The sequence below is a fragment of the Cololabis saira genome, chromosome 7 (genome assembly GCF_033807715.1).
Source record: "Cololabis saira isolate AMF1-May2022 chromosome 7, fColSai1.1, whole genome shotgun sequence".
Lineage (NCBI taxonomy): Eukaryota > Metazoa > Chordata > Actinopteri > Beloniformes > Belonidae > Cololabis > Cololabis saira.
Genome location: NC_084593.1, coordinates 29799301 through 30087658, shown reverse-complemented (window position 1 = coordinate 30087658; position 288358 = coordinate 29799301). Strand labels below are relative to the sequence as shown.

The 288358-nt window shown below is 39.4% G+C and overlaps 7 protein-coding genes across 18 annotated transcripts; 2 read left to right on the top strand and 5 right to left on the bottom strand.

Moving 5' to 3' along the window:
- Positions 1–9486: 9486 nt before the first annotated feature.
- lnx2b (ligand of numb-protein X 2b) lies at positions 9487–30434 on the top strand. 3 transcript variants are annotated; one of them, XM_061725526.1, is made up of 11 exons: positions 9493–9551; positions 9684–9742; positions 17892–18487; positions 19479–19672; positions 21738–21937; positions 23044–23466; positions 25127–25255; positions 27483–27657; positions 28439–28682; positions 28761–28919; positions 29021–30434. In XM_061725526.1, the coding sequence occupies exons 3-11, from the start codon at positions 18075–18077 to the stop codon at positions 29154–29156; spliced, it is 2073 nt and encodes a 690-aa protein (XP_061581510.1). In that variant the 5' UTR covers positions 9493–9551; positions 9684–9742; positions 17892–18074; the 3' UTR covers positions 29157–30434. The 3 variants fall into 3 exon arrangements, with proteins under 3 accessions (XP_061581512.1, XP_061581510.1, XP_061581511.1); XM_061725528.1 differs by having other exon boundaries at positions 9487–9742; positions 19479–19663; XM_061725527.1 differs by lacking the exons at positions 9493–9551; positions 9684–9742 and adding an exon at positions 16846–16952.
- A 1511-nt stretch (positions 30435–31945) lies between these two features.
- chic1 (cysteine-rich hydrophobic domain 1) lies at positions 31946–38991 on the bottom strand. The gene is made up of 6 exons (XM_061726326.1): positions 38846–38991; positions 36271–36325; positions 34942–35097; positions 34503–34559; positions 33947–34006; positions 31946–33393 (listed from the first exon to the last, which is right to left on the bottom strand). Exons 1-6 carry the CDS (start codon positions 38989–38991, stop codon positions 33343–33345), a joined length of 525 nt encoding a protein of 174 aa, XP_061582310.1. The 3' UTR covers positions 31946–33342.
- A 1315-nt stretch (positions 38992–40306) lies between these two features.
- On the bottom strand, positions 40307–43124 carry cdx4 (caudal type homeobox 4). The gene is made up of 3 exons (XM_061726325.1): positions 42689–43124; positions 41409–41554; positions 40307–40540 (listed from the first exon to the last, which is right to left on the bottom strand). Exons 1-3 carry the CDS (start codon positions 43122–43124, stop codon positions 40307–40309), a joined length of 816 nt encoding a protein of 271 aa, XP_061582309.1.
- A 10802-nt stretch (positions 43125–53926) lies between these two features.
- Positions 53927–95900, bottom strand: kdrl (kinase insert domain receptor like). Of its 2 annotated transcripts, none has more exons than XM_061725524.1 (30): positions 95376–95900; positions 88460–88547; positions 87306–87517; positions 85607–85731; positions 84461–84620; positions 84226–84362; positions 83963–84137; positions 83741–83867; positions 83289–83458; positions 80717–80873; positions 78228–78339; positions 75010–75118; positions 73620–73904; positions 73279–73425; positions 72966–73094; positions 71521–71627; positions 71039–71168; positions 69543–69647; positions 69073–69186; positions 68804–68892; positions 68507–68660; positions 67753–67850; positions 67200–67322; positions 66811–66922; positions 63386–63485; positions 61036–61141; positions 60168–60289; positions 58534–58612; positions 58161–58261; positions 53927–55639 (listed from the first exon to the last, which is right to left on the bottom strand). In XM_061725524.1, the coding sequence occupies exons 1-30, from the start codon at positions 95437–95439 to the stop codon at positions 55456–55458; spliced, it is 3921 nt and encodes a 1306-aa protein (XP_061581508.1). In that variant the 5' UTR covers positions 95440–95900; the 3' UTR covers positions 53927–55455. The 2 variants fall into 2 exon arrangements, with proteins under 2 accessions (XP_061581508.1, XP_061581509.1); XM_061725525.1 differs by having other exon boundaries at positions 88460–88544.
- A 10516-nt stretch (positions 95901–106416) lies between these two features.
- tex11 (testis expressed 11) lies at positions 106417–117680 on the top strand. Its single transcript, XM_061726052.1, has 25 exons — positions 106417–106497; positions 106611–106730; positions 106958–107038; positions 107163–107248; positions 107325–107382; positions 107481–107576; positions 107656–107737; positions 108428–108506; positions 108682–108833; positions 108961–109046; positions 110255–110392; positions 110598–110700; positions 110828–110952; positions 111969–112054; positions 112520–112573; positions 112655–112695; positions 112799–112876; positions 112989–113059; positions 114340–114453; positions 114657–114729; positions 115211–115360; positions 115461–115569; positions 115688–115808; positions 116369–116536; positions 117609–117680. The coding sequence occupies exons 1-25, from the start codon at positions 106417–106419 to the stop codon at positions 117678–117680; spliced, it is 2424 nt and encodes an 807-aa protein (XP_061582036.1).
- Positions 117681–117961: 281 nt separating this feature from the next.
- dlg3 (discs, large homolog 3 (Drosophila)) lies at positions 117962–223364 on the bottom strand. 9 transcript variants are annotated; one of them, XM_061725515.1, is made up of 24 exons: positions 223325–223364; positions 221678–221809; positions 214358–214446; positions 207166–207279; positions 164320–164373; positions 163808–163858; positions 162531–162655; positions 161996–162165; positions 161690–161826; positions 160103–160247; positions 156955–157117; positions 146461–146617; positions 145851–145953; positions 131960–132074; positions 126796–126972; positions 126640–126715; positions 125971–126070; positions 124501–124542; positions 124280–124330; positions 124080–124181; positions 123827–123999; positions 123488–123597; positions 123316–123407; positions 117962–121581 (listed from the first exon to the last, which is right to left on the bottom strand). In XM_061725515.1, exons 1-24 carry the CDS (start codon positions 223347–223349, stop codon positions 121475–121477), a joined length of 2610 nt encoding a protein of 869 aa, XP_061581499.1. In that variant the 5' UTR covers positions 223350–223364; the 3' UTR covers positions 117962–121474. The 9 variants fall into 9 exon arrangements, with proteins under 9 accessions (XP_061581499.1, XP_061581500.1, XP_061581501.1 ...); XM_061725516.1 differs by having other exon boundaries at positions 207166–207276; XM_061725517.1 differs by lacking the exon at positions 223325–223364 and adding an exon at positions 222598–222820 and having other exon boundaries at positions 221678–221812.
- A 3007-nt stretch (positions 223365–226371) lies between these two features.
- gdpd2 (glycerophosphodiester phosphodiesterase domain containing 2) lies at positions 226372–245148 on the bottom strand. Its single transcript, XM_061725513.1, has 16 exons — positions 244762–245148; positions 242617–242854; positions 241738–241841; positions 241519–241612; positions 241333–241392; positions 241141–241239; positions 240946–241036; positions 239504–239649; positions 234890–234972; positions 234518–234677; positions 234229–234426; positions 233323–233471; positions 231385–231532; positions 231130–231212; positions 231005–231030; positions 226372–227463 (listed from the first exon to the last, which is right to left on the bottom strand). Exons 2-16 carry the CDS (start codon positions 242719–242721, stop codon positions 227396–227398), a joined length of 1614 nt encoding a protein of 537 aa, XP_061581497.1. The 5' UTR covers positions 242722–242854; positions 244762–245148; the 3' UTR covers positions 226372–227395.
- Positions 245149–288358: the final 43210 nt, after the last annotated feature.

Sequence of the window (288358 nt, the reverse complement as noted above, 5' to 3'; positions counted from 1 at the left end):
GAGCAAGATGTAGGGATATTTTTTAAGCCAGAGTGCTGCAGAGTAAAAGTGTTTTTAGTTTTTCCTTAGCAACAAATTGAGGTACATATTAAAGTTCATGACAGTTTTTACTCAAACCTTTGCTTTCAACTTTTTGTTGAACTTTTGAGCTATTCTTTTAATATCTCAAATTTGAAACAGCTTTCACAACAACATCTTTAGTACATAAAAGGAGTTCATAACTTTCTTTTATCTTCTTTGACAATAACTACGGTAACATTTTTGCTGTAAGCCAGCTGGAGAAGAATTATCCCACTTTTACACCAACTGTCCACCCACAGCGAGAAGACAAGAATTTTGATCTGCCAGTAGTCCACACCAAGCCAACACAATGACAGCAAGGTATCAGCAACCTGTTACATCCACACTCCAATCAAAAGAGTTAAGATGTAAGGAGCCTTCATTATCAGGCCTCTCTGAAGGACATCAAAGGCCGAGGTGGAGTGAGAGTGCAGCTGCCTCCATGGTGTGAGTTTCTCCTCTCTCACTAAGGAGGAACTTGTTTGTGCTGAGGATGTTTACTGATCCCAGGAAAGACAAACAGCCTGTTCCTTGTTTGTAGGACCCGCACCTCAAACACAGAGCTGTGTGTGCGAGAGAAAGAGCAAGGTAGCGTGTGAGGATGCACTGTGTGGCTGGGCTATTGTTCACCTCGTTTCTGTCTACTCAGCTTCCCTCCCGGTTTTCCATCACCGACTTAATAAAAAACATTTGAGATTTCAGTCAGAAAGACCTTCCTAATGACATATCAAACATATATTCGTTATGTCCACCAACTGTTCAATTATTCAAAGCTTTCAGTATAAATACAACATGTCAAATCTTTTTTTACTAAATAAAGATCATTCTAAAAAAATATTTCCAAACACCAAAGACAAAAACAACTAAATCAGAGCTAAACACCTGACTTCATACTCATATTCACACATATTCACACACGGTTTGATAAATGTGTCCAACAAGCACTTACAACTGAGTTACCTCATCTCAACACATGGTGTCAGTCTTTCTCATCTAAATCATCAGCTCTCAAACTGGCAGGCTGGGGACCCTGGTGTCATCAGCTTACTGCGAACCATGACTTTGGAACAATTTGTGTAAGATTTACTCTCCTGAGACCTGACAGATCTGACTCTGAAAGCTGTGTCCAAGTCAGTCCAAGTTTAGAGGTTGTTGAAAGGGTTCATCTGATCTGGTGCCGCCCCAAGTCCAAGAGTTTCTGAGATGGCTTTATATTTATGTCTGTAACACACAGAGCAGCGTGTTTATCCAAATCACCACTGTGTTGCACTGTAAACAATGGTATTGTAATATGCTTTCATTTGCCATGTTGCCATGCCGATTGAGGTCTCATTATTTACCTCAGTCTTGGATTTGTGAAATATTTCAAACAATTATTCCACTTGTTCCAAATCTACATGTGCAGTTTTTCTATTTAAAACATTTTAAACAGTCACAGTTTTCTGTGTTTTTTTAAGTAATAATATATTAGAATATCATAAGGGCATTCAAACTAAAGAGTGTCCTATATTGTACACTCCGTGTCTTATTTTCATAAGAATTATGACATTTCAAAAGTGACTACCAAATTCATGTGCCAATAAAAAGATAAGTAGCTGCCCTTCCCAGCTGTCTTATGAAATAAAGACCAATTGACATCGGCATTGCCTCCATGGAGTGTCTCATTCTGTGAGCTTGTATCAGCAAATGTCACTTTGCATTGAGGTTTCCTACAACAGCTATAAATCCTGGAGAACAGGCTTTCACGGAGACGTTTTATGGCACAGAGACTTCCCTTCCATCCTGCAGGGGGTATAGTGCTTTACACCATTCGTTTGTCAAAGCCCTTTTAACTGGTACAATCTCAAAACTTGGCAGTATTTTTCTATTTGGCACCCAAACATGTTGATGAACACCTTAGCCGCAAGGAATAAGAAAAATACTTTTAGTAATGTAAGTTATACTGAAAATACAGAGAAAAAAAGGTCATGCACAGATGTATAAGACATATTTTTGTAAAGTAGCCTTCTGAGATGGTTTAAGTTTCAAAACATTTTATAAAAGACAAATAATTTCCAAAGCGGATCACTATTTTCAGAAGTTAACAGTAAAAACGTTGCTGTTTGTTGTTGCTCTGATTGTGTGGGTTCTCTTCTCTGGGTTCCTCCCACAGTCTAAAAATACACATCAGACTGATAGCTGATTTTAAATTGACCATAGAAGTGAGTGTGTGTGTGTGGCTGTTTGCCTTTGTGTGGCCCTGCAATGGATCTGTTTAGGGTGTAACCTGCCTTTTGCCCAAAGACAGCTGGGACAGACTGCAGCAGACGCCCCCCCCCCACCCCGACCCTAATGGGTGTAGATGGAAATTGACTCATTCAATATAATGGCTATCTTCTGAAACTTCAGAGAATTATACATAAATAAGTATAAATGTGCATATATGCCCAAAAATTAAAACAAAGTTGTTTTTTAATTTCCTGTCATACAACTTTACTGGCAGAAACATCCAAGCTCAACCAAACTTTAGTGCATGGTAATTTCAGATCTCTTTAGAGTGGCACAAAAGGAAGGTTAGATTGTATCCCTGCAGTATGTCCTGGGTCTATCCCAGGGTCTCTGCCTGGTTAGACATGCCTGACACACCTCATTGTAGAAGTGTCCAAGAGGCATCCGACCCCTCTCAATGTGGAGGTGGAGTGACTGTACCCCAGGTCCCCCCAAATGGTGGAACTGCTCACCTTGAAGGATGAGTCCAGCCATCTTATGGCAGAAACTCATTTCAACTGCTTGTATACGTAATCTCATTTTTTCGGTCTCACCCAACAACAACCGTAGGTGAGCATGGTCTTAGGTGAGGTTTGGATTGTAAATCGACTGGTAAACAGGGAGCCTTGCCTTTTGGCTCAACTCTTTCTTCACCTAGACCAGCAAACAGTGCATCACGGCAGACACTGATCCACCTGTCAATTTTCCACTCCATTCTTCCTTCACTTGTAAACAAGACCCCATGGTACCTAAATTCCTCCACTTGAGGTAACACTACTTCCCAAAACCAAAGAGGGTATTACACGCTTTTTTGACAAAGATCATTGTCTCAAATTTGAAGGTGCTGATTCTCATTTGTGCTGCTTCACACTTGGTTGTGGACACTCCAGTGACAGCTGAAGATCATGACTTGGTGAAACCACAAGACCACATCCTCCGCAAAAAGTAGAGCAGAGGTTCCCCTGCCAAACATTCGGAGAAAACCCTCACTATCCATCTACTAAGTCTTTTTGGCATCCTCTCCCAGCATTTGACCCAACTCACCACCAGGTAATGATTAGCTGACAGCTCAGCTCCTTTCTCTACCTGAGTGTCAAAAACATTCAGCCACAAATCTGACAACACAACTATGAAGTTGATCATCAACTGTGGCTTAGACGCATTGTGTATTTATGGACAACCTTGTGTTGAGCATGTTCATTATGGACAAATGTTGACTAGCACAGAAATCCAACAACAGAACTCCACTTCGCACCCTTCAACTTAATCCTTTTTTTCTTTCTTTTAAGATTTTTTTTCTGGCTCTAGTGGCCTTCATTTTGAAAGTAGCTAAACAGGAAACTTGAGTAGAAAGAGGGGGAAGACACAGTAAAGAGTGACAGGCCCGGATTCGAACCTGCGCCACCTGCACAAGGGTGATGGTCTCCGTATATGGGGTGTACCACCACACAACCAACTGAGCTATCCGGGGCCCCTGTTGTTGTGATCCTGTTGTTACACATCTGAGCATTGAAGTCCCCTAGCAGAACAATACAGTCCCCTTTATGGGCACTTTCCACCACCCCTACAGAGGACTCCAAGAAGGCTGGTTTCTCTGAACCTTTGTCCAGCACATAAGCACAAACAAGAGTTAAACCCTGTTCCACAAACCCGGAGGCACAAGGAGGTAGTCCTCTGTCTTCTTGGGAGAACCCCAGTGTACAGGCTCTCTATTCATAACAATGAAAGTATGACAAAAAAAGAAAAGTACTAGCCAAGGTTGAAGCAATAGCTTATAGTAAATAATGTCTTAATACTCCCTTAATAAGTCACTTTGGATAAAAGCGTCTACTAAATGATAGTAGTAGTGGTATTAGTAGTAATAAGGAAAATAACTGATATTAGCTCACTAGCTTTTACTTATTTTTAATGCTATTGTTTGTATTTTACTGATACCAGTATCGATACTGCTTACCGATACTAATACTTAAAACTCTTAATATAATAATATATATGTTATTACTTTATGCTTCTCAGAAGTTAACAGAATACTTGTGAAGATACCATATAAGGGATCATAATTTAATTCTGCCATCTGTCTGTCTGTCTTGTCTTATTAGCTTCAAAAATACCCTAGCAGTTACTTTTTATTTAAGTAACTATTTCACTCTCCTTACAGAGTAAAATTAGTTGATGTACAAGTCACAGTGTCCCGTGCAAAGAAAGGGAACGCCTATCTCTGATCTAAACGTTTTTATAAAAAAAAAAGGGTAGCAAAATATGCTCTGCTAGGTATTGCTTACTCTACCTAAACCAATTAGATCCTACTGAAATTCAGGATAGTAAATATTTTGCATTTGGCGAGAGCACTGTGACATTTTTTCTGGCATCATCTTGCCTCATTTGGCAGTAGAGAATGTGCTGCTCTTGGGTGGCCATCACAAGAGTTGAAGCTGCAGCCTGCCTGGTGTTTCCTGTGGGGTATTCAACTTTTAATGTTTGGAATTAAAAGCAACACTTTGTTGTTAGTGCCTAACTAAAGATGTATTTTTAAAGCCAATGCTATACCACTGCTTTAGGTGTGTCTCATTTGCATGTGTTTTATGATGCTGCTCTTTGAGTGGCACCATGCTTGACATATGTTGCATTCAACATCATTTTTGTAAGGTTTAATAACGTGAGCCCACACTGTTGAACATCTTACTCATGACTGCTTACAAGAGCATGGATACAAGATGCATACTTACACCTGAGATTGGTCATGCACACTGTGTTATCATTTGAGGGTGGTAAAAATTAAAGAAGGTATTTTCTATCAACAATTTAAAAACATTGTGAGTAATGAAAATGGCACAATTTTTCCTGTAGCTTATCTGTACTCCAGGACAGAACCATACCGGTACCAAAAATGACTCCCCATCCCTACCACTGAATGAAATTGAAACTAATATTTTAACATGAACCCCTTCATGTTGCTTTAAAGGCAAATCTCTACCTAAACCAGTGTACCCAAGCACTCTGAGAAATCTCTTCTTTTTGTTGTCAGGACTGTTTTTCTGCAACATTGTTCCTCCTCTGTCCTGGCTATTATGCCAGGAACTGTTGCAGAAAAACTTCCGTGCAGACACTGAGGCAGACAGACAACGGAAGCTGCTAATATTATGTTAAGGCGGCCTGTCTAAATGTATCCAGATGCTAAAGAAGGCACAACTCACAAAGCGGTAGCCCCCCCATGGAATGGTTAACAGTAATCCTACAAAGCACGTGGATCTGAATCAAAGCAGTGTTTAGCATGTTATGACCGGATGGTGCAGTAAAGTAAGTAACGACATAGCTCCCTGGCTGACATCACCGACACGAATGAGGACTAGGGTTCATCACAGCACTTACTCAGGAATGTGACAAATTTGGAAAAAGAGATGACAGGAAACTGGAGTGACAACAAAATCAAGGAACTTCTGGCTGTTCATGCTGAGCATGAAATTTCTCTACAGATTAGTGATACCATGAGATTCAGTCTACCATAATTCAATTGTTGAAACACTCCCTATAGAGGCATCCACGGAAGCAAATTGCAAGGGATTATTGTAATGAAATCACTTTGAAAAAGTCATGACATCAGTGATAATAATTGTGGAAGAAGCTGTAGGCAAGAAAGTTCCCTATAGTGTCAATTTGAAGAGCTGCTGAAATGTGAGACTTACATGGACTTGGAAATGCACGATACAGGTGATAAAAACAGCCTGCTGAAGGTCTGTCTGAATGTAAACTGGCAAATAAGCAGTATTTGTTTCTGAGAGCAGTAATAGTGATGCTGCTATCACCATGTTTGTTCCTAACATTGATATTGATGAAGTGGTTCTCAGTATTTGGTTACTTACACAATGTTAAGGACTGTGGTTAAGCAGCTTAATCTGTATATCATCAGACCAGAAGATTTAGCTTCTTATGGTTTGGGAGTTATTCAGTTGCCTTTTGGCAAATTTTAAACGGTCAGTGTTTCAGTGAGGAATGTATTCTGTCTGGCAACTATACCTTAAGGGCCTAATTGGTGAGGAGCTACTGATGGTTGTCCTTCTGTAATATTCCCAATCTTCACAAAGGAACCCCAGTTCTCATTCAAAGGGACCATTTACTTGTCGCTTTCCTGTTTAACCAACTATTTTGACAGCATTGCGCAGTAATAGCCTGAAGGACTAGCTGGTGAAATTTGATGGTTGTTGAAGAGACTAATGGTAATTGTATTTTTGAACACTGTAAATTCTTCAGAAATACATCCTTCCTCAGATGTACAGCTCAACACCATACTGACTAACAGGTCTAAAAATCATTATCTTAATCTCATCATTTTTTCTTGAAGTTTTCACTTGGACACAAAACAGTCTGTGAAGCTATAACATACACTTGGTTATATTCAATGTGATCTGAATATCTTCCTAGAGCTCAAGACAGAATAAATAATAAAAAAACAAATGTATTAAAATGATGAATTAACCCCCGTGCCCCCCCAGACACAGTAATATAACAATATGATTTGTTAGCTGAAAAAAGGAAGCAAGCTCCCTTTGGTTTCTCCATTTTAATACCAGCAGTATTTGCTCAAATCTACCTGGCAGTGCAGACTGTCTGAATGACACACATGTAATTTGCGGACCATGAAAGAGGAAGAAAGAGAGGGAGCAAACGCACAGGGCTGGTGAATGTTGGAACCAAGAGGTGCCTGGATTGTGTTGTGAATTTGTTTCGTTGTTGTTCTCTGAGGCAAGAAGGTGCAGATGAGGATTGAGGAGTAGAGGAAGCTCTGGAGCTAAAATATACAAATTTATGTTGATGATGAAGAGGAATATTTATCCAGCTAGTCTTGCTGAATTTTTCACTGTTTTTATGAAAATAAACAATTCTCAAACATTTTTGTGAAAAATACATGTATAAAACAAGCATTTCCAAGACACGGCTTTACAGATAATTATCATTATTTGTTAATCTATTCAATTAAACTGCAAATTACTTTAAAATATTTTGTTATAATAAAATAGCTTGTAAGGAAATAACAACCTTAAAATGATAACATAATGCACAGGATGCAAAAAACAAGCAGCCGAATTTGAGCTATCAGAGAAAAAGTCATCATAAATAAAAGAAACACACCTGTTTTGTGCTCAAATGTTGGATCAAGTCTGATCACCTCATATTAAGGAAATCGTGCAAATAGCTAAAACAAACAGGGGCTGGGGAAGCGGGCTGGAACACACCCACCTTATGTCAATCAAAGTTAGCAGTGGCTATCAGTTCCTTCAGCCGATCCACACCTGAGGAGCTGCAGAGCGGTTGGCCAACATTCACAACAGAATATCCTGTTTCAGATATCGTCTCTGCAATGAAATCAGGAATGGTCGCTGCATTCTGGTGCCACCTGGTTAGTACAAGGTTCGCTAAGCTTCGTAGCAGTACATTAACTGATGAGGAACCAACAATTGATTAGCTGACCAATCAAAAGTCTACGGCCCATATTATAAATAAATCTATTGCTTTATATAAATTCATCTGGCGTGGTGAACATGACATTTTAGGTTGAGGGTCAGTGGGGATTGACTCCCTTCTGAAGCCACTCTCCAGTGGTCGGTTGAAGAACTTCGTATTTTGTTACTTTCAAGTCGGCTTCAACGTGAAGTTTAATTGTTGAAGATTAACTATTTTTCACAGTTCTAGGAGATAAGTTTTAGTAGTAGCTTATTTTTTAAACTTAACAAAATATTAACAACATCCACAATTTGGCCTGACTGGTGTCAAGACTAATTTTCTTCATGGTGTTTTAATCTTTCTGCTAACAATGACAATACAGGCATTCTAATTAATTGCAAATCTGAAGCTTGTCCATCACTGAGGCACTGGATTAATGAGCTTGTGTCTTACTGTACTCCTGAGAACATATTATACAATGTAAGAAAGAAACCTGGAACCTTCCAGAAAATTTGGGGGCCCTTTATGGATATTCTGCCTTCTCTGGACTTAGTTGACCACGGTGAGATGACTCTTCCTGGACCAAATCCATCTTTAGACTCTGTACTACACGGATAATATTATTAGATCTTCATTAGTATTGCAGTATGTAGATTTATAAGTACATTTGTGTGTGGATGTGTAGGTGTATATAGCCTGTGTAGGTATATGAATGAAAGGAAATAGAGAGCCATAAAAGGGAGGTGGGTGGAGGGTGGGATGGGAAGTGTTGTTTTTGTGTGTGTGAATAATCCTTCTTGCATTTGACATGTTTGTGACCTGTTATTTTTAATAAGTGCCTTCTAAATCATTTGACTGAAGTCATTGTTATCCTGTTTACATGTATATTAGATGTGTTTCCTTATTGTGTTCAGAATTATTTTATTATTATTTGTCTTTTTTCTTTTTTCTTGGAAGCATATGCTGGCATGTGTTCTCATATGTACATGCAATTTCTTATTTTTTTTGTTGATTTTATTTGTTTTATTTGTTTTCTTTTGTTTTTGCTTTTTCTTAAATTATAATACAGGTATTCTTTGCACAAACTTGTATTACTTGATGCACAAACATGTTGTAATGAGAAATAATGTTAATAAAAAAAATATTAAAAACAAAAGAAAAAAAATTATATCAGATGTGTTTCCTTATTGTGTTCAGAATTATTTTATTATTATTTGTCTTTTTCCTTTTTTCTTGGAAGCATATGCTGGCATGTGTTCTCATACATGCAATTTTATTTTTTTTTATTTTTTTTGTTGATTTTATTTGTTTTATTTGTTTTCTTTTATTTTTGCTTTTTCTTAAATTATAATACAGGTATTCTTTGCACAAACTTGTATTACTTGATGCACAAACATGCTGTAAGGAGAAATAATGTTAATAAAAAAAAACATTAAAAAAAAACAATGACAATAAAGTGAACAAAATTACAAATATTATAACAGTTCTGTGGCTGAAAGTGACTCAACCCCCAGCTTTTGAAATTAATTTGGATAAACTGAGACAGGTTTCCTGGGCGGGTCCTACTAACTAAAGCCTTTGGAGTGTGGAGCTCCTCTGTAAACGGGATAATATTATTACATTTATGGTTCCGCGTTACACTAACGCAGAGCCTACGGCGTAGGGAACGCGTCGCCGCGTACCCTACGCCGTAGTCTCTGCGTCGATGTAACGCGGAACCATAAATCCGGCTTTATGAGCGGTGGGGAAACAGCGTGTGGGTTGTGCGCACACCTGCGCGGACGGACGTCCTCCTGCTCACATAGGTGTGTTTGCTCGACACCGGGGAAGCCGGAGCTCCACCTGAGACGGCTGTGCGGGAGGAACAATGACACGGCGGGGGAATGTGGACGGGTGGAGTTTGAAAAGCCGTTTTTAAAGGTGTTTCTATTATCCAGGGGCTCGTGGTCCGTGCTAGCGAGGCGCTAGCCGCTTCCGGGAAACAACCTTCACACAGGTAAGACAAGTTTCGGTGTCGACTCCGGAAAATACTGCTCGCCTCTGTGAACGAGCGCCATGATACGACTTTCCTGCTCGTAGCGAAGGCATTGTCGGCGGTAAGGTGTTTCGGTGAGGTACGAGCGGTCACCTATTGCCTGGAAAGTGAGTTTGTGTTGTCCAGGTGTGCGGCAGCAGGAGGTGAAGCCGTGTCGTCACGACCCTACCTGCTCACTAACCAGCTGCTGTCTCTGCCCTTTTATTGCCTTTTCTGTCATCTGGATCTGTCACGGTGGCGGAGAGATCAGGAGCACTGGCTTGTCAAAGGGGGACAGTGAGTTATTTATGGTAGCAAACAACCAAATACATCCTGGCAGGAGGGAAAACTTATTGCAAATGCCCTCGTGTCTGAACTGAGTGGCTTTTCAAGTATAAAATATTAACTTTGTGGAGGGCAACGCTTGGTACTATATTTATTTTAGGGAAGTCTGTACCTGAGCTTCATGAGAGCGGGTTTCTTTTATCTTATATAAAATAAAGATGAATGGTACTTGTGACTGCCAGGCACTGTTCATATTAACTCTTTACCCGGACAAATACAGCAAATGTTTCAGGAAAGACAGGGGAGATATGAATTAAGGGAACCAATTAATTTTAAATTACAGTCATGTAGAACTACAAGCAAAACATTTTGCATTTCAAACAGTGGTGTGAGGCTATGGAACAGTCTGAGTAAGGAGCTGAAACAATGTCCAAACATCTACAGGTTCAAAAGCAAAAACAAAGAAATGATTTTTGCCAAATACAGAGAAGAGAAGACATGAGGTAGTGATTGTGTGGGGATTCAGCATAATGTACGTATATAAAATTGTATATATAATTATTATATTGTTTATGATAAGGTATGTGTGTATATATATGTTGTGTGTGTATGTGTGTGTGTATATATATATATATATATATATATATATATATATTGTATATGTATATCATTATTATTATTTTTTTTTTTATTTTTTCAAGCGAAATGGAAATAGAAACAAAGGGTAAGACCCAATAAGTTTTTTACTTCCTCCTACCCCTTTTCGGGCATGAAGGTTTATTTCCCTTTTGATTTTGTTTAATGACTGTTTATTTGTATTCTTTTTTGTTTTGTTAAAAAAAAATTTTTTTTGTATGCTTGAAATAGATTTCAATCAAATATTTGTTTATACCAGATATGAGATCACAATATGAGCAGTAAAGATTGTTATACGTATACCAGAAGAATAGAGAAATGTGTTCATATTCTCAAAATGGCAAGAATAAAGTTTGTCCTGGCTGAGACACTTGATACTTCATGAGAAAGTCTAGTTCAAAACTCCTGGAAGTCCTCACAGGACCTTCCCAGTACAGCACACGTACAAAAACAACGACACAGCAACCGGACCGTGACAATGGCAGTTTTTGAGTTGATGAAGGAGAAGCGGCATACGCCCCCTAGTTCAGTGGAAAAGCTGGGATGATGTTTATGCTTTTTCACATTATTCATGCCCACCTCAAATTTTTAACCAATCACATAACAGTTCTTGGACACCACACAAAAAACAGTTCTAGTCAGATGATGTGTCAAGAGCAGGCAGCAAAAACACCCAAATCAAGTCCGTGAGAAGCAGGGGCGGTGTCTTTTTTTTTTTTTATTCTCGCAGTCCTGGTAGCAAGAACATATTTCTCTGTTCTTGTGGGGTATGTAGAGGCATTTTCTATTTTGAGTGTGTGTCTGCGACTGAAGCTTAAGTCCCACATGACGGGGAACAGCAGTGTCACATCAGCCACTGTGAATCTCCTCCATTTTAGTCAGTGATGCTGGTCGCACAGGATGTAACATGATTTTGAAATGTCTCTGAAGTGTCTGCTCTAGAGATAGGCGTCAAGTCTATTTTGGCGCTGGACCACTGCTAAACCGCGCCAACTTACTCACAGCCGATCAGGCTGGCAAGAAGTTAAATGTGAGAATGGCATAGAAAATCAGGCTCTGACTCATACATAGACATTATGTCAACCTGTGGAAGCTGTGGATAAACAATTCTGTGTTTAAAAAAAAAAAAAAAAAGATATTTTAACCATGTAGATTAGATTTAGTTGTAACATGATTTTTAAGCCTTTGGGTAAACTCGTAACCAGACAAATCCAACCAAGTTGGTGGTGCTTGTAAACATTCTGCTTTTTGAAGTCCATTGAAACATTATTGGATTTGAGGTTGCTCTGAAACCTGGCATTGCAGGACACTTGGCTATAAACACTGTAGTTCCTCTGTACAACAAACTTGCTACGGTAGGACATTTTGGGATTGCTGAATGGCTACGGTCCATCCAATGTCAGTCATGAAAGAGTGAAAAAGAACCCATCCGTATTTGTAAAAATTACCGCAAGGTAAATCCCTGTTTATGTGTTTTACATAAGAAATCTGAACAAATGGGAAGATTTCTTTGTGATATATCTCAAGTTTGGATCGGAGATTGGTCAGACCTGTTCTAATATTGGGGCCAATACTGATGTATTCAACTGTCAACTGTTATCAGAATAACAAACCCCATCAAAAAAAATGGAGAAAAAGATGTTTCTATAGTACTTGCATTGCAAAAATGTGATTTTAATTACAGCAAACACCAATCCTCATTTAATATCAGTGTCAGTTATTAGAAAATATAAACATACAGTCATCACTAGGTGTACGAGGTGTGTCTCATACGGTGAGTAATGAGTGTCTCAAAATTAGATTAGGTCTGCTAAAATTGTGCAACTAAACGAAGCATCTGATGGGAACTAATGCCATTCACAAGATTCTGTAAATCATATTTGACAAAATGTCCCCAGGCTTTATACAGCCTTCATTGCTTGGTGGATAAATACATAGGGATTTAAACTGTTTTATGTTATCAGCTTAGACAGATAAGTCAGATTGTGACTTGCATGGAGATGAGGTCACATTAATGAGTAAACAATTGTTAAGTCTTGGTATTTATAAAAAGTTAAAGTTTTTCTTCTACATGTGTCTTATTATTGAACACGATAGAAGATGGGAAGGAATTCACTGAAATGGGTCCCATTGTTTGTTTACGACTGTGTAATCACATCACTAATCTTTTAAAAGAAACCGTTTTGCACTGGAGTTGCAAAATAAGTTCACTTTACTCATTTCCTTCAGATAACGGCACCTTTTGATCTGACCAAAATTTTCCACCTTTTGTGCAACTTCTGCAGTGGATGTTGCATGTAACTGGAGAATATAGTTAAAGTTTTTAAAGTTGAATTGTTAAACATCAACAAATGCTGAGTGTTTTTAAAAGTCACCAAGTTCTATCCAGTTTGGAAATACCAGATTTATAATGTTAAACCATCAACTTCCTGGGTGTGTTTTTCAAGCTGTTATGAGGGCATATATTAATGTTTTCGAAATGAAGTTAGTTGCAAATCACTCCCTCAAAAAAAAAATAATAATACAAATATATGCTATATATATATATATTGGTTTATATTGCACAACAGTGTATATTAACCCACACTGTGATCTTTTCCTATTCATGTTTTTGGTGCCTCAAGCTAATCAAAGTGGTGTGAGAGAAAATTAAACCCAAGTTCAAAGATTAAAAAATCCCTCACTGATTCTTGGATGGCTGGATTTGTCCGAGGTGTTTCCTTACAAAGCAAATATTGGTGATTGCATGTGGAGCAGAGCACTTTGCGTCTTGTTACTATAGCAGATGCATGATATTCACACTGTCAAAATAGGTGGAATTCTATTGTAAATGGGACAGGTAGAGAAACCCTCAACAACCCATAAGTATTGTGTAACTAATGCAGACTACCACTAACTGCATTCTGCACCTGTGAGAAGGAGAGACTGAGTTTGAGCAGCTTGGGGTTTCTCAGAGAAATGAGCAATGCCTATTTATTTCTAGACATACACAAATAACAATTTGTAGACAACAGTCATCTGTCAAATTACAGCCATGCATGACAAAACACTTGCATGCAACATCTTGTCTAAGGTGACTTAAAGAATCTAACATCTGAGGCAAACCAAAGCATATATTTTTACATATCAATTACTTGGCTCAACACATTTTCATCCCACACACCACTAAGGTTGTTTATGTATTTCTTAAATGATAATGTGATTGTAAGAGCCTTATGATTGAGAATTATTCAGTGCTGGATCTGAGTAGGCATCTGAATAGCTTTCCGTGTCATGAGGAGTAGTTATTTCCATTAGTAATACCAGACACACGCGTCTTCCTCATTGTTTGGATAAATTACCATCTAAGACTGGCCTCACCTGTATTCATTGAGGCCGTGGCAGCAGTGCATGTGACTCACTCATATCAGCCATCAAAGCAAGGGATTCGATCCTGCTTTGAAGAAATGCCACCTCCGGTAATCTCCTAGGAGACTGGAGAACACTGTTGGGCCACACATATTTCCCTTGAAAGCTTATGCTATCACATGATTGCAAGTCTTTTCATATGGAAGTGCTCCCTTATGGAGGCTGGTTGTATTGACTATAATGTGCTGTTCATCATAATTTACCCTGCCTTTTGCCTCGTTGTTTTTTCTAAAGATTCGTTCTTGGTAATTTTGTTTATTTTTTTTGCTTTCATGTACATTTCATCTGATAAGTCAAAACCTTCAATAAGAAAAGTTGGCCTTATGATGAAATAATGAATTATGTTTTTATAGAAAAATAATGGTGCCTGTATTAGTGTTCAATTACATTTTGGCATTTGGTGCTACAAGAGTGGGCATGGTTTACCTTTTCTTTAACAGAAAAGCAAAGTCATACAGCACAAAGCGGTGATTTGAAAACGGGCACACCTCACTGTGGAGAAGGGTGGAGTTTAGGGGTCACTCCACTTTCTAAAGACAGTGGCTGAAAAGAAAACTGTAAACTCATGCCCTAACGCTGTAATCCTGTGGTATTTTGACCGAAGCATGTTGCCTAATTGTAAAAAAAAAAAAAATTAAATAAAAGGGCATGCCACTTTTAAATGATGAGATAAGACGATTAAATGTTCAACGTTTTTGCTTAAAACACAACATTGAAAGGTTTTATTATCAAAATGAGTTCTGTTCAATACGTGCAATTCGAGAACCGCAAAACATCATGGGGAGAGCTGCACAGGGGTTTTTTGCAGACCTGGGCGTTTCTGGTCTCATCTCAAAAATTGAAGAGATGAAAAATGGTTTACTAATCAACATGGCTGTCAGAAAATCAAGGAGAGTTAAATGGCATTTGAAAGGGATTATATACTTGTGGGGAGAAAAAAACAAGAGTTTGTGGATTTTGTTGTGGCTGATTTGTTAAACATCTACTGAAAAAAAAACAGCAAAGATTCAAATCAGAAAGCTATCTATTGAAAAATTGCAACAACTCATGTAACTATGTTGCGTCTACTACAGCATGGCCTTTTTAATAGTGTCTCCAACTCACACAAAGGCTCCTAAGAAAGAGGAGCACCTGCTTTTATTTCATGTTGTATCCCTGGGAAATATGGTGCAACAGGGCTGTGGTTTAGTTTGGAGATGAAAAGCGTTGATTCGTATCTGATCTGATGGCTTCAGGGTCAGAAAACCTCATACACGGTAAGCCAGGCAATGCCTGCCCTTGCTAGGTTTGCTGCATGCCATTCGTGTGAAGCAGTCTTCTTGTTTTTAATAAGGGAATGTGTTGAGTCTAGTCAAATAATTTTGGGGCTTTTCTCAGAGCACAACTGCATATCTCCAATATTAAAATGAAAATGAGTAACTTTTTGCTATGAAGAGTTAGAATAATTTGGTGGGTGTAAAATTTTTAAACGTAAAATTTGATAAGTGACTGGGCTGCCGTAGTGCTTTTTCCCCCACATCATTGTACTGTGTTTTTCTATGATTTTCACATTCTTGCACTCACTTGGTGGTGTGATTTCAATATAAATGAAACACAGGCTTGTTTCTACTGTGCTTCTCTCTTCTCTTGGCACTTTTCCACTAGTACCTACTCAGCTTGGCTTGACTCAACTTGGCCTAGTTTCTTTTCCATTACAATTCAGCACCTGGAGCAGAAGTAGGCGGCTTGGATCGAAGCTGCTGTGATGTATTTGATTGTGTGATCTAAACTAAGAAGACAACAACACTAAAGATGTAGAACCTGGAGGAGATGAAATATGTGATATCAATTTAAAAAATGAGAGTGAGAGAAGCTCGAAGCGGCGACGTTTTTTTATATTTTTTTAGTTTGTCTCGGCTGAAAAGTCCGTTGGTAGCCGCGAGCAGCTATGAAGTGACAGAGCTCCTGGTGGATCATGTCGTTCGTTATTGCCCCATCTAGATCCCTTTTTAATTCTCTCCTCAGCCACCAGGTTTATTTTGAACATCTGCACCTCAGAGTTGGATCACGCAACAGACTTTTGTGCTGCCTTGGCCTGTCGAATAAAATCAACAAGAAACCGCTGTCAGAGTTGCTTTTTTGCTGATGTCACATCCTGACTCAGACGTCTGACTCCAACCCCCCGACCAATCGGTGGCCTGTAGTGTGATGACGTCAGATACAGCCCGACTCAGCCGCTTACAACCTCGACAGAGTAGCTACAGAAAAACTATCTACTCGGCACGGTTGGACCCCTATTGGGAAAGCGCCAAACCGAGTGGAGGCGAGCCGGGCTGAGTAGGTAGTAGTGGAAAAGTGCCATCTATGTGCTACAGGATCCATGACCCCTATCTATTACAGGAATCGGTATTGCCTGTGGAAAAGAAACGAAAAGGAGAAGGCTTATCTGTATGCATATGGAAAGTTGTGTGCACAAATTTGTAACTGGGCCTTTAGTATTTGCAATCAATCGTTCATCTACTGACAGTCTTTCACCTGAGGTAGTGCAAGATCAGCAGTCTTAGTTTGCACACAGATGCACACATACATAGTCATTGGCACTAACAGAGGCAGAAGGTACATTTCTCTTGTCCTATCATTCTGGGTAGCAACTCCCCCCTCTCCCACAACCACCACCACCCACCGGTAGGGTTGCAGCTCATACACATCCAGACCAGTGCACAGAAATATGTGCATATACACACACAGAGTCTCACACACAGGCATTATTCTGATGGTGTGTTACCGCTGGGGAGGTAGGGCTCCGGTTTCATTCAGGCGGCTGCTCGACTCTCGTGTTTGCGTGCAAGTAGCTGCTGGCTGCTTGACAACAAAGATATCTCTGGTGAGTTGCTTCTATAACACTGAGAGTTAAGCAGTCTTCTTTTTTTTCCAATTTTTTGGATTGGGGTCACAGAGATGAGGGGGCTGAAGGATGTGACTTCATTGTGATGGCTTTTATTTCATATTCTGCTGTGTGAAAGAGAATATCCTCCTATACCCCCTCCATGTGCTCAGGACAAGGTTGTGCTTCTCAAGGTGGTTACTAGGTTGTTTTTTTAATAGTATTTGAGAGGCATGACTAAGCCTCTTAAGAGTTCAAGGTTTTATGAAATTATGACACATCATCACACAACAAATTTAGATAATGGTGATGAGTATTTCAAAAGTACTGACTGACCTGAAAGTTTACTGTTTGTTGTCCTCTAATTCCCTCCACATTAGGGGATGAAATCTCACAAGTTCTCTTTGTTTTTTGGGGGGAGTTTTTTTGTTTGTTTTTTTTTCGTGATGGTACTTTCTTCAAGACATTTCCGTCGAGTATGTGTCCACAAGTTTCTCTGCAGAATGCATTCCTAATCAGTTCTCTCTCCATGAGACAGAGTCTAAAGGAGATTAGGAGCCGCACAAAGGCATGGAGACCACTGCCGCTCGGGTGCTGAAAGGTCATTAGTCAAGGGTTTTGCATTTCTGCTTAGTTAATTCAGAATTCTTTGACTCACGTAGTGCGATTCCCTTGTTCCTTACATAAGCAGCGCTTTCACTTTAGTCTGCTTTCTTCCACCTCATTTCAGATAGTTTAGAGGCTTTCTGTAAAAAGCATGGGATCGGATGAGATGAGAATTCCTTTTGTCCCTCAGGAAACTTGCTGAGAGGAAGCAGCTGTAGCTTGCTGCCATATTGCTGCTGTTTTGTGGATTTGTGACTTCCTGTGGGGCTGGCCAGTATGCATAGGAACAGTCAGACTACTACCATGGACCTTATTATGTTTCTCTCTCCGCAGAAAATCCAGATGAAGACTGGAAGATGGCATTGCTGACTGAAGATCCTTATTTCACTTTTTAAGCACGTTCGGCATTAGAAAAATACAGGCATAGCCTTCTGGAAAATACTGGCTTAAGTTTTTGGAGAAAAGAGGACACTGTTCTTTTTCTGACAGAAACTTTGGACTGAACTCCTGCAAACAATGGCTACAACGGAAACCAAAGTTGCTAGCAACAGCAGCAGCAGCACTGCAGGTCTGTCATGGGCACGTGTGTGTAAAGAGTGTGGACAGCAGCACGAGGGTCAGGACACTCACCTCTACGAGTACCAGGATGAGGTGGATGATGAGCTGGTTTGCCACATCTGCCTACAACCCCTACTCAAACCTATGGATACTCCATGTGGACACACTTATTGCTTTCATTGCCTCAGCAACTTTTTGAAAGACCAGGACTTCTGTCCCGTGGACCGACGGCGTTTACAGTTGCATCAGTGCCGTCCCTCTAGCCTGCTGGTAAGGAACCTGCTGGACAAGTTGACTGTGATGTGTCCCCACTATGAAGAGTGCCAGCAGCAGTTGCAGCGATGTGAACTGCAGCCTCACCTTCACAACAGGTAAGGATCTCTGTGGGGCGCTGCAAGTCTGCCAAAACAGTTTTAGTCAAGAAAATATGATTTGGTCTTTAACTTTCCACATTTAAAATGATGAGCAGCGGGTTATCATATGTCAAGTTCACACATTAAGATTTTCCGTCCATATTTTCACAATTTTCAATGAGTGAATTTGTATTTTGTTAGGTTCACCTGTATGTTGAAGATGTTAAAAAGAAAGTACCCCCTCTCTCAAGTCTTGAGTTTCACTGGTCAGGTCTTACTTTAAAAATCAAATGTTCTCAATTTAAAATAAATATATAAAAAATATTTACTGTCAAATATTTTTCAATTAGTTTGTCTATGTAACAGAAAAGAGTAGAAGTGGAGAATATGACTAATTTGAGATTTTATTTAGTAATAATCTCTATGTGACTTAAACCTGGCATAAAATATTAAACATTGCATCAAATTTCAAGTGTAGAGGTCTTACTGTGTCTTACACTGTCATCAACACTTTGTCTCCTCGTGTTGTTTTTCTATTGCCGACACACAGGCTTGTACCAGGCTCAAGATAAGGTGCTGGTCATATTTCCCATGGCCTGTGTGGTGCTAATCACCCCTGTGGTCAGATGTGACGCAGTTAGATGTGAGAGGTTGCCCTGCTGCAACTTCTCTGTGCAAATAATGAGAATACAAAGTTCAGGCACGAGCAGCGGTCACAGCGCTGTCTCCAACTGACTTAATCAGACTCAATCTGTCACACCAGACACCCTGCATTGCAGTGAAAATGTCTTCTCATCTGCATAGTGCTTTGCTTTTCATCTCTTTGTCATCTCAAAATACACTCATCCAGTTTTGATCCCTCCTGCTTTGTTTTCATCCATTACCAAACCACATTGCCTTATGACACATTTAGCACAGCCTTTTTGTTTATTTATAGTTTGATATTCACTTATTGTTTCTAAAAATAAAATCATTGTTCTCTGGTCTTCCTATTTCTGTCTTTCCTCAGATGTCCTGTTTTTAGAAGGCTGAGGGAAGAAGCGGAGAAGAGGAAGAGGCCATCGTGGAATGAATTAAAAGGACGCAAGTGTGATGGCGAGATGTCTGGAGATGCTAAACACTCAGCAACGCTGGGTCGAAATCACACCCGGGATCAGCCTGAGCCTGGTCTGATTAATCCAGCGTATGAGGAAAGTGAGGATGGTATGAAGTAATTTCATCATCCCAATAGCAATGCAAAAGCCACACACTCCTACAAATCAGTTTCTTGTCCAAACATGATATTTAATAAGATCTCATCGTCTTCAGAATGTGTTGCAACAGGAGGTTTGTGTGTTAAACTGACTATGAATAATGCATGTTGAGGGATCCAGGTGTAATGGAAAAGGCTTCTTTACTGGTGAGATTGTCAAGACATACAAAGGAATTGCTCGTTTTAGCCTCAAGGGTTTGATTTTGTCTAACACTAGTGAATCATCATTTTTGCTGTAGGAAAATGTACAAGTTCACAGATGTTTTAACCAGCCAGTTTTGGTATGTTAATAATTTTTAAAGCAACTCATCTGCACCATGAGTCAAAGTCCGCTGGAACACAGTTGCCTAGATGCGGATAAAAACTGTCCACCTAGAGGTTTTCTTGTCATGCCGTTATCATCCCCGCTTAGATTAAATTTGTTGCTGTTGGCTGGTAAGACCGAAAAGGGAGTAGCACTATCGGTAACAGTGCTGAGGAGTTTGCGCAAGCATGTGAATAATTATGTGGACAGTGTGAGGGGAGAGGGAATTGTTGAAGAGCACAAAAATGGTCTTACTGTGATTATTAAGAGTTGAGATCTACTATACTCTTGTGTCGCATAAGTTAGTTCTCTGTGTATGGGAATTACCCATAAAATGCTACCATAACTTTAAGGTTATTACATAAGCATGCCTAAGATTTAATCAGCAATGTTCTAAAGAACAGTCGTAGATGCTTGGGTCAGATTTTTATTTTATTTATTTTTCTACTTCTTACAGTGACAATGCACTAATTTGGCTATTTGCTGTGAACATGTGATATCCATCACTGAAAACAAGCTAAATATAAACCAGATTATGTAACTGCTTTGAGTTGAGGTGAAATGGGAAGTGAGTGTGCATGAATAGCAGCCAGTGCTGGACAGTAAACAGAGGTTTAGCACACTGCTGTGCAGTATTGACATTCAAGCAGTACTGTAGTATCGGTTGAATGTCAATGATTCAAACATTGTAGGACTGTTGGACTCAGTCGAATAAAATACTTGATAGTCTTATTTTTCTCCTTTAGAAACATGTTTTATTTATATATATATATATATATATATATATATATATATATATATATATATATAAAGAAAGAAAGATACTGTTGTAATTTTTACATCATATTTGAATCCAAATATTTGTTGTGAAATGTCTTGTCTGCACTGACATGAAACATGTTCAGTCTACTGACAGTTTGGAGATAGCAATCTCTGAGATATATTTCCAACCTGGGAAACTACACAGCTCAAGATGTTCAAACATGCAGTGAATCCAACATTTTTAAACATTGACAGGGACTTGTCATCCATCCATATTCTTACAGTTTTGTCCATTATTTCTAATTATCTCTGGCGTTCTTTGATAATAATAACATATGTAATTTCTGAAAAACAAACCCTGAGTCTGTTGTTTTGGTTCCTGTGTCTTCCTCTTTGACTTTATAAGCTAAATTTTTCACATTGGAGGACTTTAGCCAACCTTTTGAAACCTCAGCCTTTCATAATTAGCATGTTGCATTTTTTTGTGGAATTTAGCAACCTAAAATAATAGTTAACTGTCTTGCATTGGTAATAGACTGAGTTCAACAAGTCAGGAACTCTGCGTTCCTGCCTTGTACATACTGTATGAATGCAGGAGAAGCAGTTTAGTTATCCTGTGTTGGCTCAAATTACCGGGATTCTGAATATAAAAATTCCACGGCTAACGGCTTTATCTATTAAGAAGAACAGCCACTCTGACACTGAGACGATGTTTCTGTCTATAACGTGAATCATTTTGCAACTGATTTATTTTTTTCTTCAGTAATTTTTATCTTTAAACTGCCTTTCTTTTTTTTTTTGAGAGAGAAGTTTTCCAATAAGGTTTTTTTTTTTTTTTTTATTTTTAATAAAACAATTATGGTAATTCTTTGTCGTGTGGAAAATATTCACCAAAATCGCCTTACACATATAATATTTTTTTAAATTTCTGCTCTTGTCCTCTATTTCAGACAACACCCCCCTGAGGTCTAGTTTGGTGGCCGAGGCCAATGTGGTGCAACTGTCCAGAGATGAACCAGAGGAGGAGCTGGGCCTTCGCATTGTGGGAGGGAAAGACACACCGCTTGGAAACATAGTCATCCAGGAGATTATTCGGGACTCAATAGCAGCTCATGATGGCAGACTGGCCCCAGGGGATCATATCTTGGAGGTGAAATAGTAGAAAAGGCTAGGATTATATTTCCTAAGAAGTCAAGTCTCTCCTTCATTAAGCTTATTCCGGATGGAAGCATAGCGTGCCACGGTTTTGCATATAAACCTTGAAGCTGCATTCTTATAGTATTGTAAACACAGGCTTTCTCCTGGGAATGGGGAAAGTAGATATTCAAGATAAACACGTTTAAGTTCCATGGTAACAAGGTGTGGTTACCAGCACAAATGCGTCATGTGAGAGGTAGCAAATTATCTGGTTGCTGTCACTGACCTCATTGACTGACTCAACTACACTTTGCATTGAGAGGGTTTGAGAAGCAAATATGACGTTTTTTGTAAGTCTCAGTATTTTTTATTTTGGATCATTATGTATTTAGACCTAATTTTTGGTTTTGATCTTGATCATTACTAAATTGTCTTGGCGTTTACACAGAGAACAGTGGAAGTACGGAATACATACAGTGCTTATGAAGTAGTAATCTCCACTGTTCCTGCAGCGTCCCCCTCCTTGGACCTCTAACCTTCAGTCGTCCTGGAATGTGTTGCTGCTGTAAACTGAACTAATAGACTTCAGCTAAAGTATCTCTTTTGAAATATAGCTTCTCCTCTAAACCCAGTTGATTCCAACCCCTGTTTATAAAAAAAAAAAAGAGGCAACAAACTTGTGAGCCAACAGCACATTTTTTCAGGATGTGGAACACTAGCTGCAGGTTTTGTTGTGAATGTAGGAGATATGGTCACTAAGCTCCTAAACTCAACATTTCTCTCCCAAGTTTTTATTTTTTGTGATAGTTTGTAGCTGACTTGTAGCTAAGATTTTTTTTATTAAAGTTACAAGGAAAGAACGACAAGATAGATTGATAAGCAAATTCAGATACTACAGTCAGATACAAAGATTATATAAACTTGCACCAAATGATAACACAATTATCCTTCGGGATAATATATTAATGTCAGTGTTATACGTTATCTAAAAAAGTCTTTCTCTAAAGTACTGTCCAATACACCTTCAGTATTTTGTTTGTTTGCTTGCCCTTCCAGTGATAGTTTTTTTTTGTTTGTTTTTTTGTGTGTTTTTTTTGTCCCGTGGTGTAATGTTTCCAGGTGAATGACATCAGTTTGGCATCAGTTCCCCATGCCCAGGCCATTGGAGTCCTGCGGCAGTCTTCAGTTGTCAGGCTCACTGTCATGCAGGAGAAAGGTTTCAAATTAAGGGATCAACGGTCTGATCATCACCCTTCCGCTTCAGCTGCCTCACAGCCCTCCCACGGTCCCCATGGCAACACTTCATCTAATCACAGCTACAGCCCAGTCCTGCATGTGACCCTGATGAAGAGTCACCGCACAGAGCCACTCGGCATCAAACTCATTCGCAAGTCTGATGAGAGTGGAGTTTTTATTCTGGACTTGCTGTCTGGTGGCTTGGCAGCCAAAGATGGAAAACTGCGGAACAATGATAAAGTGTTGGCTATCAATGGCCAAGACCTGCGGCATGGTACACCTGAGAGTGCTGCACAGATCATACAGGTAGAGGTCCAAAGACATTATTAAGTGGGTGTTATCGCTTTAATGATCAGGGCTAAACCTCTTGACTGATGATTTCTTTTTCTTTTTCAAAAAATGGCATATGTTTAAATTTTCCCTGTTCATTTATTTGCATCTATGCTCCTATTGGTGTTAAATTGATATCTGCTTGGAACACCATGATTTTCCTTTGAATTATAACTGTCAAAAATATGTAATTTTTTACTACATGATAATTGTCATCATTGAAAGTTATTATATAGATTGATTTAATTGCAGTATCTACAGAAAAAGCTCTTATGCATGCCTTGTCTTCTTGTTTGACATAATAATTGCAGTTATAATACAAGTGTGAAGTGGAGTAGAGTTAAAGAATTTGTAGAAATGATGAACAAAACTCGCCACAAGATCAAAGAAAAAGAAAGCTTAGGAGAATCTTTACAAGTGTATTACTAAATGAAAGAAAGACCGGGCTCAATCATGGCACATTTTTGGCAATAATTATTCTCATCACATCGTTAAATCCTCAACCCTCTAGCAAGTCTTATCATCCTTTTTTTTTTTTTCTTTTTGTTTAAATGTAGGACTTGGCAAAATGACCAGAAATAATACCTCTGTGAGCCAGTACTTGGCTCAAGATGTTTGACATCTCTGAAGTTAATTCTAAAAAACAAAACATGAAGACCTTGTCTGCAACAGTAAGGAGAAAACTGTTTCCCAGTGCCTTTAAACAGGGTAGCAACCAGTCATACCAATTCCTTGTATCTTGGAGTTTCAGATGCTTATAAATGAAATCGCAAAGTTTTTTTTGTTTTTTTATAATTATGATAAATTTCATAATTCCTAATTGTAATAGTTGTATAGTTATGTGCTTTCACTACTTATTTATGCTAGTGCAATCATTGATTTACATATATTATACATTTGGGTTTCTAAAAAGCCTTACATTTCTTTTGTCCTGTTTTTCAAGCCATCTAGGGAAGAAGACAAAAAGACAATTCAAAAAATTGACTTTCCAAAAGTTGAGAAGCTGCTTCTTAGTCTGCTCTAATTGATTTGTTTTCTACCATCTGTAGTCTGATTTTTACATAAACAATGGAATACAGCTACAATACAGATTCAGTTTTCCATTACATAAGTGACCTACGCTACACCAGATGCTGCTTTGCTCTCCAGAGCACAGTGCGCTTGAAAAGGCCTCGACCTCAACACAAATCTGACCAGATTAAACTCTCAGCAGCATAAATACAAGTTTAATAACATTCTACCAGAGACAAAATGCTGGTGACATGATGTTGTAGACAGGTCAAGGCATCAACAAATCCTACAAACTATCATTACAGTGTACAATGGACTGATAATGCTACAGACACCTCAGCAAGCAGCATTTATATAAACTGTCTTAAATAGATTTCACATTTTGTTAAATGGATAATGAATGATAATAATATAATAATAATAATAATAATAATAATCAATTTTATTTATATAGCGCTTATAATAATGTCCTGACATTTTTATGAACAACAGGTAGCAAAAGGATCAAAAGTTCAGAAATTACGTGGTACAAAACTTCAGTTCAAATGTCAGAAAGAGATCATAAAGTTTTCAACAGTTTTATAATTTCTAAAAAATTGTTTTACTTTTCTCCTGTGTGTTTTAGTCCAGTGAGGTGCGTGTGAACTTTGTGGTAATGAGACCTGCGGAAACCCTGGAGGAAGGAGGAAGCAGCAGAGCAGCCAGGAAAGCACCTGAGCCACAGTATTTCAGGCGTCAGTCCACCTACATGAAGGTAATGTGGAATACTGCTTCTCATTCATATGTTCAAAGTTTTGGGACAAATTTGTCCGCATGTCGGGGGTCTTTTCTTGAATGCCAACTTCTGAAGAACACCACACCCACCACTTTCACTCCAATATTTTTTTATTTTTTGTAACTGTCATCTAAATGGTCATCTTTTGTAGTGTGGGGATATTTGTTTACATCCAGCAAAAGTGGATTTTTATTATTCTTTTTATTTTTTTTATTTTTTGTACGTATATATATATATATATATATATATATTACATACACCACACACACACACGCAGTTTCAGTTTTATTGTGAGCCCCTGGCAGAATTCTTAGGTTTTGCGCAGGCACGTTTTGAGATGTTTGTGTGAGTGAGTGTAGCAGCCGTAAATATTTCTGTCCTAATTCTTATTGTCAGTCCAAGCAATGAGATCTCTGGTCGCATTTGACTAAGTTTTTCAACACTTAGCTGTTGTTCTTTGTATTTTTCCCCTGCTATTAAGAAAACAACCCTCTGCTTCCTGTTCTCACTGTCATGCATGTGGCCACTACAGTTGTTGGTCATGTTATGTTTATGTAATATTTGCTAGGGGATCATGTTCTGGGTCTCTGGAAAGCGCCTAGAGACAACTTCTGTTCTGATAGACGCTATATAAAATAAAATAAAAATTGAATTTAATGTGATGGACATTTTCAGGTTTGGCACAATTGAATCCAATAATTTCTGCAACAGTCCCAAAAGCTAACTTGTGACATATCTCTAAATAGAGATGCGTTTTTTCCTCAGTACTACCTCTGCTTGGTTGTACCATAAACTGTCACGAAGAACAGCAAGTTGGGGGTGCGAAGCTTTGAGAGCAGACACCTGCATTGGTGAGCGTAGATGAAAGCTCTTCTCCGGGGCCTTCCTTTGTCCTGATCAAAAGGCCTGGGGTGCTGCTCACTGTGCCGCTACGGGGCCACTGTCTTGTTGTTTTTTTTGGTTGTTTCTTTGGAAGGCAGAGGATCAAAGCTGGTAACAGTTAGCTTTTGCCTGCAGAGTCGAGGCTTTTCGTCTTTCTGTGTGTGGAGGGGGGCAGTTCCCTGCTGTGGAGAGGAAGAACCTCCACCTCCCCCGAGCTTCCCTTATGACAGTTTACAGACTCCAGAGAGCAACAAGGAGGCTGGTTGAAGTTGTCATTTTCCACACATCTTTTACACTACAAGAGTTGTGTGTTGATCCTCACACGTTGCCTCCACCCATACCTCTCAGCTCCATCTCAAATGTTTCACATTTGTTTCTACAAGTGGTTCTCAGAGGGATCAATTAGGTCAAAGGATTCTGGAGGTGCTTAGATTAGATCTGTGTAAAGACCCCACAGACTCGGATGTGTTTTGTATGTTGATATAAGATAAAGAATATATAGGCAAAATAATATTTTTATATCCATAGTAGTGCAGTTACATGATGAAAAAATAAACTATCTTTATAGTTATGCCTGGTGTACACTATTCTGGTGAGTTTGACCCTGAGACAGAAACATTTTTGATCCGCTCCAGTTTTAGTTTTTAAATGTGTCTGCTGCAGTCTCATGTTTATTTGTTTATTTAAAAAGGATCCCCATTAGTCTTCACCATGGGAAGACTATTCTTCCTGGGGTCCACACATAGACATACAAACAAACAATAATACAACTCAAAAAGGGTGAAAACAACACTGAAAGGATTCAGAAACGGCACACATTTGCTTCACGATTTCCGTCTTCTTGGTCACTGAATCACCAAGTCCATATGATTATTATGTAAAGTTAAACCGATGAGCCTTAACGATCAGGTAGACAACTACATGGACCCTTGACAGCAAGTTCTGCTTAGTTTGTTGTCTTTGGTATGGGCTGTTATCGAGCTAATGTCTTCATTTGATAATACTGCCTACAGTAATGCTGCTGACATGTGCAGGAGGAAAGCCTTTCTAAGAGTAATCCACAACAACGATTACTCCAGGGCATAGATGGACATGTGATTTGTATTTATGGTGGTGTGTGGATGTCGAGACTGAAACACTAATGTGGCCACGGATCAATTCTGTTTTAATCATCGTTTAAAAAACCAAACCACTTTGATAAGGACACGTCCACAGTCCTATGAAGATTTGAGCAACATGGTGATTGAGGCCAGCCTCTTTTACCCATTGATTTATTGATGGGTAACTTGTGTATTGATACTGATAAATCTCATTCTTCATATAGGACCCCCCTGGTGGGTTTTCCTGTCAAGAAAAGACTGTGAGTCTGAAGAAGGAGCCTCGGCTTTCTCTGGGTATCACCATTGCTGGGGGGAGGGATTGTCGCAGCCGGCTGCCCGTTTACATCACCAGTGTGCAGCCTGTTGGCTGTTTGCACCGAGATGGCACCATCAAAGCAGGTAAAAAGTTTCATCTGACCTTTTATAGAAATCTTTACTTGTTTTTGTATCGTTGGTCTCCTATTCCCACACAAAGAACTAGAAGTTTTTTTTGTCCATCTTTAAATATTGTAAGCACAACGCACCACAGCTGCACATTTTTGTTGGTTGATGATGTTTTTATTGCTGCAGTTCTGACACGTTCAGAGTGACGAGTACTGAAAATATGAAAAGGTCTGAGCGTATCTATTTATCGTCATAACGTGTAACAGCTAAGCATTGGCAGGGCGTTCAGACTTGACAGAAACATTTCCTTGTGATGACAAAGCTGTGGTTGTTGTAGGATATCATTAGTCCACACCTTCTTCTTCCTTGCAGCTCGTCTCCACCTCCTATGACATAATGCATGATACTGCTAAAGCCAGAGCTTTTAGCTCGGATGGATCGTACAGTCATGTCTCCAGATTTAAAAAAATAGTTTTAATACCTGGTAACCACTTCCTGTTAAGCTTTCCGGTGGTTTCCTATGTGGGTGTTACATGGTATTACATGTGTGCGCTGTCATCTTGTGTGCTGCTGTGACCAAGACACACTGTATCTAACCTGAGTCCAGAATGGAGAACTATTCTAGAGAGACACAAACAATTTAGATAGATTTAAAGTTATTTTTATCAATTTAGCATTTGACTTGGGTTAATGTCAAATGAAGCATTAAAATGTTTATTTTAATAAAAGATTTGACATTCCTGAATGAATTATAAACTGAAATACTCTCTAAGTCAACATGACCTGTGCTCTCCAGGTGATGTTCTGCTGAGCATCAATGGTGTGGATTTGACCCAGCTGACCTACAGTGAGGCCGTTTCCGTGCTGAAGGCTCAGACGGCTCAGTCCCAGGTCGTACTGCGTGTCATCCAGACGCTCTCTGAAAACTTGGAGGAAGACACCGAAGCTGGCAACAAGGACGAAGAGGAGCGCATGGACGACCCGGCGAATGACTGCCTTAACTGGACACCACTGTGGACTCACTGGTTGGGTTTACCAAGGTAGAGCAAACCTCCTCATTTCTGTTCCCCTGCTTTACCTGGTTTTTAAGTTCGGTCTGACTTTGACCTTGTCTTTAGCCACCTGCACTGGTGCCGGGACATTGTCCTACAGAAGACCAACAACGAGAGCTGGGGCTTCAGTATCGTGGGCGGCTACGAGGAGAGTCATGGACAACAGCCCTTCTTCATTAAAACCATCGTGCCTGGAACACCTGCGCACTTTGACGGACGTCTCAAGTAAGTTGAAACCTGTTTGACTCCAATATTACGTCATCGGGTCCTGATATCTTTTTTTTTCGCCTCCAGTACAGAATGTTAATGGTCTTTGTTCCGTCCAGGTGCGGTGATGAGATTGTGGCAGTGAATGGAGCCACAACTGTGGGAATGAACAACTCATCTCTCATCCCAATGCTCAAGCTTCAGAAGAATAAAGTTACACTGACTGTGGTGTCCTGGCCAGGCAGTCTAGTGTAGCAGTACGTACTTACCCATTCCTTATCTTAGTTGTCGCATGAACACACACACAGTTGCCCTCTCCGGTCAGGACGATGGCCTTTCCAAGTGAAACTCATGTTGTCACACTTTGCTTACTTTTTTGATTTGTTTGAGCAGAGCGTGTTCGTTAGAACCCTCTCATGAACAGTGTTTTTACATTTATGATCAGTCACGGTCAGGTGTACTCACAGAGCACTTGGTGGTAATATCAGGTTGCATAAATGATGACAATCAACAAATTATATTTAAAATTCAAACTGGAAGGATTGTTATTTTTCTTCTTGATTCTGTTTGAAGCGATTATGTATATTTACCATATCAATATCATAGCAGTTAGTAAACATTTGATTCAAGTGATTTCCTTGTAATAGTGCACAAAGATAATATATACTATACATTACAGTTCAACTGAGGTATTATTGATGACCACATGAAATGTTTGTTGACTATAAAACTAAACCACTTAATTAGTCACGTTTAAACCAATTTGAAAGGACTGCACTTTTAAAACATTACATAAAGGGATGACACCTTAACGACAATTCAAGTAAGCTTAATTTAGTTTAAAAATAAATCAATCAAAGACTACAGTAGATTTCAACAATAAAACATTTACAGGGAGGTGTTGTACAGAAAGGGAGGTTCACTGCAAAAGGTCAAAACTTGGATGACTAGTTGTGGCCATGACGTAAATGACCTGACCAGACCTGAATAAAGCTGCATTTGCAGGAGTTTATCGCACACATTCAGAAACAGAAGATAAACGTGGACTTTCTGTCGCTAAAATGTGAACTAATCCCAAGAAACTAAATGAAAACTGCTGATAATTCCAGAGTGAGATGTTTGGCACACTGAGATTTTCTTTTCTAATGTTTTTAATTTTGTTTTTACTCAGATATATGTCCCCATATCAGTGCTCTATATATATTTTCTAAATGTTACAATGGTTCATTTTGAGTGACTTTTAATAATTGTGCCGAGTAGATATCGAAGGACAGACCAGAATGTATAAATTGCCTTAAATTGTCTCTGTACCAAAAAATGAGTTTTTGTCATAGTGTAAATAGTGTTTATAGGAATTTCACAGAGAATGGCAATGTTCTGAAAATGTATCAACACATTCCTTGTGGCCTTGCTTGTATCCTTTTTGATGCAAAACTTACTGAGAAAGTCAGTGGCTGTGAAATATGCAGCAGTTTATGTTTGAATTAACCCATCGTCTGTTTTCATTATGGTCAATAAAATCACTTCAAATCATGTTATTTTGTTTATTTGGGCTCTGCCTGAACTCTGGGGCATCACTGGTAGTACATGAAGTCCGGACAGTTTTTGAGTGATCCCAATATTAAGAATTGAGAAGTAAGTTACAAAGTACATGTGACTGGACCTCTACAAGCAGACGAAGGTCAGAGGGGTTTATAAGTGGACTAGTACTCCTTGAGGAAAACAAATGCATTTAAAAAACCATCAATCTAACTATGATACTGCATGACAGTTTATCAGCCTGTTCAGTCTGACCCCTTGTGGACAGAAGTAAAGACGCTTTTATAGAGTTCAGATTTTTCTCGTTTTGAAATGTGTACATGAAATTAACCAGCTCCTGATCTGGACTGATGATTCGGGTGATTTAAAATAAATGACACAACAGTGTGCACTGTGTGACATTTATCAAAGAAAATTTTAAATAATGTCAGCGATGAGTAAAATATGAAAAGCCACACGAACGAAAAAATGTTCTGCAATCTGAATCAGAAAAATATTAATTGCAAAAATATTAAGTATCTCAAAATAACTATTTATTCAGACTGGTGCATATTAAAGTGTTACGATATGAAGCAGCAATTACAGAAATACCAGGGCAGCCTTTGTCATATAACCAGCCACTAACGCACAAAACAGTTGAGCATTGAAATAATTTATAGCACATTTTATATTTTAAAAAATTATGTCTGCAACTTTAACTATCAAATAAGTATACCGTCCCTCGACAATCCTGGGAAATTTCAAATATAAAACTTTCAAAAACTGAAAATATTCAAGGACCTAATTATATTCATATTATGGCTGCAAACATAGTTAATTTGTTGTGTACAAATGGAAATATAACTATAATAAGCCATAAGCTTTATTCACCATTTATGTAGAATAGAAATGTTCTGGGATGAAAACAGGTTTTAAGTCATATTTAAAAGTTTGTAACAATTGTAATGTTCAAATTTAGGTGCTTCGTAGGATATTAATATAAAAACAAAACTACTAGACTGATTATTGTTCCTGAAAATATTAGCTTTTTATATACTCCATTACTCCAAAGTAATATAACCTCAGATTAAATGAAGGTGTTGGCAGTTGGAGTAATAAAGTGTAACTGAGGTCTTCACCAGGCAGAGAAAAGAAACAAACCACCTTGAAGTGAAGCCCACCACCTCAGCGTGGTGGGAGAGGGAGCTGGTAGTGAGATACCATCTACCTTTTATCTGCTAATCTGTAACACGCGTTGGTAGAAACTGGTTACGGTAAAGGTATTCCTCAGTTTTACAAATGTGTTGAGCAGTTTCAGGCTGTCTTGTTAAAGTTAACGACTCAGCACCTTGTTAAACATGACAAACAGCCGCAGCTCTGGCTGTCGAGCAGCCCAATGTGGTTGCTGACCATTAGTGGAGATCAGTAATTATGTGTTTTTAAGAAACATTAAGTATATGAATGGCTTCTAATGGGAAAAAAAGAAAACAGCACAGCAAAGAATAATCAAAATCAACCATTTATTTTCTCTCCAGAGGAAATAGGTCATCTTCATTAACATTTATAAGGACTGTATCAGGAACAATACTGGTAGGAGGGTTGGAAGTCTCCTGTTTCACACAGAAGAATTGATTTTAACCTGTACTTCTGTATTTTTTCCCCCTATTTTCACCTTTTAAGGGCTCAAGAGACTAATACAATGCAACACAGTAACTCCCTTGATTATGATTTTGGAAAATATTACGATGACGGGTTATGACAACTGAAACAAAAGGAGCCATGTCATGGAGATGGATGTGCTCCCTAACACATAATAACGACCCAACACGGCACGAGGGAAAGTACAAAACTACAAAATTAATGCAAAATTGGCGGGGTTGGGGGGATTTGTTTGTTGTTTTTTTTTTTACAAAATTGTTGAAGTGCAGAGTTCAAAACAAAATGTTCCAACCGTTGCATGTTTAACGGATGATGAGTAACTGAGTGCTCTTCATTGGCAAAAACCAACATGGTGACATGCATCGCTTTTGTCACCATGAAAATATTCAGGAAGTTCTGACATTCTGACTCTTCTCTGGGCCCAAGTGCAATAATCAGTCCTAACTCTGGCATCAGACACACTGTCACTATATGGCTTACAAGGTAAACAGGTCCATATAAACAAGAAAGGTACATAGACATCTTTCATTCATAAAAACTATGGTACAGCAATATATTGGCAAAAAAAAAGAACAACCTAATGAACTAAGTAACTTTATGTAAACAATGATATACCACTGTACAGCTTATCCTAACATGGTATTTACAGGTCAAGTTCTTGTACAAGCTAATTCCCATGTACAAAGGGTTCATGTAAAGACAAAACGGGGTGATGACGTACACTGTGCATCAGGCAACTTCAACCATCCCATCTACCTGCAAAGAACTGGATTCAAGGACAGGAAACCAGCAGCATCTGTGTCTACAGACATGTTGGATCACCTACCACCTTCCTCTTTCAGTTCCATGTAGATAAATATTTGCTTCTTTATTTTGAGTCATATATAAGGCAAGGAGAGTGACAGAAAGTGGAGGCATCACATTCTTTGCAAGGGATTACTGATAAAAACAGATTGAATACACGTTGATGGTTCTTTGGGGTAAATGCACTTCTTGAGAGTTTCACTTTGCGTTTTCCTACGCGTAACAAAAACACATCTGAGTGCAACGAACGGGGCGACTTGTCTAGCTCTGTCGGGTAAAATGTGCAAAATCTGCTCTAAAGCAAAGTGACAGTGTTTCAAATTCTAATGTACAAGGTACCGGGAGATGTACGGGGTTGTCACGGGAGACACTGAAGCAGACCCTTGTTCCAACATACTGTATATACAAGGCACTAAGGATAAGATTCAAGGGCCACGCGTCCAGTCTGATATCAGCCTCTTCAGTCCGGTCGGAATATAGGATATTTAGGTAAGAATTCTATAAGAATCACCTGAAACGAGAAAAGACAAATTCTTATTCAGGAGAGCAGCACAATACCGTGTAATAGTTTAACTACTGACAAAACGTAGTGCTTTATTCTGAACTGGCATTTCCTAAGAATTTGCTATTAAACAAAAACTCCACCAAAGCTGTATCCTATTTGTTAATAAGCATAGAAGCAACAAAAGACTCTTAAATGTTATCAATTTAAATGTGTTCAGTCGATGGGCAGCTGTTTTATCTGCAAATCAATTCAAGTAAATAAAGTAAATGTTCATTAATTATTAAATCGTAATTGGAAAATGCATTGCTTATATAGATTATAACAGTTTTACTACCTACTACTCAATTTACACACACTGGGAACTTTATTACATACATTTGGTATATTGAGGTTCAGATAATACATTCCGTTTTGATTTTTTTTGCAATATTTTTAAACAGAAAATGCTAAAATGTAGCTTCCTTAAAATGAGAATGTGTGTATCTTCTTTGTCAATTGAGATAAATAACTAAATATCTTTGAATGAGACAGGACATCTCTGCTGCAGCACTGTACTCACATATTCCATCATGTTACTGCTTTCACATTTTCTTTTACTGAGTTTCCAGTGCAAACCAAGCTGAAGAAAGAAGAAAAGACAAGACAAGACAACACAATGAATGACCATTCTCAATCCCAAACAGAGACAAAGATACACACACACACACACACACACACACACACACGTGTGCGCACACACACACACACAAAGAAAGGAAAATCTGTCTGAAATCTCCCCAAGCAGGGTTGTCTGGGCTCTCTGAGGTCAAACTGTGGCCAGACACCCTGAAGAGCTTCCTTTATATCTCTGCACAGCTACTAGCTGTAATTTGTTGCTGCGAGACAAAACAAAATTAACACGGCCTTTTACTGCTGACCTTACGGTTCTCTCAGACTTTGTGCGGTAGATCTGTCTCAAACAGCTAAGAGGGGCTTATGTGGCAGGTTAGAGTTTACAGAACAGATTAATGGTCATTATCCATCACTATGATGATGTTTAACTCACACTGCACTCTGACACCAACAATTAAGCACTTTCACACAGGAGCTAGTATGCAATTTGACATCTTTCTTACCTTGTGGTATAATCTGTTATTTTCCCACTCTAAAAGCTTCTGAATAGATCGTCTTGTCTTTTGGAAGAAAAAAAACAAAAAACACTGTTATTAATGCAAGGAGCAAAATGCTTATTAGTCAACTGAACACTTAACAGGTTAACAGTAAACAGCAAGTGTTAGGATTTATGGACTGAACTCCCAATTTACCAGCCAGTAATTTCCACTTTGTTGTCAGTAATACTGAGTGGTAACCTTTAAAAGGCACACCCTTGAGCTGGGAAGGAGAGGAGCTCCACGATGCATCATTTCTACACAGAGCCACAAACCCAACACGCGTTATTACCCTCTGCACTTAGACAAATGCATCTGAATTGCTCCTACAGCCCCTGAGTAATCAGCACTGGTGTAAGAGAGAGTTAAACTGTCTGACCCGTGTGGCAGGAGATCTCAGACTTACTCTCTTGTTGAGACAGATTACAGGCCATAGACTGCATCCAACTGTACAGCAACAACACAGGCAGCCACAAAGAAGCCACTTCACATTCACAGGCAAGTTCTTCTTCAAACAAGCATTCAGCCTGCTGATGCTGGTTTTGAATTCCTCTGGTGCTACCTAAAATAAAATAGAAAAAAAGCATGTCAAATGAATAGTTCCAAGAGGGACTGGGGAGGATCAGTGGGCCGTCACATGTCAAAGCCACATTACACTCATCAATTTGCTCTTTGGAATATGGGTGTAGAAATCAAAGCACTGCTCTCTGTAGATTCATTAGGTAGAGTCTGGGAAACAGGACTGTCACTGTGAATGGGTAAATGAGAAACACAATGTAAAGTGTTTTTTGGATACGCTTAAAAAGGCACTACATAAGTGCAAGATCATTTACCGTTTACGCAGTTAAGAGCGAGTGAGGCTACTCCAAGTTGATGCTGCTGATTTAAAGGGTGCGCGATTGTTGAAAAGAAACATGCAGAAACATCAAAGACCTTGGGAAAAGCAAATGGTAGATATTTGCAGATGTTGTCCAGAGATGGGATCTCTAAACACTATATCCCTGACTTGCTAACTTGGCTCTACTCTGTTCAAGGCAAGAAGGGACTTAAAGGAGAGATAAGCTCAGTGCCTGTGGCTGCACCGACCAAACAACTTGAATGGATGCTCATTCCTCACCGAGTCTGTACGCCATAAAACAGGGGTCGTAATCTTTTATGACAGGATGCAAAGGTCTCTTTGCAAACAGCCAAAGACCTCAGAATAAAGCCCAGCAGGGCCCGATCTGCACCCTTCAATCATCATAATTGTGACCTCATCCATCACATGTCACCCTGGGTTACAATACTGAAGGTACTTTTTATTGCCCCACACTTCCCTCGGCCTGCTCTTACCCCTGCAGCCTTTTTGTGTCTCTGTGTCCGACCCAGGAAGCTTTCTTTTCTTGTCTACGGCAGAGTCCTCATTTCATTATTTTATCACCTGGAGCTGGACCCTCCAAAACACTGGGATCCCCGTCAACTGAGCCCCATAGACCGCTTACTCATTTACAGAGCTGTACGGCAACACATTCAGGCCCTTTTCTATGCAGTGTGCTACGTTACTTATAATGCATCTCCATCAGATCAAAACCACTCCGGCATCTTTGAATGGGGCGGTTTGGGGAAGTTAGAACAGTTAAAGGCCAACAGAACAAAAGAATCACTGCAGCTTTAATTGCTTGATTCTTCCCACTTGGATTTGAACAGAAAGCAGCTTGGAAGACTGAGGTACAAGAAAACTAAAAAGAAACTGTACCTTTCCCGTGAGAACAGAGGGAAATTCTGTGTCAAATCTGTTGCTCAGTCCAAACCTAGGAGAGAAAAAAACAAATTCAAGCATTCAATACAGCGCTAAAATGTGTCTTAAATAAGGTTAAACTCTGATTTAAAAATAGACATAACAACTACAAAATAAACCAAAAACAAAGTTGTATATTGTTTCCAGGAAAGCTTTATTTGATATTAATTGATATTATGAGAAGGGAAGGATGAATTCATTCACTGGTCAAAAAGAAATGCACACTAAATATCTGTGACTTCTTTTTCTCTGTTGCTTTAAATGTGACATTCACACAAAAACTGTGTGATGACTAGTGTGATAGATTACATAATGCTATAATTAAGAAACTACACAATATTTTAGACTTAAACTATCACCTTAATTCACAGATACTATTTAGCATGTCAGCACAACTTAACTATATTTGATAAGGTCCTCCAAAAATATAATTATCCTTAAGTTAAATTAATAACCAGTTAAATTTGATATCAAATACCAGCTGGTATACTTTTAGGGATAGAGGATAACTTATATTAAATTTAAAGAGAGAAATATTAAAGAGTCCGGGTGGCATCATAACACAAACAAATCAGCACAATAATGACACATCCAGATGACATTTTGTTTGCTCCAGCTTTTTTAAATTAAGAGGGTTATTGTATTTTTGAAAAAGAGGTGCACATTGGTTAAAAATAATGGTTTTCAATACATAAGAAAATAGCAAGTATCATAATTAGGCCTACATTGCACCTTATAAATTACACTTGTCATCTCTGCTTTGAACTCTTTTTAAAAGAATATTACACAGCAACCAAAATGATCAGGCATGTGTCTGCTTTAAATATCTAAGCAGCCTCTGCAACAATCAGCTCTTGGTATATAGGCTATTAAAAAAAGATAAACATCTCGAAGTGGGAAATAATCATTAAACTGCCAACAAATAAATCTGTCTTTCACCGATTTTTAATAACCGCTTATTAAATTAATAGACAATATGTGGCACATCATCATGACTTATTTGTACAATCAGGATTCTCCTCATCTCTTTTTCTGAGGACCACATTTGAATAACCTGAATGTGAAACTGGCAACCAGAGAGCAGAGTGTGAGTTTTTTTAATTTACTTATTTTGACAGGTTAATTTCCATGTCAGCAGAGATGGTCTCTTAAAATGCCACGCGTAAATCGTTGATAAACATGTTAGTGTTCTGGAAGTCGTTGATAGCGGACTATATTTCTCTGGAAAAACTGAGATTTGGAATTAGTGTTCAGAGGTGCCTTTTTACAGTGTTGGAGTACCTGGGAACTGCCTGAAATGTTGGATTCACTGAAGACTTTAAGAATCATTGCTGTGTATTTGTTCTGGATCTGCTACGTATTTCAAATTATTTGTATATATACTGCACTGGACATGTATAATTTTTAAAAGAATGTACGTACGTGAATGTAAAAAAAACATGTTAGTGTTCTTTAATTTACAGGACTGTCTCAGAAAATTGGAATATTGTGATAAAGTTCTTTATTTTCTGTAATGCAATTAAAACAACAAAAATGTCATACATTCTGGATTCATTACAAATCAACTGAAACAGGGGTTTTCGATTCCGGTCCTCGGGCCTCCCTGCCCTGCATGTTTTAGATGTTGCCTTGCATCAACACACCTGATTCTAATTAATGGTCCTAATTAGTAACAAGCAGGGCAGGGGGGCCTGAGCACTGGAATTGAAAACCCCTGAACTGAAATATTGCAAGCCTTTTATTATTTTAATATTGCTGACATCTTAAGATTAAGATTCCCAGAATATTCTAATTTTTTGAGATAGGATATTTGAGTTTTCTTAAGCTGTAAGCCATGATCAGCAATATTAAAATAATAAAAGGCTTGCAATATTTCAGTTGATTTGTAATGAATCCAGAATGTATGACATTTTTGTTTTTGTGATTGCATTACAGAAAATCACAATATTCTAATTTCCTGAGACAGTCCTGTATGTCCTCTCACATCCACCTGCCAATCTGAAGAAAGTTACCAACAGAGATTACTTTATTACTGGATGAGGAGAGAAACTCACGGCAACGACGGTTTAAGGTTTGTCCTCTATTAAAATAACCCTGAGCGAGCACAGTTCCCCTATAACACGTCTAAATACAGAGGAATAGAGGAATAACCAGTGCAGGTTTGACATGAAGGTGTCGTCAAAGTCTGCTACAAACACAAGACTGGCGTGATTGGATGCATCTACTCGATAACACCTCCAACTACCGCTTCAACACATGTAAACATGACTGACGTGATTGTTGTACACGCCTATACGGCGGTCTTTGGTAGAGAAACGAGCATTTAATAATATTTTGGTTGTCAGCTGCGTTAGCAGTTAGCAGACAGGCCAGCAGCCGCTGATTTATGGTTCCGCGTTACACCAACGCAGAGCCTACGTAACCCTACGGCGTAGGCTCTGCGTCGATTTAACGCGGAACCATAATTCAGGCTTAATGACAACAAAGCGCCGAACAACGGACAAACGGAGGCGCCGGCCGCGGAGCTGCTTACACGGTGATGTGCCCGGCCCCGCGCATGACCACGGGCTCCGGGCAGCAGCGGGGCAGGTGCTCCTCGCTCGCTACGCGCTCATCCTCTTCGTCTTCCAGCTCGTAAATGGTATCAAAGTCCGCCATGTTGGGCAGCAGGACGCTCATGACGTCACCAGGGGCTGCGCGCGCAGACGCACGGGAGCGCGCAGCCCTGGCGGAGCCGCGTCTGCGCGCTCCCGCGTCGCCATCAGTCGAGCATGAAACATGAAAAAATCCCTCTGTGTAATAAGAGTCTGTCAGTGACACGGAGATCATGAACCACGCTGTTAAGCTCATGTTACAACACAGACCGCCGTAAATAATTACTGTTAACAGCCAGCTCAGCTAAACTGCCACGAGCCACCTCGAAAAGTCCTCTTGCGTTATTAAAACGGTTAAAACAAGCCCACTGCTTGTATAAAATACTATTCAAAATATCATCATTTCCAAAAATGAGTCCAGTAAATGTGGATATATTAACCTATATTACCCTCCATAAATCCTATGCTGTCATGTCTACACTTTTATACCGGTTTGCCTTTATTACAATTACATTTACAAAGCCAATCTGAGAAAAAAAAGACACTTGGAGCATGAAGTGTATTTTTTTTTTTTTTTAAATCAGATATTTTTCTTTGTAAGATTATTGAGTTTTTGCCATATTACAAGTCACATATTGTAACATCCCCTCCTTAATATGCACTCAATATCCACATAGGTTTGGCCATGATCCATTCACATTCTGCGATTCGGTGCAGTGGGCTACATATTTAAAATTAGTGTTTAAGGAATATATTAAATGTGCAAAAGAGGAAAACCTTGAGTTGCCTTAAGATGATTATTTCTTAAATCCTTGGACCTTTTCTTTCTTTCTTTTAAAGCAGCCGTAGGTTATATGCATTTCAAATAGTTTAAACACCGTCTAAGAAAACAATCACAATACAGAAATTATAAAATGACAAATGTACTTCAAAAAAAGCACTTTATTTACAATTGTAAAGTTGTCATTAGAAATCTTTTCTACCCGTATCAAACCAGGTGCACTTATAGCACAGAATTGTGCTAAAAAAACGTTTATGATTTGTCACGTCAACGCAGTTGGAGAAATTGCGCTGTCCAGTTTAAAACTCCACAGGAATGCCCCGTTTTCTTAGTTAATTCAAAACCACATATGCATCACATAAAAAACAAGATATTTATATCATACCTATAAACTCACAAACAATCAAACAATTTAAAGCTTTTAAGTTTGAAACACTTTTTTTAAAAACTTGTAATCCTGACATTATTAGAACTATTCTATAAAAAAGCAATTTACCAAGAGCCTCCAGCATTTCGTTGCTATAAATCAAATGTTTATCCGCAGCTTTGTGCTGTTTCAAGTGTCCTGTTTGCGTGTTGGAGTGCTCAGTTATGAGAGATGGTCCAAAAGTTGAGCTGTTTACTGAGTCACAGTCACTTGCTGTATGTTCCTGATAGAGGGCAACGTGTTCATTCCCTGAGGAGGGTACAGTGATCCGTGGATGTCCGAGGGACTGAGAGAGCCCGGTACCGGCAGAGGGCTCACAGAACCCGGGTCACTGTGCACAGACCCGCTGCTGCCGTCAGACTGACCCATCTTCTTCTTGATCAACTTCCTCTCTTTGGCTCTGCGGTTTTGAAACCATATTTTCACCTGAGAAGGCAAAAAGCATTCAATTAGATGGATGTGTGGCTGCTTCTTATAATCCCCGTCGTGATGAATAGCCTCTAATGATCCATTTTCTAAACTTATAAAACTTAAGGCCAAGTAATCCTAGTGGTTGTCAATGGTCCTCAATATCATGAAACAGAATTTATAACTCTATGGTCTATAAGTAAAAAGGAGTGTGTCAATAGTTAATGGGAATATTGTGAATAGGCCTACATGTTTCTTTTTTATTTTTATTTTGTTTTAAAGGGCATGCAGCATGGGCTATAGCCCAGGTTGTCCATATTTCATTTTATGTATACATAAAATAAACGTGAAATTTAAATAAACTCTAATATAAAGTAGATATAGAGCAGATCTCTGTGTATGATATATATATATATATATATATATATATATATATATATATATATATATATATATATATATATATATATATAGCCTATATATAATATATAATCGTACATTTTTTACCTAGGCTAATTCAATTCAAGTCTTTTTTATCTTTTTGACAAAACACCAAATTTGTTGTGAATAGAAAACACTTATGCTTCAAACCAACATTATAATCCCTGCATACAAGCATTACAAATAATATATATTCAAAATAACAGGCTATACAAAACTAGTAATTCCCCTCATAAAATAAATGAACATTAGTTGTTGTTGCATGATTTAAAACAGTCAAATTTTCCTGACATAATACCAACAAAACTTTGTAGGACTAAAAGCTTATACTCGATCTTTCAGCTAATGCTCTTGCGTATACACTCCATACTTCCCGTAAACTCTTTGCTCCCTTTTTCAAAACTAATATGAATTTGTCGAATCAAGTATTTGACAGTAATCTTACCTGTCTTTCCGACAGGCCGAGGTTGACAGCCAGTTCAGATTTCCTCCTGATGGTGATGTATCTGTTGAAATGAAACTCCTTCTCCAGCTCCAGCCTCTGATGGTCTGTGTACACTACCCTGTATTTCTCCTTTGTTCTCGTTTTACCTGTGAAGGAGATACATAAACATAACGCAGTGTTAAGACGTGACGACACATATTTCCTCTTTTGGTTTTCTTTCTATAATGATCAGCAGGAGATGTTGTGTCAGAGCTGAAATGCTGAGCTGGAAGATTCTGACCAGGCTGCATGCCAGGACCGGCCTATCTGGGTGCCGCATCTTTATTGGCGGCGTTTAAAATCCACATCTCTCTGACTTCTCCACAGATACGCAAATTAAGCTTTTTGATCTCTGTTCGATGACAACAGCAGTAAAGTGAATTTCAAACAGACAGGAATCAGGAACAGGTCTGTGTGGGCCCAGTTCAGTTTACTCTGCTTTTCTTTTTTTTTTTTAAATGCACGTGGTATGTTTTAAAATGGTTGCGTTCGTTTTAACAAGCTTGTTAGTTCAGTTGTATATGTTTAAATACCTTAAATATATTAAATAACTTAGAAACAAATGTGGAAAAATGAAAGGTTACATAAAAATGACAAAGAAAGCAACCCTACTTTCAAACTCCTTTAAAAACCTCCCTGTTCTATAAAGTAAAATAGTTTATAGGTCTGTAACATTTAAGGGAGAAAAGGCAAATAATCTTTAATAAAATAAACATAATGAAAGCCCAATTTTAGATGCGTGCTGCTGTAAAAAGCTGCAGTTTACAGCTCTCCACGTTGGAGGTAGTAGCTGTGAGAAACGTCACTCTTTCCGGCAATATAACTCTGGAGAGGAAGGCAGGTTGGCGCATATCAAAGTGAAGAGGTGTTGAATGCAAAGGCCACCGCCTGGATATGACGGGTAACTCTCAAAACACCAAACAATGTAACATGGAAGTCGACCTCACATCTCTGTAATGACATTAACATCACAACTGGGAATGGTGCCGCTTCCTCACACTTTTTTTCTTCTATTTCCACTACAAGCTAGAGCAAAGCAGACTGAGCTGCAGATTCCAGCTATACTATCAATTATCATAGTTACAAGCATGCACGAAGCATTTTTTTTCAACGAGAACAAGCGTTTACTTTTTAAACTCATTCAATAGCAGCTTTTATTTTTACATGAAACCCCTATTGGCAGATCCCCTCCTTGAGCCAATTCCCCACTACATTGCCACATTTTTTTCCGCTGATCTCACCTGTGGAAGAAGACTGAGCAGTTTTACTCATCCACTGGTAGGAATTGCGTCGTTCTCTGTCTGGAGAAAGTTGTGCGACAGAAACGTTGTCCGGTGGCGGCTGTAACACCGCAGGTCCGGGAGGATGCATATGACTGTACTCAGATGAACAATAAGAAACCTGTCCAGGAGATGAGTTGTTCATGGGTGCAGGGATAGCATTAGGGGGCCCCAGACTATATGTACCCCAGTCCTCCCTTGGGCCAACATATGAAGTTCCCCAACTGCCCGCGGACTGTGTGTGCGTATCCATGTTTGGCACATGATGGTATCCAGTAAAGTCGGGGTACTGCTGTGTCGAAACAAAGTTCTGTGGAGGCAAATTGATGCTAGATCTTCTCACTGGTCCTTGGTGATACATGCCGCTTTCTTTATCCAGTAGGTATCCCACATACATGTTTTGCATGGAAAACAGTTAAAAAAATATCGTTATAACAGCAAAGGGTTGATGTGGCCTATTTAAGGCGACATTTTGACCCTGCGACTGTTAAAAAAAAAACAATCCCTGTGATATTTATAGTCCAAACAGGTTCCCAGAAGAAAAAGAAACGTATTCCCAATCAGCCTCCAGTCTCACATGATGTGCCTCTGTTGACAAGAGGCTAAGAGTATAGTAAGGCCTGCCTGACGTCAGTCAACTCCTCAACTCATATAGATTTGCATCCAAATGAGAGTGACCGGTACTGCCGGCCCAGCTGTCCCCTGCCTGTCCTGTAGCGCGTCATCAGCTGATCGCGGGCCTATCCTGAGCATGTGTTCCCCTCCCCGTGAATAAATTACCCCTGCCGCCTATCAGCTGCACAAACGAGCAATTAACTGAGGATATACGTCTGCAAATGCAAAACAGAAGGCCTGTGCGTAATTGCGCACGGAAAATGTTACATGACCAACATAAAGCATTTCAGGTGACTAACAGTTCATAATTCAAGAGTTATGACATGTGATTTTCCTCAGTATTTGTCTGTTTCATTTAAATCCTTAATACACAAAATGTTAAACTTTTTTTTTTCTGTATGTTAAACTACTCGCGTGGGAACTTAGCGGGTTTTGGGCCACGCTTCGCACTTACATCTCCAGTTATTTGATACTGCAAACGAGGTGCAAAGTATGAGTGACTTTTACTTGAAGCAAGCTTTTCGTATTCCGTTCACACCTCAAGGTCGCACTTCACAGTTAATTCCGGTTTAGAGGAAACTCGAACAGTCACCTCTGATGCAAACAGCCGCCTGACACATCAGCCCGTTTATCTCTGGAGCTGCAACAAAACTCGTGAGCAGTTCGGACTGATTTTTATGTTTTCCGAAAAATATATTTTGCAGTTAATTAGTCTGTAAACACTATAAAGTATCAAAAATCCACTCAATCAAAAATCAACTCAAGGCAGAGTACTTTGAGGCCCCTAAAGACGATTGGTGCTTTTGTGCGTCTGAAAGTGGAAAAATCTAAACCATCACAAAAACATTGATCACAAAATGTTTAAGAAACACTTAATCACGTTATTTTAAACGTCGGAGTTGCCCCTACAACACTGGCTAACTGTGATGGAGGGAATCCGTCCATGTATTTGCAACATAGTGATACTTGTCTCAGCAGGGATTTTACACCGTGGTGCTGACACACTGCTTGGAGGTTCCCACAAACATTTCAAATCTATGATCCCCGAATGTGATAAATCTGTTAATAAATCTGATTTATGGTGATTTGTAACTGAAATATAATCTTTCAGTTTTGGATTTGTGCACAAGTGATTAAAAACCTCATGAGTTGTCAGATTTAGAAAGATTGTGAAATAAATTAAGAGTATCTGTTTATACCCTGATATGGCAATTTTCTGCCATACATCCGACATGACTTCCAGTAATTTAACGCGTAATGTTTCATGTTCTTATTCATCCATTGTGCCACATCACTGCAGTGTGCTCAATTTGAACTGCAGTTACTTTTTTTCTGGGCAGCTGTTTCAATGGCGTTAGTGGATTATTTAGACTCAATTGTGTCCTCTTGTGGATATTTGTTGAACTACAGCTTCTGCATTACAGTTTTTCTCAGTCGCTTTGGTACATTTCTCAGACCAGAATTGAAATTCTTAAAACTACTCTTTCAATCTTCACATCATTGTGTCACTTGTGCACATCAGAAAAGCAGTTTCTAATTTATTTGAACAAGTTGCAAATGCATTTGTCATCCATGCAAATGATAATGTACAATTTTCTGCTGTTTCCTACATTATCAGTTGTTTATGTCATGTTGATTAAAATGTATTATCTCTGTCTCTGTTGAATAGTCTCACCCCCCACAACATTTAGGCATTAGTTCATCGCATAAGTCTTTACATGCAAAATGGTTGAACAAGTTGTCATAATATGTCAGCATATTTCTATACATTTCCATTAGACTTTGTTTCTAAATCTGGCCTGAATTGGTAAATTGATCCCAGGTGAATCTTGACTTTCTGTAATGAAGGGAAATATGTCAAGCATTAGATCAACCAATGATCAACCAGTTTTCTGAAATAGCTCAAAGGTGCATCTCATGAACTATCAGCTGGCAAGTATACATATAGCCGGAGCACAACACAATGTTACAATGTCTGACAATGGAAGGACAAGGAATTGGACGGGGTCAACAGCCAGAGAGAAGAAGAAGAGGAAGAGGAGTGAGGCTGCGTGGCGGAGGAGTTGGGAGGCAAAACAGAGGAAGAGGCAGAAGAGGCCGAGGACATATGCACGTTCCTGATGAGATAAGAGCTACACTTGTAGACCATGTTCTCAATCATGGGCTTACATGGCCGAGGCTGGTCGAAGGGTGCAGCCAAATGTTGGGAGAACAACTGTGTCCTCAATCGTTCAGACTGTAATCTAACAATAGGCACTGTACTGTAATTCCTACAGTACTGCATGTACAGTTTTCCCTAAGGAGATTGTCCTATGTTACATTTCTACTTTTGTTTTTTTGTTTTTTGTCTTTTTGCTCTGCAGTGCTGTCTTTTTCTTTTCTGTATCGCAAATACATGATCTGTCAACAAATTGTGGTACAAACAATAAAAATGAATGAAAATGAATAAAAAACATGACTAAGCAATTTGACTGTCTTATCCGTACACAATGACACAAGCACTTGTGATTCTGATGCACTGACACGTTCATTGACACAGATATTTAATTTTGAGAGATGAACTAAGGATTTTGAGCAAGAGACTGGCTTTTGCAGGTAATCCATGGTGTTTTGCTATTTGTACGAACTGTTTTGAGAAATGCACTTACTGTTTTGCAAATGTCGAGGATGATCTGAGAAATGTACCAAAGCGACTGAGAAAAACTGTAAACAGAAGAAGTCTTCTCAATACGTGTCCACCTGAGGGGGCAACCTCTTCCCATTGAGTCGTTTTGATGAACGTTTCAGATCAGAGAAGCCTTACCAATCAGTTCCCTAAAGTAGCTCATAGTTGCATTTGCTGAACCTAAAACTGGCCTGTGTTGCCTCATTCAGGCAATGGCAGGACTGAAGTGTCCCAGTTCATTGTTATTTCAAGTTTACTGGGACAACAGGTGTGGACAACAGGTGTTTACACTGGCTGCTGGTAGAATACAACAACATGTTGACTGTTCAAATAGATCTTGTGCACTCTGTTGTAGTATGAAGCCTGCATACACCATTCTGTCAACTTGTAATTCATTCAAACTTATTTTACACACAGAAAAAGTAATCATTCAAATTAGAAAGACAAGAGTTTCTCATTATACTGGCCACACAGTTGATCATTTTTGAACATCCTTTTGGTCAAAAATTACTCCATCCATCTATCCATCCATCCATCCATCCATCTATCCATCCATCCATCCATCCATCCATCCATCCATCCATCCATCCATCCATCCATCCATCCATCCATCCATCCATCCATCCATCCATCCATCCATCCATCCATTATTAGATGGCTAGGAACTTACTCTAACCTGTTTCAAGAAATGCGAGTGGTTTGCAAGTTCTAAGGATGATTTTGATAAGCCCTCGTAAAACAATGGACCACATCTATCTCTAATAAGTTGTGTAGAACACTTCATCTGAGTTATACAGCCCTGGATAGAGCACACAGAGATATCAAATAAACTAAGCACCTCCCCCACTCTTATGTCATGAAAAGAATCTAAAAGCTATTTGAAATCTAATAACTTTACCAATTCCGACCATATTTGTTTATTCAAACTAGATGTTCTTTTTTCACTTTGTGAAATTTGTTTATTTATTTCATTGAGAAATGAAATAGATAGATAGATAGATAGATAGATAGATAGATAGATAGATAGATAGATAGATAGATAGATAGATAGATAGATGGATAGAACCATACATTAATTAATGCTGTGTTGGTGTACAACCTCTAGATGGTGCTGTTGAGTTACTTATACCGTTAAAAACACTACGGCTGATCGTCCAGAGTTGTAGGCAGGTTCCTGCTCTCAAACACACTTCGGTAGACACCTAATTAATATGTAATCTGTGTTTTGGGCTATGTATTTATCTTCTTGTGTTTTCAGCTTGGTGTTGTGAAATACATTAATTCGTATGCTGTATATTTTTCTCTAAACCCAGCCCCCACCCCCCTTGAGTGTTTTACCTTATATTTATATTTATTATATAATATTGATTTGGGATAGGATTTTTCTGTGGCATGCTCTTCCTGACACAATTTACCAATCCTCATTGGAGTATTAGTGGCTGAGGCAATTGGGTGAACCGTTGACCCAGGAACAAAGTTGTTGTTTTGCCCAAGTGTCCTCAGGGACACTTTGGCAAAACAACAACTTGTGCATCATCCGCTTTTTCCTTTGTTTTCTATCAATATGTTGTTCTGATTTGTCTTTGTTTCCCCTTTTTCTTTCTTTCTGGATTTGAAAGATTCTCAAATTGGTTTTCCTGTGTTGCACTTGCATCTGGCGATATATTTGTAATGAGCAACCTGACCAGCCATGAAGGGCCCTTGTTAATAAAATTAGAAGATTACATAAAATGTTGTTTTTTTGAGTTTAGTGGCATATAGCAGATCAAAGAGAGTCAGTGGTGAAGCAGCTGAAGAATTTACTGATGTTTTCTGAGTGACCACAGTGACTCTCTGCAGGAGAGGAGGTAAAACAGGACCATCTGCAGCTATTTTTAGACAAACTACTTACATGGTTGACACACAGGCACCAATGCTGAGTTTGTCATCTGTAATGAAAAACATCTGTCTAGTAGGAAACTACAAACACAAATCATTTTCAAGTATCTGAGCTTATTTATTCAAGATGGGACAGAAATACTTGCTGGCAGGACTGTGAAAAATGTTCTTGTTTACAAACCGCAACAAAGAGCAATTTCAAGGCAAATACAAAGAAAAATGCTCTTTTTTTTACTTCTTTAAATTTTCTTGAGTCACATATTCCATTACAATGTTTCAACTGTTTTACACAAGAAACATTGTATCCACAAAGTAACTAGTCATTACAGATTTTGGAAAAAAAATTGTAGATTGTAAAGTTATACAACTTATATTTAGTTTCTTTCTTCTGTCACTTCTTTTATAGCGATCTTAAGAAACTACAAGCTGTGGCTAAATTGTTGAAAACTCAACACAACAACTGAATATAGTGAATTTAAGGTCTTTTATTTGTTATCGTCAACAAATTTAATGAATAGATCAAAACGCTCAATAAAATTGACTTCTGATCATGTTTCAACCACTTGTTGCAGATATAAACAGGGTTTAAAACTCTTTACTTCCCAGCCTGTTCTCAGGCTTCTGCTCTCAAATCCCATGTCCACCGGGTATCTGCTTGAGCCACTTCTCTGGTGCGAGGGGCACTGCCACTCTTTACTACAAAGAGTGGCTTTAATTAAAGATTTTTATGCAATGTCATCACATTATCCAATAATTAATCAAGAATGCCTGTTTTTTTACTTTGATACGCTTTTATCACAATGATCTAAGCAGAAAAACATCCTCGTGTTTGCTTCATTCATAATTTGCCTCCTCTCCATCTCTCTCTCTGTTTACAAATGAAAAACTGGTTTAAATGAGATACAACTGGCATTAAATCAGGTACAGAAACTGTGGATCCCTCTGCCCTCCAACTGCAGTGAAAACCCGCTCACTCCATTGTTTCTGTCCCTGGCAGGAGGCAAGGGGTGTACAGAGCGCTCCTGTACCAGCAGGGCCTGGGAAAAATGCTGCAACCACAGTGGCATAATTAATGTGAGAATGATGGGGTTGTTTTGTTCTTCTGGTCCATGTTTGTAGTGCTAGTCCCTGGTCTGTGTGGTTCTGGTGCTTCTGTTGGCCACCCGGCGGCTGTGTGCCAGTGTTTTGGTGAACTTTATTCTCCGTTGACTGAAAATGTGGCGCAACAGACCCTCATGTTTTGCTGCCTTGAGCAGTTTGTAAATACATGCCGGCTGGTGCTCGGCACTCTGCGCTGCACTACATCCAATTGCATAGCAATTATGTGGTTGAAGTCACCATAAACCTGCCTTGGGGTTAGTGCTGATGTGTCACACGAATGGGGATGAGGTTTGTTTTTAAGTCTTGTGAAATAAGTGACTGGAAACGGTCTAGGAAAAAGTTTCTAAACACGTTTCAAATGGATTGTTAGAAAGATTTGCACAGATATGCAGGCCAAAGTGAATGTGATGAATTGGCAATTTTATGTATTTGAATGTCTGTAGTGTTGAGAGGATGAAACTCAATGAATGCTCATGCTAGAGCTGGGGATATACATTTTTTGTGCCTTTATTAATTATGACGAACATTTTGACATAAATATATGAAGATGCATAATTATCTAAATTTTAATTTTCTTTATTTAAGCACAGAAGGGAAGATCTTTGTTTAACTGGTGTGGTCTGTCTCCTTGCTTGTTAGGGGTTATAATGGGAAAGCATCCGGCACATTGTTTTGTATTTAGGTGAGAGGGATGGGCGTGGAGTAACCGTTCACCTTCTTGGTCAGGGGTCTGGGAAAAGCATTATATGATCAGAGGGTGAAACTTTTTCTTTATTTCTTTTGTTTGCACAATTTTACTGTTTGTTCAGAGGCTGGTGTACGATCAGATTTCAAGGCGCATTAAAGATGTTCTTTAGATGCTCCCTGAATTCATTAACAGCTCTTTAACAGTGATTAATGGAGTGTTTTTGCAGCTCTTGTTTGCTTTGGGAAGAGGCTGTGGAAGTGGTCAGAGGGAAGTGGAAGGGGGGTGAAGGGGCTTATGAGTGCAATTGTTAAATGAGAAAAACAAAAACAGACTGCACAGTGGGTGTGATACAGACTGGACATTAATTAAAACTTGAATCGCATCCAGTGATGAGAACGTATCCAGGTCATGATGATGCAGCTCTTCATGATGAGTTTACTATACTCATGAAAACTTATGTTGGGATAAAATATTTATCTGAGTATTTTTTCTGCTCCAGAAATGCGTAAATAATCCATTTAGGCAGAAAAACTTAAGAAACAAAAAAAATCAAGCAGATAACTGAGATTCATCAGCATTAAATAACACATTCTGTAAAGCATTTATTTTAACCACCAAAGCTCTGATACTATGAGTGCAGTGACCTGCTGGATCATGAAGATCCACCTTTTAGCGTGGATATGGAAGTGTGAAAAGACCAGCGCAGTATGAATTATAAATCAGCTTGTAAAGAGGGATTTGCCCTTTTTGATGAAAAGAAGAACTGCTGTTGCATTGGAAAATTATTTGTCTGTAAAACAATACCATATACCGTGTATATATATATATATATATATATATATATATATATATATATATATATATATATATATATATATATATATATACATACATATAACTTGTTTTGACGAGTAACTTGATAGGAATTTTATTTTATGCTGGTTTCCATTCTTCTGGTTCCTTCTTCTGCAGGACCTGCTGCTTCGGCGTGTGAAATGGGTATCAGATTCCCTCCACGCTGCTTTTACAAAAATGATTTAACGGGTGAGAACTACAATCGCCCAGAACCAGCAACATGGGGGAACATTACATCAGGAGCCCTACGCTCATGCCACCCCACCCGGACCCTTATGAACAATAAAAAGACCTTGTGCCACATAACCACAGTGCAGAACGAGGACCATGGTCTCCTATTTGGGTTTGTGGGGTTATTGGGGTGCTGGAGGACACCCTGGACAGGCTACAGGCCTGACACACACAGACCGAGAACAATGCATGCCTGCCCCTACATGGAAAGAAAAAGCCCCAAATACCATTCAAAACAAGCCTTTGAAAGAAAGAATCCATCTGAATGTGTTCAACAGCCTGCTGCGAGTGTACCACATGTGTTTTTCAACATCTGCCCTTCCCATTAGTTCAACATTATATCGACTTCTGCTTCATTATTTTCATTATTAACGGTAGGCTGTGGCGGTGAGTAAAAGAAGCATGCTACTGCGTCGAAACAGCAATAGAAAAATGTATTTTCATGAATGAAGTGATCATTTAATCTTTTCCCCATGTGAGCTTCAACTGACGGGCAGGGCTGCTTCTTAGGAAAGGATCATCAATTTGGTGCCAGGATGGAAAAACACTGAGTTTAACAGCAGAGACAGAAAAAAAAAAATCCAGAAATGCAATATGACAGTCATGAATGCCCTCCCTCCCCCAATATCCTTCCTGTGTTTGTCCACATCTCAAACTCTGGAAATAATCCACATCGTAAGTTGTTGACGTGTTGGTCCACCTTACCCTAAACTTCGGGAAGACTATTGAGGAGAAGCAGTGACAGTGGAGCGCCTGGCCCTGCGGTGTGTGTGTGGATCCCTCTGACACACCCAGTGCCAGAAACCAAAGGAAGCCCCGTGTGTGGCGCCCTCCGGTCGTGACCAGGATGATTAAGAGTTCCTTCCTTTCCCGCTTGAAGGGGCATTGTCCAGGTGAACAGACAGGCTGCCGGCTCCTCGTCACGGCAAGGAAGTGAGTCTGTCACAAGCCAAGGAACGAGAGCTGGCAGGACTCGGATAGCAAATTCCAATCTAAGCAAACCTCTGTGGGAGTCATTGAGAAGTATTTTATTCAGTAGCTCAGTGAATCAACAAGGGTAAAAATAGTCTAAAGACTCCTGACACACCTTGAAGGGATGCAGCTAGGATGTTAGATAAATGCGAGGGGTCATGCAGGAGGTCGATCAAATGTCGGCAAGACCCTGTTTCTCATAGAGTCATTCTTTGCTCTTTTCCAGCTTTCTTTTCGTGCGAGACGGATTTTTGATATGAAAAAAACCTTAACTTTTTTTGGCCTACCTCCTGCTGACACTCCTGCCTTTTATTTTTTCATTCACAACAGTAGCTCTCTGTCTATTTGACCTTTGACTACCAACAGAAAAATTTGATCTTTTATGGAAACGTTGGTCTTTTTTGTTGTTGTCTGCTATTTTTTTCTTGAACCTGATTTCATACAAGAACCTATCAGTGTCAGGCCCACTGCCTCCTCTCCCCCAAGCCAGGGTTTTCCCTCCCTCTCTCCTCCATCCTTTCCCTCCCTCTCCTTCAGATGCGGGCCTGGCGTGTGAGGTGACGCTCAACACTTGAGGTTCATCTGTGCAGGCTGTTTATATTGGTCCCCTGCCTACAATTTATGCCAGATTGTAGTTCTGCTAAAAGTCAGCCGTCTTCCACGATGCCTTCAGTTTTATGCTTGCTGGTACAACTTTGACCAAGTTTCCTGTGTGACAGGCTATCTGACTGCTCTCTGCTATACAAGGCCACAGTTCTCTGTTTGTGATCTCTTGAAATACCTCCGCCCCAATCTTGTACCTGGTTCTGTAAAAAAACAACATTCAATTTATATCTGATGCTTTGTCTGGGTTATGGGTTTGAAGTTCTCATGGTAAAACAACAACAACATCATCATTGGTCCACAGTGACAGTTGTTGCATCTTCAGTATGAAGGCTCAGAAATTGTGCAGTTATGTTTTACTGACTGTTTTCATAGTAACATATGAGTGTGAAGAGATATTTGACTACAACACTGTTAGACATTTCACTATGTGTGTGTTTTAGGTTTCATGTTGTGATGTTCTTGCTAAGTTTATGTGCAATTTTCCACTACATGGAAATAACATCTGACACTGTTGATCTGGACGCTTCTATGTCAGAGAGCACAGGTATAAAACCATTTTACAGATCATCCTCAGGACTGTCTTTGCTGCGCTCATGAGAGGTTACAGTTAGAAGTTAAAAACATGTGGTTGAAGAATTTGTATCTGCAGTACATGGTTTGAGTTTAAAAACCCTGTAAAAGAAAAACTTTGACAAGCTATCGTCTTGCTTTGTGTTCTTGAAGTGATAAAGTCTAATTTTTTGTTGTACAAAAATGTGCCTAGCTCAGCAAAGCTTTAACATAATCCAGTTGTTTTATGATCTTTAAAATTATTCAAAAGACCCTCTCTCTCTCTCTCTCTCTCTCTCTCTCTCTCTATATATATATATATATATATATATATATATATATATATATATATATATCTACCTATCTACCTATCTATCTATCTATCTATCTATCTATCTATCTATCTATCTATCTATCTATCTATCTATCTATCTATATACAACAATGCCACAGTAGAATATCTTATATAGTTATAAAAAAAGATAAAACAAACAAAAAACAAGCCAAGACTGCAAGTATTGTATAAATATATAGATCTTTATTCATACTATTTACTTCATATACTCAGTTAACAGTGCTGGGGAGCGTCATATTTATTTAAACCACCTCGTCACACTCGGTGAACGTGTAGAATGGAGCTTCTGAGAAAATCATTAGTCCTTGTTAATGATAAAGAAATAAAATAAAAGCCACATTTCTCTTTGCATTCAGGCTGAAATGTTTGAACATTATGACAGCAAAGGCTTAAAATGACTCAAGTAATTATGTGAAATCTGAAGTTTAAGACAGATTTAAAATACATGAAGATTATTCATTACATGAAAGCATGACTCTGGTGATGTTAAGATATAATACATTAAATACTGCAAATGTTAACTTCCTACTACAAAGATAAGAGTTAAATACAAACAAAATACATCTGAAATATTTGCAACGTGTAACCTTTCGCCACTGACTCATAAAATATGATAAAAATACCACAAAAATGTCAATATATATATATATATATATATATATATATATATATATATATATATATATATATATATATATATATATATATATGTGTGTGTGTGTGTGTGTGTGTACTTGATACAAAGCATCAGTGCATAATCAATTGCTCTCCACAAAAACATCATTTAGAAAAACATGGGTTTCATTTACACTGCAGTTTACTCACCAACAGATGAGGTTTCCTTTGTGGTTAACGAACAAAAGCTAGCTGCATTTCTGCAAGGTGTGTGTGCGTGCTTACACAAGCATGACTGAAGGTTAAGCTCCACACCATTTCCAGTGCATCTTGTATCACATGTCAAATGCTGAAAAAGCTGTTAAAACTTACACACGTCACGTGTTAATGTAACAGTGAGGCCGAGAGGACTGGCGACAAGTCGTCCAGCGTTTTTGTGGCCTGCATGGAAGCTTTGGAAGCACAAGAAATGGGATGGAGAGCAACCCGATTACCTGCTTCTGTGGGATCCTATGGTTGAATTATCAATGAATACAGCAGCATAAACAGTACATATATCATGAAGACTGAACTACAAGGCCCTTTGGTTAACTTACAAGTGAATATGAATATGAATGAGCAGAACTGGATGACTAAGTGACAGTGTTTATATAAATACACAATTCATTCTACTAGTGCTTCTTTAATAACCATTTTTATAATGCTCTGCTCTATTTGCATATTTCAAACTACTTCTGTACACAACGGAATATACACATTTTGTTCTTCTTTTCCTTTGCACCCCCCCACTCAAAAAAATTGTAAGGAGTCTGCATATACAGAAACTGATATTTTTAATGCCTTCATGTTTGAGCTGTAACAATAAATCTGAACCCTGTTTCCTCTATTAACCTGCCATTTTCTAAAACCCAAGAGAGCTTAAAGGCCCTCTCCTCCATCGATTTGAGTCAACCTGAGATTATCGCGCTGATTTTGTTTTTAATTGCATGAACAGTGATCTGATATAAACATTTTCATTACTAATATTCAGCTTTTTTCCATCTGCTTTGTGCTCTGGACAAAGCTGAACCTCCTAACACATGGATATGATGCCTATGAAATGACTCATTTTTCAACCAACTCTTTACAAATTCCTCTCTAGTTTTCATTCCTTAAATAACATTAAGACATTTAGAAGAAATCAGGCTTTTCTTTCCTGGGCGTTACTCTTCTTTACCATCATCAGGGGTTGTTCAAATCTGTGGTGAAGTTGGACTCAATGTGGTTTGTTTCACAGTAGATCAAAAAGAAAAATACCTGAGCCTGGTTTCAGCTGTTTACATATCACAGTGACGCTGGAGTGGGCCGGCAGAGTTAACATAAGCCCACATCTGAAAACTGGGGAAGGAATCAACAGTCTACAGGTCTCCATCTGTTGCACGGTAGAAGCTCTGGAAGCTGGTAGCTGTAGTGGAGTTGATTTGATTTCAAACGCTTAGAGGGAGTATCTTGTGTTTTCCTTTCAAGTGTTGCCACACAACTTTTTGTAGCTTTGAGTCAAAATCGAGGAGAACAAAGCAGAGGCCGGTCTCTGATTCTCAAGCGGATAACATTTGAGGTTACACAGGAGGAGTGGAGTAGCGCATCACATCGTTATAGTCAGGCGGTGGGCTGTGACACTCCATACTGTCGTCCAGGACCGAGTCATCCAGACTGAAGACTAGAGGCGGAACTGCAGGTGGAAACTTCTCCTTGTCTGTGTCAGTCAGTACAGACTCCTTACTCTTACTCACTGCCTTCATCCTGGAAACATAAAGATATGCAATTTAAACACAGCTCATAATCCACGCAAGTTAAAAGTCTCAGTAAAACTACTGTGTCTGGTTAAACACACTTTTTGCACCTGTACTAGGGCTGTTCGATTTTGCCCAAAAATAAAATCTCGATTTTTTTCTCTCAAAAGCCGATTTTTGATTACGATTACAATTATTTTGTGAATTGACAAAAGGCAAAGAAATGATTTCAAATATGCTGTTTTTTTATTGAACATTTGCCCCATTGGGCTTTAAGTGCAAACTTTGCTCTTATTAAACCAAAAATGAATGAATAAAGTGCAAAACTCTGTAAAATAAGTTGAAAAAAAGTTTTAAAAAATATAATAAAATATAAAGTTTTATCTCTGAAAAAAAAAATCAGCAAATCAGCACTTGCAAACATTACAGTAAGTTATATTTCCAATTAAATAAAACAAGACATTTTCTAATTAAACTAAACTGGGTCTTTGCATGCTAAATAATAATGCAACCCATGAAGGAGGTAGAGGTGTGTAATGTCAGTCATTACATTTGCTGTTCACATTTGCAAGTTTTTTGCAAGGAACACGAGCCGGTCTACCGCATTAGGCTTGAGGGATGCCCGGTGGCATGTTACAACGCCCCCTCCTACACTAAAGAGACTCTCCCATGGGGCACTTGTCGCAGGTATTGAGAGGTATTTCCATCAATCATTAATATGGTATCAATCATTAATATGTGTGCAGACAAGGTAAAAAAAAAATTAAAAAAAATAAATTAAAAAGAAAGTGAAAAATCGATTTTACGATTTTCACGTTTTAACATAGTTCTAATTACATAATCGCGTTTACGATTTAAAATCGATTAATCGAACAGCCCTAACCTGTACATATTGTGGATAATATGAAACTTATATGTGCTCACAATATAAGGTTGTTTTGATAGTCTGTCCTTTTAAGGAATGTTTATTGTGAATAAACATACAATGCCATACAATCAAATTAACTGTCCCTCTTTCTTGTATGATGTAATCAATCATGCTAAGCTTTTCTGCTTCATTTGACTCCCAGAATATGAGTAAGTGAGCCTTATTGTCTTGGACGTTGCCATGGGTTCCCAGGGCTCCTGGGTCGAGACCAAAGGGTCAGTTCCCAGCAGGGAGAAGAGACGCGTCTGTACTGGAATGTTGTTCTGATTAATAAACTACCAGGTAAACAGGACATGGTGGCTCGCCACTGTACAATGAAGAGGCACAAGACAACTAAAACTAACAAGGTAAAAAATAAAATAAACTCCATGAAACTGATTTAGTTTTATGTTCTCATCACTGATAAAAGCCGTGGCAGAGAGAAGGGCTGGAGCAGAGCTGAGGCCTGCAGGGGCATCAGGTGGACCACCACTCACAGCTTCTGCAGCAGGGACACCCTTGCAAACTGTCCAAAGTTCAAAGGTGGCAGTGATTGAGTGGCTTCTCAGCAAGAAAGTCCTCCTTGTGTAGATTATTCTCGGGAGGCCTGGACTGATTCTCTCCGCAAGACCGAAGCCCTGGCTGGACCAGAAAGCCAAATTAGTCCTCAGTGTTTAGGACACTGAGTTGGTAAGTGTACATTTGTCCAGCCATATATTAACTACATTATGTCATCAATCTTCCGGGTTGCTTACATGTTGATCTCAGTAATTTATAGCAGGTTTACATTGCTTTTTAAAATTTAGATCCTATTCTCTTTAACTTGGATTCTGTCCTTCCTTCAAGTCCTTTGAGCTTAATTCACAATTCTGTTAAAAAGAAAACAAAATCAAAGATTTAAAGTGTAACTATTGCGTTCAGGGGTACAACCCTGTGTTTTAACTCTGCCACTGAGCCTGAAGTGCTATAAACTTCACATGTAGGCCTTTGGACACCTCGAGTGGTCCTCGTGATACAAAGTTTTTCATATGAATGAGAACATCGTCTCAGATTATTTCCAACGGTTTTATGTGCTTACCCACATCTTAAAGTCATCGAAACATCCCCTAGGGCATTTAGTAAAAATGGTTTGTCTGCATCATCCATCAGATTTTATTTTTGCTGGTGAGCGCAATGTTGTAGAAGACAACCGTGACTCAGATCAGCTTGGGAGGTTTCTCATTCAGGATGCTACTGACGAAAACAAAGAGTTTTTAGTGTGCTCGCTATAAAATGGCCCAACCTCACTCCACTTTTGTTTTCAGTCCTCCAGTTTGTCACCATTAAGCTTCTTCCCTCCCACTTCCCCTTTGTGCCCCACGCAGGGCTCCTTCAGACAAAAGCAAAAACTAGCTGTCGACTTCTTTTTAAAGGTAGAAGAAATGTGTGTGTGTGTGTGTGTGTGTGTGTGTGTGTGTGTGTGTGTGTGTGTGTGTGTGTGTGTGTGTGTGTGTGTGTGTGTGTGTGTGGACAGAAGTTTTAGTGTCTACATTCCAGCACATTGAGGAGGTTTCCAAGCAGGTAGGTTCTGCATGTTTGTGATCATTTGTCACTTGCAGGGCATGTAGAGGGAGTGTGTACGTACGCCAGGGCTATGATGCTCAGGGGTCGCCCTGCCAAAGACTCCAAGCACATGAGTGTCTTCATATTGTCAGAGGAAAGGCCCATCCCACTGTCTGACTGACCCTGAGGATGTTAGAAACACAAAGAGAGGGTAAATGATCGCTGCAACAATGTGATGTTATACTAGATTTATGCAAGGTATACAAATACAAAGAAGGGTACAAAATGTCCAAGAAGAAACCAAAGTTTTCATCAGAGATCAGCCTAGCTTCATGGTATGCATGTCTTTGCACTTCATCCATAAGAAAACAACATCTGAGCTCAATATGGAAGCACTAACACAGAGTAATTGTGCACTTTAAGTGTCTGGTTGAGTTTCATGCAGAGCAACTCACCTCGTGGTTCTCATTTGTCCCATTCTCCATGGTGACTTCATCGAAGGTTTTTACGCTAGCAGGACGGATCTTTATGTTCCTGAGAAAGTAAATATTTCAAGCTATAAGTCTCCATGTTCTGCAACTGTTTAAAAACCATTTAAGCTCCAGCCTATTTTCAATACCCATATGCTTCTCTGCAGTAGGGTCCCCAATTTGGGGACCGTGGAGTGGAACGGGTTAAAGAGTCCTTTGATTACAGCAGAGTCAAGTTCAGCAACAAAAGCAGAGGAATTTAATCACTTGTATCAACATTGTTGGCATCTATGACATTGCACTTTGAAAACACACATTGTTTGCTTTGTATTTCAACACTAAGAGGCTAAAACAGCAGCCCAGCTTAACTCCAGGGGTAACTGTCGTTGCTGCTTTTCAGCACCTCCTCAATAAAAACACATAGAGGTCCTGCGAACACCCAAGTGCACAGCCAATATTTTCTTTTAAGTGCACTTGAATCTTGAAATTTCTCAGAGGAGCCACAGCACTGAAAGCTCTGGCGTTGCAGCGTCAAAGTTTCTTATCAAGTGCCGGTCAGGTCCCTCATTGTTCTCAGGTCAGACCGAAAGGTTGTCCTGCTGAGTTTAGTCAGAGAGCTACAGCAACAACCGCCTTGGATATTTTTCCATATAAACTGTTAATATTATTAGGGGCTTTTCTGTTGGTCCTTCACAGTCTGATGACAGGCTTGCATGCGTGTAAAACGTGGTGATTTATTTCCTTTAGATATCTTAACAACATCACAGTGGAGTGCAGAAGACTGAAGCCAACAAAACCAAGAGTCTACAGCCAGACGAGCTTCTGCAGGGACCCGGTCGTCTTACAAATTGTGAGAAAAACATTTTGACTGCATGTTGGTTTAATATTGAACTTTAAAGTTGTTACAGTTCATACCAAGTGCAGAGTCATAAAAGTCTGCACCAAAATCTCATGTTAGGACACTGAACTTACAGAGCAATGGGGGTGCTGCCTGAGAAGCACGCAGAGGAACAAACCTTAGCAACATTTAGGAAGATGTGCATGATTTGGGATGAGCTGATTCTGGTTTCTTAGTTTTCTAAAGTTGTTCTACAGGATCTGTGATATATTTTTGTATCGTAATGGTAAGATATAATCTTATTACCATCAGACTTGTGACTGGGTCTTGTCCTACATAACATACTCTAGCTTAGCCTTTGTCTTTTGTTCCTTTGAGGAAGGCTGGAGCGCGGAAATTCTGATCAATATATCAAATATGGATATTGAATATTTATGTATATGCAATATATGCTGGAGTATGTGACATTTATTCAATTTTTACAGGACAAAAGTCTAAATAAACATAAAATGATGGCTTAAAGTTGATGGAAATCTCCCTCTTGCAGGCAGTGCAGGTTTGAGTGCTGGCCTGTTGCTCTTTGCTGTGCGTCTCCCCAATTTGTCTCTCCACCCGTAAAAAATCTCTAAATGTTTTGTAAAATTTTCATTATGGAGCAAAAAGATTGACCGAACCCACAGATCAGCACTTTTATTCATGTACCACATGCTGAATACAAAATAAAAATGCCCGGTGCCTGTTGTATTTAAACTAGTCAAGGAACAGGGACGTCTGCTCTCACCATGTTCCTCCTGAGTCGCGGTGGGAGACGGGTCGAGAGGGCGTCTCCTCCGTCAGTGCCGGGGTAGTCTGCTCTCCCACCTTCGCCAGCAAGGTGTTGATGGGTATGTAGTGTTTTCCCTCCTAAATCAACACACACACACACAAAAAGTAGATTTATGGTTAGTGTTATGTGCGCTATGCAAATGCACACATCCATAAGTGGTGGCAAACAGCCAAAGAAACTAAGGTCATGCCTAATAAATCTACAGACACTATCATGAAGTTCGCGCGGGAAGCTGCACAGTTCATGATCAGCCACCCGGCGGTGGAATGGGTTTGTTGACAAGACTGCTTCAACAGATGCTTCGAAAACGCAGCTACTTCACTGGACACGTTATCGTGACCTGCTGTCTTTGCAAAGGCAGAGAAATAAAATTCTTCACTTTTTTACTCAGAAATCTTGCCTTCCTGTATGATGTGCAAGTCATAACCACTTAATGTTAATATTCCTGTTTCCACCTACATATGACAGCCACAAAAATACTACACTTTGTAACATATATCATTTGGTATCCCATGGAATATCCTCTGCTCATCCGACTAATAATTACATTATTCTCTATGTTTTTTGAAGTTTGGTTCCTTTTACGAGGTGTGTGGCATCATTTCAAAAGGATCTGGGCGTTTGTCGAGTGTTGCTTCCCTTCTCAGCTGCAAAGAGCGCCCTTCATCACTGAAGCTAGGATCATCATCTGGTATATCTATCTGCTGCTTCCTGAACACGTCCAACCACTCGTGACTCATCCTGTATAACTTTTATCTAATATCAAGACAAAAATTTCTGCAAAGCTAAATCATGTTCAGGATATGAATTGTGTCCGCCGTACCTGCTGCACGCTGGCCTGAAGCAGGTCTCCCAGCGTCTCCACCAGCTCAGTGAAGGTTGGTCGGTCCTCTGGCCCACCCTGCCAGCAGTCCAGCATGGTATGATATCTATAAGAGTATAATAAAGCAATGAGCACATACTGTAGGATATAAACAACCCTTCAGCATACTAGATGGATAATCATATTGCTAATAGCAGTGGGTGATATGTTTGGTCCTGTATGACGAGTAATGTAACCCTGTCACAAAGAAAAACAACCACCTCCAGATTAATGATCTCTTCAAGTTCAATAAACAAGCCTCTATGGCTGCAGAAACCATAACTACTTTCTACAGCATCTGCTCCGCCACTAAGTCAGCTGTCATCCAGACCATTCAAGCATACCCTGCTTTCTTTCATTCTTTCCTTCTTTTTTTTCAAGCTGATCCTGAGCCTTGGGGACTGTTTCTGACTTTCTCCTCTATACCGGTAAGAGCCAACAGCCTCGATCAGCTTTCTGACAAGCTGTCAGCATCTCTGCCCATGTGGGACGATTCAGAGCCTTAATGTGAGTTTCCACTGCAGTGACCTCCCTCATTCTGTAGAGGATTAAAAACAGAGCTGCTGCTGGGTCAATTATGCTCACAGCATCCCACTAATTGGTGATCCATCTTTGCTGGACATTCATTTAACCCTTATGATTCCCTTTCATCATCAGATTAAAAAAGGTTTGAGGACTTGGGGAAAAAGTTTCTATCTTTTATTACTGTATCAACCCCACTGCGTCTCTATCTGTACAGTGTTGTCGGGCCTGGCTAAAGCAGCAGCTGCTGCTCCCGTCATAATGAATGTAGAGTATGCTTGTCCAGGTGGCAGCCCTCTAACAGTGACAGGATGTGGATAACATGATCACAGCTCTTATACATAACACCGAGCAGGAAGTAGACACATTGTATTACTACACAATTTCAACTATACTTCCTGCCTGGTCTTTAATGAGAATAAATAGCTTGGCACAACATGTATTGGTTTCTAAGGGAGAGCTGTTTTTTTGAGGAGGAAAGATTCTGCAGTACTAAATTAGTTTGTCCGGCAGGTCAAGTTTATTGTGCTCCTACTCTCGACAAAGCATCCGGTAAATTCCTCTGCCATGTATCACAACCGAGAACCTTATTAACAGGAGGTAGATAGCGCTTGCGATAAATCAGGGCTGCAGAGGCACAAACTAAATGACACTGCTCATAACCTCATGTGCTTTTCATCAGTCGTATGTTCTGAATTTGGGATGGGATCATGGTGTCAGAACCTGGGCTTAGTCTCACCTGTGATCAACTGCAGAGCTTTCGAGGAGATTAAGAACATTCAACCTCACTGACTCTGTGTGCATCACAGTGCATCTAGTTTGAACTCATATGAACAGCTTTTATCTCGACTTTAAATTAAAGGCAGGCCTCACAACCATAAGAATGCAAAGTATTTAATCTGGCAGGTCTATTTTCCTCAGTGGACAGTCTGAACTCAGATGGAAAGTACAAGAGATTCTTGGCTCTGACTGAAACCTGAAATCTGGGCTACATTTTGCGTATCGTTCTCAATCAAGGTTTCATTTGTGCAACAGATAAATTCAGTTAATTTTACATAAGACGCTTTAGAATCCTGCACCATTTGATAAAAACACAGGAATGCAACATTTATGCTTTGAAAATAATCAAGATTTAGCAAATTAAGTCACTTTAGATTAAGATCAGAGGTAAAACATGCACATATGTTTTGCTGGGCCTGGGCCTATTGCTGACTGAAAGGAGAGACACCAAAGTAGAGGACTCTTTTGTCTCCCTCAGATATTTAAGCCCAGCAGCGTCCCCCAGCTCCTGCTTAAGAGATCTCATCACTGGTGGGATACAAGCTCCACACATGGCATTTCTAGGCTCTAGGTTTCCAGCTACATCTGCACCATCGTCAGTGTAAGCTTCAAAGAGAGCAGAGATAATCAGCAGCTAATGTTTCCTCCTGCAAGATCCAGAGCAGAATTACTCGTGATTCTTATCAGACACCTCCGACATGCTGCTGCAGCTCAAAGACGGAGAGGGAACCTGTATACCGGTACCCCTTTGATGTACATTGACACGGAAAGCTTTTAATTAGTGCCTTCATTTTCTTGCCATCAGGAGAATGCACAGCACCGGAGTTAGCAGCCTGGGATGAAACTAACAAAAATAATTTCCTTGCATGCAAATTATGCAAAATTTTCAGCCGTGAATGTTTCCAAAATCCCATTAATTACGTCCAGTTATTAAGTCTCTTGAGAGTATGCAGCATGTTTTCAGTCCTACATTTTTAATAACTGAAATACATTTTATAGGCATTCTCACATTTCAGAAGGAGCATAATCTGGCGCTCTCATCCTGGTCCCTTCTTTCAGCCTGCAGCAAAACTCTTCATCAATCTGGACGCCGGGATACGGGGAGGCACCTGGGAGAGGAAAAGGAGACAGCTGCATTGCATTTAATGTATACAACCAGAAAATCTGTATGACTTTAAACTCAAAATAATTGCATGATGACTTAAGAAAATTGTGTGCAGGAGAATGTGTTTAACTTAATATTAAAAATATTGAGTGTAAACTACGATGTTTTTCAAGAAAGTTCAACTAGCATTAAAAGGCCCTTGCAAATACATGATTTAGTACCAATTCACTGAAAAGGAATTTACTATAAAGGTTTTCTGATTAGAAACGGTTGGATGACGTAAATATGCTACACTCATTGCATACAGTAAAAGAGCGGTGCTATTATTCTCATTCAGCGGAACCATGAATCTGTCTAATGCATCATTCACCAACACAAAGGGAACCTTGTGCTTTTTCTTTCTTTTTTAACCTTTGAACCACAATGTGGGGAATAAAGTTTCAATGTAGTACCACATGCTCATCTGAAAACTTTACATGAAAAAAAATCACACCCAGTATGCAGTTTTGTTGATTTTAGGAAATACTATCCATTTCAGTATTTTATTTTTTTGACACACTGGATAATATTTTTGCTTATTTAAATTCCCCTTGCCCAAAATAATTAATCATCTATGTGACTATCCATATCTAAATGCAACCAAGACAAAATCTGAGATTTGACAAGAAAAAACAGTTCAAGGAAATATTCACATGGATCACGTTTCACATTAACTGCACTTTGTGATGTGAGGGTGTGGACACATGCAGTCAAAGCTGAAGTGGAGCTTCAAATAAAGGGTTTCTCCAGCACACTTCCACTTCAATGTGCCAATGATGTGTATCCGATATGCTGGAGCCAAAGGAAATGTGTTAAAAATGTTCCTATGGAATCACATCTTGTTTTATTCATTCTTACTGTGTTGTTGTATTGCATAGAAAGACCTAATCTCATTTTGTATGTAATGGTAATCCCATATGCTTGAATATTTAAAATCAGGATGACAAAAGCAATGCAGGCCTGACGCACCTTCTGGTATCAACATTACACTAACCAGCTGGATATCTGAACTCTCATAAAAAGAACCTGACACACTTTTGATTCAGAAAGCGATCTGAAAAACAGACTTCAGTCACAACAGTTTGACTGCCAAACATGATCAGGTTGCAGAGCTCCCTTGTCTTTTTTATTTTTTGTTTTTTTTTGGGTTGCTTTTTTTCTTTTTCTACTTGATTTATTATTTTGAGGCCCAGCTAACGTCACCCAGATGTGGAAGTGTTTCTTTAATGGAAAAGTACAAAAAGCAGGGAAGAAAAACGTGCCGCTATAACGTCAGCGTGCTTTCTGTTGAAAGGAAAATGCAATTTGTCTTTTATCTGTGGTGGGTGACGAAACTGCTGCTGATTCAAAAGCTGGACAGTGAAAAAAGCACAGCATAGCAACACTAACTTTTCTTCTTGCTTCTTACATTCATGTTCCCAGGGTGACTCTTAACATGCTTTTAATATACAATGCTTCATGTTGCGTCTTACTATAGAAATGTGTTGCAAGGTCTGTGCACAGGAATCACAGACCTGCACAATGCCGCTTTAAAGGCAGCCGAGTGCTCACAGCGGGGGCGTACTTTTACACTGATCCGGCTGCTTGGTTACTGTGAGTTTGTGTTGCCAGCTGGGATGCAACGGCGAGCACAAATGAGAGGTGGATTTAATGTCCCGTGCCTTGTCCACATACTCACAGGGCTACAAAGGCAATAATGTTTTCTGCACAAGTAGCAGGAAAACAGTTTTCTCAAGCTGACAATTCACGTCAAGGCCCTTTATCTCAAAGGCACAATTACAAAGTGAAAGAAGACAGTCATTACCCAGCACATCTGGTGAGGCTGCAAAGCTGGGGGCACAAAACAAATCCCCTGATCTGCTCACACTGAGCTTACAAACACGATAGCAGAAGATTCACTGGGGTGCAAGGCTTCACACATGTATGGGGTTGTTATGAAGGTGTATTGAAAGATTGTATTGTATTTTGATTACAGATATGTGCACATTCTCCAATAGAATAATATGGTTTTATCATTCAATCAAATATTTGCTTGTGCTATACAGGTTATCAATAAACTGTTACTGTTGTCGGCCTCTTAATAAACTGCATGTACTGTATGGCTTAAGTGCACAGAAGTTGGATGCAGATGATTTAGGCCTTTTGTAGCTCTGATAGCGTCCTCCTGCCACTTTCATAGCACTCATTACCAAGTCAGTTTACTGCTGTAAAACCTTTGTGCAACCTGTGCATTTAGTTTGTTATTGATGTTCAGATGCTTTTATCGATATTTTGCTTCTGTACTTGACACTATACTCTTTTCTTTATAGTAGAGTAGATGATGGCTTAGATGATGGCTATCTTTTCGACTAACGTGACCTGGCGCATGCATGTCCAGTGGCAAAATTGTTAAGGGCATTCAGTAGACTATAGTTATTTGATTAGAGTATGAAATGACTCATTCATAATGACTCACTTCATAAAGTAATAAAATAGACATCATTTCTGAAAAATGTGATCTGTTTTTTGACACTCGGTCTGTTTCCACTCTCTTTAATTTAACATCAGCTTGTTGGTAACATTAGGTTTACTGGATCAAAAAATCAAAAACTTCACAAGAGGATTACTTTACCTCAAGAAATGACACCTATATAAAGCTACTGTACGCTGACTGGCTGCACTGATTACATTGAAATGAGCCAATTCAATAGAACTGTTATCAGATCTGCCCAGAAATTATTACATCTAAAAAATTGCCAGAATAAGGTTCTTAGATGTATAATAATTATGTACATTGTGTAGTTAGAAGGGATAAAGTCCCACTATAGAGTCAGAGTTTTGCGTATTGAAAAAATGTCGGCAAAGACCTTCAGTGCATTTGGAACTTGCAGACCTCCATACTGCCCCGTTTCTGCACCACAGTCTTCTTAAATAAGGAAACTAAAGTTAATTGCGCTTTTTCGTGAACAATTGTAACTAAAATTGTACTGGAATCTGAAGAAAGAGGCCACACTTTTTAACCTAGAAACACACTGCACACACCCTGCTTGACTGAGCATTTAAAATTCAGCTCTTTTTCCTAAAATTATTGTCATTCCAGAAGCTAAGAAGAGAAAGCTTCAAAGGATTTTAATAGAAGAATGACTACATTGCTTCAATCCATGGAGGAAAGGCAACATACTGATATCATCAAACAGAAAAGACTTGAAATTAACTATTTTATTCATTAAAATTGAATTACAAGATCAGTCTCATTATGTTGCCGCCATACTTCATAAATCCACTGATCAATACAGATCCATGACACTTACCCAAAGAGAAAATCTCCCACATGAGAACACCAAAAGACCAAACGTCACTCTGAGTTGTGTAGACTTTGTCAAATATGGCCTCAGGTGCCATCCACTTGAGAGGAAGTCGGGCCTGCAAGTATGGGCATACGATCAGTTCCTGTTCATTAAACCTGTGGGCATCTCGCAGCATATCAATACCGATACTAATTACGGAAAAGCAAAGCTTGATTTAAACCTATAGTTTTCAGGTGATTGTTGAAGTTATTTAATCTTCCTTTTCTCCTGCTTAGTTAGCACAATAAATGGAAATACCTCAGGTCATTTTCCCCGGTGATATACTGCTTTAACAGAAAGATGCATAAATAGTCTGACAAACATTAAATAATTTGATGCGTCTGCAAACTTACATCTCCTTTGCGCACATAATCTGGGTCTTTATAGATGTCTCTGGCAAGTCCGAAATCACAAATTTTCACCACGTTGTTCTGGGACAGTAGGATATTCCGTGCAGCCAGATCCCGATGAATGCACTGATGAAAAAAGAAAGCAAAGATTCATATAATAAAAGATATTTATTATAACATCTATAATAGCCTATGCAGGAAAAACACATGGCCAAGTCATCAGTGAGATTAAAACAAGATTTTTCCATATCCAGGCTAAAACAAATAGTCCATTATAGGTTATTGACAGCAATGGTATTATTCTTTGTAATGAGTCTCATCCGGTCACCATAAAAACTATGAATGACATGAAAATGAATGAGTTCAAAGGTGACATATTTTACAAACCACAGAGGTGAGATCATATAACAAATGGAAATGAAGTGGGTCAAATCAGAAGAGTTACAATCCTGGCTGTCCTGCAGCTGTTACGAGCATGATGAGCCTTTACTGCGTTAGTAAACATTTAAATGAGAGACTTATGTGTGTGGAATGGACTCTTTGAAGAAGAGGATACCTTGCGTGACGCCAAGAACTCCATGCCTTTGGCAACTTGGAAACTGTAGCAAATTAAATCTTCCAGTGTCAGGACTTTCTTATACAAATCTTCAGAATCTGTGAAACAAAAGCAAACAAAGCTTTCCCAGTGAGACAGATTTTTACATAAGATCAAGATAGCAAGTCCTACAGCTCTTTACACCTGTCAAATAAACCAGACAAGATGAAACACAGGTGATTCTCATGGGAAAAGGCAAATGTCAAGTCCCGGATGACAGCAAGTCATCTTCACAGGCTGCCTTGCCTTGTGTCCTCCTACACACTCTGTCTCTAAAACATCCGTTATAGATGAGCTTTTATTTGTCAGATGTCAGGTGAGACGTGTGGTAGCGGGCGCCGTGTCCTGAGGAACTCACAAGGAGTCCTTCCACCGCCCCACCTGAATAAACAGCTAATCAAACCAGAAATAACACATAAAGAAAAAAAAAACAAAGCGGCTGATGTGCTGAGCATAAACCCGAGAGCAGAGCCCCCACTCAGGGTCAGGATGGGAAACAAAGAGACGCCTCCCCAGGCCCAGTGGGGTGACAGTGGCTCCTGCAGGGATTGTACTGCTGAACAGGAGGAGGAAACGTCCCATCAGGCTTAAAAACAATCTGAAGGGACCATGCGTTCCTGGGCAAGGCAGGGGGGGGGGGGGGGGGGGGGGGGCACAAAAAGGAGGGGGTAGGAGTGTGTGGGTCGAGGGGAAGCAAGACGTGCTTGGCCTTTACCTTCTTCCTCTTCCTCTGAGTCGCAGTAGCTCTTATCTTCGATGAAGCCAGAACTGGCTGAACTTCCGGTGCTGGCTACGCTCTCCAAGCGGCGCTTCATCAGCTCGCTCAGCTCACACCCCGACCCGGCTGACACCACCTTACCATCCTGGCTCTAACAAATGACATATACATGATGGTGGGGGGAAAAAGGGGTTAGATACTCCTGCTGACATGCAGAGAACATGTGACACTTCCGCTGCTGAAATGAATGCCTAAATACTGATAAAACAATTCTACGGCTTAAATGATGATTACCTTATAGACAAGAAAGTCATCTCTCTTGCTTCTCAAATAGTTGGACAAGTTGCCATATTTGCAGAACTCCACTATCATCATCAGTGGTCCTGTTAAGTTGACATAAGTTTTGTGTTTATTATCACTGCAGGTTGAAAGTGCAACAATGAGGTCCAGAGAGATAAGTACACAAATGTAAGACTCTTTAGCAATCAACCGTAAAGTGATCAACTGTCCTTTTGTTTTGCTTAGTCATGTATCTTCTATTTATTTCCCTTTTAAAGACGTACCTCCAGGCTTCGTGCAGGCTCCAAGCAGGTTGACCACATTCAGGTGATGGCCAATGTGGATCAGGATTTTTAATTCTGACATCAGAGCTTTACGCTCATTAGATGTTGCGCCTCCTGCAGAAATAAAGCATTTTAGTGAATAGCTTTAGATATATACAAATTATACTATACTCTCATTTATTCTAAAATATCTACTTACAATAGGAAAGCAAAGAATATACAGAAATGTATTATATTTGTTGCAAGCCTAAAGAAAATGGAATGAGTAGTAGATTGATTAATGAAGAAATTGTATGGAACAAATCTTCAAAATTAATTAATCATTAATTAATCATGTTCTCATTCTCTTTTCATTCCAACCCTATTTCTAATTCGCTGTAAGACTGTAAATGAACCTGCAAGGCCATGTTGACTCATCATGATATCCTTGTATTATTGTTTAGTAATAACGTGATTGTTTGACATCCTACCTTTCAGCATTTTAACTGCAACCGTCTTGCAGGTTGAGAGCTTGTCGATTCCAAATGCTGAGGCCTCAACCACTTTCCCAAAAGCTCCATGGCCGAGGGTTTTACCTGACAAAGTAAGAAGATTTTTGATGAGTCTAAATACTTCCTTTCAATGAAGTAAAAAAATAAAAAATAAATCTGTGTGGGTTCCCTCTAAAGCGGCTAAAATCCTGCTGGGACTCCGATCACAAGGCATTTTTCAGGAGGATTTATGGTTGACTTACACCAGGTTGACAGCCCTTCTCAACGATAAGTAACACTGCAGCTGCAGAAAGGGGTGACACTGCCCAATAGCTTGTAACATTTTACAGCAAAATTTTCCTTTAGATGGGTTTTTCAATACGGGTAAACCTGCCAAAACATGTTGCTTAAATCCTTCCACAATGATAGAAGCGTTTCTTTTCCTCTGAGGCTCTGAGGTGCCAAAACACTAAGAACTTAAGTTGCATTCAGTAACCTCCACAAGAAGAAGCCTGTGAACTACTGCAACATGAAAGAATGGCATTTAATAGGCAACAATTTCAAATAAGCATGATTTTCTGAGACAATTAGTCTGATTGATAATTTCTCACAGGACCATGATGAACAGCCACACATTTCCTGGAAAGGCAGGTCAAACTATCAATTTTGTCTCTCGTTCCCCCTCACAAATATTTCCTTTGTCTTAAAAGAGGTTACATTTATTCAAAGAACTTCTGTAACACTTCAGTGAGTTTCCCAAAACAGCTTGACAAATGCCATGCTTTCTCAGAAAGCTGACAGGGAGCTTGATCTCATTCTTACTCGAACCGCCACCACACCCAAAACAGTCTTGCTTCCTTGTATTCAACCATCTTCTGGTCATTTCTGCTTTTGCTACACCAGGATTAACATATGTAATAAAAGCTTTGCTGGCCTTGGGTACGTTCACAAGGCTCGGATAATAATTCTGTTCATAAGGCCCAGAATCTGGTCAAGTTTTACTACTTCAGTTTCAAGTTATTTTACTGAATGAATGGTTTCCAAAAGATTGTCAGAGTTCCTCTCAGCAAAGAAACTGCTTCTTCCAAATCAGCCTGGCTTTAAGCCATTGAGATGGCTCTACTGTTTGTGACAGAGGCCCGAAAGTTCTCACCTTTCTTGACTCCTCTTCAGGCATAGATGTTTGACATTCAGTAACTTAGGCATGGCATATTCTTACTTAGACGCATAGCTCACAGGGTGTTTCTTTAAGGTTTCATGACAAAGATAAACATTTTCTCTGTGGATCTTCACAAGTGTGCCTCAAGGCTCTGTGCTGGGACTCCTTATCATTGATATTTACTCTACCTCCAAGAGCCACTATCTATTCCAGCTACTATCTGGTAAGAAGCTGGGCTAGATACAATGTGATGCCACCACAATGGTACCTATGAATTTCTTTTCTTTTTTTTCAAATCAAGCTTTTCCAAACAATAATAGGACCACATGATGCTCACCCAGTCGCAGGCGATCACGAGGAAACTCCCATTTGCTGCTGTCATATTGAAGAAAATCATTCTGCTCCTCAAGGGGATATTCATCTGGATCAATGATTATAGATGGACCCATCTTGTAGTGTGCTGGTTGCTGAGGTATTTGGTAAAAAAAAATTATCTTTATGACTGTCTGGATTTTCTTGACCATAATAACCCATTTATGTTTTCCACATGAGTTAGCAAAAAACTCAGAAATGCTTTCTCAGTATGTTCTTCTTCGAGAAATGACAGCACACATAAAACAAAACTCATAAATGTCCATAAATTGCAGCTAAATTTATGCTCCGTTCCATGTATTTCATAACAAGCATGAGTCAGCTGCCTGCAGGATCTGAATTAGCTGGCATCGAAAAAAGGGAAGTGCAGAATTTCACAAATACAGTCATCTTTTTAAATGTTAATTCAACCTTATTTCTTAGAAAAGCAGTAATGCATGGCCTTACCTTCCTTAATTTACGAATGAAGAGGATAAGCATCAGCCATAGGAACGTGGCAGCTGCTCCAGTACACACTAGAATGATGACCTCAACGTTTGGCTTTCCTTCATCTCCTGGAAAGAGGAGTGCTGTCATGAACTGCTCAACTTTGGCAGAAAATATCATTATAACTTTTTCCCCCCATTAGCTGTCCTGTTTTACTGATAGACTTCTTGAGGAATATGACCAATAGAAATTAGTATGTTAAAAATGTACAAATAAATCGTGTACTTCTCAAGTGATGATGCTGACTCTTATGTAACATTGTTTTTCCTCACTCCAGTTCATTTATTTATTTCCTATTTTTTATAGTCAAAGTGAAAAGGAATCGGAAACACACTTTTTTATTTATTTCTGCTTTATGTGGGACATGCATACCACTCTTTTTCACAAGCCTTTTCTTACAAGAATCCTCTTTGTAACCATCCATGGTGACACTTTGAAAGCTAAAACCCCCTAAACCAGGACAAAGGTTTTCTTTAACTAATTTCAACCAGCCTGTGACTAAACAGGAACAGCAGAGCATGCACATAACTTGTTGCTTTATAGTGACGAGGGAAATGTCAAAAATAACTAAAAACTGATAAGAAAGTTGTTTAAGTGTCTACATGTGGACACAACTGCTTAAATAGTATCTCTTCTTTAATCTTAGATATAAAGATAAACAGGAATATTTTAAGAGCAGCCTTCTACTCCAGCTATGTACTCTGTGTGTTTCCAGTTCCTCGCTGGCTGCAGTCGTCAATCTTTTAAGACTCATTGGTGGACCTCTTAACACTTGACAGAGGTTATGTCCTCTTGATTAGTGCCCTCATCCGAAGCCATGCTATAAAAACCCAGGAAGAAATTCACTTGGCATTCATGGAAGCTGCAATTCTTCTGACAGTAATGTGTTTTTTCTTCCCAAGTAAGACCAAAGATATTTGTGGTGATTACTTGAAAATGACATGCCAGGAAAGCCTCTATAGACACCAGGGAAAACAAAACAAAACAAACAAACAAACAAACTTGAACAACTTGGAGAGTTAACAGATTCTTAATGTTACAGTAAAGGCAGGATAAGTGATTTTTGGATAGCATTAACCCTGTTGATATTTGAACACGAACAAGCCAGAGAGCTTCCAACTTCCCCATCATAAAAATCATAGTTCCACAGCAAGACCAACAGCACAAGCACAAACCCTCCCCCCTTTGGGGGTCAGGAGATGAAATGTGTTCTGGTTTGGGGGGCAGACTGGCTCTACTGTTTGTTTCTGCTTTATGGAGCCAAGGGTGGGAATAAAAACCAGATTTATTTACAGTGTACTCATGAGATGAACAGCTCACAGAGAGATGCTCACAAAAAAAGAAATTGACTAAATCACTTGTCCCACCTTTGATGAGTAGTCCATGTACCACAGTTTCTGACTCACCTAGGACTGTGACAACAGCACTTGTTTTCGCAGAACCCTCATCATTTTGGGCCACACACTCATAGAGACCCTCGTCTTCTTTCTTCACCCTTTCGATGACCAGAGTCCCATTCTCCCCCAGGGTGACACCTGAAAATGCACAAACATCCAGTTAATTTAGAATTAACACCACAAGAATTAAAAAGCCAGTGCAGTTCAACACTTAAAAAACAATTTTTTTGTCCAGCGCAAAAGTGGTTACAACAGTGAAATTACATTGATGGTTTTGTTTTATTGTATATCATAAGACATGCAATATTATTCTCAAGGATACCTGGACTTTCTTCCATTTGAAGACCATCTTTGTACCACACGATGCTGGGACGAGGAACTCCTGAAGCGTAACAAGCCATGACCAGGGTGCTGCTACTATTCACATCTTGATTAGTCAGATTTTGACTCAGCCAGGGCCGCTTTCTCTCTGCACCAAACGAAACATTTCGGTTTTATTTAGACACAGACTCATCAAATGTTGCAAGGTTTTTTCTCGTTGTCCCTTTTTATGGTAGTCTAATGCAGACATAGCAATTTCAAAACATACACAATTTGTGGAAAGATTTTCTGTCATTCACAAAAACTGGTGACATGATCCGTTTTTCAAATTCTCCAACTTACCATCCACAATTAATGCAGCTGTCTTGAGTTCAGCCCTCTTGTGGAGCTTGTATGCTTGACACTTGTAACCTGTGGTGCTGTTTTGGGACACATTGTGCAGATAAAGACCGAGAGTAATGGAGTATTGGCTGAGCTGCAGGCTGGACACACTCGAAGTCACTGGTCGATTCCTGGAATCCAACCACTGCAGACTTGTATACAAGTAACGGGTTGCCCGACAGGTGAGGGTGATGTTGTCCCCCTCTATAGCTTTCTGTGGCTGGATGGTAACTTCTTCTGGGTGATCTGAAAGAACAGCGTGGTAAATTAGAGTTCTGTTGCAGTAAATCCTCTTCAGCTAAAAATATATTCAGTGGCCAGAACGTCATCTGTTTTGCATGCATGCACGTAATGCGCTGGAGATCCTAATTTGTACAGAAGTTTAACACATAAACTTTTTGTCAGAAGTGCCGGAATGTCCTTTTCTTTTTCGCTGTTATTTCCTGTTTCATCACCATTAATTGGAAACATGTTGGTGGACAGCATTGCTGATGGTGCTTCTGCGCTCATCCGACTGGAGCGAGGCTGACTATGTGACCCAAGGGAGCCAGAGTGTGCTTGTTTATTCAGTTTGCTGGAAAGCATTCTCTGTTCCATAAGAGAAGACAGCTGTTATTACAATTGTGCTCGTCTTTTTTTTCAGCATTCCACCACTCTCCATCTTCCTCACCTCTGGAAGGGAGCTGGATTCGTCATGAGGACTCTCTAACTCTGGGAGGATAATTCTTGGTACTTGGCATCCCCTTCTATTAAAAGGATCATCTAGAGCCCGCACTCCTGTAAAAGTCAGTCCTTCACCTTACAGGAGACGTGATTAACACACTTCATTCACTTTATTGCGAAGTGGACTATGATCATGTGCAGCAACACTTCAGCCCTGCGGCTATTACATAACCCTCTCAATGGTTGATTGCTTTGGGAACACTTGCAAATGCTCAGATGCACATAAAAAAGTAACATTGTATTGCATATGTGGGCTTGGAGAAGAAGAGGAATGACCTGCTGGCACCAGCACAGGAATCCAGTTATTCATAGCTGTTTTTAAAAGTGTGCCATTACAGCTCTCCATATGGCTCAGGACACCTTCGCCTCACTTCCGCCCTGAAGCTATTCAGCTACAGTGGGAGATGTTTTCAATTAATGCCCCCCTCTGGTCTTTTTATTGCACAACACAATCTGCACATTCCTTCCCTGTTCTTGCAGTTCATTGCAGCATGAACTGTAGCTCATTTGAAATAATCCAGCGCCTCGTATGGCTGTGCCTTGTAATTAGACTGGAACTATTTTGCATGCAATTTCAACCAAGCAGCTGTGATTTAAATGATGAAATGTCAACGTTTGCTCCACTCACCATCAACGTAGAAAGGTATGGCTATTGTGCTCTTGCCCTTTTCGTTCTGGGCCATGCAGCGGTATTTTCCTGAAACACGAGCCTCTCCAATCACCAGGGTACTCACAGTCTAGGACAGTTAATTTCAATTAAACATCAATCAAAAAGATCACCATTTCAGTTTAGATTTGCATCGGATTAATCGTTGGTACTTCAGCCGTCATCATGACATGCGGTTTTAAAGTAATTTAGTCTCTGTCAAACCAATGAAACATATATTTAAAGTCTATTTCATGGAAGCACTTATCATGACATATTCAATTTACAGTACAGCAAGAAGAGGATTTTAGAGGCTCAGACTGATAAAATAATAAGTAAAACTTGTGCAAGAGCCAGACAGTGTAGGATTTAGTATTCATAGTGACATCTGAGGGGAAATTAGTCCGCTACATCCCAGTCAGTGAATGATGTGGGCGTATTGTCTGGAGTAAGCTGGCCATAACTTCGTATCCATGAGACATTTTCAGCGGCATTGTGCTCATGATACAAATGGTCAGGCGGCATGTGAATGATCGTTTGATCACATCATCCAGTCTATGCTGATATGTCATCTGTCAAAACATGATGGAGAGCTCTTGTGGTATTATGTTACAGCTATAACTCTGCCTAATGTAACCTGAGATAATTCTACACTCCTGTAGATGAGACCTGAGCAGACGCACTGTGACCTGTGTGCCCATGGTGTCCCCCATGTTTTCCTTATACTGTGACCCGGACCAGTCTGCCTCTCCGCTGGGCCTTGTGGAGAGCCACGCAAAGGCCCAGTCCAGATTATGTTCTCATTCACGGGCCAGCACAATTTATGTGGGGTGACAGAGAGGAATTTGCTTCCAACAAATCCCTCATCTTTTAAACTGCTGCTTGTTATCTTTGACCCTTAGTCCTAACCCTCGTAAAACACCAGCGACTGGCTACAAGTACTTGTAAATAAGTAGTGCCTCGCTATTTATGTCAGGCACATATTACAACTAATGTCTATAAAAATGTCCAAGTTGATACTTACTTAGAGTGAAAATAATTCAATCAGAAATATAGTTCAAACTTAATAAAGAAGCAGCTGTCAATAAATAAATGTAGCTCAAAAAAAGTGAGCAAATAATTGAATTTGAGCCTGTGGTTGACCCAGCCTCATGTAGTGGGTTTCTTTGACTTAAGCCTATTGACAGACTGAGGTAAGACTGCAAAGGCCTGCTCTTAATTATGTCTAGGTTTAACAGTTTTAGTAATTCATTTCTTCAGGGCATTTGCAGTGATGTTTATTATTTCTTCACTGTTTCTTTTAGGTTTGCACATCAGTGTGTTATTTAATGTATATCACAGACCAGTTCCTCAGGGATGAGGTGCAGAAAACAATATTTTGATATATACTCGACACATACTGTACATCTGCTGAAATTTTCCAGTTTTCTTGAAATTTTTGTTTTGACACTAAAACAGCCCATGATTATTTCCCATGTTCTCACAGGTAACTCTGCAGGGTTCAATGTGTAAATCTCTGTTTCGAAACTTTTGGCACATGGCCATAAAAGGTTTAGTACTCTCAGTTCTGACTATAACCACAGTTGAAAAGATTTCCCACAGCTAGAATAAAAGATGCCTCTTTGACAAAATCCCGAATGAAGAAGCAGTCGTTTCATTTACTGACTTTCTGCGTATGAAAAGATCGTGAAATAGGAGTGCATTTCACTCTAATAAAAGGTAAATGAAGGATGTCTGTCAGTTACGGGTGCTTCAAATGCTCTCTTTGAAAGATACCTTGCTCCCTGCATGAGGGCTTTTTGGACAGAAGGAAAGACAAAGATAATTTCCCCTGGTTTCAGTCTACTCAGGTGAGTAAACTCAAAGTCTGAAGCCAGATGCTAATCTTTCATCCTGAGATACTTTTCATGTTTCCATTATACTTTTGCACAAAAGAAAATCGAATCTCTGAAAAGTTAAATATAAAGACAAACGATAAAGACAGCGCTGCAGGGGGTCAGTGTTTCCATTGATCACTGATTTTCGACTACGTTGCCCTGCAAGACTTCACTTCAAAGCAACAAAAAAGAAAATCATTGATGAAAATGGACTAAAACATCTTTAGTCTGACAAATAATAGCCATTGCTGCTACCGCTGCCAGATGATGAGGGCAGTGGATGATCATTCAAATGATTATTCAGAAGCCCTTATATAATCCAAAATGATTAAGTAGGATTACAGCATAACTACCTCGTATTAATAAGACTAAAAACAGCTGGAAATGAGATTTTGATGACTTTTGATGACGTTTGATGACGTGGATATTCACAAAAAGCGTTTCCTTTACACTTTTGTGAATAAGTGGATCCTCGAATTGGCTGAAAAACCACCTCCTGGAGGCACAAAAAGGTTTATTCGATATTTGGGAGTTTTTTTTTTAATTGGTGCCATTGCCATTACAGTATTTCTTTTTTCGATATTTGGTTTTGCGCAAATCTAGGGGTAATGGAAACACGCCTACTGTTTTTATGCACAGTTCCTGAACTGGCTAACTGTGATTTTTCAGAAGCAGTGGGACTGTGTCTGCAGGCTGAGCAAACAAACCTCACACTATGCATTACTGAGGTCTTTACAGGGTCTCTGTAAAAGCTGTGAGCAGTTGGTGACTTTGAAGGTAGGTTGTATGCTGTCCACCCAGTCGGACCTAGCAAACAATGTAGGTATTTTCTTTTGTCATGGACTGAACATATCTTTTTCCTCAGTTATGTTTGGGTAATCAAGATGTATGTTTATATTGGCTAAGCTCCTCCTCCTCCTGCTATAACGGCCACCACCGGCCTTGATTTACACATGCCTTTCTGGCTCATTATTCAAAGACTAAATCATCCCTCTTTATGTGCAACCATGAATAGCAAAAATGATTTCCAACAAAAAGAAGTTGCAGAGACATTTTAAAATTTTGGCCCTAGATACAGAAAAAAGAAACGTAAGCAAGATAAAATGAATCATTTTCACTGCAGTGGGAAGAAATCTGTGAGGATGTGAGATGTTGAAACTGGCCCTGAAGACCAGAGATCATCAGACCTCTATTTGTTATTACTTATTATCCAAGTCATCCTATTTAAGTGCTCACTACTGTTTGTCAGCCTCATTTTGAAAGCAGCATGTACCTTGTAAAGTGCATCCAATATTTAAATAAATGTTAGGTTTAATTACATACCTTATTTTTTCCTTTAATCTCCTCAGTCTTGAAATCTGTGCTTCTGATGGTGTTTGAATTTCTTCCCCCAACGCCATGCTTGACCAGGACTGGCTCAGTGTTATTGATGCAACTGCAACAATAAAAAAAAAATATATATATAGATAAAACAATCTAACAAGATTGATGCATCAAGGATCTTTTTTTCATAAAAATTAAGATTTCCGGGCTTTGAATTAGGAGCAATCAAGCATATCCTGTAAACCTCATATAATTATGATGTATAACTTTATATCTAATTGTTAAAGCCCTCTGGTTAATCAGGAATCTCATCTGGGCAGAGTCTAGGTCTTGGCTCAGACGGAGTGAGCCTTAATTTAACCCTCCGCCCCCTCCTTCACCGCCCGTGGTGGTGAACAATCAGCCTGATGAGTGGAGAGGCAGGAGGAGGAAACAGCAGCAGCGACAGGAAGGGCTGTGCTGTGCGTCACCTATACAGGAACCCCCTCTCCCACAACCCCCACAACCACACGCTCTGGCCACAGGAGATAAGGTTGATCCCAAGGCCTTGATGGCTAGCAAGGGACCGCTGATAACTTTTCAACCTGGTGATAAAGACATCCTTATATTTCTGCGCCCGTTACACGACCAGCCTCATTCCATAATCCAACAATAGTGAGCCCACCTCCCCGTTAAACCCCTCCCCACACCCTGTTTCCCCCTCACTGTCCAAACTCCAAAGATTAAGATGAGATATGATCTTGAAGGGCTCTATTCTGGATTTACAGTGACATGTGCTTTGCGGGGTCAGGGCAGTATAAAACAAACATTTTATACAATTGGTCTCCCACCAGGCTGTAGCTGTTCCTCTGTCTCGTTAGCTGCCTGCCGCAGCGCAGCCACTGTTCCTGGTGCCAGCTTTGATTATCTTTAGGCCTGCGAAAACACTCGCTTTGACCTCTGCTATTTATTATCATAAATCTTCAAAGTTAAAGTTGTTCTTCTACAAAATCTGATGAATAAAATAATGGGGGCACTGTTGGATTAGCACCACCTAGCATGTTAAATAATTTAGTCCGTTTCAGTCCACACTGTTGTTTTTGTCAGTGGAGTCTGTGCCTGATAAGTCAAGTGTAATGGTCCATTGTTTTCCTGATCACATAACTCGCAGTTCTGCTGTCCTAATGTTGATTTTGTTTGTGGGTTCATTACGAGGTCGGCATTTGTGCAGTGAGTCAGTTCTGTTCAGCTTTTTAATAGCTCTGGGAATCTGAGATTAATATATCTTCCCCGTGTTTCCCATTCGGGCCCACAAAGCAACTGACCACAAACGAGAGGGCAATTCTCGAGGGCATCATCTCTTTGATTTATGTGTCATGTTCTGGGACAAATTCAAATGATTCAAAGTAGATCAAATACTACTGATAAAAATGGGATCCCTGGGTTGGACTGGTGTCTTTGCTTCCAACATTTACATCTCTTAACCACTGATGCAGGTTGTCTGTGTGATTGTGAATTTGATCCAGATGTGTGGATATTTTGATTTTCTGCTCTTAAATGGCTGTAAAACTTTAGAAACACGACTTCATGGGATTGATTAAGATTCTTCGAAACTGTGTTTCAGTCAGACAAATGATGGAAAGCAGGTAAGAGTGCCATGCGGCAACATTTCACTGCATTAAAGCACAGTTTTACAGACACACATCTACCTATGTAGACCTACCCTTTCGCTTCCAACTGGGGCAAATGTCAATATATGTCTTCACATAAAAAGTTAACTACGCTTAAGATATGCATTAAGTACATTTCCAAGCTGACAGGAAACAAAAAAGGGAAAAATGCACCAAAGAAATTCTATTTTTGAGACACATTTTTGGATTATTTCTTTTTTTTTCAGCTGCTGGTCTTTTTTGTAATATGCAGTCTATTATGAGGGTAAAATATTGATTGCCTCAATCGTCAAAAGGATCTTCTGCTTCCCCTTATTTTCATTAACCTTTATGAACGTGAAGTTTCAAAAATATTATTTATTTCTCATATGCTTCTTTGTTCTTGGTTTTCAAGCATCAGCGTCTATGTAGAGAAGTCTGCCAGGGTTGACCCCTCTCCTGTTCAAGCCAGATTTTAACCTTGTGACCTATGTATGATATTGAGGAGAAACATGCTCTGCTTTGGTCTGATTCCCACAATCCTTCACTGTACATGATCTAGGAGCTGTTGAAACTGGGGGAAAAAAAGGTGCAGTCATAAATTTCCCTACACTTCTGAAAAGTGTAATAAAAAACTGAACAATAGTATGGGTCACATCATCAAAATGTACAATGCAGAAAACATAGGGGGTTCTAGCTATGAAATTCTTTAGATTTGCAGTATGTTCTTTCAACATGACGCAAGCACGAAACACTTTACAGAGCTCAGACGTTTAGTCAAGTGGCCTGTATTACATACATGCTTAAAACAAAGTGGTCTTTAAATTTTAAGACAGGAGTAAATAAATAAAGGTGACTCACTCTATAAGTGTTGGGTCTGAGTAACACGGTTGCCACAACCAGAGGATTGTTGGCGAGGGCTGAGCGTGAACAGTGCAGGTAAGCTGATGCTGCCTGCCAGACATGTAAGGCTGCACGTCCACGCTGGTGAGCTCCGTTTCCAAAATAGTCGGCTTCACTATGAGGGAGAAGTGCGCATGAATGGACAGACAAACAAAAACAAAGAAAAAAAAGAGAGAAACAGGTTAGATGAGCCATCCCCACCATGCTTGTTGTGGTATCTCATAATGTCTTTATAATGAGGAATGACAGTCATGATGGATAGCCGTGAAAAATGTGCCACTGACACCAATTGTCCTTTATGCACTGCATGGAAGAAGAATGGCAGGATGATTGGCTCGCCCAGGGCTGCAGGTCAAACAGCGACCCTGCTGTGGCCCATGCTTAGGTCAGGGATTTAACCACATGTGCTATAATGAACTACAGGCTGAAATACTCGTGCCAGCCCAGCAGTGTTGTGCAAGTTCGTACTTCTCATGAACTAGTTCAAAGTTCAGTTCACATAGTTTAAAAATGAACAGTTCACGTTCATAGTTCACCATTTTCGGTTTCTAGTTCAAATTCAGTTAATTTCAATATTTTTAGGTGAGAAGTACGAATGAAACGCCACCCTATCCTAAAACTGTTCACCGTACCAGTGGTCTTCATCCCTGGTTCTCAGGACCTTGTCCTGCATATTTTAGATGTTTCCCTTCTTCAGCACCCTGAAGCAGGGTCATTAACATTAACTAACTGTCATTAACAGACTTGTGCACACCTGGATGACAAGCTGATGACGACCATTAATTAGAATCAGTGATGATGCAAAGAAACATCCAAAACATGCAGGACAGGCGGTCCTGAGGACCAGGGTTTAAGACTCCTGCTGTAGACAATCATGTATTGTCCTAGTGGCTTTTCAACCTTGAGGCTGTAAATCTCCAACAATGTAGTCCATTATCAGTTTGTCTACCTGTTGCTGGGAAATCAAACCACTGAAGGATGCAGGCGGTGTAACTGGGGTCGTTTGGGGCTGCTGGGTCTTCTTGGTCTTTCCTGATCACTTTTTTTGATTGTCAAGGACTTGCAGATATTTTCTCACACTGGACGGATGCTTTAACTCCACATGGCAGACGCTCAGACTTGTTTTCTCAGCACAGGTGGACATCATTTGCACAGAAAGGTTAGATTTTTACCGTCTGACTATTTGGGAGACGATATGTAAAATTCCTGCAGATAATGATAAGCGGATCGTCATCTGACGGCTCGCTGACGCTGCGTCTGCAACGTCTCTCTTCACCTGTCATTCGTAAAGTCTGCACCGGGCTCGGGCCACAGTTGCCATGGAGCTGGTGCCCGTTGTTATGCTGGTGTGCGCTGCATTGTGGGTAATGTAGTGTAAAGTCGTCGTCTCGTCGAGTATTTTAAATGTGCCGCCCGCTGGTGAAATGAGAAGGATTATTCCGTAATTGGACCTAAACGGTGAAACTGAATCTGAACAGTTCAAATTCCAGTTCGTGATCTGCAGAATGAACAAGTTCACGTTCAAGTTTATTATTTGCAAATATGTTGCCCTCAGTTCAATGTTCTCACAGAAATTAACGTGTTTTCAATGAACGCGTTCATGCACAACACTGCAGCTCAGGGGGGCAGCAGCACCACTCAGCCGTGCTCGGCATCAGCCATCATCACGTAGAGCACATTGTCAATGTGGAGAACTGAGGAAACTTTAAACAACGCTGATGAACAAAGTTTAAAATAGTTCCATAATTGACAACAGGGATCTTTCTTTACTTTGTTTATTTGTGTCTTGTGCGTTTTATTTTTTGTCATGCCAATAAATAAAAGTTGTGTGAAGCAAGGTCAGTCAAGGATCATAAAACGGTTTATACAAGCCAGAGAGGGGGTCTGATTTTTCCACTTTTTGGCACGCAATTGGGATTCCTCTGAAATGTTTGAAGAATGCAGTGCAAGAGGCAACACCCCCCCACACCACCACCCCTGCCCCACGCCCCCCCTTACTGGGAAGCTGCACCTCTCTGTTCTCTATACCAAGCACCTCCACAATAGACATGCTCCAATATTTACAACCTCAAGTGTTAACAGTTACCAGTGTCCCCTATAGATAATCATGTCAATTTATTTCATGCCCCCTTTTTGTTATTTTCTGGCTGTATACATATTGCATGGCACATGTTTATATGAGTAGCCCTGCTCATACACATGGTTAAGATGCAAATGAGTGCAGGGAACTGGGGGGTGTGGAGCGGCTGGAGTCTGTGTGCACAGTTGAGCTCAGGCCATTTGCACACTGTGCCAAGTCCCTTCAAAAGAGCCCCAATAATCAACAACAGCTGCCCCTGCTACGTCAATCCAGCTCTGGAGTCAACAAGCCCCTAAATTCCTGTCATACTGGAGCTGCTACCTGCCGTCCAGTGAGCTGCACTGAGAGCAGCGGCGGCAGCAGTGCAGGGGCAGATTCAGCGCGCAGCAAAAGCACTGCTGGATTTCCTCAGTATCAGCAGCTATCACCAGGTTTATGGTAATGGCTTACCGTCGACGACCAGAGTGTAGCTCAGATTTCTGTACACGCCCTTCAGTTTGTTGCCCAGGCTTATGGTGAAGATGCCTGCATGCTTTTCCTGCACATCAGTAATGGCCAAGCTATAACTCGACATCTTGTAACAGGTAGAATTCTTCTCGATGAGGACGCCGTCCTTATACCTGAAAAATAGAAAGAAGTAAATTAATTATACAATTAGACGCTACTAGTAATGTTTTCAGAGCTTTTCAAAGGCTTGAGATTGACTGACCTAAACTAGACTGGCTTAGACGTTCTCTATTAGGTGAAGGAGATGTTAGATTATAAAGTTTTGTACTGGATTGAAGTATTTCATCACTTGGAGGAGAAAAACAGTTTGTGCTTGTGCTACATGTACTGTATGCTCACAGTTTCATATGCACCTCACGCACTTTATTTATTTTTCACTGTAAACCATTACATACCAATCTATCATATCTGGCTGTGGTAAAGCGTTGACCTTGGGCTCAAACACAACCCTCTTCATTCCTTCACTGGCTTTCACTTTCACAGAACGTTCATTCTTGTAGGAGATGTTGATGAATGGATGCTCTGCATTGGGAGATAAATGACAGACTATAGTATCCACAACAAAAGAATAACTAGTTATCATTAAATAGTAATCACAGTATCCAACGCCTTCTCACCATAGACGATGACTTTTGCTGAAGCATCCATGTGTTTTGTGGGTTCAAGCTCAGCTTTGCAGCGATAAACTCCTCTATCCTCCATAGTAACATTTGGCAACACCAAAGATTTACTCATCTCATAAACGTGAGCACGATTGAGGAGTTTAACTTTTCCTGTAGAGTGTCGGTTGTCCTGAAGACAAAGACAAAACCATAAACACCAGTCCTGCAATGTGTGCTGACTCTCCATTTACAAGAAAAATACTAAACCCTAAACTTACTCTTCTTTTTGGAAAATCCCAGATGAAGTGGATTCTTCCGTTATAGGTGGTCTCACCACTACAATTGAGGACGAGGGTGTCACCGACCAACACTTTAATGCGCTCCGGGGTGATTTTCACATTATTAAGGACAAGCGCTGTAAAAATAGAGACACATATAAAGATACTGGGAGATGCTAAACACAGAGAGAAATCAAAATTTCTGCCAACAATGTAAGCCAGAATATGGACTCACTCTGTCTCTGAGGGAGGTACAATGAGTCAAACGAACGGCCGTCGATCACGGTCCTGCAGATGAACATTGTGTACATTGTGTAGGGACCATAGGGAATTGTGAAGCCCACCTTTGGATCCCATAGCAAGTCTTTAATGATCTGCTTTTGTAAATTCTTCTCCTGCAATAATAAAAGGCAAAGCTGTTATTTTCAATTACACTTATAATGTGTGTTAAAGATCACAGACCCAGACAGACTGAGGAGGAAGGCACTCAACTTGATTAAATATGCAACTCATGCTTTACTGGGCTCACTTCGGCGGAGACATCTGGTATATCTAATTGCTTTTTATTGTTTCATGGAGTGTGTCCCCCCCACAGTCATTTATGCAGTGGAGCACATAGCACTGGGAACTTGGAAAAGGATGTACGTGTGTGCTACTGTTTGTTCCCATGCCAGGATTTAAGGCTGGAAGAGGAGGCAACGGGAAGAGACGGTGGAGGAGCAGGAAGGAGGAGTGCCATAGATTTACTAATAGCAGGAAGATTGCACTACCACAATCTGTGCCATCAGTCTGATGTTTTTGTTAACAGCTGGCACAATGATAGGTGGATATCAAGCACAGATAAGGCAAAAAAGCGCCTTTGTGGTTGGTGTGAAAAGTTTTTCTGGGATCAAATGATAGGCTCTGTGTAATAAGATAATGTATGTGTCGTTTCCTGCTACTTGACACACTGTGTGCTGTTTTTCTACAGCATTTCCTGGTGTTTGCATGAGATGCAGGACCAAATTTAGTCTGAGAATGTATTCTGGGAGAAGCACTCCTAGAACACCTTCCTCCTCCAGGAAGCAGACACCATGACTCCGCTTGTGGCCCCTGAGCTTCCCTCCGACAAGCCACTGTCCTGCTCTGTTTCTGAGCGTTAAGACATTTTTTTTTTTTTTTTAAACATACATAGAGTGTGAGAACCAACAAAAAAAAGGACACTTTGATGTAATATTTACAACAATCTTGTTTCCCAGATGATATGATTGTCTTCAAAGTCCATGCCCACCAAAAGCTTTGGAGCACTGTTATAATTGCGTACATTGAAAAAAAAAAAAACAATTTAACCCACAGCTGCACATCTACAAGGTGTAAAATGATTGTCTTTGCAGGGCCTTACCCCAATCAGTGTTACGGAAAAATCAGACGAGGTTGTCCGGCAGGGAATGGTGAGGTTTGTCTCATGTCGGTAGACGCTCAGAACATCAGCTCCAGAGTGGGGATCCACAAATGGTTGTTCAAGATCTGATAAAATGCATGATAAAAGATGATGGAAGTGTATTAAATAATACAATGCCTTCTTAAATGCATGTTACAAAAACAACATTTAATAGTATAAACCTTTATTGACAGAACCACATTACGAAATGTAGTTGTTTGCTCTGACCAACCAAGGAAGAGTTTGTGTACTTTTCTGTGAGGTTCTCACCTTTTTGGGGGTTGTTTTCACTTGAATTCGTATGAGTTTAATTCCACGCTTCATAAACACATAAATTCAGCTTATTGGTCTGAACTAGTCGGTCTGCTACCTATCTAGGTCATGCCCCAACTCTCGCTCAGTGTCAATTGGGATGGAGCCAGTTAAGGCCACACAATAGCTGAGTGGGTGTAACAACTGGATGGATTGAACTGAGTAAGGGTAATGACAGGGCATTTGATAGAGAGATCTGGCCAGATAAGGCAGCCGGCTAGCTCCTACTGAGCAACCAAGGATCAAACGACGATTCTGGGAACTTGAAGGCTACACAAATATTCTGTGATTGGTGTGAGGTCAAGCATTTGTGGTGTGATGAAGGGGTTAGTATCTGAAAAGAGACCGTGGAACATAATCTAATAAACAATTAAAGGCCTTTGAAAAGAGTGTGCTAGACTAAACACAGGCACAGCAGGCCAGGCAAACTGGGACCCACATTCCCCAAGCAACAGGAGAGGAAATGCATCCAGCTTTGTGCAGTAGCTAACTATTCCTTGGACCAATATCTAAGAACTTCACGTTTACATGAACATGGCTAAATGGTCTGATGCTAAAATTTAAATTTGCATTCCTCATAGGACTATTGCTTAGCACAGTCTCCATTTAATGATACTGTTACAGCAACTGCTGCAATGTGATGCTTTAGGAAAACAGTAGCTGAACCAGGAAATCAGTCGATGACCAGAGCTTCCTGTGCAATCAAGTTTACACTTTAACCTCTAAAATAAACCTCAACGCTAGAGAAATACTTCCTCTTTAAAAAAAAAAGTCTTTCTCTAATAGAAAGAGACTTGTGGCACAGTAGCTTTGATTCCATCACGTTAAAGTCAGCATCACATGTTTTTTGTAGCAGGAAATGTGTGTTGACACACTGAGGACAAGGGTAAAATTCATAATCTGTAATCTTGTTATCTTGGTTTTTTTTTGCTATTTTTGTTTTTATTTACCTTTCTGTCCATTATTTCTAGATGATTGTATTCATTATGTTGGTTCAATGTCCTGGTTCTTGTATCTTAAAGGAACTACTACATTATTTATTGCTAATTTGTTAGGTTTTTTTTTCCATCACTAGATTCCTAAAACTGGGGCAGAAGATGATCACAATCATCACAAACCCTTTGTGCCTTTTAAAAGCAAACAAGACAAGAAATTAAAGAGGAAATAAAATAAGAAAATCTGAGATAAATTACTAATTAAAAAATAATTAAATTATGAACAGACCAGTTCATGGTATTCTAGTTTTGCTTATGTTGGACAATGATTTACTTTCTGGAATAAAAGGACACCCTGCAGTATGTAAAATTCAAAACCAGTATCAGATGAGGAGTGTTTTAGGAGGTCGAACCTTTAACGTAGACATAGGTCGAGGTCACATGATCCAAACCATTTCTGGAGTATTTGCAGGTGTACGTCCCCGTGTCACTGCCGCTCAGGTTTGTGATGGTCAGCCTGCTGCAGTGGGAGTAATGTCTGGCATCACACTTCTCCACCCTGACCCCCTCCGATGAGAGGGATCGCTGGGCATTGCCGAGCGTCCAGTGCAAGACGCTGCGACCTCTGACAGAAGACAGAAAGCGGCAGGATGAAATGCAATTGAAGCAAAAATATTTATCTATTCTCTGTGGAGAAAACACCACATAGCTTGGAGCTATTTTTAGAAAACGTGTCACAGCTGGCAAACGACCTTACAAGCTTTGCAGTCCAAAATGACAACAGCTGCTTCCACCCATGGGACTTTCTGGCCTGATCTTTATTTTAAGTTTATTTGCAGTTAATCTCAAGTTATCCGATACCTTGAACTTTCACATGGGAACATGTTTCTCTTGAAAGATGTGCTTCGCTAACACATTCTTTCCAACCAGAATCCATTTCAAAAACTCTCATTAAAGAGATCCCAGAGGAACATCAAGCATGTCTTGCATACCATTGCCTTTGCCTGCAAATTTCTGGGCAAACCAGCCAACAGTTCTCAGCCATTGACAGAAAACAACGCAGCGCTGCTTGGCCCAAGCATCTTAACATAGGGCCTTGTAGGGAATCATTACGTTAGATAGACACGAGCCCTTGCATATTCTTTGCATGCCAGCGAAATGGCAAAATACCATGAATTTTTTCACAAACACGAAAGCGGCACACTTGGGACCAACTATTCCTCAAGGAAATGTAGAGACTGATAAATGTGGACCACCATCACTGGTTTCTGTCAAGCGTTGTCCCTGCTTCTTTGAGGCCTGAGACTCAGACATGTCTTGTTGATTTTCCCATTGGCCTTTCTCTCATTATGATGACACCAAAGTCAACATTTAAAGTCTTCAGTGGCATTTGTGAAACTCTTGACTAACTTCCAATAACTGACAAGTAAATGCAAAGAAAAATTTGCATTCATTTTCTTTTTAATCATCTTTGTGTAGCAGCTGAGTGGATGTATTGATTTGGAATCTACCACATGTGTGTGGCATTCACTTGCATTGACATAAATAGCTGTGTTAAGTCACATACCTGCAGGTCAGACTCAACAAATTATCCTTTTGAAGAATGAGGGGATCATCAGAGGGCAGAATCTTTGGCTCTCTCTCCGAATGTCCTGCTGAATAGCACATGCAAATACACACACATACAAAGAGCAATTGGTGAAAAATTTAAACAAACCAGAATCTCTTTAATGGCGTGTAACAGTGGTGCTAAACGAAATGGAAAGCACCATTGGAAATTCCCATGAATCATTTGTGCATGTGGATTCAGTTAATGCCGTTGTACCCCTGCTTGTGCAGGCCAATACCCCCCGCAAACACACTGGGGGTTGTTTGAATGGTTAGTTGTCTGGGATGAGCGAGAAGGACAAAGTAAAGGTGAATATAGGGAGGAAATAGAGAGACTTTGCATGTGGGGGCAATTTTCCTCTCTTTCTGAGCCAGCATTTTTTTATATTTACAGATGGCCTTGCACTCTGAATGCTATTCTCACAATATCATGGGGCAAAAAATGAGGCGGTGACATTTGATTCAAAGGTGGGCTCTGTTTGGTGTTCAGCCAACAGAATCTGTTGAGAGGTCTCTCTAATAACAATCAACATAGGAAGTGCTGTGATTCTACCATCTGTCCAGGAGGCTTTTCAGTCCCATATGTGATTTCCTTCTTTTCTCTGACTTCCCTCAGCAGCTTTTCACTATTATCAAAAAACAATTTTACTCTGGACTCTGAAAATCACAATTTTCAAGGAAACCTTCATGTGTGGTTTCCCTGTGACCGTCATGAATTTTAACATATATGTCAGAGATGCAGCTCTTGGGGTTGTGATGTCCACTCCTGAGGATTGGCAACTGGACTTGAAATGGTTTAGAAATTGTGTTCGGCCTCTTCAGAGACTGGCAGCAACAATTGCTTCTCTATTTTATGCATTATGTGCAGACATGCTCCAGAAAGTCAAAACTTCTGCTTTTGGAGAGGTGTTGATGATCAGTGAATCTAATGTATTTGATTAGCAGAACCTGGCTAGTGCACACACACTTCATTCCCGAGGAAGGTGTAATTTTATCATTAGGTGTACTTAGTTTTTCACACATTGCTTCTTCTTTTTGGCACAGATTACACCTAAACACATATTTGTGAAGTATAATATATGTTATGTTGTTAAAAAAAAGGTGGATAAACTGTCTGCAGTGTTACCCATAACTTTTCTAAAGAGTTAATTTCAAGCCCGTTCTTCTGGGCTCTGAATGACTTTATATTTCCAAGAGAGGTACTGTATATGCTCAACTCCACTTAATAAAAAAATGGGTTGATGGTTGGTCCAGGCAAGCCTGTCAGTTGGTAGGCATCCTTACTCAGTTGCCACTTATAAGCTATTTCAGCTTGGTTTAGCTCATGCTAACCTATGATCCTGTCTAACGTTACCTCAGACTGAGTCCACTCAAATCTATCCATCTATCCTAATTTCAGATACTGGAGGAGCTTGGGCACTCACTTGCCAAACCATTCCGGTCAGTGCCAGAGCATGTGGTGAAACGTGATTGGCTACTATGCAATTGGCTGTTTGTCTGGTTAGTCAACCTTGAGGGGTCCTAGAAGGGTTGCAGGTGAAAGTGACTCAAAAGAGCAGCTGACGATCTAGAAGTTAACCGGGTAGGAGATCCTCTGGTTAGCGCTGTGACCAGGGAAGGCAGCTGTAAGGGGAGGGGGTGGGGGTCGAGTGGCTACAGAGGTGGGCTTGGGTCTGGAGGACCCAGGTCAAAGCCCTGGAATGGCAACCAAGATGAACCACCTTGGGCCCCTGAGCAAGGCCTTAACCCTAATTGCTCCATGGTGTGTGTTTCAGATGTAAGTCGCTTTGGATAAAAGCGTCTGCTAAATGACAGTAGTAGTAGTAGTAGTAGTAGATAAGCTTTGTCCCTAGATCCTTCCAGCTCAACCCAGAAATGGTTGTGGTGGTCTGATAGTACACGTAATAGCACAACAGCCAATGTCATCTTTAAAATAAGAACAATTATGCTCTGGTCTTTATTCATAGCTCTAATGTCAAGTTCCACAAAAGTGCTAGTGACCACTTGTTCAGCCCCAGTAACTGTCTGTTGGTGCAATTAATAGCACAAGTGGTGTAAGATTTATTTATATTTTTAATTATGTCTAGAAATGCAGAACCTTAGTACTGAGAGAGAGAGATAGAGAGAGTGGTGTTCCTTTTTAACATCATTATACTCTATATGCAAACATTAATGCACTTGGAAACCCACAGAAAGACAAATACAGTTCCATTTGCAACTACGCACAAACTTGCTCACAGCAGCCAGGTATTTATCTATTATTCATGACAGCTGCTGTGACACGAACACGCTTATGCTGCGAGTGTTGGCAGAGGCACTCAATATCAACTTCCTCACAAAATATTACAGTATAATTGTTTTACAGTCCAAGGTTAAACAGAGGGGAAGAGCCTGCACTTTCATGTTGCAATAACACATGCTCTTTATTAGATGATGAAAAACAAAGTTCAAATAATATTACGATCTTCTTGTTTCTCCATTGTTACCACCAGTTCCTTAAGGGCACTCTGTTTAGCATTTATGGGGACTAAATTTAGCACATTGATAGGAAGTTTATGTATCCGAATTACTGGAAGTAACACTGATGAATTTGAATTGGACTAATGAATCACAATGTTTCATGCTGTTTCGTTTTTTTCCCTGTTTAGAGTAATGCACTACAGCTGGATGAATAAGAAAGGGATCCCCGCAAACAACGGAAAAAAGGCAAAAAAGAATAAAACCTTTTGTTGTAGTCATCTCTAAACCCTCAAAACTCCCACCTGTATCAGTGCCTGTCCAACACTGACCTCAGAAACCATCCCACTTGCCCTGACCCCCCGTAACAGCTGTGTACGGCATTCCTCCAGGATATCGCCTGAAAAATTCCAGAAATTGTGCTTATTGTGTTGGTTCAAAGAGCCCTAAAGCTGGTTCTCATTAAGAGCCATTAAAAAGAGGACAGACATGCAAAAAAAGAGTGTGAGGAAGGGAGAAGCTGAGATTTTTTCAGTGAGTTCATGATGGGGGTCTTGAATCAGTCAGACAAGTTGACTAATATTAGACCAGGAACACGTTGTGTCTCCTCCCCTGGCATTGATTAAGGGAAGTGGCACAGGACATAATGTTTGGAAAAACATCTGTGTTGGTTCAATAGCCTCAGGAAATAAAGATTTTTTTTTAAATAATGCCAAGATAGACTTTAAAATTCGGTAAATGTTTGCTTCATAGAAAATACTGAAAATGATAACCATCAGTCTTTTTACTTTTTATCAAACTGAAAAACTCATGAAAAGTAAGTTAGACCTTATTTATTATGATATAATTATCAAATGAGAGGAATTGGTGTGTTAGACAGAAAAAGCCTTTAAAAGTAAGCTGTGGTAGACGTATATTCATCTCTGTTATATTTGCACTGCATTGCAGACATCTCCATTGGCATTTCAATCCTAAGACTGGTGCAATGAGTCACCACTTTGTAACAACTTAAGTCAAGGCTACGCAGGGTTATTTATACGCCACATTTTGAATGCAAAGGCCACCGCAAAAGTGATTCCCACAATGCATGTGTAAGATTTGCAAAAAACAAGGGAGAAATTTAACAAACAATTAAGGACAAGACAAATAACATATGTATAAGAATAAAAGAAACTGAGAGAAAATGTGAAAAGAAATAAGTTGGTCTAATTGTTGGCAGCAAGTCACTGGCCTTCGTGTTGAATCACGCTGCCAGTAGCTTGTGGCTGATGTTGCATAATAAAAACCACTATTACTGTATGGGGTGACTGTACTGTCATTGAAACGAACAGGAAACCCCAAGTCACAGCCCTTCAAGCGCGGGGAATAATGTGCGGAATTCCCTTCTCTTGTGCAGAAATACACTTCATTTCCCTGTATTTCCTCTCCTGTCATAAAACGGCATGAGTATCTTCAGAAAAAATCTTTTTTTTTATTGTTGTAAGGCCAAAAGTAACAATAATAGACATTACTATTGTTCCCTTTTCAAACCTTGCCACTTGATCCTTTGGAGTGCTGCGACAACATAAGTCACTGTGAGTGTGGAGATTTACATATCAACAAAAGAGTGCATGAGTCATTTTTGCTGTCGTGTGACCATGGTGAAAGCTGTGAATCAGTAGCAAATAATCGCCAATCTCCAGTTGCCACTGAGAAAAGCTTTGTGAGTGCCAAGGGACAGTGTGCAACCTGTTCCAGGCTTTGATAGCCTGACAACTGTAAACCAATTCAACCCACTATACAAACAAATCACTTCAGTAAGTATCTTATGCTGCTACTCTACAACCTGTTAAGGAACTAAACTGAAATCAAAGCATGATTCATTACATCTCCACCTGAGTTTATTAACTTAAAGAACTACATAAAGTATTAAAGTAGCATCAAGTTGCAACTGCTCTGTGTCAGTTTCATGTCATTACAGGTTGATTTAAGGCTGTCTTTTTTTTTTTTTTCAAATAAATTCAATAAAGGCACAACACCAACTCAACAGCACTTGAGGCCACCTGCCATAGTAAGCGCCAGCTACCATCGCTCTGGCTGGACCATGTGACCTGCAGCATTCACTCACATAGAGACGTTCTTAAAAGTCCTTCCCTCTGCCAAATGCAAGGTTAACACAACAGTTTCCGAGTGTGCCTTTTTTATTAGCAATATATTAGCCTTTGGAGATTGGGAGGCGAAATGCCTCAGACTTCTCTTAAAAAAGCAAAATAAAGGAACATCTGGCCGTGATGGGTGGCCATTCCAGGTTATATAAAGCCAACAAGAGCCAACAAACAGGAATCTCTTGCGTAGGATTCCTAAAACGTAAAGCCAGAGGATTCCTCTTCCATTATGCGCGATTAAGACAGGTAGGCAGACAGAAGCTGCTTGAAATTGAAATTTTACGTAGGATTTAAAATAAATATGGCTAGCTCAAGATGGGCATGCCAGGTCTGGAACAGATGCTGCACTAATTAGATAAGAACACAAACAAAGGGCAATTTGTAAAGCTGAACATCCCTGTGCGTGAGGGAGTGATTCTTTTTTAATACTTTTCCTTTTTTTCTCGGTTCACTGGTGAGTCTCACCATCCAGGTGAGTGTGTGTGTGTGTGTTTTCTTGTGAAATCCACATGGTTTCAGATGTGCCGCCTGCGAGCAATGAGCCCCCGCCGCACTTGGCTGACCTCTCATCACTCCCATTTTACAGTCCAAGTATTCAGGCAGGAAAAAAGAAATATACTCCAGAACAAAGTAGACACAGCATGAACCTCCTCTGAAGCAAAGACTGTCTAGATTATGAGAAAGGAGTCACAAAATACAAACATGACCTCTATTGTGAATTCATCAGATTTCTTTTAACACCACAGTCGATAAAGGTTGACACAAAAACAAAGTATTCTCTGTGCATTAAATTGACATAAACACACCCAGTCTGTATTATCGCCTGCATCACATAAGAGTTATTAACTGCAGATAATTATATGTTTCTGAACTGTTCTGCCTCATTTGAATTGATGTGAAAAGGTCATGAAACTACACGTTTGACCTGTGCTCACTTTTCAGAAGTAGAAGTAGCTTCAAGTTATATATTAACAAGCTACCTCATGAGTCTGTGGATTAAGCTGTATATCCTCTCTCATCCACCTAATTGTCTATCTCGTGCAGGTTTTATGACATGTTGTGTTTCCTGATGTTGTGACTTCTGAAAGTTAAAAAAATATATATTTATATAAATATATATCTATTAAAAATATATATATTTTTTAATTTATTTATTGCATTTGGCTCAGTGCAAAAAATGTCATATCTGTGCACTTTTTTTGTCATATTCTCAAGAGCAAGCCTGTTACACCCCACAACATGAATAGTCAGTCTGTTGACCATCAGTAACTAACAGCTAGCAGTCAGCGGGGGTTTTGAAAAAACAATGCCCCGCTTTCTTCCTTGCCATTGTCTTGTTTATCAATTTATACGTAGTTGCGATTGAGTTCAAGAAGCTCCGGGAAGAAATCTTTGCTCAGGTAGCGTGTCACATTTCCGTGACCTTTACTAGCCAGAACAATTCCAGGGTGCCGCTTGTCCCTGCATCCGCTTCCTCCTTGCGTCTTTCCCACGCTTTGTGTGTGGACAGTGAAGGAAATCTACTTAAAAACACCGCAAACAAAAGCTTCATACGCTGACAGTGTGTATAAGTGTGTGTACATGTGTGTGTGTGTAGGACAGAACATGAACAGTGCTTCCTTTGTTTGGATGGGCTGTTTATTTGAAATGGTGAGGAAGCTTCAGTGTGTATCTCAATGGCACAGTAGACCTGGTGCAAGGTGGAGGAACATCCATGTGTTTTGTCTGGTTTGTTCATTGTGAAACAATGAAGTTGATCTTTGCTGTCAGAGAAAGAATATCTCTTCCCCAAATGTTTTATCCTGCTCCCTCACAGAACACAATTGCTGGAATAATATAAAGTCTGCCAAAGTACCTGTCCGGGTCAATTGACTTTTCCAGCTTAACAATGACAGACGGTCAGAGGGACAAGACTACCCCTGGCGGCCAACGTGGGAACTGCAGATTCTGCGAGCGCCTGCTTTCAACCGTGACTGTATGATTTTTCTTAAAATGTACAAATACATCTTATATAATTATCTTGTCCATTTATAATAAGAAAAATGTTTCAATAAATGTGCGATTGAAGACAGTCTGCCCAAAAATCCCAACACAACCACACGAGTGGAACAAATTACTATTAAAAAGTATGAAATACTCCACTTTTAGCGCCTTTCGAAAATAAGTGACATTCAACAGATGCCGCACTCATCTTGAAAACAATAAAACTGTCAAAACGTGATTCAGACTTGTTTAAGTGCAGATAACTATTCTTCATTAATGTGATTTACTTACCAGTTGTGAGAGACCAACAGCAGCAGATGGAAACGACCAGTTTGAAGCAGCTCGATGTGCTCATCCTGCCAGTTTCACCAAAATCCAGATAAAAATGATGAGATAAGTCCCTGGTAGAAGTTTGTTTTTTTTAACTCCGGATAACTGAGGAAAGTTGCTTATCTTCCAATTAATTTTTAAAGTATTTTTTTGTCCTTTTAAAATGCGTTTATTAAATCCACATAGCTTTTAGGTGAATAAAGAGCGAGCTGCGGTAATTCTCCCACGTCCCATGGCGCGTGTTGCGGGGGATCCCTCCCGCGCAGCTGGATAATCCACGTCCCGACGCCGCAATGAGCCGCTCCGGCAGCGGGGCAGGTGCAGCGAGAAACAACAGCTACCACGGGGAATTCAGTGAGTTATCATATATAGAGGCTGAAGAAATGATGTTTTAGAGTGACATCCGAGTCTGTGAAGCCTCACAAAAGGAGGATCAATCTGATCCTTAAAGCTTTCCTGCGCGCCCTGGACAACTTCTCCTCTCTCTCACTTCTCCTCAGCTCTCGCAGTCCATGCGTGACTCGCTTTATGGAGACACGGAGGAAGCAAACGTCACTTTGCTGGGGTGGACGCAGTCTGAGGAGGACACTAATTGATAAGATATGTATGTATGTAACTTACATAATGTAAGTATATATATATATATATATATATATATATATATATATATATATATATATATATATATATATATATATATATCTCGATATATATATATATATATATATATATATATATATATATATATATATATATATATATATATATATATATATATATATATATATATATATATATATATATATATATATATATATATCTCGATATATATATATATATATATATATATATATATATATATATATATATATATATATATATATATATATATATATATATATATATATATATATATATATATATATATACAGTACTCGAGTTGAGGGGTCATGAGGGGGGATGGCATCCCCCCTGAAATAAAAACGGTCAAAATCATCCCCCCTTTCCATCCTTTATGTCATTTCATCAATGAATGTGGTTTTACTGCTATTTCAACATTTAGAGTCATCACCAGAAAAATAAACCCAGAAGAATAACTTATTTGACAATTTTCACCTGTTTCAAGTAAATTTTCACTTGAAATACCAATGGGACAAGATTTATCTTCTCATTATAAGCAAAAAAATCTTGTTCCACGTGCAGATTTTTCTGAAAGTGATGAGTCTTGTTTTAAGTGTAATGAGATTTTTTTACTAAAATGAGACATTTTAACTAGAAATAAGACACATTTTCTTGTTAAGATTTTGAGTTTTTGCAGTGATCCATTTTACTTATCCTGTGAAGGACAGAGTCATATTGATAAGTTCAGAAAACTGTTTTTATTGTTGTGTTTTGATGTATTTGATGTAAGCCCAGTGGATATTTAAAGCTTACAGAAGGCTGCATTTAACTGCTGCTATGTCATTCCTGCAGTATTTCTGCAGGTGTTTTGGTCAGTGCTATTATTTGTAATATATTATATTATTTGTAATCAGCACAAATTATCTGTCCCCATATGAGAAAAATCCACCACCCCCCCTGATTTTTTTTTACAACTCGAGTTCTGTATATATATGTACACAGTATGTACAGTATGTGTATGTATGTATGTATGTATGTATGTATGTATGTATGTATGTATGTATGTATGTATGTATGTATGTATGTATGTATGTATGTATGTATGTATGTATGTATGTATGTATGTATGTATGTGTATGTAGGGAGAGTGGGGTAAATAGTGCCATTTTTTACTTTAAGTGCCTTTAAAGCAAGGGGATTACAGCAAAGCCTCCAACTAAAATTGGTACATATAGTTTAGGATGTTGTGCATCTCTGGGAACAATCACTTTTGAATCTAAAGTAAACTGTATGAGAAATATAGCTTTTGAAAAAAAAAGTGGTTGTGCCGTTACAGAAAATACACCGGGGTAAATTGGGCCATTGGCAAAACATATAATTTTAATCTCACAAACAATGATGCTATATAAAAGCAAAATAAATTCAATACAAAATTGCTTATTTATGGTTTATTATATAATAAACATAATCAGTGGCACAATTTACCCCAGGCCCTTTGGCACAAATTACCCCAACCCCACCCTTTGGAAGAAAATGCATCCCCTAGCTGTTTTAAGTTACTATCATGCTAACTGTATAGATTCATGGTGTAGTTTACTAAAGCACCAAAACATGTGTGAACTGTTTTCTAAGTTGTTTGTAATTGTTCGAACATTGCAATCAAAAAACCTTGTTCATAGAAATTTTACTTTGGAGGGCATAAAATTGTTCTTTGAACTTAAATGTGCTTATCGCTCAAGCCATATGCCTCCCTTCTTTGCAGGATGATTGAAATGGATGCCTCTCCAAAAATATGTGATCACATATATATATATATATATATATATATATATATATATATATATATATATATATATATATATATATATATATATATATATATATATATATATATATATATATATATATGTACGTACGTACGTATGTATGTATGTACTGGTATGTATGTATATCGCTAATCATATGTCGAGCATGAATGATACTACTACAGCTGATTTACTTTAAACATGAAAAATCCAGCTCCACATATTACTTTCTTTAAATACTGAAAGTAGATTCTTTAGGATTAGCATTGTCCAAGATTCATCACACTTTTGTTTAAAATTTAAAAAATCTGAGCTTTTCACACACTACATGTTCCTTTAATAAAGATTCATTTGGAAAAAGGTTAATGTTTTGCTCACAAAAGCCTTTTTTAAGGTATAAATGTATCACAGTCCACATGTTGAGGTGGTGAAGTTCATTCAAAGCCTAAAGCAACTACATCTGTTTTCACAAAATTGTGAAATCAAATCATTCTTCTAAACATGTGATTTCAGACGACACAAGCCAGATCAATAATGCAACTTGTGGGGTCATATTAAACTTGATAAGATAATGCTGTTTCATGGTATCAATATCCATCCATGGATTATCTCTACCATCTCTCAGGGTGCCATGTTGGCAATTAAGTTCACTAATATTTTTATCATGGTTTATTGATTAACACTTTTAGTAGAAATAAAAAGAAACAAGCCACAGGTGAACATCTGGGGTGTGTTGGGTACCACTATAGAGTTGGCTAACTATAAGGACTGATTTAAGCACAATGATCTTTTTTATTTATTTTATCTTTTTTTATTTTTTTATTGAACATGTTTTGATATGATTAAAGAGGAAATGGGATGTTTCCACTGATCAAATTTTGCGACAGAATACATTTCTTTTATAATAAAGTCCTAAGTTTTTAGGGTTTTGTTTTAGAATAATCCAAAATAGTCCACCCAATATTACATCTTATATAATGCATTGAAATCCGTTATTAGTTGCAAAAATAGCATTTAATTCATTTTAACGGCAGCCAGGGCAGTGTGGTATTAGGAAAACACATGATATTAGATAGGGTCATAGTTGAATATTGCAATGACAATATGATTTGTGATTGAATAACCCATTACTCCAGTGTATTGCATCAATGTCATATTTGCTTTTCAGCTGAAATGATCCTATAGCTTTTTGTTTGTTTGATTGTTTTTCGCAGGCTGGTTCCATCTGATTGGTCAAATATACTATTAATATTAAGTGCATGAAGTGCATGTCACTCTAAAAATAACAGAGTATCATTAATTGTGAGGATTTTCTTTTACTGATTTTAGCAATATTGTTATTCACATTTTGACCAATTAAGTTTTCAATATATTGTGCAACTCTAATGGTAGCTGACAACATGTACATTAAATTGAACGAAACGACTGCAATCATAGTATTATGGAAAAAAAACTTTGATCAGCGTCACCTGATATGTGATCAATAATGACAAATCAATGCAATACCTTTAGTCATTTTCTCAGCTGACCTCTGTGTGTAACTCAATCATCCTGTGTGGGTGTGAGGTTAAAGGTAACAACAACTATCTTGTCTTAAGAGGAAAAACAATAAAAAACCAAACACTCTCTGTGATATCTCTGAATCTATCTGCCTGGGGGTGTAGAATAAACATCGGCTGGATTTATTTTTAATCTCAACAACAGGATACACTCCTTTTTATATCAATGTAAATAATCTTCTTTTGTCCAACAGGACCCTGCAGTGTGTGGATGTGCTTTAGACTGTTTTCATTTATCACCACAACAATCACTTGGCTGCTGTGGGTCAAAGCAGCAGTCATTCGAAATGAAAATGTCCTGCCCCTCACCTTTCCGCTGAGGACAGGACTGAGCAGCTTCAATTTTGGGGGAACTGGATGGAGTGGTTGTAGGAGAGTCACAGTACATTTAAAATGTGATTAGCAGTTCCCTTGTTGCATCCCTGTTGCAGGAAAATAGTGATATTCACACATGACACATGGGAATCGCGGCATCACTCAGTGGGAGCATTTTTTACTTTTCTGGGAATTTGAGCCAGAATTGTCACAATTCAAGAAGTCAGGGATTTCCAGCAACTGTCGGATTTTTGTTTCCTGTTTAAAGCTTGCTTTGGTTGTATGTTTACTTGTGACATCACAAGTAAATAACTGTCCATATTTGGGTGATGAGAAAGAGACCACATAAAAAGCTCACTGCATGGTTAATTTAAAACAAAAAACTTCAGTCGAAATACTTCTGTAACTCTTGATCTAAGACGATTGCTGTCATGTTCTCATTCATGGCTATAAACAAGAAGATGTTTATTTATTAATAGGCATTTAATGAGACTAACTAAAATACAAAAAAAGGAGCTGAGTTTAGTAAGAAATTGTCACGTCTACTACAACTGTCTCAGCATGTGTTCACAATTAGGCCTTCAAAAAAGCAGACATTCCCATCAGGCTGAGAGGGCAACAGATAAGTCTCTTGATGAACAATTGCTGGAAGTTGCTTGCTGAGAGGGTGGATTTGAAGTGATTTATTTTAGAAGCTTATGTCCAAAACACTATGGGGGGACTAACTGGTTTTACACACACAGCTTGCCTTCTTCCTTTTGGCCCACATGAACCAGTAGAAACGTCTTTCTTCAAGACTAAAGTGGAGAGATTGTGACTGCCTGCTCTGTTGTTGCAGCTTCCACTCACTTTTGAATGGAAAGGGCGTCACGGTCTTCACACTACAGTCATACAACTTTGAGTAAATCTTGGGAGAGAAATTAAATTTGCAGTATACAGTATCATCGGTTATTTCTTGCATAAAAGTAGAAATATAAATGGTCTGTTTTAAAGTCAGGGCCAAGGACAAGTATTCAGTAGTCATAAAATTTAAGAGGCAAGGAAACTCGCCATGCATGAATTTCACATGGAAGAAGACTGGTCTCTCTGAAAACAGGATCGTTTGAAAATGAAATATAACTATGTTGAAATTATGAAATTATTACAGCCCTTTTAATGCTGTTCTCTTCTTTCATTGTGTAAATATTTTCATGATTGTTAACATCCTCTTAATCCAGAGTCCATACAAACACCAGGAAACTGGACCATATTACACTGGTCATGAAATCATTACACTGGCTTCCAGTGAGTCACAGGACAGAGTTTAAAATCTTACTGCTGGTCTACAAAGACCTGAATGGTCTTGGACCAAAATACATGGTTGATCTGTTAGTTCCTATGAAGCTCCCAGACCCCTGAGGTTCATCTGGATCTGGTTTGTTGTGGTTCCCAAGAACCAGAACCAAGCAAGGTGAGGCAGCGTTCAGTTATTCAGTGTCATGTTCAGTCTTCATTACTGTTTTTTACCGTGCAATACTTTTTCCCGGCCTATCTGTGCAATATTCCACCACATGTGTAGTTATATGTTATTATCTGTAGATAGGATCTCAGGTCTTGATTTCACTATTCAAAATGCACCTTAACCTTTTAATATTTTTATATTATTTATATTTCTTATCTGTTTGCACTGTCTTGCACTGGAGAGGTGATGCTGCTTTTAATCTCACTGTACCCAAGTATAATGACAATAAAAGTTTTCTTAGTCTATTATTCTGCTCCTCACCAGTGGAACAAACTTCCTGTAGACCTGAGGTCTGCTCCAACTGTCAGCTCCTTTAAATCAGGCCTAAAAACATTACTGTTTACTGAAGCGTACTCTTAAATTAAATACTTACCTGCTGGACTCTACTGCCCTTACTTTTTAACAACTTGTTCTTTTTATTATTTTACCTCTTTTCTTATTTTTTTTTGTTATTTACTGTTTAATTGTGTCTTGCTGCTTTTAATGTTGATGTAAAGCACTTTGAATTACCTTGTGTTAAATTGCTATACAAATAAACTTGCCTTGCCCTGCCTTGCCTTAATCCTCAAAATCTTTCTGGTCACAATCTGGTCACAGTCATCCAACTTTCATCAAAAACGTGTTTTCACATGATGTAAACTTGAAAAAAAAAACAGAAAAAAAAAAAAAGTTTGAATTGTTTCTTGTTTGCCTTTCAACAAATAACAAACGCCATGAGCTTGACAACAGAAGTAAAGGGTTAGTTCTGTGATGTTTTATTAGATTCGAGATTAATCTTTTAAATTTAGATCAAATTAAACACCGGCATGTGTGTACGTTTCAAAAGTGCGTCTGAGTCCTAACTTCCCACCGTCGTGAAGGCAGCATCACCCTTTGCCGCGCGCACTGCAGCTGTCAATCAATCAAACGCGTTCGCGCCTTCGCTGCTTCGCTGACAGACGAACAGGGAAACTGGAAACCTTCAAAAATGCAGCAGCTCGTCTCAACTGTTAAATGTAAGTAACGGCCAATTTCACTCCGTCCACGGTTTCTCACACCAGGTAACTTTTCCCCGTTAACTCAGCCAGGAAACGCGTTAGTTTGGTAAAGACAGCGCAGACTAGCCGCTCTGGCCGTTGTGCTAATCCATGGGTCGCGTTCTATAATACGTCCATGGTCGCGACCCGCGGCTCTTTAGCGCCGCCCTGGTGGCTCCCTGGAGCTGTTTCAAAAATGTTTGACCTTTTTTTTCCTTTTTTTCTCTTTTTTTCTTCTTTTTTTACGGAGCCCCTGTGGTGACATTTGAAAAAAATAAAATAATGCGTGGCCACGCATTAATAACTCTAATCAATGCGTGGCCACGAGATTTAATGCGTGGCCACGAGTTGTTAATTAATTATTTAATTTTTTTTAAATGTCATATGTTATTACTACACTTGCCATGACAATACTCTTGCTCTTTAATAGAAATAGACTATAATTACCGTTATTAATGATGAATAACCATCCCACACTGGGGGTTGCATCCACAAAGTCCAGACAGTAGGTTATAATGCCATCCACGAGTAAAATAATGCGTGGGCACGAGATACATAATGCGTATGCGCATTGATTATCTCGTGGCAACGCATTATCTCGTGGCCACAAGATATTAACTCGTGGCCACGAGTTATTAATGCGTGGCCACGAATTATTAAATTTTTTTCAAATGTCACCAGAGGGGCTCCGTATTTTTTCCCTTTTTTTCTTCCTTTTTTTTCTTCTTTTTTTCCTTTTTTCTCTTTTTTTCTTCCTTTTTCCTTTCGACTTTTTTCTCAACATTTCAACTTTTTTCTCGATATTTTGACTTTTTCCTCGACATTTCAACTTTTTTCTCGACATTTTGACTTTTTTCTCAACATTTCGACTTTTTTCTCAACATTTCAACTTTTTTCTCAAAATTGTACTTCAACATTAATCTCGACATTTCGACTTTTTTCTCGAAGTGCATAATGAAAAAAAAATCTTCCTACTCTCGACTTTTTTCTCGACATTTCGACTTTTTTTTCAACATTTCGACTTTTTTCTCGATATTTTGACTTTTTTCTCCACATTTCGACTTTTTTCCTCGACATTTTGACTTTTTTCTCGACATTTTGACTTTTTTCTCCACATTTTGACTTTTTTCTTGACATTTCGACTTTTTTCTCGACATTTCGACTTTTTTCTCAAAATTTCGACACTATTCTCCACATTTCGACTTTTTTCTCAACATTTCGACTTTTTTCTCAAAATTGTACTTCAACATTAATCTCAACATTTTTTTTTCTCGAAGTGCATAATGAAAAAAAAATCTTCCTCCTCTAAAATATTATTTAAATTTTTCTCCTGCCTGGCCCTAATATTCATGTGGAAGTCATGTGGAAAGACATTAGCATGCTACATTTGCAGCCGAGGACCCAGTTATAGCTAATATAGCTACATGCAGCATGTGTTGCCTTCATTCTAAGGCTTATACAAGCCTTTCATTTTTTGCGGCTCCAGACATATTTGTTTTTTGTGTTTTTGGTCCAATATGACTCTTTCAACATTTTGGGTTGCCGACCCCTGCGCTAATCACTTCATGACTAGTTTCATCATGTACAACATGCTGGTAGCTATAACTAATTCATTAACATAAAAAATGCCTGAAATGTGTAGTGTAGGAACATTTAAAAGTTTAAGACAGGGATGTACTTGAAATGCTTTGGGGATTTCAGGAAGCTGAGAAAGCGTATTCTTCCCAAATGGAGATTTTTTTGCCTGTGTGATATTTGATAAAGATAATGTGATCAAATATTAGGTGGATGATAGAATTTTATACCCAAATTAAATGGCTATAACTGTTTTGAACAGTAATTGTGTACAATAATACTTGAATGTGACGTGATGTGAAGCCTGCTGACCTTCAGGTCCTTCCCTGCAGCTGACGACTTCAGCCAATTTCAGTCTCTATGATCATGCTTTATTGTAAATCTGGGCTGCTTAACATCAATCCATTTGAAGTCTGGCTGTGATGATCTCAGCTCCAGTGTGTAAATAACATGTGGAAGGTGGGCTGTGTTAAACAGAGGAAATGGGTTAAACCATTGTGAAGTATCGGCTACAGTAAATTATTTTTGTAGTCAGTTATGAATATATGTTTGTTGCCGTTTTTTGTTTTTTATCTTCAAAGCATTTATACCTGATAGACTTGATGAAGACTTGGTGCATGTGACACTCCCGTCACCAAAGATGAGGAAAATCAATTCAATCTGGTCTTTCTTCAAGCCTGGAAAAGGGTGACATGCAGAATCCAACATGAAAAACAAAAAAAAATCCTCTGTTGAATATTGATATTCACACACCATCACACACAACACGAGAAGGTTTTAACATGAAATTATTTATTTTCGTTTCAATGAGTCAATCTTAACTGTGGATTCATAGAAGTTGTGAGGGCTGTTTAGCCAAATAATGTATCTTTGGCTCATAGATCACACAAGACACTTTGTCTGCAAATAAAAACATAACGCTTATATTACAAGCTCATCTACTCCACCTCTCAGTGATCTAGACTCCCTTTTGTGATCACTGAAAAAAAAGAGGTCAAAAACCTTTTGCTCCTCCCTTTTCTCCTCCTCCACATCCTAGACCTCTCTTCTTCATCTCATTTGCATTTAAGGTTTTTTCAACTCACAGGTTGTAAGGTTTTTTCCTTTGGGAAGCCCTGTCTATGGCTACCACCATAACACATGTTGAAAAGGTGCTAGGCAGAAACGCATCCATACAAGTAAGCAGGACATTTTTTTTTTCAAAAATCACTGTTGAAACTGATTAAAGACTATCAAAAAATATACAAAGAAAGACAACTGCAACATGCTGCCACTAGACTTGAGTAAAACTACTTTTAAAGATAATGAATGACAATAATGAATAAAAGCATAGGTGAAATACAGTATATCATGAAATTATGTTTGCATACTATGCATATCAATGTACCACACAGCAATTGAAACCCCTCAGAATAACAATAACCTAGAAGCACAGGTGGAAAACTGTAGAAGTTATAATATATTGATTACACACACACACACACACACACACACACACACACACACACACACACACACACACACACACACACAGGTATTAAGTATGTGAATATGACTCCAGTACCAGAAAAGACATTCATCTGTCTGGGATCTGATTCTGGGTTCAGCTAATTGCTCGGGGTTCATGTTCTGGGTCTCTGGAAAACGCCAAGAGACAACCTGTATTGTAATAGACGCTATATAAATATATAAATAAAATTGAATAAGCTGAAACACCTTAACATGATGAGTTAAGAGGTCTGATCAGGTTGTAAAGTGAGTCTGCTTTTTTTCTTGCACAGATCTCACAGACAGTCTGCTACAGGGACAGCTGACAGATTATGATGACGTGATAGAGAAGCTCTTCACTGAAGTCTCTGGCTTACAGGGGCTCGCCAAAACAACAGATCCACAGGTAGATAAAATAAGAGTATTTGTACTTATCCTCAGGGATGTACAGTCATTTTAAACAGCAAACAGAACATAATTCATTGTATTTAAATGGTGGTAAATATAAAACTAGTGATGTCATACTTGTGAAAAAGGATCTAACAGTTAACCAGTCATAATTTATCGACTTTATCTAAGTCATCAGATCCCTCTTTATTTTTAACATCAGATCTATTTATGTATCGTCAGAGCTATGACCGTTTTTTTAGAATTATATTATTAATATTTGTCATAATTTATAAACTGCATGTCTTTTTCTCACTCTTACAGCTGGAGGAGTGTGCCATCCAGCTGTGGAACTGGGTAGTTACTAAGGATGCTGGTAGAGTTATTAGCAAAATTCAAAAAGCCAAAGGTACTCTTCGGGTTGCAGTATATGCAGTTAAATGACAGTGTTACTGACATACACAATAATAGAATATACTAGTACAAATCATATAAAATGTTGACACAATGTGGAGATTGGAAAACAGGGTTAGTCGCAGTTATATTACATCATATCCAAACATTTTCACCATCCTCAGTGCGTCATGCCGCATGCAGTCTGGTGTACTGCTTTGAGTCCGACACTCCAACAGAGGGCGCCATCCGCAATCAGATCCTGGTAAGCCGCGCTGCAGCCTCTGATTGCACGTCTCTTCGGGAGGACAAGGCCATTTATCAATGTCTCATCTTTTACAGATGGCAGGCAAAACAGGGAGAACCTGGCTGGACTGCAAAAATCCCCAGATGGCAGATGATTTCTTAAGACGGGCTCGCAATGTGAAGAAAAAAAAACGAAAATCTAATATACAGAATGAGCTTGGATCTGTTTAAGTTTATATCAAACAGAAATATAGTGTTTTTGCAAATTACTCAACATGTTATACCCATAGAGCCTGGAAACCCTATACAGCCAACTAATGTCCAGAGGTGACACATCAGCTGACATCACCTCATCCAAGACAGATGTGGAGAAGGACCTAATTCGAATCCTGATGTGCCAGGCACATTCTGTGAGCTGTGGTGCATGTGTTGTTCAACACCTTAAATGTGAATATTTGTTCTTGTGACATTTTGCAGCTTAGGAAGTGCTGTTCTGACAGAGCTGCTGTGTGAAGTGTGAGCCAGCTAAAATGTGAACTGAGAAACAAGAATGCATTGAGATCTCTAAAACTTAATAGGGCCCATTGCACTGTTTTTTGATGTTTATCAGGAATTTCAAATCTGATTTTCATTATAGGCTATAATTCAAGGAAATAACCAAGAGGCGGTGGTCCACGTTCAGCGTTGTAAAGATATGTTGCTGCGTCTACCACAAGATGTAAAAAAAACCCTCTTAAGTTATCACTGTGACAACAATATATCTATTAATCCATCACATTCAAGCACATTTTGTTATTGAAAGGGAGAGGGATGTGAGTTAAAAACATGTTCTCTCCTTACAGACAGCATACGTCTCCCTTTTGTGCTACAACTTTGGAATCCAAATATACAATCTGAAGAAGTTTGAAGACAGTGCATTCTGGTTGAGGTAGTATGACGTTTAATATACACATAAAAAGTGTTGAGGAAAAATAATGCAGTGAGAAACGCTCCTCTTTTTTCAGCCAAAGCTATGACATTGGAAAAACAAACGTGAAATACGGCCCTGGATCTGACGTTCTGGTAAGACCGTTGAGTGCAAAATGAAATGCAACCACTGACAACACTTTTATGTTAATAGTACTTTTCTAAAACAATGCTTTCAATTTCCTTCACAATAGGCAAAGGTTTTGCGGCTCCTTGCCCATGTTTATTTAGAGTGGGACTGTCAGAGGTTTCAGGAAAAGGCTCTGAACACTATCGAATTAGCTAACAAGGTGGGATATGCGATATCAGTTCATATTGTTGTGTAGATATTCTTTTTAAACACCAAACATGCTCTTTGCTATTTGGCAGGAATGTGTGAGCGTGTATGGGCTGCACTTAAGAATCAGAGTCCTCTTGAGATGTCGCGCTCTGGATGATCCAATCAGAGCAGGTTAGTCAGAAGTCAGTAAACGATTTATACAGATTTTATTAAGTTATGGCATAAGTGGAGCTTCTTTTTTAAAGACTTTGGAGAAATAGATGACAGATAATAAGATGTTTCTACTTTGAATTTCTGAAGGTATCGATATCATTTCTTCTGTAGCTTTTACAGTTTCAGGACAGCTGTTCAGTTAACGCTGGATTCACTCAGCAGTGTTGCATCTGCCCATCTTCTTAGACTCTGAATGGGGTTGACGTTATCTGTTGGTGAACTGAATTGTGGATTGCGTGAGTTGCTTGCGTTGCCTCCTGCAAAAGTTGGAGGATTTTCAACTTTCAAAAAGCAAAAGTGTCTCAATGAATACACATCAGAGGACAATAGAGGAAAAACTCATCATCAACACCTTCTCTGCCTGCATGATGAACAGAATGCAGCCAAAAAGGAGGGCTGGCAGGTTGCCCATGGATAGCATAGATAATCCAATGTGCTGACGACAGTGTCGGCCAGAAATGTCGGACAACACCCTCCAAGGTGCATTTCTACAGTGTCTGCGTGTGAATCCAGCGTAAAGCTGCTCAGGCCCCAAATGCAATAGATACTGCTCCATCTGGGAGTAGTCGGAGTGTTTATTTGTCTCTTTGTGGCTTAGCAGTGTGTCAAATGCACATTTAAAGGAAGATCACAAACATATGTTTTCAGGACTTAACGAGATGCTGGAATCTCCGGTTAACCTTGAAGCATGTACTTCCACAGTGAACCTACTCATGTCTGAAGACAGGTACAAACCTTACAATATTCTGAAATGATTTCTAATTGATCTTAGTAAGAAACTATTTTCTGAATAAAAAACATACACATCTTTAGATGAACTTATGCATTTACATGTTTATTTTCTATGAATCTTAAGAGACATACTATCCCTCTGTGAATGTTGTCTGTTGTGATTATTCTAGGGAAGTGCTGGCATTTGAGTTTTTGAAACGTGTGTGTCAGCGCTTTGAGTCATCTCCTGACCTGGGAACTGCTCTTGTCCTGAATATTGAGCTACTGCTTCAAAAAGGCAAAGAGCTGCTCTGCAAACAGAAGATAGAAGATACCATTACCGGTACTCTACTTTTGCATAGGTCTCCTTTAATTAAACTTGATATAAAATATGCATCAGTCCTTGTATTCATGCACATAATACATTGTGTCTGTGACACTATTTTAGCATAATATTCACTCCTACACAGGCCACTATACTGGAAAACAACTGGCTCCACAGGCACTCGCGCATCTGCATACCATACTGTGGGATCAAGCATCAAAAAACTTTGAGGTTCGTTATATACAACCTTGTGTATACTTGTGTGTACCTTGTGGAGAATATAATGCACACACACCAGCTCTGTGAATGGCAATGTTGTGCCATTGCAAGAAGGGAAGTGAAATCCTTTTTGTCTGTACATATGGATATGGTTTTACTCCTATTCCTACCTTAAAACACACAGAAATGTATCCGATGAACACTCTACAGCAGGGGTGTCAAATGTGCGGCCCGCGGGCCGCATGTAGCCCGAGAGAGATTTTCATGCACCCCGCAAGAAGTTTCCAACGCAAAAAAACTAAATGTTAATTGACTAAAAAGGAAGGCATAAATAATTGCCATGAATCGCAGCATATCCGATAATATATTTCTTCTCAAATCTTCTTCTACAAATCCATCGTTATTCCACAAAGAGAGCAGTTTTCAACATTTTTTTGTTTTCTGGAATGCATTTGCCGATTTTATTTCTTTTTAGACGGTCGTTTATTTTTATTAACTGACTACTATTATATATTTTTGCAGGAAAGATATCACTGCTAAAAAAGATGATAGAAGATATTTATTCTGAGAATTTCAGTTTTGAACACGAGGATAGTGACAAAGTAAAACAGTTAAAACAGAAGTGCTGACTTTTTCGGCACACTGGCGTAAATATCCGCGCCAATTTTTAAAAATACATACACTTAATTGTACTGGAAAAATCTCTAAATCACAAAGAAACACTTTCGGATGTAATAAGAAAGATTTTGCTGTTAATTAAATTTCCTATAAAAAAGCGAAATATAAAAAATACATACGGTACTTGTTTCTGTTTATCTTTGTAAAATGATATTAGAAGTATCTTACGTAATTTGAAAAAAAACGAGAAATTTCAAGAAAAGATCCTGAAGAAATATATTTTACATAATTAGAGTGTAAACAAAGTGCATATTTCCTTTAAAATTAACTAAACTGATATTGGATTAGATAACAATAGTAAAAAAAAAATTTAGAAAACATTTTTTTCGCACCGTTTTTGTTATTTTGAGCGTGCGGCCTGCGAGAAAAAAATTGGTCAAATCCGGCCCGCCAAGCAAAATTAGTTTGACACCCCTGCTCTACAGTCATTTGTACTGGAATAGTGTTAGGACGTCATCACCATATTGCATCTTGTTTCTGGTTCTAATAGTGTGGTATTATTTACAATATTGTTTAATGTTGTCCTTTTGTTTTATTTGCAGGCCAGTAACTATTCTGAAGCTCTCCAGTGGTATAACTATTCCTTGAGTTTCTTCAAAGCAGGTCAAATGGAGCCCAACTTTGCCAAACTGCAAAGAAATAGAGCATCTTGCTTCCTGCAACTCAAACTGTTGGAAAAGGTGAGACAGAGTGAACTGCAGTAGAAATTGGTGAAATAAATCTGCCGGCTAAGGGCTGCACTGCAGTCTGCAGGGGTGCATGTCAGAACCCACCAGGTTGTTTTTCTATGCAATAGGTCACAACAATACGTAAGGGCTATGGCTCATTTTCTATAGTTGTGCATGTGACTTGTGTTTGCCCGTTTGTTTAAATGTGTGTCGTCAGGCTAAAGAAGCCGTTAAAGAAGCAGAGAGATGTGATCCTGATAATGTCTTCACTCAGTTCAGTGTCTACAGGATTGCTGTGCAAGAGAGCAATGTGGACAAAGGTATCTACCAAATATTGCTGTTTAATACATGTCCAATAACAGCATTAGTAGCTCTAATGTTCTAGTTTAAATAATAATACAGTTTAAGCATTTTCTCTGTGTTGCTGTGGCTACTTATTTGCACTAGCTGCAGAGGCATTGAGCGCGATGGCACATCTTTCCAAGAGTCCAGTATTGAGAGAGGACAGACTGATGGTATCTGAGAAAGCAGCTTCTAATCTCCTCAGTCTGGCTGCCCAGATTGCTCTGGAGGTTAGAATTTATTAAGACAGTCAATCTGTATTCATTGTCAAATGTCTTAGTATTATGATATTGTTATGACAATAAGTTTCCTCAATGGTTTTACTTGCAGCTTGGACTTGCACAGTTTAACACAACTGGAAGTGTTTCTGAGCAGGAGTGAAATGAAGCATCATGTTTATGCAGGAGGGGATGGGTTCTTTAAGAAATTGTACAATTTAGCTCATATGGCTAGATCAGGGGTCGGCAACCCAAAATGTTGAAAGAGCCATATTGGACCAAAAACACAAAAAACGAATATGTCTGGAGCCGCAAAAAATGAAAGGTCTTGTATAAGTCTTAGAATGAAGACAAATGGTGAAAGGAGAAATGTCGAAAAAAAGTCAAAATGTGGAGAAAAAAGTCAAAATTTAGAGAAAAAAGTCAAAATGTTGAGATTAATGTTGAAGTACAATCTCGAGAAAAAAGTTCAAATGTTGAGAAAAAAGTGGAAATGTTGAGAAAAAAGTCGAAATGTCGAGATTAAAAAGGAAAGGAAAAAGGAAGAAAAAAAAGTGGAAAAAAGGAAAGAAAGAAGAAAAAAGAAAAAAAACAAGAAAAGAAAGAAAAAAAAGGAAAAAAAGAGAAAAGAAAGACAAAGAAAGAAAAAAAGAAGAAAAAAGGAAAAAAAGAAGAAAAAAGCAAAAAAAAACAAGAAAAGAAAGAAAAAAGGAAAAAAAGAGAAAAGAAAGAGAAAAAAAGGAAGAAAAAAAGAAGCAAAAAAGAAGAAAAAGGGGAAAAAAAGGAAAAAAAGGTGAAACATTTTTGAAAAAGCTCCAGGAGCCACTAGGGCGGCGCTAAAGAGCCGCATGCGGCTCTAGAGCCGCGGGTTGCCGACCCCTGGGCTAGATTAAACAGTTGGCTATGATCAAACACAGTGCAGCTTCATATCATAGCAACAACAGCCAGCAAATAATCAACCAATCTTTAGCTTCCATGTTTCCGCTGAATGCTGTGGGATTGTGATGATGTTTGTTCTCCTGTGACAGAACGGGCAGCAGGAAACCGGCATGAAGGCACTAGAGGTTTTGTGCGAAAGCTCCAGTGATGATGCTCAGGTTCTGAATGGTCTGAGGTTTGTGAACACTGGAAAATAACTTGAAGAGTTTATTCTCACTGTCACTTGTATTAAAGGGTTTCTGACATGAACCATGAAAGTGAGAGCATGAAGCTTGGGAAAGGATACTTCCATATCAGAGAGCCTCCTACACTTAGAAAGAGATGATGAATACAAAAACATATGACATTTGGATAATGGCTTAAATATGAATTGAGTTTTTCTAGAAGAGAAATGGAATAAGAATGAATTTCACATACCAAATTTCAGTTATCAGTGTTGATGTTTTAGGATGGTACACGACAGCTGAAACTGAAAGTAATTTAATAAAGACTGTAGTGATTCTGTTAGTTTTTCACCCATTCCTCTGATACACTGACCTATATTCTCTTGTTTTTCCAGAAGAAAGTGTGTCTGTGTATAATACAGTTAGTAGGTGAACAAAGGAGGTCAGAATCAGGTTCTTCATTCATATTTTCACAGGTGTTTGGTCCGACTAGTGCTCTCCACAACAGAACAAGCTAATGATGAGCGGAGGTGAGGAAAAATTGAAAAGCCAAACAATGAGGAATTATGATTAAAGCTAGTTTTAAATTTATTTGCACTCACTCCATACAGTAACGTGAATCTGGAAGTGCTGCTGCCATACTTAAAAATGGGTGAGTATGTATGCAACAAAAGCATTTTCATGAGGAATGTGTCGGCAACATGTTTTGTGCTGTGCATCATAACCCTCAGAGGTTTTGTTTTGCATCCCTGCAGCGCTGCAGAGACTTTGCCACCAGTCTCACGTGCCTTCTGAGGAACACACAGAGGGAGCGACCTGGTTCAGAAAGATCGGTACTGACTCCTCATTCCCTTCCCATTTCAATCTGATAGTATACCATCACCTATCAGCTCTGCAGCATCCTTTACCTGTGTTTGCGTGCTTGTGTGTTTCTTTTTCTTGCAGCTTGGAACTCAGCTCTGCAGTGTGAGAGCAGTCCAGGCCGAATGAGAGATTTCTTTGTGCTCTCTTACCAGGCAAGTAGATTTGCAAGCATGTGAGGTGAATTAACCAATCTATAGTATTCAGAAGTGCAAATGAAGAACTTGGAGTTAAACATTGCTTGAGAAGTTCCCTGAGTCCTTTGCTTTCTGACCAATAGTTTATCAGAATAAAACTGCAGCCTCAACAAGTTAACTGTTCATGTGATTTTGATTGACAAACTGTAAACTAATACAAGTAAATGGACTTATTTTCATAAAGCGCCTTTCTACAAAGAAATCTACGTTTTACGTCTCATTTATTCATTCACACACGCACTAATATACTTGGGAAACAGTTAGGCACCAAATATAATATATTTAATTTACTCAGATGGCAGATGGCATTCATGTTATATCAGCTATAGAGAACAAGGTAGTGCCGAAAAACAATATATATCCCCCCTCACAAAAATAAGAAAAATAGAGAAACATATTTTCTCATCAACAAAACAAATTTAAAAATTTTCAAATAACAAAATAACATATTTGAACCATTTTTCAGATTTTTTCAGTTTTTTTATTGTCTGAAAAATGGTTCAAATATGTTATTTTGTTATTTGAAATTTTTTTAATTTGTTTTGTTGATGAGAAAATATGTTTCTCTATTTTTCTTATTTTTGTTTGGGCACTACCTACCACTATTTTTGTTTTTCGGCTCTACCTTGTTCTCTATAGCTGATATAACATGAATTACTCCTATGTGGGATCAACATCAGACAGGCCTCCTGTCTGTCGGTTTTTAAATATCTCTTCAAAACCATCCTCTTCTCTTTGGCTTCTGACACCTAGCAAGACAACAAGACTTTACTTTATTTGATCCTTTTATTCTTTTATCCCATTTTATTGCTTTGAAGTAGAGATTATTAATAAGAAGAGAAAATAGCCTATTGCTGAGTCTTTCTAAGTATATTTGGCATCCCATCGACCTAAAATTGTCCAAAATAGTGAAAGAAATCTGAATTCCTGGATTCAACATTGATTTTTATACCCTGGGTTACTGTGATGCCAACCAGATTTATATTTTTGAAAGCACATTCAGAAGATTATAGAAACTTTTGAATAAACTCAGCTTTTAAAGACTGCTTACAGTTTAACTGGAAACCAGTATTTGACTAACTCATAGATCCAGGATCGTGGTGACTCGTTGGAATTGAATATAAGCACAAGTACACTTACTATTCTTATTTAATATTTTCTGAGGTTTTGAGTTTTTTGTCCTTTAAACTAGTGAATGTTGAGGTAAAGTCTTCCTGCTCTTCTGCATGACCCTGTAGCTCTCCCTGCTGTGCCCTGCTGACCGCACGCTGCTCATGGCTCAGAGGACTTGCCTGCTAATGGCTGCCGCTGCCTCGTTGGAGCTCTGCAGGACGTCTCCTCACTCTGCACAGGTGTGTCACCCACTCCCCATTTCCCACATTCTCCATCAACACGGATGGAAATTTACCAAGACCGGTGGAGTGGAGAGGTGACTAACAACATTATTGGTGCAAGCGTAGGTGTTTCATTTTAATCCCTGTGAGTCTGAGGAGCAGTTTAACACTAGATGGCGACCCTGAACCCTAAATGCTGGTTGCATGTGTGTGGTTCACAGACGGAGCAGCTAACCCAGGCTCTGGAGCTCATTCAGACATGTTGGGAGGTTTGGAAAACACTGAAAGCATCAGGTATATACAGAAGCTCTACTGTACAGGAAAAATGAGAGATAACGCTATTTTATTGCAAACTGCATAGAAGTAAACAGCTTAATTTTCTGTTATATGTTTTTCATGAATCAAGTACAGGAGTGTCTCAGAAAATTAGATTATTGTGATTTTCTGTAATGAAATTACAAAAACAAATGTCATACATTCTGGATTCATTACAATTCAACTGAAATATTGCAAGCATTTTATTATTTTAATATTGCTGATCATGGCTTACAGGTTAAGAAAACTAAAATATCCTATCTCAAAAAATTAGAATATTCTGGGAATCTTAATCTTAAACTGTAAACCATAATCAGCAATATTAAAATAATGAAAGTTTGAAGAAAGAAAGTATGACATTTTAGTTTTTTTAATTGCATTACAGAAAATAAAGAACTTTATCACAATATTCTAATTTTCTGAGACAGTCCTGTAGAGATAATTATATGTTTTCTCAAAGAAAACTTTCCAGGTGACCAGACAGAGTCAATGCTGTTGTTGTATGAATTTGAAGTCCGTGCTAAACTGAATGACCCAAACGTTGAAACGATACTGGATTCTGTCCTGGGGCTTGAACATGTTGAAGCCAAAGTATTGGAAGCCATGGCAGGTTTGTAAAAAATAAAACTGCTGTAATGTCAATCTGATCTGTGTTAGAAACAGACAAGTTCTTTACTGTATGTTCTCACCTCCTTTCCCCCCTCATTAAGCCTTGGCCATGGAGCCTCCAGCTCACTTCCCTCTGCTGTGCAGGAAGGCCCTGCGGGTGGCTCTCTCTCTGCACAAGAAGCAACCGCAGCCTGACTTGGCCCACTGCAGGCATCAACACACACCGCATGAAAATAAATACACAGGACATTTCATCAACAATAGATTTTCACAAAAAAAATTAGATGTGGTTTTGATTTTGTGGCTGTTTTGTGTATCCCGGTGTTAGCAAGTGTGTTCACACATTGATCAAGATGTCCCTCCCAAACGGAGTGTCGGAGCTGGAGGCCCGTGTGCTGGCGGAGGTGTGGGACTACTACGAGGAGGCTCTGTCCATCATCAGAGCCGCAGTGAGTCAGCACCAATCGCACGTCGACATCCCTCATCTCCTTCCTCCTGTTCCCTGCTCGCTGCTGTATAATTAACCCCCTCTCTTCCACTCCACGCCTGCCTGCTGCTCTAGAAGACTCTTTTTATCAATGGGCTTTCAGCCGCACTTCAATTAGCAGATGCTTCCATTCACCGCCCCTTCCTGCCAATTTGAATGTTAATGTGCTGTACAAGTCGTCACACGACCGGTGAGGTTCGGCTCTGAAAGAGACATGGGATTATTGAGACATCACGCTGCTTTAGAGGCAAATGCACATTTCCCTTTTCAGAGTAAATTACTTGAAAGCAGTTGAATTCTTGGGATCAAAGTAAAGGGGACAAGATTAAAGTGCTGTGAAATATGAATGAAATTACTAAAAAGACTTGGCTCCTGGTCTGTTTTTCAGCATTACTGGAGGTTAACATGCACATTGACAGGATTTCATGAAAGTTTACTCGATGCTTTAATCCACTACAAACAACTTTTCCAAATGGCATCTGTTCAATAGCCTTTTGAACATCTTCCTGCTCTTCTCCGCAGCCGGATGCCTCTACGGAGATGGAGACCTTGTGGCTGCTGACTCGGGCCTGGAACACGGGGATACTGCTGTACAGCTTGGCTCAGTACCCAGAAGCTGAGAAGTGGTGCGGCCTTGCCATGAGCTTCGTCCACCATCTGGGATCCCTGCTGGAGAGCTACGAGATGCAGGTAGCCAACCCGTGGAAGGAGAGGAGGGGATGAAGGCCTATTAGACAAAGTTTTTGGTCAAACACACAGGTCTAAACAAAATTCAGTATGTCTAGGTCAGGTGTCGGCAACCCAAAATGTTGAAAGAGCCGTATTGGACCAAAAACACGAAAAACTAATATGTCTGGAGCCGCAAAAAATGAAAAGTCTTGTATCAGCCTTAGAATGAAGGCAACACATGCTGCATGTATCTATATTAGTTAGAACTGGGGGAAGATTTCTTTTTTCATTATGCACTTCGAGAAAAATTTCGAAATGTCAAGAAAAAAGTCGAAATGTCAAGATTAATGTTGAAGTACAATCTTGAGAAAAAAGTCGAAATGTTGAGAAAAAAGTCGAAATTTTGTGAAAAAAATTCAAAATGTTGAGAAAAAAGTCGAAATGTCGAGATTAATGTTGAAGTACAATCTCGAGAATTAAGTCAAGAAACAAGTCAAAATTTCGAGAAAAAAGTCGAAATGTCAAGATTAATGTTGAAGTACAATCTTGAGAATTAAGTCAAGAAACAAGTCAAAATTTCGAGAAAAATGTCGAAATGTTGAGAAAAAAGTCGAAATTTCGAGAGAAAAAGTCGAAATTTCGAGAAAAAAAGTCGAAATGTCGAGATTAAAAAGGAAAGGAAAAAGGAAGGAAAAAAGAGAAAAAAAGGAAAAAAGAAGAGTAAAAAAGAAAAAGGAAGGAAAAAAAGAAAAAAGAAGAAAAAAAGGAAAAAAGAAGAAAAAAAGGAAAAAAAAGGTCAAACATTTTTGAAAAAGCTCCAGGAGCCACTAGGGCAGCGCTAAAGAGCCGCATGCGGCTCTAGAGCCGTGGGTTGCCGACCCCTGGTCTAGGTTACTGCAACAGGGATTTTTAAAAAAAAATCTTTTTAGCTCAATTGGGTGTTTTTTTTTTTTACTTGCAAGACAATTTCAAAAATAATTCTTAAGCACTCATAACAGTAAGATAGTAGTTTCCTGCTCATGGATGACATAGGTTTGTGACACAGCTGTTCAGTTCAAGCTTGGACTTATACAGGTGTTTCTTGTGTCGACAGATGTCTGGCCTCTACAGTGAGATCTTGGACAGATTGGACAAAGCAAAGAGAAACAACATTATTGAAGGATAGGCAACATAGTCAATCGTTGTGACTTGCTTATTTCTGAGGGTGAATTTAAACTAATCCAGTTCCATCACTTTGTTGAGAAAGGTGTTCCTTACATATCCCAGTTATACATGTTTAAATCTATACGATGGTTTGATCCGTCTTGTTCCAAACCCACTTCATCTCTGTCTTAACTTCTGACTAAAAGCTCAACTGTCAAATAAAATCTTTAAAATGCGCAGTAGCTCTGTTATGTAAGAAGCCGAAGCCACTTAAAGTCGAATAACAGGCACATCAAAATCATAACTGAGTCACGTATTTTATTTTCAAACAAATAAACTCTTTTCAAGTCCCAAAATAAAACCCAAACAAATTTTGCAGGACTGTGTTCCCTCATGACTAGGACAGGGAAGACCATGAGGCCGAGTGTCCTGATAGGCTGTACCACCTGCAGTGACAGGAAGGAAACTACTGTACAATCAAAGGGTTCATCTTTGCAAGCACTTACTGCACAGATGTGCTAGAACATAATCATATCTTTACCCAAAAGTATAAACAAGAACCCTGACACCCCCCTAAAAGCAAAAAATAAAAAAATAAAACATAAAAACATATGTCATCATTTCTCTCATCAGAACAACCCTCATCAATTATACACACAGAGGCATTCAGATTCCATCTCGTTACCACAAGCTCAATGGAAAGAGTAAAATGAAAAGCAAGGTCTTTGGGCTTTGACATGGCTGACTGAGGTCTGAAAACCACACACATCGTTAACAGTCAGCTGAACTTTAACTAAAACACCAGAGGACCAAATCTAAACTTGAAATGTGTTGATCAATGCTCCTGGTTTCTGTGATGTCGTGTAGGTTTCTGCCTGCATCACTTTATATCGCTTGTGTGTGTATGTATGTGTGTATATACATATATGTGTATAAACACACATACACACACACTATATATTTATATAAATATATTTAAAATCTATACACCCAGACACGTTCCACAAGAAATCACATGTTGACAGGCCCTACTCCAGGAACTGACGTCCCAACTGACTAGTTAAATGTTCCAATAGGCATTTGAAGAGAAATACCAACAATACAGCACATTTGTATGGAAATTATATCAAGAGAGGCTCAAACTTTACTTACCTGGCATTTGTGGTCTATAAAACATTTTTGCCCCAGTTTGATTCACACATGCACGAAGCACAGGTGAGGAGGATCTGCTGGGGGCTTATTTACATTGTACAGCTACCACACCCTTTTGAAAACAGTCTGCAAGCAGATTATAAATGGCTCTGTTCCCTTCGGTTATTCCCTGAACTCTGGTTTTGACACAGGTAATGACAGCTGGTTTAGCAGTGGTGCCCGGCAGGTGGGCACACCTGTTCAGAAAACGCCTGCAGGTACAGGTACTCTGTGGGTAGGAGGAGAGAAGAGACTCGCGAGTCTGGGCTAATGTTTCTTCTTGGATCTGTTGGGGAGGACTTTTGACTTTTTGAAAAGCTGATTAAGAAAAGTGAGGCGTTCACATGATCTTGGGCCACAGAACTCCTTCTCCAGTCGTGCTCTCTAACGTGAACACGTTCACATGCAGCGCCAGGATCTGGTCATGTCAATCCTGGTGATGGCACACAGCAAACTCAAAGGAGGGGGGGGGGGCACAACCTGATTACACTTCAACCGTCTGACAGGATCTTCTTCGAGTACCGTATTTTCTGGACTATAAGCCGCTACTTTTTTCATAGGTTTTCAACCGTGCAGCTTATACAAAGGTGCGGCTATTCTGTGGATTTTTCTTCCACCGCTCGGGGCGCTCTAACCGGAATTAGAATCAAAACTAAGACAAAATAAATGCAAAGAAGAATACGCTACTTCTTCTTTAGCAGATAGAAGTAGAAGCAGATTTCAAACAGATAAATAGATAAATAAATACCGGTTATTTTCTCTTGGTTCTGTCTCCGTTTTAATCAGCAAAGTTGCTGCCGTGTTAAAATACACTGTTAGGAAAGGATCTATTTAGGTACAAACGTGTACATTTTTTACAGTTCAAAATCCTTCTGTACATGTAGTAAATATCTAATCTAACAACATGAATATCTGCGGCTAAATATCTTTTTTTTTTTTAAATAGAGCGGAATGCGGCTTGTATGCAGGTGCGGCTTGTATATCTTTTTTTAATTGTTTTTTAAAAAATAGAGTGGGTGCGGCTTATAGTCCAGAAAATATGGTACTTTTTTACGTTCGACAACTAATAAAACCCTGGCCATGAATTCCTGAGCTGGATCAGCTCAGCCGAGACACTAAAGGCTCAAACGCGGCGCTTCAGCACCTGCACCATTCAGAACAAGTTTATAGATACACATAGTGTTAAGTTTAACTCAAACCCATCTTTAGTGTTGTTTTTGGTAGGAGGACAGGGGGACAAACCAAAACAGGTTATACTGACTCTTTAATTGTTAGAACATCCAATACAATTATTGTCTTGTTCTACCCGTTTTAAGGCCAACACAATGGTGGCAGATAGGACAGTACCATGTGACCAATCAGAAGAGATTCCTCTGGGAAGGCAGAGAGTGTAATAGGGTGGTCTGCTGCTCAACATGAGTAAGGAGGCTCTGGCTGTCCTAATTGTAGTCCAATGGCCAAATTGTTTATTACACAGGAAAAAGGCTGAAAACAGGGAAGAGGAATGCCCACAGAGGCAGATTTTTTTTCTTTTCTTTTTGGTCTATTGCACTCAATGTCAGGCCTCCTGACAGTCGGAGGACACAGAAGTATTTCAAATGTGCACAGCCTCCCTGACAGACAACAGGTAGTCACAAAACAGAATTTGTATTTGATGTAAGGCAGTTTGGTGTCTTGCAGAGAGCCCGGTTACACTTCTCTACCTCCACCCTTTACAGAGCAGCTAAAAATCACAAGCAAAAAAAACAAAAAACAAAAAAAAAAAACACTTTAAAAATAAAATTAAAACAAATCTAACAGCTCTTCAGGTTGACAATTCGAGTGAAGTGTAAAATGTGTTCTTTTCAATATGTAGTAAAATCTCATTAGGACTTTATCATTTATCTTGTGATTTCATAATATAAATGTAGAGATTCACAACTCATTTCCTTCTCCTTGGTCTTCCTCCCGAGATGCCTTTATCAGCTGCAGCACAGACAACTGGCAGACGACCAAATAGCAAGCTGGTTTGTGATAAACAGATCACCAGTTTTTAAGCTTCTCCACTAACTTCCTCAGTCAGTATAAACGAGAGAGAGAGATGACTCCTTGAACAGTACCATCAGCAGGGCTTAATTTTATCCAGTCCGTTACAAAAAAAGAAAGAAAAAAGAAACAAAACAAAAGCCTTAATTGGTCTTCAACGTCTCATCTTTTGTGTCCTTAAATGTGATTTGATGAACATTTACAAAGTGTTCCAACTTGGTATGATTTGTCTTTCTTCCCCTGCAACGACTTTCTGAATCCCAACTCTTCTCTCCTGATTTCTGCACGACATTCCGATCTTCAGGCCGTCCCAGTTCACAAAAGGAGTTATTCCTTTTCCCTTTTGTTTTCATTTGACAAATTCCTTTGGAATGGCATTTCTAGTCTTGAATGGATTTGTTGAGAAACTCATGCAGGGGTGTGCACAGTCACAGTAATGGTGATAAGACTTCTTTTTCATTTAGAGAATAACATAATGATGACACTAAAACTTGATATGAAACATATCTGCAAAAAGGAGGTGAGGAGGGGGATATGTGGGTGTGGGGTCTCTGGGAGCAGAGGGAGCTCTGCAGCGACGCAGAGAGGACGGCAGGGAGTTCAGAGCTTCTCCGTGGAGGGGATCCAGATGTACGGCCCAGACTGCTCCTCGATGATTAGTTTGATTTTGTTGTAGAGCTCGTCTAGTGAGTCACCTTGTACAATAGCTGGACAAACACAGAGGCAGAGGATTTATTTAATCACAAGTGAAGTAGCTGTTTAATGACAACCTAACACCGCTATTGGTGAGCAAAGCCAGAATGTAAAAAAAAAAAAAAAAGTGCTTATAAATATTATTTTTCCGTACTCGTGCAACCTTTTTTTTAAAAAATGGTGCAGAGGAAAAACAAATTAAAGGAACATCCAAGAGTTAAAATCAACACTACATTTATTATTAGATGGTAAATGACTGGAGAGCTTTATTTTGATCTGGTGTAGCAACCAAATCAAAATGTAAAATGAAGCAGATCTGAAGTAAAACAGAATACAAGTTTACCCCGAGTACCAACATTAAGGTGACCCTTTGCTTCCATCGACCTACATAATATAAGTAGCTTTTTTAAGCCTCTGCGAAGACTAAAATGTCATTCCACTTAGGTGATGGTGTGGACACGGTTCCTACAGGAAAAGCAAAGTAAGTTTAACTTTGCAAAAGTGTTTAAAAATGCCTGCCTGTACAGACAGCTGCACCATCTGCTGTTGCCTTGTTCCAAGTCAGTCGAATGTCCTGCAAACTACTGTCCACAGATGCAAAAATGAGGAGAGTTTTAACACCTACTTTGTCAAAAATAATTAAGTATTGATCCAGTTCTGTAGAAGCAGTTTGTGTGATTTTCAGTGGTCCATTTGTACGGAGTAAACATGACGGTAACCAGAAGAGCAGTCAGGTAGGACATACCGTATTTTCTGGACTATAGGCCGCTACTTTTTTCCTAGGTTTTGAACCATGCAGCTTATACAAAGGTGCGGCTATTCTGTGGATTTTTCTTCCACCGCTAGGGGGAGTGCTAACCGGAATTAGAATAAAAACTAAGACAAAATAAATGCAAAGAAGAATACGCTACTTCTTCTTTAGCAGATAGAAGTAGAAGCAGATTTCAAACAGATAAATAGATAAATAAATACCGGTTATTTTCTCATGGTTCTGTCCAGTTTTAATCAGCAAAGTTGCTGCCGTGTTAAAAGACACTGTTAGGAAAGGATCTATTTAGGTACAAACATGTACATCATTTACAGTTCAAAATGGTTCTGTACATGTAGTAAATATCTAATCTAACAACATAAATATTTGCGGCTTGCATATCTTTTTTTTTTTTTTTAAATAGAGCGGGTGCAGCTTATAGTCCAGAAAATACGGTACTTACTCTCTTCAGTCAAAATTGTTAAGATTCAAGTTGTTTTGGTCCCTGATGAAAGTTAACAGTCTTTACCATCTGATAATAGATCAAGGGTTGTTTACACTCTGTAGAGTCTTTAACACAGTTGTAAAGAAGACACACAGATTTTTTTTTTTTTTTTAAATAAATCAGTACACATTTCCTGAAATGACATGTGCTCAATTAACTTTTTTTCTCCTCCAAATACCAAGACAAAGGGGGTCTAAATTGGAATTGATTAAACTTTTAAATCCAATTCACAACCTTTTATCTTGGCCTGGCAACTGGAGTCTGTACGGATGCAGGTTAAAAAAAACTCCACATGAACCAAATAAACCTGCACGTTTTTTTATGATCAATTAATCCTGTTAAGTTATTCTGTATGTGACTTTTACACAGTTCAAATGTCATCATCTTATTGGTTTTTGTTTAAATTGTTAAACATGTTTCATACTGTATAACGTTAAATATCATAACCAGACCTTCAAACATTTATCAGTAAAAAGACAAAGTGCTGGTACCAACCCGTGAAATACTCTCCAAAGTCTTGCTCCAGCTTAACAGCCTTGTCAAACACTTTATTGGCCTGCTCGTACGTCTGCCTCTTATTAATTTCCCTGTAAAAGACAGTAGTTAGTTATTTTAAACACACAAACTTAGACCTGCTGGTATCTTTGCTGAACAAAGACTGACTTACATTAGAGCTTCAATGGATTTTGGTTTTATAAAGATGGCAATCGGATAAAGTTGTGCTTGCTGCAGTCGTTTAATGGCATTTCCAGACACGTCCAGAATGCAGTGTTTCCCCTGCAGAAGGAACACATTTCCTTAAGAATACATCAACGTTGACATTTCTGTCACACAACTGAGGGATTGATTGCGGCTCTGGTAACGCCGCTGAAATGTTTATAACAACTGGTGAAAGGACATAAAGTCTTGTGTTATGATGTTCAGGCCACCAGATGCGTTGTGGTGCGACACGTAACCCTTTACGGAAAACCAATCCCACACAGAAACACAGAGAGCTGGATCGTACCCTCTCAGCCACCGTTCTGACAGACAAGATGCTCGTCCCGTAGAGGTTCTCATTAAACTGGCCCGCCTCAATGAATTTATTATCTTGAATGTCTTTCTCCATCTGCTCTCTCGAGGCCACAAAATGATAGTCCTGGCCGTCTATTTCGTTCTCTCGCCTTGGACGGGTCGTATCTGCCGGGGCAAATGGCACAAGTTTATGTTTCATCCCTGCCGGTGTGTTTGGTGCTGAGTGCTCACAAGCGTTAACTCACGAGGTACACAGGAGCCAAACTTGTGGGGAAACTCGGAGATGAGGTCATCGTTTACTCTGTCTTTCATCGGGCCCAGAATGATCACAGGCCTCGTGTAGTGGACTAGTTTGGAGATGACAAAGAAAAAGGATGGAAAGAAGAATAAATGTTTTAAAACAATGACAGAGGAATTTATAAATTGCAGATGTGATTCCACTCACTTTCCTGTCGAATGACTGGCTCATAGGAAAGGATTGTGTCCTCCTGGCCCTCTGCAGGAACGCAAAATAAAAAAATGCATCTTGTGAGGAAAATGCTGAGACATTTTACATTCCAAGTAGAAATGAATAGTTACTCTGAAATTCACTTAAAGACATGCAGAGATGCCCGTCTACGTGGGGAGAGAGGAACAAACCAGAAAGACTCAATTTATGTGACTCACTTGAACTACTTTCACTGTCGCTTGTGTTGGATGTCAGGCATTCTGCAAAAGCAAGTATATAAATTTTAGATTAAATGTTTTTCGCATAGATGAACATGAACATTTTTGAAAAAAAAACAAACAAAAAAACCCCTTTCTCTCTCTCTCAATAACTGGGTCATTAAAAAAGGGAATAAAAGAAAGCAGAAGTTTTGTTTGATGCAGCAGCCAAGCTCTAGCAATATTAGGGAAGTGGTTTTAGGTGCAAGCAATAGGAAATTAAGTGTTTCCTGCGACAATATCCAAAATGACCCACATTTCCTTGGCCAATGTTCACTACTGCTGGATCGGTGCCCGTGGCGGCAGATCTCATATTACAGAAAAGACAAAGAAAACATATAGGTTTTACACAGGAGCAAGCTGACTCGGGGGAACTGGCGGAAAAAGTGTTTCCAAGCACGCAGAGCGACACTCTGCTCTGGCGACAGATGTATCGCTGCTCTCTGTGACCTTACATGACAAAACTCTACTAAACATGTGCTCATAAAGACCCCCGGAGACATTCAGAATAAGAGTCACACTCCCTCCCCTCCCCTGGGAATGCATCTTTTCTATGCACTTTGAAGCTCAGTAGATCTGTGTGTGAGCACACACACGCACACACACAGGGTTTCTTGTGTGTGTGTCGCTCTAAATGTGTGTGGTTTTCACATTCCCAGCTGGGCCTGCAGTGACAGAGCATGTTCTCTGGAGACATCTGCTTGACACAGTGCAACCACACACTTACTCAAACTCTTTGATCCATAAAAGTCATCGCTTAACCCTGGGAAGTCCTAGGTGTCCCGACAGGTGAAAGCAGAAACCAAGAGAAGAAAGCAGACAGGAAGAAGAAGAGGTTAGTGAGAGTTGGGGCAGAGAAGGAGAGGAGTGCGGCGTAGCGCTCGCCAGGGCTGCTGACACACGGTGCTGCCATACTCATTAAGCCTGAGCTCCATTTTGTTCATAGTAAGCCACTGCCTTTCAATTACATAAACCCAATCCCATTAAAATGGGATTTTGACCTGTTAAGTGTTAAAGCCTCAGTCCAGTTAATGAGATTCTTCTTGTTGTGGGTCAGTGACTGACTTGAAAATTGATCGGGACTTACAGGAGGAATAGCATCACGGTATTAGACGGCCCGTGTGCCAACGCAGCCCAGAACGTGCCAACACAGCTGGCAGCACGCACAGCTAAATACTCCTCTGGAGCCCACAGACAGACGCACAGCCACACCAGAGAGGAACCCCACAACTCCAGCCTGATCATGCTGGCTCCTGCACGTGGGGAATCTCTCTGGGACGGTGAGGAAGGGATGAGAGTGGTGCCGTCACACAAACCATCCATGGAGGTGAGCGGAAAGATGGAAGAGATGGAGAGAAAGAAATGAAGCATGAAGGGGAAAGGCAAAGACAGTCCCCCCCCCTTCCCCTCGATCACACAGCTGGTACTCACGTTCAGACTCCACCAACTCCTGCACAATATTCTCCTTGCTCTTGTAAAACGGGAACTTGCGTGAAAGGTTGAAGCTTTTTTTGCGCTTTACTTTGACTGGCTGCTTGTTGATGCATGGGTGAGAGAGGGGGGAGGGGCAATGAGAGGGCGAAAACAAAAAACAGACTGGGTTTCAATGAGGGTATCAACGACCATGCAAACAAAAAAAAATAAAAAATGAAATTCAAACAATTAACATCAAATAATGAAATGACAAGCAGGTAAAGGGTGAAAAATGAATGGGACATCGGTGTGAAGGAAACAGACATCTGATGACCGAATTAAACGTATCGTTTCAACAAATTGAATGCTCTTTCGTGATAAATAGAGACAATATTACAGCTGACTTATACTTCTGCAAATTGAATCGGACAGGGAAATCGTGCAGGCATTTTTCTGAATTTCCCTGACTGCACGAGTTGTGAAGGTCAAAGAGACCCCTCATCTCTGGAGCGTCTGTGTAACCTGTACAGTAACACGAGTGCTTTGTTCTTGCTTCAGTGAACAGGTGCCGGTCTCCTTCACACAGACGAGGGAGGGAAGTAGGCCGTCTCCCTGGGAGCCCGGCAGCAGCAGCAGCTCAGCTGCCCGGGCGTCGGGGCAGGGAGCAGCTGGCCCTCGTACACCTACCCTGTTCGACTCAATCATGCCTGTCCTGGCATGGAACTTCACGGTTTTTAACCTGGCCCGCTCCTTCTTCTCCACTCTGGAAAAACAAAGAGTTTTGTTTTTAATATTCAGCCTGGCAATGCGTGTGACAATGATGGGAACGAAGAGGGACGGTACCTTTTCTTGCTGGGAATCACCCCGATCTGCTCGCTCTCCCCGTGAGGCGTGACGAGCCTCGCCTGCCACCACTCGTCATCAGAAGCGTTTATGACATGAAGGATATCCCCATAAGAAAAGCTCAGGCCTTGGCTGGGCAGGCAGCTGTCCCTCGTTCGGTCGTAGTCAAACAGAGCTCTACAAAAACAAAGGCTTTGATTACTCTCCTTTCCTTTTATCTTGATTTTCTCTTTCTCTCCCACTGAGATAAAAAAAACTGAAGCTCGCACCCAAAGTTGGCAAAGAGGCAGTTTGGTCCGTGTACTTCGCAGCCATCCGTTTTTTGTTTTGAAATTACAAAATAAATAGAGAAATAATCCAAAATAATCTGTTCTCCATCTTTTGTTTTGGTAATAAAAAATGGAAAACGGAAAACGGATCGTTATCCGTTTTCATTGATGTGTTTGAAAATCGAAATTGGGAATTAAAACAGCGAGTGGAAAACTCTTTTCTCTATTTCCTATTCGTTTCCAAGGATACTGAAAACAAGGATTGGACAAATGGGGGGATTGCACATGCGCAGTAATAAATTAAGAACGTTGTTTCTGGTTCTTTTGTTGATCAGATTGAAAATTAACAGTTTTAGATTTTTTTTAATGTTGAAACAGAAAATAAATCAAATATGAAACCTGGGAGTGAAACATGAGTTTAATCTGTAATCTGTCTTCACTCCATCATGAAACTGCAGTGATGTTGTGACAGTCCGTTCAGCTGCAGCGTCCAAAAAAAAAGCAGCGTCCAATCAATAACATAAACTGAACTCTAACATACTGCCCCCCCCCCCATTGGAAATGGATAGGAAATAGAGAAAAGAGTTTTCCACTCGCTGTTTTAATTCCCAATTTCGATTTTCAAACACATCAATGAAATCGGATAACATAACGGATCATGGATAACGATCCGTTTTCCGTTTTTATTATCAAAACAAAAGATGGGAAACGGATTATATCTCTATTTTTATTTTGTAATTTCAAAACAAAAAACGGATGGCCGCAAAGTACACGGACCCAGTTTACCAATTTCCATCATTACATAGTTGGATTTTGTTCGTTTGAGTTGTGTGGGAAAAAAAGAAGAAATTTAGACCATATTTGATGGTCTCTTTTTATGTTTATTTGTCATGTATAAACTTCATGAATGTATAAGGTTGTCAGACAACACATATCAAAACATGCCAGTCATAATTTTCCAGTTGACATTTCACACATACTTTCCACCACAAAACAGTTCATTGTCTCTCAGGGAGTCAATACCTTGTTGGACAAGTAAACCCAGAGCTATGGCTAACGGCATTAATACCTGCTTAACAGGTTTTAACTTTCCTTGACCTCCAAGTCTGTACTTATAGGCTTGTAGGTCATACAGCACGCCCAGCAGATGGCTGTGGCCAGAAGGCATCCAGGATTTTAGTTGACATAATTCTGCCAAAGGAAGCTTGTCAGTTTGCGTCATCACCGAGGAAACAAGTCCACTGTCAACAAAAGCTGACAAATGATCAATTCACTGCAATAACTGTTATAGTAACTTGACACAAGAGCCCTCTTACAGAGAGCATGCACGCACCTAAAACTTTTTTTTATCCATTTATCTACTTTTTTAGGTGCACCTTGCAGCTGCACGCCTCCACATTCCTGATGAGTCTGGGAGTATGTGCGACTCCCACTTCAGTCAAAATACCGTTTTTCCAACATAACTATGGGTTTAGTCACCTGCACAGGAGCAGGCTGGGCTTTACATGTCAGATAAGAGTCAGTCTCTAAGTGAGGCGTGAGTAATGCGCTCCGATTGCAGGCCTCAAACCAGAGAGCACCTATATTATATATATTATTATATATAAAACCCAGCTCTGGAGAAGCTGGCAAGTTTTTCTAAAATTAAGTTAAAACTTCTGAGTATTTTTTTTTCTTTCTTTGTCTGAACTTTCAATTTACTACAAGTACAATACAAATAATTTTCAATGTCTTCACTGGTGGGCTCTATTTAATTAAGAAAATATGAACAGAACTAGGATTTTCTGCCTGCAATTCAACAAATCAACACCTGGTGGAGGCGCAAAGAAAGAAAGTTACATGTCCCAGATGATGGGACACCCACAAACTTACAAACTTAATTGCTGACAAGTGAAGGTGTTGGTGTTGAATATAAAAAGTAGCATCCACCTAACTCAGTCTTCCCATGGAAAGACGGGCTGTAGTAACCCCCTGTGTGGCAAACTCCATCACAGTCACATTAACTTGATCAAGGTCACCGCTTGGGTTTGAGAGCAGGGCTGCGTCAAACGAGTATTTTGATAGTCGGATGATCTGCGGGTTATTTTCCAGACACGTCTACAAGTTAATGTTTATATCTGACATACGCTCCATGTGCACGGCCATAATCTTACTGTGAAATGACAACTATTCATCACAGTTCACACATGACATTCACAAACTGCACTGGGACCGTGGAGGGTAAAGGGAGAAGATGTAGCCAGGTATCACCGGCGTCAGATGAAGCCTTTTACTTCCTCCCACCCCAGTTTCCCTCATTGCTGTTCACATCTTATTTGTTAGCAAGCTAGATGCACAAATGAACATCCCCCTCAGCATTTGTCCGTGACATTACTTTAGTTTTATACGACATTGATGCTATAAACTCTGCGTTGATTGTTTTTCATAATCCATTATGCTGATTATGTTATTGCACTCTTACTTGACATTACATTAGAAAAACACTTGTTCAAAATTGTGCTCTCATCGAACAAATGTAACCTGAAGCTGTGCGAAGCAAGGAGAAAGCCATATATCAGCTCTGCAGAGAAACACAGCTGAGTGTTTCTGGCCACGAGCTTATCTCAGGTGGACAGAGCCACAGAAAACACGTGTTTTGTGGTTAGATGAGTCCACACTTAAGCTTGCTCATGGGAAAAAGATAAAGAGCATTCAGGTTGTTATCAGCAAAAGGTGCACAAGCAGTTGTTTTTGATGGTATGGGGGAGCATGAGTGGACACGGCGTAGCTGACTTGTATATGTGTGAAGGTACCGATGAAGCAGGGGAACATTTAAGAGACGTGTGCTACTACCAAGCTGATGCGCTTTCTCCCGAGGCCTTTGGTTACTTCAGCAGGACAATCCAAGGCCTCATTCTGCATGACTTACAACGGCATGGCTTTATACACGCAGTGTTTGTAGTCGAGCGGCTTGTCTGCATATCAGATCTGATCACCACAGACTGAAGTTGACAATGGAAATTATTTTCTTTGCACCTGTGTGCTAAAGGTTAAAATAAAATAATAATAACAACAGAAATAATAACAATATGCTGGGTACACACCTATGGAATTCTTTACCACCAGAAATAAAATCCCAAACAGAATTAAGGATGTTTAGTGCCAAAGCTAAACATTGGCTTAAGCAGCAGCAGAAATGCGAACATTAACTTCTCTCAAGTCATTGTCAGTACAGTATTTTACTAATGTTTAATGTATTTAACTTGTGCAATTTTTAATCTAAATTTTGGAGCTGTGTTTATGATATCTGTTAGGGATGGGCGGTATGGACTAAAAAAATGTATCAGGATCATTTCTCGCATTTATCCCTATAACGATAAAAAAATACCAAAAACGTCATCAATGGGGAATCCTTCCTTCCTTCCTTCCTTCCTTCCTTCCTTCCTTCCTTCCTTCCTTCCTTCCTTCCTTCCTTCCTTCCTTCCTTCCTTCCTTCCTTCCTTCCTTCCTTCCTTCCTTCCTTCCTTCCTTCCTTCCTTCCTTCCTTCCTTCCTTCCTTCCTTCCTTCCTTCCTTCCTTCCTTCCTTCCTTCCTTCCTTCCTTCCTTCCTTCCTTCCTTCCTTCCTTCCTTCCTTCCTTCCTTCCTTCCTTCCTTCCTTCCTTCCTTCCTTCCTTCCTTCCTTCCTTCCTTCCTTCCTTCCTTCCTTCCTTCCTTCCTTCCTTCCTTCCTTCCTTCCTTCCTTCCTTCCTTCCTTCCTTCCTTCCTTCCTTCCTTCCTTCCTTCCTTCCTTCCTTCCTTCCTTCCTTCCTTCCTTCCTTCCTTCCTTCCTTCCTTCCTTCCTTCCTTCCTTCCTTCCTTCCTTCCTTCCTTCCTTCCTTCCTTCCTTCCTTCCTTCCTTCCTTCCTTCCTTCCTTCCTTCCTTCCTTCCTTCCTTCGCAAAACCATAATTCAGGATTTACACAAAAACGTCATCAACGGGAATTTATCATTTTTACCACGAGATGACAAATTCTTATCGTGAGGAATTTTTTTTTACGCTATATCGTGAACGGTAAAATATTGCCCATTCCTAATATCTGTTCACTGCATTATTCACTGTATTTGTATTATTGTATTCAGTATCTTTTATCCTTCTTTTGCCTGACTAGGGACAAAGACTAGACGTCTTGTATGCATCACATTTTTCATTCTTTGTGACAATGTTGTATGTATCGTCCCTGTTAAATTAAAAAAATAAATAAATAATAATATAGAAAGGGAAAAAAGATTCAAGTGTTGGGTTTTTTTGCATTTCAGAAGGAAATGGGTTTGTACTTTAAAAACAGCTACAACAATCTAGTAATGTAGCTATTAAGCTTAAGTTAAGTGAAGTGCATTAGAGCAGAAATATGGAGAGCATTTGGACTTCGGACTTACGTCACAAAGTCCGTTCACCTTGACCACAATGTGTCCTTTGTGACTGCATTTGTGCGAGCACAGGGATGCCACCTGTTTTAATTCCTAAATGAGTTTCCATCCAGTCTGGCAAGAGGCCCAAACTATTATAATACGGGTCACTCCAACAAGCCCCACGTCAATCCGCATTTAACAACGTAGAGTCAATGTCATACAAAGCATCAAAACAATAACAGGGAGTGTGTCTGACGGCTATTAGATGATGAATAGTATCAACCAAAAGCCATAAATTAAATGTTATCCTTCAAACAGCTCAGAATGAAAAATCCTGTTTTAAACCATAAGATTTGTGTGTCATGTGTGACTGCTTTTAAAAACATGTGCATTCAGGCTTCGCTCTCCCACACAGACGGGCCGAGGTTTGTTATGCAAGAGGTTATTTTAACTGCAGATCTTTGAATTTGTAGTAGCGGCTGCAGCTGTGCTCGTCAGTGTGTGTGCATGAGTGCGTCAAGCGTACCTGACATAGAGGGAGCGCTTCTCGCTGGTGCGCAGGGAGCCCGATCCTGAGCTCATGCTGCTGTTCATCATCTGCTCCCTCAGGTCGTGGATCTTGGACTCAAAGCGACTGTACTCTGCATCAGGAGAAACAGGAAAACAAAATATGTTACCTCTAAAATAGCCCCTGAACACGCATCCCTCTGGGTCCGCTAATATTGATCAGGGTGTATAAAGAAGCCGGTGAGTACGACGCTCCGCGCTCATCTCACTAGAACTTCACTGGAAATCTGTGCCTCGGTCAGCGCTGCGGCGAGCTAGAGTGAATACGGCAAAGGATCAGTGAAACCTTAAGCTGATTAATGACCCCAGGAACAAATGGTTTATCACAGATCTGCCTTACACAGCCACTAATGTCTTGTGTCAGGTAATTAATTATACAGATTAATTAAGTTCAACAGGGGCTCTTTAGCGTGACTTAAATAATAAAAAAAAAGAAAAAAGAAAAAAGGTGAAGGCCTCCGCCATTTTCAAATGCACAACTATTTGTCATAGGTGTGTAAATGCAGTTGCAGCTCAGGGATGATGCATGACTCCACCTGGACCTGCTCATTAGCAGCGCTCTCATTAGCCTGCTGGGCGCAGCGTGCTCCGTGCCCAGGCTGCTCAAAACAAGCGCGGCCACCGCACCGCGGCACGGCTGCTAGAAAACACACCGAGGTCCTCGAGTCATCGCAAAAACCAACAACCCCGGCTGTCATCTACATCTTTATGCTTTGCACCAATCAGACCTGTCAATTACAATTTTCTTGGCTTAATTAAAGTTTAATAAATTGACCGATACAGGACATGTGTCCTTTACATCGGTATCAAGAATAACTTACAATAAATACAAAGGACTAAAATTTACATTCAAAACATTTCATAAAATCACACACAGATTAATTGATTCCATTTTGCATCACCTATCAGCTCTAAAATCATACAAAAAGTCTTTGTTTGACCAGAACCTATCCAACCTATCCATTAATTAGAATTTCTTTTTTTTTTATAAAAAAAAAAGAAAAAGTCAGACCTGCTGATTCCAATTTAAACCATTCAGGAGGTCTTTGAATCAACCACATATCACATATCAATAGTTTATATTCTCTGTTTAAATTAACCTTTAAATTACACAAACATTGACCGTAACAACCCACATTTACTTAATCTCCAAAGCAACCGTGGGCTGCAGGGGCTTTACCCTGTGGCACATGAAGAGCCCATGTTCCTCCACAGAGAGATGTGTCAGAAATCCAGGAGAAAACAAGTTTCCATTTACTCTCCTTTATACATCACATTATAGGTTATCTCAGAATATAAAATTGGAGAAAATAATGATATTTTTCTCTACCAAACACTAAACGTGATATCCTGTTTCAGTTTTCAATGCAACACATTTTAACTGTTGCTTCACCACAGCTTATTTTTACCTTACATGGGAATACACACTTTTTTGGGTATCTCATAGTAAGAAATGCAACATGTTAGAGTGGCTGGTGGAGATGTGTGTGACTGCATCATGAGACTGTGCTTTGATGCTTTTCTTTTCTTTTTTTTTAACAAAACAGTGTTCAGCAGATGAGCAGTTCGTGCATCCCTAATGAAAAGTCCTAGTAATAAAATAAAATATATTGCTCATTATAAGTCAACAAGGAAAAAAAGTGCAAACAGTTATCATCCAAATAAACTCCTTATAGCTGACAGCCATGATGGGCGACTCCTACCTTACTGCTCTACCATCCAAAGCTGGAAACATTTCCTGTTACATGAACAAGAGATCAAAGTCCATATTCTGTTAAACACGCCTGCATTTAGTCTTGGGAAGACAAAAAAGCAAACACCAAAGTTTATCCAAGCTCCTGGAAAATAGTGAGCAGGTGCAAAAACAAGCCCTACCCCACTCCCTGCTGAAAGCTACAGGGGATTGGAGACAAACACGGACCTGGCCCGGCCCTGGTGGCAGCGCTACACCCTGCTCTCTGCTCAAAGGGTTAACAATACAGGAGTGACGCTGCAAGGTGAGGTAATCAGACACCGCTTGACTGGCTGTAACCAAGAGCAACCATCCTGCACTCCTTGAACGGGGACAGCATATGCGGAAACGACCATTCAGACTAGTCCACTTGGCTCTCAAGCACAGGAGAGACGAGAGAAAAGGAGCAGGAGAAACGGCAGCAGCTTGAGAAAGGAGGGGCTGCGGGGCAAGACAAAGAGTAGCTAAATACAGAGAGCAGCCTAAATACCCCAATTCACAATACCAACAACCTGAATGGCTGCCTGAGAGCTGTGCCACTAAGATAGGAGCAGCGTTATCTGTCGTACAGGTTTGCTTGCTCACATTCCTGACGTCTATATGACTCATCTAATCCTGTAGACATTCAGGAAGAGCAGAAATGGTACTCAACTACTGCTGACATAAAGAGTTGGGAGTAAATAAGTAAAATTGAAACAAAAATTAAGAAAAACAATCATTCTTACTTAGTGTATTTCTTTACAGACAGTATAACCCCAAGATTGATTGTTTTTCCTTTCACTAATTTCTTTTCATTTGTTAACATACATCCACGTTTACATACAGTACAGACCAAAGGTGTGGACACACTTCCCCATTTGTTTGAATGAGAAGGTGTGTCTAAACTTTTGGTCTGTACCGTATCAAGGGAAGACACGTTTACTTCTACAGAACAATTCACCAACAGGCTGGTTTCAAAGTGCTTCACAAAGACATTAAAGCATAAATAAAAAGCATGATTCGTAATTTACATGAAAAAGAAAGAAATACGAACAATTAATAAAATCAGTAGTTAAAATATGATCAGGTTTTGGAATGGCAGATTTGGAGCTTTATTCAAAGGCAGCTGAGAATAGGTGAGTCTTCAACCTGGACTTAAATAAACTGAGTGTTTCAGCTGATCTGATAGTTTTTCTGGGAGTTTGTTCCAGACATGTGGAGCATAGCAGCTGAAAGCAGCTTCTCCATGTCTGGTTCTGACTCTGGGAACTGATAAAAACTGGACCCTGATGACCTGAGGGGTCTGGAAGGTCACTGATGTGTTTTGGTCCTAAACCATTCAGAGCTTTATAGACCATCACTACTCCAGATTTCTGGCCCGGTTGGTGGTTTTTACGTGTGTATGTTAAAGTGTATCTTCTGACGGACAGGTAGCCAGTGTAAAGACCTCAGCGCTGGACTGATGTGATCCAGTTTTTTGGTCTTAGTGAGGACTCGAGCAGCAGAGTTCTGAATAAGCTATATTAGTCTAACTGACTCTTTAGGTAGACCTGCTGAGTAGGGGTGGGCAAAAATATCGATATGGCAATATATCGTGATACTTTTCCAGCCGATTCAATATCGATATTCAAAATTTGAATATCGATTTTTTTTTATTATTTTTTTTTTTTTATCCCCGATCTTTTTCCCATTATATCACCCAGTGCTCCTACCTAAGTGACAGTCCTGGGCATTGCCACTCTCTACCAACCCTGGGAGGGCCCTGCACTGAGCTCAGGTTTTATTTCACGTTTTATTTCATTTTATAATTTATTTTTTATATAACACAATTGCCTGTCCTTAAAAAATGAAAAATAATGGACAGAGGTTTATTTATTTATGGATTTATATCTATACTGACTGATCACTGTGCCTGTCCTTGGTTTTAGTACCCATTTTTCTTGTGTTTATTATCATTTGCCACATAATTAAAGCAACCTCATACTAAATTTAATGTTAATTTCATATGATGTAAATAATATGAAAAACATATACAAATAAGTTGTAACTTTAGCTTGTATAGTTATAATAAAACATATATACAACTTGGATTTTAAGATGTGTAATGCATTTTTAAATTTTTCGGTGAACTATGTAGAATATAATAATCGGGATATCGCATAATCGGGATATCGCAATGTGTATCGTATCGTGGCTCAAGTATCGTGATGCGTATCGTATCATGAGGTCCTTCCCAATACCCACCCCTACTGCTGAGACATCCGTTCTTTTAACCTTGATATATTAAGGTGATAGTAGACTGACTTTGTAATTGCCTTGTTGCGTTTTTCCAAATTTAGGTCCAAGTCCATCACTACTCCAGATTTCTGGCCCGGTTGGTGGTTTTTTTTAGTTGTGTATATTGAAGCTCTGCGGTGACCTGTAATCGTTTCTCTTTGGCTCCAAAAAAAAGGTCCTCAGTTTTGCTTTTATTTAAACTAAAGAAGGCTGTGGCCCATCCAGTCATTAATCTCCTCAATACATTTTTTTCAAAATTCCCAGCATATTCTGCACTTACCGGCCACTTTATTAGGCACATCTGGTATACTTATCAAAAAGGTGGACAGATGAATCAAATGGGTGATTATTTCCTTTAAATAATTGTGACTGGCCACAGAAAAAAACTGTATTGATTAACCTATGGAGACAAAATAGAACAAAAAAACAAAAAGTCTCAACAAATCAATGCATAGTCCCTTTAAATCAGTATCAAATACAGATTTAACTCTTTAAGAAGACAGTCCTATACAGATGTTCAAAATTATATTCATTATATTTACGTTTAAGGTATCACAATTCCTGTATTCGGTTGTGAAATATAAAATAATACAAAACTATACACCATAAAACAAGGCTAGGTGTGTCTAAGATTTTTACACAATACTGTATTGTGTAACTCTAGAACCAACTTTTTCTGGTCTGGGATTGTACAGTTTTAAGCCTGTGTAGGAAGTCTGGGTGAGAAGAACAAGATAATAATAATAATACAACCTCTGCCACGCCTGTCTGATCATGGTGACATCAGTATACAGGGAAATCTACGAGATCATTTAAAATATGTACTGCACATCCCAATATCTGGGTGACCAAGTAAGATAACACTTTAATCACCAGTGGCCAGTTGAAGCATGCAGCTGCTGAACTACATGTGACTGAGAATTACGGGTCATCTCACGGCAGCATAAGGACACACTGTACTGAAACGTAAGCTCCATATTGACAGTTTGTCTCCCCTCAGACATTAAGCATGTGCTCCTGCAGTAACGAAAATAAATATTTAACAAGAGTGCCTGTACTGTGTGGAACTGGATAAAAACTACTACATGCCAAAGTTAACTATAAAATCATCAACCTGGATTCAGATCATTCACAATCATGGATGCAAATTTAGGCGGGTTATTAAAATGTTAAATTTTTTTTAGCTCCGCTGACTGATTAAAGGAAATGCCTTTAGTCAAATGAAATACATGTTTTCCTTGGGCCTTTAGTGCCATCTATGCTGCCAGAATGTTATGGTTCAGAGTTTTGGAGATATTGATTGAGGAAGAACGCACCGTATTTTGCAGACCATTAGGCGTATCGCATTGTAAGGAGCAATATCAATGAACAGGTCTATTTTCATACATCTGGCGCACCGGGTTATAAGGCGCATGATAAAACACTTATAAGGCAAAACAAAACAGTCAGGTAAGTCAGACTTTATTCAACTTGTTCACAATAAGAATATAGTTTAGTTATAACTAATACAACGTTGTATTCCAATATTTGATTATGACCTATTTGAAAATTGGGTTTACGCTAAAAACCTAACGTTGGCTTGACGTCTAATTATAGTAAGGTAACATTGACTAGATGTTGGATGATGGCTGCTTGCCAGCGCTACATAATTAGTTATGTAATGTTGTCTGGCGTTGCAACCCGTATCCAACCAAGGACTGACTTTAATACAACGTCCCGGTGTCAGCTGAATGGTCCGACAATCAATCAAGCGGAGCGGCTTTATCGCTTACCAAAGTCGCACTAAAGCATTGACAGACTGTTTTTAGCACAGTGTACCACATAAAATTGGTTCAAGGTCAGTAAGCACAACAAAATTCATACATAAGGCGCCCCAGATGATAGGACGCAAGGCCCATTTTTGAGAAAAATTAAGGTTTTTAGGTGCGGAAAATACGGTACCTTCTCTCAAATATTCTAAAAGCTTCATAAGCTTCATGGAGCTTGAGAACAGACGTAGACTCTATGCCATTCCTAGCATTTCTGTTGTGCTCTCATGTGCAACTTTTGGCTTTGAGCCAAAAACACCAGTCTTTTTTTTCTCGTAATTTAACTTCTTTTGCTATTTGCCACAGTTTGGACATCTTAATTGACAAAAGCTGCAGCCACGCAGTTTTACCACCCACCAAACACGAGTTGTTTTGTGTAGTGCTGGGCTAGTTTGCTCAACCTAGCAAACCCTGTAGCAAGTACATGAAACAAATAAACGAACAGCAGAGGTCCTTTTTTTTTTTTTTTTAAGATTTTGTGGTACTAATGGACTCTATACACAGAAAACACGCAGCAAGTCTTTTTTTTAAAGATTAGTGGAGAGTATGTGACAATGGTTAATGCTGCAACTGGTTGAGGTATTATGACACAAGCCTTTAAATTGTTTCGTCGTAGACCGGATAACACCAGTATGCTTCATAATTCAATAAAATGAACAATCTTATTGTTGAGACAGATAAAACATGTAAAAAATAAATATATTAGAAGCAATTAAAGGCCATAAGCCACACTCATGCCCCACACATGTAAAGAAAATCAAAAATCACCAAGGGAAAGCCAGCACCTGAAGAAATGACTGCTGTGGCCGCAACAATATTTCCATAAGTATGAGTTAATGTATTTGATGCTTGAAACTGCAATCGCAGCTTTTTGCCAGGATGAGGAGAGAGTCGTGCTCTTTCACCATCTGCCCAAAGAAGACATTTGCAGGGTTCACCTACATGTTTGAAAGTATCTGAAAGGGCCCTGACTTTGTCGCCCTTGACGTGGAGGCTGCATGAAAATGAAAAATATCTAGTTTCACTAACACAGGGTTTCTCTATGTTTCCCATTAGTTTTTTAAAATATATATATATATTTGTTGCAGCATTAACCAAAAAAAACACTGTGCACGCACGCACGCACACACACACTTTTTTAAGTCTAAAATTACAGACTTCTCTACAAAGTGTGATCACAGGAAGGAAAACTGTTCTAACAGGTGAAATAGCACACAGAAGACATAATTAATCTAATGTAGGAGAAAGTTCAATTATAGAGCGTGATTGAGGATCAGAGCGAGAGAAAAGAAGGCTATGGATGACATTAAAGGCATTCAGCTGGCTTATATATTATGAGGAGGAAATTAGTAAACTGTTTGCCATAAAGCAGCAAAGGAAAATGAAAAAATGATAGAAGGTAGGCTATAGCACTTATTTTCACCTTTTAAAAGGGAAAACTAAGGGCAGAGATGTCGGAAATTTGGCAGTGAGCTTCATATTTGAAAGTTTATGACAAAAATATATTTTTGTTTGAAAAATCCTGACAGCTACTAGTTGTGTATCTTGGCATGACTTCCCCTTCAGAATTCTGACATTTGTACTGGACACAGTATACTGTATTAATGAAATAAAGCATAGAAATGAAGGGGGAATTTAGGCTAGGTTGCTGCAATTAACAGTAAAATTTTAACATGGTAACTTATGAAATCCACCCAGAGTTGAGAGAAATTCCTGTATGCCATGTCAACTAATACATTCTGTTAGCGTCCAGCTCTTAACCCCGGATAAATGGTTCATTTCCAACTCTCCAAATGTGTGCTCGTTTAAAGTGGTATTCTACAATTAAAATATTGACTTGTACAGTTCTGTTCACTTCAGCTCTTAATTTAAAATCAATCTTAAGATTAATGGTTCATCAAACAAGCACACATTTGGAGTGCTGTTAAAGCGGTAATCTACAGTTACCAATGTAAAATCCTAGTTTCTTATATCAATTAATCCCCCAGAGATAGCTTGTATTTTTAGGAGTGACCCACAGGAAGAAAAGACAGCTAATAGAAACTGGGACTTTTCTGCATCTCACTCCAACTGCATGTCCTCATTAACGATACAGCTTTTTTATTTTGGGGGACAGTGACTTCTCTTTTGATCCAGTTATGCAACACGGAGAGCATGTGCTCGTAATGTGAGATTGTGTTATGTTCTGAGGGATAGTCTAGTCAACGCAAACAGCCCTTCTCTAATATTGTGGTACACTGCAGAAGGCGCATGTAAAACTTAGATAAATGTTTTCTAAACTTTCTACAAAACGCCTCAAATGCATGCAGAGTTTAATGGTGGTGTACGACACGCAGCATTCCCTTCATACCCCTCCTCCCATTTCCCTCATGCAAAGACTTAAGAGTAATTACATTCTTTGATGGTGGGGCATGGCAGTATGCAGATACACTACACCCCTCACTTCTATTCCTGAATGAGACTTAAAGAGCTGGTGATTCTCCAGTATGCCACTAAGTGCTGCAGCCGTCCTCCTGCAGCTTATGCACTCTATTATGGCTCCTTGAGTTCGGTCCTGGCCTTCATTCAGAGGTCCATAGATGCCCGAGCCCCCGGCCCCTGAGAAAACTCTCCAGGCAGTTTGCCCGGCATAAACTAGCACTCATCCTCCATTTCCCATCCTGACATGTTCTTGTACAGCTCACTGGGGGTTCGTTTCTGCTCCAAACTCAAATGAACAACATGTTACACACCACTTCAGGATGCCAGCAGAATTACTGACAACAGATCCCAGGTCACCAGAGGGGATGCAGGAAGTCAATCATTGGCCAGCACTTGACTTGTTGGTTTAGAGTAGTTAAAAACTGTACGCTGACAGATAAGTGCCCTTCACTGAGCGACAAGGGGGGCACGTGCAGAGCTGAAAGCATGGGTTTGATATGGAAAACAATGGTTCCCTTCAACTAACCACATCATTATTCCAGATTCTGCTTGAATGATCTGGCAGGCGGGACAACGTGGACTTGCAGTGCCAAGTATAACGATTCATATTCTGCATTTTGAGAAAGGAAGAAAATCAAGTTCCACTATACTCAGTTTCACTCCCTGACTAGAGCCTCATCCCACTTCAGAAATTGAATGCTATTGGACACATGACATCTGTATTATTGAAAAAGACAAAAGTATGGAGTGAGAGCATGCTACAACTTATACCCCTTCACATTCCTGTCATAGTCCAAGCTCGAAACTCAGCCTAGATATAAAGCTCACAATTTCCTCTCCAGTACTCCTCTCCGTGACTTCAACATAGTCAAGATAAACATACGGACAGGCTGAAACATAAGAGTGGTGTGTGTGTGTGTTCACACAGAATCAAGCTACTGTAGCCATTTTATTGAGCAAACATATGAGAAATAAGCAAAAAGGCATCAGCTCTGCCTCAGTCACCATGATAAATGGACCTGTGCTCAGCTAATGTGGTTTAAGCAGCAGCATTAGGGCTGGGCGATATATCGAGATTTTAATATATATCGATATATTTTCAAACGCGATATGGTACGAGACAATATCGTTTATATCGATATAGCTTCTTTTTTTATTTATTTTTTATTTATGATTTTGATATAGCTTATTTTGTGACAAATTGACTTGAATGTTTTATTTGAGATTTGCACAAATGTTTTGTTATTTGCTGTCAAATAAACTGTAGACCTCAGTGGAAAAGTCTGCCTGTTACTGTCTACTTTGTATTAATTGCACAGTGTATTTTAGTTTAATTGTTATGCAGGAAAGGGATATTTGTTTTATTTTATCCAAGAAGCATTTTTATTCTATATAGCAGGCAGCTTATTTTTATTTAATTTGTTTTATCCATTTTTGATATTGTGCAGACCTCTGTTAATAAATGTACCTGTGTGACATTTGGCACGAGGCTTTGTATTAAAACTGACTGTGTTTTTAAGGGTTTGCCTCAGAAAAAAATGAAGCTAACAGAGATGCTATGCTATAATGCTTTGGGGGAAACTCCAATTATGGCACAGAAAAAATATCGATATATATCGAGTATCGCCATTCAGCTAGAAAATATCGAGATATGACTTTTGGTCCATATCGCCCAGCCCTAAGCAGCATACATATGTCATCTCGAAACAAAGAAAGTTGAGGGCTCACAGGTTAAGATATCAAAGTGTTAAAGTGAAGACACACCTGTGTGACCACACCTGTGTCCCCCACCTATAGCTTTACGTTACACAACACACGCAATCAGGCGCTTCACTCACTTCTTCCGCTTATAGACTGAAACATAATATCACTTCACCTATTATAATAATAGCAGGGGCTTAAATCCAGAAGCAACCAGAGCAAACCTAAAACCCAGACCTCTGTATACTAAATGGAAGTGAGGCAGATTATCTCATGTCTGGGAGAATAAATCATCCTTAACTTCAAGGTCGAGGTATTCGTGTGTACTTTCTATATTAGAAAGCCGCCCAAGTACAGTACCGGTGCACATTGTTGAAGTGACTGTAAAACTGGCAGGTTATTGCTTAAATTAGCCGCAAACGTGCTGTGTAAAACATGACAGTAAAAGTGTAAATCTTCCAGAGAAACTCACAGGTTTGTGCCAGCAGTCTCCTCACCTTCACCTCGACTCCACACAAAGCTGCGTGTTTTATTTCATCCAGCCATCAGGAACTTCATGCGGCTCTGCTGTTGTTGTGTGTGAGCCCATCCCCCATCCGGACTGGCTGCTAGACAAATGTTAAGTTTGTCGCTTTCTTCCCACCTTCACTCGGAGAACATTTAAACTTTCCTCTCGAGTAGTAATGGAGTCTGAGGCGGCTCGGGCTTTCCGCTTATCCTCGTGTTTCCATCGCTGTGTGGGTTTTTGCTGCCGCAATCAGCGGCTTCTTTTAAAAAGTGTAGTAGTTTGAACCGGGGACGGGCTCGTTTGCCCGCCTTGCAGTCGGCTTAACTCTTTAGCCGTCTTCTCATGCTGCGTTCCATTTACCTCGGAAGTCGGAACTGGGAACTGGGAATGACGTCACAGCCGAGTTATCAGCGTTCCAGTTACAAAGTAGGAAAACAAGTTTGTAGTTCGCATATACCACATGAAAAATGTAAATTATATATATGCCGAACAATACTTGTATACGACTGATTTAGTGTGACCAAAACTAGAATGAAGTGCTACGGATTTTTACAGAGCTCTCTTCTACTGTTTACAACCGGGGCAGCCATCTTGGAATGTGAACTCGGGGGTGGGGAAGACTCTCCCACTTTCCCAGTGGGAAATCCCACTTCGAGGGGCGTTCCAGTTGAAAATTCCGACTGGAACTGGGAAATCCCCACTTCCGAGGACAAATGGAACGCGGCATTAAGACTGAATTATGGTTCCGCGTTAAATCGACGCAGAGCCTACGCCGTAGGGTACGGCGTAGCATGCGTACCCTACGGCGTAAGCTCTGCGTTGGTGTAACGCGGACCATAAATCAGGCCGTCTTCTAACACGAGAGCCGCCCCCGAACCTGAATACAGCCTACAAAAAACACCATCAGAAGGGCTGATTCTGCAGCCAGCCGGCCCTCTGGCCATTAAAGGGCCACTTAAACCATTTCATATACTAAGAAGACTTGTGATTGATATATCTATAAAAAAGAAATACACCAAGATACCACGTTTTCCACTACCTTGTATCAAATCCACTCAAAAGAAGTTCCTACATCTCCCAGAATGCAACGCGTCAGTATATAGCTTGAAGACACATTTCCTGTCTAATACATACAAAGATTTTAAAAAAAGATTTTGGCACTGTAGAGATGCATATTTATAATCCATACCACTATTATGCTTGTAAAGTGGATGTAAATGTGCACTTAAGGACCAGATGGGCTGGCTCATGAAAAATACTGTAAACAGAATGAGTGGCTTGTCATCAAAGGTGATATTTTGGGTTTTACAGGTTCCTGGGTACTACCTAGGGTTTCCAACCGTACCCTTAAAAAATGGAATCGTCCCGTATTTATAAACTAAAGTATGCGTCCCGTATTGAGCTGAAAAGGGACGCTCTCAGTCCCGTATTACTGAGAGTCAAAAAATAGTCATAAAATGCCAATGGAAAATGGCATTGAGCTGTTGAGTTCATAAGTTATTTTTTTTTCTGTTTTACTACAACTGTATCCTACAGTCATGGCCTTTGAGGCACAAATAGGTTTACAAGTTTTTCTACAGACTTTCTGTTTGCACTTTTGTTATTGCACTAAAAATGTGCACTATTACAGAATGGATGTTCTGCTTTCTTTCTATTGTTTTATATTAATTTATACAATTTTAAGTTAAGCAGGACAGGTTTCTGTTTAAGAAAGATACTTATTTTATTCAGTTCATTTTGTTATTTTGTATTAAAGTGAATTGCTGGATAATAATTTGTTTTCCATGTGTTCATGGCATTCAAAAATATGCATCTAATTCAATTCAGGTTCGAGTCAAATAGTTAAAGAATAGTTTCATTCACAAAAAAGGGGCTAAAAAAATTAACCACGCCAGGAAGGGTGAAGGCAATCGGGCCTGCCGATGAGGTGCCCCTTATTTATTTTTCAGGGAGTTGGGAACACTAGTACTACCTGTTAATTAATGTTTTTTTAAAATGCATAAATTGTTCTAAGGGAGGACCCCAGCTATAATACTCATGGGTGAGGCTAAATGAAAAGTATCAATGTATCAGAAATAAAATAAAAATGTTGCACTGCATTTTTTCTTCGGGTATGCCCATTCTGATCTCAAATGACTATAAATTCCTAGTATGGCAGATATTTATGGCAGATTTTGATAGCCTCTGCAACCTCAATGACATTTAATTTTCCAAAGGAGGACCACAACAAATCCTGTGGGGGAACAGCCAATGTATCAAGTCAAGTCACTACTGAGAGTGACCTGAGCCAGTTTAACATGGATCAAATCAATTGATGAATGCTATAAATAAAAGGACATTTGTCTTTATATATGATATAGTATGTGATTTCATGTGCATTAAAAAGGTTTTCTTCAGCATATGGGAAACAACAGAGAAAATCTCAAATCTCAACCATATCTGCTGAGGCCTAGAAACCAGCTTTATAGGAAGTTGTGTGCAGGACAACTTCCTGGATGTAAGGTTGCCAGGAAACCTGGAAACAACGCAAAGTGGATACACTTGGCCAAGACGTGTGCAGTGTCCAAAACCACTTCCTAATTAGTGAACTACATGTTGAGCTTGCCAATTTTTCATGCTACCAAAAAGTAAAATGACATTTTATGTACTATATAGGCTATAACAGATTCAACATATCCCACAATGCCCCATGACAAGCAGTGTCAAATTAATAGTGACTAAACCAGAACATTTTATATGATTAATATTAACAGAGCAGAAATTGACATCATCAACAGCATGGGATTTTGTATATATGCATCTGGGCAAAAAACCTGATGTATTAAATTGTGCAACGTTTATATCATCCAGCATTCATGGCCTTGAGAAAATGACTACAGTAGAGTTTGGAAGCATTGTTTTATTATGACAATGAACTCACTGTGTTGTGCTCTACATACAGCAACTCCCTAATTAGTCAGCAGGAATCAGTGAGAGAGAGAATGTTTGTAGATATAGGGATGGTCTGATAAAAAAAAGTGGTTGTTTTACACTTCTTCCTGACAATTTATGTTGTTATTATTTTTTTTCAAACTCATTAAGCTGCCCAGATGTATTATACACGTGATAGTGATCTATGGTGGGGGTGCTGGTATGTGGTATTTATAAACTACCCACGTCCCATTTGTAAACTACCCACGTCCCATTTCAGGTCTTTGGACTGTCAGTGTTCTCTTCAAGTGAACTATAAACATAAAAAGTGCTATCAATGCTGTTATTTAACATTAGACAAGAAAGCAAATGCTTTTCCAATATTTCAAGTATCTTGTCACCTTCAATTTACAATTTACAATGCAAACTTTCTGGATCAATTATAAATATGAGGTTTAATAACCCTTTCAAGGAATAGTGTAATCATATATGATAAGAGACAGTAAGGTCTCACCTTCAGGCCTGTATTGAGCAATAATAGTGACGGTCTGTCCTGCTCTCTTCAGCGCTGCAGCTGCCTGCTCATGTGTGGCGTTCCTAAGGTTCACTCCATTCACCTGCAAAACAGTAGGGAAAAATATGTGAGGTGGGGGAGAAAAAAAAAACCCAACATCAGATTTGAAAGTTTAGATGTCTGTGTAATCACTGGGATCTGTAGAAAAAACCAGTCCACGACCATGGAGTAAACCATTGGCTGCTGCTGAATGTTCAGATAAGATCTGCCCTCACCACAAGAAAATCTAAGATTAACTACAGGTTCAGTATAAGTGAATGCTTTTAATTTCTGGTAGGTATTTTTTTAATGACATCACATACTCAACTAGAAGCTGGCTAGATTTAAAGTTACACTAGAGTTTAAGCACATTACAGCATAGCCCCTTTAGAGTTGTTAGGGATTTAATGTCTTGCTCAAGGACATTTCAGCATGGGCGGGTGTTTGCTTAGGCACTTTTAATTACATCATCATTTTCCTGACAGCAGGTGTTGGCTGAAAATCTCACTGCTTAAATCTTGCTACAGCTGTGGATGCGGACAAACAGGAAGCTTGAAGCTGGAATACTGACTGAGAGAATCCGGTCGCCCCTCCTCAGCTCGCCGCTCAGGTCAGCGGGCCCTCCAGCCAAGATAAAGGACACAAAAATCCCCTCTCCATCCTCCCCGCCAACAATGTTGAAGCCCAGTCCTGTGGAGCCCTTGTGTAGCACCACCTTTCTCGGTTCCCTGCCAAACAGAGTGACAGCGTCAGGGTGGAGGACAGAAGAGGGTATACAGTAGACCTCACATGAGAGCGATATGAACTGCAAGAGAAACAGAAGTTTTAGAGAAAGGAGCATTTTTAAGATTGCAGCTGGGAGTGTACTGTGTATGACACCAAACTGTGAAGCGTATATAACACTGGCAGCTACAAGCATCATGCCTGTAAATCATTTACTGTGGATCAACTCTGCTTATATCAAAAGTGAAAATCTGAAATAAAACATTTATATTGATTAAGAACCACACACCTGTAGAAAACAACGGCTAACTTGTAATTCTGGTACAGTAAAGCAGTAATGATTATAGTTGGGGTATCCTCATCAAAATTCGCTGTACTGTGAATTGTTAATGGAGTATTAATTATCAAAAGCATGATGGTAAAGTTACAATTTTCTTACAACATTTAAGCAAGATTAGTGTGTCATTTTTGATTGGTACTAAAAAGCACTAATAATCAAATGTATCTTAAACCAAGATATCAGACCAACTACCTTGTAAGAACTATGTCTAGTTCACAGTCATGGTTAAGAAACGCCAGGATATTCAAATTTCAAAGCGTTATAAATATCCCTTTAGCTTTTTTCTCAAAGATCAGCAGGCATTTGCTTCTCTAAGGAGCTACCCAGTAGTCGGGAAAATTGAAATAACTGCCCACAATTCAGAATAATTCTTTAAAAGATATCAGACGGTGTTCAGGTAGCTGTTTCCTCAGGATGTGATAAAAAATAAACCAAAATGAATGTCGGTGATTAAGTTAAAGTCTAAAGAATTGAGAAAATCTCTTAAAAGAACTACTTGTAGCCTTGCAAGAAAAGTAAATAAAAAACAAAACCCAGTTTAATATCAAATGAACAGAAATATCAAACAGACCCTGTGGTGGTGGTTCTACCATCTCTCACCAGCGTTATAACATCTTAACTCCATGTAAACATTTTCTGCAACTTCACTACAAAATTTAGTATCAAATTTACTAAATAATGTCTTAAAATCCTGAGGCCCTTTGGAAACAACAGTCCTGCGGAGTGATGAAGTCAAAATACAACATTTTAAGCTGCAAACAACAAAGATGTGTTTGCAGGAAAAGAGGGTGCACAATTGAATGAAATGAATGCCTCTCTATCTGTCAAGCAAGGTGGTGGATTAATCAGATGATTTACATGACAAGGGCAGAGGGAAGAGTAGATTCAAATATAAAACCAGCAATTCTGCAACATGTCTGTAAGAGAAAAAAAATGAAGATTAAAAATAGAATAACTTTTACAACAGGACAACAATCTACAGTAATTATGATTACTCTTCAAAATTCAAGACAGACTAGAGGTGTGTGTCGTGAGGTGAGATGAGGCTTTGCTTTGCTGTGGCCTTCACAGTCTCCTGGCCTACAGGTCATTACTGTATAAACACGCATGGGCATCAACAGTAAGACAACCCCGAACATCACACAGAGCTAGAAACATTTAGCTGCAACAGTGTTGCCTTGCAAGAAAAGTAAAACAATCATTTGGGCACAAAATGCATACACAATGCAAAGAGGCTGTTGCAAACGCAACCATATCATCCTTTCCTATACACAACAAACTGAAACTGTTCACTCATGCAGAAGCATTAACCTGAAATACCTCTAATGTTTTGGCTAAAGCATTTACTGCTTTAAGTATGAAAATGTCCATGTATATGTTACTAAACGTCCACTGGCCGCCTCTCAAAGCTGTCTTTTAGCTTTCACCACTATGAATCTACTCCAGGAGGCTGCTGTTCAGACCATCTTAGCTAACTGCTGCAACAATCCAGCAAACGTGCTCTGAGAACACACACACACACACACACACACACACACACACACACACACACACACACACACACACACACACACACACACACACACACACACACACACACACACACACACACACACACACACACACACACACACTCTTAGGGAAGTCCAAACGTTTACACAGGACTACAGAGACACACACAAAAACACACACATGCTTTTTGTAGACATTTAGACATAAATGTAGACTCATGGACCCCCCCCCCCCCCCCCAAAAAAAAAGAAAAATAGCACCGCATGGCTCCCATTAGTGGTCTTCTCTTGCAGTACTCGGTCTGCAGTTGACAGGAACAATTCCTGCTCGCTCCCTAATGGCTCGGCTCAAACTTGCTGTTGAGACAGTTTTCCCAATGTCGGTGGCCAAAGAAACATTCCAGACTTTCAGGATCATCCTGCCCATGATTGACTGGAAAAAAGTGTAGAGTGCTGTCCCAGAAAAGAAAAACAAAATGATGAAAAAAAAAAAAAAAAAATCGAACCAAGGGCAGGAGAATATGTAATATCAATTACCCAACTTACCAGATAGACAGTTTCTGCAAGAGCTGAAAAGAATAAGTGCTCAAAAGGAAATGAATCATGGTCTGGAGATTTCTCTGAAAATGTTTCTTCTATTATTTAATGGACAGATTTCAGGGGCAAAATAAATACAACTGTACTCATGACAATTACAAATACAAAAGATGGAAACCAAATAACAGCTGGTAGTAATTCCCATCAAATATACTAAAACAACTAGCTCCTTCAGTTGGGCCGAGCTTTAAATAAAACGTTACTTTTCGTTCTTCTCAGCTTGACAATGCGGACAGATCTCCATGGTTACCTCTGGATCCAGATCCGGGACTTGCTTCCGAACGAGCATTTCCTTACTGTGTGTTCAGGCAGGCTCCTCACCAGCGACATGGAAGATGAGATGTTGACTGTGAACATGTTGACTGTGACACATCGTTCAGCTCGGCATTACTCCTCGACTGCTCTGTCTTTCTGGCCCTCCACAGAAAGGTGGGCTGCAATTTTAGAAACTTCTGTGTTCAGGGCCTTGTGCTTCCTATCTCATCCTTGTGTGCTGTGATGGAAAACAGTTCCTCTTTAGGTCGTGACAGCCGCTCTCCTCCTATCACTTAACCCCAGTGCTCCCATAAAAAATATTTTTTCCTTTGTGCTGCAGGAGGTGGCAACAATCACCCATCAGTCATATCTCAAATGATCATGGCTCGGACATATCTGACTGGAGGTTGTCCAGATTTGATCGTCTTCCCAGCCGTACTGTCCCCTTGTCTGCTGGGATGTTGTGCTGGGTGCAGTCCTCTTCAATACAGAACACCAGCATTCCTGTCTGTCAGCCTGGCCCTCTGGAGACTAGGCAGATAGATTCCCAGAAGGTCCTTGATAATTTGCAGAAGTGCAAACATACTAACTCATGGACTGCATTTTATGACTTGCAGGCATTTGATTTGTTGACTTCATAATCTATAACCCAGCTTCACACTGGATAGCAAGCTAGATTTCCTAACAGGAAGATAATGTTTAAGACTACTGTGGAAGATTTGACAGATATGCTCATGTTATCTACAGCTGATGTTCTAAAGGAGTAGTTTGCATTATGTATGTGTTTCTGTGTGTGCCATTCGTCCAGGAGATGTGAATTACCTGGTCGTTTTCATAGGGAATGGCAATGAATTCCTACAGATTTAAATGCAGGAGTCAATACCCCGCTCTCTATCAGAAAACCTGCTACCCCTCCCTTCCCCTCTTCGGTGTGTCGTCCATGTCAGGAATGTAAACAGCTATGGAGCGGTAAAAACCCTTTCTCTCTGCTCAGCCGTCTCTATAATTCAGAGGGCGCCTCCCCTCCCACCACTGTATTTCCCGCTCTGTGCTGCAGCCGCAGCTCAATCCTAAAGCTGTGAATGGCTCTCTGGGCTGTGGGGTTCAGCGGGTCATGCTGCCACGGATTCAGCACAGTAATTGGCTCTGCTTGGCTGATTAATGGTGGACACTGCAGATGGACGCCATTTTCCACATACAGACACCATTGCTTGCTGCTCTTTTCCTTCCCCCTCTCTAAATAGATTAAATCAGTTAATACATACATGTATGTATGTATGTATGTATGTATGTATGTATGTATGTATGTATGTATGTATGTATGTATGTATGTATGTATGTATGTATGTATGTATGTATGTAGGTACATATATATATATATATATATATATATATATATATATATATATATATATATATATATATATATATATATATATATACATACATACACATATATGTAGACCATATAATGTACTCTTTTTTCTTTTTAACTGACTTCATTTCATCCATAGGTTTTCTATTTTTTGGTGGTTGCTCTTTATTTTCCTAATTTGACATATTTATTCACTGCTAAGGTGATAGTTTAAACTTAATGCCTTTTTCTATGGTTCTGAATCAAATCAGAGTGATGGATGATTGACCCTTATGATTTGTGCTGAGCTGAATCTGCTTTGATTAGTTTAACTTTAAACTCGGTCTTGTGCTTTGCAGGGTTTAAAAGTGCCATCCAAAGGTTAGAGCGTCACTGATTACTGAATTCTTGCGCTCACTATCGAGTCAAAGGTTTTGTGCCTGGATTTTTGCAGCAGACGGAAACGTTAATGATTAGCTCACCTGCTGCTGCAATACCCAGGACTCTTAATTCACATGAATGGGACGTGAACAAGAAAGCCAAACTGGAAGCACTGTTTACAGTAGTGTGGAGAGGTTTTCAAAGCTCAAAGTGAAGTGAGGATGATTTCGAAAACCATGCAAAAAATGTTTTTCTTCATAAATTAACATAAATCAAAGTGCAGATCGTTTTACTATGATTTTGGCAGTAACTTTTGGGTTTGGTACCATGAAAGGGAGTGAATTAGGCAACAAAGAAGCCTCTCTTTGATGGTACTAGATCAAGGAGCAAAAACACACATGGACAAATTCCATTAAACAAAGAAAAACCCACAATAGTAATTGAAACAACTTGAAACTGACAAAAGTATTAACGATTTACTGAAGATTAGCTAATGAAAATCAGACATTACTTTTAAATTTTGGTACAATAGAATAATTTTAATAATGAAACTGACCAGAATCAGAATCAGAATCAAAATCATCTTTATTGGCCAGGTACTGTCAGGCGCCATCTTGGTTATCAAAGACCTTAACCTCAAAGACCTTAACAAATCATACGCTACCCTCAGCTTAAAGGGGACCTATTATCAAAAACACTTTTTTTCTTGCTTTAACATATATAAAGTGGTCTCCCCTCAGCCTGCCAACTCAGAGAAGGAGGAAAGCAACCAAATTCTGCAGTGTCTGTACAGCCGCCCGGATGAGTTCAGATTCTGCTCCTGTCGTGACGTAACGACGGGCACGATTTACATCGGTTGGCCTCCGATGCGTGAAACCACGCCCACAATTAACTCCGCCGGCCGGAGCTTCTGCCATTTTTTCGTAGCGGCGTATCGAGTCATTCAGGCAGCCAATCAGCACAGTGCCTCATTATCATAGCCCCGCCCACTCAGAATCCCACATAGATAATGAGGTTAGAGACTGGGATGATAAAGACATGGTTTAGAGGCTGAATTTCTAATTTATTTAGCAAAAACAATCAAAAGCTTGTTTTTAAGACATTCAAGGCCTGTTTAAAATAGGTATTCGATGCCATAATAGGTCCCCTTTAATGTTTTGTTGCACAATCTCTTGAGATAATCACTGCAATCAAGCATTATTTGTACTTTTCTATGAGACTTCTGCACCTGCAGACAGGTATTCTGGTCCTCTCTTCATGAGCTAACTGCTCCACCAGTCTCACGTTTGTATGGTTTCTTCAGTAAACTGTATGTTTCAGCTCTTTTCACAGATGTTCAATGGAATTCAGTTAAGGACTCAAATATCAGTGTATGGTCCTTAATCATTCTTGGCTCTTCTTAGTTGTGTGTTTTGGGTCATGACTCCATTGGAGGACCCATGACCTGCAACTATGACCAAGCTTTCTGACACTGGGTGGCACATTTCCCTCCAGAATGTCTTCATAGTCTTGAAATGTCATTGTACTTGGCTGAGATCCAACACACCCTGTTCCAGATACAGGCAAGCAGCCCCAGACCATAACTGAGTCTCCACCCTGTTTCACAGTAAGCTCAGTGTTCTGTTTTCCTTTGATGTTTTTAGTGCTTCATTTTTTGCATTTGTGAACAGAGAGCTGATGTGACTTGTCCAAAAGCTCTAGTTTAGTCTTATCTGTCAAAAGAACATTCTCCCAGAGATTTTGTGGCTTGTCAATATGAATTTTGACAAATTTCAGTATTGCCATTTTTGTGATTTGGTTTCAATAGTGGAGTCCTCCTCGGTCATCTTCCATTAAACACCCTTTGACTCAAACAATGACAGATGGTGTGAACTGACACTTCAATTGAAGGATTTCACCTTGAATCTCTTTGGTTACTATCCGTTTTAAACGTCTCTTCAATTTGTCATCAATTTCCCTCTTGGAGCCATGTCTAGAGATGTTGGCTACAGTTCTCTGGACCCTACACCTCTGAATTTAATTGACAACTGGAGTCAAAGGAACATCAAGCTGCTTGGAGGTGGTCTTATAGTCTTTACCTTTAACACGCTTGTCCAGAATTTTCATTCAGATCTCCTCAGACAACTGTTTTCTTTTCTTTCTCTTATCTTTAGTGTGGTGAACATCATGATAGCAAACAGGATAGTTATGACTTGACTGACTGAGTTATGACTGACTAACTGCAAAACTGAAGACACTTGTGATGTTAATAACAGGACGCACTTTAGTTTAACATATCACTATGATAAAATTATTTTAAATCTTTTCTACGGGTACCAACTCGTTCGTCCAGCCCAGTTTTATAATTATCATTATAATGTTTTTAATGATGTTGTTGAACTACAATTCAAAAGCAATGTCTGATTTTTTTTTATTATATATATCATTATTCATTACTTCAGTTTTAAGTTATTTCAGGGGTTCTTCTATCTTTGATGGAAGCTTACCAATAAATTTGTCCATGTGTGTATAAACATAATGTTTCCAAAACATTTGCACAGAACAGCACACAGAAACTACTGCACAGCGTGGTAAAGGCCAGGAGAGGGGAGCTACTTGTTTAGTACACTGTCACAGCTGCACACAGATGTATACATATTAAACAGGAGTTTTATCTCTCGTCAAAACAAAAACAAGAAACGGGGTGATATCAGATGGAGAGGGAGGAGGGTGTGCCAGGAGATGTGTCTCTGGTGACACCACTGAGGGGGCTGTGCAGACAGGCAGAAGGCCGACACGAGTGCTGACTCACTCCTCCCAAGAAGCATGATCTTCTACGGAAGCCTGTGCTTACTATAGCATCCATCTGAAATAACCTTCCTTGCTGGGTCACATGGGGAAGATGATGGGGCTTCAATCTGCCTGTTAGACTGATGGAGCTGGATGCTCATTTGCTGTGACTGGGATCAAACTGGTTGTCAGCCATGATGTCCTCCAAGACAATGCCACCTTTGCAGATTGCACGGTGGACCTGGCACCAAATCCACTGGGTGCAAACAGGTGCATGCATTGTCACAATATGTAGGTAGATCTCATCTATGCAGCCCATTTTCAAATCGTCCAGTGTGCAGAGTGTATCAGGCATGTGTCTTTGTCAAAGCTGCGCACTGCACTCAAAGCGTGCATCTCTGTGTGTCGGCACACTGAGAGCAAATGTCTCTGTTTACAGTATGCATGTGTGATTGGTGCTGGCAGCATGGGTGATGAGAGGGCTAAGATCTGAGTGCATGGCCTCATTTTCCCTGCGCACAGATGAATCATGACAGCTGCAGGATTGTCTGCTGTTGCTGGTCTGCTAGCCTGTTCTGGATCAGACTCTTATTCCCCGTTTCACTTATGGTAACAGTGTAGCTCTGTGTTTATATTTACATAGATCAGCAGGCGAAACATTCCAACGCTGCAAAGCAGAATCCCTGTGTAGGGTATCTCTAGTCAGCCATGTTCTCCTTCTGTTCTCTCATTTCACTTAACAACAACTTCCTTTTATACTAGGGTCTATTTGTCTTACACACACACACACTCGGGGAAACACATATTAGCACCAATTAGGCAACATTTGTCACAAAAAACAAATCACCAAGAAACATTTAACCATTCATGCTTGTGGTGATGCACGATGAACGGGACTATGGGAATAGAATCATAAAGCAGTGGCCCTTTTGCACATTTTGTGCAAATGATGTCAAAAAAAAAAAAGGTTCTGTCATGCATGTAATAAACAGTATATTATTGTTTACGGCAGTACCGACAGCATATTGACCTGAATTATAGGCTTGGTTTTATCAGTCCCTCCTGACAGATGGAATTGAGCAGCTTGTGAGACCATGAAGCCCTTTCGGCTAAACTCCCGTGGTGATGTGTTTCTGAAGAACAGGTACTGCTTCACTGGAAACTGTAGCAAAACCGGCTTTACTGAAATTCTTGTGCAATAACGGGTTAGAAGAAAATCGATAAGATACCTAATATCTGAATGGGGGTAGGATCTATTTTCTCAATCTAAAAAAGCAGGTTGAATTTTTTTTTCCAAAATAAAATTCATGAGAAATAAAGGAAGGTAATTCCAAGTTGTTTTGTGTAGTCATGACAGACCACAAAGTAGCAGGAAATTCTGATTTAGTTTGCAGTTTATACACGTTTAAATGATCTTCACAGACATGGCTGTCATGGCAGACCTTTCACATATTATAAATTATTTTATTGGGCTGTTATTTTCCATGAATGGAATGATTGTTCAATATCTTTATGGTTAAACAGGTTCAAATATTAATTTATGTTCTGTTTCAAACGGTTCCAACTTCCTGTTAGGGATCAAGATTGACTACAACTGGTAGCTTCTTTGTGTCAACATGTAAGTTAAATGTGAGTGGTCAATACACAAAACAGGGGAAAGTCCCACAAGCTCAGAGCACATCTTAGGAAAAGAATTGTACACAAATCAGCAGTGTCTCTTGGAGCCATTTTTAAACAGGTGCAGATTCCAAGAAAATATCTGAGGTGTAGCTACTATGCCATATTCTAAAACAAAACTCAAAACGTTTTATCCTCCACCAAGAGGAAGTTAATCACAGTCGTCAGGAGTGAACAAGGAGCCATCGAATGTCCATAATGACTGCATGTAAATTTGTGACTGGAGCAGAATTAAGTACTGAGGAATTGGTAGAAACATAATAGTCATTTACACACTCAGAATTAAGATGTGTCATTGGTGTGAGGTGGGGAAATATTTACATGCAAACAAAGAGACAGGAAGCTAAAAGAGGACATCACAAATGCTACCCTGACATAGTACCTCCCCTCCAACCCTCCCCTCTCGGTTGCTTCTCTCTTTTGCTCTTTATCCTCGCAATCAATCTTCTCTGGTTGGAATATAATATTGCAAAGGTATGGCACTGCATACCGCTGGTGGGTTAGGTTTCCTCGGTTCTCTGGTACTACTATTGTTTGAGGCCAGATCCTGATACTGAACTATAGAGAGGAGGGTTAGCTAAGCAAGGCATGATGGACTAGGTCAGTACCTGCCAGAGAAGGGGAGTGGACCTTGGCACAAGGGAGCAGGGGAAGGAGAGAAGCCTCTGTAGAGGGCCTGAGGCACCTTGCTATCCCCAGGTTTGTGGATGACACTGTAAATAGGTTCAGCCCTGCTGTGGGGTACAGGAATCACAGTGAACGGGACAAGTGTAGGACACAAGGAAAGCACACATACCGACAAAGATGCGACAAATGCACATACAAGTCATGTAGAAAGCTTGTACAAGGACAGTACGGGGCAACATAACAAACGCTTATCCAGTAACACACACCCCCACACACACACACACATATATAAACACACATACAGCCTTCTCTCCCCAGAGCTGTGGGTAAAGCTGACTCAAAGCCTCATGAGACAGTCTCATCAAGCCCCTATGAATGCTACTTCTGATCCACTACTTGGATAGGAAGTCAAAGGCTAAAACTCAGTCGTAACAAACATAAGAAGCGACAAGGGGTCTCTGTTAGCACACAGTCACCACACTGTGTGGTCACAATGTCCTATGCACCATCAAGGCCTCAACCCAATGACATATGTCAACTAAATATTTATTTTCTTCATCTAACATTTCATGACGGCAATTAAACAACTGCACATGGAAGTATACTCAAAAATCCCACAACAATACATATGAACGCCTGCAACAATATGGGGGATATTGTTAACAAAATAAAACCCAGGCAAAAATGCTTTTTAAAAATGTAATTTAGACCTAAACGAGTTTGCTCCACAGCCATGATAATTATGACCACACCAGACAAACTGTGCCATTATTTGTTCGAACCTGTGCTTACACATGAATATGGTCTTGCAGGGAATGCTCTGTAACCTACCTTGTGAAGTCTTCCTCCCCCAGCATGTGGCGGGGAACGGGCGAGTACCTGGACGGGGTCACCTGGGGCGGCGGGTACACTGGCTTGGGCTCCATTGCCCCCATATAGTTGTGGCTGACGTGGTTGTCCACCATGGGGGGGAAGGCTGGAGGGAGGGCCAGGCCAGTAGGGGGAAAGAAAGAATGATTACAACATGCACAGGATAAAATACCAGCTTCCCCATCTATTGCTTCTGTAAGATAAAATTACATCTTATTCATGTTTTTTTCTGTATAGATGTCTTTATTGAGGGCATTAAAAGAAAAAGAAATAAGAGTTACAATAACAATATAATTATCAATATTTCCCCCCCTTTTTTTTTTTTTTTTTACTTTTCATAACATTAATTTAACCAAAATAAATAAATAATAATAATAAAAAAAAAAGTAAATAAAAATAAAAAACAACAGCACACCCTCTCCCCTTCCCTCCTTCATATGGTCAATAGATTACATCATTCAAAATCATTTAACATATGTCTATACTAGAACAAAAATGAATAATAAATTAAATAATCAGGTCCTGCGTAAACACATTCATTAATATAGTCGATGATTCAGATCATCAGTCCATTAAAAGCAAAAAATCCAAAAAAGGTCCCCAAATAAGGTCAAAGTCTCTAGGTTTTTTTCTAACGGAATACAATATTTTTTCTGGAGTACAATATGATCCAAGTTCATTGATCCACTGTTTGGGTGCTGGGGGGTTTTCTGATTTCCAGTTTTTTAAAATACAATTTTTTGCCGCGGTGCCGGCAAGCAGAATGAAATACTTTTTATGATAAGTCATGTTTAATGAACTAATATCTCCCAGTATCCAGACTTTAGGATCAAGAATATGGGATTTTAAAATGTCAAAAATAGTTTTAATCCCGTATTTCCAGAAAGCATCTATAATAGGACAGTTCCAGAGCATCTTATTCATGTTTTAACAGGAAGGTTCCACCTTAATAAAACTTTTGTATGCATCTTTTGTATGAGCCAAAATGAATGCTGAGTGCCCATAATCAAGATAACAGTTACACAAGAAAACTATGCAAAAGCACACTATTAACAACCGCCGCAGATCAAAGATGGGACAACAATATTGTTGTGTGAACTAACTCTTCTACATTTTAACTATTGTTATGATGACTATCCATGACACTGTTAAGCTGTTTGCATGTGGCAGCAGCACTGTGAGCTTTCCAAAGACCAGCTAATAACTAGAAAAAAAACACACTCAAATGGAGATGAGTTCAAGAGGGGAGGTCAAGCATGAAGAGCTAGAGAAAAATGGAGAGCAAAAAGGAAGCTCTTTTGACTGTGTCTTTTTTTTTTATTCCCCTCTGGATCACCCACGATGCACCACTGAGAGGCATCGCAGGTCCTTCCTCCCCGCTGCCATCAGACTATATAACCAGGCCTGCTCTCAGTAGCCAACAGACAATAATATGACAATAATATGTGCAATAACTTAAGATGTGCAATATCTGCCAATCTACCTCACAACACTCCACCTGCTTTTCTGCACTGTTTAACTGTATATACTGTTCATATCCTGTTTATACATATTTTATACGTATCTTTTGTATTTTTTATATATTTTTTATTTCTGACTTTTCAGTCTTTTTACCCCTCCCCTATATGTGTGTACTGCTGACGACAAATACGTTTCCCCACTGAGGGAGAAAATAAAGGATATTATATTCTATTCTATTCTATTCTATTCTATTCTATTCTATTCTATTCTATCAACATGGGGAGTATCTGTGGGATGTGGGATGGATGGGCTAGGAGCACTGATAGGAGAAAGCAGGAATATTGTGTTTAGTGAGACATGAATGCAGCCACATATTCTGGTCTCCAACTTCTCTCTCTATGAATTTCAGATAACACAGGTGGAGAAAAGACTTCAGGCAGACCAACAGAAGTCGAGTAGAAGTGTTTGCAGTGCGTGTTCACAACAGATGACGTGATCCTGGACATGTGACCATGACGGCACACCTCTGCAGCAGCATGTGGAACTACTGGCTCTGAGTTTCCAACCAAGCTGTAGTGACAGAGTTTACCAGTGTTACCTGCAGATCCTGCATGTGACATAATCGCCACAGTTGTTGCTAGGCGACAAACACAACACTAATGCGTCAGTGATGAACTCTGAAGATTTTAACAAAGCCTACCATGCAGCAGTTTTCTATGTCCTTTTTTTAAATTTTAAATCCCACTGCTAAAATATAATTTCCCTTTGGGGATTAATGTCAAGCTAGTTCATTATAATAAAATGTAACAGAAGCAAATTTGTATATAAGTGTAAGTTAGTTAGTTAAGTTAGTTATAGGAATGGTGGTCAGAACCACAAAAATAAGATCTAGGTGTTTCTTCTCCATTCTTTGATGTAATTTTCTGAACATTATGTAATTACCACCAACTAAAATGTACGGAGATGTTTAAATAATGTATACCAGATACTATTTACTAATTTCTAATAGCAGGGGCTCACTTAAACCCTAACAAAACCAACAAAAAAAGTGCACAATGGACCCTCTCCAACGTTAAATCACTGCTCTGTATAAATCTAGGAAGCTGCAGCTCAAGAATGTGGGCTGTCATGAGCAGGTGGGATGTGAGAAACCGTCCACAGTCAGTGGGAGGCAGAGAACTGTGTTTGTCGTTGCTGTGCGAGGGAGTGTGTTTGCTTGTATCAATGTGTGTGTGTGTGTGTGTGTGTGTGTGTGTGTGTGTGTGTGTGTGTGTGTGTGTGTGTGTGTGTGTGTGTGTGTGTGTGTGTGTGTGTGTGTGTGTGTGTGTGTGTGTGTGTGTGTGTGTAAGCATTTACTACATTTACCATGTGGGCGTGTGGGCATTGCAGTTTTGGGGAACAGTGATCCAACACAAAAAAGTTTTCTGCTAAAGATGAAAAAAACGATTCCTGGTGGAAAACTAATTTCCGTGGACCCTGACTTACATATCACCCTTAACCTTTCATCAATCATTTTATATGAATACATTTGTTCTAGTTTTGAAGCTGGCAGTTTGTGGATCAGATAATATAAAATGCTGTTTGGAACCTTGACAGTATGGAAACAAGATCAGCAGGATAACAGTAACAAGACGAGGTAGATACGTACTGCTGGAGTAGTCTGGAGGGGCATACATGTCGTTTAGGTGCACAGGTCCTGGCTTGGCCACCTTGAGGTAAACCATATCAGAGGTGTTCTTCAGCGCAGCTACTGCCTCCTCGTGACGCACGTCCTGTAGCACGATGTTGTTCACCTGAATGTCCAAATTGCCAAGACATGAGAGGAGGAAACATGCATGCATCAACACCTGAAAGTCTTGCGCCCTTACTGAGGCGTTACAACATCACACAGCCAAAACACTAGCCAACCAAATAATGAATCATAGCTTCAAAATATCATGACATTTCAGAACATCTGAACAAAAATAGAGAAAAGTTGGGCTTTTCCTCAGTAACATTACAGGACATAAGCTTGTGTTTTTGATGTTTAAGAGGCACGCAATTTTTTATTTTACTTTTGACTATGCAAAAGATAATACTGGAAATTATGGACCTGATGCATGTTGAAAAACATGACGATCTGAAAACTGAATGGATTTCCATGAACGTAATGATCCGTGTACCTTCTAGTCGGTAACATCCCAGATAGCAAAAGACGTTAAATCAACGTTGAATTATGGTCAAAAAGATGATTTTTGGTTAAGGTCGATGATTGATGGTAGATCAACAATCAATCAATCATCCAATTCTAATGCCAATGTGTAATCAATGTTGAATCAACATATTCTGTTTGTCGTGGACATGGGTTCAACATGGATTCAATGTTTCTGCCTAACCATATTTCAACGTTGATTCACTCATATTTTGCCATCAGGGATAGACGTGTAAGCTTTCAGCTTATTGTAGAAGGAGTTTAAGACTTTTATAAACAGAGGTATCCCAGCTCTGATTCATAATTATCAAATACTTTTCTTAGCCAATATTCCTACACACAAATCAAGTGACAGCTTGCTTGACATCTGACTCCCACAATGGCAGCAGTTTAGAGTGCCACAAGATCTATTAGTGAGATGGGAGGCCTTTTAGATGTAATTAAATTGTTCATTCGCACTTTATAGTTGTTATTAAGAAATACAAAAGTGGTATTGTGGTTGTGGTGATGTTATATTTACATTAGATAAAAAGTAACAAATGTCCTAAATATATAACACAATTTTCTCAAATATAGCTTGATGATTTTGCATTTTTAAAGTTTAAATTGTTCTATAAATCTCATGAATAAATGAAAAGTCAGTGATGAGGAAGAATCAAACTGGTTGTCAGGCATGATGTGAAGGTTGAGAGGGGTCTGCTGGACTGACAGTGAAGCGACCACGGGGAGAACTTCCACAGCGAAGCCGGTGTGAAACGTACTAAACCCTAATGCAGCTGATGATCCTTTTTATTCCTCTACTTCTTGGCCCAAATAGTTTATTGTTATTATTATAATAAATGATGTCTTGCATTTTCTTGCTTAAGTTAATGTAAACGGAGGGAAAATCAAACTAGATATATTTAATATTATATACAATTATTTCTATGTCTAAGAAACTGCCATATTTTTGTTGAGCTTGCCAGTGAACCACACAGACACTCCATTTGTTTTGATTAAACAACTAAAATGGTCACAGAATCAGAAGGAGATGAATGCACATACAGCTAGCAGGCGGTCTCCGGTCTGCAGCCGTCCATCCTTTTGGGCAGCTCCTCCTTCTATGATCTTGGTAATATAGATACTGTTGTCTCCTGGGATATGCTGGTTCCCAATCCCTCCAGCAATACTGAATCCCAGGCCTGGTTGAGTAGCACACAGTCAAATCAGTTCCCATCCTTTCAACGCACGCATTTTTCCTCGGTTCTCTATTAATATGCATCTTTACTCAATGTAAAAACTGCAACATGACTCACTGGTGACTAAGATGGGATGTTTGAAAGTGAACATGTATCTCCTCAAGTCTCTCACCTTTGGGCCCTTTGAGCAGGTTAACCTCCAGAATTGTCTCAGGTGGAGCCTGCCTCCGTCGGACCAGCAGTCGCACCACAGGCCCTGCCTCCTTCAGGGCTTCCACGGCCCGGCTGTGAACCACCTCAGACACGTCCACATCGTTCACACGCAACACGCAGTCGTTTACCCTGTTAGAGGAAATGTTTGGATATATATCACACTTTGTTTGCTTCATAAAAGTGGGAGGACCCGGGAAAGGCTAATGTAATCAGAAACCTCTAAAGCACTTCATATCATATTTTTCGCATGTTTCAGGCTTTGTTTTGCAGTGAATCATAACTTTGATGAAGCACACAGAGCTGGGAGGCAGAGGGCTAAAGAAACTCTGCTTCCCACACAGCACTGCCTGGCGGGACAAAGTGCTGTTGAGTGCTAAAAATGAGAGTAAAGAGGTGAAAGTAGAAGGTGGATGGAGGATGCAGCAGAGCTTTGAAAGAAAAGAAGGAAAGAGCGAAGCGAGGAGGAGTTACATGTGTTCAAGAGGGAAACTTACCCCAGCCGTCCATCCATAGCAGCTGCTCCTCCTGGAATTATTTTAGTGATGAAGATCCCTGGATCATCAGGAATGTGGGGATTATCTATTCCTCCGGCAATGCTAAAGCCCAGGCCAGAGTTCCCCTATACACAGGTGGATATTGGCATTCTCAGTAGAGTGTAATACACAGCACATACTATTTGTAATGTGTATGGTGTAATACTATCATGTGACTGAAGCAAAATGCTGAAAGGGTTTCTTCAGTAATTTGTGAACTCGCATTCTAACACGCAGAGAAATGACAGTAATGACGCATACTTCAGGAGATGGTACTTAATTTAATATGCCACACATGTTCCATAAACCTAAAGGAATGCATATGCCTTGGAATATCCACAGAAAAGTGAATTGCTCAATTTAAGAGCACAATTTCTGTTGCTTGACAACATGCACCTAACAGGAGAGATGCAGCCACCTCCTGCAGTTCCTATCCCCAAGATTATACAGGCCCCATTTTGAACCAGTGGGTCCAAGCACACTGCTGCTTCTGACAGTCATGGCTGCAGAGGCAGGCAGCAAAAAAGACAGCTGAGGAAAGACTTCACTTTATTATTTTCTATAATTAATGAGCAACAGTCGCAACAAATTAGGACAGAGGGAGGACGAGGCCTGCCAGTGCGCTGCTCAGGAGCCCAGACGAGTAGCCGACACTGGGCCTTACCACTAAATGTTACACACCCACAGACCTTTTACAGTGTGACTTTTCATAGTTTATTTAAGCTTTCTGCATGCAGCAATGCCACTTAGAGCAAAAGGAGCAGAGAGACACCATGTATCCTTTGAGGGTTTGGAGGTGCATCTATATGTGGGTGGAAAATGAGAGCAGAAACGTATAGCTCCCCCACTAGAAGCCGAGCCACAACTGCCAAGTGCAGTGGTGCCTGCTGAACAATAGGAGAGCACTTTACATTTCTGTCATCTGCTGATGACATGTGCTTCAGGATTATGTAAAAAGCCATGCATCATTTTTCTGTGCCTTTACTTACACAAGACATCACATATAGTCCTTTTGCAACAGCAATAAGTTAACTAACACACAATTTAACCTAAAATCCTCCTAAATTTACAGGTTCCAGTTTGTTGTTGATACTCAGTTTCTTTAGGCTCAATGGGGACAAAAAAAGAGCTGCTTGCTACCATCTAGTGGGGAGCAATCCACTCGTCATGCAGAAAATAAATGAGAGAGAAATGTGTTAACCATATGGACAGAATATGAAAACAAAAGTAAAGCTTACCCTCTCTAAAATGATCTCTTCATATTTATACATCCCATCACTACCGTTTACCTGTCAGAATAAAAAACATAATTATGAGTTACACCACTGAGCAGAAATGATGCTGTTTTCTAAAAAAAAGCCAAGAATATAAATGCCACAGCTAAATCCTTTGCCATATAAACAGAAATCTATGTGGAGACAGAACCGTGGAGAAAAGGATTACTGATACAATATAAAGAATATATTAAACCTTTTTTTAACAAACTAAAAAAAAAAATGTCACCATGTATCCGTTTCTTTTTAAAGGAAAGATTTGTATACACTATGACAACACAGACTTAGGATGCACATTTTCTACAAAACAAGCAGTCAGATGGATAATGGATGTTGGTCCACATGGCGAACAGCATGTTGCTACCAGGAGGAGGCTTTTTCTCGCACACATATGAACATACTAACATGTTCGTACACCAGAGGAAGCAAGAATAACAGGAATATATACTGTACAGACAACGAGAGCAGATACTTACATAAGGGCCTGCATCTAGTGAGTCTGCGTTGACAATGATGGGGGGAGGGTTGGCCTGTGAATATGAAGAGATGCACATTAGTTCAGTGTGTGAGGCTGGCAGCACACAGACGTAATGCAGTACACACACTATTGCTTGGGTGCAGTAGATGCCACAGGAACAGTCAGCGAGTCTCCCTGGGACTGAGAACGTCGGGGAGGGCACTGAAAGGTGTCAGGACTGAGAATGAGGACTGGGGCAGAGAGACCGCTGCTTATTAACCGCCACAGCCAGACATCCTGCAGTCACCTCATAAAACAAACCAGCTTGTGTTTCAGCTGTTGGGCCAATATGTTTATCCCACATCTACTTTCACTGTACACCCATGAGAAATAACACCATGTAGTATCACGTAGAAAAAGCATTATTTTGCTGGTTTAGTAAGTCATTTGATGGCATTTAAAGAATAACAGAAAAAGACCAAAATATCTGTTTTAGTCTATCGTTTAATACTACATCTAATTATTGAGGCAATGTTGACCTTTAACAATATACTGATATCAGGCAATAGAATCCACCACCTCAAAAAGCTGTGACTTTTGTTGTTGATTAATAAGATCTCTGACATCAAAAAATTACAGTAATTTTGAAAAATCTAACATTTGTGTCTATTTTCACGTCGTCATTTTAAATGTAATACAGCTGAAGTAAGCAGCTGTCAAATAAAACAAGTATTGTATTTAATACAATATAAGTGTTAACCCTGGTGGTTTGTTCAGATATTCTACTCATTTGCTGCATTCAATATGCAAAACATTAATTATTTAGTGTCAAATATCTTGTTTATCATTTAATTTGGCCTGGAAAAAACAGAATCTGAAGATATCACCATTTCACACTGTCACCAGCCTTTTTCGGTTTTATTTATGCAAACCAAACAGTACAATAACTCAGATAAATCAACAGAAATAATTTATTGTGGTCTGTAATCCTGCTAGCAACCTTTGTTTAATGTCATCCAATAATTTAGAATATCTGGGATAACATGACATTCAGTCTTTTTTTATTGAAAAGCAATAGTGGAGTGAAAAATAAAGTTTAACTAAGTCATTATTATATTTCAAATTCCTGCCACTTTCGTCACACATGATTTTGGAAGAAAGGATGAATACTTGCCATGTTTTTTCTTTGATAGTAACAAAAAAAACATACATTTTTACTAAGAAGCATATAAAACAAACAAAAAAACAAACAAACCCCAACTTAATCCACAATCAAATGCTACATAATATGTTTCACAGAACAATTAACCTCTCAGCATGGCTCTATTGTGCCACCTGGTGTTTCTGTCCCCACTTTAGTCTGGCAGAATGACCGAGCAGGGAAAGCAGCCAGACAGGAAATGGTGAAATTAAATTGTGAAGGAGGAGACACACTAGTTCGTTCAGGAGCAGTTTGATGGCCGTTGTGTATTTCATCCAGCACTCTGACAGTTTAGTTTCTATTGATTTGATCAAGTTGTGTGGGTGAAAGAATGCTAACGGTGCTGCTTTGGGACCTTATGCTTCCTGAGGTCCTGTTGTAGCTGTGCATCTTTTTTCTTATCACCCAGTCTCATCAAAATATGTACATACTGCCAGCACTCAAGCATCTGAAATACAGGGATCTGTAATTACCCTCTTAAGATTTCACAAAATGTCTATTTACTATACAATGCATGCATGTAAATGTAAACATTAAACTTTACAATAAGATACTGTCATACGACATTTGGTGTTTTATGGGATTTGGTTACAAGAAATGTAAACACGGTCAATTTTCATATTCATTTTGTTTCCTTTATTTATTTATTCAAAAATACAGCTTTTCCATGTATTTCTAAACATGTATTTGTATAGAAATACTGTTCTACACACCTTACATCGACTCCTTGGATAAATATCATACTGAAGACATATGGTGCAAGGTTAAGAATCTGAAATGTAGTAAAGGCCTCTGTTTGACGGTTTCAATAACACTGCGTGTTGCTGCAGCGCCTGTTTCTGCACATTAGCAGGTTGAAAGACATTCTTAAAAGATTTGACCTTCTGATGAAAAGCTCATCACAAGATGTCCATCATTTCTCCAACCCCTCACACTTCTCTGTGCTGCGTTCCTTGGGAAAGCAAGACTCTCTTCAGATAACCAGGAGCTGTAGGTATGACATGCTCCACTCAGTGGTGAAGGCAATGACTCTGGACAGCTGAGGCTGCTACTCTCCTCAAGTCAGCACATTTGGCCCTTTGCTGTAATCTGCACATGGAACAACAGATGCTCACGTCTACGCCTGTGTTGGGACATTCCTGATGAAAGCTTCATCTTAGGCCCAACATCCAGAAGTGATTCTAATGATGAAACCGACTGTAACGTAGGAGTTACAACCAGGGGTTTTGTAATAGTGACTGTATATTGTGAATGAAAACCGTAAAATCCAAGTTGATACAGCAAGAAGTGATGAAACTGGTTCAGGGAACCACAAGGGAATACACAGGCCACTGCTGTCCCTCGATGACAGACAGACTTAACTACTGAATCTGCCACGAAGCTACATGTGACAAAACAGACCTGCTTCGGTTTGATACCTGCAGTGAATGTTCACACTCACAGTAAACCAGTGCAAACCAGTGAAAACACTGAAGCTAGATAAAACAGTATGAATTTGGTCTGAGTTTTCCGTTTTATTCAACTATTCGAATATCATAAAAAAAAGAAGAAAGCACAAAAATGTACTATGAGCTTAAACATTTAGAAATGTGTTTAGGTGACTTTGGATCTGTGACTTTGATAGATCAGGTGACATTGAATAGATTGCATTACTGCTCTGTTGATTGGACTGTGATTATCATCCTCCTCTAACCTCTGTGCTAGCCTCATGCACAGCAAAAATAAAGCTGATTAAAGATCCTGAGATCTGACCAGCACTGAAGATTGTAACCCACACAGGAGGCTGTACTACTATGGATACAGGATAACTTGCAGGCAAACTCAGACTTGAAGTATCTGGATTTTTGCAGGATCACAGAAGTAAAGATGAAAACAGTCTTGGAAATTGCTCTCACCCCAGGAGGGGATGGGAATGTGTGTTGCAGGTGAATGTGGGTCAGACGACATCAATATTAGGGCTAAGAAAGATTACATATGTGGTACAAGGCCAGAGATGTAGAAGAGCCTTGTACCACATATAACATTAACATTAAACGAAACAGGGGTCTCAAGTGAAAACCTCACAAGGCAGTCACCTCAGTCAAATTCCATGCAGTTGCTGCCTTCCAAGAACAAAATAATAGATTTTTTTTCATGCATGGAAAATGGTATTTCCAAACAAGTATGAATTTGGGCGTTCCATATTTTAATTGATTTAAAGTGTAATTGTGGGTCTCCACCACTGTGACGAGGTAGCGGCACTACAGGCAAAGCCACCTGCAGAAGAATTCAGGGTTCACCTACCGGATGACTGTGTCTGACAACACCCTGACTTTGTGGCTCTTTGAGAGCCCTTGAAACAGATGGCCTAATCCAGTTTACAAAACAAAAAATCACAATGCACCCTGCAAGTTTTCCTAGTTCTTTCCTAGTTCTCTTCGACAAGTATTTTCATCAAATAAGAATTTTATATCTGATTGCCCAAAAAGATGTAACATCACGGATGTATGAGCCTATGAGCCTATGAGACTGGACGAAGTAAGGTAATATACCAGACACAGAAACCTCATGTACAGGCAGCGTCAGTAAGTCCAGACTGCTTCCCCAGCATGAGATCATAACAAGTCCTCACTGACAACCAGGAGTGATGAAAACACACTTGCTACAAGGCTTTCTTTCTCCTATTCTCTTGTTTCATTCACCCATCTGTCCATAATGGTTCTTATCATCTTGCTCTTCTGTCAGTTGAGAGCGTGTGCCTCTCTCTTGTCTCTTAGCATCACCGTACATGTTTATCATGTCTTGGTGGCATTGCATCAGATACCACTCACTTGGTTGCAGACCCTCGGGACAGTAATGCCACAAAGAGTCCCAGTGAACCTTGGCAAGTGTAGGGCAGAGACTTCATCCAAATTGTTAAATAATCAATGTGTTCCCATGGCAACCAGTGCTTGCACGGTATTGGCCAGAGGGCCTCCTTAGCCGCCTCCCCTTGCTTGATTTCTCAGGCTTCTCACTGCTGCCTCACTGCAGTTACTGCGGCTCTATCGTCACACATTCCTGGCCATGGGGTGGATGCGCCTCACTGCCCTCAGTGCTACTTGTCTACACCAGATGCATAAAAGCACACAGCATCCCACAGATCAGGAGGAATCATAAACATGTGTTATGACATGTGGATTTAAGAGAATGGATGGCAAAAAATGACAACAAGTAAATACCCAGCTTTTATACTATGTGTATTTAAAGACCTGAATGCAAGTCATACGGTGCACATATGGATTAGATGACCAGTGTTTTCTGGTTTGGACGTGATCGTTGTTTGTGATATAGACAAGAGTGTACATTTGCATTTGCAATAAAGTAAAATAATCAAAGCACCTGTAGAGCTTATTAACCATAAAGATTGCTTGTTTTATTCGTAAAACTTAATCTAAAAAACGGTTTTCAAATGTTTCATGACATGTTCACACTAGATGTCCCTGCAGTCCTGCTTATGATCAAACTACATTAGTGATGTGTCAGGCTGCAGATTTGTTAGCATTATGGTGTCACTCATAAAGTTAGAAAATTCCTCATGTTTCCTCTTTAACTTTTTGGTTTCAAATTCAAATTCAAATTCAAAATACTTTTTTAATCCCCAATGGGAAATTAAGTAGTTTATTGATACATGAAAGTATAATAGGATGATCTTTTCTGCAAATCGTTTGGACACTGTTGCTCCATGCATAGGCTGAATGTAGTAATGTGATGGAAGTGGATACTAAGATTTCAAGATTGACCGACAATCATGAAAAGTGTCCTGGAAGGGCAGAGGAAGATTGTTTAATTTTCTTTCTTTCTTTCTTTCTTTCTTTCTTTCTTTCTTTCTTTCTTTCTTTCTTTCTTTCTTTCTTTCTTTCTTTCTTTCTTTCTTTCTTTCTTTCTTTCTTTCTTTCTTTCTTTCTTTCTTTCTTTCTTTCTTTCTTTCTTTCTTTCATTTTTTTTTAAGCAAATGCTTCTACACCAAACATATTTGCTTTGGTTTAATTACACTGATCCATTTAAGTTTTGTTGTTATTTTCAAATGTCCTGAGTGTTATTACTTTTGTCTCATTTGCTAAAAATGGCTACATCTGGATAATTAAGAGCCACTTAGGAGCCCAAAGCATTATTTTTTTCAGCTGAGCTGAGCCAAAACATCAGTCTGAATAAAAAGAGCTGAAACGCCCTGCACTGAACGTCACAACTCAGGAAAGCTAAGCACTAGCTTAGTTCTTAAAGTGTCAGCACTACTTGTGTTTTCAAACTCTTAACTTCCTTATAGGCAGAAAGGAGAGGAAGAACAACAGGGTTCAGCATGTGCACAGTGATGGCATGCTGACAGGGCAATAACCCTTTCCTCTTTAGTGAATATCTCCATATCAGCTCCTCTCTCAGACCGGCTCACTGACATGGGAGCTGAGTCTCCAGTGGTGACACTGCAGCCAAGTATGACAGTTAACCCTGCTCAGATCATGTGCCCAGTCAATCAAATGGTAGCGAACGCTGAAGCAAACCTTCTTGGAATAAAATCAGTGCTAATAGTAGATAGTAATGTGCTATGACATATTTATATGTTATATGTTTAAAGATTTTAAATGACATCAGGTGTAATTTAGATAACCACAAACAGTCTTGGTTCTGCTGGATCTAACCGCCGCCTTCGATACAGTACACCATCACATTTTATTAAATAGACTGGGGAACCTGGTCGGCCTCTCTGGTACTGCTCTTAACTGGTTCACGTTCTACCTCACTGATCGAAGTTTCTTTGTAAATATGGATACATGTTCCTCAGGAACCTATAAAATAAGGTGTGGGGTTCCCCAAGGGTCAATTTTAGGTCCAACTCTTTTTAATCTGTACATGCTGCCCATTGGGGACGTCATCAGGAGAAAAGGCATCAGCTTCCATAGTTACGCTGACGATACGCAACTGTACATCGCTGTGTCTCCTGATGACTCTGGGCCAATTGATGCCCTTTTTAACTGTATTTTAGACATCAAGTCATGGATGGCAGCAAACTTCCTACAGCTCAACCAGGGCAAAACAGAGGTCTTACTCATCGGTCCTGAAGGCCAGAGAGAGAAACTTTTACCAAAGTTACAGGATTTGAAACCCTCAAAATCAGTTAAAAATCTGGGCGTGATTTTTGACTATGGGCTCACTTTTATTCCACATATTAAAAACATAACAAAGTAGGTTTTTACCATCTTAAGAACATAGCCAGAGTCTGCCTGTTTCTCTCTCAGGCTAGTACGGAGGTGCTAATGCATGCTTTTATCTCTTGTCGTTTGGATTATTGTAACGCCCTGCTCTCTGGTCTTCCCAAAAAGAACATGTACAACCTACAATTATTACAGAATTCAGCCGCACGCGTGCTGACGAGGACCAGAGGGCGGGAGCACATTACACCTGTTTTAAAATCGCTGCATTGGCTCCCCGTGCGCTTCAGGTTTCGATTTTAAGGTTCTTTTACTAGTTTTTAAGTGTCTTAATGGTCTTGGGCCTTCTTATTTGTCTGCACTACTTTTACCCTATCGACCCTCGCGGACCCTGAGGTCCTCCGGTGCCTTTTAACCATACCTAAAGTCAGAACCAGGACACACGGGGAGGCGGCATTCAGTTTTTATGGTCCCCGATTGTGGAACAGCCTCCCGGAGAACCTCAGGGCCGCAGAGACTGTTGATGTTTTTAAAAAGAGGCTCAAGACCCATCTCTTTAATCAGGCTTTTAACTGACTCATTTAACTCTTTATAATTTTCTATGCTCACACCTATTTTTGTTGGATCTTACTACTCTGTTTTATATTCATTTTTAGTTTATCCTGTTTTATTATCTCATTGTTTTATCTCAATGTTATATTTAAATGTTTTAGTCATTATTTATGGTCTATTTTATACATTCTATTGTCTTATTCTCTTAGTTTCTAATATCTTGCTTTCTAGACGTACTTTTAGGATTTTATGTTACATGTACTGTATGTTATACTTTTAAACTCTTTTAGTGTGTATTTTAACTTCATAGCCTATCTTATCCTGCTTTCTTGCAGCTTTTATCTCCAGTGTTTACTCATGGGGAGCTTCCATGCTGGGAGTGACTCTGGCCTGCAGGGGGTTCGTTCTGGGGGTGGTTCTGGCCTGGATGGTTGTGGAGCTCTGCACCACGGCTTTACCGCTGTGGTGTGGAATCCTCTATCCGTCCGGGCCGGGATGGTGTCTGTGCCCCCCCCCCCCCCCCCCCCCCTTGTAGCTGCGGGTTATGAGACCTCCTAGCGTGGACGGCTCCCTGTTACCATTTCCTCACCTGGATCCTCAGTGCTCAGCCATGTCTACACCGTGTGTCTGCGTATGTGTCTGTGTTTGTAACTTGGGTGAATTGTGGTGTGCTTGTGTCTGTCTATGTGTGTGTGTGCGGGGACGGGGGGAGGGGGGGGCAGGGCATTAATACGTTTTATGTTTGTGTATTGTTTTTATGTAAAGCACTTTGTGCTGCATTCTATGCATGAAAGGTGCTCTATAAATAAAGTTTGATTTGATTTGATTTGATATATCATTGAAAGACCAAGTGACTTCTCGCAGCACTGCCTTTATGTTTTCCAGCAGAAGCAGAGACGCAGTCAGTGATGCTGTTCAGATCCTCTGGTTTTAACTGGCTTCTCATAGGCCACGCTGCAGTCCAATCAATAACTACTCAATTACCATGCACCTAACATCTCATTCATGCTGAACCCGTTGTGCCAGAGGGAAAAAGAGAAGGGAAGAGGCAAGGTGAGGAAAGAAGTGACAGATGGATGGATCCGAGAAGGATGAGCACATGACAGCGAGAGATGTTTTACTCGCACAAACTGTCACTGTCAAAACTCAATGTCAGGGACAAAGAGAAAATAACGAGACGCGATAAAGAAAATTCCAAAGCAGTAAAGGTCAACCGACCCTTTTCTCTTCCTACAATCTAGTATTCATTTCAATTAGAAGATTAATCAATTCACCCATAAAACAACCCCATGAAAGCTTAAAGTTTTTAAATTTAATGGCTATGATTGAGCATTTTGACTGCATCCCCTTCCCCCTCCCAACACAAACCACACACGCACATCCATGAAACTATAATTAATAGTCCATCACAGCTGTCAGACATGCTCCCGCCTCATCTTTATGTAATATTACAAAGGCATGCCGTGGCTTACCTCTCTGTCGTGCTGAGCAGCTCCAAATGAGAGCTGGCTAGTTTGACCTTCACAAGTGCAGCCAGAGAGGGAAAAGTACTTAGTGTAACGAATATTCATAACAGTGTTGCTCAAGAGGGCCTACAAGTCTGATGACAATTTTGAACCTGACAGTGTCTCTGTGTGCAGGCCTTCAACACACAGCAGTGTGAGGCAAATGGGCACTTTGACGTGTCACAGTGGGATAAAGACAGATTGTAAATAATAGTAATTGTCGGTGCGGTTGATGCTGGCGTACTGTTTCTAGCAACATTTGAATTTAAAAAAAAATTGTTATGTTCCCTTTTCTTCTATGACATATCACACTACTAGGGTATAATGGGTTTGAGATAGATGACAGTTCAGAGATTCTGTTTTTCAACTTTATCTTATCAAAGTGGTATGCCTAAACATCTGAAATTCAACACCAAGAGCCAGATGCAGATCATTTTTGTGGTGTTGGTGCTTAAATATACTTGGGTCAAAAGACACGTTGTTTGAAAATAATTGTAACTGTTACTGTGTTGCGCTTTCTGGACTGATGTGACCTTCATTGTCCATAATCTGATGCCAGTCAACTACTTTGGCAGCTTAAACTCTAAAATGTATCTCTATGATTTAAAAATACGGGAAATAAAAAGTGCAACAGTATAATTCACTGGAAGTGACGTTTTACTGAGGAAGTTATAAAAAAAATGTGCTTCATTGCTTAGAAAATAATGCCTTGTGGCCATACAGTCAGATAATTACATTATTATTACATGCAATGCTAGTAAGATAAATATAATGCTTTAAGTGGCAGATCTTCTTAGATTACACATCACTGTCAAATAAGGCAAAAATATTATTCAAGAGGCTGCAGAGATATGTTTCTAAGTTTTTGAATAATCTGACCAACAGTCCCAAACCCAAATCAAATATATTATTACATAAAACACATGCAGCTAACAAGCTGAAATCAGATGAAGCATGTTAACTTGATAAATCCTTTCAGTCAACTAACTGAAGCATACGGTAGTTGTTGCAGATGTATCTATTAATTATCAAGAGTACTGACCAAGAGTCCTGTGTATATAAATACAGCAGCATTAAAATCAGTTTTTTCTCTGACTGACTTCTCCAATGTCGCTTACAAAAGGGAGTGGCAGAATTGGTTGTGATTCTTCTCAAACTAACAGTAAAAACAGTTAGCGCACTAACATACACGGCCCATAATAATCTGCTGATTCAGACTAGTCCCTGGTCTCCCAGCCAACACAGCCAGCACTAAAACATTCCCACATGTGTGACTGGTGAAGCTCCACACTGCAGGAAGACTGGCCGGTGTGAGTGTTATCGGCATGCTTCAGATAATCCCGCCCCCATGTCTTCCTCTTCATCAGAGGTCACTACAGCATGTTAACTCACCGCTCTTGACTAGTTGTTTCCCTTTGTAGCTCAGCTGACAAAGCTGCTCAACTTGCTCCTTTATGGTGCTTTGGATCCTTTGGAGCGACGCACAACTGCACAACTGGCTGCTGCCATTTAGATATTTTCACAACTGATGGCTATCTTTGTATCTAACAACAACAACACTGTTCTTTCTTCTTTTTTTTACCCATATATATCCTCCGCCAACACCGTACAAAGCTAACACAATGCTGATGCTGTTGCTGAAAATGAAGATGTTAATAATGTTTAGGGTGGCATCGGCTTTTCGGATTGTGGGGCAATCTGAAATGTCAAATTCTGGGCAGTGGGAATAAATTAACACTTCTCTGGATATGTGCTTACTAAAGTAAACAGTTCTGAGAACTGCTGGTTCAAGTGTATCACTATATCTCTCAAATATCACATTCTGACTCGGATAACAGTTTTATATTTGATTATAAAACTTAGATTTTTCCTTTAAAGTTTTTTCATGGGCTACATAAAAGTTCAGATTTTCTACTAAAGGACTTAATTGAGTGTGATCTTCCCTTAATCACCAGACTTTTAGCTAAGTTAAGTCTAAGACTGTGTAAAAGATATTCAACTATTGATTATCTTTTTCCAACCTAAAATCTATTGCAGAGAATTAAGTTCAGCATAGAGAACAATGACTTATGGAGAAACCTAAAAGGTCAAAAAAGACATAGACTTAGCCTTTCTGTCTCCTCCAGCATAAGATTTTTCATGGCCACATCCTAATGACCATCGACTTAAGGTTCCTTCCTGGTTGGCTTCACATTTCAGACCTGGTGACGACATCTGTCTTTTATATATCTTTTATATGAGATAAGTTAACTTGCTCCAGTAGCTTCCTGTTTACCACAACTGATATGAGTCAATCATCTGTTCCATCAACGTGAGCTTAAGCTGTCTGGTCTCTTCCTCCATCAGTCTAAACTCTCTTTACTTCCCAAACTGCTAAATCCAAAAAGTATTTCAACCTGGCAAAGATGATCCACATAAAACTTTACAATCTGAAACTGTGTACTATCAAACAAACCCACTGCTGTTCTTTTTCATGAGAGCATTTTGCCCTTATTCACTTTTTTTAACCTCACTTCCCTCATTCCTTTCCAGAGCAACCCAGAGAATCTCCTAAGCTTCAATTAGACCCATCCAAATTTAAATTACTTTTCCCCCTTTTAATTGGGAACGTTATTCTGCAATTCTGTTTTAATGGTCCCAGTGATGTTGCTACCCACTATCCTCACTCCACACCCCCTGTCAGGGCCACAGCTATTCTTAAACCTCTTAAATGCCGTTGCTTTTTTCTTACTTCCTATATCATCACCCTCTTTAAATAGTGGCCTTAAACATATTTTTCTCAACTTTTTCAAAAATTGAAAAAACCTTAACCCAAAATTTAAAAAAAGTTGAGAAAATATGACAAAGGACATGTTTTACGAGGGTGTGACTTTAACTTCACTCACAAACACGTTTTTGTTTTTTTGACTTCGTATGGCTTTGAACTAGTATAACCAGCTGCTCAACTGCTGCTGGTTTACAAATCAAAGTCAGGACAGAGGGATAAGACTACAGTTCAGACAGAAGGGGCACGAGCTATCTCTACATTCAGCAGCAGAGATCCCAAAGTCATAGCTGAGGTTTCACGCTCCTCTATAAGCTCCACTCAGGAACACCTACACACTTGCATATCTCCATTCACTACACTTGCCTGAGCCCTGGCTCACAATACGTGTAGGTGTTGAAGTGATGAAAAATTACAGTAAGTAGGACAACAGGCGATGCAACAAAAACAAGAGCCGTGCCTCTAGTTTCCCTCTGACAGTTATGAATATATGAGCACATTTATCCATATGCTTATGTATTTAGAGCCAAACAGCAGAGAGAAAAACAGGGCATTGTTTTTAACATTTGTAGCACTTATGTGATTGCCAAATCAATCTACCTCCTGTTGGGGGTCCAGATTTTTCCATTTTTCTTGCCCACCTTAGGTTGCAATCAGGCAAGACAACACTGTCCCCTAAAGAACGCAGCTTAGCTGAGATCAGAGCAGCCATCTTATTGAACTGGAGAGATGACACAGTGATCTGAAAACACTCGATCTTTTAATGCCAAGACTCCTAACAGGGATTCCTGTGATGAAAAAAACGCATACCAGCTGGCTGTCAAAACAAATTAAATCTGTTATGTTGGACGGATTTCGAAGACAAGCTCCGATAGACAGTGCCCACTGTAACACAAAATGAGCGCAATAAGATATACAACTGTTTTCAGTTTCAGAATGTGTTGATAAAAGGATTAAAGACTGCTTAAAACAAAAACCCTCTGTGACGGAGCTGAAGGGAATTGTTTGACATTTTGATAAACTCGTTTGCTTGGCTCCTTCTAGTCTTCCTCACCATACACTGTCCACTAGTTGGTTGAGCTGGCTTTTTTCCACTTTTTTATACTTTATCTGTAAGTTACTTTTACAATACCTCCCTTTCAAGGGTACAGAACAACTCCTGAAAAGTTTTAAATCGCCCAGACTGTTTTCTCAGCCAATACTTGTAAATATATACAAATATTATGTTTATTATGTTTATGGTAAAATTCTTGCATGTGAGGCCAACCTTTCCACCAAAACATGGTTTTGGTCAACTCCATTGTTCATTGTCACCAGAGGTCCATCTTGTTTTTTTGTTGGTGTTTCACATCTACTTTATAGGATATGTTAGTATATGTATTTTTTGTTTATTCAAACAGGTAATTGTAACGATGATTTAGAACAAAAGCCGTATCCATGAAAGGTGGACACACTCACCGTATCAGGAACAAACATTCAACTTTGCTGATACAACCACATGAGTAAGGGATTACTTTAGGAAATCTTTGTGCGGCATTGTCAGCAATACAAAACTACATTCATGAATGCCATTTCAAAATGTTATGTTCAGGTAAAAAGCCTCATGTGGTGTCAATGTCTCCGGGCTGGAAGGCATCTCTGATGGACTGTTGTACAGTGTTGTACAGTTTCATCAGTATCCCTGATCTTCATTTGGGTTAAACTAGTGCTTTGGGTTAACCAGAGACAAAAAGAACCATCCAGACTTTTATCAGCAACCAGTCCAAACACCAGGGTCTGTGATGGGTAGGGGTTGCATTCGTGCTCTTGGCAAATATCATTTAAACTTCTGTAGAGGCATAAATCCAGAAAGAAAACTGAGATTTAAGAGAAATATAGGCTACCTATAGGACAACATATTTCACAGAGATGTCGGTTCATTTTTCAACAAGACAATGCTAAACCACTTTCTGCACACATTGAAAGACCTAGAGGATGGTACACGTACTGGACTGGGCTGCCCGCAGTCCTGACCCATCCCAACAGAGAATCTGTGGAGAATTTTGAAATGGTAAATAATAATGACAATAATAATACATTAAGAAATTAGACACATTTTCACTTATGTCTTTGAAAAACAAGCTTCCTATCATGAATGCAGCTGGATTTTGTTAAAATGTCTTACTTTCTCAGTAAGTCAGTAAATCAGTATGAATGAACTGTAACATTCCCACCATTCAGAATTCCCTTCGTTTCCTCATTCCTGCCAGCTGAGATGTTCCAGTGAGCATATGCATGCTTTTGGATTTGGCTGATTACATAATTGGAAATTTTAATGGTGAATAATAATCCACAATGGCCCATATCGAGTTTTATAAGCAGGCTGATCAGATCTACAGTCTCTGAGTGAGCATCAGTAGTCCATGAAAAGTGAAGCTCTGCACTATAAGAGCTCTTTGTATTACACAAGTGGTATTGCTGACACAGCTGAGCACCACTACAATGTTCAATAATGTGGTTTACCACGTACCAATAGTACATTTTTGGATTTTATGTTGAGTTAGTGCTTCCTACGTCATCACATACACACTTTTCTACATGTTTAAGAAAAACCTGTTCGTTCTTCGACTCGAGCTGGTGTGTCAATGTGGTGATTAAAACATAAAAGAAGCTCTAAGATAACCAGAAAGCTCTCGGTCGCCTGCGTATCAGCACTGCAGTCTGTGGTAATTAGCTAGCTGAGCAGCAAAGCTACTGTGCAGCTCTGACTGAGCCTGCACCATGGCAACACACAGGGCTGTGTCTGAGCTCAGGCTCCTCTCTGCTTTCCCTTCCTCCTCCTTCTTTCTCCATTTCCCTTCCTCTCCTTCACTGGCTCATTCGTCTCTTTGCACCACACCTCTCAAGTCTTCCCTTTTTTTTATCCTGCTTCTCATCCTTTGCTCTCTGCAAATCTTCCTCCCATGCATCCCATCCACTCTTGCATCATCACAGCAAAAAAAAAAAAAAAAAAAAAAAAACACCACACGAAATACATAAAGGACTCTCACTGGCTCACATTAGGAGAGGTCTCTAGATTACTGCTTTGCTCGACATCATGGACATTTTAATGTCATACAGCTATCAATAATATGCCTTTGTCCTTTAAAATCATGCCCGAATGACTACACCATCCATCCCGCCAACTGAATATATCAGAAAGCTGTCCAATAGAAAAATGTTCAGAAGCAACGGTTATCAAAATGTACACTGTAGTTTACATTATATTACATCCAGCATTCCAAAGAAAACTCATTCCCTGGCAAATGAAGCATCATTCTTTCACTCCGCGAAAGCCAGGCAGCATTATGTTGCAGTTTGTCTGCCTGTGAGCATGACCAGCTGAATTTCATGAAATCTGCTTGTGAGGTGGAACATGGAAAAGGAGGGACCCATTTAAAAAAGGGTGTGAATCGGGATTGCTTTCTTTGAAACTGTGAAATAGATTTTTTTTTTTAATATAAATTAGTGTACACTGGTAATTATTGTATGTGGTGTGCTTGATGACACAATTTAATGCACCGGACCGAATCAGTGTAGCTGTTTCCTTCTATATCCTGTCTTTGTGCATCATGAAACCAAGAACAGCATTGACATATACACTTAACTCATCCCTATAGAGCAAAAATATTAGTATTTATATATGTCCAACTATTCTATGACTTGCTATGGCTTTTTTTTCTTTTATTGATGTAAGCACACATACATTTAAACCAGGTCTGCAAGATTTTAATACAAAAATAGGATCCACTTCCCCACGTTTTGTCAGAAGAGAACAACTGAAGCTTCTTCTCTAATGGCCTTAGATTAGGATGATGTCATTTATGGACATGCGTCTGCTCCCACTCTCAAGCCCCGGATTCTGTTTATCATTCTACACTCAGGTTCATCACTGGGGAAGCCAATAACACTCATCACTGCAACCTTTATGAAAAGAAGGGATTGTATTCTCCTACTGTGAGACGCAATAAACATCCATGCTGTTCATCTAAAAAGCCCTTGCTAAAAAGTTCCCAATGTATTCAGTGGATTTGCTTGATTGGTGCTCGAGCCACATCAACTAGACCTCCCTGATTATCTTCTATCAAAACTCTCTCAGGTGAGTTGAAAATCTGCCATTTAACTTTTGTTTTCAGACCTTTTTGGAAATTGATCGAAAGCACATTGAAAACAAATTCCTTGGTAACCCAATGCAAGTTTAAATTAATGGGGGCAAATAATTCTTCCCACCTGCTCCACGTGACATTTTTTTTGTATTTGCAACAACAAATGGAACATCTGCATGCTTTGTATTGTATTCATGTACTTTTATTTCTTATAGTTTTTTATGATCAGTAAATCATTTGACTCAATATTTTTATAGTGATTTATTTGTTTTATGTTACTCACAGTCACTGTAAACCCTCTATGATATTCAAGTTCAAACGGAATGAAGAAATGAATAAAACAACAGAACGAAGCATAATTAGTATTTTTTTCTGCTGTAAGCAAGGAAAGAAATCTATTATTAATTCATTACTCATACTAATTGGACTTAGACATTTTTGCAGAGTTGATATAGCACTGACATGTTTTCACCCTACACTTACCCTTGTCATTAAAATTGTGTAAATAAATATAGATGCTTTTTTTCTTTTACATGTTCAGAGGCATGACCTTTCCTTAAAACACAGAGACATTTTCCAGTCTGAAGTTATTTCTCTTGTATGTTGCAGTAGATGAGAGTAGGGCAACCAAAGAAATGTTGCCCATTTTAACCCTGTTAGACCTTAAAGAGCAAGCTGTGGGAAAAGGACATTCTGTAGGTCTAATTGTGTTCACAAGACAGCAAGCTAATCCCCACATTGAAGCAGATGTCACCACATCACAATAGTGTGTTTGCATGTATTTCTCACTGGCGTAAGTTATATTAAAACACAAACGTCTACTTGGTCCTTTTCTGACATGTCTGGAATTGTCTGAGTTAAGCGTAAGGCAACAGAGAAGGCAGAGGTAGACCTTTTAAACTGCTGTTCCTAAAAAAGAAAACTTTTTGGGGATTTTTAATTTTTTCAAATGTAATTGCATTCAAACGATTTTAGGAGTAGGATGCAACGAAGCAGTTTTACTGAGAAAAAAAGAAAAATGGTAACGTAACTATGATTATTGAGTTTAGGTCTGAGTATGGTCCATAGTGTCTGGCATTAATATTGACTTGAGAAATTACCTGCTTATTAGGGTGCATACTGAAATTGTAATGTTTTTAAGGAAGTTTTATTGAAGTGGTCTTGATTCAATGTTAGAGGCCTGGGCTTGTTGCTGTTTTTGTCTCTGCTTGTTTCTCTTTTTTTTTACTTGTTTTTCTTATCTTTCAGATTAGCCTGAAATTAAGTTATTATCATAGAGAAATACAAACATCGTTGGAAGTATCATCCCCACGAGCCAGCATTTTATAAATCCAGACTGTTTTTAAGAAAGTGTTGCAACATTCTGCATGTCTGTCTTTGCTAAAAAAAACAACGAAACAGCCACAACAAATGAATGCTTCCCTTGTCAAAGCCAGGTGAAATATGCAATGATTCACTGGAAACATAAATACTTGTGGCAAGGTGCGGGGTTAAATGCTTTTTATTTTGGAGCTTGGTTGAGCTCGGGGAGAAATTAGTTTCACAATTTTTCTTTATTACGTACAATTTTACATAATTAGAGTATACACCACTTTCTGCTACATTCAACTGTATGACGACTAATATAAATAAAGTGTGATTGATTGATATATTGAGCAATTATAAAATGCACCTGTGTCAACTTCAGTTGTATGATTCTTTCTTTTTTCTTTTTTGTAATATGTCATCCAGCTCTCATGTTCTCTAATCCCTACTACCAACAGAAAGTACTAAAAGTAACTTTTGACTCCTGTTTCAGGGTTCTCTTGCAACAACAACAGCTGTGTTTTGCTTTACGGTACAATGTCACACAACAACAATGCTGAAACCAGCTCACAGAGCTGCAGTGGACATCATGGCAGAGGCGACTATCACACTCAAAACTGATGACGGAAGAGAAAATCAGAGAGTGACTGAGAAAGAGACTGAACAAGATAAAAGTGACTTAACCTCCATACTTGCAGGGGGACCCTCTGAGCTAAAAAAATGTTTGTTCATTTCTCTTTGAAATGATGACATCATATGAAATGTACTTGCACAGTGTCTGACCAATAGGAACCCCACTAGGATTAATCCCACTGGTGGTTTTGAATATTAATGTTTCATGAAGAAGTGACGATTTATCTGTGTGTTTCAAGCAAGCGCAAACCATCTGACTTCCAGAATGGACCCCATGCGGAGCTGAGACCGTCAATCTCCATTACAATATACAACTTTAGAACATAAATAAACATATTTACAGTCTGGTTCAAAAAACCATTGTGGTCTCATTTGTTTCATATCCAACTCTAAGGGTTTTTTTTTGTACCATGCCAGGAGAGCAATAATGCAAACATCAAGCAATAAATGTATTTCTAATATGATTGATTGATAGTCGGCTGAGTCAATGGTTATGGGTTATCACTTCATCATCTGTAAACGTTAGTTAGATTAAATATCTGCAGAGCTGCCATCAGACTTTTACAGCGGGATGTACAAACAGCTGGTTGCCTTGCATTGTAATAACTCAGTGTCGGTTAAATGTGACTGTCATTTTTGATTTTTACAGTCGAGTCAACATGTTAACGGTACATCCCGCTGTAAAAGTCCGAACCCCATAAACATTATCCAGGGCAGTATTAGTGAATACAAGCACATTTCCAATTGCAGGAGTTCCTGGTAGCTTTTTCGGGACGGGGTCGTTGACACGTGTCTCCATTACCAGGAGCGGCCCTGTAAGAGTCGCCTTCAGAAAACTTTATAGGGCGAAAAATGTTCCTTTAGTAAGAGAGGTACTCAGGTTGGCCTGATCAGGTTTTCTTAAGTACATAAAGTATCTCAACCGGAACATAATTCATGTGACCACAACTCATTTGAACCATTGGACCACAGACATTTTGCGCCGAGTACATTTGATGTAGTTGGAGATTATAAGAAAAAAAACAATGGATGGGCTGATGAGTCATTCCCAGCCTTGTTAGTGTATTACACCAACATTGTAGTCCGACAGGGTTTTTTTTTAAACTCAATCCCTACCACCCTGGTGTTTGTTAAAAAGGTAAACAAAAATGGAAGTAGCATCCATTGTGAGATGTTTCTTCTCCTATTTTTTATTTGCTGCATTCTTTTTTTTTCATCTCTTTTACCACCAGAAAATACACATTACTGCCACCTGGAGGTCTGCTGTGTTATCTTTGTCAGTCAAAGGTTCTTGTGTGGCGCTATAGTGTAATGGAGACGTGCCGGCGGGACGGGCTGAGGAAACTGTCGGCCCTGCTAGACATTCCAGTCCGGTGAGTTTACCTGGAACTCCCGCTAATAGAAATGCACCTTATATGCACAGCGTTGTCTCATTTCTCAGCAGTTTGCCTCACTTTAATCAACACAGGTAAAGATTGGTAACATTCTCAAGAAATATTAACAAAACAGCACAGACACACAGAGGAAAACAAAAAGTAATAAAAGTCACAGATACAGTGCCAGGGTTGAGGTGTTGGACCAACAGAATAATAAAATATATGATATTAAGCTGGGACTGCTTGTTTATATCCCCGATGAGGGCATGTTTCTATTTATCATTTTGTCTCAGAAATTTGAAATGGGCGTTTCTATTTTTCCAAATTTGGTGAGCAGATGTGGTTGGCTGTCACTAATAAAAATGATAGATAATACACTGGACACATAGTTAAAGATTGTGACTGTGTGTAAATGTAATGGGCATCAGTCTTGATAATGTTGGTTGTCAACTCAGTGGTGGCAAAGAGGAAATCTGAGTCCACCAAGTTTTTGCTGATTCATAAATCCCATGCAAATCCTTTTATCATTAAATCCAGAATCTAGTTACATTCTTTACTGTTGTTACCTTTTATAAAATAACATTCTTCCTGAATGATATACCTGTTAGTACTGTATATCATTCTGGCTGTGATTATCTTTACTTATGCCAACATAAATAAAATGAATATTATATTTGAAAAAAAAAACAGTCATTACAATATGAGCTTGTCAACAATATGTTGAGATGACTAAATGTCATCACAAGCAGGTGATTGTAAAAATCTGCTTTTGTCTAAATGTTGTCCTTCATTATAAATACAGAGAAGACTTAATTCCTTTATTTGCAGCAACTTAGGCATGTGATATGATCCCCATCAGGAATTATGTTTTTTGTCTTATTATACTAAAAAAACAGAAGTCGTTTGATGCCAAGGGATTCTCTCTGAATGCTCCTCTACACCCAAAATGAAGCCTCTGATTTGTAAAATGTTTGAAGGAAGAAAGAACAGAGGAGGAGACGTGCAGAACATTATGGAAGGGGGATGATAGAAATTAAGAACACTGCTGAACAGCGTGGACATGCGCTCAAACACTCACATGAATAAAAAAATAGAAAAAGAAGGGCCAGACCAAATGGCTGAAGGGCTGCTTGGATAATACATTAGACAGAGATGGCACTCAGAGCAGCTACACATGGTAAGAAACTCGCTGCTCCACCAAATGTCCTCCACACACACACCCCCATCTACATACACACATACACACACGCACACACACACGCACGCACACACAGAAACACATGCTTTCAGAAAATGGATGACAGAGAAAGGGATATTCGCTCTTTTGAATGAAGATTTACCTAAAAAAAATGATTGCCTCTTACTGTCTACAGCTCAGATAAACTCATTCAAAGCAGGATCTAAACTACTTCTCTGATATCGGTTCTGAACTATGCGAAAAATGAGAAAAGCCCGTATATAAAGAATGCAAGCTCAGAGAAAACTGATAAAAAAATCCTGAGTAAATATGACTTAATAAGGGTGGCAAAAGTCAGTTATTTCTTAAAATTTAATAAAAAGTTTGAACTGAACTGCTCCTTTAAAGAAGCGTATAAAAGTACCTTTGACATAGCTGCTATGGAAATAAATCTGAGTTCTTTTGAGGCCCTGAGTGAAATATAAGACCCTCTAATTATGTGAAAAATTGGCACAACCTTTATGTAGACTTTTTTTTAACATGTTATATGCAAGCTTATTTTGGTAGATGAAAAAAGAATGCCTAAAATTGCCTAAAAAGCATAAGCAGTTGTACTGAATATAGCACATCACATTTTTAAAGATGACATATCCAAGGAACCAATTCCATTTGGAATGAAACTGTTCAGAACTGAGAATTGAAATGAACTTTATTGATCGTTGGGGTCACATCTTTAACTGTTTCATATCATGGTCGGGTCAAGAACTGACCAGTGTTTGAAAGGTCAAGGTGCACTGCACACTGCAACCAAACTGGTGGATGAAAGCCTAGTTGGGGCGAACACTAACACCCTGCTAACGCAGGAGTGCTGCGGCAACTCAGATGTTGCTCCATCATACTGGTTAACAGCCAATCACAGTTCTTCTCCTTCAGTAACAACTAGGTGTTTTGAAACAGTCCTGCCCCCTTGTACGATTTCATTGGCTAGCTTTAGCTGGTTTGCTGCAATTTAAGCTTTCCCCAACTTCTAACAAGTCAGTGGACAACAACGCTGAGGATGCCAACAACACATACATGTGCATGAGGAAGGGGGGTAGTTTACAGCTGTCATTGATCAGAACAAAATGCTCATTAACTGCAGCACTATGCTCTTCTGTATCGGAGTAGATAATAGCCGTTTAGAGTTTTTAGGGATTTTTATTTAGTATTCAGCTGTTCTTTATTTGCTACAGCCTATTTTGGATTTTGTGTAGCATATTTAAAATGTTTACCAAAATAACAGCTGATACGATAGCTGAGTAAAAGCAATAACAGCAAAAGCACTGTTCAAAGCACCAACACACCCCCACAAAAATGAAGAGGAGTCAGTAGGCTCAGGGACTAGCTCTTCACTGATATTGATTGGATACACACATATTTCATGGCAGCATGTGGGTGATAGAACGGGTGCACTTTACTAAAGATACAAGCACATTCTTGCTAAAAGCAGTTGAACAAAGCAAAAAGAAGACTTTAATATCCATAAGTACAGCCTACCGCAAATAGTGTTTCTTTTGATTAAGAGCAGCAGTAGAACAGTATTTAACACTGTCACCTCATTCCATAAAAGGGCCTGTGTGCCTCCATTCTCTGCCTTACAGAAAATCAGATGCTTCCACTGCTGAATCAGGAGTCTGCTGTGCCCTGCACAGCGTTGCTACACTTCTAGGCCAGTCTCTACTATGATCAGCAAAAACCTCTAAATAAAACAAAGCAGCCAAGCAAACAAACAGAAAAAAAATCCCCTCCCTTCTCCTTTTTTCTCTCCTCTCCTCCCTCGTCTGGCAGCGAGAGCCGACGAGGGGAACAAGCGAACTGATATGGGCCTGAGCCCTGGCAGGGCCTCTGACAGCGAACATATGGATCACAGGGGCATGGCAGCCTCGGCTTTCAGCAGGACACACACACCTCCACACACAGCGTCTGCAGCCTCAGGCTACTGCACCAATAACACTGTACATAAAGCCTCCATGAACTGTACATCACATAGCTGAAGCCCAGTTGCAGCAATGAGTAAACCGCTTGATGATCATGCATGTGTGTTGGCAGAGGACACAAAATGTTCCTCTCAAACCAGAATTTCACACCGTACCTCCATGCTGAAACCATCTGAGCAGATACAGTCTGGTCGCAGTGCAACGGCAAAACAAACACAGCCACTAAATGGAAGCTTTTAAGGGAAATGGAGGAGGTGGGATTTAATACAGTCCAGGCTCTAGCTATAGCAGCTTCTCGTCACAGCTTCTCGTTCTGCTCCTATAATGGTGCCGGGCTTGTCAAAGTCTCCTCAGCATGCTGACATCACCGTCTGACCAGCATTTTCTCCCCCTGCCCCTCTTAGAGTGTATAAAAAGCTGACTTCTGTCAAAGGCCGCATAAATATTACAGGGTGCCTTGTCTCTAGCAATGATTGCCCGATGGTCGCTTTACCCACAAATTTAGCTGATAAAGAACACTTTGTTTCTGTTTGTGCAATAACACTGTGTATGTTGAGGCGGTATGATGTGAGACTTTTGCTCGCCATTAAAATTGAATCACACATTCTGGTTAAGTTTTAAGATCAATCAATGGACTGTTATCATCTGAGCCATACAGCCTGTTTGTCTTCAAACGTCAATGTTTCAAATTCTCAGTTTTTCTATATGTCACAATTCCTTTCTATAAACATAGTGGCACATGAGCAATATTGCTTGTCACATGAATTGAAAATGATTGGCCAGGTAGGAGATATCTAGTTCAAGCAAATACTTAAGTTCATACCTAAATGTAAGAAGCCATATCTGTATGGTGATATCTCCTAATCCTTATGTATGACAGCTGTATGCTCAAAGTGATACTGAATACTGGCTAATTAACTTCTTTTGTCAACAGATAGCAGACTGACAGCTTATATCATAACAACTTATACTGTCAACTGAGTGAAAGAGTTAAGAGCATGTGAGAAATATTATATCTTTTAAATCATCCAATAGATTGCAGGTAGTTTAAGTTGATATAATGGTAAGCTTGTGGATTCAAATGTGTGACACCAAAATTAAGGGAAAATAATAGAACTTTGTTATTGCAAGTTTGAAAAGTAGGGTTAAGGTACAGTATGGACAGATTTGAAAGATTTGTTATTGGCACACCGATGTCTTGTCCTCATCATACATTTCCTATGCACCAGCACGTTGTTCACCACTGATTGTTTTGGGACATTTAATTTCAAGTTTGTTATTTTCAATCCACAATAAAAGCAATTGCAACAATACAAATGACCCCCCACTCAGGTAACTAATTTAGCAAACACTGAAATTCTTTTGTAATTTTTAGTGGCGAGCGTGCACATTTATAAGTGATACCAGCCAGTGAATAATAATAGAGCCAACTGTGCACAGTGACCTGCCGATGTTTCTGTTTTTACAGGAAACATGGAAAAAATGTATTTGAAAATAGCACTCCACTGGACACGGGAGAGAAGGACAGCCTGGGAGATTGAGATCCCACCGAAAACTTTAAATATGTGGCAGTGAAGCTAAAGAGTAGGATCAAACAGCACAAAGAAAAAAAGTAATATATCATGTTAACATGTAGGCATGCATGTAGGCATGCAACAAGAAAAGTTTTCTATTAAAAAGGCAACACATGTAAAGGCCTATTCATGCTCGACACAGAAGACAGATATGCAGATGGACAAACCCTTTTCGTCCGTCTCCTGCATCGTTTACGTGCGTAACTGGGTCAAGTGCCAGGTCCCTAGTGGATCCGTCGCTTGACACAAACAAACAGAGCAACACCGGGGGCAGTGTTGAGCAGTACAGCTAACATATCCACCACCTGCTCAACCTCCTACTGCGTTGTCTGCAGAAAAGTTTGCGTCCTACTTTACTGAAAAGGTTGCTACTATCAGTAACCAATTCTCTGAGCCTGTACATCTCAGTCCACTCCAACCAGCTACTCGTGCCTCTCTCTGCTCCTTCCGGTCTCAAAATGAGGATGAAGTCTGTAAACTTCTAGTCGGCTCAAAACCAACGACCTGTCCTCTTGATCCGGTTCCTACCGACATCGTGCAGAGCATTTTACCTACCGTCAAACCTGCAATAACCCACATTATCAACTCCTCTCTTAAATCTGGCATCTTTCCCTCTGCCTTCAAGCAAGCTCGGGTCACCCCACTGCTGAAAAAACCCACACTCAACCCTGCCCAGGTTGAAAACCACCCATTCATGTCTAAACTTCTAGAACGAGACGTCTTCAGTCAGGTCTCACAGTTCCTTCGCAACAACTGCCTGTGTGATCCACATCAGCCTGGCTTTAGGCAGGGCCATTCAACTGAAACTGCCCTCACGTCAGTTACTGAGTCACTACGGGCTGCCAGATCTGCTGGTCTATCCTCAGTCCTCATACTGCTTAACCTGTCTGCTGCCTTTGACACGGTCAACCACCACATCCTCCTCTCCACACTCTCAAAGCTGGTATCTCAGGATCTGTCCTTCTGTGGTTCATGTCTTACCTTGCAGGAAGATCCAACAGAGTGTCATGGCAAGGACGAGTGTCCAGATCGCATGAGCTGGCGACAGGGGTGCCACAGGGATCGGTGCTTGGCTCTCTTCTCTTTTCCCTATACACCACTTCACTAGGTGAAATCATCAGCTCTCACGGGTTCTCCTACCACTGCTATGCCGATGACACCCAGCTATTCCTTTCCTTCCCACCTGGCGACACGGCCGTCTCAATATGAATATCGGCCTGTCTTTCTAATATCTCTGCATGGATGGAGGACCATCACCTTCAGCTAAATCTGTCCAAGAGCTTATTGTCTGTCCAGCCAGTCATTCCTTACTTCCTCAGATAAGCGTGCAGCTGGATTCCACAACACCTGTGCCCACCTCTTCTGCTAGGAATCTTGGTGTCATGTTAGACAGCCAGATGACCTTTAAGGACCATGTTGCCTTGATTCGCTCTTTACAACATCAGGAAAATCAGACCCTACCTGACAGAACATACGACACAGCTCTTGGTTCAGGCTCTGGTCATGTTTATGTTTATGTTTATTAAGGATCCCCATTAGCCGACGCACAAACGCCAGGCTAGTCACACATTGACCAAAGTAATTCCTTGTTGGTCAGCCTCCCTGAATGCTCAGTTAAACCTCTGCTGATGATCCAGAATGCAGCAGCACGTCTGGTCTTCAACCAACCCAAGAGAGTTTCTCACTCCGCTGCTAAACTCTCTGCACTGGCTTCCAGTTGCAGCGTGCATTAAGTTCAAAGCTCTGCTTCTGGCTTACCAAACAATTACCCAAACGGCTCCTGCCTACCTTCACTCCTTCATCCAGAGCTACACTCCCTCTCCACAGCTCCGCTCAGCCAGTGAAAGACGCTTGAAGCTTCCACCACAACGTGGTGTGAAATCAGTAGCTAAACTCTTCTCCTCCATTGTTCCCCGATGGTGGAATGTCCTACCAAACTGTGTCCGACCTGCAGGGTCTGTACCTACTTTTAAGAGCAAGCTAAAGACTCACTCTTTAAGGAGCATTTCTGCATCAAGTAAACTTCTCTGCTCAACAGAATTAGTTAGAAGATTTGTCCAGCTCTTTGCAGGACTCAGCACTGAGAAAGCTGCATGCACTTATGGCAAGATGATTGCATGATGGTGTCTTTTTAGACGTAGCTTTCTTGTATAAAAGGGACTGTTGGGTTGGGCAGGATGAAAAAAAAAAAAAAAAAAAAAATCTAGCACTGGTATGGCAGCACCTGTGTCCAATTGGATTCACAGCAGTCTGACCAGCACTTATCCATGCTGTACCCTCCTATGTGATTTCTTGCTTGTCAGCTAAATGACAGTAGTAGTGGTAGTAGTAGTAGTATTAGTAGTGAAGGTCCCATATCTTCCTTTATAACTTTCCTAATTTACTGGTTTGCCATGGAGTTAAAAACAAAAATATTTATGGAAACCTTATGCACCTTTTCATTACTTGTTAAGACTCTAGAAGTAGAATATCTGACACAGGAAGAAACACACAAAAACAGCTCCTTACAAAAGAATGATCCCAAATACAGCCAAACTTTCTGAGAAAGTCAACTTAAAGAACAAAAGTCTGTGATTATTTGCAAGGATTAAATGCTGTCTTTCAACACTGTGAATAGGGGATAACCAAGACATCTGATGTTTCTGAATTGTATTTTATGACGCCAAAATATTTAAAAATAAAAAACAGCTATGGTGATCTCAATGCAATCTGCATCTGAACTCAGCACCACCCACTAGTGGATGAATTGAATTAACAACCAAGACAACTTAAAGAACGCATGGAAGTATGAGGGGGGTGATGTACAATGATGCTTGAAACGGATGTGGCTATTTATGTACAGTACAGACCAAAAGTTTGGACACACTTCCCCATTTGTTTGAAAGGGAAGGTGTGGCCAAACTTTTGGTGTGTACTGTACATGAGGGAGAGGCCTTAAGTAGTATATCTGTGGAGAGCGTATCCACCAAAATTCAATCGAAAAGTCTATTGTTAAATGGTGTCAAGCAGAAAAAAAATAAAAATTGTTACTTCTTGGACCAGACGTTGGACAGATGTTGGACCAATAGGAGTCTAACTCATAGATACATAGATATAAAATATCTATAGATGACAAAGTTTAGAACACTACACTGTTTTCATGATGTCTTTATGTTTAGAGGGTACCAGGTGACACCAAAAAGGACAAGACTAAAGAAATCTATAGATCATCATTTAGGGCCTGAATCAATCTATTAATGTAGACCTCGGAACAGCTTTAACGCTAACTCTGTACTTTCAAATCCTGCCTCTTGAGATTTTTCATGGTTCTCAATTTTATGTTTTGAACTGTCTATCTTTAAAATTAAAATATGTTTCCTCTTATAGAGCTTCTGCAGAATTATTATACAAATTGCATTTGTAAGGATTATTTTCATTGATCAAATACAGAGCTCTCAATATATCCAAAATGTTACTAAGCCTCAGCCAAGGATATTTAATAATGCAAAGTGACTTTTGTATCCCTTTGATTTTCAGAGCAATATATGTGTGCGTATTTAGCAGTTATTACTGTGCAGATTTATAAGGCAATTACATTGCAAGATGCATTTTTATTTGTTGGTTTAAAATGTTATAATAGTTTCTACAAGTAATCAAATAAAAACAATGAGCAAGTGACATAACAAAAGAATGCTGCCGATAAATACAGCTGCCTTTCTTTTCAGTAAATAACACGACTTCCGACCATCCAGTCTCAACTTATTGATCCATTCATGATCTAATTTGAGAGAAGCAGCACCCAGATCTCCCAAAATCTCCTCAAATACTCCAAGATGTCACATTTCAGATTGGCTTTTCTCCTCAATAGGCTTTAAGTCATGTGAGGATGTGTATCAGGTAACTATTTGGTCATCTGATCAGACAAGCAGTGTAGTGCTTGGATGCGTAAAGACTGCAGCTATATCAAATTTTTGGGACTTCTTTTATCCATTTTCAAAGACTAGCAGCAAGATTGGGAGCTGATTTTTCAGCATTACTTAGTAATATAAGATCAGTTGATTTACACCTAATGAAAGCAGCAGTGCCCGAGCCCCTCTCCATATTTTTTGGTGCCTGATTGGAAGTGGCCATTAATGATCCAGGATGGAAAAAGCATATCAGCTCAATAAAGAGTCTTGCATTACTTCTGTCCACAAAACTCAAAGAAAAAAAACCCTGATACTTCAAGTTCCTGTGTTCTTTACTTGGGTCATGACTTTGATTAGGCTGCATATCTGGAGTATGGTAGCACTGGAGGGAAGCTGGGTTCCAAGTTGCTCGTTTAATCTTCACATCTACTGCACCTCTTTCTTTCCAAGAAGCACTGATTGCGCAGTGCTCATGCATCATCTCTGTAAGGATTTTGTTAGAATTCCATTCATTGAAAAAACATGATTTTTTATTTTTTTATTTTTCGTCTCTCAAAAAATAAAGACACGAAAATGATTAAGCAAGCCTCAATGTGAAGAAAAAAGTCGTAGACATTATCTACAAGAATTATCTACATGAAAACCTTTTCACATAATACATTTTATAATAATACAAATAATAATCCCTTTAATATCACATCCAATATATTATTCAAATATGAAATGAAGGATATTTCATGTTTTGCCTGATAAACTTAATTTTTCTTTAATGAATAATCCAAGAAAGCAGGGACAATGAAGCTTGCAGCACCATTCCCTCTCACAACACTTGAAACCGCATAGGCTATTTGCCCCTCTTTTTCTGCAAACACATTTTAAGGTATGCAATAGTATGGAGTAGGGCTTGGCAATTTATCAAAAGTTAATCAAAACTGTGGTTCAGAAAATGTACCTATCTTGCGATGATAACATTTTTCTTCTTTTCTTTAATTTTCTTTCCAGTTTCCTCACAATGTTTCCATGTACTGTTCCATTTTAAAAGCATGCCACATACTACTCGTCACATGACCCTATCTCATCCAGCCTGCGACGTGGAAGTAACATTGTGAAAAACTTGAACACAAACATAACAGCAACTCTAACAATTGCACCACATAAAAATGCAGTGTGTGCCATATGGACACAGTTGGCTTGTAAACACTGTAGGACAACAGAAACAGTGACCAAAGGTAACGCTACCACTCTGATTCAGCATTTGCAGCACAATCACATTATTGAATATGAACAATACAGGGCTCAAAAATAGAGAGGCTGTGTCAGAAATCACCCCCCAACTCTCTATGCAGTGCACTCAAGCACCAATATTTTAACTTGTGGGTTGAAGCCACTACGAACATTTTTAAAAAAAGGTGTAGTTCACTGACTGCACTTCCATAAGCAAGTCAATCTCCATTGATCCCCAGGGGAAAAAATCTCGAACTTTGCAGCACAGATAAACATATTTACAGCCTGGTTCAAAAAGCAGTTAGGATCTCCATAGATTTAACATCCATACCATACCCAACCAAAATGATATTTGAAACAGGATATTCAGCTGCAAACATTCATGGGTAACTCCAGAAGTCCTTTGGCATGGATTGGCTGAAGGAGCTGAGTGCCATGGCTGACTGATTGAGATAAGGTGGGCGTGTCCGACCCAGCTTCCTGGCTCTGTTTGCTCCACCAATTTTCAACATGCCATCAGACACGAGGAAAAAGAAGCTTTAAAACCACTTTCCAGAAAACCTATGGGTGAGGTCACGGGGGATTTGCCCAGAAATGATAGTCTGAGTGCACTACACATATTGATCTACATTTTCTAGTGCTGTCTGAATAACAAGAAGTTATTCTTAAATTAAAATGAGAACTTATTTATACATTTTCATTTCAAGTGATGTGTGCTTTGATTTCAATTGTTCAATTCAAAATATTCTATGATTTGTCGTAATAAGTCCCTTCACTTATTCTAAAATCAGATAGATATGCACTCTCTCTATATGAAAATACCCCCATTTTAGTAGTTGAGCATACCGGTATACATCATATATATAATGTATGAGGGTAAAAAGTATAAAAATAAAATCAAAGTGATCATTATTTGTAATCAGGGTAAACTGCTCAATTAATTGTGACAGTGATTTGAAGTCAAGTCACCCAGCCCTCGCATGAAACCATTGTGGCCCTTCTCTTGCATTAATGATGCCATCACAGAAATCTGAACAACCTTTGCCAAGGGTACAGATCTACCTCAAACCACAAGGAAGCCCAATTTCTTGGAATTTTTGCCAGAAACAGTCTCAACTGCCCTTTGTTGTCTCTGATCGGATGACATTGTGCCTTTTTCTTTCGTAAAAGACCTGGGATACTAATCTGCCTGACCACACATATGAATTTTCACTATGTGATGGGCATTGCCTCTAGACAACGTTAACATAAGTTTACATTTTAAGACAAATCTACAGATTTAAATGCCATTTATGAATGCATCTCTATATTAGGTAATCAACTACCGATGAATCTTTGCCCTCAAATGCTCAACCTTTTAGGAAAATTGCTTTTCACTCAAATAGTCAGTACAATTTCCTAATGATATCATTCATTTGAAACAAACTGTTTTTTAAAGTTAATTACTCGCTTTCTTTTTCCACCTTTGTTTTTGCATTGGTCTGTATTCTAGGCCACAAACATTTCAAATAACAAATTAAATGAAGTTGCTGCAGCTGAACAAGAAATGATTTGGCTCCATACTGCCTGCAAACAATCACAGGTCAAAATAAATGCAAGAACTGCTTTTTTTAATAAGCATTTTTCATGTTGTCCCACATTTTCTAAAATTGTTTTCTATTTGAGCAAATAAATATGGATATTTAAGTCTCCTTGACACTTCAAATACATGCATATTATAATTCGGCATCACTCTAGACTGAATGTCTAAGCAACAGCCGCATTAGCAGATAACCGAAAAATGTTATTCATCTTGGTTACCGCATTTTTAAAGGAACTTTTTTTTAGAAATATTGAGTGCGCTTTGATTCATATAATGCATATAAGACAATCTCTCAGAGAAATCTCTCTTTCTCTGATGAAAATGTTCCTGCTTTTAGAAGGAGCCTTTTAAGATCACAGTGCGAGATCCACCCCAAGACATTTGGACATGGAGCACTTGTGAATCTCCTCCGTTAATACTCTCTCGGACGCTGTTACAGGAATGGCAAATCAAATCTGACCCAACAAAATCTCATCAGACAGATGTAAAACCCAATGACACCAATAAATCAATGTGGCTATTACACACACACACTTTTGTGTAAGGGGCAGCCACATGGCTGAGGTCATTGGTCGTCCTCCAACCAAAATTTTTGATGTTTGACCCCCAGACCCTCAATTTGACAGTGACCTTATTCATGAACAAACAAGCTCCATATTATTATTTGTATAAAAGAGAAACAAATTGTAAAGTGCTTCATAGAATTTAGATTTAGCATTAACCAGTTACACATTTCTGATCGAGGCCCACAGGCATTTAAGTTGTAATCACTTATGTGAGTGTTTGACGAGAAACGCTCGGTGTGTGTTTGTGGATGCATGTACATCATGTACTACTACAGAGAACTGTAATAAACAATAGTTCTGGCAGAGCATTTTGGACTAAATCTTGAATCGCTAATAAATAAAGTAGAATCCAATTAATATTTAAAGCTAATCATAACCACAGAGTTGGATAACACACAAAGACAGATTGGAGCCCGCCGGGGAAACAGGGAGCTTTCTGACTGATGATCCCAGTAGACTGAGGTCTCTACTTTCCTCAGATTTAAATTCAAAAGCTCTTGTTTTAAAAGAATGTTCTTATAATCCCAGCTGAAATCAGTTATAATTAACCTAGCAAGCTCTTGACAAAAGCAGCACAATCATTTTGTAAATAGATGACAGAGAAAATAAATTAATATGGCATCATTATGTCTCGGGGTGTGTAATGATTTTCACACATGTACTGTACAGTACATGAAATGTTCATGGCTACAGGAGCCATTTAAAAGTGTCAATGAGGCAGCTATAAAAAGCGAACTCAGATTACTCTGAATGACTGTGCAAGGTTACTGCGTTTCATCATGCTAGTGTCCAAAAACATAAGTTGTTATGAAAGCTCTAAGATAATATTCCTGCTTGATTGAGCGTCTGCGATCACTGCCCTGCTCTCCGGCTGTTTATAGGTAGTGGGGGAAGGGTAGCTTTCACATTTCCCAACAAGGATGAGCAACACTGAGTGAGGGGAGCTGGAAGGGTGGGGGTGACTGGCGGTGCTCGTTCCCATCCATGCTGTGCTATAGCCTGTTCATGGCGATGGGGGCTTACTGGCCATTCACATGGCTGTTTTAAGAGATGGAGGGACAGATGCTTGTCCATAGTGTCAGCGCCTCTCCTGCTTCTCTCTCTGACAGCATCACCAACTGCCTCCTCTTACATAACACCCTCCCCCTCTGCATGCCTTTATTGGCTTATTTCTGTCCTTTTCAACCTTTGCATTTTTACCCCACTGGCCCTTTCTCCATCTTCAACTTCTTGTGTGCACTTTCAGCTCTTTTAACTCTACTGTAGAAATGTAAATGCTCTTAACTTTCATTCGGTTAAAATCTTGTTTGATAAAAAGGAGTAAAGATTCGTTAAGGAAAGATCAGGGTTCTAGAAAAATGTTTTTTTCACTAGCTAGGCTGTTTTTCCAAATGTACGGTCCCTTAATTGAACCCAGTGGTGTTGAAAAGCAAATTCCATCACATCTTTAGGGAAAATATTGTGAAAAATGTCTTATACAGTATATATATTATATATCACTTTACATATCTGGGTGTTTAAAGTAAAAACCAAAGCAAAAAATTGCAACACAACACAACCTTGTCATGCTCTGGATCCATTTAAAGTAGAAAATATGTCATTCTGTGAACATTTCAAAGCTGCAAGCTACTGTGACATCACAGACCCAGATCAGAGTAGAACTGTCCATCTTCCCCAACTTTATCTCCATCAAACTCCACAAACCCACAGAAGGAATAGTGCAGTGGAGTGAAATGCAAACGCTTTGAACAAAGGTGGAAAAGCCTTGGTTTAAAAAACGGGTTTGGTGGGGTACTGTACATCTGTAATGTTTTTACCAAAGCATGTCACACATATTTGATTAAGACGTCAGGAAATTGTGTCAATTCTTGAAAAACAAGAAAAGGGGATATGTCTTTTTTGATATGCCAGTTGAACTGATTGGATTAAAGATCAAGCTACTGAGCGGCAGAAAAAAAAATAGGCAGTACTACTGATGGACTCTGAAATCTCCATGTAAGCAATAATTGCTTACATAATCACATCTGCTGCGAGCTTTCAAATGTGAGAAACATGAAATATGCCTGATTGGTGTGCATGGAGCTGTAATGCAACATTTAGAAGAGCATCCATTTTTTTCTTTCCCAAAGAAAAGCTGAACCCCTTCATGGATGCTGTAATCTCCGAATATTATCCAGTTGTGGCTCATATGAGGATTCAGCTCAGGAGGATCTCTCCCACTCTGCTAGCAAAATTCTCGCCTCCATTTTCTCTTTACCTTCGTTCTTGCTATTCTTCTTTCCAAAAACACAGTCAGACACAAACGGAGGTGATCTAAACAATGCAGCTGCTGCACTTGCCGCAAATACGAGCCTGCATAGACACATACTCATGCACAGCAAGAATCATCCCTTGAATCTCATGCTCTCCAAGCTACCCTTCCCCCACCCAAGATCACTCTCATGCTCTCATATGTACACCTTGATTAATTAAAGACTGTGCTTCTGAAGCTGTCCTGACCTTTTCTCAACTGTAATTTATAAACACGTGTAAATAATTGTCAGTAACAGGAACAAAATGGAACATGAAAAGAGGAGATTTTGCTCATTTTGTGGGACATGTAAAACAGAAAGCAGCTTTAAACAGGTTCTCCATTTGCAGAACGCAACAGATTCCTTACGCTGTAAATCTTTTAAGCAAAGACAGCCTTCCAAATGTCATATTTGATGATGATTTAATCATCTTTTGCTCTACTCTGGGCTAATGAGACATGATCTTTCAATTACATGATCTCTGACAAATGTATTTTCTTATGTCTCATTTCCAAAGTCAGCTATTTTGGTTGTTTTTTTTTTGTTTCCAGTTGAAAAATAACTTAATACTTGCAAATGGCATCTCAGAGCTCCTTCAATGAAAGAAAGTGCATCATTTTTGGCCTACGGTAGCTGTATCAATGTAGACCTTTGACGACATTAACGAGGTGTGTTAAATCTATATGCATTAGTCATCTCCATCAATCCCAAACATGAAGATCATCTCCATGTGTGTGCAGTGAAACCAGATTAGTACTGTTCCAATAGACAAACCACAGTCAACAAATGGGAAATAGAGGGCATGAGATGAATACTAAATATGAACTCAGATACTGCTGATACATGATCAATTTCTGTTTTACTTCAGCAACTGCTAATTTGATCCCAGTGTCCCTGCTCAGGCCCCACAAGCCTGAGCTACCTAAAAGAATAAGGAAGAATAGTTACCTGATCATACCACTCCCGGTTGGTACAGGTACACTCAGGCCACCATCCTCCTTGTCCACTGGAGTTGTTACCATTTACTTTGGGGCCAGCCTTGGATTGGCCCTTTGGGTTGGGGCCTCCAGGGCCACCACCAGACATAATTTTGCCTTTACTTCTTCCCAAAGTGCCCCCTCCTCCTCCCATGCTTCCACCCCCTCCTGAGGATGGAGGCGGTAAGGTCTGGCCTCCCCCATACCCAGGCGGGTATCCATAGGGCTCAGCTTGCCAGTCTCCTCCATATGCTGGGGCGTCCATCCTACGAAGGGCAGCCATGCGGGTCACCTCATAACATTCTGGGCACTTGCAGCAGTGGTGGTGTTTGTGCATGCTGGCTGTGCTGGCTTGGCTGATGCTGAGATGAGCGGCGTGGCACTCGGTCTCTGCTGCCTCCTCAGATCTCACACAGCACGCTGCGATCGGTTCACAGAGTGTTAATGCCGATGGAAATAACACTAATCACTGGATTTTTTTTCTTTTTTTTTTCAGCTTCTCCTTTTTTTGTCAAATCCTGTCACTCTCCGCTTTATTCCTCTTGGACGCAGGGAAAAAAAGAGACCGAAAGGAATGAGAAGCGGCAACAGCAAAACAAAAATACAAAATGGGCACGTAGTCTTTGTCCTCTTGACGTAGAAGATCAAAGGAAATATTTCAAATATTGTATGCCACCACACAATCAGAGGCCAGCCCTGATGATAAAAATTTCCTCTTGCTTCTCTTGGTTCACAGTGATACGCATATAAATTCAGAGATATATATATATTCTTTTGTTTATATATCATATATATTTACACACACAAATACATATAAAAATATTAATATAAACAGACAAGCACAAATACAGATATGTACAAGGATAAATGTATATATATATTTATATATATATAAATATCTATATGTGTGTGTACAAATATATATATAGATATATAAACAACATGTATAAATAAATGATATCCGCAGATGAAAATCTTCCTCTGTTGATTCTTGGTATCTTCCTGGTCGGTCAAAATCTCACAGCTTTCCTCCTGCGTTGAAAGTCGTTTTTCGCTGTCTGTCTCTTTTCTCAGCCGGCAGAGAGGAGCTGAGCACTGGATCGCCTCTCAGCCAGCTTGTCCTAGATGTGGATTATTCAGAGGGAAGTGAGCAAGCTACAGGGAGGTGGTGAGAGAGAAAGAGAGAGAGAGCTGTAAGAGAGGAGGGGGAAGGGGGAGATACGTAGCAGCATCCCTCTAGCGCCTCAGCCCTGACAGCCACAGCCAATCAACTTGCAGCGCTGCCATCAGCAGCAGCAGCAGCACCAACAGGACTCAGCACTTCACTAGCTGTTCTTAAAGGCACAACAGCACCTAAACTTCACTGCTGCCTGCTCAGTTAAGAAGATACAGCTTCAAAAATGATCCCTAGGAAAATAATGCTGCATGTGCTCCTTTTCCTAATATGTTCAGGAGAAAATACCAATCTTAAGTCTCAGTTTGTCAATGACAACCTCAGACTCTGGTGCATTACTAGCAAGTGTCCACGTTGTTTATCAAACCAGTGGAGCAAAAACTTACAACGAACAACTCTGACCCTCTGACTGATCACTGGTCACCTCCCTGGTCATCTGTAGTTCAACTGCAGACTTTAAAGCCTTCTGATGCTATTAATTGTCAACCTCAGGCTCTGTGTCAAGGCACACATCTGTAAATAATATTACACTTGAAGTAGGGTGAACGGAAGGAAAGGATAACCCCAAGGAAAACCCTTTTCCTTGGGGGTATCACTAGACCTACCTCTCAAAAGAGGATGCCTGTATTACACTGTATTCTTCTGATTCTTCATCTGTTTTCCTTTTTACAGTGCTGGCAAAACAGAACTGTTCTTGAATTATTTTATTACCCTTGTGCAAGACTGGGTCAAAACAGGCGCAGTGAGAGAAAAATGCCTTCCTGAAGCCTCGTTTAGGAACCGTGGGGTAATTGTTTTATGCTCACAAAGATGACATCAACACATGTGCACCAAACCAACAAGATTACACGCTTGTGCTTTCGAGTGGGTGGAGATAGAGATTGAGAGTGAGAATGTGTGAGGGGGAAAGAAGAAAGGAGGGGAGACTATATGGCTTTCATGTATCTTTGGCAGTTATATTTTCAGCAATGCGATAGGACTGTCTGAGAACCATTATGCATGCTTATGAAAACTGGGGGTTGAACAGAGCAAGATATAAAACACAGTCACTGAGGGTGAAGGTTAATCTTTACAGAGAACTGACAGAGAATGTTACAGTGTCGCCATTAAAGCCCTGCATATATGCATTATTAATGAAATGTGACGGCGAACGGAGCTGGGTGTGTCTGCATGGGGGAGAGAGTATGTTATATATAGTCTACATGTTGCAATGTTCATATTTAAATGGTAGCATCTTTTTAGCCTTTCATTAAAGAATAAAACATGTATTGCTTTTACATATACTGTGATTTGTGATTCTCTTCCTCTCAAAACGAACAAGCTCTTAGGACAGGGCCACACTGCATTTCATTGCAACGTATCAGAAGGCACACACACAGCCGGCTCAGCCACACTTAATTACATGCAACAGTAGCTCACTTCATTATGATATCATTTCACTCTAACCTGCAGAGATTTTCCAAGCAAAACACTAAATGAGCAAAAACTCAAAAACTCTTAAATAGAGGCTAGAAACCACTGAATGCTTCAGGATGCAGCCACAAATGTTTCCAAAGCCAATGAGAGAAGTGAGGCGGGTCTTTGGAGCAGCAGCTTGAAAGAAGGATGTAAGCATATCGATCTCAGCACACGTTTTGGTGATCCCTCTCCAGCCTTGCTTTATCGCTCTCATAAACTATTCAAATTGATTCTACTAATCAGCACAGTCAGTAGTTTTGTGGCACCAAACAAACACAGAAAAATTAAAAACATATTGTATGGCACACACGTTAAGTACGGTAAAAGGTAAAGTCCACAGAGAGAGGAACAGAGAAAGATCCTCTGCACTGAATGAACACAGATGAGTGACCGTTCACACGCAAAAACATCTGTGATATTAGCAGCTAATTCGTATACAGACAATATTTAGTACTCAGTAACAGAAAGTAATATCTCCATTTAAAGATTACACATATAAACATTACTGTGTAAAATCTTCATAGAAATGTGTGGGTTTTTCACCTCAGAGGGATAGCATAGAGAAAAAGTTAAATCCTGTCAATGAACTTAGGGCACAGAAAACTATTTTTATGTTGGTGCACATTTATTGTAAGTGTGTGTGTGTGTGTGTGTGTGTGTGTGTGTGTGTGTGTGTGTGTGTGTGTGTGTGTGTGTGTGTGTGTGTGTGTGTGGATGAGCATAATATAAATAATCTGATAATAGTAAAGCTTAGTATTAGACAAATGCAATCTAAAACAAACCATAACGTGTTTTTTTTTTACCATATAATTATGTAATGGATTATAATGAGACCAAAAATGAAAACTCACATGGGCAGTACTAAGTACCACCATGATTAATTTGCTTGCATATCTTTAGCAACAATGACTTAAAGTGGTAATTTTCTGTCTGACCTTAAGCCTCTTACATGCCTGTGGAGGAATTTTGACCCATTCTTCTTTCCAACATTTGGTCTAGTATTGGCAAGTTACCAGCTCAAGATTAAGGTCCCACCACCGCATTTCAATTTAGTTGAGGTCTGGACGTTGACTAGGCCTCCCCAAAACCCTTATTTGTTTAGTTCTCAGCAATTCTGATGTACATTTGATGGTGTGCTTCAGATCATTGTCTACTTGCATGAATCAGTTTTGACAAAGCTTTAACTGTCAAACAGATGGCCTCACATTAGGATACTCTGGTATACACAGGAGTTAATGGTCACCTCAATGAATATCTGTGCCCTGTGTTGTGGTTGTAGAATAATCAAAAAATCATCACCTCCCCACTGCTGCGGTCCAAAGTGGTTATGAGGTAATTCTACTATGTTTGGCTTAGCAAAAATAGTTCTGGGGATTAAGGCCACAAAAGTTTACTTTGATCTAATCTGTCCATGGGACATTTTTTCAGAAATCTTACGCTTCGTTTAGATGCTGTTTTATAAACCTCAGTTATGCTACCATGTTCATTTTGAACAGTACAGGCCTTCGTATTGGCAAACGTTTCATGTAAACCACACATCTCCTTAATGTGCGGTCAATGATTTGAACATTTATGGTCAAAGACGTGGCTGTTGTTTTTTCGTTGTTTGTATTCATTTTATTTTATTTTTTTAGCATTGCATCGTCTGACTTTGACAGACGTGTGCCGGGGCATCCAGTCCTTCGAAAGAGGCGACTGTCATGAATGTACTTTGCTTGTGAATAATTTTTCCTCACTCTACAATGTTGAACTCACAATTGCTTGGAAATGGTTTTATAACTCTTTTCAGATTGTTGTGCCGCGACAACTGCTTCTCTGAACCCATTGTTTGTGTTTTTCCCTCTTGGCATTATTTTAACGCACCTCAATGCTCTAGACCAGTTAACTGCTAAAACGCTTTTTATAAAAATAAAATACCTGCTGACAATCAATTCTGATGATTACCAGGACCTGGCTGTCCCTACCATCTTAAATCCTATGGAAACAGTAAGGAAGTATGTTTTTATTGTGACATTAGTAAAATTAATACTACTTTTTTTTTTGTTGCTTCATTTAGTTTATTGTACAGTAATGACGTTGTTAAAAAAGTTAAGGGTTGCAGCGCAATTAAGGATGTGTTTTCCTAATAGTAAGACCCACTATGATCAGATGATTCTTATAATGATTTTATACAATAAAACCGTAGATTATAAGTGATAGTTCTGACTTTCTGCTTTATTAACTGATGAGGTGACATCTTATTGGCAACAGATGAGCCAGAATAAGTTATAGCATAATCAATAACATGGTATTGGAATAAATACAACCTTTCAGAGAATTATGTTCATTTTCTTTTGGAACTGTATAATTTCAATCTCTGTTTGACTAGTTTATGCAGTAAAGTGAGTTTTCATTTTTAGCATCCTTGAACTCTTTACACAACTCTGTCGAATTTACAGTATAATTAAATTGTCATGTACAGTGTCAAGGCTCATTTTATCCCTTTGTGAGATCATGTCAAGACAAAAGCACGGCACTTGCAGTTAACAGGGAAGAAACCTTTTTGTTGTTAAAGTAAGTTATTGCCACAAACACTCCAACATCATACACTTCCACTCACACTACCGATGTGTGTGGTTTGACTCTTTCTTTGCAATAACACTCCTACTCTTACAAAATGAAGTAAGAAGTAATATAGGACAAAACACAAACAGTGGTAGGTACTCAAAAAAAATAGAAAAAAGCTTGAAGTAGACGAAAGTGTTACATGATTTATGCTCTGAAAGAAGGTTGTGGCCTCTGAACATCTGCTAGTAAAAGAAAAAAAAGGGTTATTAGATGAGAAAAACATCTTGGGCTTTTAAACAGAGATGTTTCTCTGCATATCACCTTCCAGCTTTTCTCACACTATCAGCTCAGCATCAGCCTGCCCAGCCACTCTTACATAAACCCACCTGGACACTCTGTCACACACACACACACACACACACACACACACACACACACACACACACACACACACACACACACACACACACACACACACACACACACACACACACACACACACACACACACACACACACACACACACACACACACACACACACACACACACACACACACACACACACACACACACACAGCCATAATGAGCATTACAACCCCCAACCACTGCACGGACTGTGTATTGAGCATTTCAGTCATTTCTGTGAGAAGCTTTGTGACTGCTCCTTGGTCACCTGACCGGATGCGGCACCATAAAAGGAAAGTCGGTAGTGAGGCAGTCTTAAAGATGCAGCTCCTTATCAGACGAGGACTAAGCTTCTCTATGGTAGCTTTAACTAGAGGGATGAGGTAGTAAGTTTTATTAGTCTTTCTCTAGCACATTTCCATTTTCTTGTTTTTATCATAAACAACAAATAACTCGTAAACCAGTGTAGAACAAATTGAGTCTCACGGTCACTGATTTCACCATTCAATGAGCATAGCTTTGTAAATTGTAAATGTGCAAGACACAAGGAATGTAGATGGTAAAGGGAGAAAGATGTCAAAACAGAAAGTCAGTTGGACTGAGACAAATGACAGGTACGTTTTGTACTGAAAGGCAAAATAAGGTGCAAGGAGGCCACCAAGATGCTCTCCCAGCAATTATGATGCAGAAAACAAAGGCTACATTGCTTAGACTCCTATTAATAGGTCTGAGTGGCAGAGAACAGCTGCTCTACCATACACACTGAACCAAGCACTTCCAAGTGATGGAATAATAAGAAAGGGAAGCATGCATACAGAGGAACACAGAAATGGAGGGTATTAAGGGTATAGACTGAGGAACGCTGTTATTGTGGATTTTATACATGAATAAAAAGACAGAAGCAGAGGGAAATATGATAAGAAAGGAGATGCAAATAGGTGGTGAAGAGGTGAGCTTGAAACTGACTGGACAATGCAAGCATTTGGCAAACTATGGTGAAGGTACTGCAGGTCCACGACACATGCCATAACAGAGGAGAAATTAAGCTAAGGTGCCCTGTGTGTGGGCAGTGATGACTAGAGGGGGCATTACTGAACCATGGTGCTGAACAGAAGGGGAAGTAAAAATAGAGAGACAGGAAAAAATATAGATGTTGAGAAAACAACAAAGTCCTTATGCATCTGTGAATGCAAAATAAAATGCGTAATTACCCATTTCGCCTTGCCACAGAGTGCAATGCACCTGAAATCAGTGTGCATGCTGTGTGTGCATCACTGTGAATGTGCTCTGCGTGTATGATGAAAAAGCCGAGCAGAAAGATAGGGAAGAGGGAAGAAAAAAAACAAAAGACACAAATTAAAAGAGGAAAGAAAAAGACGGGATGAAAAACAGAGGAGCGAGGAGAGATGGATAGAAAGAGAAAAAGAGTCATAGCAGTTTGTAGGGATGCAGGCGGGGGAGGAATGTGGTTTCCATGGCAACCTGTGGAAGGCTGAGCTCTGGGTGTCCGTTCCAGCTCTGCACTGCACCGGCCCTCGCCTCTCAGCCGCCTTGCTCTCCCTCTCCAACCTCCCCCACTACATCTTTTTTTTTTCCTTACACCTCCACCCCCACCCCCTTCTCTCCCTTTTACTCCTTCCCATTCCTTGTGCTACCTCAGCACCCTCACCTCCCTCCTTCATCTGACAGAGGGAGGCTCGAACATGCACACAACCTGCACTGTCACTGGATTCTTATGCAGACATTATCGTACAAGCACGAACCCATGTGCTTGCAGCCTGCATCATTCTGTCTTTCACCCCTTTCAAGTCCCCTGATCCTCACGCCTCCACAACCACTACCCCCTCACTGCGCTAGATCTAGGCTTAGCTGAGAAGCCAACGCCTGCGGCTACTGTGCTTCCATGTGCCATTGGCCGTGTTGTAATGGGGAGCGCATATAAACACAAGGGCCTTTATCAGTGCTGAGGAACATGGCTGGCTACTGTGACATATCTGTCTTGAAAGACAAGCACTGAGCTTATTGCTCCCGTAAGTGGCAGGCTAACCAAACAGTAACAAACAGTCCAACATCATGTTCATCTGCTTTGAGGCCAGAAGTAACTGCATAAAGCCCAAAGTGGCAGGTGATTATCTTTTTTTGTAGCATAAATGATGCAAACAGAGCTGCAGTCCAGCCAATAGTAACAAAATTAGACTGCCAGCAAACAACTCACATTCCAGTAGTTTAATCTGGTCAAAAAGAAAGTAAGTGAAAGAAATAAAATCCTTCACTTTAGTAAAGGCAGCGTGTGTTTCTGCCCGTAGTTTACTACAACCTACATTTTGGATATCACGGTATTCTTCATTTTCTTGTTGTAATGTTGTACTTGAATTTATTTACCGTTTATTTACTCTAGAGTTTAACTAATAACAGACATATGTATGTTTTTTCTTTCCCAAGTAGTTGAAGAATGTGCTCACCTTTTCAAGAATATATCAAGCTCTATTTACCAGGAAAGACAAATCCCCAAAACATCCATACTAGGTAGTAACCACAACCATCAGAATGTAGCATAATAAAAAGCACAAGAATTAATTCGGATTTGAAGTTGAGTCAAGTAAGTATAAAGTTGCAAATATTATCACTGCAAATAAAAAGTATATAAAAAACTTTATAATTTACAGTTTTATATGCCTATTAAATGAAAATTGAGTATGACTTTAGATTTTGTTACATTTGGACAGAGCCAGGCTCATCATTTTACCCTTAATACAAATGCTTGATGACTTACTCAGTATAGTAAGCCACAAACCACAAACAAAGCAAATGTTGTAGTCTTGTTAACAAACAAACAGGAAAAATACAACTATCCAGTTACATCTCCTTTCCTTTGGCTTATGGGTGGACTATTTCTTTTAAATCTGTAATTTACCACTTAACTACAGTTAAGTAGTGAATGTAGTGAAATACATGAAGTCCAGTTACATTTGGAGGTGAAAACTCTTTATGAAGGATGACATAGGCTTGACCAGAATTGACAAATAGATAACAAAGCAGAAGAAATGCTAATTATGATTGTTGGTTTTGAAAGGATGAACAAAATAAATAAATAAATAAATAAATAACTGCATCACAGATTATTAGCAGTCCAGGCTGCAATGATCCCATCAATTCAATCAGATTAAACTAATCCTTACAAATCAATTCCTGCACTCTCGCAACAGGATCCTGCATCTACTATAAGTTAAAGCTCTATATGTAATCAACCTTTCTAAAACAACAAACATCATGATGCTGGAGTACAATTGTGATTCCTGGCATCATCACATTACTATTCCTGATGTCCTCATTTAATATCAGAGAACAAGCTGTTTTCATGGTGGCCCTGTGTAACCCTCTTCTTGCTTATCTCCACTCACCTTTGGCATTTCAACACGGCAATGAGCAACTACGCCAGAAACCCGCTCCACTTTGTGGGGACTCCTCCTGCAGGTCACTCTCACCCGAGAAACACCCTCATCCTCTGGGTCCTGCTGAACACAGGCAGATCATTATTTTGATTAGTCAATATAAAATGACGTGCAGCAATGATTCTTTGTGGATTCTTGGTGGATAGCAGCAGAGTAAAGGACTGGTGACCTGCCCAGAATGTACTGGTCTTGCTGGGATTGCTTTGGCCTCCTCTGATCCTAAAAAAAGATGAAGTATGTACAGAAAGTGGATAGTTCTTGGTTTAACTGCAATAATTGTAGGTATTTTGCCTTGTTAAAACTAAAACTACCTCTGAATACATTTTTTTGTCTGTTAAACAACCCGATAAAGTAACGTCCTATGCAAGGATGCCAGTTGCTCACCAAAGAGCTGAAAGCAAATAAGGACACACACTAAAACCATAAATAGTTATCTTCAGATGAAGCTAAAAAAAAAATGTAATAGCTGGCCAAATTTCAGGGACCAATTCCCCAATAAACACAAGAAATGTGACAGCTTTGCTGTGCAATGTTTGCCTTTTTTTAAATATAAAATTCATTCTCTGGATTTTAAATGTATCCTTTGTATCAGTCAAGTATTGATTGTGCTTCCAGGATAGAAAAACTATATTTTTTTCAACTGAAAAAATATATGCATAACAAACATTCAATAATATAAAGGTTATAACATTACAACAAAAAGAAATATTTTATAGGAATGTTCTCGTTTCTACAAGGTACAAGTTCAAGAGGACAATCTGCACCTTGCTTAGAAAAATAGTGTAAACATGATGCTACAGACTGCTCCAAGATAGAGTCCAGATAGAAAAACTTCTGTACATTATGGAGGATGTGGTCCCCAATAAAAAAGAGAATTCACACAAACAAATTATTCTCTATTATTGTTTTTTTCCAGTAAAGTTGCTTTGATGTCCTGAGGGGGGTGCTAACATGCACCCCTAAGGCACACCAGCCCTTATTTAATTTCCTTTCTCTTTCCTTCTGATATCAAGCAGCTAAATAATGACTGTACACTCTTGAGTACCTTGACTGTCGCGTTCTGTTGTTAGCCCCTGAAAAGTGACAATTTGCTGATGTACTGTCACTGATATGTTGACACCCAAATGTCCTGCAATTCAACGTTTTCATTCCCTCATTCCTTTTTGTTCCTGTTCAGGGTATAATCACACCCTATGACACCTACATCAGTCTCCAGCTGTCCAGCAAGAGAAAACTGATGGATGGACATCCTTTTGTTCATTTATTATTAATATCTCTATTTTGATCTCTCAAGCAGGATAAATAGGGAAGAAGGATAAATAAAGTTTTATAAACTGGACTTGTGACACAGATGAAAAGAAAGTCACCAGGAAACATTCACTTACAGAATTATTTATGTTTGTTGTGGAAATAGTCACCGGCCAGAGGAACTTTAAGCTCAATCTTACATAAAAGATCAATCAAAAACTATATAAGACGGCGGTACTCTTGTCCATATATAAACCACAAATCAGCTCTGAAAGCATTTTGCAAGGTTAATAAATACCTTTCAACCCTTCAATTCACTAGGATCACTGCAAAAGTTTAGACCAGACAGAGCGGAAGTGACAGCAGCCTTTAGAGCACAGCATCACTACTGCAAAGTTGCAAAAGCAAAACAGTGGCCACGAAAGGGATCAATGGATTTAGAGGAAGAAAAAAAAGTGCTGTATTTCAGCACTTACTGCCAAAGTTAAAAGAAAGCAGCTCTTGTGCTCAGCTTGAAAAGACAAGTGTTTATATAAAGAGGACCACAGCTGTAAGCGTGCAGGCTGCTGTTCTGTGTCTGGAGTGAAATTACCATGAAAAGAGAGCAACATTACAGTTATGCCAGACTGCAGCATTCTCTTAACATTTTCTTTAGTTTTGAAGCAGGCATCCATTATCTATTGACGCTTATTCCCATTCAGGGAATCAGGGAATTCCTATTCTCACTTGAAGGCAGGGGTATCCCATCACAGGGCCACATTGAGGCAAACAACCGCTGATGCTCACGCTCATTCCTTCGGGCAGTTTAGAATCAAACAACCAATTAACCTGACACATGTTTTTGGACTGTGGGAGGAAGCTGGATTACCCGGAACGAAACCCACACAAGCACAGGGAAGGACATGCAAACTCCACACAGGCAGATCCCTGACGGGAGTCAAACCAAGAACCTTCTTGCTGTGAGGCAACAGTGCTAACCACCCGAACGACGTGTAACTTCAGAGATATAAAAATTTGACATCTCCCATTTCCCACATGGCAGAGGTAACCGTCAGGTCAAATGACAACGGCAGAGCCTGAACTTCCTTTCACAGCTGCTTGCTGTGAGGAATAGTGGCAGCTAAGAGTATTCGTTCTACACTGTGCACTCACTGTAACAGACATACACTTTTAAAACTGTGTGGAAATAATTTATATTAACTCTGCAATGTAAGACAAACAATGTCTTGAAATGGTTAAATCCCTCAGATTTTTGCTGACCACTACAAACTCTTGGTTATTTCATGAGTAATACAGAATAGATTGAAACAAATTACATTACACTTTCACTGCAACCAAAAATGTATTTTGTATAAAATAAAGTATGAAATTAATTAGACGACTAAAAGCAGCTTTGTTTCTTTTTTCTTGCACAAGTGTTTTTCATTTCATCTTTAACGGGAGCTTCACTCCACTCTAACCTTCTACTCTGCAGCAAATCAGTGATTTTGCAGACTCATTTAGTTTCCCTCCCATCCTCCTCTCAGGTGACAGCAAGGCTAGAATACTGATGAGCACCTGACTGGCTTTCCATTAGGCAGCACTCCTTCACACAAACTTCCCAACTGGGCTCCTGCATCCTTCTATCCACCTCTCTCTGTCCGGACTGTGTCTGCACTTCATGAGCAGCTGGGATCCAGAGATCACACGACGGAGGCCAGACCAGGAGCCTTGCAGCAATGAATTTGAACCTTGGCTGGGCGGATCACAGCAGCGCTGAGAGGCCGTGGATGCCAGAATAAAGATCCGAGCCACGGTCATAATTTATGGTTTGGATGCTTTACCAGCGGAGTGACATTTTCTGAACACACGGCCCTGGTAGAAGCAGCAGTTCATGCTTAACTAATCCAGTGAATCCCAACCAGTGGTTACATTTTAAACCTGTCCAGGGCATTTGAAAAGCTAAATAAAATTGTATAAATGCTAAATGAAAAAAAATAATACATACACACACACATATACAGTGGGCAGAACAAGTATTTGATACACTGCCGATTTTGCAGGTTTTCCCACTTGAAAAGCATGTAGAAGTCTGTAATTTTTATCATAGGTACTCTTCAACTGTGAGTGACAGAATCTAAAAAAAAAATCCAGAAAATCACATTGTATGATTTTTAAGTAATTAATTAGAATTTTATTGCATGACATAAGTATTTGATCACCTGTCAACCAGTAAGACTTCCGGCTCTCACAGACCTGTTGGTTCTTCTTTAAGAAGCCCTCCTGTTCTCCACTCATTACCTGTATTAACTGCACCTGTTTGAACTTGTTACCTGTATAAAAGACACCTGTCCACACACTCAATCAAACAAACTCCAACCTCTCCACAATGGCCAAGACCAGAGAGCTGTGTAAGGACATCAGGGATAAAATTGTAGACCTGCACAAGGCTGGGATGGGCTACAGGACAATAGGCAAGCAGCTTGGTGAGAAGGCAACAACTGTTGGCGCAATTATTAGAAAATGGAAGAAGTTCAAGATGACGGTCAATCTCCCTCGGTCTGGGGCTCCATGCAAAATCTCACCTGGTGGGGCATCAATGATCATGAGGAAGGTGAGGGATCAGCCCAGAACTACACGGCAGGACCTGGTCAATGACCTGAAGAGAGCTGGGACCACAGTCTCAAAGAAAACCATTAGTAACACACTACGCCGTCATGGATTAAAATCCTGCAGCGCACGCAAGGTCCCCCTGCTCAAGCCAGTGCAAGGCCCATCTGAAGTTTGCCAATGACCATCTGGATGATCCAGAGGAGGAATGGGAGAAGGTCATGTGGTCTGATGAGACTAAAATAGAGCTTTTTGGTCTAAACTCCATCCGCCGTGTTTGGAGGAAGAAGAAGGATGAGTACAACTCCAAGAACACCATCCCAACCATGAAGCATGGAGGTGGAAACATCATTCTTTGGGGATGCTTTTCTGCAAAGGGGACAGGACGACTGCACCGTATTGAGGGGAGGATGGATGGGGCCATGTATTGCGAGATCTTGGCCAACAACCTCCTTCCCTCAGTAAGAGCATTGAAGAGTGGTCGTGACTGGGTCTTCCAGCATGACAACGACCCGAAACACACAGCCAGGGCAACTAAGGAGTGGCTCCGTAAGAAGCATTTCAAGGTCCTGGAGTGGCCTAGCCAGTCTCCAGACCTGAACCCAATAGAAAATCTTTGGAGGGAGCTGAAAGTCCGTATTGCCCAGCGACAGCCCCGAAACCTGAAGGATCTGGAGAAGATCTGTATGGAGGAGTGGGCCAAAATCCCTGCTGCAGTGTGTGCAAACCTGGTCAAGAACTACAGGAAACGTCTGATCTCTGTAATTGCAAACAAAGGTTTCTGTACCAAATATTAAGTTCTGTTTTTCTGATGTATCAAATACTTATGTCATGCAATAAAATGCAAATTAATTACTTAAAAATCATACAATGTGATTTTCTGGATTTTTTTTTTTAGATTCCATCACTCACAGTTGAAGAGTACCTATGATAAAAATTACAGACTTCTACATGCTTTTCAAGTGGGAAAACCGGCAAAATCGGCAGGGTATCAAATACTTGTTCTCCCCACTGTGTGTATATATATATATATATATATATATATATATATATATATACATACATACACTATCAAAAAATGAAAAAGATCGTTGAAGTAATTTTCTAATATCTGCATCAATCTTTTTCGTTTTTTAATTTATTATTTGTTTTTTTATTAAGAATTATTAATAAACCATTTCATATATTGAATTTTTGAAATGATCATAATTGTATTATGATCAAATTTAGCAATTCAAATGCCAACATTTGATCTACATTAATTATATAAATGTGGTCCATTGCTCAAATTTACTCCTATTTTGCATTTATTCACAGTTACTTAATAACATTTAATTTGGTTATAATGTCAGGCATCAACACAGGGTCCATAGTTGTGGCTCACAATACATGCATGTCATTGATGATTATGATGTCTTGAGATATCAGACAGGAAAATAACAAATAAATGAATGGTGCTTTTGACAGACAATGTAATCCAAAATCCTAAATCAAGACCTCTCTGTAAGAGATCCTCCCAATAACAAACTGCAAGCAATGTCCTTTAAAAAGAACCTAAAACAAATATTATTAATATTTAAAGTCAGCTGGCGGATTTGCGGGTCAACCAATGCATGACATAACTTAGGAAAAAACATTCCGCCTTGAAAACTGCCAGTTGCCAAAGCATACAGGAACATTTTCTTTCTATAACATGTGAGATATCGTAATTATATGGACAAGATTCTTAAAATGGGAGCATTAGGCGATATTTTGAATATGAATGAATACTCAGGCCAGTTTCATTTACCACTGACGTGAGCCTGGTCGACACTTGTGTGTGAACTTAAATAAAATGATTTCTATGACGATGTCAACCAGATGTATTAACTTTTTTGATTGAATCGCATAATCTATAGATGAAAGAATCTTGCACAGACTCACGTTTTCTTGTTTTCATTTGTTGTTTCTCATAAGGTCCGAATTTTTCTTTGAATTTACTTGTTCTATATACCAACTTCAGTAAGTATTCCTTGTCATTTTACATTTATTTTACACAATGACAACTGTAAATCTGTACAGATGGGTATTAAATGTTTCAAATGAAATGGTAAGGAATGGTGGGTGGAGCATGGCCAGAGGAGTTGACCAATGAGAGGAGACTATGCTTTTTGGGAGGACTCTACTTCCCCAGCGTCTGGTTGTTTGTTTGTTCGTTGGTCTCTTTCTTTTCAAGAAAAAACATTTAATTGTGTGCAAGCTCTCTGAGTTGATTCATGGGAATTTTGTCTATTGGAACAAGTTTATCCGTTACTGACATTATATAAAAACAAGAAGCCTTAGATGCTGTCTGCTGTTTAATTAAATGATGTCTGAATATCTTTCAAACTTGTACAATTATATTAATGATTTCAAAGAATCTAGACTTTTTATTCAAAAGAGATGGTCAACGTACCTTAATTACATTTTCCAAATTACATTATAATAATTTCAAAAAATGCTAAAATATTTTTCTTTTTTTTTCCATTGCTGCTGCCACAAATTATATGGAGGAGGCTATATCACTCTAAGCGCGCACACAAGGAATAAACATTCATTAGACAAGATGCTAAAACTACAAACTCCACAAGACAGACCTACTGGAGACGATCAGACCTCAGCGTGGGGCATGTAGCTACACTGAGGTCTAATAACGGAGAAACATCTACACCTCCAGCAGAAACTCTAACTCTCTTACTTACTTGCATTTCTTGCCCACTGATGATTTAGTTTATTTGGTTGTAGATGCATCAAGTCATCTAGTCAGTCTATAACCAGAGTCCATTAACACCTTGCCATCATTCAAGGAAAATTATATTAGAGTGCACAAGTGATATTAATGCATTTAAACCTACCCAAGGGCTATTATTGTGTTGTTATATTCAACATTGACAACAAACTTTTCAATATTGAATATTGTTGAGTTTTATGGAATGAACAACATAGATCTCAAGACTGTAGTTTTTATTTAATCTTATAGAAAGGATTTATTTGCTAAATTATCTCTAACGTGGAGTATTAGCCCTCTGATGATACATACACATTCAATATAATCACAATTTTATTTTACCCTTCAGTACCCTTGAGTTGTTTGTGTCCTACAATGAAAATATGCTAAGATGCACATGTAACTGTAAACACTTTTCACTCTTAATGGACTGGCTGACAGAAGCCAACTGATGAGCAAATGATCAATAGTGCTCTTTTGAATGATACTCCTGCACCAGGTTAAAGTCACTGCCACCATGAACCATCTATAATGTGAATTGTAAAAAGAGAAAATTACCTCCCATGCATCCTGCCTGCTGTCTTCTTTCACAGCTGCGGTTGGATCATCGTTCAGTTGCAAGGTCACCTCGTAACACTCTTGAATATCTGCCAAAAAACAAAAACAAGACAACAGACAAACAAACAAACAAACAAACAAACCAATAATTATCATTTGTTTCTATACACAGATGAAATTGATGTCTTTGCACCAAACACCCCATAAACAGATTTTTTAACCATTTGGTTAGTCTGGAGGGCATTACGTTGATCCCCAGTACTACCGTGAGGAACCCTGGAGTTATTTTTGAGCATAATAAGCCCTAAAGAAAAAAAAAAGTCTATTCAGGCTGGAGTACTGATTTTCCCTATTACAAAAAAAAAGCTTATTGTTTATCCAAAATGCTGCAGAGTTGGTTAGAATTACCAGAAAAGCTTGTGTTGTCTTTTTTTTTTTTTGTCTGCACACATATTAATGGTTAATACCATGCTGGTAAGAACCTAAGGCATATATATGTGCATTGTTAATATAAAATACATATGACACATTTTTTTTAAATATGTCACATATATTTATCTTATTAATATATATATATATATATATATATATATATATATATATATATATATATATATATATATATATATATATATATATATATATATATATATATATATATATATACACATACACACGCATACACATACATATACACATACATATACATAGCTTGTGTTGTCTTAAGTGGCTCCCTAATAAATCCTGAACAGAATTGACCCACTTCTCACATCAATGGCCAAGCTCTATCATATCTAAAAGACTATTAGGGTTAGGGTTAACTTATTTGAGTCTGAGTAATCATTTTTTTAATGCTGCTATATGACCAGGCTGCTTGGGGAACCTCCCAATGTACTGAGTAAATGTATTGTAACTCTATCCATAGGTTTGTATGAATACAGTAGTTTGATATTGTTTCTTTCGTGGGGCTTGTATCACTGGCCTAGTACTTTTGTGTTTGTTTGTTTTTGTCTCTGTCCTGATGTCATCATACCAGTCGAGCCAGTGTAGTTCTGGTGATGGTCCCTAAATGTTTAACCGGACGTCTTGGTCTCCACTTTTGCCCATTGCCCTATGCAAGTTTAAAATGATAATTGAATCAAAGTGAAGATTTAGTACAACTCAATAGTTTTCTTAGCTAGACAGCCTTTTCGGATTGGAATTTTATAAATACTATTATACTGAATTGGAGAGTACTGACTTGGATTATAATTGGATTTTAGATTTTTTTTTTCTCCCACAAACCTTAATTCTGTTGTGAATTGTTGTGAGAGAAAAACACTCTTTAAAAAAAAAAAAAAAGCATAATCCAGAAGAACACCAGCAGTCCACCGTTTTTGACCGGTTGGAAGGAGATGACATTGGACAGCTCTGATCACACTGTATGCACCCAAACGTAGAAGACATTCAGACTGATTCACTAAATGGCATCAAGATTTGGTGATCAACCGACATGAGTGTATCAAACGCTGAAGTAGATTATTTAAAAAGTATGACACTAATATATTGTTGTTTTCGTTTTTCAGGTGATCAAGTAAAAATCATCCGGACCTTATCTTTACCCACTGGTTTCTATTCAGGCTCACAGGGATAAGCTGGAGCCTATCCCAGCTCTCCTCTGGCAAAAGGCTGGGGTGTACCCCAGAGAGTCCACCAGTCCATCATAGGGCTACAGATGTTTCTGAATCAAACTGCCGTTTAACCGTTTTGTGAACTGGTCTATTATCACAGACCTGTTTAAAAAACCTTGGAAAAGTTGTTCAAGAAGTCATGCATGTTTAAAAAAAGCATTCCCCAAGAGCACATGTTTAAAGCTCAACAAGGATCGGACTTCAGTTCTACAAATGCATTCTAGTCTTTCCTGAACCGTTTTTGCTGTGCAAATCAAGAGAAAGAAGAACACGGTAAGTTGCTATTCCTCAACCCTGGCTCCTTTTCTCTGATCTCCACTCATCTCTCCCATGACTCCTGGTCTGTGATCACCTATAGTGAGTGACAGCATGGAGACTGGAATGCACTGTGACAGTTTTGCTGATGTCAAACACAGACCTCGTAACTGCAGTGTTGACTCAAGAAGGTTGCCGGAGAGTTCATCAACTTTCCTACAGTTCATTGAAAGGTCACACAGTCAAAGAATGTTCTGCTTCATTAAGATCCTGTCAAAGCATTTTAACTGAAGTCTGGACTTTTTGTCATTGCAACGCATTGACTTTTATTTGTGTTTTTCTTTTTTTCTTTTGTAAGTCAGTCTAAGTTTCCAGATGCTGTGGCTGTAACACACGCCCAAATCCTCACCCCTCCACCACTGTGCCCACCACGTGGTATGAGGTCTTTGTACTGATTTCCTGTTTCACTTTTACTAAATGTGGCTAGTTTAGATGCAACTTTGCAAACCTAAGTCATGGAGCCGTACTATTTTCACAAAGAAGAGGTTTTTGAACAAGCACTTTTTGTATAGCCTTTTTGTAACAATACTGTATTGAACTTTAATATGTAACATGATAATTGAAGCTTATAGATGATTTTAGTTTTTTTTTAATTTCTGAGGATTTCAGTCCGACCTCGAAGTGGACATAACTGCTGCATCTTTTCTCAGATTGATGGACAGCCACAATTTCATCCCTTAGATCATTGCTGATATCTTTCCTCTTAGACAGTGTATTAACGTTTGGTTATACGATAATAGACCTGAATGTCCAGCAAGTTGCCAAGACATATACTTTTATAGAGGAGCTCACACTTGCTGATGATGAGTTAGTCAAGTGCATTTGATGAGCAGCAACTGGCTGCTACTTACCCTCCTAATTCCTGTAGAACCAGTGAGGAGGTACTTAGCTTTCACACACTACTTTTGCACTGTGGCTTGGTTTGTGCTACATAACTGGTGACACAGTGTAATATGTCATTCTTTATTGTTCATTTGCTCTTTCATTTCCCTGATTTTAAGATCTTTCAAAGGCCCGGATTATTTTCTATTGTGCCATAAAATGTACAACCGCAGAATCAAAAGAAGGTATATTTGCTTTTTCACAAGACTTTATGTGTATTTTTGTTTGAAACAAAGAGTTAGTATGTCCCAAGAAGACAGTGTGAGAACAAAAGTGTAAAAATGGAGCATGTGACTCATCACTGTGTCTGAATGTGGAGGAGTGAAGCCATGTGTGGGTAGAGCAATTTGTTGACCAGCTGACTAAAGAGCAGCCTCACTTGGACATACTCTCATATACATGCAGACACTTAAACACACGAGGACAGTGTGGGCCTACCAGCATTTGAAGTGCATGTTAAGATGACTGCAACTATCGAGACAGATTCTGATTTGCAATTTTTGAATAGTTCTGACTTGACAATTAATAGTCTTTTCTGATTCCTTTTTCCTGTCTAATAAATACAATATTCCTAATGCAATAATTACTTGGACAGTGAAGACATGTAGGCTACTACTTGCGTGTGTGTGGCTGGTTTATGCACATGAGACATTTATTTGATGAGGAGGAAAAAAAGGGGAATTTCTAATGCTCTATCAGTCATCGCTCATAAATGGATAAGCTTAACATTGACCAGCCGAGTAACTGCTGGATCTGTAGAAGAAACTAGAAGAAACACAAACGTGACAAATTCACATAGTTGTTTAAGCCACACAGGTGTGCATATACAGTTGGGGGATGCAATTCATCAGGTCTTATGGATTGTCAGCTGCAGCCCCTTGGTCCAACCTATATAGGAGGGCTTACTGTGCAATGTCTCTCCAAGGCCTGGATGGGGGAAAAACTGCTGTAAATGGTGAAAAAAAAAAAATTTGCACAGGACTGGAGTTTGTTTTTTTTCCTTCAAATGCATCTTAGCTAGACACCTGGCTTTCGGTTATGCTTCTAATTACTTTGTTCGTCTGTTCTTGGCAGTAACAATGAGCCAGACAAAGGTGTTCAATCACGACTTGAAGTGTTCTGATGTCAGGATTCACAGTCACACAAAGTACAGTGTTTCTGTTTTTTTATCTGTGACTTTTCTGAATGTCTCAGAAATGTTCCTACTCTCACAAACCACATGAATTCCTGGCTGTGAGACAAAATACACAATTCAAACCAGCAGCCTCCATCACAAAACTTATTCCAGCTTTCTCTTTATGTTGGGGCTCTTTTGCATGAGCCTGGTTGGAGTTCTGAGCCGTTTTGTCACAAACACAGGGGTTTTCCTGCACCTCTGGCATACAAAAACTCTGCATGAAGGATCAGTGTCTCATAGACCTCTTCTTTTTTTGTCATTCAATTGGACTCAAGTCATCTCTGTATTTCCTGCCTGGGTGAATCACAACAAAAAAAGTGTCCCTGGATCTTTACATGATGATGAGCAACCCACACTATAGCGACAACATGCTGATGAGAAAATTAGGTCATGATTTCAAGGCAGGATGAACAATTTTCCCCCTTGTTGCTGCCTCAATAAAATATTTTCCAAGCATTTAGGGGTTGTCTGTTATTCTGTTCGAACCCCAGCCTAACCCCCTGGGCTCCCCACTGCATGCTTGTGCGTTGAAACAAAAGGATAGATGCACAGTTAAGGCATCCTTTGTTCGTGACTGTGCAACCATGCAGACATCTAATCAAGAGGCCAGTGCCAAACCTTCCCACAATGCATCCCACACCACTGTACTTAGCAGGGTGTGTCATAGAGTTGCAGGGATCTCTTAAAGACAAATACTTAACATGTAATGTCAGCTGTCTTCATAATGCAAAAAGAGAAACTTCTTAAAACACAGAACTCACATTGTGTTAACTCTCATCAGAGCATAATCACCGTCTCATCTGCAATGCATTTTTTAACCATCATTGCAGTGAAACAACACAAAACGGTCCAACCAGAACCAGTTCACATGGCCCTGAGCATGTGAAGCCAAACACAACGGGAGCGGATAAGAGGATGACTAATGTTTATACTGCACTGTGTTCCTATTAGAGCTGTGAACCGGCTGCTCCTCTACCCTGCTTTCCCCGATGAGAACCACATGTTGAATGAGGACATAGCCTCTTCATTCCTGCACCTGAGACACACCAACTACAGGCCTCTTTTACTTTGAGCACCGATGCACACTATGTGGATGATCCAGAGAGTGGGGAAGTTGTACAACAGGCCTGGCATAGCAGTAAAGAGAAATGTATTTTCCTGTCCACCTCAGGGTCTGCCCTTACTGAAGATTTTTGGTGAGGAATGCTTGGAATCCCGTTTTGGAAAGCTAATATTCTCTGAGTCCCCCTAATCTTTATTTTCTTTATAAACAGAACATATCACATCAATTGTGTTGATGAAATTGCTGAAATCTATTTTTTATTTTATAAAAGGCTGTGTCATATTAATGTCACATTAGAGCGATTAACTAATTTTTGATTAACCTGGAGGTTAAAAAATAGTTGCTAAAATAGTTGGTTAAAATTGTTAGCAAAAGAATAGGATGAACAAGCAGAGCTTGCATCAAACTGTAGATCTGTCACAACACTGCTTATGAAAAAGCTAATATGTTGATGTTTTAGAGATATAACATGTTTCACTTTGTTCATCACCCCGGGATATTACTACCAACAACACTGCCTTTCATCCAACAGCTCCTATCTGAGCAAAAGCAAAACATGCATGGTGCTAGCATGGCTAACAACACAGTGGATAGTCAGAAAAGCCTCAATGTCTATATAGATAACTTATTTCAGAAGCTTAATGCAAAAGCTTAACATAAAAAATTACAGAGCAAGTAAACCACCCTCCAAACCAAGGGCCCCTATTTAAAACGCTGAACAAAACCCACCCTCCAACTTGATGAAGGACTGAAAACCCTAAAAAGATAATTGTCATGGTACATTTGAGCTGTAGTAAACTGCAATTAACCTTGCAATTAACATCAAGACTTTGTGGTTATTACATATAAACAACCGAAGACAAATTCCCTGTCTGGCATGTTCATACTTGCAAGCTTATTCTTCTTCTTATTATGCTTTCTGGTTTTCCAGTAGTAACTTTGCCCATCTTATGTGATGAACAGCTCCTACAAGCAAATACCCAAAGACTCACGGCATCTTTCAACTTTACAGATTCTTGAGAACCATCTAAACCATTTATTAAAGGCTACAACAGTTGTGTGCTCCGTAGTTACATTCAATTTGATTCAAAAGCGTTATTAAGGACACACATGTTCCATAGCATGAAAATTAACAAACAATAAAACGATGTAACACAGAGAGTTAAAAGAAGAAAAATAAACTAATATGGAAAAAAACACAGATAGCATTGGTGATGGGGTTTGCAAACATCTGTAGTAGAGATTTATAGACTTCAGATGACAGAATACTCAAAACTTGTCACAACCATAGACTCTTGACCTCAAACAAAAATTTAAAATGTTGTATTTATGTTTTGAAGTTGCATCAACCATGCAATTTTTTTAGACTACCTTCAGATTCCCAGCAAGGAAATGGAAGAGGATCCTGCAGAAGCAACAGCGGAAACAAAAGGCAAACACCATTATAACATCCATCTTTCCCATTTTCTATAACTGTTTTATCTTGTTCATGGTCATGAGAGCCTATCCTAGCTGACTTCAGGCCAAGGGCAGGATAACCCTGAGCAGTTTGCCCATCCATAACAGTGCCACAAATAAATTAACGAGACAAACAGCAATGCTTGCTCCCCCTCACACCTATGGACAAATTAGAATCACCTAACTTGATTTTTGTTGGGTCAAGATTTGAATCAGAAACCGTCTTTCTGCGAGGTCAGCATGCTACACCACCTTGTCTGACCAGAGCTCATGTTGACATAAGTTCATGAACCATCCAGTACAAAATAGGCTATTTTGTCATAGCCATGCCAATTTTATAACGGCTCAGTCTATATATAGGCTGTGTTCTGTGTGGTTTTAATGGGATTTCATTACAATCTGAGTATGCTGGAGAGGATGGGTATACAGCAAACCTTTGTGAGGCTAACTGAAAGACTTCTTTCACATGACTTAATAGGGGAAACACTGAGAATTAGTTAACAGCCCATACAAATTAATACAACCTGACCCTATTTACATCATGTCTGCCTGCAGTCAATCACATAACAACACAAATCAAAATGAATGAGCTACACTGAATAAATAGTGAAACAACACAATGCAGGAAGCCAAACAGATCCAGTTGCAAGCCATAATTAAGAGAATTCCACACTGAGAAATGTTTTCTGTAATTTCAGCTATAAGGCATAGTTTTCCCTGCTTCAAAACAAGCCATTTGGCATTCTTTTACTTACCAAGAAGAGCTTGGAAAAGCTGGCTTCCCAAGATGGCAGACACTTTGCCCACACTGGACTTCAAGGCCTGCTCCTCCGGACTGTTCAGGTTGGCCTGGTATTGTCTGAGCAGTCCCACTGCCCTCTCAGTGTCTGCTTCGCAAAATAAATGCATCATCAGATCAATATAAACAAATGATGTCGGCATGCTCACAGGGTTATTAACATGATATTATTATTAACAAACATACAAGTTAATAACTATATTATGCCTGTCATGTTCTCTGAGACCACTAAGATTGGGAAAAAAAATGTGAAAATAAGAAATGTGTTAGATTTGGTGGTAGAGGTTTCTATCATTTAAGATCTAAATTATTTGTGGCTCATCATCCAAACTGTGAAATGAATGTTAAAACAGTTAAAAGAGAGATTTCTTCCATCACATTTGATCACATTTAATTAAACACATATAGAAATAAAAACTTGGGTCAGGAGATAAACTGTAAAATCACAGCTACTTCTCGTTTCGAATTTAAATTTAATATTTTTCATCTTTAAAAAAAAAGAAGCAAACTGCTTTGTGTTGTTGAACCGAGTGGGCGGTGAGGAACACAGCAGAGATGATGCACATCACGAACGTATTTCCACTTCTTTACAATATACCTGAGCCTGCACATTATGCTCAAGAAAATCTCTGTCACAATCAACTCCGAGCAGGAAGTGGAAATTCCAGGTCACTTTTTCATTCCCTGAGGGACCAAAAAAATCGTGTTTCTCCAGGGATTAGCGTGAGAGAGGCAGCAAAAAGCCGAGCAATAACGATGATGGGATAATGCCCCGGCATTAACCTAAAAACTTAAACATAAACTGAGATTTAAAAAGGGAAAAAACGACAACATGAGGAAGATTAAGACCATAGATTAAGTCATTATAGTACTTACCATATTTATGCACCATGGTGCGGGCAACTGGAGTCGTTATCTTAATAACAATGTGTTACTTTTTAGGAGAAAAATATGTATATATATAAATATACACGAGAATGCTTTCGTATAATTGTATAAGCAGGACAGTCGGTCCTTGTTCACAAGATAGATGTTGAGTTTTAAATCCAGACAGGGTAGTTGCTGCAGAGAGAAACACACCCACACGACCAGGTTCAGATGTGTCAACATCAAACTGTTAACTTCATGTTAACTTTCAAGAAGTTTGGAGCAGATCGGTCCCGGAGTCTCCTCCTCCCAAACACACGCCTCCCTGGACCAGATCCAGCTGCACCGACCTAGTTCCAGTTTTAAAACAATTACAAAGTGCCACCTGCAGATGTCTTACATTATATATATTGTTGGGTATTCGTCTAGTTATTGAAGTGTTTTTGTTCATTTTCTAAAAACGCTTATCAGCATTTAGTCGCCCCTTTTTTTGTAATTTTATTTGGGAGTTTTGCGCCATCTTGCGGCGTGTTGAAATGGTGGTGAATAAATAAATAAAAAGAAATTCCAGTTTAAAGGATAAATCCACCGACTTTATACATCTGACTCCTTAGCTCTTGGATAAATGCGTTAATTGTGACGCTAGCCCGAGGGATTCAAATAATTTTATGGCTGCACACTATGAGCTGTAAAATGAAAATAAAAATGTTGAGGTATTCTGAGTAAGTTTGCTTACCGGAGCTATTTAGCCGGCTCCTCATCCCTGTTAGAGGCTACATTAGCTGCTACCATAGCAGCGACTAGCATAACACACCCAAACCTCAACAGTATCTGTCGGCGGCCGAGTTGCATCCTGGGTAATGTAGTACTTAAACACCTATAGGCTTTTATAGGAATGCTGCATTTTGACTCCCTTTTTTATATTTTATTTTTAAAGGAAAATAACCAGGGACTGTACATATTAATAATAACATTTGCATGTAAATATGATAGATTATAGCCAGTGGCTAATTTGCATGTTTAGTCTCTGGGGCAGGTTGATGTAAAAGAAGGTTCCAGACACACATAGGCCTACATTACATACAGTCCAAGAAATGATGACACACAGCAGTAAAATACACTAATAAATACACAATAGAAGAAAATACAATAAAATACACTAAGATATAAGATAAAACATACTATAAAATACACTAAGATGTAATATGAGTGCAGACTTGATTCTCTAGAAGCCATGTTCTTAAGTGTTTAATGAAGGAGGTGAGGTGGGTATGTCTCGTATGATATTTGGTACTGTGTTCCATGTATGAGATGCTCGGTATGAAAATGCTGACTGCCCATAAGTACTTTTTTCTGAATGGGACAATACAGTCAGCTCTAGATCCTGCTCTGGTTAACCTGTTCCTGTTTTTCTTTATAAATATATTTAATGGAGGTGGAGCCAGACCATGGATGATTTTATATACAAGGATGCAATCTGAGTATTTAATTATCTTGTCCCAGCTCAAAAGTTCATATTTCTTCAAGATTTGCACAATGGACAACGTGTTGGACTTTTTATCTAAAATTTTCTGTTTGTATGCAATCTCATTAGGCTTTAGTGTGGATTTACATACCATTGCCCAGCTTGTTATACAGTAGGTGATATGAAACTACCAAATTGGACTTTGTAAATATTAATGCTTTAAAACTGATGTCAGATGAAATGCCTATTGTTTTATCACAGAGGATAAAACTCTTACATGTACTTTTGTAAAAGAATCAGCTTCACTAAAATGTCTCTAGTTATTTGATTTTCTATAGCTAGAAGAACATAGCTAGTGTCAAGTCAGTGATAGATGACAAAATAATGAGTCAAACTATCAGACAATACCAGTTGCATAAATACACATTTTTTTTTTTTTTTTTATATTTTGAGTTATATTTCGGTCCATTTGGATACAACATAATACAACACAAAAATAGTCCAATATTTTAAATGGCACCGAAAAGGTATAGGCTGAAGCCGAGGCTTATTATGCCTATACCTTTTATGAGCCTCAACTCAGGAGGTTTTATACAAAACAAAACTAGTCATTTGGATTCAAACATTGAAAAAGAATGGATATATTGGACAAGTAACAGAGGTATCCAGACAAGAAGCAAAGACAAAAAAACAAAGACAAAAACCATACTATTAATTACAAGGAGTGATAAATTAAGTGGTTTTTGGCTAGAGACTGTACAGCGCGGAGAGCAGAGGTTATGAGTAGGGTGTGTAAAAAGAATTGAACATACCAAGTGGCTAACAGGGCACCTGGTATGCATGTGGTGCTGCTTCACCACACTCCTCGGCTAAACGGCCGCGGAGAGCGGTCATGCTTCAAATTGCTACTTTCATGGTATTATTATAATATTATCATATCAATGTTTTATATTTATTTAATATTTTATTTTTGAACTTATTTTTGAATTTGGTTACAGTAGTGCATTGTTTTAGTTCATTTTCTAAATTATTCCATAGCTGGACCCCCTTTATTGATATACAGTGGCTTTTAGTATTGGTCCTATACCCATTTTTTTTTAAAGATACATGACCCCCTAAGTGGATATTAGGACTCCCTAACTTCAAACAGCTCCTGCATGCAGGGTGGGAGTATATTATTGTGTGCCTTGTACATGATTAAAGCTGTATTAATGTCCACTAGGCCCTCCAATTTTAGGGTGTTTGTTTTAATAAAGAGAGGGTTGGTTGGAGCAAGGTAGTTTGCATGGTTTATGATTCTTATCGTACAAAGAAACAACTTGTTAGGATTTTATGATATTGTTAAAAGTATTAGGGTTTTTTTTCTATAAGATTGTATACTGATGGTTGCTCTCAGCGCAGAACCACCTCCTGTTTTCATGACCAGACTCATTAGCTGAGTTCTTCTTATGGTGAGGACGGTGAAGAGGAACGGATGTTTAAGATTGATGTGTCCCCTCCTGTTTTTCTATGAGTTTTGGTTGTCGTAGATCTTTGCTGGGTTGGCTTGTCGGATTAGAGATAGACAACAGAAAATATATGGCTGAAAGTGTGACATGTTTAAGTTTCTTTCCCTGCAGTTGGCCTCCCAGATAAGGTTCTGCTTCTATAACGTACAAAACACCTCCCTTTTTCAGTATAAATATGACTGGATTGATGACCACAGTGTGCATTTCTCTCCTACCTATGTGGTTTGAGAAAAGTGTACCTCCGGCTGGAAAACATTGTACATGATATAATAAAAGCTTGTATTAACATTTGCTTCTGTTCACTGGTTTTCTTATGGTACACCAGACAAACGAACACAAAGATCTTTCAAACTATACATAATGGTTGTATAAGATTCTGTTTTTGTTTGTAGATGAATGGTGAATAGCTGTTAAATTCATCCAGTTTAATAACATTTACAATGCAAAGCAAATAGGTTGTGTGTTGACTACTTTCTGAATGCACCCCAAATTGCGAGCTCCTTTTTGTTGCCTCACTTATGATGTGATATCTGCTACTGACTTAAATTCAATCATGTACCCTTGCTTGCACTGAAGTGGTAATGACAGTCCAGTGGTTAGTCCCCCCTCTCCTACTGACCTAATTACATGGAGTTTGAGTGCAGTGAGATCAGCGGAGCAGGAATCCTATAAACAAGTTTAACAGGCAGTTTTGCTGGTTCCTTGGTTAGTTAACACACAGAAACACATATTGTATTTGTGAAGGGAGACTTTATCTAAATCTAAAACAACCTATAGTGAATAAAAATAGTTTTAATCATACAGACCAAATTTATCAAATGATGGAGTTTAATACAGTGGATACACCCCCATGTCCTTTACATTTCTTATTCTTATGCAGAATTTATACAGAAAATGTAACCCTCTTATCTGTCTTAGTACCTAAAGCATCACCCTCTTGAGGTTCAGGACTGATTTGTAAACCATGGACAGTAAGAGCTCTTTTTTTTATATTTGTTTTTGGCATGAAAAAGTCTGAACTAATACTTCTCAAACCAACACATTTCTAATGGCTTTTATTTTTAAAAATCTGTTCAATCTCAAGTTTTTCTTACTCCCCTTTACAATACATAGTGCAGCAGAGGGATACAATTATATATACACAAGACACGGTAGACTTTTCTTCTTCTTTTTTTGTAAGTGCATATGGCTCAGGTTACAGATATGAGTTTTCTACAGTGGTGATACACTGACCATGAAAATATGGTGCATATCTGTCTCAATAGCTGACACAACATCCTCCTGAATCTCCACACTGAGCAAAAGAACATATCGAAAACAAAGCCTGCTGTTTATCAAAGACTGGTTTCATACATGGAAAAACAAAAAGAACCAATGACTATGTTTCTAATGCTACTGGTTATATTTTTGAAATTGCTCCATTTCAAGTATTTGTTTATTCCCTTTATAGTATGTAATACAACATATACACAAGACAGAGTTTAAAAAAAAGAAAAAAGTTTTAGCTCATTTGGCTCAGATTAGAGACATGCTGTTCCTGCAGTAGTGATCCCATGATCCTTTAAAGACTCATTGAATGAGTAAAGTGCTAAAGGAAACCAATGCGGATTTTAAGTCCATGTTATACATCCATAAAGTCAAAGGCACTGTATTTTCAGTAGCAAAGGAAAAAAAATGAACGCTTAAATGGACAAATCAGTTAAACTTGATAATAACGTGTATGGCAGTGATACATTAACGTTCCCCCTGATGCAGCTCCAGTCTGCTGTGTCAGTGCAGGAAAGGATGTAGGACAGCTTCAAGGCTCAAACATCTGCTGCTGAAGTCTGTCGATCTACGCAGCATAAAGTAAACGAGACAGTTCTCTCTCATTCTGCGTTGAATTGCTGTTTCTTGACCACTCTGTAAAACATTATAAAAAGGGATCAATTATGGCTTATTTATGCGACATAAAGCCAATTTTCAAGAGCAACCTTTAGATTACATGATGCAAAAGATATATTGGGCTCATATGATGTTGCATTGATAATGTTTTGAAATATAGCATCAAAAAAATTATCTTTGACATATATTTTTAGAAACAAAGCTTTTAGACACTATGGAAATCTTGATAATCCTGTGTGAATAGCAGTTTGTTTGACAGGGGTACCAAAAAGTGATATTGTGTCCCTTGAATCAATGTCACAACCCTGTATTTATTGGCAATCATGCACATATTGGCCTTTTTTTCTTCTTTAGGATCAATGATGTGCATATCTTAAACTAAAAACTGCTGTCTAAGATTTGTGTTGATTTTGAGTGTGTAATTATTGTTGGTGAGTTTAACATCCATGTGGAAAACCCTAAGTACAAAGGGACTAAAGAAGTAACAACTTTGAGCTGACTCAGTATGCAACAGAGCCCACACTTTAGACTTACTGCTCTATTATAAAAGGGTCTGAGCGTTTCAAAAGTCATTGTGTCTGATACGGGCGTGTCCGATCATTCCTGTTTTTTTTTTAGTGTACGATTTCTGTGCACACAAATGCTTCAACAGCAGTGATCTCAAAACGGTGTATAACTGAATGTGTATAACTGAGATCTTTAACCCTGTCCTGTCTTTAACTGCCCTGGATGGGAGTTCAGTCATTGAGCTTGTCAATAGCGCCAATGCTAAAATGCTAAATAATCCAATCAATTCAATTCAATTCAATTAAATTTTAGTTATATAGTGTCTATTACAATAGAAGTTGTCTAGGCGCTTTCCAGAGACCCAAAACATGAACTCCTTATCCTCATATTATGGATACTATTGCTCCCACTAATCTCTGGAAGGAAGAAGTCTCCATGGTGAACTTCCACACTGGGTGGGATGGGAAAAGAGAGTGTTGAAAAGCTGAGTGGAGATGGAGAAAAACAAACCTCCATGTTCACTATGACATCTATAAAGAGAAACTTCACTCTTATGATTTACAACTGAGGAATGCAAGGAGGTCCTACTTCTCTGACGTCGTCACTAAAAACAGTCATAACACTCTGGCCTAATTTACTACAGTTGACAGGCTAACAAACCCCCCTGTGTCAGTGGAAACTGAATTTCACTCCACTATGGCCTGCAATGATGTTGCCAAATTCTTCACAGACAAATCAGACAAGCAGTCGGTACATCAACAGCAGGTTTAGGATGTGTCCAGCAAAAACTGGTTTAAACACCAAGACACAGTCTCATACCATTAACAGCAAAGATCTGCAGGGCATTGTGTGTCTACTGAACTTCTCGTCTTGCTGTTTAGACATCCTGCCAACAGGATTTTTCAAAAAGGTCTTAAAGATTTTGGATGTTACAGATTGGGAAATTGCCTTTATGTCAGGTGTTTTCCTAAGGCCACTGAAAACAGCTGTAATTAAACCTCTGCTGAAAAAGGACAATCTTGACAAGACACAAATGAACAACTACAGGCTCATCTCAAATCTCAAAGTCCATTGAAAACGCAGTTTTTCAACAGCTAAATGGCTTTTTAACACAAAACAACTGCTATACCTTCCAGTCAGGTTTTAGACAGCACGCCAGCACTGACACTGCTCTGACCAAAGTGTTTAATGACATATGTCTGAAAACAGACAGCGAAACATGTCAGTATTGTATTTGCTAGACTTCAATGCTGCATTTGATACAGTTGACCACAATATATTACTGAAACGACTGAAGAACTGGGGGGCCTTTCCAGAACTGTAGTAAACTGGTTCAAAACATACTTAGAGAGCAAGAAGTACTTTGTCTCAATAGGTAACTATTGGAAGTCTGGAAGTCGTGACAGACTCAGACCTAAATTTGGAAAAACACATTAAGGAAATAACAAAGTCAACCTACTATCACCTTAAAGGGGGCCTATTATGAAAAACACATGTTCTCTTGCTTTAATATATAAAGTGGTCTCCCCTCAGCCTGAAAACTCAGAAAAGGAGGAAAGCAACCAAATTCTGCAGTGTCTGTACAGCTGCCCGGATGAGCCGTCCAGTGTGATGTGGCTTCTACAAGCCATTCAAATTCTGCTCCCTTTCGTTACGTAACCAAAATGCGATTTACATCGGTTGGCCTCCGATGCGTGAAACCACGCCCACAACTAACTCTGCCGGCCGGAGCTTCCGCCATTTTTTCGTAGCGGTGTATCGCGTCATTCAGGCAGCCAATCAGCACAGTGCCTCATTATCATAGCCTCCTGCACAGATAATGAGGTTAGAGACTGGGATGCTAAAGACATTCCTCAGACGCTGAATTTCTAATTTATTTAGCAAAAACAATCAAAAGCTTGTTTTTAAGACATTCAAGGCCTGTTTAAAATAGGTATTAGATGCCATAATAGGTCCCCTTTAAGATTATATCAAGGATAAAAGATCTAATGTCTCAGCAGGACCTGGAAAAACTAGTGCATTTATCTTTAGTATGTTTGATTATTGTAACAGCATCTTTACAGGTTTACCCAAAAGTCAGTTAGACTAATGCAGCTCATTCAGAACACTCCTCCTCGAGTCCTCACTAAGACCAATAAGGGGACCACATCAGTTCAGCTCTGAGGTCTTTTCACTGGCTACCTGTCCGTCAGAAGATACACTTTAAAGTTCTGATGCTGCTGTATAAAGCTCTGAGTGGTTTAGGATCAAACTATATCAGTAACTTCCTGACCTAGTATGAACCTCCCAGACCCTTCAGGTCAACTGGATCCATTTTGTATTTATTTTTAAATTTGTTTTATCAGTTCCCAGAGTCAGAATCAGACATGGAGAAGCTGCAATCAGCTTCTATGCTCCATAGGTCTGGAACAAACTCACAGATAGCCTCAGATCAGCTAGGGGAGTTTTTACCTGCCATTGTTTATGTAATAATTGCTCAGGGGTCATGTTCTGGGTCTCTGGAAAGCGCCTAGAGACAACTTCTGTTAAAATTGAATTGAATTGAAAATCCAGGTTGAAGACACACCTGTTCTCGGCTGTATTTGAACAAAATTCAAAATCTGCACTGTCACCTATAAGCTTGAGTTTTAAAACGTGATCATATTTAAGCTACTGTCTTTGTCTATTTTTCCTTTTTTTTTTTAGCCTGTTTTTGTTTAAATTTTAAATCATGCTTCTTATTTTCTGCTATGTGATGATGTTTTAATGTCTCAAAAAAGCACTTTGAATCAACTTGTTGTTGAATTGTGGTATACAAATAAACCTGCCTTGCCTTTAAAATATTGCTATAGAAGTTTATTCTGTATATTAAAGAAAATTAAAAATCTGTTTTCATATTCGATGCATCTACAAATGTATACTCAGAAAGGCCAAACCCTGTTTTTGAAAAGAAAATGTATAAGATCAATGAGTAATATCAGAAATAGATTGACTGAATGTAAATAATGCCAGCAGATGAATCAAAAGTATTATCAGATATAGCCCTTGTGTTTAAAATATAAATTCACAGTACCTTCACGTAAACAGCAACGGGTTTTCCTAGCAGAGATAAGATTCATTAGTTTTACTTTGTTTACTGTCATCAGTACTTCACAACTGAAGATTACAAATTGCAAATCAAATCTCTGATCAGCTCACCATTGAAGGGCAAAGACTCCGATCATTATCAAGATGGATGCAATATCCACTAAAATCCATGTTAGTAGGTAAGTAGAAGGGGACTGAAACACACAAACATGTCACAGGGTCAAAGTCTGTCATATACTTTTGAAAAGAGTGCTACAACTTTGTCAGGTGCAAAATACATTTTTGAGTTGATGTGTGGATGATGAAAGGAAAGAAAAGACAAGTGAGGGAGCAGCTGTTAAAACTTCAACTGTGCATGTTGCTCACCAACACCCAGTCCGGCCGCTTCATGTCCTTCAGGAGGTGGCAGGAGTTGGTGGTAACGGAGCTGGCTCCTGCACACCACAGCAGAGAGAACAGCCAGCGCTCATTAACTACCCACAGGTTGACCGTGATGTTTTCCCTCCGAAGTTCCCTGTCAGACAAAAACACATTATCACAAACAGAACGTGGCACAGGTGGCACTTTTATGGACTATGTTGTAGATACATGAAAATAGAAGTAGCAAAAGACGGGGCCAATGGAGGGCAGGACCATAAACATTTTCATATTCAATGTATGTGTATGTAAATTTATGTTTGTATGTGGGTAAAGATATTACAGTAATCAGCTGCTATATTAAAACCAGCTGCCCAACATTGTGTAGGTGGTCAGTTGTATCATGAACAGTTTTTGCATTGTTCCTGGATACCTGGTCTCACTGCTGCTCATGGGGGAAGTGCACTTGGACTGCAACAATGTGGATGTGGGTAGAACATTTCAGAATTTCATTTCCATGACATCCAACAGATTCTTTTCTTTTTTTTAACAAAATGTTGCATTTTTACTTAGATGTTTAATATTACTCACTATACTGCTGCCATTGGCTTATATACTATGACTGTTGCTGGTGCAATAAGTGGGTAGTTTTCCTTTGTGCATTTATGATAAAAATGCACATATAACATCCATGTTGTCTTTAATTAATTCAATGACTATATATTTTGTCTTGTTAGAATATTTTTGCATTTATTTAAATGGTTAAACATATAACAGAATTTATACCAATGAACACAACTTGTATGCATGCAAAAGTGCAAAATTATGTTACTGTCAGTAGTTTGATGACTGAGGAAAGAAAGAGAGAAAGATGCATTTATTTAATTTGAACTAACATATTCTGATTTCTGTCCTTTATCATTTTAAAATAACTTTAGATGAAAAGGGAATGCAGTAAACATTTAAAAGCCTGCATAACTAAGCTTATAAACACGTTTTCTTGTTTCTGGCATTTTTAAGTATTATAATCCATTCAACAAAAAACTGATTGATCCACCCACCTAATAGTTGGAGAGGATTATATTATATTATCATATTATATTAGATTAGATTAGATTAGATTACATCTTTATTGCCATTTGCACAAATACAAGATAGTATAGATCCATGGGAATTTTGTGCATTAGCTAACAGTTATTAATCACATTAATTGAGCATCTGACTATTTGTAAACAGTTTGCTATCCTCAAATATTCTTCTTGTGCTTGGCATACATTTATTTTAATATCACAATACTGGGCTGTTGATTGTAGGACATCATGATTATTGATTGTTGGGACACAGTTTGAGAAGACCACATTGATACTTACATTATTTAGCCTTTTTTTTGTCAAAACAGGATTTATCTTTAGATCTTTAGTTTGATTTGTCATTTATTGAGTTCAGTTTACCTTCTATTTATGTTACCCTATTCTGAGCATGCAGCATTTGAGGATACATACAACAAGGATACATACACGCATGAAGACACTTGCTCAAATCACGCATCTTGACAGTGTCAGTTGTGTAAACAGTATCAGGGAGACGTTCAGTTTATAATGCATGTGTTAAGCCTGTGCAATGAAGCAAGGCAATAACAGTAGAGCATGTCCAATAAGATTCCATAATTTAACACACTGCTACACGTATGGATCTTATCAAAATATGTTGCTGCAATGCATTTCATTCTGAAGTAAGTGTTTATGGTTGGCTGGCTCAGCTATTTAACGTTAATCCTGGGTTGGAAATGATTTGAAATGGCATTCTGTGCATAACGATCGTGCACTTTTATTATCCGTATCAGGACTGTGTCTTGGCATGCTACGTTATCTTGGATGCCCCCTAGCACCAGCACATACCATAGATAATGTATAGGTATATCAAATTACTTTTCCTTTTTTTTTTTACCTGATTTCGTCCATGCTCAGGTTGCTGTATTTCACATTTAAGTGGTTTCCCGATTTTTCCTCCATCTCTATTCGGTTTTTGTAAATCTGGATGAACTTTGGAGCAACCTTCTTTACATACTCTCTTTTTGCTGGAGGAAGCCATAAAACCTATGAAAAGAAAAAAACTTTAAATATATGTTTTGTCATGAAATGTCTCACAAGTATCTCTTGACTCCCTTTGCTTATTCACATGCCCATGTATTGATCTATCTCACATACCGGTACTCACAATTTTTAACATGCTGACAGTCTGAGGTCATGTAAAATTGTAATAGAGAAATAACTGTCATTCTTTTCTCATCTGAAAGGTTGAATGGAGACGGATTCTGCCATGTGTTGCAGCTCAAATGTACACAAGCAGGAGCTTGTTGTACTGGCATGCAGCATCAAATACACACCAGGAATTCAGCACAGAGGGTTCATATGCAGTTACTTGTAGATCTTACAGCGTGATAGTAAGACGTGTCAAGTGAATGATAAACCTGCAGCACTACCAGTTCAAAGACAATAGGGACAAACCATGATGCTGACTTTCTAGCTCTACCTGAACTGCTTACACACTTTACAGCTAAGCTAACTAATGCACTTTATTCTTGCACACATGATCATAAAGCCTCACACCAGACTTCTCCATTGATTTTTCTTTTCTTTTTCCCAAGTAAACAGGAACTAGGTGAGACAGTAGACCGATTATTCAGGGAAACAACAGGCAACAGGTGATGCTATAAATGATTCTGAACTTCAAAGCACTTTCATCATTGTTCTTTATGTCTGTGACATAGAGAGAGAGAGAGAGAGAGAGAGAGAGAGAGAGAGAGAGAGAGAGAGAGAGAGAGAGAGCTATATTCAGACAGGTGGGACTTGCCAGGCTTGGGTCAATGCTGGAGTTTAGGATGGTGTTGACTGTATCATTATTCTCATCAGGACTATATAGGTCAAATATGACTGAAATATTGTGCTCTTTGGCGAGGTCAAGGAGCTGACGTAATGAGGGAATACTCTGATTTCTGGCTCTCTTCTTTTCCTCTTCAGAGAGCTGGGATACTGATTGAAAAGGGTCCATCTGGAAAGGCAAATGATGATTGATGGATTGTGCTACTTGATGACACATGCAAATATGTGGAAAAAATAATAGGCAGAAGCAAAGTCCTCACCTTCAGGAACCATTCTCCTGCATTCAGACGCTGTAATTCATCAAAAGTCCAGTCTGTACTGTTGTTGAATGTTTTATTTGGGAACTCCTGAGACACATCTGTTGTTCTCAGCAAGAACTTGCCCTTATTGTCGTGCATCAAGAAGGGAATTCTGTCTTTGCTAAAATGCAAGAAATCAAGCATTAGTGGCATCTGTAAAGACAAGTAGTCCCAAAAACATGTTCTAAAATATATTGTCTCATCACTTATACAATACTCCACAGTACTACTAAACTTTGATCAAATCAACTCAGCCATAAGAGAGAGAGAGGGAGAGAGAGAGCGAGAGAGAGAGAGCAAATGCTGTTGAATTAGAACATTTTTTCACACTACCTTATCTGCACGTCCGTCTCAAAGGCCGTCACGCCACATCCAATGCTCCTGTTGAATGACATCATGGTGTTCTCTGGAGCCAGCTGAACAAGATGAAGACATATGGGTTTAGACGCACTCAAACTAACTACCCTAAAGCTGTGAGAACACACACACACATCCCCATAAACCGTGTTAAATGGAGCTTATTGGTGACCCAGCTAGAAAGCCGAGGGCAGAGCTGCATGACATATGGGGACATATTTGCTCACACCTGAGCCAAGGGCAGACTGTTTACTATTAAAATGCTTCATATTTGTATTGTCACTTGGTGCTATTATGAGGTCTTATTATTAGGTAAATACAGAGAGCACGTGAAATATTACACCATGTCACCACTTGAAAACGTGAAAAAGCAGGATGTGCAATAGCTAAATATCCCCTTAATGCTTTTATAGAGACAGTAATTTACAATCAGGTGCTGCAGATTAGATGCACTTAATTAACTGATCTTCAGCTACTTCTATAAAAGCAGATTTTTGGGTACTTTGCAGTTCAAGAGTACTCATGTGTCTTAACAGAAAGCAAGTGAGGAAAGGCATAAAAACTGATCATAAAGTAGCGACGACTGTGAAAACCTGCAAGCTTCAATGAAATGATGCATAGTTGCAAAGAAGAGGGGCAAAATTCCTCTGCAGCAATACAAAACTCTGATAAGATCATACAGGAACCTATTACTTTTACAAACTATTGAATAATGAGATGAATTAGGGCTTTCACACACTGTTTGCATTTGGGATTAATCATTGTTGAAAAATAAATAACATTTTAAAATACGTTATTTGCTTTTCTTCACCAAATATTGTACTAGCAATGTGTTATGACACTATAAGGACAAGATCTTTTTCTTTTCTTTGAATATGATTGAGTTCACGCTGCAAACCTTAATGCTCAATTCTGATATTTTCCTCAGATCCTTTTTGTTTGTTCACATTACTGTTTAAAACCTGGCCTATAGGCCTATCACATTCCAGTGTGAACTGTTTGCAGTTTTTGAACCGACCCGCATGCTCAAAAGAACAATAACAAAGACGTCAAACGCAGCACACCGTTAAACTAAAGTTGGGGAGGTTATGGAGGGAGTAAACTTTTTCGCTTTTATTAGGGCCCGAGCACCTTCAGTGCGAAGGCCCTATTGTATTTGCAGGAATTCTTTGTATTATTTTTTTTTTTATTATTATTTTTCTGACAAAAGGAAGGCCTTTTTGCCCCCCTAAACGTGCCCAAAAAGTCACCAAATTTTGCATGCAAACCAGGCCTGGCGAAAAATTTGATATTTTATGGTTTGCATTAATGGGAGTGGCAAAATGGCTCAACAGCGCCCCCCGGAAAACTTTGTGCCTCAAGCCCCACGATACGGTTTGTCGTACATGCACGAAAATCGGGACACACCTGTATCATGGGGCAACTTAAAGAAAAGTCTCTTGGAGTCATGCCTGAAACCGAACAGGAAGTCGGCCATTTTGAATTAATCGTGTCACTTTGGCGCAATTTATGCCATTCCTTCGGCAGTTAATACGGCCCGAACCGTAACGTGCCCCCAAGTGTGTTGTACATCAAAATGTGCGTCTCCATCCTGCGACAACACGCATTACTTTTCTCTTTCAAAAGCGTTACCGTGGCGACGCTAGACGCCAAAAAGCGCGCCCACCCTTCATCTGGTTGGTTCAGACCGAAAAAACTTTGCGCCTCAAGCCCCAGAATACGGTGTGACGTACATGAACGAAAATCGGTACACACCTGTATCATGTCGCAACTTAAAGAAAAGTCTCTTGGCGCCATGGCCGAAACCGAACAGGAAGTCGGCCATTTTGAACATTCTGAATTAATCACGTAATTTTGGAGCAATATATGCCATTCCTTCGAGAATTAATACGGCCCGAACCGTATCGTGAACCCAGATGTGTTATACGTACAAATGTGCGTCTCCATCCTGCGACTACACGCATTACTCTTCTCTTTCAAAAGTGTTACCGTGGCGACGCTAGACGCCAAAAAGCGTGCCCCCCCTTCATTTGATTGGTCCATATTTGATAGTTCCCCAAAAGGCACCAAAATTGGCATGCAAGCCAGGCCTGGCGATAAATTTGATATTTCATGGTTTGCATTAATGGGCGTGGCAAAATGGCTCAACAGCGCCCCCCCGGAAAACTTTGTGCCTCAAGCCCCACAATACGGTTTGATGTACATGCACGAAAATCGGTACACACCTGTATCATGTCACAACTTAAAGAAAAGTCTCTTGGCGACATGGCCGAAACCGAACAGGAAGTCGGCCATTTTGAATTCATTGTGTAATTTTGGCCATTCCTTCGGCAATTAATACGGCCCGAACCGTAACGTGCACCCAGGTGTGTTATACATCAAAATGTGCGTCCCCATCCTGCGACTATGCGCATTACTTTTCTCTTTCAAAACTGTTATTGTGGTGACGCTAGACGCCAAAAAGGGCGCGTCCCCTTCATCTGATTGGTACATATTTGATAGTTCTCCAAAAGTCACCAAATTTTGCATGCAAGGCAGGCCTGGCGATGAATTTGATATTTCATGGTTTGTATTAATGGGCGTGGCAAAACGGCTCAACAGCGCCCCCCGGAAAACTTTGTGCCTCAAGCCCCACAAAACGGTTTGACGTACATGCACGAAAATCGGTACACACCTGTATCATGTCACAACTTAAAGAAAAGTCTCTTGGCGACATGGCCGAAACCGAACAGGAAGTCGGCCATTTTGAATTCATTGTGTAATTTTGGCCATTCCTTCGGCAATTAATACGGCCCGAACCGTAACGTGCACCCAGGTGTGTTATACATCAAAATGTGCGTCCCCATCCTGCGACTATGCGCATTACTTTTCTCTTTCAAAACTGTTATTGTGGTGACGCTAGACGCCAAAAAGGGCGCGTCCCCTTCATCTGATTGGTCCATATTTGATAGTTCTCCAAAAGTCACCAAATTTTGCATGCAAGGCAGGCCTGGCGATGAATTTGATATTTCATGGTTTGTATTAATGGGCGTGGCAAAACGGCTCAACAGCGCCCCCCGGAAAACTTTGTGCCTCAAGCCCCACAAAACGGTTTGACGTACATGCACGAAAATCGGTACACACCTGTATCATGTCACAACTTAAAGAAAAGTCTCTTGGCGACATGGCCGAAACCGAACAGGAAGTCGGCCATTTTGAATTCATTGTGTAATTTTGGCCATTCCTTCGGCAATTAATACGGCCCGAACCGTAACGTGCACCCAGGTGTGTTATACATCAAAATGTGCGTCCCCATCCTGCGACTACGCGCATTACTTTTCTCTTTCAAAAGTGTTATTGTGGTGACGCTAGACGCCAAAAAGGGCGCGTCCCCTTCATCTGATTGGTCCATATTTGATAGTTCTCCAAAAGTCACCAAATTTTGCATGCAAGCCAGGCCTGGCGATAAATTTGATATTTCATGGTTTGCATTAATGGTCGTGGCCTAACGACTCAACGGCGCCCCCTAGAATACTTTTCTCTGCCATAACTTTTGAAAGGTTTGACATAAAGAGTCGTGGGTGGCGTCATGGGACTCGGTATTGAGTCCTTGACCATAATTGGTAAAAAATTAGCCCGCCCCTTCTTCTGATTGGTTGTCCCTATTTCCTGCTATAACTTTTGAATGTTTTGACATAGAGAGTCGTGGGTGGTGTCATGGGAATCTGTAATGAGTTCTTAGGCTTCGTTGGCCTTAATTAGCCCCGCCCCTTCTTCTGATTGGTTGTCCCTTTTTTCTGCTATAACTTTTGAATGGTTTGACATAGAGAGTCGTGGGTGGTGTCATCAGATTCTGTATGGAGTCCTTGACCTTCATTGGCCTGAATTAGCCCCGCCCCTTTTTCTGATTGGTTGTCCCTTTTTTCTGCTATAACTTTTGAATGGTTTGACATAGGAAGTCGTGGGTGGTGTCATTTCTGATATGCTTATAGGGGGCGGTGGCCGTGAGTGCGAGGGCCCGTTCATCGCTGCTTGCAGCTTTAATTTCAAAATGTTTTTGTAATGGCAGCCGTAACTTCCAACCAAGACTCTTCACCTTCCTTTGGCACTGCATCCACGTTCTCCTGTTACCTTGCCCTTCCATTTCGTTTGCTATTTTTTCAATCACTGTTCCTTGTAGGCCCAGTCAAGTTTTTAATTGTATTGTCTGTGCTTACTTGTGCACGTAATTGTGAGAAATGTCGATGTAGTTTCACGTAAAAGTGGCATAAAATGGTTGTTCACACTGAAATACATACATTGAAAAACATCCGACCTGGGTCGGATTCAGGACCGCATATGGAAGTGTCCAAAATTTAAAAAAAAAAGTTTTAATTAAATCTGGGCAGGATTTGAGCGTTCACACTATTCCTGAAGAAGTCTGAACTGGTCACATGACCCCCCAAAAATCCGACCTGGGCCAGTTTTCCCTGCAGTCTGAACAGCGTCTAAGTGTTAAAATAGGGTGTAACTGTATTTCACATGACTAATGACAATATAAAAAGCAAGTCTATGCAAGATACATCATGTTTCTCTTTAGGGTGTAATTAAGTTCATTAACATAATACTCACCATTGGTGCACCTCTGTGGCCAATGAATTTTGGTTTTTCAGGTAAGTCCTCCAGTTCTATTAAACAAGGTGACTGGATACATAAAGGACACAGGAAGATCGCAGCTGACACAACTAGAAACACCACAGCAGTCAGGACCTTGCATCCTGGAGAACAAGAGAATACAAAGAAAAAAATAAGTAAGATCTTGATACAACATATTGATGACTGCACCGGCCCTAAAATGTTTAATTATACAGCCATAAAAACGCAATGAAATCCTACATTTGTATGGATTGAGCTACTTTGTGCAGACCACTGGAGGTCACTATTTATTAAAGATTAAGCCCAAAAACAGTTATACAGGAAGTCATGCTCAGTGATTAATTCATGCATCATTGCTTCCGTTTTTAGGGTTTATGTGCATTTGTGGTTCATCACTTTTATAGCAAATTATATTGAAGATCGAGATGCTGGACGGATGATTTCACATTTGACTTTAGAACAATGTTAAAAAAAAATAATTTAAAAGTGGGCTGAAATCATCTCCACTCCACCCCGTTCTCAGCAATTCTACACCATCCTGGCCTGATCTGTCCAAATGAGGTCCATCGATAAACGCCTTGATTTATTGATTTAGACAGAACTTTGCAAACTTTCGCAATACTTGTTCAGTCCTTTTTCTAACAGTGCTATCAGAAACTTTAACATTTACCATGCTACCTGAGGCTTGAAGAGGCTGAGCTGTAGCTCCTAGGTTTTTCAACATTCTTTTTTTCTGACCTTGCTGTGAACTTTGTTCATCTTCAGTTGTATTTACCTAATTTAAACCCATTTAAAGAATTTTTTTTATATTTGTGTTCCAGGTTGTGCTTTCTTGGTTAGCTTTTTAGAGCCTATGAGAATCAAAACGTGGGTTGTGAGTTGGTTACTAAGTTTGATCTTGTCCTAGACTGGTTGGTGTGAACAAAAAACATTCACAGGACCCTGTCAAAAATACTGTAAAACATTGTTTTTAAATCACACCTAGAGGAAATCCAGGTATGTTGGCATTCTCACTAACAAGCCTACTGGAAACACTAAATAAAGATTTTTGCATGCCATCTTGAAACGTAAAAAAACAACTCAGGGTAGCATAAATATCCTCAGTTGCTTAGACATTTAGGTATATTTCCATGAAATACAAAAGAGACTGATGTTAATGACCACACATAACTAGTAAAACCAACCAAACATAAGTATTCAGTGGAAGGATGGGACTGACTTTGAAAGGACAATGCAATAGGAGGACAAAAGACAATCCACACCAACTCTAAAGCCTGACGCCTACTATAAAATATGGTGGGAGGGGGATAATTATCATGGTCTGGGGTTCTATCTCAGGGACACATGTTTAGAGTAAATGCTTCAAAAGTCCTGGTGATTCCATATGGTTCTCTGTTCAAAAGATGTCCAACAGCTACCTTTTCTGTTATCGTGGAAGACCTGGAAGACAAATGGGCTCAGCACAGTCAAGGCCCCCACGGCACCAAACTGCAAGAACGGCGCAGTGGCCTAGAAAGACATAGATATCAAACACACATAATGGTCACGCACAAAAAAGAAAAATTAGGGGAAAAAAAACACAATTCATAGCCTCATTTGAATGGTCACTGCACCTGGAGTGAAAGGGGAACAGTTGGCCATTCCCGGTTCCACACGCGACTGATTCCTGCAACCAGCAGAGTGATGAATATCACACCAAAAGAGAGGAAGATCTGAACAGAAAACAAGCAAAAGTGATTGTCTGCAATATGGGGGAAAAAAACTCAATATTGTCCCAATGGCTACTTTTCTTTTTAATAGCCTACCTTGTGCAGCCAGTGTAAGTCAAGTTGTTCCCTTAATGCAACTTGAATCAGTGCAAAGACCTGAAATCAACAGTGATGATTATAAAATGCAAAACTATAATTAGCACAAATTCCAGTCCCGGTAATTATCCTCCCCCATGACGACGACATTGTGCAGGACCTCCATCATTACGGCCCACTTCTCACCAGCAGCAGAACACAGTAGCTGGTTAACGCTGCAGAAATGATGATCGCCACCATGAACCAGTTCACCCACAGCTCCAGCTCCGTGAATGCCTTTCTGATAAAAGAACAATACATGGCAGCGCAGCGTTAACAGAGTATGGGTCACCACTATAGACAAACAAAATGAGAAGATTCTGGGCTTTTGTGCCACTCAGTGTGGGTTTGCTTGTGATCACTTACGAGTTCACTTCCTCGCGGTCGTTGAAAGAAACCAGACAAAAATACATCCAACACATGCAAAGCAGGGACGCCACGGTGACGAATGAAAACCAGCAGCATGAACACTGCAATGAAAAATATATGAGAATATATACGTATATATATATATATATATATATATATATATATATATATATATATATATATATATATATATATATAACTCACTTGGACTATTTCCACATGGAGGTGCCAAGACAAATTATTGCTTGCTTTGTATGTTTGTGTAAGTGTCAGTAAAAGTATGTGTGAGTGGGGTTGGTCTGAGAAGTTGGTGGAACAAATCCAACATTTTTTTGCAGTTGGTTTTGCACCATACACTTCGCAATGACAGTTCTTAACAAACAATCTCTTCGCGCTCTTTCAGCCACACACCTGCCCTTTTTTCCATACTGCCGTTTACCAACAAAATTGGAGACTACACTCACACGCCCCCCTACTTTAAAATCCTGTCCCAGATAAATCCTTAAAAAACGTGTTACAGCCTGTCACCTGATTGTCTTGGCATCCAGTTATCCTTTTACCTTTCCACTAATCACTTAATTTTCTGTCTTTTGTCGATATGTGGCTTTGAATGTTGTCTGAACTCCTGTAAATCCTCAAATATGTCTGTTTTATAGCAGAACAGCAGAGTGGTAGATGTTTCATATCATGAATTCCGCCTTTGTACAATTTCAATCCCTGATTAAGGGACTTTGTAAAGGTTGTGCTCAGAATTAAGAACCTGAAAACAAACATGAGTGGAGCAGCTTGAGACTGAAGGCTAAAAATGATCAAATAAGACTTACTTTAGAAATTAGAGCTTAAGTTAACATGTAGACAGGCTTTAAAAATACTTACTTTCCTTGTTCTGTCACTTGAGTTCCTCCAGTTGCAGCTATACAAACCTCTGCTACAAACTCTCAAACAGCCGTTATCTCCAGGCATCTTTTTCTTCTTCTTCATTCACAGACAGAGAAATGCAGATTTGGTTCTGTGTAACATGGACACCTGATACTTGCAGGCTGAAGGATGATGAAGGAACCCCGGATAACGTGTTCTCAGGACACAGACGAGAGGGCCACTCTCATTCACCTCCCTAAATATGCAGCATTGGAGGGGGAGAAAAAAAAACAACTGTGACAGAAAGCCAGTGAGTGGGGGGTTTCTTTTGATTTTAAAGCAATCCCTGCTCAATCGCCCTCAATAGAGCCTGTGTGCAGGGAGGGGGGGGGCACTGCAACTGGCAGCTTTTACAATGGCCAACACCATGAGGTATTGAGAGCGCTGCACAGTCCAGCCTCAGAGCAAAGACACACTATTAGAGGCATTGCAACACGAGCGGACACGGTGACTGGCACAGCCGTGCACAGTCAGCATGGAGGAAATAAGTTGGGTGTTAAAAGAAAAAAGAAAAGCACTGAGATGGATGATGGCTATGGTTTGCAAGGGTTTATGTTAAATATTTCTGTGATTAACAGACCATGGCGAGCCATCAAGTAGGAACGTGTTATTCATTATTTGTGCCAGGTTTCTGTCTGATTCACAACGGCCGTTGTGGGAATTATTACTTGTCATTTGTCACCCAATGAGGATACACATTGAGCAATATAATTGTCTCTATAATATTTGTTTCTTGTTGAACTGGATTTGACTGGGGATTTTGCCAACTTTCTCCTCACCTGCCTTGTCCATGTTGTTTTCAGTCAAACGCCTTCAGGGTTTGGCTAAGCAAAAGTCCTTCAATGGTACGACTTAATTGTCATTAACGATTCTAATGTATTCTTTTGCAGCCCTAACACTAGATAACACTTTCCTCTGATAGAATTTGGAGATACGAGTTAATAGCCACCTGTTTGGACAGGTCTGCAGTACTGGAGTGAAACAAAGGACATCATGTTTCACTTTACAAACAAAGCATACCAGGAAGTCACAAACATGAGCCAAATGCTGACTGCCATACAATGGTGTCCTCATTCTAACATAACCGTCCTTTATTTGCCTAAAATTATTTTTAATAGCTGCTTTCAACCATCTAAAAACATTCAAGTGCAAATAAACCCCTTATAACACTGGGGCCTGTACTTTGATGCAGATTAATTGATAGCAGAGAGACATGCCTTGCCAGTTTGTTCATCAACATAGACGTTATCATTTCACACTGCTTGACAGTCTAAACGGCAATCAAACACACAATTGGGGTTATTTTCGAGTTGAACCTGGTGAGCAATAAGAAATCCAGTCTTCTGTGAGGATTTGACAGGCTGTGATTGATGGTCGGGATGATTGAGATTGAAACAAAACTATACAATCTCAGTTTCACATGCACTGCTTCCCTACTGACAGATCATGGGGGTAGAGCAGTTTTAGTCTGGGTTTAAGGAGCCTACTGCTTTGCTGTGCCCCCCCCTGATCTGTAAGTAAGTAAATTAATTAAGTAATTAAAAAAATACTGAGACAACAAAAACTTCCCATGTCCAGCACCCCTCACTTACCTTGTTTCCATTGAATGTGTTAACACGTGTTTTATTCTTTCCAAGATAAACATTATCACAAAGACCAGAGACAAAACACAGGGTCCGTTTTAATTTAACAGCCATCACACCCCGATATACACACACACTTGTAAATGTAAAACTAAAAATGCCTGGTGTTTTGTCATTTATCCTCTAATGCAATACAAAACAACTAAAATATTATAATGTCACTTGATATCGGATGTTCCTGTTGCACTGGGATTTAACGCTGTATCACAAGTTCATGTAGTTATTATTGTTTAGAATAATTCAGCAGCTCAGTTGTTAGGCCTACTTAGTGTAAATTATAAAGATTTAAACATGAACAGAGTAAATTACGAATTAGGTTCAGTGATGTGAGCAAAACAATTATGCACGTGTAAACCAAAGTATAGCAGTAATTGATTAATTGTTTACTCTTTTTTATAAAGGGGATCAAATTATATCTATCTAGCTAGAAGATCTTTCTTAAAAACCAAATTGAACTCACCTCAACTCCAACTCACGGAAGACGGACGGTTGTTGGAGAAAAGCTCTGTGAGTGCGCAATCCCCGCTCCCTGCTCCGCATCCTTCCCTGCTTTAGTGCGTGGCTGGAATCTGAATTGAAATCCTTCAATGAGGGAGTAACCGAGAGAGAGGGAGGGGAAAAATCCCTACAGGTGAATTTCCACGTGTTTCTTACTGGCAGAACGGAGCGGCAGTGAGCGTCATTTCCCGTAACAGGCACCTTCAGTAAGAATCTTTGTAAAAAACCGGGAGAGATTTTTCCTACCGTTGTCCACAATCAGAGATTCTGTCTAAAATCCAAAAATACCACCTGGTTTCAACATTTTCTTTTCTGAAACACTCGGTTTAGGCGCGATCTTGGGCAAACGAGCTGGTGAGTTTTTAAATGATCAAATCATAATAGGCTTAAAAGATCACAATGAATCGGTCAGACAATCAAAAGGAGATCAATACATGTAGAACAATCGATACATGGCACTGTTCCAGCCTGTGACGTGTTTACGACAGGACAATGAGTCCTGCAGCACATATTTTGACCAATTTATTCTCATCCATCCATCCATTTGGATCAGAAGGATCTGCTGCAGCTTTCTTGGGGAAAACTAGGATAATCCCACATTTATTGGACAGCCCGCTTAATTCTCAGTTGCAACATGTACAAGAGTAGATTATCCAGTTCATGGAGTTCATGTGGGGATTGCTGCTCCAGTTCACTGATGGTTTCTTGCTTAACAGTTTGGGATTCATTTTAAAACCCTGCAGCAGCAGCTTGTGAGGACTTTATTTAACACTTTTGACCAATTCTATTTTACTCCTGTATACTATTTAAAATAATATACAAAAAAATTAAAAAAATTAAAAAAACTGAATATACAAAACACACACAGACCTGCTAGGACATGCCAGTTAAACAGTTCTTGTATAAAGAAAAACAAAAACAAAACTCCTGTGGTGCAACTTTTTAAACAATTTAGACTAAACAATTTCTGGAGAAACTGTGATGAAATTGCTGCGTTTGCCTTTCTCTGACCTATTACTGAAACATCTTAGATTAATCTGTAAAAGTCTGTGTGACTAACAAATAAACTGAGTATCAGAGGAACTCTGACTAGTTTTTCATGGTGAAGTTCAGTTCAACATGTGACTGAAAATGGGCAGAACATTTGTACGAAACTACAGCCACGCTAAGAGAAACTAATGCCAAATGAAATGTCGTGGTTACCTTGAGTAACGCGAAGCCTTCCCACACACATGGGTGTGACAGTTGTGTTTGGTCGTTAAAACTGTCAACATAGGGGCAAGATAAAAGGAGAATATGCTTTGGATTTGTTTGATAATCCTGTTCTGCTTTTGTATCGGTTTCTATTCAGCAATTGAGCAACTTACTTTCATTTAAACTTCAAACAAAAAGAACTTTCTCTTGAAGTCTGTTATCATAAAGAGTTACATAATGGAGAGGGTTAGCTTTTCCTCAATTTTAATGAATAATTGAGCCCGGCTGAGTGAAAAATGCCAGAGCAGTGAAAGTTTACTTTACGCCTCCCTAACACACACACCCACACACAGCCAGAACAACCAGATGAACTGTTTTGGGCTTTACAGGCATGTGTTAGCTGCTCTATTTGTAAAAGCATTCAGCGTTTCATCACTTACCAACTCCCCATCACCATGTCCAGAGTCCTGGCTAGCTTTACAATTTAATACTCATAAGTACGTGGACACATTAATACAGGTGCTCACCAAAATGATAGTAGCAGTTTAAACAGGGTCATGGCAGCCCATAAAATACACTGTATGAAGTTTTTAAAAAGAAGAGCAACGTAACAGTTACACAAGTTAATTTTACTTGCAGATGTGCAGTAGGATGTTTGTGTTTCAGTGCAGTTTCATCCATCCGTCCATCCATTTTCTAAACCTGTACAGCACGCATGTGCATGGGTGCATGTTTTATGTGTATCAGATTTTCATTTCATTTATCAGGATATTTTATTGTGCAGACATGCCTCTTAATGAGAGGAGGTGGAGAGAGAGGGAAGAGGAGCAGAGTGAGGCTGCTAAAGGCAGTGGATCCATCACCAGCTGGATAACAAAGAGCAAAGCAGGTAGCACATATACTAGTTATTAATGTTGATTCAGATCTGTAATGTTTTTCTGTCATTACTTTAGTTTTGATTAGTGGGTATCCAGAGTTATTATAGTTTTGTATTTTTCCATTACTTTCCATTAGTTTCAGTACATGTTTGTTATTATAATACGGGGTATTTGTCGTGGGCAAGGTTTAAAATAGTTCAGAGCAGGTATTAAAATACAAAACACAACACTGTAATTGGTATAATTGGTGACAGAACTTAAAGTGTTTTATTCTTCATACCCATGCTCACCACCAATAAATGTGACATCCATTCTTTCAGTAGTGAAAGAAAACAATGCACATCTGATTTTTCCAAGATGACTGAGATGCTGAAGACCTGTGGCACAATTCGGGTGTCCACAGCAACTGTGGAAAGCTCCTTCTCCAAACTAAAGCTGGTGAAAACCAAACCGCGCAGCTTTTGCTCAGAGGAGAGGTTGACAGATCTATTATTATTGGCAATTGAGAAGGATTTTCCGATCAACCACAGTGACGTGATTGAAATCTTTAGGGACATGGCCAACAGAAAGTTGCTGTTGTGAGCTGCAAAACCCAAGCACCCCACTTTCTGCTGGTAAGTTGTGACTCTATGACACACACTTTTGTCATAACAAAAGCAACATAAAGGCTTGGAAATAAACTCTATTAGCCGGTTATAATCAGATAGCTGTAGTAAAATAATTGTGAGGCGAAGAGTACATTTTGAAAAAAGAAATGTGGAACTTTAAAAGATATATCTATTTGAGTTGGACTGGCCAAGCATAACAACAGCTTTAAATAGACTTTTCAGTACATCTGTCTGGAATGCAGAACACCGTTTATGCCCTGGATCACAGTGAAAGCGCCAAACGAAGGGTTTTTGATTCAGAGGAATGACTACAACAACCACAACTCTTTCAGAGTCTGCACACGCACCTGCCTGTTGTTTTAAGACATACTTGAAAAATGACGATTCCATCTGCTAACAAAACAGCAGCTCATCACGGTCCCTGATCAGATCTGGCATGGGTGGCGACCACAGTGGGACAACCTTGCATATCCTGGTGTTTCTACATGCTCTCATGGCCTAGTTTTGCTTCTTCTTTCTGCAGTTTTTGCCTGAAAGTTACGGATGCATTTCCATTTGATTGTCCTAAGGGGAAAATTAGAAGTAAGCGATATGACTTAGAGGATCATATTAATGTAGAACACACACACACACACTTTGCTTTGCATTGTCCTAACCTGATGAATTCAGATGTGGTGATGATTTTGTATGATGCGATTCCATGTTACACCCTTTATAAATATGGGTTGCTATAATACATTCTGTTACCCTGAATGTTATTGTCGGAAAGTGTTACATTCGTGTTCCATGTGTCCCTTTTTAAATCTCAGCACCTGCCCCTCCGAAGGTCTCTGGTCCCTGCTGTACAGGGTCCCGGGGTCTGCTGGAGATCAGGCTAGAGGCAGAGCCGGATTAACGGAGAGGCAGAGTAGGCACGTGCCTAGGGCCCGACAGGGGGGGGGCCCAGACAGAGGGGAAAAAAAAAAAAAAAAAAATTTTTTTTTTTTTTTTTTTTTTTTTTTTGTCTGCACACATATTAATGGTTGATAACATGCCGGTAAAAACCTAAGGCATATATATATATGTGCATTATTACTATATTTAGTATACATACATATATATATACGCATACATACGCACAGGGCCGCCGCAAGGGATATGCGAACCGTGCGACCGCACGGGGCCTGGCGCCCCAAGGGGCCTGGCGCCCCAAGGGGCCTGGCGCCCCAAGGGGCCTGGCGCTATGGGCCGCTTTTTTTTTCCCCTATTTTTTTTTTTTTCTTTATAAATATCAACAGTCACGTTCCATTACATACCTAAATATGTACTAGTCTGTGCATATCAATAAATATATGTGCAATGATGACGCGTGTCTGTTGTTCAATCCAATGATCAGACCAAGCGCAGACACAAGCTGCTCTGATCCAGACGGGTGGAGGTGGAACAAACTGTCACACAATGTCGAGAAAACGAGACGGATTCAGGAAATTTCCATCAGGGGATGAAAAAAGAAAAAAACTAAAGACAATGGAAGAGTTTAATGCCTCTCTGAAAGGCACGTTTGATAAATTTGTTACAAAAATCACCGATCCGCTCGGGTCTCAAGCAGCCGTGGGGCCCCGCGTCGAGGTAAGCCCAGATGATGATGAGGCAGGGGAAGGTATCCAGTATTTTGCTAATTGGAGAGTTAAAATTGCGCATAGAGACACCAGATCCGACCCGAAAAACCCAAAAATTTCGCGCGCGCTCGCTACGCTCACGCGCGAGGGCCACCCTGGCTATTTCACACAGGGCCTCGCAAATCTCTCTAACGGCTCTGCATACGCATACACATACATACATATACACATACAGACATACATACTACAGCACACTTTGTCTTACTGCAAATTGTATTGGTCTTTGTAGATTTGACTTCTTATTTAACTATTCAATTTAATCAACACATTTAATTAAGATTTTCTGCAAAATGCTCACAATCGATAAGATAAGGATAATTTAATAGCATTTAATAGAGCATTGTAATAACGTATAAATAATAAAAATCTAAAAATAGTCTGATAGACTGTTTAATATACAACACATGACTTATTTTGGAATACAAAGAACCAACTTGACTATGACTTTGCTATGTAAAATGTGAATTAAGTTTTATTAGTAACTTTGGTAAGTTTTAAGATTTCATAAATAACATCGATGGAGGGGGGCCCGAAAATCACAGTCTGCCTAGTGTAGTCCATTTATTTAATCCGGCTCTGGCTAGAGGCAGGGCTTCACCCTGGACAGGTCAGTCCATCACAGGCCGCATATATGCGCGCTTACTCTGGCATTGTTGACAAGAGGCCACTAGAGGGCAGCAGCACATTGAGCGGCGGCCAGTAAAACACACACTGTCTGTCTGCCTGCAATGTGGTGCAGCAAGTTTTTACTAGTAAGAAAAAGATGGAAAGAAAACAAAAAGAGCTGCCACATGATCATGACACCACTCCTCCCTAAACAAAATGAAAAGTGTCCTCTCGTATATGTTTTTTTTCTTGTGTCCATATTACAACAAAACCGTTTTAGTGAGGGTTACAGATCATTCAGCTACACTTCCTCCTGCAGATTTAAATATACGAAAACTTTATGTTGTTGAAGCCAGTTGATCAACAGTTGGATTCATGATTTCAATTACCTTTTTTCTTATTTTCCACTCACAGTGGGCTGAATTGTCTCAGCATGTAATCTGCAGAAAAGGATGCACTCATGATATTTAAGTTCATAACCTATGTTGGGAACCACCTTTATGGTTCTAATATTTAAAGGCGATCATAATTCATTCAGCAAAGTAGACCAATGTTTGTTGAAAAAGGCATGTATGAGTATAGGTGTATTTCTATATATGAATGTCCTATAGTTAGACACATTATTTATTTGCATATCTTCACAACCCTCCATCTATAATGCAAACTGTGTATGCTTGTACAAAGAATACCAGCCACCTTTGTATACAGTATTTTATTTGATGTCATATTATTTTACTATCTTGCTTACTCTTCTGTTTTTGTACCCGAGCTGTGGTAACACACTTGTTTCCCCTTTTGGGATCAATAAAGTCTTATCTTATTATATAAATACAATAAATACACCAAAATATAATCCAATATTTAATAATACATATATAACAGTAATAATAACAACAAAAAAACAGATAATAATAACAATAGTAATAATATAAAAAATATACTAATGTTAAATACAACAATATATGATCAAATATCTAAGAATAATAGTAATAACGAAAGATAAAATACTAATAATAGATAAACAAACATATTTATGATATAAGAAATGAAATTATATGATCAAATATCCAATAATGGTAACAATATTAACAAAGATTTTCAACATTTTCAAATTGATACAGACACCGGCATAACAGCAAACTATGGACATTATAAATACAAGATCTTTAGTCAGTGGCCGTGGTTGGAGATGCTGCTTCAGTTCCCTCCTCAGAAGGAGATGACAGCTGTCTGTGCTCCTGGGAGAGAGAAATTAGAGGTTGTTCTCTCAATATCAGTATTTATGTCAAAAAGTTCAACCAAAACCTCTTACTGGTAGCATCCCTATCATTCATCTATGAACACTTTTCTTCTGAAGTGAATAATTTAAAGGATCATACAGTGTTTTTGATGAGGCATCGTTTAATTTTTGCAGAAGAAGTAAGAATGCTTTGATTTGTTAAATTCAGCACTAATTCTAAATAACATCTGAAAATGTGATGTGAATTTACTTGTATTCATAAGAAAATAATGATTTTCAAAGACAAACACAAGGTGACATCCCCTCAACATCCCCTCATGGTGTCCTGTAAGCCACAGAGAGAGATGTTGTGCATTCGGTAGCTGGCAGGTGTGACGTTAATTAGAACAACAGGCACAATCCAGCTGTTTGGTCATGATGCATGTGTAAAAGCAAGTGCTCGCTCACCTTTAAGATCCCACTCCAATTATCTCCAGTAAAGACTTTGTAGAGGGTGACCATCGCCGAGACAAAGTTCTTAAAGCTGCTGTGACGGTGGAGCCCCAGTCACAAGTTATCCAAAGGGCAATCTGATCAACACAGAGGCAATGTAGATGGTGATTTAACCTTTAAAATCAGCAAAAAGCACGAACTAGATTCAACTACACTGCATGTTATATTCCGGTAACTATGAAACTATTTTGATACAATTTAATTGTTTATAGAAATCTCTAAGCCCTTGACTTTGTGATGTTAGCAGTGCGACTCACCCAGCTTTCCAAAGAGCTCCATCCCCACCACATCATAGAGGAAAAACAAGAACATAAAGAGCGCAGCCATATTTGCAATCTGGAAGGAAAAACACAGGTTAAATGCCTCTGGATACAAACTTCATATACATTTCTGTCCATGCCGAACAGAGTTCACTGGTGTGTCCTGCGGATGCTGCAGGACACATCAGCTCAGTTTGGCCCGAGCAGAACCCGAATACCCTTGTTCTGCAGAACTGAAAAGAAACACAGGAGTGTGAATGTACAAATGCAGGAATATCTAGCCCCTTTACACGTATAATCTCAATTTGAAAACATGCACGAACACCACTGCACAACAAAATATGCAAATGAAGAAAACCAGAGCGCTCAAGCATTCCAGACCGCACTTCAATACCTGAACAACACGACTGAAGGAAAAGCAAACACATGCGTTTGTAGGTAATACAATGAGTCAACGAAATCTTTTAACAGATTAAAATATGTACATATTGTAACTTTAAGCAGCACAATGGGAACTTTAAAGTTAACTGATCTAAATACAAATTTTTCAAGTTCTCGAAACAGTTAATACATAATCTCATTACCATGAGATTAACGATTTGAATTATACCTCACGATAACAGTGACAAAGTCATAGAGGTTGTCTTTCTCCATGAAGTATGCCACTTTCAAAGCCTGGACCTTTAATACAATCTCTACCACAAAGAAAGCGGTGAAGATGTGTTCGCAGACAGTCAGGGCCTTTGTCATCATCCGAGGCTGCAGGACGAGAAGTTGGAGAGTATTTTAAAGGAGCTTGAGGCTGGATTTATGAAAAAAAAATTTGTATACGTTTTAATTTTTCTAGTAATAATGTCAGATGAAGCGTTCCAAACCAAAAAGAGTGAGCCCTCTAGTATATCTGTCCGTTGCCTTGAACAGGCTGTGTGCTGCAAAATGTGCTGCAAGGCTGGGGCCGCTTTTCCCGCGCTGCCCTGCGGATGTGACGTCACATGACGCTGCATGCGCGTTCTCCCCGTTCTCCCGTGCCGGTGTGGGTACCAGATTGTATCGGGCTGCAATATTTTCCCCGGAAGTGTGCATTTTTTCCCCGCGATGGTATTTTAGTCAGAAGCAGCAGATCATAGTGGAGGTAAAAGGGAGAAGAAACATATACAAGGAATTATCAGAATTGTCAGTGATCTTACTGACATAGGCTAAAAAAAATATTAGAGTTAAAATATTTATTAGGGACTATTTTCACTATTTCCTCTCTTCATTAGGAGATTCATCAGTGAGCTGAGAACAATAATAGCCTACTATATACAGTATAGGGTAAACAATCTTTTGCTTGCTGCATAGCAGTAAGCAGTTAAATATTTTGATCTTAATAGACATTTTAAATTATCGATTTGCTTTATTACATTTATTAATCATCAGTTTTCACAAGACGGAACGTCATCACGTACGGGGAGCCGGGAAAAAAAAGCAGGTGGGAAAAAAAAGCACCGACACCGGCTTCACTGTTGGCTGCAGTACCCCCAACGGCCGTCGTGGTGAAGGGTGGCGCTAGAGAGTCTCATTTCTTAAAAGGAGCCTCACGCTCCTTTAAAACAGAGCAAGATAATACAGAGAGCAGGAGCAGATGTGGTAAAGCCGATATGTGACAATGCAATAAGGACGTAGGAAAGAATGTTGATACAAGAAATCAATGAAAGAAAAATTGCTTAAAAGTCACAAATGCCAAACAGTTTACTGTACAACAAAGCCATAGTCGAGGCAGGTTTATTTTGGCCTCCATTTTTTTTTTTTTTTCTTTGGCCGGCCACAAACAACTTTTGCACACACACCAACATCTTACCTGGTTAATGGTGCTCCATAAACATGGTGATGACATTGACGATAACAATGACCGTGACCACATTGGAGAAGAGAAATGAAATGAAAATGATCTTGTGTGGAGTTTGCATGTATTCACCGTGCTTGTGTGGGTTCTCTCCGGTTACTCCGGCTTCCTCCCACAGTCCAAAAACATGCATACTAGGTTAATTAATGATTTCTAATTTACCCAAAGCAGTACATATTTTTAAAACCATCCTATTCACTAACTCATAATCTGATCACACAACACAAAAAACAATTCAACATTTCAGGTTATACGGTAATCAGCCAGTCCACCTGGTGCAGGAGGACTGGCTACAGGAAACGCAAACACATGAATTACTAGGTAATACAATGAGACAACTAAATCTTTTAACAGATTAAAATATAATACAGATTTTCTCAAGATTTCAAGAGCCAAAATAAACTTTAAGCAGCACAATGGACAGTCTGGACAAGGCACGTCTAGACAGTCCATGTAGGCTCGAACCCAAATCATACTTTTTTTTGAGGAAATGAAATCGTATATTTATCAAATATTTTGTAGGTAACTCACTGCATACCTGCAAGATAGTTTAATGGGAGGAAAAAGTTATCTTGCAAGTAGGTTAGTAAGGTTTAGCTCTCATAACAAGTTCACAATAGTTATGGTATGATTTAAAATATTTCAAAACAGTTTTTCCCCCCCTTGTTTTTATTAAACATGTGAGCATGCAGGTATATTCAAAGAGAGGATTTGGAGGCATTAGACATGTTTTTTATTTTAAAATCACAGCATGAATGCAAGACAAGAAATAAATCCTTCATTATCCAGGCACTGCAGCATTTCTAGTGATTTTTTGGTAAACCCCTTTTCGCATACCGGTATGCTTTAAATTCCTGCAAGTGCTGTGCTTTTTGTTTAATAAAGGACTTTTTTGTTTTGAAACTCCAGCTGCTTCATCTCCTGCATGTGGGTCCTCCACACTGTAATTTCCAAGGCAGTATTATAACTTTCTTTGCTGGCTTTTAAAAGAACAATAAAATAATTTTAATTCTGTTTATAAAGATTAAATGATAGTGGATGGTACACATACATAAATACTGACGGATTCTGATACCCTTATTTTTGACGGTATCTGTATCAAAACAGCTCTTTTTTCAGTCAGATTTGATGCCATAGCTGTCTCAGAGTTGAAAGCTGGCTGATGTGAGAGACTGAAAACACGATACAGAAAACAACTCCCCCATGTTAGGTTAGCTATAGGGGGTTCTAAAGTCTGTAAATGTCATTAACATTGCTTGTTGGCTCAATTTTCTTTTTAAAAAAAAAAAACAAATAATGACATGTAGTAACACCAACAGTAGTTGAATAAGTGTCCACAAGGGGGCAGCCTAAGCACATCAATGACATGGCTCAAACTTGTTGCGCCAAGGAAGAACTAATTAATTATCAGGTTACATTTAATTTAAGGTTAAGCTTTAATGCAAAAATACAACTGAGTATTTAGACTGTTTAGATTGAATAGTTATGAATATAAAGTCCGTCAAGAAAAGTGAAGAACTGAAGAACTACATATCCCAAATCAGTTTCTGTGTTCTGCAAGATTTTAACACTGAATTCTTAAGTACAAAGAAATCAAGAGCAAATTAAAGATATGCTATTTGTAAAATATGAAGAATGATAAGGAATGCTTAATAACAAATAAATAAATAAATAAATAAATAAATAAATAAATAATAATAATAATAACAACAACAATAACAACAATAAAAATAATAATAATAAAATAATACTAATAATGACAATAATACGAATAATAATAATAACAATAATAATAATAACAACAACAACAACAACAACAACAACAACAACAAACATACTTCTAAATGCACTTCTTTGTATTTTTAGATGGATACAGTAAAGTTTTATTTTAGGTCATGATCCAGTAAGACTAGGTTCCTCTCAATCAACTGATTGCAGATGGTCAGATCAGAGATCCCTTTTCCTTCCTGATGTCTGTGGTGGAGAGTCATCTTTTGTTTTTTCCCTTTACACCAGGACTGGACACACCCCCACATCAAATACACTCCAATAAAGTTTGTGGCTTACACTATTGATGTTTGACAACAGCAACGACTCTGTTTGCCGGTCTGCAGACTGACAGAATGTTATTTTCAAGTCACCAACAACCTGGTACGCGACATTTCCAAAACGAAGGAGATGAGAACATGACACAGGTAACAGATGCTGTTTTCTCATACATCACGGGAGACACCGTGAAGAGAGAGTAGTCCTTTTAAGTCGTAGAAACATATATCTCCCCTGATGTTATATAAACTTCAAACAGTATTGTTTTGGTTAAAAAGAGACAGAAGTTTGACCTCACAACACTGATCCAACCTGTCCTGCTGCATCTGTTTCACTTCTCCAGGCTGCTTCTTTGACCATCACTGTAAGGTCTCTGTCCAGTCAGCGTAACAGATCACAGGTACAATAACTAAAGGACATTTACAGAACCAGATGTGTGTGCAGGGGCATAAACCTCAACAGAAACTTATCTCACACAGGTCACCATCTTTTTTACTCTGCTGCTCGCTGGAAGGCGCTGCAGGTCCCTGAATGGTTGCTCTTGCAGATTCCTGAAAAGTTTGTACCTGAGCGCTACCAAAGAATCCAATTGTTAAAAAAGTCTGTCATAACTACAGTATATATTTAAAATGCAATTAATTATAATATAATATTAAAACATTAATTATTTGTTTCTAATTTATTTGATGCAACTATTAGGTATTTTGTTTCTCTGTTTTTTCTGCGTTATTTACCCCAAGACATCCAGTTTTGTTGTGCAGCTGTACAATAATAATAAAGATACTGTACCAAGCACATGGGGATTTCTTTTCATTGCATGTTTATGGACATTTGCAGTTACCAGAGCTGCAGGCCTTAAGTTCTGGTTCTGGCTGGAGTGTACAATCATCGGTGAAGTTAGTGGGCATTCCACTAGTTGTTCTTCTCTTGGTTGTCTCATTCGCAGCTCTGAATTTAAACTGACAGCCCCTGTGGAGGAGTCGGGAGACTTCCCCAGCCATCTGTCTTAGAGCGCCCCCCCTCCTTCCCTCCCTCCACATATCCCTCATTCCCACACTGGGTCTTTGTCAGCAGTTCCTGTCCCTGGACTAGGCGTGGCGTGCGCGGAGGCTGGGGCGACCGTGGGTGCTTTCAGAGGCACCTGCAGATGGGACAAAGGGCCAAGGGTGCTGGGGCTAAAGACAGATTGATGCTTTGTGCGCTGAGGCTGGAGAGAGCTGCAGAGAGGGAGAGTGAGAGCTAGAGAGAGAGAGAGAGAGAGAGAGAGAGGGGGGATAGTTAGCTGAGAAGTTTTCAGGGAGAGGATTTTAGGGGGAAAGGGGTGGGTTTGGGGGGTTGTCACTCTAGTCTGTGTGAGTCCAAGCTTTGGAGGACCTGGAGAGATTGACAGCTTTTGTGGACTGCATCCCTGCACAATGGTTGTGCTTTAATGGGCAGTAAAGCTCGAGCAGAGCTTTGGGGAAAGTTTGGAAGGGAGGCGGTGTTTGGTTGTGGTTGCGATGGTGGTGGTGTGGGGAGGCTAGGAGATGGGGGGCCAAAGGCTTTACTGCTTTGCTTGGTGGGGACCAATTCATGGGTATTCAGTCCGAGCCTCGTTATTCACTGAATGCATCCAGTGGAGGAATGCAGTAGCATCAATTAGAATGTGTTAGCAGATAGCAAAGCAGGGAAAAAAAACCTTTCTCTCCCTTTTGCTCACAGGACAACACGGCCCCACTATAGGAGGTGTCAGAGCAACAAAGCCTTTTTTGTGGGTCTCTCTCCATTACATTACTTGTGCAATATGTAAGGTGGAGACTCTTTTGATTTAAATTAAGTGGAAAAAACACTAAATCCTATTTTTATTCAGCAGGGATAATGGTGTTATACTCTATAAAGGTCTTTAACTACTTATCTGTGGCTTAAAATTTCCCCAGCTCCCTTTTCAGTCTACCTCAGTGTCTTACTCTCATTGGGGGCATTATATTTATTCAATGGTAGAGGGTCAAAGACAGACTGTTAAACAAAGTTGCTTGTAGCCTTAACTGCCGCATCACTTCTAATTGTGTATCACTGAGTCAGTGGTTTGTGGTGTTGTCCCTCAGTAAGAAAGGAAGAGCGGATATGAATTTAAATAGTATCTTGTAAGGTATTGTTTGGAGTGGGCTCAGGCCACCACTTAAGAAGAAGAGGGCCTTTTTGGAAAGTTTTTTTCTTTAACTTTTAAGGCAGTGATACAAAAGAAGAGACCGGAAAGAGAACTGTTTGATGGTGATCACAAGTAATGGCTGACGCACCATTCTGTGTCTTGAAAGTAAGGAGGCCGGTCGCGCATGCCATCTGAACTAATTAGACTGCTCTTAATTGAGTACATTATCATCTCACGCACACCAAACAACTTCTCTATTAGAAAACAATGAAAATAGATTTTATTTAAACAAGCCCCTTTTCGCCAGGCTTTCTCCTTCAAGCATTCCCGCTAAAATTTGAAACTCAAGGTACTTGAGAAAAATTTGGAAACCAGGCGCCACAACGGGGGAAAAAAAGGTTATGCTTTAAGGACTAACTTGAGCAAACTGACTTTTAAATTTTCTATCTCTCCACTCAGCATCTATTTTGTCTCCAATTTCCTTGCTTTTAACACAAGATGATACAGATGGCACGTGCGCTGAAATGGAATTGTGAAGTTTTGTTCTTCGTAGGTTTAATGAGAACAAACTGGCAGGAATCTCTTGCAGAAAGGTGTGGATTTCAATATGAGCAATTATGATTCATTTGAAGCCAAATGAGCCAAATTTGCATCCCCCTGAAAAGAGAACCAGAGTTAAACTGTATGAAAAGTGCAGTAAATTGAGGCAAACACCGCAATGTGCAGAAATGCATCTCCGCTGTAATTGTGTAATTGTAGAAGAGCTCTAAATGCAAGGCCCAATTAAACTTGCTTCTTCTGCAAAGCAAAGAATTGGCAGGTTATTATGCAGGAAAGTATCAGCATGTTTAAATGGCTGCCTTCTTCATGGGTGGGGATAGAGGGTGAGATCATTTGCAGCAAAATGGAATATCTGATCAAAAATGGACAGATGTCTTCATACATGTTGAGCGGCTGTGAATATGATTGGAACAGGCAAGATAGATGGATGGCCTCCTCTAAGAGATAGAGCTTCCTGCCCTGAGTACTGAGGGGGCACAAGAGGAAAAGGGTGAGAGAGGGGGAAGGTTAGGCTCTCAATGGGGGGAAACATTTCCCTGAAACACCAGTTGATGGGTTTCTCCCACAAAGGGTGGAGTGACGCAGTCTGCACTGCTGCACAACAGCCTGGTCTCTGTCTGGATTAGGCCCGGCAGCACACAAAAGAGAGCTCAAGTAAACGGTTCATGAATGTTGATTAATTGATGCCATTTTTTTGCAGTGTGCCATGGAGATTTAGAGGGTAGGGCACATTAGAGGGAGGTTGTGTGCAAGTAGGGACGACATCAATCCAAGGCCAAACATTTGGATTTGTAAATGTATTTTTATGACATGATGATCTTAATGGTTTAGATAAATCACAAAGTTTTATTCATAACTCTGGCAAAGATTTCCTAATTTTTCCTGACTTGAATAAGAACGACAGTTTGCCAGTAAAGCATTCAAAGAGCTCAATCGAGCTGGCACCCTGCGACTATCTTCGGTTGCTGTGACTCCGCTGGCGTTGTCAGATGTGCCCAGCTGGCACAGTGAGCAGCTCAGGTGGCAGAGGCAGCATGGAGGTTCCCACGATGGGGTTTAGGGATACAGGTGTCTTGGGAGAATGAGGGTGGCCTGGGGCAGGGAGGGGTGAAGCACTGGCCCATAGCCCACCTCAATGGAAGGATCCCAGGGGCCAAGTGAATAGCCTGGGTTCCACTTGATGGAGAGAGAAAGGAGCGTTTCAGCCGCTGCCCAGCAGGAAAGATCTGGTTGTGGGAGACCTCTTTCAGGACTCACTGTTTGTCTGAAGGCTGTCACAGCAGATGAGTACTCAGCAAACAGCGTGAACAAGGATTTGAACCAGAAAACCAACAGAGCCTTGACAATATTGTGATTGGGCCTTGTCTCTTTAGAGGGGACTGAAAGCCGAATTGAGAGCAGTAACAAGTGCACATTCAGCGCCGGACAGGGATGCCTTTGGGTTGTGTTTTATGGTTTTGCGGCTTGTATGTGGTGGATAAAGCAAAATCATGTTAATCTCTCTTTTCAGTCATTTAAAAGCAGAATGGGAGTAACCTGTGGCACTTTAATGGTCAAACCAAAGTCTTACAAAGTCACTCTTCAGTCAAACCTGAATGAGGCTTCTGTAATCTCTTGACCCAAAACAAAGGCGTTCTTTGAAAATGTAAATAAAAGCACAACAACAGTTACACTGAGTTTATTTAGAACTTTACTCTGATATATTGTTTTTTTTGTTTGTTTGTTTTTGTTTTTTTGTCTCATCAATAGACCGTACAACATGTCTTCACCTTTCACTGCTCCAGCACTCCCGCTGTATTTGTATCTGAGACAACATGTCTGTGCAAAGCTGAGCGTATTAATGCAATGATATTTATGCATTTGTTTCATCAACCTTGAAAGGAAGCAGATGCAGGTGCAAACAGATATCTGCCTTAGCAGATGTAATTAGATTATATAAAACCAACATTGGATATTTTCTCAAGTAATATTTACATCACACGACAAATTATTCTGTAAAGATGCTGAAGAAAGAACAAAGACCAAATGGAGAATCTCTTGGTAGTTAAAGCTTTGATTTTGGCTATGTTTTCCTGATAAGAAGTAATTTTTTATATTTATACAGTACTTAAAAATGATTATCATTTACTGTAGAACTAGCTGGGAGTCGCAAACAGACCTATGAACATCAGTCCGATTTTTTTCATTTCTTCAAATACTCTCTGAAATAATATAATACTCTCTGACAGAGGTTGTTTTTTTTGTTTTTTCATTCCTAGGAGAATTCATCTCTGCATGCTTCCTATTAACAAATTCTTGCTCATTTGCGATCCGCCCCCCTGGTGCTGTCTGTTTTCTAACATTGTGCTTAGCTTTTATTGTTATGGAGTTTAAAACAAATTTAATTTTAATTATGTGATGACCTCAAACAAAGTCTGGAAAGTGAGCATTGCACCAATTAGCGCAGGATATGGATACAAAATATCAGTATTAAGACGCATAATCTAATTAATAGCTTAATGAAAACCTCCTTTTGCCCTCAGTCAGTTTAGTAGGTTCAGCAATAAATCAAGTAGAGAGTAAAATTTAAAATAAATGAATAAATACATATAAACTACAGTAGCACAATCATCATCTCCGCTGCCACCTGTCCAGAAGGATGTGCTTACCGTTGACAGACATCCGCTATCTTATGACTTAAAATCTATAATAACTAACAACATGTTGGTTGAAGTCCTGTTAAGTGATTACTTGTCAGTGTCTGTTTTTTTTTTTTTTAAATGTGTAAATTATGATCAGAAAATAATCAATTAAAACAAAAACATAAATGATAGAAATCATGAAAAATGACTGCCTGGTATAATGGTAGAAGAAGGTAAATAACAAGTAAGTGCAGAGAAACTAGTAGTCAATATCATCAAAACTGAATGCAACCAAATTAGGATTAAGTACAGAGGAATCTATGAATAAGTAATGTTTTGCTGAACCTGAAATGAACTTGAAATAAAACCAATGTTGGAGTGATCAGTAATTAATGATTACTTTTCTGAGTTGCTCAGTGTTTGTTAATTAGAAACAGCTCATGACTAACTAGATAGATATCCTTTGGATACTATGAAGATGGTACTTCTGAATAAAGTTTAAAATTCAAGCTGTTCATCATTAATTCCTCATTTGATCTTAAGAAATGAATCGACATATTATGCATTTTATTGTAATTTTTTTTACAATTTCTCACAATTTCCGACTCCCACAGACACACAACAACCTTTTTGTCAACTCATATTAACCCGAAAAGGATTCAGAAGAAAAGCACCATCTCATTCTAGTCAAGTACAAAAGAGGACTTTTGTAACCTTTCAAAACCAAATGATGTAACTTAAGATACTTGAAAAAAAGTGTTAAAACATGACACATCCAAATAAATATCACAAGCAGCTGCATGTGTTACTTTGCTGTGAAAATCTGCATTGTTAATAGATGAGTATTTTCAAACGGACCCGTCTGATAATATTTATCTTTCTCATCACCAGAAATAGAATCGAGTGGAAAACAGTAAAATCCGATAACACATAAAAAAAAAAAAAATAATGATATGCTTCAGTCCTGTTTTGTTTTCTGACTTTCTATATACTTATCTGCCTATTTATCCATTTGATGGTGAGTGAGAGGATCATACAAAGAGCAATGTTGTCTTTTGGAGAAGTTGGACTAACTTTTGGTTTGCGGAGAGAGAGGCTTGTGATGGAATGGGCCTGCAAGGACTGTGACTTCTCCATTGAGAGTGGAGGGGCACGCTGGATTAGCTTGATTTGCCTGTGAATGGGTGCTTTCCATTATTCTTGTTAGGGAGCTGTCACATTGAATTGAGAAAGTGAAAACCTCCTTTTATCAACCTTTTCCAAGTGAAACTGAACAGGCAATCAATAACTGAATTCAGACACGAGGGAAAGTCAAGCAGAATGATATGGGGCTGTTATAAAGGGGCTATTTGTCAAATTCCTAATGTGAAAAAAAAGGATAACTGATGTAATGCTGCCACCAGATGATGCTGAGCGTTAATACAAAATTAGAAAAAATAGAAATAAAAGTCCCAGTGGCACAAATGTTTCTGAGGAGTGTTCATAACTTCATTAAATGTTTTTATAACTATAATCACAATTAATGCCATCTTAACAAAATACATAACTTATTATAAAAAGGGAAAGATCTATCCTTCTATTAATTTTCTGTACTCTCTTTATCATAAAAGCAATTAGTACAATAAATACTTTTTTTTTACTTCGGAAAAAGTGAAAAAAAGTGTTTATTGAACATTTGTCCCATATTTAAACCAAAATTAAAAAAAATAAAAGACTCGTAATTATACAACTGCCATAGCTTACACAAGAATTTTAGGACAGATTTCTCCACAAAAAGACTTTATTTGGTACAAATGTCATGACAACAAGTTCAAAATAACCCAACAAACATTGCAAGACTAAAGAAATCAAGAGTGGCTCACATTTTATTATATGAATGACACCATATTGTTTTTGAGTTTCATTATATTGACCTTATTGTGCCATTGTACTTGTTCTGACACCATGATAATGCCTGAATACAGAGGGAATTATGCCCTGTATAAATAGATCCCATAGTCAAAGATCGCCTCAATTATCCCTCTACACATTGACAACACGAACAGAATAAAAACTAAAGCCTTAGTCCAAGCTGGACTCAAGGCACTCTTCAAACATGGCTATTGGCCATTGTTAGAGGGCCAGAGGAACATCATCAGCATCAATAGCAAAAGAGAAAAGAAATATATTCATCGGATACATTAATCTCTTTATGCAATACAAGGAATTGACTGGGACCAAAGAGCAGTAGATGTAAAGGATATATTGATGATGCATAGTATTTCACATAATTTCAAACTACTAGTATTCTTTTTCCCTTTAAATATTTTAGGATTAATAGTTGTATATTTTAGAACTACGAAGCAACCAAGTCTTTGAATTTTTCCTCACATTTAGATGCACATGTTAATTCATAGGGCTTTCTGCACATCCAAACCATTAATCAACAAATTTCCTCAAATTGCTGCTCCCTGTTTTTACGGTGGATGAAGAAAATGAATCGGATCATTTGGCCTCATCAATCAAATTAGTAATTGATGTCTCAATCCTTATACAGTTAATTTAGCACCTTGATTGTTGCCTGTCGTTGTTTAAAGCGCAGAGATACATGTCCCTGCAACCAGGGGGAAGCAGTTTGGAAATTAACTGGGAAATAAGTTTATTCTATTTCTTTTATTTCATTCCTATATTATTTTTTATTAAAAGACTTTCATACATAATACACAATACCCCATCCATAAATATTCAGCGAACATTCAAAAACAAATTGATTTTTTGAGAGTTTTTATAAACTGAGATACTGTTTATCAAAAAGAGCTAAGAAATCAAAGATTTTGTTGAGTTCTCTATTTCTGAAAGATAGAAATAAAAAAAGCATGTGAGGTTCTCATGTCTGTAATTGTCATCCATCCATCTTCTGTGCACAGTGAGTTGATAACAGCCCATGAAAAATGACTTATGGCTGTAATGAGTTCCCCACCTCTTAGCTCTACCCAGGTTTCTATCTAGGTTCGTGGCCCTCCACTAATTTCATCATTTTCTCCACTTCACTGTCTATATTAGACCTTGTATAAACACACACACACACACACACACACACACACACACACACACACACACACACACACACACACACACACACACACACACACACGCACACACACACACACATATGCATATACACATATATATATATATATATATATATATATATATATATATATATATATATATATGTGTATATGCTTAGATACAAAGTGACTGAGAGGTGACTAGCAGATGGTGCTTAGGGACAGTGTTGGAGGAGTTTAGTTTCCCACATTCTTGCTCTTAATGTTAGCCACACAATATGAGCCACCAAGGGAGGGAAGAAAACATCCAGTTTCAGCCCCAAAGTGCAGCTGCAAGGTTATTATCATCAAGCATCCCCGCATCTGTGTACAAACAACCTCACAGCTGCTGCTATTGATACAGTGCATGCACAAGTTGACAGGCAGGTTAACCTCACAGCTTCCTTACCTTCATCTAGACCACGAGCTATTAATTTTGGAGAAATTTGAGACATTTCCCTCAACCTGTTTGTACAATTTTAAATCAACTATCCCATATTGTACATCTCAATTTGTGCAGCTCTTTGTTGTTATAAATGATGATATAAGTGCAAAATGATAATTACAGTAATCAGAAGGTTTCTACTGAAACACAAGTGGGAATTCTGGTATGCACTATTACATCTGCATATATGCTACCAAAAAATAAAATAGAAAAAAATCATAGCCTACAGAGGTTTGATTTATTACTTTTCCTTCAAAACTACTGGTAAATAGGATTTTTATATCTCCATATTGTAAATTGACACTCACAAATGTATGTTTGGCCGGTTCTTTTAAGAACTTATGTTGCATACACAAAATATTCAAAACCTTTAAACTTTAAAGGGGGTGTCAGACTCATTTTCGTCGGGCCACATCAAGATGAATGACCTGAAAGGGCCGATTGTGGCAGTACTTCAGGTTGTTGCGTGCATGATGGAGAGCGGCGGCTTTGATTAGACAACTATGACTGTTTTTTATCTCTAGAGGGCCACATAAATAGTTATGGCAGGCCAGATTTGGCCCATGGGGCTTGAGTTTGACACATGCTTTAAAGGAATAGCCGACTTGTTTTCTAAACTGTGCCTTCCCATAAAAGTAAAACTATTTGTTTATGAGCAATGTTTTCAAAGAATGTGTTTATACTGTGTGGCTTAAAATACCAAAAGGCTTAACAGTTTTGTTATTCACCAGCTCCATAAACATACTAAAAAACATTAAATCAAAGCTATGGGAATCTCTGTTTGCCACCAGGGTGGTTATAAGCGTGTCTAAGATACATGGATGGGTTTAATGAAGAATGTCAGTGGGTTAGTGAGAGTGCATGAGTGGGGATATTTTTGCGAAGGAGCATGGCTCAGGGGACCATGGGACTGAAGGAGATGGAAGATGACTTCATGACACAGAGGGGACAGGATCGGGGGCAGAAGCAGAGAGGGCTTGGTGGAGGTGGTGGCAGGATGGGGAGAGGGGCTGCCCAAGCTGTCAGCTCTGAGGGGCTGCTGGAAGGCTCAGCAGGAGCCCGGCCTGGCCCCCAGGATGCCTTGTCACCACGGCGAGGCCCTGGAATGCAGCAACACACAATGAGCTCCCAGGGCTTAGAGGGCACTCCGATTTGATAACCACATTAAAGTCCTAGCAACATCTGTTGGGGTGAAGGAGAAAGGACTACGGGCAAGCTTTAACCCCCGAAACTGGGATCATTAACCCTCACCCCTGTGAGAGAAGGGGGTGCAACAGCCCCCTATTTGTCAGCAACCCCGCACAGGGCTGTGGGAGCTAATATTTTACCAAAAACAGCGTGAGAAGAGAAGCAGCCCTGGGCACCATGGAGAGAGCTCCTTCACGCTTTACATACACATTAACAATAAAAAAAGTACAGTTTGTTTTGCTCTGCACAAGTCCCAAACTAACTTTAGCATAACCTCTAATGCATTCTTCTTTTAGGTTGATCAAACAATTCTTCATTTGTTTAAATTGTCCCAAAAGGTAAACAGTGAAACGTAAAACGTAAAAAACAGACCTCAAAACCTCATTCTTGTCATTCTTTTTTCCGAGTAAGTGCATCCTAATTAGAATGACTGTTATCATTTATGTGGTATAAAGAGATTAACTGATTTAATTTATTAATATATGGTTAGGGACTGATGGAGGATGGAGAAATAACAGGTGTCCTGTCACAAAGACATGTCTCAGGCTCCAGGATGCTCTGGTGCTTCATGGGTCAGCCCCAAGCCTCATCCACCTCCACAGGTTTCAAAGCAAAGGCCACCTCTCTGTAATGAATAATTAAGTAAACAAAAGGCCCCAAGGGGGTGAGAGTCTAGGAGAGGAGATGGAGGCTGTGGAGGGCCTAATGCAACTAGACCAGATGCGTCGAGAAGAGCTGAGGTTTTTGCCCTTGCGCTTCATAGAAAACATCATCCTAAATGTATTCCCTGGAGATGAGAGCCTGCAGGAGGTACCCCCAATGCACAGGGTCCTCAAGTACCTCCACACAAGTAATCCCATTCACTGCAGCTCATTACATGGACAATTAAGTGCTGGGGTGGAAGAGCTAGATGGGGTGATGGCAAAGAAGTGTGCATGTGTGTAAGTGCATGGGAGGGAGGGAGGGCTTATAAGCCCGGCATTTGGTTTTAAGGATCGAAACCCCTACCAATCCAATTCCGTTTCACCAGTCGTTGACTCGTTAGGCACCCCCTCCCTGCGCCTTTCCTTCACCTGGGTTGAATCTTTGTGGACACCTGCTTCTCCTAATGAAGATCCATGGCTTAATTTCCATTTCTGGAGTCATATCAGAGACTGCCAAGCACAAAACAGGCCTGTTTCCTCCGAGGCCTGGAGAGCCGGATAGAATGACACGGCTAAGTGCTCTGGCAGAGCAGGGCAGCTGCAGAGCCTGAAAATGGGATATAGTTGGGGGTTCTGAAGTGGGGGACTTGGGTAGTGAGGATCTGATGTTTGGATTGGCCACAATGGCAAGCCGTGTGCTACCTCCGCAGCTCCTTGGTACTAATGAGGCTTTCTGCCGAGATGGAAGAGAAGGGGAATGGGATGAGGAGGTAGAGAAGAGGAGGACAGAGAAGCACCGTAGCACTAGACACCTTCCTCACACACCACTCTTACCTACTCTGCTGATAACAGCTAAACTAACTCTTGAGAACACACACCAAAGATCTTCTTTAACACGGAAATGCTTCACTCTTTGTACATGTTCACAGGTGTCAAGACTCACATTACCACCAAAGCACCTGCTTTACTCTGTGTCTAAGCTTTTACATAGGGAAGGTAACATAATTGAAAAAAATTCACAATGCCTAATGCTAACTGAAATCTATTGAAATAGTTGAAGAGATGGTAAGCATTTTTGTTTTTAGACAATTTTTACTCTACACCCATTGGAAACAGGTGACAAAGAACAACTATGGGAAGATGCATTGTATTTTCTAATGTGTGGCACATAAGGGGAGACAAATACAAGTAAACACCCCAACACTCAAACTGTGCATACATTTTGTATTTTGACTATAAAAACATGAGTGCATATCTATAAAAAGCTTCCCTCTCTGTTGTGTTATTCCCCTTTTGTACAGCAAGCTTGCGTGTCTTTCAGTGTAGTGGTTAAGGCTGGTCTTGTTAACATGTTCTAGCTCACTGACTCCTCTCAGCACCCGGGGGTAGGGACACAGAGCTAAGCCAGGTGAGGAAGAGGAAAAAAGGAAAAACAAACAAGGTGACACCTTAGCCATATCACAGCTCCCTGTTTCAGTGGCACACTTTAACCATGTTGTTCTGCTCTGCACAGTCATATTGAGCCAAAATCATTTTGGAGAGCATATGGCGAATGCAACAGGGCTTGGCAATGATGCAGCGAGTTTTAACTGAGTCTGCTTCATTGCAGATTGCCTGATGAGGTAAAGGAAAGAAATATAGTCAGATCTATATCCGGTAAGTGAGATGACATAAGGTCTAAGGTGCAAAGAGAAATGTACAGTTATGTATAACAAATGCAGCATATAGTTAATAGTCTGTAACAACAGAAAGGAGGAGGCCATTTCAAATGCATAAAGGTTACCTGTCTGTATGTTTAGGGGGTGGAGCCTAAAATCAGAGGTGAGGGGGTGCAAGTAAGGATTGCATTTGGTGTCATTTTGCAGGTCCCTCTGCACTCACCTGGAACAGAGCATTTCCCCTCTCTAAGTCTTATCAGTTCCCAAAGGAAATACCTGCTACAGGTAAACACGACCCTTCGACCCCTCTGCCATCCACTCTGCCTGACTCTTAGTGGCCGGCGTCCCTGTCCTGTAGCCTGTCTCAGTCTAAATCCAGGGATTAGCTCTACTGCAACACCCAGATCAGAGGCTCACTTCAGCACTTAGCCCGGTGTCTGTGTGCAGAGCAGGTCTTCTGACAACCACCTCTGCCCCTGCCCCAACCACCCTCAGATGTTGTTCTTCATGCCCGAGTGAGGAAACCTTTATACTCCCCACCCCAACCCATCCTCCATTCCCTCATCCTTCTGTCTCAAATTTAATCTTATCTAAATATCACCAGGTGTAACCAAATATCCTTCTTATCAACCAAGGTGTCTTCAACTCTGTTTTGCATTGTCAGACGGGTGATTTATTCAGGAGGAAGCTGAATTAAACACTACATCATGTGTCAAAAGAATGGCTGTGGTTGTGATGGAAGTTAGCTTCATTAGAGAATAAAAAATAATGATGACTTTTCAAAGTGAACACATTAAAGAATGATTATAATTAAAGCGGAGACGTAGTGTACTTTTAATGACTTTGGAGTGTAATTAATTCTTCATCACTATCTACAACAGATTTTTCTATTAAACATTTGGGGGAGGGGGGGGTTATTTATTTTTAATGACTTCCTTAAGAGCTTTCAAATAAGAGTTTTTCTTTAAAATATAGCATAATTGGTTTCATCGGGTAAATGCCTCACCCTACTCATTTACTGATGGCACACAAGCATGCTCACAGACGTTTGCAGCTGTGTGAATAAACATAAGAACAAAACAACATACACGCATAGCTGCAGATATATGAAAATACCCTCCTCTGCATGCAACAAATAAATATGAAGAATATCTTTCACAAGTCTTCCAGTCCTACTCTGGTATGGCTGAGAAAAAGAAGATAATATTCAGATAATAGAACCATAAATAGCTTTCTCATAACTTCTTCAGGTCTCCTTTAAAGCCCATCAGAGAGGCAGGACAGACCGGCGGTACTCTTCTACCAACCCACCATTACCAGGAAAGGCTGCGTAATACTCACACAGGGTGGTATGATAGCCACCCTTGGATCATTAATATCTCCCACCCCTCCTCCCCTGTCACCTGAGCCATACAGGTAAATGCTTGACTCTCTGTGATGGATGCTGTTTCCCACAGTGACAGTGATGTATGTGGGACCAGAGGCCCTACTCCTCCCTCTAGTGGAGTTTCAAGCCTGTTGATATTTGCTTTGATAACCTCCTTAGCACACATCGTCTTTGCTGGTGCAAAAGATACTATGATGCACCAGAGTTTATTTCCCATAAGGCTGAGATAGTGTGTTGTGCTGTGTGTGTTGGGAGGGGGGTGGGGGGTGGGGGGTCTTTATCAGTGACAACACCTCCCTCTATCATATCCCCCGTCGTCCTTGTCATTAGTAAATGGCCCTACATTTGAGATAAGCGGTGACTGTCTCTGGGGTGAGGGCCCGGATCACAGTTGTTTTCTTTTTGGTTTGTTTTCTATCTTTCCCCTCATCTACAGCCAGTGGTGTCTCTGTTGGAGGATGTTGAACTGAGTCAAACATTTAAACATCCTGTGGCATCATCCTGTCCGTATAGCTCACAGACCCACACACACACACACACACACACACACACACACACACACACGCACCGGCATGCAGCCTTTGTTTTTATGGCAGTTCACACTTGACTGGGGTTGGTCCCTTGGGGACAGTTCACAGAATCTGAGATGTTTGTTGACATCGGGGAATCATTTATTTTATAGGATTCAGGGTTTTGGATATAAAAGTCTTAATGTAGATTAAATAAAAGCAAAAAGTAAGATTTCATAATGACACCAACGGAAATCCTATATAAGCATGAAGCTCTTATTCAGTGAAGATTATAACAGCTTCAGATGAGTAAAAATCAATATTTTACAGATAAAATAAATTATATAATAAACACTGGAAAAAAAACTGTAGTTGTTTGGATTTCACAAACTTCAGGCAGACTGAGATTCAAAGTATGGTTCTTATTGGTCAACTTTCATCAGCATTCACCTCAAACGTGCTTACAAGATTGCACTCTAACACACACACACACACACACACACACACACACACACACACACACACACAGACACAGACACACACACACACACACACACACACACACACACACACACACACACACACACACACACACACACACACACACACACACAGGTCACAGGCGCACGTCTCCCATGTGAAGGGAGGAAGCCCCAGTGCACGCAGGTTAATATCAGGAGCACTTGACAACAATAGTGTGTTATGAGGTGCTGCAATGGTAATAAGGTCTTTGTTAGGACTTTAAAGCTCAGCCACATCACATCATTACTCATCCTGGGAGACCAGTTGCCAGTCGGCATGGCAACCGGGACTTGGCTGAAGCCAGAAGCAAGACCAGAATCTCAATGCCCAGAGGGAACATACACACAAACAGACACTCAAAGTGGGTTCTAGCGGCAAGGAAAAGGTTTATAAGTAGCCCGAGTGACCCCGAACCAGAACCATGGAAATAAGTGACCTTATCTTCAACCTAGCAAGTAAAATCTAAATTATATTTTGTGTAGAAAATCTCAATTGAAGAAGTGCGAAATATTTTAAATTTCACAGTGTGGGTGATTTTATTTTTTTAATTTAATGTTCAAATAGTTTCAGACATCATGTTTTCTACCATTTCACAGCAAACTTCCGATATATAAGTCTAAGAATAGACTCTCCAGTCAAACAGGAAATTGATTCAGTATACCCATGCTGAGAGTGTGAATGGACAGATTAGAAGTGGACAGTCAGTGCAGCCAGTGGAGGTATGCAGCGGTGTGAGAGTTTTGTCCTGGAGGTTCCTGCAAGTGTTGGGTCAGTGCAGAGCGGTCAGCAGCTGCTGCCTGGCCTAGGTCCCACAGTTCCCAGGCTGGGGGGATTGACAGGCCAGTAATAAAATCAGGCGCCCTGGTTGGGCTGTGTGCGGCCCATTGTTCCCCCAGCAAGGCCCACGGCTGCTGTTTACTTTCTCCCATATGCATTATTCAACGGCACAGGAGCTCCCGGAGAAAGGGGCCCCATTCAGGGATCCTCTTGCCCTTGTTTTGTTTTGCTAATTTTCAATTAAAATAAACCATCTCTTGCCAGTGCCATGGCTGAGTGGGGAAAGAGAGAGGGGCACTGTCCCTGCCATTTAGGCCGTCTGGGGAGATTAGACAGAGTGTGTAAATGAGAATAAAGTAGGATGTATCATTTATACCGTCAGTGATATGTTTTCTAAGGGAGGGTTTAAATGGAGACAATGAAATAGTTTGCTGTTTCAGTTGAGAACATACGCTGTGCCATTGTTGTTGAACATATCTTCCAGGGTGACCTACTTTTTCTTAAATGTAAACAAAAATGAAAAAATCTTCAGATCTTTATTTCAGACATTCAACAAGTGCCCTTTACTTCTGTTGGAGCAAATTAGAAAGTTCACCCTTCAGGTTGCAGCAGGAGGACTCCCACGTGGTAAGATAAAGTGTGAACTAATCGCAAAAACAATGACGTTTCGATAATGACTCCCAGAGGTCTTTAAATGAAAGTAGGCAGGGCTGTGTGGACTGATCAATAAGTTCAGTCATAGGTCTCTTTATTTTAGTTGACTGGCTCTCACAGAAGGGGGCAGAGCCAACCTTCAGAAGAGCAGGGACAGATGCAGGGACAGTGGGGAGCTACCACAGTTAAAGATTCTCCACACATCTGTCACCTCAACTCTGCCTTCCTGATGCCATGCCTACCTGCAGCTTGGGTTTGGCTCGTTGCTAAGCGTCACCATATGCCTCTTCTTTAGGATTCCTGGTTGCCTGATGTCACCCCATGTCTTGTCTCGGCTATGGCTGTTCTCTACTGAATCTTCCCTCACATCTGCCTGTTTGAGAAAAAAAAAGAAAGAAGGGAGGGAGTCCTAACTGGCTTGCTCCCAAAGCTATCACTGTCTCAAATGTAACAAATGTTAACAATTACAGTTTAGTACCACCATGTTCAAGCCTGTTTCAAGCATTGCAGAAACCATCATTGGAGAAAATCTTTTACCACTGCATATATAACACTTTTACTGTCACAATGCATACTTTCATTTGATGATTTGTGTCTTTCCATAAAGAGGAATTGTTTCTTTTTGGTGCAACCGCGTTAGCCCATTAGTGCCTGGTGAGTGGGGATGTGAACATGAAGGGCCTGTTGGCATGGCTGGACACTCTCTGTTCTCCCGCTGGGTGCAGGTGAGCTCTCAATGAAGCCCTCGGCACCTGCACTCTTTGTTCCTTTTCTGATAGCTTTAAGGCGTGAAGGGGATCCGTCTGTCTGGCTCTCGTAAAGCCAGCAGTGCGAGGCCTAGTAAAAGCTGCACTGCCACCATGGCATTGTGTGGGGCCCCGATTGCTCCTAGAGTGACCCCACCAGCAAAGGATAGAGATTGGTTAATTGCCGCAAATGATCTGCATACTTGGAATGCACCTCTAATTGGGAAATTATATCAACCAAAATAAAAACAGAAAAAAAGTCCACATAAGCAAGAATACTGATTTAAAGCACATTTATTCAAGTGTTAAACTTAAGTGAGGCAGTTCAGGAGTTGCTTTGTAGATTTCAGGGGTTAAAATAACAGTTTTTACAGCAATAATTGTGGATTTATGTGTAATTGTAGTGTTGTTTTGATAATTGAGATTTTACACACCATCTAAAGAAAATAATAACTGTCTGTAATAGTCAGCAGCAAGTGTTTGGAAGGAAGTTCAGTCAATGCTGCTTCTGTTATAATCATAACACATTGTATTATTATTATTATCGCCTGTCAAAGTTGACCTCACAGAAAAATTAAGAAACTACAAAAGCAAAAAATTGTAACATAATAACACAAAATAAATGTAATGTAAATGTTAAATGTTATGTGTCTTTGTAAGCAATTATACAAATTACCATGGAGTGAACTGCACCAAGGCATCCTGTTAATATGCAGGTGAACATCACGGGTATCAGATCAGAATGGATGGACATGTATGGATGGTAAAATACCATTTTGACCAAAAGCAAACAGAACTTGAATCCTTTGAGGCTTTTTTTTCTTTCTTTTGTTCAAAAATTTTTTTTAAAAATAAAATATAATTTCAGCAAGATACGGTGCAGATTAGACAAACTAACTCTATTTTTTTTCACCTATTGAGGTGACGTGCTTCTCCTCATGGCAGTGTTGGGGTGCTGCGGTGACTGCACGGTGGTGAACGAAAGAGTTATGGTTAAGCTATACTAGGACTGTGCTAGCTTATATTTGGGAAGGTACTGTGTCATCTTAAAAAAAGTATCACATAAAAGTTGATTTTCAAACATATATCTTTCTGCAAAAGTCATATGCACAGTACTGTTGTTGGTTGAATGCTGTAAAGCAGGGGTTCTTAACCTTTCTGACCTTGGGGCCCGTAACTTCAATTACACATTTTTTTCTCTTAAAAATAAAATAAATAAATAAGATTTTATTTTATTTTTCAAATGCTATCTTATTTTATGTCTTTACCAGCAGTTTGAATTTCCCCTTTTCTTTGTTAATTGTCTCAACACATTTTTATAATAAATTAATATAAACACATCTTAGCAATTTAAAAGTTTTGCAGTTTTTTCTTTCTTCCCCTTAATCTTATATCCTCACTTTCTGTCGTTCAGTGAGAGAACTGAGCTCTAATTTCTCCTGCCAGGACTTTAAATCTGGGCTGGATGGTGTCAGGTTCTCATATGCATGAGAAGGTGCTCATTGATGAACCTGGAACGATATTTAGTTTTAATTCTGTTCATTGTGGCGAAAGCTGCTTCACAGCTGTATGTGGACCCAAACATGTTTAAGATGGTCAGCTTATTTTCTGTGACTTCAGTTCAGACTTGAGTGGATATGTTTGATGAAAAACTTTGTGTTTTGTTTCAGTGGCGTTTCACTTTCGCACTTTGAACGCCACGGTCTCTGAACGTATGAGACACTGGTTTTGTCCCAGTGGGAAGACTGAACCAGGATGAATCTGTCCATTCCGGGTTGAACTTCCCTTTCCACCTGTTAGGCTTCTCATCTCTGTAAGAGTCAAGCTAATTACTTACTAAGTTTTATTTACATTAATAAGTTGTCAGGACTGCGCGTGTCGGATTTCATCCGAGCCTGATCAGCTGAGACGGCCGGGCAGAACCCGCAGCTCTCTGGCCGCTGCAGCAGAGTCACTTTCCGATGCTTTTGCGAGCCCGAACAACAGTCCAGTCCAGCAGACACATCTACATGTACAATCCTTCAGCAGTAACGATGGAGCCCACCGCCCGAGCGGCACCGACCTCCCCGGCTGCGCGGACGAGTCAGGATAAACGATCACGTCGCGCTCGCTCGCTCTGGGCGCAGACCCAAGTAATCGATCCCTGATCCTGGCGGATCTAAACCTACTCCGTGCAAAATGAAGGATTTACTCTGTAAATACACACCATTTCTCTTACTATTACACCTAGAGCTAGCTGAGGGTCTTCTTCTCCTCATTTGGTCGGGAGTTGCTATGCAGTCCCGCGGCCCCCGCGGCCCACACGTACAAAACTGAATTTTTTTCGCGGCCCACTAGATGGCGCTCGCGGCCCAAGTGTGGGCCGCGGCCCTATGGTTAAGAATCACTGCTGTAAAGCATTCAACCAACAACAGATCCTCTTATGCTATCTTCTACCATTTTTCGGCGATTAGCTTGTTCCACAGTTTTTGAACTATTGCAACCATTCAGATATCACAATGGTCAGCTCGTTCAGGAGTGTACTACAATGACTTTTGGTCTTTCAAATCCTTAAACTTTTTAAAATATTCCAGTATTTCCAAGGCCCATTGGAAAATAATGGGGAAATCCTCAAATCCTTGAAAAACTTGCATCTCTTTCAGACCTCTTACGTCAAAATACTTTCAGCTGGAGACACCATTCAAACTTTAAACTATTTGCAAGATGTTAAACTATTACCAAATGACTCAACTTTTTAAAATAATTTGTAGTTTTTAAACTATTACACTTTAAATTTTATGAAAATCCAGCATTTACAATTTCAGTAGTGGAATGTTCTAGAATGGAGGAATATAGAGTCATGAGCATCCATACACACACTGGTTACCGTGGCAACGTGACCCCTCCCTTTTCTGTTCTATAAATACATTCGCTGGCAGTGTGATTGCTGTGATTGACAGTTGGAGCTCACATATAATTTTTTAATGTAATTTATGCACTTGAAGAGACTTCTAATAGCAGACTTACAACTTATTCTCCTTTCTTCAGGTGATTCCTTTTTTAGCTAACTCTTCAACTGCGTTTCGCATGTCAAGGCCAACTCCACTTTAGCTCATCTTTATGTCTTCTGCTGATTTACTTCTATTCAGCTCATATTCCTCTTTTCAATGTTTTACTCTATCTTTAACTTGTCTTTCTCTTCTTCTATAATAGGTTAAATGCTGTAAAGCATTCAACCTATTGTGATCCTGTTTCTCTTTATTATTGGTTGAATCCGATAAAGCATGACACTTTTCAAACCTTCGCCGTCAAATTCTGCACACACCAGAGCACCACACCTACACACAACGTCACTCTCTCATCCACGCGACTCTCAAGCGCATGCACGCCTATACATGCTCAGCCCGTTAAAAGGACGTGACCCTTTCATAATGCAAAGAAAGTTGACAGCACCATCTCCTTTATTATTTATTTACCATGAACACAATGCATGTGTGGGTGTCACGTTATTTGGATTAATTTAAAGTTCTTTAGCAATTCAAAAGATTTATATTATATATTGTAGTGGCCACTCACTAGCAGGACACTGTTTAGTTTTAGTAGGTTAGAATTCACAAGAATCTAGCCGTTATTAATGATGACGATGAGCTTTCAGTTAGTGTTTTTCAGCTCTTTTGTTCTAAACTCCTACATTGGTGACCCCGATTTTCTTTGGACGTTTCCAGAGTTAACTGGACAGCAACATGGGAACAAATGCAGTTTCTCTCAAATTACCCGAGTTTTGGGAGCAGAATGCTAACGCTTGGTTTGCTCAGGCAGAGGCGCAGACGCAGTTTGCACTACTATGTAGTAGCAGCTCATATATATATATATATATGTATATGTATATATATATATATATATATATATATATATATATACATACATATGATAGTATGAAAGGGTCCACAGCCAAATTGACATATCTGTCACAGCAATCTTATCATAAGTCTGTACAAGTGAAATACAGTTGCAGCACAAAGTACTCTAGACACAAAAGCAGAAAAGTCTATGGCTTCTGCTTAGAACTGCACAAGTATTTATGAGGACGAACTTGGTAAGAAGCAGAGGGACCCCCTTCCGCACATTAGTGGACAGACATTTTGGAGTTTATCAGAGGCTTAAAATACTCATTGACTGCATTTACATGCAGTCAATAACCCTTTTAAAACCCGAATATTAGCAATAACCCGGTTTTGCACGGCGATGTAAACACCAATAACCCCTTTGAATAACCCGAATTTGCTCACATTCCGGTTTTTAAAAACCTGAATATGACCCCTTGGTTACTCCTTTTAAAACCCGAATATTCGGTCATGTAACCGCCATGTAACGGAATATCCCCATCAAACGGAACAGGAATTTGTTTTCTGCGCATCCTCTTTTCACAAGGAATCTTGGTCTTTTGAGTCCAGGAAGTTCTTATAAACATGGAGAAATGCAAGACCACCCAACACTTTTGGAGTGAGGAGGAGACTAATCACTTCATAAATGTAATGAAGGATATGAACATTTTGGCATTTGTAGACGGTAGAGAGTACTGGGATAGCGAGATTTACAAGAAGGTGAGCGAAAAGTTGCACGAAGCAGCATTTGTTTTGAATTTGGATATAGGAAGGAGAAGTGGAAATGACGGGAATTGCGTCATGATGTTCTCATCATGATCGAGATATCCTAAATGATTAATTACCATGTAAACGGAATATTCCGAATGTTTCAGTAACCGGAATATTAGCAATAACCCGATTTTTGACTGCATGTAAACGTAGTCATTTATTTTGATGTCGCGCCATTGCCCCAAATGGTTACATAAATTGCACTTTTACTGCAAACACATAATTCACTAATTCACTGCAGTTCAAATAACATCTAATAACAGACCTAGGGGCGATTTTAACTCAGAAACTTTCATTCAAACAAATTGTCCCATATATAACTTTTTGCAATGACATTCATTAGGTTTCCATTCTGGTTTAAGAGACCCAGCTTCTTCTATTCTGTACTGTAATGTGCAAAAGAAAGTGCAGACAGGTTACGCAAAGTTTCTCTTCAGGAAGTGATTAGAAAGTCTTCTCGTCCTTGTAATCTTGAGGGAACAACCATGAGTGAAATATTACAGAGTAATATATCTATTTAACAAAATATATACAATGATTCAGCTTGCAGAACCATATTAAGTTACTTGGATTAAAGCTGGCCAGCTGGTTTTGATATCAGTCAACCATTGCAAAGTAATTTTGACTTTTTATTTATTCATTTTTTGTAGATTTTGTGCTATAATTGTCTGGTTATTGGGTTAGTTTTTGCCAAAATTCAGATGTCAGACCATTGGTCTCTTATTTGACTCTGAAATACTTAGGTATAGGGATGGATGATATGGCAAAAATATCATATCACGATTTTTTTTTTTTTTTATAAAATCAAGATTTCAATATTATCACGATCTTAAATTGAAAAAATAAAAACAGAAAATACATGTTGCTGAGGGTGATAATAATTTAAAGAGACTACTAAAATTGGGTTTAGAGCCGTCTGACACGTTATTAAAAACTAGGATAGCGTCCTAGTTTTTCCATTTTTTCGTCAAAGCAGAAATGGGGCCAGAAAAAAAAATATCTTGAATGATTGTAGTTGTCAGTTTCAATAACTGATGTTTGTTTGTGTCAGTTCTTATTATTAACATTCTGTTCAGTATTCCAACTTTCTAGAGAGCTGGTTTGTGTAGAAAATCTTTCCTTAAAGATCATTAAAGTGAAAGATTTAATTGCACTCTGTTAGCTGAATTAACTTTAAACCTTCTGCTGAAATTTACAAGTAAATCTTTTTTTTGGAAAAGTAGTTACGGCAAGGCAGTTCCTACTATTAGCAGGCATTTGAACACCTCATTATTGTACCATCTTTAACGGTACCATAATCTTGCTTGACTTGGGAAATGCCTGTTTATATTGTCCGTTTTGGTCTCACCCTAGCTGCTGCCTGCGGTGCCGCCGGGCCCCTCGCTGTTTGGCTCTTAGCATACTGCTCAGGGTGCTTCCTCTTCAGGGGATTAAACAGATTCGTCGTGTTACCACCCGACATGCAAACGGTTTCAAATGTAATTTGCAAATTACATTTGCTTGAGCGTTATTAGTTGCAAATCCAAACCAATTCCATATAATTGAGGTGGAATGTTTTTTGAGACCAACTCCGGTTGGCTTTCAGCCATCGCTCTCCATGCGCTGCTGCTACACACACACACAAGGAAGAGGGTAGGAAAGCGTTTCACTGCCCATAATTCTCTATGATTGGTCGGTCAGGTTGACGATGTCAATACCTCTGGTGAGTCTGTGCATCAGCATAGAACTGCAATATAGAATGTGTCCTAAACAATCCCACGATCTCTGCAGTTTGAAAGATCGTTTTCACCATGTAATCCTTCACGATCTACAGTAATATCACCATATCGCCCACCCCTACTTAGGTATAAAGAAAAGTTTATGGTCAACACAATTACTGCAAGTTGTCACTGGTTCTGCAGCACCAAAAATTTGCCCAAATCATGTTCTCTCCACCACTGTGCTTGGTAGCTGGAATGAGGTGGTGATACGGGGAGTTTGGTTTTCTCCAAATGGAGTGTTGTGCATAATCTTCACTTTAGTAAGTAAATAGTAAGTAACTTTAGTCTTGGACAGGACCCAAAGGACAGGACGGGTGAACAGGAGACTCGTGGTTTGTTCAGTTATAGCTTTGCAAACCTGGGCCATACTGCCGGGAAATAAAAAGGCTTTCTCCTGGCAACCATTTCAAAGAAACCATATTTGTTTTGATTTTTCTCACTTGTGTCATGAAATTGAACATGTAACATGACTACTGTGCCCTTGAGACTAGGATATGTAGCTATTGAGTTTCCTTTTTGTTATTATTTATCAGAGCACTGCAAGACCTGACCTTGTGGTGAACTTCCTGAGCTCCTGATTTTTTTTTCCCACTCATGGAAAATCTTTTTCCATGTAGAATCATGAACTTCAAGTAGTTGGAAATTGCCTTATACCCACCCCACGTCTGATGGGGAGCAATAATCGCTCCATTAATCTCATTGTTGATATTTGTCCTCCTTATAAGTGCATGAATCTGCACCTGAATACTTGAGGCCAGGAAACTGTCAAAACTTTATCTTCAACTTTATCATCAAAGTTCAACAGTTGTTTTGCAGAGAGAGGTAAATATAACTATTTACCTTATATTATAGCCACTAATTCAGGTTTTATTATTGTACAGGGTTTTACTAGATCCTTATACGTAAGACCGCAGATGAAAGAGGTGGTACTGTCAGTATATGAGCTCTGAATGTTTGATACAATTTCTAAAGTCTAAAGTCAAGGAATACTTTTGTTTGTTTGGGCAGAAAATATCCTAAGATGTAAGTACCTTTACAGTGTTGGGCTCCATCTTGTGTTCACATCAGTTTGACTGACAAACCCTGAGTATAAAGCCTGATAACGGAGCTCAATGGCTGCCTGATGCCAGTGATCGCACAAATAAGCCCTTCATTAATGTTTAATTTATATGATTTTCCTGGATATGAAATCTTACTGATAAGCTAAAGGAAATTAAGCGGCTTGAAAAGAGAATCATGAGCAGCTTGGTATTTGAAATCAGGTCTTTGAGTGTGAGCATCTTAGAAAGCAATTACCAGACAAGAAAAAGATCATTATTTTTTCTCAGAGGATTGGGTTGTGCAGGGGGGGCAAAGGTGCTTGCTAAAGGGAAGGGAAGGTTTTCTAGATTGAGGAGAGAGGGCACAATACAGACATAATAATCTACCCTCAACTTTTCCGATCCAACTTTCAAATTTTAATTTGCCGTCTGTGAAGTGGTACCTAATTTACTTTTGCCTCCTCCCTTCAATGCGCCATTGTTGCCGCTGCTGAGATTCAGAGCTTCCTCTCTTAGCTCACCTCGGCGTGAAATTGGTTTAATGAAGCTGAAAGGTATGGGGCTCTCACAACACTGTGGATTCCAGTGACACTGCTTGATCCACCCGCCCCTCCTCTCAGTACCACCCCCTACCCCAGCGCAGCTCACTCACATTATGGTACAATTTATAACGCGCCCCACAAAAGATCCCTATCTCACACATTACATCAGTGCATATTAAACCCCCTTTTTGAGAGCCCCAAATCTCGGGCAAAATGCTGGAGGAAAACAATGGCTGTTATGGCACGCATGAGGCACTTTCTGGCAATAAAACTGATCATTGATTTGGCTTACGAGAGAGAGATAATTTAAGCATGAAACATGATTGTTTTTTAAAAAGAGAGAGAAATAGAAGTAGCGAGTATATTCAGTGTAACCCAGCCTGTTTTTCCCACTTCTTCCAATATGACCCTGTGAAAGGTGTTCTCGTGTTACCTGTTCTTCTGGGTGCGGCTTCTAATGGGAATGGGAAGGAAGTCCAGTGGGATTATTTTGTGTGTGTGTGTGTGTGTGTGTGTGTGTGTGTGTGTGTGTGTGTGTGTGTGTGTGTGTATGTGTGTGTGTTCTACATTAATATGATCCTCTAAGTCATATCACTTACTTCTACTTGTCCCCTTTTAGGACAATCAAATGGAAATGCATCCGTAACTAAATATTCCAGCCTGTACTGCTTGTTTCTGGTTTGGAGCCTAGTTTGGAAACTTTCAGGCAAAAACTGCAGAAAGAGGAAGCGAAACTAGGCCATGAGAGCATGTAGAAACACCAGGATTGTCCCACTGTGGTCGCCACCCATGCCAGAGCTGATCAAGGGCCGTCATGAGCTGCTGTTTTGTTAGCAGATGGAATCGTCATTTTTCAAGTATGTCTTAAAACAACAGGCAGGTGCGTGTGTGGACTCTGAAAGAGTTGTGGTTGTTGTAGTCATTCCTCTGAATCAAAAACCCTTCGTTTGGCGCTTTCACTCTGGTCCAGGGCATAAACGGTGTTCTGCATTCCAGACAGATGTACTGAAAAGTCTATTTAAAGCTGTTGTTGTGCTTGGCCAGTCCAACTCAAATAGATATATCTTTTAAAGTTCCACATTTCTTTTTTCAAAATGTACTCTTCGCCTCACAATTATTCTACTATAGCTATCTGATTATTACCGACTAATAGAGTTTGTTTCCAAGTCTTTACGTTGCTGTACCTTTTATGACAAGACTTTATTTTTTTAAGGCCATTATTGAAAATATGTTTTGGCATTCACGTCCTTTATTTCTGACCGACCTGAAAATTGTATGAACTGATCATCTAACTCTTTTATACAGCATCAGAGTACATCCTACCTGAAAGAGGAGCACAGAAATTGTTGTTTTTTCTGTAACTATAATCACATACCCCCACCCCACAAATTATCCTAAACAAAATGTTTTAAACCTTTTAGTACAAAGTTATTCTAGTTATATTGCACCAAGAACAAGAGAAAGAAGCTGAGCAGATCAGAACAGCCGAAGAAAGTGGAGCGGGACAGCTCTGACTCACAAAGGTTTCTTTACACTGTAATGACACGGACATTATGCTGAACTTTGGCTTCCGTATGTCAGGAAGAATGAGTACGTTCACCGTTGTGGAGCGATGGCCAGCAGCACACACTGCTGTTTGTCTTCCACATGCCATCGTGAGCGAGGCTGCTAGTGAACTCCCAAAAGTGCCCGTTACACTCCTCCATTCACCTTTGGATTCTGAAACACACAAAATAATGTCAAATAATTTTTATGTGAGTCTGAGCAATGCTGAATTACCAGCCGTCATCTGGTCAGAACTGGCAGATGATTTTCTTTTTTCTACTCTATTTCATTTCCTGGGATTTCATATCCACTGAGGCCAGTTTAGAGAATGAGCGCTGCTGAATTTTTGCATTTAGCTTCATGGTATTAAAGCATCATCTGCATTAGATGGGAGGGTTACAGTTGAGCAGAAGCAGAGCAGTACTATCTTTTACAGGTAATCACTCAATTATATGTAAAGACTAGCGCAGGAGACACAATGCCACAGAGTGAGTCACACATACTTAAGAATGAGCCACTTCAGCACCACAACAACCTGCTTTTACAAAGAGGATGATCATGTGAAAAAATGAAGAAAAGAAATCATTATATCCACATATCTGTATAATGTAATTCTATAAAACTAGATATAACATACTGCATCTTGGGTTTGTCTTAAAATAGTATTCCTGTTTTATGTAATTGACAATCAAGTAGAATTTATCTTATTTGCCTAAATACAAATAAAAGGAAAAAACTCTTTTTGTTTTTTAATGTTTTAGTTTTGACAGTACTGTGTTTTGACCACTAGTGGGAGCTAGTAAATAGAAGACACGAGGTTCCTCGGATTCCCCTGCAGATTTCAACTCAGGAAAAGTTCTTATTTGAACAGTGATGAGAACCAACCGTGATTTTATGGGTTTGTTTAAAGACACTGGTTAAGACTTTATACAGCCAGGTAGTCAAACAGAATAATTTGAAGGGGCTGAGTGTTAGATTTCACCCATGCAGGCCAAATGGATGAGTGCCATCATCAGTCAGCAAACATTTAGGTAGAGTTAACAGAGTGGAAGATGTGGGACTTGCTGTGACAAAAGTGACTCAGAAAGTCAGAAGGAAGCAGATTAGAGGGTTCCATCTCTGAGGATTAATTGTTTTCGTATTTTTGACAAGTTTAGTCAGAGCGCTGTGGCTTCTCACCCATAACATGAAACCACACAAACCTATACACACCGAACTAACGAAGGAAACCCCATATGGTGTTCTGTGCTCATGGTCAGCGGTCACACACCTGGCCTGAAGGCACGGCCGACAGTCCTTCCCTGTGGTCCTGCGCTCACCACATGGGTTAACACGCACACAGTCAGTCAGACACTCCTCTCATATGAAGCAGCCCTGCAGGCCTTTCAAATCTCTGCTGAGACAACCTGCCGTGAGGTAATCAGGAGTTAGAGGGGAAGAAGGAGGTCTCCTGAGGATTTACAGGTTTAAACTCCTGATACTGTCACCAAGGAAAAGCCCCAGGCTTGTGGCTACCAGTAACACCTACAACCACCTCCAAACCATCACAACAAAGTCTCAACGTTGATGGAAGACATGTAAAAGGAGGTTTAGTGGGTGTTTAGGAAAAAAAAGAAAAACAGCAGCTTTAAATCTGTCTTGGTGTGCAATTCAGTCATAACCTGTCTATTAAACGTTCAAATGTGACTATTTTTAAATTTATAGTCATCCAGTGACCTCAAATATCCAGAGGTGATTCCTGCCACTCTGTTGACTTCTCTTTTCCTCCCTTTTTCGGGAATGCAGATGTTGCATACCATCTTAAAAATGTTTCTTAAATGTCTTTTCCAGAGTGTCATCCAGTTAACCGCACATTACTAGAAAATGAACGCTGTTTGAATTGCTGTGTGAATCTTTACTCCACTGGACACTTTGCAGCATATCCAGAAAATGTAGTTGTTTATTATTATTGTTATTATTATTATTATTGTTATTATTATTATTATTATTATTATTATCATTATTATTATTATTATTATTATTATTATTATTATTATTAATAATAATAATATTAATAATAATAATAATAATAATAATTACTATTCTGATTATTATAGTGGCATCAAAAACATCAGAATGCAAAATTCTCAGAACGTTTGTGAAGTAAACAGTTATAACCTGCAACAAATAAACAAGTTTATTTAAATAGTTACCACACGTGTCATGGTGAATAACCATTTAAATGAACATGGCACTGCACCCAGCACTTTGTTTGCTTGACCATGGCTAAAAGTGGCAGCAATAACTTGACTTCTGTTTGTCTTTAGACAGAATTAGTGTGACAAACATCTCAGGCCACTTCTCAGTCTAGTTTACTTTTCCCCAGAACAATCTGGTTAAATGCTTTAAAAGTTGGCATCTTAATCTTCCTGTCAGTCTTCACTTACTTGAAGCTTGTCAGGTTATCTTCGTTGTTTTTCCAAACACAGTGTTTTATGTATCTCCTTCAATTATGTTTCAATTTTATGTTTAATTTAATATTGTATAAACCATATACAATTTGTGCATGAGTGTAATTTTTATTTGTAAGTAAAACAGGAATGACATGGCAACTAAAAATGACACAAGCACATGACTTGTCATTTCAGAGTAAAACGAGACAAAGCTAAAACCTGATGAGACAGAAAGATTAGACTCTGTCTCTGATTTTAAGTTAAGAGAGAGACTAATATTAGAACAGCAAGCCACCATGAACTTTCTGTGTAAAGACTGCAATGCTTTGGAAGTTACAGTCGACATGAGACGTCACAATCAACCAAATACATATATGCAGCATGACTCATTCAGAAATCTTGAAAACAACCGCAGGATTAAGCAGTGTGCACTGATTCACATCGCAAATGACAGCTGATCAGCACCGTGATTTAACTTTGGAAGGGTTGATTCTTTTGCAAACTGTTGGCTTAAGCTTATGAAAACTGATTCTTTGGCACAGAAGAATCTACAAGCTCCAACTACTTCAAGTTTCCAGTAAAAATAAATACCTGTCCGTTTGCCTGTGTATGAGTTAACCTTTGCAACTTTGGGAAACATGGATGAGAGCGGGGATGCACGCTAATAATGACTGATACAGGATGACAGATAGGTCATCCCATCTCTCAGTTACAACCAGGTAGTGAGAGAGCTAACAGAGGGGCCCCATGTTCAGTAAATGGGCTTACACCCTGGACAGGTATGTACTGTGTAATTACCGGACTAGCTCAGAGCATGCAATTATCAGTAGGTGCTGTAGCATTAAGTGTGGGGGCGGCGGTGAAAACAACTTTAAAGAGAGGCAGCTAGTTTCAGGTGTCAAGATTTACTTCACGCGACTAATTTCCCCTCCTGCAACTCTGCATGTGCATGTGCAGGGTGTTCGCGGATGCAAGGGAAGACCTGCTGCATAACCTGGACAGTGGGTGTGACCAAGCCTGGGAGAATGTGTGTAGGTGTGTTTACCGTTTTTAAAAATAGGGCATGCCTGACAGACAACTGACAAATCAAATGTGCATGTTTATGTTTGTGCGGAGGGAGACCGTGTGAAAGTAGCTCTATCGTGTCTAGGTCTGCACACATGGTATGAGAGTGTGTGATGACGACATCAGCAGTGACAGACATGTAAGGCAGACATGGTGAGAATGTGGATTCTTCGTTACATGTATGCACAGCAGTATGAGGGGGCAGACTTTGCTTACATTCTTGCAAGCACTAATGAGAGATACGCATGTACATTACTACTTGTACATATGCGTGTGTACGCATGAGTATGTGTACAGCCATGTCTGCAGGGTGAGGCGGAGGCCGATGCTTTGGCAGCAGGTCTGGCACGTCTTTCAGGCCCAAACCTGCAGACGAGAGAGTTGGAGACGAGAGAGGAAGAAAGAAAATAGGTGTGAGTATGTCTGCCTTCGTGTGACATACTTCACCTTTTCTTCCTCGTCACTAAAAACTCCTTGGACTGTCAACTTGACACTAGATGACACGAGACAACTTAACACTTGGCCCTGAAGTTTGATACAGTGAATATTCGATCATCCTGCAATGCGGTACAAAAGTATTTTATTTCAACTTTGGTGTGCGTTCACACACCCACAACATGAGTGCCTGTGAATCTTTACACAAATCAGCCTGTTTGTCACCAGCTGCGTGATCATGGTTTCCACCTTACACAGATCAATGAAACTATTTTTATCTTTTGGTGTGATTCATATCTGTGCATTTCTTTTACCACGAAGCGAAGAAAAAAGCATGTAGGACACACTTGTTTTGCATCGACATTTCACCGAAGCGCAACGCTGTTGATTAACACATTGTAGTTTGGTCGTCATGCATATCAGGAATGTCTTCAAAGACTATTTGTGTTGTTTTTTGTTGTTAGTATCTCTTCAAACTGTCCACGCAGATTTTTTTTCCTTTTAATTTTCATAAAATTCCACTTAATACTATATTAAACATTAATGGTAAGGGAAGTAGTTACATCCTTACGTAAAAGAGCAAATAACACACAATGAAAGATGCTTCTTCCAAAAGAAAGTCCTGCATTTACAACGTGACTATGTTCAGCACGGTTGAGGTTACCTACAGTTCTGTGCACAAATTTTAGGGGGTCTCGTTGTTTCATCAAAGTTATAATGGCATTTGTATCTATTTACCAGCCTCTTTAAGATAAAAAGAAAACACAGGAACCTTTCTGTTGTTATCCTACATATAATTGAATGCTAGTGAATATCATTGCAAACATGTGTATGGGACAATCTCCTTAAAGAGACTTACAGTAACATTTCAGAGTTAAAATAATGCTAGATGTATTATTAAATGGTAAGGAAAAAAAGAAGCTCAAAAATGACATTCCACTTAAATTATACTGTGGATAGGGTCTGTAAAGCTTTATATGTGTTAAAAAAAAGGCTGTTGGTAGAGGAATCTTCGTCTCGTCAGTGCCATCTCTTTTAAGTCCATACAAGTCGACCACCAATATATTCTTCTGGGGGAGAGAGGAGAGTCCACAGCCTCTGTCTTTAATACTTGCCTATTTTTTCATAACCATGATATAACATTTATATCATAATATTATACTATTATACATGTACTATTACAGTCCTATAAATGCAGAGACCATGAACTATCTTCTTTTCGCATCTATTGGTAATCAACTTGTACAGACTTAAGAAGATTCCTGTAGAAACAACTGTCTTCATGACCTTGGATGGTCTGTGGCCACTTTATTCACAGTATCCCTTAAGTGGAATGAGTGAGAATGAGTCTTGTCAGAGGCTTAAAATCGCAATTTATTCTTACATTGCTACTTGCCCTCCATCTCAATATTGATATCCATTTTTCTGCAAAGATATATTTTGTTCAAAAATAAAATTACTTTGACTCATCTGGTTTTGATCCCAAATTAAATTTTACACTAAAGACCTAATCTTTTTTTATTTTGTCTTCAAATCTGTGCTCGGTTCTTGAGGTTATATTCAATACTGACTTTTGCTTGCAGACTCACTTTGTTGTGGTTGTCTGCGTAATCTTTTTTTTTATGTCTTGTGCCAGTTTTATTTCCCTATTTTTGTTTGCAAAATTATCACTAAATTTATGTTTAAATGTCTGCCCAACTCACCTATGGAGATGAACTGCAATGGGTGGTAACAAGCAGCTAAACGTCTTTGGTCTCCGTGGGCTGGCGGGACCTTTCCTTAGTGAAAGGGTAAGAACTTCTGCCATTGAGGGACTTGTAGTAGAGTTGCTGTTCCGCCACACTGAGAGGAGCCATATGAAAAAGAACAAGACTTGGGATGCCTTTGTACTGTATTGTAGGCAGGTTTTAGTGTGAAAAGTTGTGCTTAGAGTAATGAAATAAAAGTCAAAGTATAGTTGGATAAAAGCATTCAGTGCCTAATAAATGGCTACAATCAATGTAATACAATGTAACTATATGCTTTAATATAACTGTAATATCCTGAAATATATAATATGAGAAATTTGTAACACAAATTATGATGTAACAAGGTTTTACTGTAGTTAGTGATGTATATCTCCTTTTAAATAGTTTTGTATGCAGCATTAATTAATGATTGCTTTCATGTCATAATCAGCAGACAAACACATTTTGATTATCAAAATACATTCAGTTAATATTTAAAAGACTCTGAACATATTAACGTTGTTCAGTCTGAGCCTTCTTGATTAGTAACTGTATGAGTAGCTAAAGCAGTCAGTTAAAAGCA

What these genes read in the sequence shown, in the direction of transcription:
- lnx2b (XM_061725526.1), top strand. Translation starts at nt 18,075, where the DNA reads ATGGCTACAACGGAAACCAAAGTTGCTAGCAACAGCAGCAGCAGCACT. An exon ending in CAGCCTCACCTTCACAACAG is followed by an intron (nt 18,488 to 19,478) that starts GTAAGGATCTCT and finishes GTCTTTCCTCAG; the next exon opens with ATGTCCTGTTTTTAGAAGGC. An exon ending in CACTTTGACGGACGTCTCAA is followed by an intron (nt 28,920 to 29,020) that starts GTAAGTTGAAAC and finishes TGTTCCGTCCAG; the next exon opens with GTGCGGTGATGAGATTGTGG.
- chic1 (XM_061726326.1), bottom strand. Translation starts at nt 38,991, where the DNA reads ATGAGCGTCCTGCTGCCCAACATGGCGGACTTTGATACCATTTACGAG. An exon ending in CCTCTGTTCTCACGGGAAAG is followed by an intron (nt 35,098 to 36,270) that starts GTACAGTTTCTT and finishes ATTTTATTTTAG; the next exon opens with GTAGCACCAGAGGAATTCAA. An exon ending in TAATCTGTCTCAACAAGAGA is followed by an intron (nt 34,560 to 34,941) that starts GTAAGTCTGAGA and finishes TTCTTCCAAAAG; the next exon opens with ACAAGACGATCTATTCAGAA.
- cdx4 (XM_061726325.1), bottom strand. Translation starts at nt 43,124, where the DNA reads ATGTATGTGGGATACCTACTGGATAAAGAAAGCGGCATGTATCACCAA. An exon ending in TGCTCAGTCTTCTTCCACAG is followed by an intron (nt 41,555 to 42,688) that starts GTGAGATCAGCG and finishes TCTCCTTCACAG; the next exon opens with GTAAAACGAGAACAAAGGAG. An exon ending in TCGGCCTGTCGGAAAGACAG is followed by an intron (nt 40,541 to 41,408) that starts GTAAGATTACTG and finishes TTGCCTTCTCAG; the next exon opens with GTGAAAATATGGTTTCAAAA.
- kdrl (XM_061725524.1), bottom strand. Translation starts at nt 95,439, where the DNA reads ATGAGCACATCGAGCTGCTTCAAACTGGTCGTTTCCATCTGCTGCTGT. An exon ending in TTTCCGTAACACTGATTGGG is followed by an intron (nt 84,621 to 85,606) that starts GTAAGGCCCTGC and finishes TTATTATTGCAG; the next exon opens with GAGAAGAATTTACAAAAGCA. An exon ending in GATTATGCTCCTTCTGAAAT is followed by an intron (nt 61,142 to 63,385) that starts GTGAGAATGCCT and finishes ATACTCTTATAG; the next exon opens with ATATCATACCATGCTGGACT.
- tex11 (XM_061726052.1), top strand. Translation starts at nt 106,417, where the DNA reads ATGGCAGGCAAAACAGGGAGAACCTGGCTGGACTGCAAAAATCCCCAG. An exon ending in AACTCAAACTGTTGGAAAAG is followed by an intron (nt 110,393 to 110,597) that starts GTGAGACAGAGT and finishes GTGTGTCGTCAG; the next exon opens with GCTAAAGAAGCCGTTAAAGA. An exon ending in TGGAGAGCTACGAGATGCAG is followed by an intron (nt 116,537 to 117,608) that starts GTAGCCAACCCG and finishes TTGTGTCGACAG; the next exon opens with ATGTCTGGCCTCTACAGTGA.
- dlg3 (XM_061725514.1), bottom strand. Translation starts at nt 198,516, where the DNA reads ATGCACAAACACCACCACTGCTGCAAGTGCCCAGAATGTTATGAGGTG. An exon ending in GCTATGGATGGACGGCTGGG is followed by an intron (nt 162,166 to 162,530) that starts GTAAGTTTCCCT and finishes TTCCTCTAACAG; the next exon opens with GGTAAACGACTGCGTGTTGC. An exon ending in GTGATTCCCAGCAAGAAAAG is followed by an intron (nt 126,716 to 126,795) that starts GTACCGTCCCTC and finishes TTGTTTTTCCAG; the next exon opens with AGTGGAGAAGAAGGAGCGGG.
- gdpd2 (XM_061725513.1), bottom strand. Translation starts at nt 242,721, where the DNA reads ATGAAGAAGAAGAAAAAGATGCCTGGAGATAACGGCTGTTTGAGAGTT. An exon ending in GCCACAGAGGTGCACCAATG is followed by an intron (nt 234,973 to 239,503) that starts GTGAGTATTATG and finishes CATCTTGTTCAG; the next exon opens with CTGGCTCCAGAGAACACCAT. An exon ending in CCGTTGCTGTTTACGTGAAG is followed by an intron (nt 227,464 to 231,004) that starts GTACTGTGAATT and finishes AATGTTTTACAG; the next exon opens with AGTGGTCAAGAAACAGCAAT.